The sequence below is a fragment of the Scardinius erythrophthalmus genome (genome assembly GCF_964197995.2).
Source record: "Scardinius erythrophthalmus genome assembly, chromosome: 17".
In the NCBI taxonomy this organism is placed as follows: Eukaryota; Metazoa; Chordata; class Actinopteri; order Cypriniformes; family Leuciscidae; genus Scardinius; species Scardinius erythrophthalmus.
In genome coordinates, this window is record NC_138237.1 from 13,443,005 (window position 1) to 13,690,496 (window position 247,492).

Genomic DNA, 247,492 nt, shown 5'->3' on the forward strand with positions numbered 1-247,492 from the left:
ACACTTTGGTCAATTAAAAAAAAAAAATATTATTCATTTGAAAGAATTAAAAGAGCAGTTTCATGTCTTGTATTGTTCAACTGGTCGAGGTTGATATGGGATTTAGAAAGTAATTAGTAATAAGCAATGTAATACTTTTTAGAGAGAGTAATTAGTACAGTAATCTAATTACACTGTTGAAGATGTAATTAGTAGCTAGTAATTAATGCATTTTTTTTTAGAATACTTAATCCAACGCTGCTACGAGGCTAGACGATCAGTTTTGCTACTATACTTTGGGCCAGTGTAGACTAGTTTAAATAATTTCACATGTAGACAAGTGACAGCTTGTTGCACACTCTTACATATTTGAGGGTTGCAACATTAATCTTAGTTGAAATGTAACCCCATATATAAACTAAATATTAACAGAAGCCTCAGAGTAAAATAGCAGAACGTTTGAATTACAACTAGCTCATGTTTTACATTTACTTTTACTGCACACAAAACTGATCCAAAGTACGGGCATCTCGCTGTTACTTGGATGCAAGTGTTTCAATGCAAAAATAAATAAATAAAAATCACATATTTTCCAGTGTTGTATTAATCTTAGATACAGTTCCGATGTATTATTTACATATTTGAATGTTGTTTTTGTTGTATTTATTGCCATATCAGCTTTAAAGGCTATTAATGTAAACAATGCAAAAAATGCAACACTTAATAAAACTAAACTTACAGAAAAAACAACACTAAACAATTTTGAATATACATAACTCTAAAAAATATATTTCAATATACTTTTAGACAGTTAATTAATTCATATATTAATATAATATATATTTCATGATCACTTACACATACAATTTTCATGGAAATATATATTATTGTTAACAGTTACACAAGTACAAATGACTTTTGCTGTGTTTTTGTCATTTGTATTATTATTTATTTATGTTTTTGTCATTTGTATTATTATTTATTTATTTAATAATTATTTCCGTTTTAGTTTTAGTTATTTTAGTACAAACTAAAACCAATGAAATTTTTAAATGTGGCCTTTGCAACTAGCTGAAGTGAATTTTTATTTTTTTTTTCAGTTAAAATGTATTTTATTTCAAGTGACAAAGGTTTTTTTTATGGTTCTAGTTAACTATAATATCTCGAGTAAAAATAAGTTTGAAACATCATCTGTAACCAGATAAACTGACATACTCTGCTTTTCAATGCTTCTTCTGTTTCCAAATCTGAATGCTGCTTATTAGATCAATGAATAGCAAATTTTTATGCGACTACAAATTACGAAGGCCTTGTGACCTACATTACTATCTACAGTAAGCTTTGCCTTTTGCGCAACTAGATTAAGTATACAGTTAGTAACAAATACTAGTCATTTACATAAGATAAACATTGACCAGTCAACTAGTAAAAAAAATTTGCCTGACGTTGTCATACTCAGATTCTAGTCAGAATATGAGTCTGATACTGCTCCATTGGGCTGTGATTATGGGGCGTGTTTCAATCGAACCAGGAATGAAAATGCCTCTGCACTCAATTGGATAGACCTATAACCAATCAGAGCAACGGAGTAAGTGACGTATGTTTTTCATTCATGTTTCCGATCGACAAATGCCTTGATCGCGGTTCTCTGTTCCTCTTTTAAAATGAATGCGCTGTCGATATCTTCTATAACAGACGCGATGGTGGAATCTACACATCTCAATTCTCCAGCGGCAGTCATCTTTGTTGTAAACGAATTCAACCCAAGCGCTCTTTGGTGACGTGGATGATTACGTTACTGTTGATCATCTGTCCATCATTGTATAAAGCTCGCCCTGACAATTTGATTGGTCCGAACAGCTCTGGTTCGAGCATAGTTGCTCCACAACGGATCAAGTCCAGACCGAACTTCCCGACCTCAAATGTTGTGGGCGGAGCTAAGTTCGGCTGGCATCCAGGCTAAAAAAAATGGGATTCCTTTGAGATCTTTTACAGAACGAGGGTAATGACCTTCTCAAGAATCACTCACCATGTGGGTATTCCCAGGTGCTGTATTCAGGGGGCAGGATGAGAGGACAGGAAGTGGGCACTGGCGTGGAATTACCATCTGTAAAGAAAGGTATGGTGGCCCCTGTGGACAAACAGAACACGGGCGCAGAGCCGTCTGAGGATTGGATGTTCTGCTGGCTCTGTGGCGGGACCGGACCAGACGCGTGACCGGAGAGAGGCATGCCGGACGGGTCCTGCTGAGAATGACTCTTGGTGGGGATCTCCTCGCTGTCTACTCCTCCAGCACCCAGCTCACCCTCCAGGTTGTCCTCTACAGGAGGTGCGCTGGGGACTACGGATGCTTGGCTGAGGCTCGGCATGGCAGGCATCGGGGCGCCGTGAGCAATGGGGTGCGGAATGGAGGGAGTCAAGTTGACGGCAATGTTCCCAATGTATATGGGTAACGTGACCACAGCCTCAGGAGATTTTAAGGAAACCTGCGAGGAGACAATTTCTCAGACGCACTTCATGATATTAAGCTATGATGAATCTAAAATTGAAAGACTACAGCAGTGCAATCTAAAAATATACTAAAGCAATAGTTCACGCAAAAATGAAAATCATACGTTCATGAGATTAAAAAAAAATCAATGTCGGGTTAGTGCACAAATCCTTATTTTGAGTTGTATTTTTTATAATGAATGATCTGTTACAATGACTAAATTGATTTGAATGATTTCTTCATGAATCAGACTGATTTGGTTTTTCGAAAATCATCGAGCCGAATCTTTTCAATGAACTGGTTGATTCAGGCCATAAAACTACTCTGAATAATTGATTCACAAATCAGACTGATTCAGTTCTTGAATTCAACTCACTGAGTAAGAACTTTTTAATTAATCAGTTGATCTGGTTTACAAAACTACTTTAAATGTTTCTCGAAATGAGCTTGCTGAGTCAAAATGTTTTGATCCACTGATAAAATTTATCTGAATGATTAGTTCATGAATCAGACTGATTTGGATAGTCAAAAAATCATCTCAGTGAGTCTTCAAAAATCTTTTCTGTGAAATGGTTGATCCAGGTCACAAAAGTGCTCTGAATGATTCATTCATGAATCAGACTAATTCAGTTTTCGAAATAAACCCACTAAGCCAGAACTTTTCAATGAATCAGTTCATCCGGTTCACAAAACTGCTCTGAATGATTCATTCATGAATCAAACAGTTCCAACAAAAGGAGAAAGTTTGGAGTCACATGAAGGTGAGCAAATGATGAAGATGAAGTTTTTTTCTCCATGTAGAGCTACGTTTAAGATTTCCTGTCTCATACCTGGATAAAATACTCAATGTCAATGAGGCTGCAGCCAGTGAGGCCTGACTGAGGAAGAGGAGGGACTATGATCTGTTCTCTCCACTCTGCATGTTTGCCACCTTTCACCCCGGCACCCTCGACCTCTGCTATGGGCCGCAGATCGAACACTGGCCGCTTTGTCTTATATGACACTCTCTGCACAGACATACACAGTTATAATGAGTGCCATTATCTGACAATTTTACATTATATGTATATTAAATCATCAACCACAATTCTTGGAAAATGTATTATTTTTTTATTATACTTTTTCTTACCTGAATAAGGCTGGCCATCACATAGCCGGTGTCTTTACCAGACTTGTTATGGATTTCAGTAGATAATTTAATAATCTGTCCAGGAGTGTATCCTCTCAGATCACTGCAAGCCTTCAGCATGAGCGTGCCTGTTTTTACCAGGAGGTAGGTAAACTTTTTTGTTGTCACAGCACAGCTGGGTTGCTGGGAAAACAAGGGCAGATAGGAATTGGTAAGCAAGACAAAAAAAATATTTGTGCCAGGATAATGAGATATTATATTGTAAAATATGTGTGTTTATATTATTTTCATAATACCTTATTTTATTGGGGGCATAGCTAATCAATAAATGTTGGTGAAGTCTCACCTCTATGTCTGGCAACTCATTGAGGTTGAGCACATTGAGAAGGTAGAAGGGTCGCTGGGTCTTGTAGTCCTTTGAGAAACGTGGAGTGTCAATAAAAGCCCTAATTTTGTACAAAATCTTCCCAAACGGGCCTTCGAACGAGGTTGGAACGGATGCTACAATGGACATAAAATAAGTTTACTTAATTACACATTGCAACTTTAATGAACAACATGTACTACTATACGGTTAGAGTTAGGATTGGGTTAGCAGCATGTAATTATTTCCTGTTATTTCTTTGCAACGTGTAACGTGCAACAAGGACACTGTAAAATTAAGTGTTACCGAAGTTATTTTGGACTTGTCAAAAGCTTTCCTATTCAAGCCACCTTATAAAATAATCATGTCTTTGACAAAAAGACCAGAATGCTGAATAATGACAGGATGATGTTAGAGCTCACAAATCAATAAAATGAATCAATACAACTCTAAGTGCTGTCATTCTAAAGCTGTTCTAGAAGCAAAACATAAGCAGATGCTCTGACAGATGAATAGATAATAGCAAACCACACAAATTCAACCAAAACAACCCACTGATATTAAATAGAGTTATCTCTATTTCTCAATTTTTGTATTTGCATGTTTTATGCCAAATGGATTCCTGATTAATGGGCTGGAAAGCCCCTGTTTTGATCAGATCCTTGTTCATACAATCTGTCAGCAGAGGGCGCAGCTGCAGACTCATTAAGTAGCCAGGAATGTTGCTGTCCTGCCTCCCCTTAATAGCTCATCATGGGGCATGTGTTTGTGCAGGAAGGGGCAGGCCCATAACAGGAATAATTTTTTACAGCGAAGGTTAAAATTAAACCCTTCTTCCAGCCTCTCATCCTGCCTGAGTGTTCTCCGTATATTGCACACATCATCCTCATTTAATGGCAAACATTACGTTTCTCTGAATGAAAATGCTCTTTAAAATTCAAATGAAAAAATTAAAGAGAGTTACCTGGAATGAGAAACTGAAAAGGAAAGCTGTGCTCACCAGCTGACAGAATACCTGTAATGGCAGAGAAAAGTGTATATGTCAATTATAATATAGTTTTGTGACATTTCTAACTATTAATGTCAAGTATTACTGTTTGATAATGATATCAGTGATAGTGTTACTGAAAGTGTGCATATCTAATTTAGAATAATATCAACTAAAAATCATATAAGCACAGCAGATGTCATTAAGTACTTCACTATCATGAGAAAACAGTGTATTGTGGAGGTGGAGGTCTTGTTAGTCAGAATGACTCAAATAGGATGGCGTATCTGGGTAGATAAGCATACAGACAGTTGTCACAATGCCTTCTTCTGTGCTTTCTACCTGGGGATTTCCACAACCTCAGAGATTATTCACAGAACTGAAAGGATTTGCATTCACATTGTAAATATACTGTAACTTGAATAAAGCACTGCGAATGTACATGTGAATGCGCATGAGCTACAGCGTGCTCTGCCTGTGCTTGTTTATCTAATCGTTCATATTTGGCAGTAAAATCACATTGCAAGGGTGTTGTCTGATTTGAAAAATGTACTTGAGTTAATGTGCGAGGAAAAAACGAGATTAGTTAACACCAGCCATCATTACTGTATAAATCTGTTCTTGTTTATAAGTCGCAGTCCCCGACAGGAAAAGGCCTCTTAGAGAAAATGATGGGAAATTCACTGACACAAGCAGCTCGGAGAGCAGACATGAAGTATCAACTGTCTGTTTGAGCTACACTTGCAGAGTTTGTCAGGAAGTAAGTCCTCAAAAAAGAGGCATTATTTCAGGACCTAGGGTTGACTAAGGCCACACTAGCCTAGCTAACAGCTTATATACATCATTTACTGTACTAAAAAAATGACATTTAGCAGACACTTTAACCAAAGTTGCTTGCAATATATGAATTCATACAAATTAAGAACAAAACAACACACATAGCCATGGCAAACTCCATGTCTATTTATGTTTTGACCTCAATAATTTCAAATCAGTTCATACAACAGTTTTAATGCGTTGTCAGGTTTATGTTTGATAGTTATCAGTTTACTGTTGTGATGTAAAACAGGTACTGCACAAACACAATGCCATCTATTTCTAGAAACGAAACCTGTTCAGGCTACAGAATATCACATGATAAATATCTGACATTCCGCTTAAATTAATTAATGATTATGACACATACATTTTAATTGTCCCAAATAAGCCAAGAATGTTTGTGACAAGTGGAACATGTGTGAAGAGACGTCACCATCACGCGTGCAGCATTTTCCTTCAAATAGTTAATGGAAATACATAGATACAGATCTACGTGTCGTCAGCAGCAAGAGGTCACACGAGGTAATGTGTTACCGCTGGAGCTCTTTCATAAAGTGCTGTCACATTGAAAAGGAGGAAGGGGAGATGATTGCAACCCCTTCAACGGTCAATTTAAAGGGATAGTGCACCCAAAAATGAAAATTCTGAACCACTGACTCACCCTCATGTTGTTCCAAACTTGTATTGGAACAGTAATTTTGAAGAATGTTTGGACTGTTTTTATCCATTCAATGTAAGTCAGTTTGGTTCGAGACAACACCGGACCCCATTGACCATTTTTCTAAATTTGTGTTTCACAGTAAAAGAAAGTCATACAGATTTGGAACGACATGGGTAAATGGTTTGGAATTTTTATTATTGGGTGCACTCTCCCTTTAATTTTGTCAGAACCATACCGTGCCAATTTTCAAATCTCAGACAAGTAAAGGCATATCAATCCACCTCAACCGCCCTGACCATCAGAGTTTCTGTTACTGAGCAATGAAGACAGGAATTCGAACCCTTAATGGGCAGACAGCATTAGTTCCTGGCAGCCAGCATAAGAAACATTCAGCATCTCTTTTATCTCTGTTGGCCTGTGGGGTAAGATGAGCACTGTTACCCAGCACATCTGTCCCCGCTGCTGATTCAGACAGCCGGGCTGCTAAAAGGTCTCATAGAAAGGGGTCGTAGACTCGTAGGACAAGCTTGGGCATGTGAACTAACAAGCACTCAAGACAGGAAAAGGCCTGCCGGGACACATACACCAAGAGCTCACACTTCACCTCATGGCAGAACTTAATGACACTGTGTGACCTGAACACAGGGGTGAGAGACAGAGAGATACTGTAGAAAGAAGTAGAGAGAATAACAGTCGGGTTCAAGAAATAAAAATACTATTCATGTTCTTTTTTTTTCTTTTCAATAATTTATAAACTGTTAAAGACAGACCTACTCTGAGCTATAACACAGTTGTAAATCAATGGTCAATGCTATATATGGTATATTTATAATATAATAATGGTATATATATATATATATTGGGGGGGGGGGGTATTTTATAATTTCACCAATTTCCATTTCACCAATACTATACTTGACCAATTGGTGTATACTATACTTTTATACGTCTATATATGTTTTTTCAGGGTGTGTATTTCAGGTTACCAGCAGAATTCCTAATGAAAAACTACATTACCTAATGAAGTTTTTCCTAATAGTCATTAGTAGTTTCATTAGTAGTTTTCCTAATGAAAAACTACATTACCTATGATTCTGTCATTTGCAATTTGCAGAAATTATTTTATAATTTCACCAATTTCCATTTCACCAATACTATACTTGACCAATTGGTGTATACTATACTTTTATACGTCTATATATGTTTTTTCAGGGTGTGTATTTCAGGTTACCAGCAGAATTCCTAATGAAAAACTACATTACCTATGATTCTGTCATTTGCAATGCTTCATAGGATTGTAGTTTTTACCTTTCTTAAATTCGTAAATTCGTCTTTTTGCCTGATTTTCAAATACTATTTTTCTTCATAAGTATGTAATGTTATGTTATGTTATAAGTTTGTAATGTTATGAAGTTTGAATGTTATGATATAACTGGTTGGTTTGGTTCATTGCTTTCCCCTACGGGAAAAATACTTGCGAAACCAAGTCAGCTGAAAAAGAGGGAAGGCACTGTTGCAATTTTGCGGCGTTCTGCTGGGTAACCCCACCCACTGTGAAATCTTATTGGTCCAAAGCATCGAGCATCTTCTGATTGGCAGTGACTTTGTCATGTTGCACAGCAGTTTCATGCTCAATGCAGTCAGAAAGCTTGGAACTTGTCACATCTTGTAACAAAATAGCTAAAGAGTAGCTAGAGAGTCACATAATTTAAATTTGTGGGGCAAAAGAAAACACCAGCCATTATTTTTTAGCAATAATAAAGTGTTGTTTCCATGCAGTCCCTCCATCACAGATAGTCCCAAACTTAAATCACTAGCAGAGAGCAGTCTTAAAGCTTAATGATTGGCTAACACATAGACATTTTTTTTTTGTTGAGTGTTGACCAAGCCTAAGGCTGTCACAGTCACAGACACAACATATTTTTCTCAAGACATCTATTACACTGATATCTCTCAGGTAGTAGGGACCTACTAAGGCTTTAAACTAGATTGGAGGCTTCATCTGTATCCTCTTAAGTACAGACATTTCCTACAGCCTACAGCTACACATTCACCTGAAAGAATCAGTTTTATCATAAATAACAGAACACACATGCTCTTTAAACATCATCTCTATGCCAACAGATCGGTTATAATTATCATGCGGACTGTTCAAAGAAAACAAATGAAAGGTTTCCTGTTTAAAGGGATAACTCGTATCTAACATACCTACAGGGTTTTGTGATACCTGACACATTCAGACAGACAGGAAGAAAGCAGAAAGACACGTACTCAGAGCAGGAAACCTTTCAGACTCAAGCAGTTGATCAAGCAATATGAATTTAAGAGGTAAACAATGAAGTCCTCCAAAGTGAGGAAGGTTTTTTTTTTGTAGACTGGAGCCACAGAAAGAATATTTTGACTAATACTATTAAGAATGATTGAATTTCTAGAAAAAAAGAAAGCTGAAATTAAATGAGATGATGAATGGAAGTTGGTCTTACCTTTATCGGCCACAGACAGCGTGCTGCTCAAGTACTTCTCCTCAAGCATCCATGATGCATCATTCAGCTTGGACGAGATGCCACACGACCCCACACAGTTGACTTTGATGGCTGCAAGAGGCCAGAGACACAATTAAACTTTTGATAATCTCATTTAAGACAATTAGCTTACTTCAGGGGGGTGCTCAAAGTTCAACTTTGCTATTGTCATGACAGAGAACAGACTGAATTTAGGCTTTTATTTCACTTATAAGCACCGATCAGCGAACATAAACAGAAACTCAACCGAACCTGCCTGACGCACGAGAACAAACCTCATGGTTCTTGCGGAAGCTCAAACGTGCTGCGTAACAGGAGAATGAACCTCATTGGTTCTCGCTCTTTGAGCAAGCATGCTTGAGCTTCCGTTTACCACAACTGATGTGTGCGGTTGGTGAATGTTTATTATATGTGAATAAAAGGCCTAAATTAAATCTGTTCATCATATAAAGTGATCATGTCTCTCCAGAAAATTTTAATTAAACCTCTCAATTCATATGGATTTTTTTTTTACGATCTCTTTATAAACTTGTTGAAGCGTCAAGATGGTTGTTGCGTAGAGTGTCAATGGAGGGACAGAAAGCTCTAAGATTTCATTTAAATATCTTCATTTGAGCTCCAATGATGAACAAAAGTATGGTTTTGGGACAACATAAGAATGAGTAAATGATGACAGAATTTACTTTTATTTTATTTTATATTATGTTTTATATTTATTTAGAAGTACATATGCACAAATTTATTTTAAATGATCTGCATGAGTATTCTATTCATAGTTTTTTTTCTAAAAATATCAAACAATAAATACAAATAATAGTTTCATGTTAAAGAAATATTATTTATGAAAGAAAACCATAAAACCAATTAATATCCGACACACCTTGGTACACCCGTTCAACCTCTGATAAGGTTGTTTGCTGTTGGCAAAACTTCCTCCACACCCTCATAAAAAGACTTCTTTTAAACCATTTAAGACAAAGAAATGACGTAAGGATGTAAATGACGTATATCGCTTTGGATTTTCCCAACAGATCTAGTGTCATGTACTTGATGGCTAGATCAACACAGATGAATGGAATGTTGAAATGTTGAATAGCAATGCCGACTGTTTTCCTTTTTTATTGAACAACCTGTCTAACTTCTACTGATCCACGGAACAGACATTCCGTACGAAGTAAACATTCACTCAGAAGGCCCATTGTCTGTGCCGAGGAGAAACACCCATCCTTATTTGCATTATAATTGCTTGATGCTAAGCTCTCCACACAGGCTTTAACACAGTGTACCCAGAAACATAAACTGAACGTACAAAACCCAGACAGACCAACGTCAGACAATTTAAAGACCAAATTTCAGGTTGAAATAAATCAGCCTGGAGGTCAAGGCCACAATTTACAGACAAAAGCATTTGCATCTGTATGGCTGTAGCGTTGGTGCTTTTGCCTTTGTTGTGTAACACGGTGTAGAGATTAATGTTTATTTTGTGTGACTTTGTGAAGTTTTTAGGTCAAAATGAATGCTCAGACAAACATAAACACCTTACACTACCCTGTCACGCAATTCACAAATACACAGTGCGCTCAATTCTGAATTTGAGTGAAAAGAGAGACAAACTGACTAAGCCATGTGACCACATGCTGATTTGATTATGTAATGGGTAAAGCCCAGGGAATCTCAATTGGATTGAATCAAAACAGCAAACGCCATCATTACAGCTTTATCATCACAACATAAAACTCAGTAAGAAACCATCTCAAAACATGTAAACAACCCTTATGGTTTTCCACAAGCCTGCAGTCTTGGTACATCAAATTTCACATTTGCATAAAAAAAAAAAAAAAAAAAAAAAAAACGATACAGCAACACTGTGGAAAAAGACAAAGCAACACTGATATAAAGAAGAATGCGAGAGATATAAAAAACAGATGTCAGTGGCACTTCTTAGTGGGGTTGACTCAATACCACATTTATGCCTTTGGAACAATTTTTTAAATACATATGCTTAACAGAGATTTGTATATCATTTAACAAGAAAATACTAAACCAACATTTGAAATACACATACAAATCTGTCATACACAGGAAACCTAAAGGAACATGGTGATAATGTTAATGTGATAATAAAAATATGAGATGATAGGAAAAATCATATTTTAATTATTATGTGTGTAAACTTTTCAGGGAAAGCCTTGAAATTTAATTTCTTTCTCCCACCTTGTTATTTCCATGACAAATGGTTTGCAAGCGAATGCAAGTGTCTTGGGGAAACCACCATTTTTTTTTTTTTGCAAACGAACACAAAGTTTCACCACAACCCTTTTCCCCCTTTTTGGTGGAAAAGCAAAATGTTTTGTGAGAGAACCCAAAAGGATTGACATATATAATTTTTCCTTCCATTTGTGGTGTATTTCTTATTGAAACAATAAGTTGGGGCAGAACACATTAAAAGGTTCATCCCTTTTTTTACATCACAACTGTGAACCATTATGCTATTGCTAGCCGACTAGATATTATATAACTAGAGAGACTATTCAACATTCGATTGGAAATATTTTAATACACCCTTGAGTACAAGAGGAGTCATCAGTATTTCTAGTTCAGTCCCCCAGATGACAAATATTATTCATTTTAAATGCATATATCTGCTAAAAGCTAGTTTTGTCATTGTTTATATATACATTAGCATACATTTTACCACAAAGCTAATGGACATGAACTGAAAACCACTCAGGGTAAGAGAGGTCACATTACACTCATCACAAATGAAACCGGGTATCATTTTCTCAGAGAAAAAATGTCAGTTTGCATTTTCAGACAGAAGCAGAAGGGGGTTCAAATCACGGCTGGGGAATGTTAAAGCCTGTTTGTGTGCGGCCGGCACAGGCTAAAGCAGCATCATTTCACCACAGACATAAAACATTGGTGGCAGATGGTAGCATATCACTGGACCGGGCAGGTGCCCTCGCTGGCACACTGGTATGAATGCCCCTTCCATCTCTAGCACAAATAAGACGACAAAATCCAAAGGAAAGAGAGTCCTCTGAGTATCAGACGATTCATGAACGAATAAATAGGCATTAAAGCACTGGTGCCATCTGCTGTGTGCCATCTGGGCACTTTTGCTGGCATGAGGAAACTTTATGCTTGCTGACTATATTTTACCACTATATACTAAAAAATGCAGTAATGAAAATTAAAACACTATATTGTGGTGGTGAAGAATAATAATTTAAATTTAGACTGAATCACTAATGATTCAATCAGACAGATTTGATTCACTTAAAGTACAGATTTGAAAGAATGATTCATTCACAAATCACACATAAATATGGCACATTTTATTTCTAGCAGAATAAATGTTAGAAAATAAAATGTAAAAATTATATTTATTTATTTATTAAATTAATTAATTTTAACATCTTTTTTCCAGACCTAGAAAATATTATTTAATTTTTAATTAATTTCCAGATGTTCCATGACCATGAAAAACCTTTAGCTAACATATTTAAACAAAGAAATAATATATGAAATAATAAAATAAGGAAATATAAAAAAAATATCTAATATGTAAAATAGAATATATGTTTGCATTGCCAGATGTTTTGAACCCCTGTAAAACACAGACTAAGTGATTCACTCCATGACAAGCATTACTGTATCAGACATGACTTAAACACTCAAATATCACAGGAAGTAACAACCAAACACAGGATGCAAGACACTTTAATTCTGTTCGGAAGTGTAAAAAAGGTCAAGCTGACAGTAAACGTGCCCATTAAAATGAAAACAGTTCTTGCGCAACATAGTAAGGCCAGCTGGATTCATTATGGCGTCATACGAACAAAAGAGCAAGATGGAAATGAAGCTTTAATGAAATGGAAATAAGCCTAACAGAGTGAGAGTGAGAATGTAGCATGTGTGTGTGTGTGGTTTATGTTTGCTGTTACTATTACAACATCTCTGTCATGTATTCAGTCTTCCATTAGATTCAACGGTTCAGCAACTGACATTTCACAAGGTTTCACATTGTCTTATTTTATGATCATAGATGACAAATTCTTCCAAACCTCTATATCTTCTGTGAAACACGAAAGGGGAAATTCTGAAGAATTTATAACATGAATTGGCACTGGAGACTTTAAGCTTCAGATAGGATGTAAATGCACAATAAAAGTGTAACAAAAGTAGCTCATATGCTCTATATTGTCATATGACAGCATTGAGTGAGAAACCAACCAAAATTTAAGCCGTTATTCTCTGAAAAAGCATTCCAAACATGAGAGTTTGTGAATTAATCTTTCTTATGAATTGGATCTTTTCAATGAATCAGTTGATCTGATTAGCAAAACCTGTCTGAATGATTCTTCATGAATCAGACAGCGATTCTTTCATTAAATTTCATTCATCTTATAAGTGGATGTCAAGAAGTGAATACTGACTCAAATTTCAAGTCTTCTTCTCAGCTAAATCTATTGTATGACTTAAAAAGGCTTATGAACCACTTTTATGATATTTGTACTTATGATGTTTTTGCATTGTTTTTGTAGCTCAAAAAAGGCATCAATTCCCATTCATTGACACTGCATGGAAAAGAGCTGCCAAAACATTTAAAAAAAATGTTTCACCTCTTTGTCTTTTACAGAGGAAAGAAGGTCATACGAGTTTGGGAAAACATGAGGGTGAGTAAATGATGACAGAAAACGCATTTCTGGATTAAATATTTCTTTTAAGCTGTACACTGTGTGCTGGGATCTGACTCAGAGTCTACAGGGGGACACGCTGGAGTTGGTCCAGGCCTCTTGGCAGCTTACATGGTTCAGCGCATGTGTCAGAGAAGCACCGCAGTGGGCGTTCAGAGCGTCTGCTGTGTTTAACGCAACCCTTCCACATGGGAAGACAGCGTGGGCTGAACCTGCTTCCTAACACATGCAGCGTAAGCAACACTTCCGCCAGTCATCAGACGACTGTGAGAAACTCCTCACCCACCGATTATCAGCGAGTTTATATCTACGAATACTACATACCTATTTGTGAACCTCTTCAAAAACACTCTTTTCTAAACACTAACCTGATTGAAACCAACAAAGAGAATTCTCCTAAAAATATTAGATCTAACACAAAGGTGTATCTCTTTACAATACGATACTGTCCAGTGCCGCCCATGTCCTTTGAGAATGTCCCTTCCCTAGGACAGGAATTTATGAGGTCTTTGTTACATTACACAATTAAGAGTTTTAGATATTGAGTAACAGGCTCTAAATGTTTTAGCAATGTTTTAGACCATAAAACCTCCTTTAAGAAACATCTAAAAGCTTATACTACAAGACAGCTGTTTAATTGTTGCTTCCTTAATTTAAAGTTGGCATGAAAGTCTCGTTAAAGTTGCAAATGTATTTTCTTCCATATTTTGGGAAGAAAATCGATATATATCGATTCATCGATACTTGATTTTGTCCATCGGGTATTAATTCGATTGTTGGATCGTTGTGGTTTGATACTGCTGTGCTGTCATGTGAGTGACAGGTTGTCCCGTCCTTGCGCCATGTCATCAGAGAGGAGAAGAGATGTCACTGCAAAAGTGAGGGGAAGTTATTTTGATGAAAGTTTACGAGGCACATGAATGTTAAAAAATAATGATGTGTACAGATAAATCATTTATAATAAATACTGCAATATTCCATTAAAAAAAATCAAGAGTTATCCATTTTGATTTCATGGTGACTTTAACTTAAAACACTGATTACATTTCAGTATAAAACGAATATTTAACTTTTTTCCAGAAATGTAAAAATGTTGAGTGTTCTGTATAAAATAAAATAAAATAAAATTTTAATAAAATAAAATTTTAATAAAATAAAATTTTAATAAAATACAATTTTAATAAAATAAAATTTTAATAAAATACAATTTTAATAAAAATACAATTTTAATAAAATACAATTTTAATAAAATACAATTTTAATAAAATAAAATAAAATAAAATAAAATAAAATAAAATAAAATAAAATAAAATAAAATAAAATAAAATAAAATAAAATGCTTTAGTAACTGGCAGCTTTGTATCCAATCAGTACGGGGGTAAAATCACTCGTTTTTAAACCGCAATACTAGCCTGGTTAAAACCAGACCATTCTCAGTAGTAACTGAGTTATGGTCTGGCAAAGCTTCATTAATAACTCATTTCCAAAGGGGCGTCACCAACGGACGTCGCTCAAATGCCTCTGGGCGCAATTGGATAGACCTAAAACCAATCAGAGCGATCGTCATCGTATAAAGCCATATGCTGCGTCCCAATTCGCCTAAGTTACACTACGCCAGGGAACGGCAACTGGCGGCCCGCGGGCCAAAACTGGCCCGCCAGCAATATTTTCTGGCCCGCCGGATTATTATGGAAGTCCTAAATGCTGCACAAAACTCTTCCAATACTTGAGAAAAGCCGTAGTCGCGCGGCGATTTCACCGCCGCATACTGTGTGAAACACACATAGGGAATCATGCGGCGCGGGATTACATTTTAAAGTATAACTGTACGTTCAAACTGGACGCGAATAGCGCGTCAAATTCGCGCCTGCCACGTCTAGTTACGCTTGACCACTTTGTGTCCATTCGCGCGTCAAAAGACTGTAGCGGTCAGAACTCTGGTGTACTTTGGACGGAGCGGGCGGTCTGACTGACAATAGCCCATTCCAACACCTTTTGACAGCGTATCCGCACTTAATTCGGACCACCTGTAGGCTACACCTAGCTCTGAGGAGCTGTTTGGTACTGAAACCATTGTCAGCCAACAACATTCTTTTTTTGCAAGGATGTTTGAAATAGTTCGGCAGAAAATAGCCTACTTCATTTGTCAGTAGGGCAATATGATTTTCGTTTAGGTTGCTTAGAAATTTGAGTGATAGGCTGCTTTTGTCCTATTTAATTTATGTTATTTATATTTCATAATTTTTTTCTTTGGCATTTTTTTCTCTGCTGACAGTAGGCCTACAATGTTAAAATAGCGTAATATTTATATTGACAGACCTCCTTAAACCTTAGGTGTGTATGTGTGTGTCCCGAATAAATAATAATAATAAAAAAGGAATAAAGTTCCAAAGTCGGACTGTAAGCGAATGAGGCATGATTCACACCTTTATTAAAATGGCTTCTGTTACCACAATAGTACTTGATCTGTTTTAAATTATTTCCTTGATATATGCTTAAGGTGTTAAATTCAAAATAAAAAATCAAAAATTAAAATTAGTCTAATCCAGTAATACATTTTTTCTATTTTTGATCTGAGTACAATCAGAAAACCCGTCGGTATTTGTTTTTTCATTTTAGTTCAGGAAATAAATAATGGAAAAACAAGTAGTTTTTCATCTTTTTATTTTTGGTTTTAATTTGAAAAAACGATTGAACGAATGATCCACGGACAGTGACGGACCCATCATATTCTGCGATTATAGGCCTATATAAGAGTATTTAATTTGTATCCATAGGCCTACTCTGTGTAGCTGGCCCGCCACCTACTGGCAAAAAAAAATATTGGCCCTCGGCCAAAGTTACTTGCCGACCCCTGCACTACGCCATAAAAGTATGTAACGTTACTCTTTTTGTGAAGAAAAGATATTTACTTTTGAATGTGTAGCAAAAAAGTAGGCAAGCTTTGGGACATACTAGGCTACTTCGTCATCTTTATCGGACGGATCTGTCGCGTGCCCTGGCAATCATCTTGTCACAGTTAAAATCCTCTATTAAATCTAATTTAATTTCCTACCGTTTCGGAGAGAAATGTAGTAGCACGTTCATCTGTCAGTGGGTCTTTCATGGAGACTGTCCTCATGTGTTTGCAATTTGAATATAATAATGCATTTAAAAGTTGAACGGACGTCACTCAAATGCCTCTGGGCGCAATTGGTTAGACCTAAAACCAATCAGAGCGATCGTCATTGTGTAAAGCCCGCCCCAACGTTTCTGATTGGTGCCGTGATTTCGACAGATTAGAAATGGGCTTGAATGAGCTCTTTGCCAGACTACTTGCAGAGCAAATCTAAATTTGCCGGAAGTTGTCTGGGTGTTCCCAGGCTACCGCAATACTTAAAAATGCATGCAAATGATATGTTTTCATGACTGCATAGCACAGCAACGTGACGTTGAGCAATAGTCCAAAATCTCTACCGGTTGAAAAATTTCTACCGATCATGTCTACCAGTATATCACCCACCCCTACCAATCAGTGATGTATTCTGAGACTCGTCAGAGAGAATTTGACCCTTTGACACCACAGAAATGCAACAATGAGTCAGCACGCATGAAGGGCCGCCTTCACTGGCATAGAACATGACAGCTGGGTTTGGGGAGAGACTGATATTTCCTCGTTTACTGTTGATCTGGATACAGTTCAGCTGGAGTGGAGATACACAAAAGAGCTACAGTGTTTTTGACTAAGGTCAGGTTTTTCCTCTTGACAATCCACACAGAAGTCCTTGATCCCTAGGCCAAAACACAAATGAGGACTGCATCACAGCAGACACAACGTCGATTTAAAATGGCCAAGAGCGTCATTAATGAGATTAATAGAACTGATTGAGAGAAGAAAATTCCAACAAAAGGCTTTCATTCAAACAGAAGACAGCATCATGTGACTATGACGGTGTGATGCAGTCAACAGATGATATAATATAACCCTTCAAATGTCTGTTTGAGATCAGACTCCGTAATTGTTTGGTTTCAACCAACAGCTGGAAGCAATGAACTGGTTTATTTCACCAGAGAATGTGTGCCACTGACACACTGACTACATCACCACCGCACAACACAATGAATGACTTTATAGAAAACATTATGCGCCTCACAATGACACAAAGTTTAACCACAGATGGATGAAACTTTCTGCCTTCTTCCCATCTAAATCATGATAGAAGTGCAACACACTAGACATTATAGAAGGAAATGAATGAGAAGAATACTTCAAGAAAATCAGCGGTTTTGAACAACATAAGGATGTATAAATGATTACAGAATATGTTCATTATGTCGGCTTAACTGAATACACGATGTTTACTAACCACATAACTTGTAATATCTTATATATTACAGCCATATGGACATTCATTTCTGACTGATGACAGAATAATTGTGAAAACCACTATACAATTAAACTACTGAATTGAACTAAAAAGTAACATTAAATATTTTGCAGATGCAACAAACTGAATAGTGAGGCTGCAGTCTCACTTTGCATTTCATCATCGACTAAGGAACTCCATTATCCTCGATGCTCGGGGTAACTCAACTCCCATGTCCTCATTAAAACTTCTAAAGCAATTAGACGCTCTTGCTTTCCCTCTTCCCTCTCACCTCGATCATGACCCCATCACGACTCTTTTTATGAGCTTATTACAGCATTTAATCCACTGGCACCACAGATCACACAGCACAAGAGACTATAATACATCTGCTACATCATTGGTCAGACCTTCAGCTGCATAGTAAGGAATGAAAGTGAGAGCACTATGGTTTGCAGACAATATATTTATGAAGAGACTCTCATCCAAAACAAGAATCCCACAGGATTGCTTTATGGACGTGATATGTAAATATTTGCATTATTTAAAATATATTTCTATTTTTAAACATTTATATTTAAACCTACATTATTTAAACTTAAACATCTTTATATATTTCCCGATTTAATGGATACAGAAGTGTTATTTTAGTGTCTTTGATATACTATTCATATTTTGAATAAGATTTTATTTTATATTTTCTGTTCTCAGCTTAATTTTTTAAAATTAAGTTTTAGTTGTTGTTTTTATATTAGCTTTCTTTTGTCTAAATATGTATTACATTTCCGTTTTTAATCTATCTATCGTTCTGTAACACTTTCCCTCTTACATTTATGCTGGGGTGCCAGACAGATATGTATTCTGTCAAAATTCCCTTATTCTTGTTTAGGGTCGTTAGTTATTTAGTCTATCTAAATTCAAATTCAAAATTACTTTATTGGCATGACTGTACATAATACAACATTGCCAAAGCTTGGAATACATAGAATAATAATAAAAACATCAAAATAATAAAATATTATAACATAAATTTAAATGTACACATTAAATGAATTGTACAAATTAACAGTGTAACAAATTAGAATATGTGTGAACATTTGATTCCACAGTGTTTTAACATATACACACACACACACACACACACACACACACACACACACACACACACACACACACACACACACACACACACACACACACACACACACACACACACACACACACACACACACACACACACACACACACACACACACACACACACACACACACACACACACACACACACACACACACACACACACACACACACACACACACATTACTGAGGGTCACTGTGGTGGACAGTTGGGAAACATACTGAGGTCAGACACAATACACACACACTACACACACATTCACCTGCCGTCTCTCAGGCTGTGGCACATCCACATATATCTGTCCCTCTCCTAATATTATCTTTATATGTTCTATTTCAGTCATGGCTGTAAAGTTCTTTATTAAGTTAGTGAATTAACAGTTTTTTTCAATCGCTAACAAGCGCTTACCCATACTTCAGATACTTTTTCTAAACTCTTAACACAGACTCACACCTACAAAACACAATTGGCCAAATGGTTAATTGTCTTCTCAAAAACACATTTTGTTAAATATATACTAACTCTTCATTTCAAAACAGAACACACGTTTCTCTGCGCACACACTAACTTTACCAAAACACTGGAAATCTGACTCAAAATGAAATTATTCTGTCAAAGAATAACACTTGTTTTCACTTCACAAGGTTCATGCACTCAATCAAAGTACACCAGGTTTCAAAATACTGGCTGCTATTGTTGACATTACAAAAACTGCATAGACTTTATGTTTCAGTTTTACAGGTATTTGCATGCAAAACGTGCAATTCACCGTTTTACTCTAAATTTCTTGGTTGGGAACTGTATGTCCACATGTACAGTACTTTCACATTCATAAGCATTCCAGTAAAAAGCAAATCAGTTTTTATTCCTTTACTGTTTACTACAGGAGGTACAGTAGAAACACGGTTTGATAGAACAGAAAAAGTTTTACAGTAACCCAAAAGACAAAGGCAAAAAAAAAACATAAAATTACTGTATCTAATCTCTGCGATCTTCAGGGTTAGGCCTCATGTTTTCATCAAGATCACATCTGATATCATCCAAGGCGATGCACCTGGGATAAAACTGCCTGGTATGTCGGATCCACCCTTGGAGCCAGCATCCATGGCTTCAAGGAGGAACATCTGATCATGTGGCTGATGGTCATAAACCTTCCACCTCCACATTATATTTCGTCCAGGTCGACGCCTTTTAGCCAGATTGAATCCTGCCTCATCTATGTATATGAATTCATGAGGGGCCTGGTTGGCCTCCAATTCCATAATTCTCAAAACAAAGTTTATGTAAATCATGTCATTTACTGTATACCATACTGTACTGTAACCTATTGCTGTGTAGGTTACCTACTTGCAAAGTGCAAAGCTTATAGAACTGGACATTGAATTGAATATACTACACTATACCTGGACATATTGTCGTTGTAGCTCCTTGACTCTCTCACTGACATATTGTTTTTGAACTGATATCATTGCAGAAGCAGAGGTTTTTATAAACTTTCATATTGTAATGTAATTTATTCCTGTGATGAAAAGCTGAATTTTCAGCATCATTACTCCAGGAAGATGCATATGGACTCGAAAAGCTTGTTTCTTCATGACATTGTTCAAAAGCAACACATTTTGCTAGCAATCAAAATCACATTTTGCTAAAATCATGAAATTTACAAAAATGGTAAAAGTTTCATGTAAATGGTAAATACAGTAAATAAATGCAGTCCATACTGTATCTAAGGTTTGGAATATTGTTTTTGCTATTGTGGGATGTTGTGTGTTAACATTTGTAAATACTACAAAAACAATCCATAATTGTGTTGGGAGGTATAGCTTGTCTGTTAAGAAAATGTAAGCATTATGGAAATGTGTTCACTGACTGCATATTGTGTGAAAACGACAAGAAATGTGTGAATGGTATGGCCACAAAAGACCGATGCTGTGCTAATTGTGTTTAGAGTTTTGAAAATGTGACAACTGGCTGGACAAACGCTTGTTAGCGACTGAAAAAAACTGTAAGTAGAGGTCTCTGAACTGTATTTGTGACAGTGAAAGAGGAAGTACTTCTCTGTCTCGATCTCTCCCGTCCTACAGTGAACACACACCCTTTGCTCTCAGAGTAACCAGCTCTTTCTGTGTCTGCCGGTCTCGATGGCTAGACTGTGTTCACTGAGCCTGTACTTGCTCAGGATCCGTCTCTGCTTTGTGTCTCTCACACTCTGGAGATATTCTTCCAATTCATAATTTGATTGCAGAGTTCGATAGAATTGTAATTTACATTGTGTTTTAGTTTCCTGATCCCAATGTTCCAAATATGTATTTTTACACTGTTTGATAATTTGGTTTATTTTGATGTTTGGGTGAGAAGCAGTGCTGGTCTGAGACTGGTTAGTGTTAGTAGAGTTAGTCAGGTTAGCACCAGCTGATTGGGGGGACTTTTTTCGGGGTTCAGCTCTTGGGTTTGTAATGCTTTAAAATGTAGCGATTCTGTGGGACTTGATTTTAGATGCATCCAGAATTTGAGGGATCTTTTTTGCATATTAATAATCAATGGGAACCAGCCTAATTCTGCCCAACATGCATTTTTGGGTGTTTTACTTTGTAGTTTTAGAATAATTTTGCAGAATTCTGTTTGTAGGGCTTCTGTTGGATGTCTGTCCCATCTAGTGTATCTATCTATCTATCTATCTATCTATCTATCTATCTATCTATCTATCTATCTATCTATCTATCTATCTATCTATCTATCTATCTATCTATCTATCTATCTATCTATCTATCTATCTATCTATCTATCTATCTGTCTGTCTGTCTGTCTGTCTGTCTGTCTGTCTGTCTGTCTGTCTGTCTGTCTGTCTATCTATCTATCTATGTATCTATCTATCTATAAGGAGCTTATCCAAGCGTATTACGCAACATGCTGTGACCATTCAGCCCTTATTCTACTCATTCTACTCACACGCTACCTCATCTCACTCTCCTCAAACATTCCCAGCAATTACAGTGCAGGCCCATCCTGTCCCATGATCCTCTGCTCAACCACGTGTCATGCATCTCCCTCAAGCTTTATTTACCCCAACAAAACAAAAGCAGTCTCTCAGTCGGCACAGAAAAAGTCAGTGAATTGGTTTTCAAGATTGTTAACTTACTTTCTTTTCTACAAATTTACTTTCAATGAAGCATCACCACATGTTGAATGAGGCTGTGTAAAGCACAAAGGGGGACAGATAAAGACTAAAGATTTTTTTAGGGAAGTCTGGCACACATGAAACCATGTCAATGTGAAAGAGAAAGGAAGGCTACACTCACCCACGAGCCCTCATGAGTAAATGCTCAGCCGCCGCCAAGCTTAAGAAAATTATTTAACATACCATTTAGCCAGACAACGCAAATGTCAGACCAAAAATACATTGCAGAATGATGCATCAGCAGTGAGTGTCCATGAAATAGCCTTTCCTAACAAGAAAACGAATTTGTTGCATACCACATAGATGAAAATTTGACATTAACATGAGAATTTATGAGCGAGCTCTAAATCACAGAGAGCCAACCGCGCATTCAGAGAGAGATTTACACCAGGAATGGTAACAACACATCTGCTTTGATAGGGAACAGGCAGATTAATGCAAGCAAACTGAGAATTTCAACTGAGACAGGTCACCTTGGTTTTAATGATGTCCATCCTTCTCCCTATATTTATGGATGGTTTTGCTAAGTAAAAAACAGTTTTGCAGAGAACATCCCAAACAGAACTGGAATATGAGCTGTTGGTGGATTAATTTATCGTACAATATTGAGAAAGAAATGATTTATCATGCTTTTGTTTACTTGCTGTGGGATCGCATCATTAGGATTACGGTTAAAGCTTGTGGAGACTATTTTGCATCATAATCACTCAAAACGCTGCATCCAAGGGATAATTCTTGAAACAATATACATGTTTCATTGTTTTATCACAAATAAAACAATTGACTCCAAGCACAACTACATAATATGCTTACAAAAGCTTTAACAAATGTTTTATAATAATTTAATAATGGGTAAAGATGTTTTTTTTAGGCCGGACAACACTTTTGGCCACTATTTTATATATATATATATATATATATATATATATATATATATATATATTTTTTTTTTTATATATATATATATATATATATATATTTATATAAAATATATATATAAATATATGAGCTTTTTGCTTTGTATTTTTGTATGTATGCATTTTTGTATGTATTTTTTTGCTGACAAATACCTTAACCAAGTGTAGTGTTTTGTTCTTCCCTTATATTTAAAATATAAAAAAATGTCCCTAATATTTTGATTAATATCTTATATTGGAAACATGTATTATAGATGTATAAAATATAAAATTTAAATTTAAACAATATTGTCAATAATTATATCAACACATTTAAAAAAATACAAATAAAATAAAAATATTTCAATATACATATGGAACAGTTACAATGCAACAGCTATGATGCAAAGCAGCAGCAAACACTTTCCTTACTGTGGCAGTACCATGGTACAATGATGGCTTCAGATACTATGGTAAACTACCAAACTTTGAAATATATGCCATGGTACAGAATGATTACCATATACAGTTTCATGGTATTTACATAGTTTCTCATTTAAAAAAGCAGAAAGATTTTCAATCGGATAGTAAATGCTGTCTGGAATCTGATCTTACATGATTTACTGAAACATTCATCTAAGTCACGACGGCCTGTTCAAGTAGACATTCAAAGAGAGGAAGTGCACTCCTTCCTTGAGCTTCTAATGAACTACAATGAATACAGAGAAAAACAGGCCTAATGTGTCAAGCAATTTCTGTGATATGCATTTGAAATATCAACCATCAATGTCTGTGATATTTTGCAACATTATACATTCCTGAATGTAATGGAAAACAGATGTTTTAGCAGAAAACAGAATTTCAGATATATTTCTCTTGTATTTGGTCCTGAAGTGCTCTTAAAATCCCGTGAACCGGAAGTTGCAACCGACTTTACTTAAGTGTTGTGACGTATTTCCAAATGAAACGCAAACTGACGGTTGAGGAGAAGTTAAGGATATTTAACCCAAGCCGTCAAACTGATGTCATCAGAGAAGGAACGCCATTCCAGAGCGGAAGCAAATTTTCAGGTTTTAATTTAAAGATTACTATGAAAAAACTGTGTATTCTGTGTATTAACTTGCAAGGATTAATTGTTCACCACAAGACACCTTTACATTTTTTTAATAAGGCCTTTTAATGAAGGCATATTTTAAGTACTCATTATATAATGAAAACCCTGAGTGTTCTCCTGCATTTAGAGGAGGAGAAAAGAGCCTTTCCGGGTGGCGTGATGGAAGATCTGTAATTAAATTCTCAATGACACAGATGAATCGGGCCGTCTCTTTACTTTATAATATCCTCAGGGCTGGGAGGACTGGTGGCATTCCTTAACTACCTGATTTAATCAATGACAAAGTTTTGGAGCACATGGTGAGTTGAGATGGGTGTTTCAGATCTATTTTTCATGTTGTAAGTTATGCTTGTTGTAAGTAAGCATGTTGCCAAAATTCACATGTAGCAACTAAAATGATTGATTTCATTTTTTATTTCTGATTAATTGAAGTAATTGAATTCTGTAAATCTGATTGGTTGATGAACATTCTAAGATGTGCAAATATTTTCAGAGAAACGCACGACTAAAGTAGTTCCAGGCAGGTCTTGACCACATTACAGTTGCATATCACCTCGCCAAATGATTATTAGTTATTTCAAAGGTCCGTACAGACTAATAACAAAATAACCAAAACCCACAACGACAGTGACCAAGCTAATACATATAGTAGACAATAGGATAAAAACAACAAATTATTTCCATGTTTTTTTGCCACAAATTTAAATTTTTTACTATATGGAAAGCACATACTCTCTTTCCCCCGATCACTCTCCCAACTCTCCCAACAAGTACGGAAACACACTCGCACATAAACGTGTTGTCAGCACTGATCTGACAATTTTATCAGTAAAATAGTTTAGCAACTTCAAAGCTACATGATATTTCTCTCTAGCGAGATAATAACGCCGCTGTCCTTGAAGCAGATAAACTTACAGTTTCGCTATTAGTAGAGATGCTGCTGCTGAACACTGTTGAGACACACAGACTCAGGTAATTCATACATGCTTGATCTCTCTTTCTCTCTCTCTAATAACTGCATTATTCTGCCATCAATGGCTCAAGCCTTTGTTACTGCCCTAAATGTTTTGGAATTAGCAACAGAGGTGTGGGATAAAAGGAGTAAGAAATTAGTCCAACACACAAGAGCATTTTAAGGACAAAAACCTGACAAATATCTTGAAATACAACATGGTGACCGTGTACCATAAGGGGAATAATTGACTCGGGTCCGATGAATTATTAGAAAATAATGCCCATCTGCTTTGCCTCGTGGCCGCGTTACTATCTTGGTTGTGCATTATTTTCTAATAATTCAATGGCCCGTCATCAATTATTCCTTACTTTATTTGCACAAAACAGTGTAGCTACAATCTTAATAGCTATCAGCTATTTATTGAAATAGTAATAATCAGTCAGAATTTTAATATTGATGCAATTTAATATTGATTGCTTCCAAAAATGGAAGCCTATACTTACAGCTAGCTACCAGAGTAAAATATTATTATTCCTTTGTGTACAATATTATTTTAAACAATTGAGTTTTATGATATTTACTGTGTTAAAAGAAAGAGATTTACTTGACTTACTATTCAAAATTAACATACAAATAATAGACTTTGAACTCGACTTTTCCACAGGATCTTAAACTAAACTCACTTATCTAATCATTAACTTGAATAATTAAACTGCACAAAAACATGTGCTGTCCTCTCAAGACCATGGGCCTCTCAAGCGCCCATACAATCAATCCAGCTCACTCTGTTAGGAAGGTAAAGGCGTCTTTGTCCTCTGAAAGAGTGTGAATGAGAGAGGGCACCTGATCACAAAGGACATCTGGGCTGGGAAACCCCATACGTCTCATGGGACCAGTAGTTCTGAATGCCGGTGGCCTAGCAACCACATTCCGATAAGATATCCCCGGAAACGGCCATAAACCTGCTGCCAGGTGAAGGCTAACCTCATCTCTGCCTCAATAAAACACTCTCAATCCAATACACACACTTGTAAACAAACAAATCACAGAGGAAATTCCAAAGTCCACCACAAAGGCATTTGATTCCCAAGTAAATGAGGGCTCTGACTGGACTTCTGAGTGCTGTTCAAGAATATTTGAGAAGCTGAAAATTCCTAACGCTGTTTGTGAGGAATGCGTTACATTCTAGCCTCCACGCAAGGTCATTATTCCTCTGTGAATCAGAATGTGTCAAGTGTGGCCACTTTCTACTTAGTTGAGGACTATTCAGACAAACAAAAGAGAACAAAGAAAGGTCATTAGGATTAAGCATGAAATTTCCGAGAGGTTTTACTGTAAGAGGATGTGGAAACCTTTTTTACCTTTGTCCTGGAGCACTACCGAGACATAATATACAATAAAGGGATAGCTATGACTTCCTTTCTTCCATGGAACACAAAAGAAGATATTTTGTGAGCGTTTTTTCCCCCCCCATACAATAAAAATCAATGGGATACAAAGTTGACCCCATTGACTTTCATTATTTAGACAAAAACAATCAAAACATTGTTTTGAGGGTGAGTAAATGATGACAATTTTCATTTCTGGGTGAACTGTCCCTTTAAAAGAATATGTATGCGCAAGACTGAATTCAAATTTTGAAATAAAAATAGAAGGAACTAAGGAATAGAAGGAACTAAGACAGAAAAAGGGACAGTGAGAGATCTGTAGGCTTTTGTTCTCACATGCGATCAATTTCTTGAAATGTTCCCGTTATGAAACAGAAGGCTTTGTTGGTTCCCTTTGAGACTAATAAGACAATGTGAGCGCTCTAAAATGTCACCAGATATATTCAGCGAGGCCAGATGTACCGTGCGTGTGTCCTACATTACTCATTATTGCTTGAGAATGAGCTGAAAGCGTACACTTAAAAACAGTCATTAAAGGAGTTGAGAGCGCCATTAGTCGCAAACATAAAAGTCCTCAGCTTCGTTTCAAACGCAACAGCTGCATCCCTCATTCAGCAAGACAGTGTGGACAAATCTGTCTTATCTAAATCCCAGAAATAGACATCTTCTTCACCCTTCCTTACTCTGACAGCCTGGAGAGAAAGAGAAAGAAACGGGAAGAGAGACATAAAGAGAATGAGAGAACGCATTTCTCCTGGCACGTGATGCTGTGACCAAAAAAAAGAGCCCCATCGAGGGCAGCTGGCATGGTAGAACCGCTGGAAGGCGAAAACAGGAAAAAGCAAGGTAAGAGGTGCCAACATGGCATCAGAGAGACAACTAAAGTGCCAATATAGATATCTCACTATAACAAACACTGAAAGGTCTAACAAACCTTGAGGTTAAACATTCACAAAAAACATCTTTAGTGACAAACAAGCTTTTATTCTTCACACACTTGATGCAAAGGAATATTCCAGGTTCAGTGCAAGTTAAGCTCAATCGTACAGAGCCCTGCACTTGATATGTGGAGGGCAAAATCATATATATATACATCATGGCCACAAATTAAGAATTTGTATTTATTCCCTCGTTTAACTAAATTGTGCACACAAAATATAATATATTTCATTGCCTCAATTTAGTAAATGGTGGCCACATTGTATTAATTCGGTCTCTCGTTTTGAATTAACTAAACAAGGGAACAATTTAGTAAAATGATTTGTTAATTCATGGCCACGATTATATTTTTTCCTGCATGTCATGCACGGGGCACCGTACAATCAACAGCATTTGTTTTTAAAGAACATAATGCCACAATTGCTGTCAATTAAACCCAGAATATTCCATAAAAAAGAGAGAAATTGAATTATTCCCATCCATGACTGCAAAGTGTTAATTAAAAGAAATAGTTCTAATTTGAAAAACATCCCCCAAGTCGAGACACATTAGGGGTTTGATGCCCCCGAGCATATTCTTACTATGACTGTACATTTGCTATTTGCTGCAAGCAGAAGTGGTCATGGAGTTCTTGTGAACTCTGTGTTAGCCTAGAATGAACACAGAAAATGAGTCAACAAGGGCTGGCCTTGTTTTGAATAGAAATGAAGCTGAAATTAACTGGTTATGAGGTCAGGATGAATTTATGTCACATCAAGATGTTTCAGGACAGGTTTGAGCTCAACGATGGTAAAACCGGGCAATTTGTTCTTATATTGGAATATACATAAACATGAATGAGATTTGAGAACTACGGTGAAGGGTACGATTTTTAGCAATTAAAATGGCGTAAATCGTATGGCTTCAGAAGGCTTGGAATATAGCGCAAAAGTCATCGGACTACTTTAATGGTTCTCTTTGGAGATTGACTTCTCCAAAATAGCTTTAAATTTACAAATGAAAATTAGTTTGTCCACTAAACTTCCATTTGAAGCTAAACATTCAGGTTTTGTCCTTAGAAGGACCTCAGATAAATGCTCTGACCTGCTCTAAACTCATCCTGTATACTTAGGGACAGTAAGGAGGTGAATACTCAAACACCTTCCTTCCTCCAAAATAAAAGTGTGCTCCATTAATAAATAATGATGTTTGAGGCCTGCGATTCCCATTATGAAAGGGACAAACAGCTGCGGGCTTAACTTAATATTTGTGTTCAATAGTGGCGAATATTTAAACACAAACAAGGGTGTACTGCCTGTTAATGTGGCGAATGCACTGTTATAATAAGAAATATGGAGTGAATCTATTCACAAACACTCACACAGCATGAGACAGAGTGGCATCATGTTGGTATCAGTGGTGTTGTCTTACAGGCCAGTCAGTACACTGCTAATGAATAGAGGGGCTTGTCTATGTGAGTGTCTTTTGAGACACAAAGAGACAAAAGGCTCTAGAGCATTACAAACAAGCTTATCACAATCAAAAATATGCATTTGATACCAGGCTGAATGTATTAAAGCATACAAAATGAACATACAATGCTTGCATATCTAACATTTGTTGACATATAAGGTCATCACGGTACCAAAATTTCACTAGTCGGTACCATTACCAGTAAAATTTCACGGCTCTCTTTACCAATTTTGGGAGTGTACTTACTTACCAGCATGAAAAACTAAACTTGTATTCAGATTGTGAACGGGTAATGAACAGAAAGCAAGAGAAGTAATCACAAAGGCTGCCAATCTCTAACTCGCGAAAACTCACTACGTTATAATAAAAAAGCTATTTTAATTGTACAATGAATCATTTATTTACACTATGTTGGTTATAATGAAAGGATTGAAGGAAACAAAAGTTCAGAGGTGTTTTCAGATTCTGAACAACTTACTAGCACCTCTGATAGGCTATTGCATCCACATGTGATTGGCTACAAAGCTCAATGCATGTAAAAACATGGTGTAAATAGAAACCTTTGACACTCAGAGAGCGATTAAAACACGAACGAGAGAGTTTGATAAAAGCATCTATCAGCGGGTAATATCGAATATACCCGGAACTCTTTACCGACTGATGCCGGTAGTACCAGCATGTTTGACCATCCTATTTTCGATTTAACAGGAATTTGAAAACTGGACTGCACCATTAATCCAAATAAAACCAAATTCGCAATTTGGATTAGTCTGAATTTAATTTCAGCCGGATATTGTCAACAAAAGACAAACTTTAAAGGCTCCCTACAGTTTTCCACCAACTGAAAATTAAGAAATTCATTCAAAACAACCATAAATATTAGCATTGTAATTTTGCAGTTATAATGTAAAATAAAAATAATAATAATAATCATTTTTTTCCTTAAATACGTAAAAACATTTTTTTACAGTGAAATATTATATTATTATATTATATTTTTTTTTATGGTGTGATATTTGTTTAAGTAATAATTATGTTTTTTATTAGCATTATTTAGTCAATATTGATTTATAATCAACAATTTTTTGCCAAATTGTACAGCACAGCAAACCAGCTATTCAAATGAAAAAATCTGAAAAAGAAAAAAAAAGATCGCAAATTGAATTGCAAACAAAACGAGTCATCAATATTTTCCATCTAATTTCCCATGAAGAAAAATTTATTAAATGCATCTATGTCTAAAATTGGCCAACAGTGCTATTTACATTTTGTTTTCATTGGGCTTTCAGTATCCTGTGCATAAACCAAGTTTCTAGAATGACGGGACAAAAGTCAATGTTTATATTTAAACTAAACACTAAGGATATTTTCTCTCCACAAATCACATCACACACGTCTCAAAGGGTCGAATGAAAAGCTTCACAATGCAAATTGATGTACATTGATGTTCATACAAGGCTGTACAGTTTTACACTACAGTACTAAAACCATTTCTAACTCAAGTTTCTAACCATTTCAGATTCAAGCAATCATGTCTTCTTTGGGGTTTTCTGTAACTTACTGATTAAAAACAGTCTAAAGCCCTTTCATAGTTAAGAAGGATTATACATGTCTTCTGCCAAAGCTGAGACTGTCTTGCCTGTTCAGTTGCTGACCAGTAACCTTATACACTGAATATCGGGTGTGATGTAAATAAGAAACCCTCTTTCAATGGAAGGGTGTATGTGTATGCACTGGAAGAGAATTACGCTTTAATATTCACAGCACACTTTTCATTTTCATTAAATAAGATATGCAGAGCCACGCAGGCGGAAAAAAATGTCACTGTCTCTCACACTCATCAGGTCCATGATAGGACCCTTTATCAAAGCTGCCAGACAAAAAAAAAAAAAAAGACAGATAAGAGAGCCAAAGCATGAGTCAGCTGCTTTTTAATAAAACATAGTGGGCAATGTAAATTGAAAAGCACAGCTGTTCTCGGAGTAACAACATCACGTCTTCCACTTTGCAGCAAGACACTATAAGGAAAGTATTCAGGTCCATGTTGAGCACACTCTTAAAAATAAATGTCTTTATTGGTATTTGTGGTTCCACAAAGAACCTTTAACATCCAGTTCTTTATAGTGGAAAAATGTTCTTTAGATTATTCCAATGCTCTAAAAAGTGGTTATTTTAAGAACTCTTCACTGTTCTTTGAGGAACCCAAAATGGTTATTATATGGCATTGCTGTAAAACCCCCTTTTGGAACCTTTATTTTTAAGAGTGCAGTATAATATGACATTGATGAGTTTTAACGGCTTGTTTGGATTTGGTAGTTTTAACATCTAATTAAAGAACCAGGAAATACATTGCCATTTTTTAAAGTATCCAAAAAATAAATTGTTTCATCATTTACTTAACTTCATGAAGGTTAGAAAACTGTATGAAGTTAGGCACAATGTCTTTACATTTCAGATGAATTATTCCTTTAATACCCATTATTCAAATCATCTAGCAGTTTTGTTATGCTACACTCAATATAACGGTTTTCACAGCTATACCAGTGAAGAACCATAGTGAAAAACTATTTGGGGTTTCCCAAAGAACCTTTCAGTGAACAGTTGAACAACAAAATAACCTTTTTCTTATAGGAACACTCCACCGTTTTTTGAAATAGGGCTTATTCACCTTCTTTCCTACATTTAGATAGGTGGGCAAATGCATTTTTGTCTCAGTGCATGCATTGTTTTAGTTTGACAGGGTTGGCGCTAGCTTAGCTTAGCATAATGAATGGAATCCTTTGTTGCCAGCTAGCATGTCCTGAGTAAAAGGGATAAAACAAAAACAAAAAAAACACCTAATAACTTCTTGTGGCCTGCCTATTCACAACGAGTACAAATAGCGATGCAGATTAACACTAGGCGATTTCCTAGGCAGATATTGGCTTATATATTAAGGACTATATTAGGGGGAAGCACAGGCGAAGCACTGCTACTTGGGCGTGATATCTCTGCACCCAAGTAGCAGTGCTTCGCCTGTGCTTCCCCCTAATATAGTCCCAGGTCAATATCTGCATTGGAAATCGCCTAGTGTTAATCTGCATCGCTATTTGTACTCGTTGTGAATACGCAGGCCACAAGAAGTAATTAGGTTTTTTTTTTTTTTTTTTTATATCTGTCAAACTAAAACAATGCATGCACTGAGACAAAAATGCATTTGCCCACCTATCTAAATGTAGGAAAGAAGGTGAATAAGCCCTATTTCAAAAAACGGTGGAGTGTTCCTTTAATGTGAAGAACATTTTAATAATCTGAAGAACCTTTTTCCACTATAAAGAATCTTACAATGTTTTGTTGCATGGAGGTTCTTCATGGAACCACAGATGCCAATAAAGAAACTTTATTTTTAAATGTGCAATGCAAAAATGTCTGCTGGAGGGAACACCACAAAGCCACATAAGAGGAGTTTTTCCCACATAAAGGGTACATTTACACGACACTGATGTACTAAAAACAGAAAGGTTTTTCCTTTCCATTTTTCGCATATAGACGACAACATTGTCAAAACGATCCCCGTTCACACGGATCTGCGAAAACGACTAAAAAGCTGTATTATGGATGCCAGGCGATGTCACTTTGTAAAGAAACACTACGCGCCTATAGACTGAACACGTAATGCACATGTGCATGACATCACAGTTTTCACAAATTGGCGTTTTTGTAGTTTACACGGAGTGGATAACAGTATCGTTTTCAAAAACTTGCACTTTGAAACCCGTTTTCAAATGTTTGCGCTTTCAGGTGCCAGAAACACAGTTGTCACAAATGAACAAACACAACGGGCAAAACGTATAAAATGTTTTTAGTTGAAACCGGTTTTAGTTGAAAGCGGTGTCGTGTAAACAACCCCTATAAATCAAGGTGAAGGGCGCTCCAAGCCAATTCCCAAAAAAACTAACATAGGACTTGCAGGAAGCCCAAATGAATTAAAGTGCCAGCTGAGAATGACTAATCACACCAGTCACATGACCTCATCCCATAAAACGTTCCTGTAGCTCAAACAGTAGAGCTTGGTGCTTGCAACACCAAGGTCATGGGTTTGATTCCCAGGGAAAGCAAGGACTGATAAGAATTTAAAATGTGTACCTTGAATGCGATTTAAGTTGCTTTGGATAAAAGCGTCTGCCAAATGCATAAATGTAAATGTAAAACAGAGTGGTGTTGTTATCAGTCATGCATTCCACTGATAAACACTACAGCAGGCAAAAACACTGTTCCAATCCACAGTGTGATCAAGCGCAAAAAAACCCCTCTTTCTCACTGTTGACAGGAACAAAAGAGAGGAACAGAAACATGACCACAGAGCGTAGATCATTTTTTTATAAGTGTAACAATAAGGGTGGGGTCCTAGAGTTGAGTTGAAATTCACAACAATTTCATACATCAGCTTAGTCTCAAGTGTGGATGCAAACAATAAATGAATAACACAAATGAAAATAAGCTTACAGGGTTGTTTCATTGGAATCTTTTACTCTTGTGTGTCTGTACTGTAAGCCTCGCCTACACACTACAGCCCAACAGTTCAGTGAAAACACTTACAATGCATTCTTTGTACGCATTCAACCAGTGTGAAAAGTACCTTGTCTAACCTACTTTCTTATCTCTTTCCCCATTGACCAGTATGCAAAAATTTGGTAAGTGGGGAAAAAGAGGGTTGTGAATACTGGGTCTTGACCACCTTGTTAAAGTCACCATTAAATCAAAATGGACAATTCTTGCTTTTTTTAATGGAATATTTACATTTTTATTATAAATGATTTATCCATTCACATCATGTTTTTTTTTTTATTCATGTCCCCTGATCTTCTATCAGAATAACTTCCACTCCCTCTTGCAGCAACATCTCTTCTCTGACGCTCGTTGTGTTTATATTTCCACAGCATGAAGGTAAGATCTTACGGATTTATGAATGACAAGCTTTGGTTACACTTTATTTTAAGGTGTCATTGTTACAGTGTAATTATATATTTAAGTACTGTGTAATATTAATTACCAACATGTAGCCTACTTACTATAGGGTTTGGGTAGGATTAGGATTTGGTTGAGGGTTAGTTGCATGCAATTATGCATAATTAACTGTAATTACTATGTAACATACGTAACGTAACATATGTTACAAGGACACTGTCAAATAAAGTTTTACCAAAGCTTGTTTTAAAATCTTCCCAGTCTACTGACATTTGTTAAGGCATCAGCTTCAAACATTACAGTGCTCAAGATAACTTTCGTTAACTCTACAACAAGTAAATCCACTTCACCAGCTAATTACCCTTCGACAGCAATGCCATAGAAATATACAGAGACACTGCAAAAACGGAAGTTCAAACACAAAATTCTAAAGATGGCGCATGGCAGCATACTTGTTCAGGGTGGCGCCATGACAGGTATGAAAGCTGTAAAAAGCTGTATAAAGCTCCTGGATAACTTATAATTTTTGTCAGGAGTTTGTATACTGAAATTTATTGGAAAGATATTTTTGCAGTGTTTGGTCAGCAGAACAATCTAAAAATATTAAATAGTTGTACAACCCACTAAAGAGATGTTTAACGCTTTCATTCCCGTTAAAAACCAAAGATGGCGCTGCTGTGAATAAGGTCTAAAGCAGACAAACTTCCAACGGTCCAATCAACTCCTGATTGACAAAATCAAGTTAATGCTTTTTTTTTTTTTAGGTTTGTTTATTTAAGAAGCCAGTGATATATGTTACAATAGAAAAAAAAAGACAATTTCAACTTCCGTTTCATGCCGATTTAAGGCTTAAAAGTTGTAAATAAAATCAAATAAAAAAGGTTGGATTTTCTTTCATGGGTGAAGTACAGTAGACCAAACACTGGTATACCACAGTTAACTTTTTGAAGCAATTAATTTTTTGTTGCAAAAATTAGCCGTATTTTACGGGTTCGGCTAACCCTTTTCGTTTCGTGGGGTTTTAAGACGTTTTGAATGCGCTTCCAATCCTGAGTGAAGGCTAGGATATTTTCGTCTGCCACTGAATATGCACGTATTTGTGGACGTTTAAAGATGGAAACCAACTGATGACAATTCAAAACAAACCTGTTGAAACGCACTCGATCCAGAAGCGGTTTGGGTGTGATTGTGCAATCGGACCGAAACCAGCATCACAAAAGAAACAGGATGTCCATTGACGTTCATGAAAACACGAGTCTAGACGTCGATGCCCTATCTGTTCACAAGTCCCCTTTTCCATAAAACCCCACATCTGAACCAGTATTACACTATAGCATATATATGAAACGCATGCTGAATGGCATTATGCAAACATGCAACACGTTTATATTGCGACACGTCCATGTTGACATGCATTATTTTAACACCCTCGTTTTACTTGAACGGGGGAAACCCTGGACCTCACCATCTGTGCTGTTCATGCACATTTTGCATGATTATAATGTTTTCATTTTTCCAATTGTAACCATATGTAGCCTGAGATATACAAGCGTCGCTTACCTTTAAACTGTAAGGAGTGGCTTGTTTTAATTCTCACAGTTCCTGATATTGATTCACCGGGGTTGTAGACCACTTTGCTATTAGTGAAAGAAATCTCGAATTCCTGAAGCTTCCCCATGTCTTTCAGAAGCACCACTCACACACTCACGGAGGACGAGATCGTCGGTAAAACTACGGGTGAAAGCGTCCAGCTTCACGTCCCACCTGCGGCTCTCATTCTCTCCGCCCATCCACGAGCGCTGACGTCATCGGGATTGTCAGTCAGGCTCCCCCTGTTCTTCATGATCCTCAAGGTTGTTTCAAATAATCGTCTAACAGCCTATAATGTGTTCAATATTTTGATGATGATGAACTTTCAAGAAAATTACCACGAAAACCCAAACCCTTATCATACCAAAATATTTTAACAAGTCAAAAACAAATGTCTGTGATGATGACAGTTTTCATAATTGCTTTGGGGGAAAAAAGTTGTATAATTTTCAACAGCAGAAATTTTATTTAATTACTAGTATTGATAAACATGTTCAGTGTTGCAATACACCTTGGATAGGCTGCATACACTGTAAAAATATATATGATCAATAAGTTATGACAACATATGTTTTTACATTGCTTTAACTCATTAAATTAAATGAAGCAATTTTAACTTTATTTATACAAGATTCAACATTTTTTAAGTCATACCTTAATCCTCTTCGTCCTGTGTGAGACATAAACCTGCCTTTTTAAGTCAGTTTAGTGTAATTTAAGTTGAAATGACTTAAACATCTATATTGATTGTACTTAAAAATTTAAGGCAGCAACCTCTTGCATAGGGGTGAGCATTTTCCCCAATAATGCGGATGAAAATTGAGTTAAGTGAAAAACAGTCAATAATAGAGTCTCAATATAAACCCTCCCACAACCCATATTTAATATATTAAATCAAAACTACTTTAAAAAATAAGCAGATTTTATGAGAAATAATATTCAGTAAAATCAATTTTATTCCAAAATCAATTTTAAAAACTTTTAATGAGACTTTCTTGTTTACATTCTCCGTTACACCAAGCTCCACTGACATAAAAATAATAATAATTCAGATATTGACAGCATGTTCATTATAAAATGTGTATCCAGGAAACAATTTGATCTCTGTTGCAATTCTTATGTATTTTTGAGTAACTTAATTGAGTTTGACAAACAAAAAATGAATGTCATGTCATTGACCCCACATACTGCTGTGATGTAAATGTGCAACCTGCACCAGACTGTGCTTTCTCCATAAACCAACAAGTAGCCTATCTGCAGAACACAGCAGAAATCCACAGCGACATGCGTTTATAAAAATGAACAGACATCCCTTCTGCCATTGTTCTGGGAATAATAAATTCACCTCATGATGGGGACTGGACTGAACACACTCCTGCGCTCCACACATCACTCATCTGCTGAAAATAGAAGCCACTTTACATCCATCTCCTGTGCTTGCAGACATCAGCATTTAGTCTTATTCTGAGAGGTCTACTTTGTGCATTCCAGATTCATTTAGGGCTAATGGAGAAAAATAGCAATTTTATTAAAACCATTCGAATGAATGAGTTTTAAAACAATTATTTCAAATTGGCATTTGTTCGCAATATAAGATAAGAGGTAGAAAGTCTAACCCACATCAGCTTCTAATGAGATTTATTGTAGGGCCTATAGCAACATCGGCATCTACATCTACTGTAGCCTATATGTTGCCTAAGTTACATTACAAATATGAAACAGTAATTTTAGTTTTAGAAAGTTAATGCTTTAAACAAACAAAACGTCAAAATTGATTAAGGAAACATTAAATAGACCTATTTTTGAAAAAAAAAAACAAAAAAAAAAAAACAAGTAGCCTGTTAATATAATTTGCCAATTTTATTCTGAGGTAGGGCAACATATTATCTTGTTTAATGCATGTTTAGACATTTTTTATGAAAAAAGAAAAAATTAAATTGATTGATATTGATTAATAGAGCTGCGTTATTAAAATATGTGAATAAAAAGGTTTCTCCTCGGGAATCTTTTCCACAAAACAGATGATTACAAACTCTTGCCTATTACGCCCTCTTATGGACAGCTAAAAGAACAGCAATCACATGCAATGAGCAATATTTTTTTGTGTGTGTGAGTGTATTTATTCATCTTTGTTAACGTTTGTTTATAAAACAGTTCTATTAAAAAATATTAATAAAATGTTGAAAATTAACAAATGCTTTAGAAGTATTTTTCATAGTTAGTTCATGTAATGTACATGTAAATGATGTAAAGTTTTGGTGTATATATTGTTTATTTTATTGATCTTTATTTTTATTGCTTTTTATTTTAATTCTAAAAATGTAAAGAATTAAGATAAATGTATGCAATATTAAATTCATTCTAACATTGTAAACAACCATTATTTATTGTCTCCAAAATTCCATTATTTCAATTCTTCCTCCTCTTCCAGCATGCATGTGCGGGCCATTGCGCAGGTCACGGCATATGGGTCACAGTTGGCGGCAGGACGGCGGTCCTCAAAATAACCACATTTTTTCTGAGCCACACGTAGGGGGATACGAACACTCGCCCCGCGGTTAGCAACACCTGCTGAGAAATCAGTGATGCTAGAGAACACACGAAAACCCGTGAGGCGACGCTTGTTATCTTCTCCACCGTGTGGGTCGTAGACTCGAATATGCTCTGCATGACGCTTACTCAGTTTCTCGATGGCTTTCTCAATGTGCCTGATGAGAGGAGGACGATGGAGGTTAGATGGCATGGCAATAACACTATAACACAACTCACACTCTCTGTTTTTTAGATGTCTTTATATGATTGTGTGTGTGTGTGTTTAACATACTCAATTCCTCCTTCTTCTCTCATTTGCTCTGTGCTCACATTGATGTGGCAACCGGCTCCGTTCCAGTCTCCTGTCATGGGTTTCGGATCCAGGGTGGCCACCACTCCGAAATCTTCACACACCCTGTGTAGCAGGAAACGTGCCATCCACAGATGATCTCCCATCTCAATTCCTTCACATGGACCCACCTGGAACTCCCACTGCAGAGAGAGTAAACTATCCTCACTGCCCATCCAGTGCATACATAATAGAGATCTACAAAAATTGTGTTTTTGTAAATAAATAGTGTCTACTGTATCTCTAATACCTATTAAGTTAATGGTGGTTACCTGAGAGGGCATGACCTCTGCGTTAGTGCCACCGATTTTGATGCCAGCATAAAGACAGGCTTTATAATGACAATCCACAATGTCTCTGCCAAAGGCTCTGTCAGCACCAACACTGTAGTGATACAGACCTGACAAAATTCAAATTTCTGTGGTTAAGAAAAACTGATAGACACAGGTTAAGTTGTAGGCCTTACAGGACATAAGCCATAAAAGACTTTGGTACATACTAAGTAAAACTTAACCAATGTCTGTCCCTCAGCAAGGGATGGTATAATGCCCTTTTCACAAGATGTCAAATAAGTCTGTGTGTATAGGAACTGAAGTTTTAGCTCAAAATACCTCACAGATATTTTTTATATCATGTTAAAATTGTCACTTTTTGAGGGTGAGCAAAAACGTTCAGTTTGTGTGTGTGTCCCTTTAAATGCAGATGAGCTGCTGCTCCCGACACAGAGGGTGGAGCTTCAAGAGCTTGTGTGTTAGCATCTTCGATTACCTCACACAGACACACACTTAAAATTTCAAAAATCATTTAGCCTTTAATACGGAAGAGGATTAGGGCCAGGCAATAATAAAAAAATAAAACCATCTCGAGATTAAAGTCATTATAATGCGAGATTAAACTCGTTAAATTTCGAGAAAAAAAGTCGAAATACAATCTTGAGAATAAACTCATTAAATATCGAGAATAAAGTCGTTGTGTTGCGAGAAAAAACTCGTTAAATTTCGAGAAAAAAAGTCGAAAAACAATCTCGAGAATAAACTCATTAAATATCGAGAATAAAGTCGTTGTGTTGCGAGAAAAAACTCGTTAAATTTCGAGAAAAAAAGTCGAAATACAATCTTGAGAATAAACTCATTAAATTTCGAGAATAAAGTCGTTGTGTTTCGAGAAAAAAAGTCGAAATGAAATGTACAGAATAACGCATTCGATCAGTGTTCATTGCATAGCCTCGATATCAACCTCATCGAGGTTTCGTGGTTTCCCAGGATACCATAAGACACATTATTAATCGTTGTTGGTTGTGTACGCCTCCATCCACAGAATGTAACGACTGTAACCATCTATACAGCCATTAATGGCAATGCCGTACGGTTTTAATTTATCATGGCTGTCCATATGCCAGAATGTATTTGGGCCAGCGAAAGTGGCGTCTTCTCAAGCGTCTCCTTCGTCGAAATTCCACACCTTGAGGATCAACAAGTTTAATAATGCGTCTTATGGTATCCTGGGAAACCATGAAACCTCCATGAATTTCATGTTGGACAAAAGCGAGTACATCGCGCAAATTGGACTGATTTTTTCTTCTAAAAACACCTAGCCGACCTAGACCTAATGTTCTATTCTTTGTTACTGAAAGAAAGTCAAAAATATAGATTGTCTAAGTGATCTAACTCTGCCATGTCCTCTATCAGGTTATGCAATGAACACTGATCAAATGCGTTATTCTCTAACGTTACATTTCATTTCGACTTTTTTTCTCGAAACACAACGACTTTATTCTCGACATTTAACGAGTTTATTCTCACAATTACTTCGACTTTTTTCTCGAAATTTAACGAGTTTTTTCTCGAAACACAACGACTTTATTCTCGAAATTTAATGAGTTTATTCTCAAGATTGTATTTCGACTTTTTTCTCGAAATTTAACGAGTTTTTTCTCGAAACACAACGACTTTATTCTCAATATTTAATGAGTTTATTCTCAAGATTGTATTTCGACTTTTTTTCTCGAAATTTAACGAGTTTAATCTCGCATTATAATGACTTTAATCTCGAGATGGTTTTATTTTTTTTATTATTGCCTGGCCCTAATCCTCTTCCGTACTTTAATGCTCAATATGGAGTTGGACAAAGATAGAGAGACTTAAGAAGATGTCACAACATGTAGAATGCAACAGGACGTTTCTGAATGGTTAGTTTATGAATTTATGTTGCTGATGTGGAATTAAAGGTCCCATTCCATGGATTATTTTATTATGACCGCCGTTAGCGTAGCTAGCGAAAGCGGTCATATAGGGATTGTCAAAGTTTTTTTTTTTTTTTTCGTCACCTACTGAATTTTCCGTCAACGATACCAGGGACACCGAAGCACCGGGGAACATGAAATTTGGTGGGCATGTAGCCCCACTAGACTTTTACGGAAAAATTTAGTTTGGTCCCCGGGGGCCACTCCCCCCCGAGCTGGGGCCCCCCAAACCCCAAAAATGCAGTTTTTCCTACATAACTACCTGAACCGTGGCACCGATGATGAAGAAATTTTTATGGTATGTTGGTCTTAAGGGCCCACATCAACCTAGCCCATAATCACTCATTTGTGATTTACGCCACTCCCATAAAAAATTAAAATGCAATATTATTCTACTTTAATCGCCCCTATCTTCAGTTGAGATGTTCAGAACTGCACCATATTTCATGTGTATGATTAACTTGACATCCTCTGGGGGTATGCTAAGTTTCGTAGAATTTCATCCATGGGGGGGTATAAAATAAATTCATTTATGTGCACATTTAGTGACTGTACACTCATCGGCCTGTAGATGGTGGTGTTGAGCGAAGGGTTGCTGGTTTAGGATGATACTGTCACACACACACATGCAGGAATACAAACAAACGCAAGCATGCACACACACTGACATCCACACGCACAGACACACACCCATACACACACATACAAATCCACATGCACAGACACACACACACACACACACAAACACACACGCGCACACACATGTACGCAGGCACACATACACGCACAGACACACACACACACACACAGACACACACATACACAAACACACACACATACACACAGACATGCACATACTACTTTTTTTAGGTATATACATAAACACGCAATACAGCCAAATTGCTCCACGTCATTTATTTTTGTGGAAAGCCAGTGCAGGCCTGACTACCGCCCTGCGGTACATCTAGTTATTTTATAATGTTTCCTGGGGTGCCCTTATAATGTTATTATGCTTTTTAGATAATTTTTTTTTATAATTTAGAAATAAAAGGCATTTTTCCTAGCCTGATTTCATCACCTGGGCCCGTATCCCTAAAGAATTTTTGTGCAAAAAGTGGCTCCTAGCGGCCAAAAACAAAGAAAATTCTCAGAGTCATGACGTTTTCTTAGAATTTCCCCTAAAAGTGACACGAAAATCCCAGTTAATATAAAAGCTATTCCTCAAGATTCCTAGCGCTTAAAAGGGCTCCTAAGGCGAGATCTGCTAAGAGCAGGGAAGAGGACTTTTAGTGGCTTAGGAGTTCCCCTAAGCAGCTGCACAAAATGGCCAACAGAGGAGGCAACCTTTATGTTCGTTCACCAACTGGGCCAGCAACAAACCTTGCTCCTCAGTCCAGTTCGGCTTGCGATTCCTTTTTTTCTACATTTTCTGTGTTTGTAGGATATTTGTTAACAAGCCTTCATAAATATACCAGCATGCAATCACAGACTTTGATAAACATATTTTAGATTCTAATGTTAGGCTATAACCCCTACAGCTTACTATTCATTTTCCAGATATTTTCTTGAATGTGAAATATTATTTACAATTACAGTCCGTATAAGATTAGAGTGTATAATTATGTTTATTGATTTGAGGGTACATCCTTTGCTCATTATCACCAAAAGTTCATTTTCATCAAACTTGTAGGATCAACCAATCACGGCTTTTGAAATGATGACTCATACCTAGCAACGGGGTCAACCACACCTCCTCACTAAGATAGGATTTTCCATCCATTCCTTGCTCAGAGTTCACTGAAAATGTTCTTGAATCACTTCTAAGCTAAAACTCCTGGCAAGGAATTTTTAGGTTAAGTTAGGAGCTCTCTGAGAGGATTCTCAGAATCTTTAGGGATACGGGCCCTGATTTGAACACCCTGTTTTAAGGGGCGTGTCTGCTGTGAGACTTCAATGTAAACGCCCACTGCTGTAATTGGCTGACATGCTTGCATATGAAATATCTGGCATTACATGTGGAACTATCTGGAAAACTTTTACTATTACAGCTATTATACGTTTTTACTATTACAGCTATCGGGATTAACGAATCGTGAGAAGTTTTTTAAGTATTTAGATATATTTCAATCACATAAAAGGTTGCAGTGATGAGCAGATTACAGTCTGTTGATCGCGTGAAAAAAGATCCTATCATTGATCCTATCAGTTTCTGCACTCACTAATGATTTTTCCAATGCAAACATGAGGTATATAAATACAGTAAGAGCTTCGTTGTGCAGTGTAACAGCGTCATTGATTTCATAACGAGTTTTGGCAAGTGTCCAGAAAAACTCGCGCTGTGTGATTGACAGCTTGGGCGATTGGAAAGGATTGTTCTTTGATCGCTTTCTGTATATTAATCACAGTTGAAGTAAGATTATTTTCATCCGACTAAGAGAAACGATGTGAAGTTGATCGCTACTTCCATAGTAAATCACTACCGCTTGCTGGAATACAGTTGAAATTGTCCTCTTCGTCAGTATGAAACGCTAAGAGAAGCCTGCTTGATATTATCTCAGGTTAGAAAAACAGTCCGTGGTGAAATGGACAGAGCAAACTAACAACTTCGAATTAAACTTTTGCGGTATCCGATTATAGATAAACATCAACCACGTCTGTTGACATTTTGCCATCAATACGCCTGTATTCCTGTGGGCGGAGGTTAGTGAAAAAACGTTTTTAGTGACGTAATAAAAGAAGGAAGTAGAGGGGTGTAGTCCAATCGAGCCGTTTTTTGTAGTCAATTTCTGTTAAATAAAATATCTCGCTTGGCATTGAACTTTGAGCTTTATAATTTTACAGATATTATTTATACTCTAACAACAACATTACACACTAACTAAAGTTGGAAACATGGAATCACGAAGAACGGGACCTTTAACTTCTAGTCATTGATTATCATATTCTAACAAAAATATTGATTTCTCAATATTGATACTAAAATATCTGGAAAAGGGTTTGGGTGAAGTCGTGGAGACGGTGGGAGCATGGTCTTTACATGTAATGTAAATGACTGCGGTTGTGGTTGTTACGCTTTCTTCTTCTGTTTGCTCGCTTTCTGATTGGTTATGGTTTCCTTCCACCCATAATCAACAGGGTAACGTTACGTGCGCGTTGTCCTCGGGGTTCCGTTCCACTTCACCCCACAAATATTACTTATGTTAAATATTTACGATTCGTGATCGGGGCGGCTCCGACGTTCCTCCGAGCAGGTTTGGTCACTCTGAACACATCTCACACCACAGGGAAATCTGATAAATTAATCCGTAGAACCATCAAGATAATTGGGACTTTACTTATTATTGTCGGAAGGGGAGAAATCAGCCCGAATATCTTGTGGTGTGGCCCCAGCATTAGCAGCTGCACATGTAAAATAATGTGATCTTCATCATTAAATCAAAACTGCCTTATGTTACAGAATAAAATGTTGACCAGGGACGTGCACAGGGGGGTTGCTCAGGTTGCCTGGGCAACTGCCCATATGCCCTTCTCGACTCACTTTGCCCTTCCGAGGGGGAAAAAATAAATAAATAAAAAGTGTTGCAGAAAAAAAAATGCAGAGTTTCACGTAGGCCTAGATAAAAAATTAAAAAAAAAAAAAAAAAAAAAAAAAATCGCAAAGCCTCATTCACTTCCATTCGGGCACCAAAAGTGAAAGTCAGTAGGGGAAGGGCAAACTCTGTTTACGTGGCTGCAGCGCTGCACGCGACCGGCACCTGAGCTGAGCCTGCATCAGCGGCCCTAGAAGGAGATTGTCGCGGTTGTCGGGTGAGACGACTCAACGTTGTCGGGAAAGGTGAGTTTGTGATGTATAACAAACGAACGATCATCATCAGGGTTCCAGACTGCGACCATTTTTTGAGAATGTGCGAGTTAAAAATGTATGTGGTCGCATTTGTGCGAGTGCATGGTCCTGTACTATTCAGTTAAATTCGCGCAATTTTCCTGCATTGAACTTGATTTAGCGCCCGCCAAAGTGATTTTTTGTCCCGCCAAAGTCTTATTTGATCGGTGAGTAACGTTAATGTAGAACTGCTGCGCTTGTGACAGCTTGGGCGCATGTTTAAAGTCGGCATGAAATCAAATTTGACAAAACTTCTTCTTATGTAATATTGTAGTGTTTATTATAAATGATTTATCTGTGCACTTCATTATTTTTTTTTAAATTCATGTACCCTTATAATCGTTAATCAAATACATTACCCTTCCCTCCCCCCTCGAAACGACCTCTCTTCTCTTTCGGTCACGTGCCATGGCGAAAGGGTTCGGCCAGAGCCGATTAGGGTGCGGCTATCGAGATGCTCTCGAGGGTGAACTTGACTGATAACAGAGAATGTCTAATAAGGCTGATAACTTGACTTGACTCATCTTGGTTCGCGGGAATAATAAAATAAAATAAAAAATCCTTCATGGGAGGCGGTGGGGAGTCCGGTGGAGAGAAATCCTCCACAACTGAGCGTAAACTGACATTCAAATCTTCCTCGATTTTGTTTGCAACGCCAAACCTCCAACGATCCAGTCAATTCCCGAAGGACGAAATCAAGCCCCGCCCTACATTTTTTTTCTAATTTCAGAAGCCGTTTCACTCGGATATGCGTCACAACAAGGAAAAAATTACAATCTCAACTTCCGTTTCATGCCGACTTTAACTCAGGGGGGCAGCGTTTCATATTATGTTGAAGCTTCCCCGGGCGCCGCCATTGGCTATCAGACCATCACCTGCTGTTAGCATCCCATTGACTCCCATTCATTTTGGCGTCACTTTGACAGCGAATAACTTTACATCTGAGGCGTTTAAAGACTCCATTTGTCCATTATTTATTTCTAAAGAAACACGAAAATGTATAAAAGGCTCCATTACCTTGTATCTTACGTTATGGCCCCGTAGAAGCAGTTTTTGTAAAAATAGGCTAACGATTGCGTCATACCAACGCGACTCTCTGTCGCACAGTAGAGAGATTACCGTATGGACAGGAGGAGAAGCTCGCTCGCAATCGGGGGGACGTGGAGACAAAATGGCAAAGTAATTAATCAGAATACTTAGCAAAAGTTTCTCCTGCTCCAGCTCATGGACACCTCCTACTCACACTCTCCGTCTCTGCAAGTTTCGGAAGGGAATGATTCAGATTTCGCTTGGCACAGCTACTAGAAGACAGACGGGTTGCTCACGTCACATCTACGTCGTCAAGCTCAGTGTGAGTCTGCGCAGTACGCTCGACCATCAGGAAGTTTGTGCTTCTAATTGACTTCACTTGCCTCCGTTGAATCCAATGGGGTCGCTGTGTCCAGTTTATATACTGTCTATGCTTTAACTGAAAGAACGAGCAGAGAGAGAGAGAGAGAGAGAGACTCGGTCGCGCGCGCGCACTCTCTCTCTTCGGAGCCAGGCGAAAGTGTAAACAAGACTTCACCGTCTCCAAACTCAGCGCTGTCTTGCTCTCTCTCCCTCGCACATATTAATCAAAATAAATCGACACGGTCGGAAGTTTCATGTGGAGCATTCTGAGATTTTTTTTTTTTCCTGAATTACCGCTGGGTGTGAATTGTGCTAAATAAAAGTTGCCTTATCTTCTCTGAAAAGCGTTCCGGACATTCAGCTGACATAAAACAAAACTTTAATTAAACGGGGGAAAAAAAAACTATCCAGCAGTGATGAAATGTTTTCTGTGTTGACACAAATCTTGGACGTGTCCATGTCCTAACTGCTGGGATAATCACAACGCGCATGACACGTCCAATTCGCGAACTAATGACTCCTTTGAACCGATTCATTTTAATGAATGGTTAAAATAACTGATCTTTCCAACAGTGAACTCAGTAGATGTATGAATCGGTGTATAACTAATCAGTAACACTTTACAATAAGGTTCTATTTATTACATAAATTACATAAAAAGTACAGTTTGCTTACTCAAGCTTAAGCTTTAAAATAAATAAAACCACTTTTTTTTTTTTTGAAAAGCATATGACTGTCTGCATTTTTCCACACAGTGCTATCGAAGAATCGTTAAAGAATCGGATCGATAATCAGAATCGTCAGTGGCATTTTTATTGATAAAATCTGTGTTATTATTAGTAGTAGTTAAGGTGATTGAGTGCTGTATTTCAGTGTTTTACTTCTTTGTATATATATATTTTAATAAAGACCCTGTTATTCTCAGTCCTTCATAGCCCGTGAGTTTTTTCAGGGGTGCCCTTTTTTCAGGTCAGAGCAACTGCCCCTCAAAATTCCTGTGCACGTCCCTGCAGGATATAGGACTGTGAAGCTTTGGGGGTGTTGATGGACTCAATCTACTCCATTTTGATCATCGTTCTGGATCTGATCTGGATGTAGTCTTTGACAAAAAATTCTCAGCTTTTTGCTCAAAATGTTGTTTTTTATGAAACTTACTCATATTCAAGTGTTGATTGAAAAAAGGAGCGTTTTTTTTTTTTCTTAAAAGCAGAGGGTCTGCTCTTTTATATATAGGCCTATATATATTGCATGTTCAAATATTCATTTAACAAAATATGCTGGGGGCCATGAAATTTGTTTGAAAATTTGCAAAAACGCTGGCGTGGCTGGCAACTTTTTTGAAAAAATGCTGGCAGGGAACGAGCAAGTATACTTTCTGCCAAATTATGAGATGACATTAAAAATATCTATACAGCAGTTTTTCCCCATGGAATCGATGTCAAAGCAGAGAGCAAAAAAGTTAATGTCAAGCCCTGAATACATACATACTCGCAAAGTATTTGCTTCAGTCCATGTATATAATCTTTATATTATTTTTGACTTAATTGTTTGCTGTTTAGATCAAGGTTGGCCAACTCTCAACCACATTTAATGTTAGAGTGGAATTACAGTATAAATGTTTACTGATACTTCATGTTGGACCTTCACCCAAGACTGTGGATGTAACAACAAATAAAAACATTCAGATCACCTTGTGGTTTAGGGTAGCCTAGTCTGGGCCAGCCATAAGGGTGTCCATCCACACCTAGGAGAGTATATTCCTGCTCCATACCAAACCAAGGGTGAAGATGTTTGACCTTCTCCATGACCTTGTTACAGCTGTTACGATGATTCGATTCTAAGAGAGAAAAAAACAAGACACTATAGTATTTTGATCAGTATGTAGTTTTACAACATTTACATAAATGTAAATATAGCCCATGTAGATGGTTGAAAACTTTTCATACTGATCCTCTACCAGCTGAGCAACAGTACCAATGTTGAAGTCGAAGATTTTTAACCCAATGTCTATTCGGACAGGAGTTTAACATGGAGAGATGGGGTAAAGTAATAATTACCAGAGCTTTTCTGTGATTTTAGCCCCTCCCGTCCGAATGTGCCATCTCAGTAATCATTACGGACAATGACAGTAAAGATTACGGCTACTTTTACCTTCAGTAAAAAGGTCCGTAAAAATGACCTCAGGTAATACTAATCCCGTGCGAATGGACCTACTGTAAATATGTACGTAAATATTTAATCATTTCCTGTTTAAAAGTAGTTTTCCACGGTTTTTCAAGTAAGGAGACGCTTGAAAAAGCATTCAGTTGCGTTCTAGACGCTGGGACAAGTCTGTGGCAAAACTCAAGTGTTTTCCACATACCATTTAGATCAGAAAGAAAATCGAAAGCACTTGTTAGAGGCACGAAACATCTTTTAGCGTTAGGTAAGTGCCTTTTACCAACACAATCCAATCTGAAGTTAATTAATACATTGTTCGACTGGACATAACAGTTTTATGTATATAAATATTGGTTATATGTGTTTGCATGTGATATAAGGAAGCAACGTAATACGCACATGACGGCAGGAAGGTGACGGCGATGCGCAAATCGAGTTACCCCTCCCACTTCTGCTAGTTTTACTGAGATAAATTACCCTATCCTGCGAATTGGCCATTAACATTACAGACGTCCTGTGGTAAAATTACATTACTCCATCTACCCTTGTAAAGTTAATCTAGTCCGAATAGGGCTTTAGAAGTATTTTTATACATTTCAGCACATCATTTCAGCCCATTTTACCTGCAGGTTCCCGGGTCTGCTTGAGCACCTCACAAAGAATCAGTTTGTTAGGGTCCAAAAGGAAGGGGTCTCTGAACATGCAGATGGGAGCCAGAAGCATTTCAGCGCTGGATCCTTGCTGACTGAAATCCCATTCTGGTATATCTGCCAAAAAAAAGAAAGAAAAGTAAAACAAAACAAAGCATGAAACATGAAAATCACAAGAAACCCCATTATGGAGATATTTCTGTAGTACCAGTTATGACTTTTGGTTCAGAATCCATGGTTCGAGTCTTGCTACACAGGTCCAAACTACAACCATTGATCCAGACATAAGTAACTTGACAGAAGTCTCCTTGGGGAAGACTGAGGTATCTCTGCCGCAAGAACTTGTTAAGATGTGAGCTTTCAGATACGCAAGACATACTGTATAATGCAACAAATCCAAAAGAAAATATGAATATGCTTCGCCTGTTGATGGCTTTTCGCTCTCTCCTGTTTTTCCAAAGCTGCTCTGAGACTGGTGTGACAACTAAACAGATCCACATCGAATATATCTTCTGTCACTTGTAGGAGGTCCTCAAAATTTACCTGCTGCTATTGTCATTAAAACTGCTGCATTGTTCACACCACACCGGACCCACTGACTTTCATTATATGGACAAAACAACACTGAGGCATTCTTTGAAAATATCTTATAAATACTTTGTGTTTGACAGAAGAAGTCATTGATATCTATTTTTGTGTGAATTATCTTTGTAACTATTCTTAGGACAGTGTTTCTTTTTCACAAATGTGTGGTTGGAGCAAGTTGTTAATGTTTCAAATGTTATTTTATAAAATCATACTTTTTTCTGTTTAATCAATTATTTTGTCATTCGTAATTAGTTAACTGTGTAAATTATTGCTGAAAAGTAATTCGCTTTTCGAGTTTAAATCTCCTTTCTCATATTGCAAAAAAAAAGAGCCTATTATCTATAAATATTCCCAGGAATCCTCTGTTTGAATGGCACGAAATCAGCATATTAGAATGATTTTTGAAGGGTCATGTGACACCAATATATACACACTCACACAATATTACTTTTTTACTGTTTTATCAAATAAACATTTTATTTTCCAAATACCCCAAAACATTTGAACGGTAGTATGCACAAACGTACAGTAGCGGCCAAAAGTGATGTCCGGACTAGAAAAAAAATATTATAATATTCAAATATTATAAAAAATTTGTTAGAGAATTTGTGCGCATTTTGCTTAGTTTTATTTGTGATAACTCAATGAAACATGCAAAAATGTGCAGACATAAGTTTTGGCTTATCAAGTTTTGGTGTCATACAAAAAAAAATTATGAACACGTGACAGAGAACCAACCAAATATGAACAACTGATTATACTGTAGTCAATGTATGCTTTTTCCTGTGAGCTTTTTGTTTTTCTATGCATTTTTTTGCATAGTAAAATAAATCCTGCTGCTGTAGTTTACCTTTTTTTGCCAAATCATTGTCAGATAAATACCTTAACCAAGTTTGGTGTTTTGTTTTTCCACTGAGCAATATTTTTACCTGCTTGATTTTTGCTCTTCTTCAATGTATAAATTTATCTAAAAAACAAGATTTTTGCCAACTCATTTTTTTATTCGATTTTGTACTTGTCCACTACAATGGACACCATGACTGAAACAACATAAATACTTATGAACTAGAGTTTGTGAACTAGTGTTGAAGATTTTGGAAAGAACACGTATTGTAAAAATGAGGTGTAGGTGACAATATGAGATTTCAAGAAACTTGTTTGATTGTCTTTTGTTGGTTGCAGTGGGTGAAGCTGCATGTGTAGGCCTATGTCTTTATGTGTTTGTGGATGTGTTTATGTGTACATGCTGGTTGTTTTGATGAGTATATGATAGTGTGCATTATAGCTTCAAAGCGTGTGTGTTGCTGTGTATTCTTTTCTTCTGTATTCTATATGTTTTTCACTAAAACCAAAGAAACTTTGAAGACACGTATGACTTGTTTTTCCTAAGACAAAAACTGAGATCAAATCCTCTGCAGTAAAAACACACCCCTGGAGAGAAGACACCGACTTGCCCAAACTTATCTCCTCGTTTATCTATGCATTTCCCCTCCTCCTACTCCCTTCCTTTCTCCCAGATTCAAGTCAATGAAAGTATGCTGAGAATGTCTGTATCTCACATATGATGTATCATGTAAATCTATTGTTTTTTTTTTCCTTTTCATGTTTGGTATCATTTTAAATGTCTCAGTGCGATTGGTAAAAAGGTCTCAGTTTCATTGCAGTCATTATTATGAGATAGACTGAAAACTTTTTTTTGGGTGGTGTCTCATCAAGATATCGGATAATTCTCTCCTCTCCCCTGAAACCAGGTGTAACCCCCTGGGGTGCATGAATAGACCCAAAACAACTCTTAAGATATTTGTACAAGCCTTTTGGTCTGATCTGTTAAGGGAAAGTGGCAGAGCAGTCTTGTGGAATCTGTAACCAGAAAAACCCCATGCAGTGCTGTGTCAGAGTCTTATCGAGTCTTGCGCTAGGAACACACTCACACACCACTGTGTGTCTCCGCAGGTGCATTTCTTACTCTTCTGAGTCATCTTCGAGCAGTTGATGTTATGTAGTTATTATTTCTGAATTGGCTTTTAATTGTGTACGTGTGTAATTGGCATGATGCATTTTTACCTGACAAATAAAATATGATAAAATAATATCTTGATTTATTCTGTATGATTCTGAAATCAGTATTTCTAGAATAGATTAGTGTGGAGTCTAGTGTTAAGTTATGAGCCACAACTACCCTAAGTTATGAGGTTCCTGCTGATATCTTTCAAGACCTGATGGACATTAAAATGTAAAGAATTCCTGTGTTCTGCAACTCTGAAAGATCTTCAAAATAACTTTGAATATGATCACGATACTATTACGTTTATAATAGGTGCAAGTTGATGAGGCTATACCATGAGCATAAATCTGCATATAAAGGGTAAAAATGGGACTTCCTCCTCCTCCTGTCTGAAGGGGTTAAAAAATATATAATATTTTGCTCATATTTTAATGGTTTAGAGTTATTAAAAACAAATATCCCCTCCAGACATCACTTGTGGCAATTTACTGGTTTCCGTGTTTTATGGGGACTTTCCATAGACATGATGATTTTTATACTGTACAATCTGTACAGTGTATCCCCTAAACCTCCCTCTAAACACAGGCCTCAAAAATTACTGGTATTACTATCCTTGTGGGGACATCTGGTGCACTTTTTTGGACATTTGGATAATGAATGCGCTTACTGATGAGCTTGTGTTACTGTATCTTTTACATGTGGTTTAGGTGGCTTAATTTTTGTACATTGTGAACTGGTTTTTACACCCTTGGTAATTTGGCTATTGTAAAAACCTGTTCACCTAAAAATTCTGCATTGCTGTGGCAGTTGACTTGGAATGTAGTGATTTGATTTCTCTTTGTGAGACGTCAATGCTTTTAACCCTGGACAGGTTTTAAAGAGATCTATTGTACAGAGAATCAGGCAAACTAAGGTGTATGATCATTTCCTGCAAGTCATGTGTCATAAAACATTCTTCAGATGAAAAATTTAATTAAGTATGATTCACAGACAAATATAACAGGTTAATGTGCCCTCTGTCTAAACATCCACAATAAAAAAAATGTATTTCCAAAGGTGTGTTATTCCAGTTCATGAACATCTTTGCCCTCTTCCAGCATGCATGTGCGGGCCATTGCGCAGGTCACGGCATATGGGTCACAGTTGGCGGCAGGACGGCGGTCCTCAAAGTAACCACATTTATCCTGACCCACCTGACGAGGGATACGGACACTCGCCCCGCGGTTAGCAACACCTGCTGAGAAATCACTGATGCTGGCGGTCTCGTGATGACCCGTGAGGCGACGCTTGTTATCTTCTCCACCGTGTGGGTCGTAGACTCGAATATGCTCTGGATGACGCTTACTCAGTTTCTCGATGGCTTTCTCAATGTGCCTGATGAGAGGATGACGATGGAGGTTAGATGGCATGGCAATAACACTATAACACAACTCACACTCTCTGTTTTATAGATGTCTTTATATGATTGTGTGTGTGTGTTTAACATACTCAATTCCTCCTTCTTCTCTCATTTGCTCTGTGCTCACATTGATGTGGCAACCGGCTCCGTTCCAGTCTCCTGTCATGGGTTTCGGATCCAGGGTGGCCACCACTCCGAAATCTTCACACACCCTGTGTAGCAGGAAACGTGCCATCCACAGATGATCTCCCATCTCAATTCCTTCACATGGACCCACCTGGAACTCCCACTGCAGAGAGAGTAAACTATCCTCACTGCCCATCCAGTGCATACATAATAGAGATCTACAGATGTTGTGTTTTTGTAAATAAATAGTGTCTACTGTATCTCTAATACCTATTAAGTTAATGGTGGTTACCTGAGAGGGCATGACCTCTGCGTTAGTGCCACCGATTTTGATGCCAGCATAAAGACAGGCTTTATAATGACAATCCACAATGTCTCTGCCAAAGGCTCTGTCAGCACCAACACTGCAGTAATACGGACCTGACAGAAGAGAGACACAAAATTGTTCTCTTAAAAATATAGGATTGTCACAGATGCCATTTTATTGCAAAATCAAAACAAAAACTCTCTAAAAAATGTCAGCAAACCTGAACACGTAAAACGAGTCACAGGCAGAGAGTATTTTCTGATTGGCTAAAAGAGTGTGGACCAGAGCCACAAAAACCTGTTTTGTTTTGGGCATCTATCAGGTACTGAAACTTTTAATAAATGTAAGAAAAAAAACTATTTAAACTTGTTTTATTTCAGTTAGTTGCAGCATTTTTCATTTTGACTTGATGTAAAAAAATTAACTGAAATAATAGTGAAATAAAAATGAATAAAAACTATACAAGCATATTTGAACATAACAAAGTGACAAACTATACAATTGAAATATAAAAATGAAATCTATTATTAAAATATTAATATAACATTATCTCAATGACACTAAAATTGCAGTGCTATAGGGACATTGTAAGTGTGTTCTTCAAAATATCCCCCAAAGCACCTTTAAAACCAAAGACCTTTCTAATTGCATTATAAGGTGTTACAAATGATCGTTAAGTTTCATGTTGCGCCCTTAACCTAGACTGTGGATGTAACAGCTCATAAAAACATTCAGATCACCTTGTTTTTTGGGGTAGCCTTGTCTGGGCCAGCCGTAAGGGTGTCCATCCACACCTAGGAGAGTATATTCCTGCTCCATACCAAACCAAGGGTGAAGATCTTTGACCTTCTCCATGACCTTGTTACAGCTGTTACGGAGATTCGATTCTAAGAGAAAAGGTACCAGGGTTCAAATCATCTACGGGTCTACACAACTTTAAACGATAGCATCATCTTTCTCTATTTGGTTTCATGGTGTGACACCTGCATGAAATGCTTCTTCTATATAATGTTATACGTATAGCATTATATAGAAGAAACATTACATATACAGTATATATATATATATATATATATAGCAGTATTAGTAATCAAGACCTGATGTGTGCAACTAACCCATTAACATCTTAAAACATTTTTCAGTGAATTTTAAAATCTGTTTTAAAAAATATGGTGCTTGTAGAACTTAAATTACAAATAAGGCAACAGTTTGCATGACTTCTTTTTGAATTTGTTTCATAAACTTAGTTATTTAAGTAAATGCCTTCAATGAACTTAAAATGTCAAGTTACCATGACTTAAATCTGCCCTAATTTTAACAACTAACAACTTCGATTAACCAAATCTCCTTTTATCAACAAGAAGTAATAAAACTTGAAAAAACTTTGTGGTTTAATAATGTGTCATTTTTTTAATAAGAAATTGGAATAAGCGTTCAACAATACCTTATAATGGTAAACAAACTTAAAAAGTGATCACATGAAGCAGTAACAATCATTTTGCAATCATCAAGTAATCATTTCGAGTTGAGGAACAAACTCATTCTGATATCACAAGAAAATAAGTTTCTAAATGTGTCCGTAACAATGTACATGAACTAGCAAACTGCCAAACAATGTAACCATATTCATTTTTAATGCACCAGGGCATGCTGGGAAGCAGATAAATGAGACTGAATAAAAAAAGAATTTTCAATACAGGCCTACATGAACTAAAAATGCATTAATCCAATTTACCAATAACTTAAAATGAATTAATATATATATTTTTTTTTAAGTTGCACTAAGATGCATTGCCTGTGCTACTTTTGAATGTGGCTCAAAACAGCAAGTAAATCAAAAACTACAATATGTAAATCTTTATCATTATTTTTATCATTATTTACTTCTTTTTTTTTTTTTACAGTTTCTCAATCTTACCTGCAGGTTCCCGGGTATGCTTGAACACTTCACACAGGACCAGTTTGTTTGGGTCCAAAATGAAGGGGTCCCTGAACATGCAGACGGGAATCAGTAGCATGTCGCTGTTGCGTCCTTCAGACTGACCTGTGCTGGAACCATCAAAGTTCCATTCTGGCAGATCTGCCAAAGAACAAGAAAAACCAGCATTAACAAGATGCTGGAGGTAAAACAAAGGAAGTGAAACTGCTCAGGTAAAACGGAAACTTTGCTACCAGCTATGCTCTTTGGCTCCGAATCCATGGTTCGAGTCTTGCTGCGCAGACCCTCCCCAGAGCCGTCAATCCAGACGTAAGTGACCTGACAGAAGCGTCCCTGAGGCAGACTGAGATACTGCTGCCGCAAGGCCTTGTTGAGGCTAGAGCTGTCAGATACGCAAGACATACTGGACCAGATTTACAGTAAATAATGTATCTGGAGAAGCAAAACAAGAAGAACATCGACTATGCTGTCAGTGTAGTTGCTTATTCAAATTTCATAAATATTAATTATAATTATTTCAATATATTAATTATAATTATAAATTCTGACCAATTTTTATCTAAAAACCTTTGTTTGTAATACGTTATCCACAAATTTGTATAGATTTATCAAAATATTATATTTTCTTTGATTACACAGCGAATAATAAAAGCCAAGCGAAATTTTACTGCTCATGAAAGTGCCATACTTACTCAGACAGGTGAATATGATATAATCGTTCCTCTCCACACATGAAGACCTGTGTGCTGAAACAGCTGAGTTTAAGAAGCCCGTCATCAATAAGTTATGACGTGTGACAGATGAAACATAAGATGGGCGTGATTTCCATTCTTAGATTTGATTCTGTGATGACTAAACAAAATGAGTCATTACACCCCAATGCATTTAAACCTGTTCGCCTGTAATTGCTACGATACTGCTGCTGATTTTTTTCTCATTCATGAATTGTTTTTTCTGGGATGCATTACCAGGTATTTTATAAGTATAGTTAAGCTGAATATACAATAGTAGATTTCTCTCGAGGCAATGAAGACTTGTGCATGACCAGTATTTTCAGTGACAAATACAATCTACTCAACCGTTTTCTCACCTCAGCTCTCCTGCGCACACAATTACACACTAGGCTTAATGAGAGGCTTTTTTTTCCACTGCAAGGAGACATCAGCACAATCAAGGCACAGAGGAACCGAGCTTTTTACTTTGATATGAACAGACACTTGCTGTAAAAAACCTGATTACTAAAGCTGAAGTCATGCTTGTTTGCAGAACAGACATAATATCTAAACACACTTATGAACACAACCTCTTCTAATGGCTTTGGCTTTTCATTCACTAAAGGGAATCACAAGTCTTATTCCCACAAGTTACCTATAAACAGGCAAAACCAGTTTAAAAAGCAGAAGCTAAACAAAGATGGTGTTTATGAAGGCCGATTTAATAAAGTTGTGAATAGATTGCACTGCTCTCATATAAGTAACATTCTATATATCACTCTGTATCACCTTTGTGTATTAAATGCAAGTCCAACAAGGATATACATTGACTCATTTCTTGTCTGAGATCTTTTGTTTTTACTCAAAGGCTATATCCTCCTGTTGCGATATTAGGCCGTACCCCTTCTTTGGAGACCTTTAGTCTCAATCAAATCCAGACGGTACAATATGAGATGACAATAGCAAAGAAGGCAGTTTTGTTGACGTGGAACAAAGTGTTTGTACCTAAATTTGAGATGTGGCTTACAGAGTTTAGGAGTGTGTAAAATATGTAACATATGTAAAAGATCAGATGTGAAATCATATTTTTTTGGAATATCTGGATTTATCATTGAATTGAACATTCTGCGCATATTAAGAGGTATGGTAGATTATATGTCTTGCAGGTATTTTTCATAATTGGGTAATCACTGGTATTGTCATTTTAAATATTTTTTTTATGTAGGCTATGTATAAAGCTGTTTGTATGTGTTTCTGCATATATGTATGTATAGATATTGCATGTGTATTTTGTATTTATATATTTACCTCTTTTTTTGTTACTGATTTGCTGGTATACAAGCTCTTGTGTAAGAATGGGCCATGTCCCAGAATCTAGTGAAAAGCTTCTCAGAAGATAATAAAGAGCTCCAGCTTTTTATTAATGTCAGTGTGTTTTTGAAATTAAATGTTTTATATACAAGTACATATGGATTCAATGTTAGGGTGTCTGCTTAGTCTATTTCTGGTAAAATGTTAAAACATTCAAATGTGATGCAACCTGTTCATCCTGTCTCCATTGTGATGTTTTAGACAAGAACAAAATTGTTTATGACAAAACAAATATGACGTGGCGCAAGACAATCTTGATGATGTATCTTTAAAATTAAATGTAACCTGTTTTCTGAAACATCGGTATTCCTGGGTGGTTCATACTGAATTTATTACTAAAATAATATAAGCAAAACTAAAACTATACTTGCTTAACATATTAAAGAGCCAATTCAAACCTTTCTGATGATACATATCTAAAAAAGAACAATGGTCAAAAGTATAAAAGATGCTTGGTGAATGCCTCAAATGTGAAAAAAAAAACAAAAAAAAAATTACTACTAACATGAAGTGCATGTTTAATTAAAGTCCTTCACAAACTGGTTAACATACTTGTTACATCTAAAACAAGAAATAGCTTCTTTTTTTATAAACAATATGCAGGAAAAACATGCAAATTATATTTGCAAACCTGTTTTGACATCATTTACCAAATGGTTTTGATCAAAAGTGATCCGGGATTAAAAATCCATGCTCAAGTCCACAGTGATATCAGATTGTGATTGTTCAGAGCACCCAGATCACCTCAGGTTGGGACTGGACCTTGCTTTCGGCTACCACAACTCAAGGCGATATACTCAGTTTAAAGAAATAAAATAGCAGCTTTCAAATTACGCAAACATTCTTAAAGGAATTGGCCACCCAAAAATGAAAATCCTTAAACATAAGTGCGTTGTAAAGCTCGCACAAGAAGTGGTGATCCTTCTGCGTTACTTCTTGCGCAAACTTCACCACATACTTACGTTGAAGTCGAGCTGAACTTGCAAACAAGTCTAGGGCAGTTCAGCGAAAGCGATGGTTGGTTTATAGATAAAGGAGTTTAAAATATTAGTATTATTTTTTACAAACACCTAATTTCAATTCAAAAGACATTGATTCATCCACTGGGGTCGCATGGATTACCGTCACGATCGCTGTGTGTGGTTTTCGAAGCGTCAACCAAGCAGCTACCATTCACTTGCATTATATGGACTCATAGAGAAGGATTATTTTCCTAAAAATCTTCATTTGTGTTTATCTGAAGAAAGTCATACATGAAGGCCTATATAATATATGATGAGAGAATTTTCATTTTTGAGTGAACTATCCCTTTAAGAAAAGATATTCAGAATTACAGTTAGAAGGAAAACATAATCATGAACGACAGTGAGCGGTCCAGCATAGCTTCAGTGAGTGATCACAGTGCAGGATGGATGATTAAGAATCACATTTATGGATCATATGTCCACAGCAGCTCTCATGTCATGCTTTCCTGACAATACGCCCAGTTTTCTTTGAGTCTCGTCTCCTTGACCGGACCGGCTGGCTACTGACTCGCCACGTTCCGTGACAGACACGGGCACTGTGGGTAAGAATAAGAACAACACAGACAGTTATGAAGGCATACACACATGCACATATTTAATTATTTATTTATTTTTGTAAAAATTGGATAGGGTCGTTAACGACCCTACATAACGGTGCAAGTATGTTTTTTTCTGCACAACAATAATTGGATCTGTGATGACTGAACAAAAGCAATTCACCTTTATTCCACAAGGAGGCAATGTCTGATAGCCTACACAATGATGAAGTGACATTTCACTCATAGTTACCGCAGGCAGAAAACAAAAGAATAGGAAGTATCATCAGCAAAACTTGAAGTGGCTCAGCGATTTACTGCAGAGCAAGTACTGATCGCAATCAAATATTACTGTCACTATCATGTGATGGTGGATCTGTGAAGAAGCTGTCAGCGATCAAAATATAGATTTTGAAGATGTTGAAAATGATAGTTTTAAGAGTATGTTTGAGATCGAATCTGAGCCAGATGCTGAATTTACTGAACCATTCCAAGTGCCAAAAGGTAACAAAATATGCTTTATTTTATTCTTCTGTAATTGTTACTCTAATATCAGGAGAGTTTTATATTATCAGGAGAGTTTTATATTATCGCGAGAGCGTAGAGATCCATCCGTGTGATAATGATTGGCGAAACATTAAGGGTTAGTTAGTAACTGCTTCAGTAGAGGTTACCTAAATGTGCCTGTGGTAACAAAACCAAACATTTTAAGGCATACGGAATAACTCTTAAATTAGGTTCACGTGGGGAACATTTTTAGTAATTGTGCGAGGTAAAAAAGCACTTGTAAACATCTTACCCGGAGGGCCACATGAGGCGTTTATGTGGCTTGGCTGCTTGTCTCCTGTACTGCATCAGTCCACACACCAGCTCGTGAGCTATCATGACGTAAAGTAAGAATATGAGCACACCCGGGTCCATCCTGCCGGTAAGTGCAAGTATTCGCTATTTGACAGGTTTTTGCACAGCAATGCGGGTTGCACGGAATTTAGCTACAGGGTCACTGCATCTCACCCACGCGCTCGTTTGTTATCTCTCCACGAGTCACTTGTCTCGCGCTTCAAAAATAATTCATAAACAGCGGCATTTTACTCCCCATTACTGACTTGATAATCCGACCTTTTCATCTTTTACTGTTGACGTAGTGTGAGGATTTTGTTGCTTGAATTATATCCTATTGAGCTTTTCGTCAGACGGATCATGACTAGGAGGAGATGATGTTGCCGTGGAGACATCGCCGTTGCCAAGAGACCTCGTAATTCATTTTCAGTAGTGCCGAGATTGAAAAAGAAAATATATCATCACTGCCATTATACCATGTATATGAACCCCGCATACAAGTCATTCCTCGATAAAAAAAAAATAAAAAAAATATATATATTTTTTTGTGGCATTCACATAAACGACAGGAAATTTTGCTGACAGCAACGGTTTTCTGAAGGCGTACAAAAATCTAGTAACTTAATTTTGGTTAATCATGTAACATATTTTCATTTCATTTTTGTAGTACTTAAAGACAATCAGACAGACAGCAAAAGACAATCAGTCTAATAATGCCTTATGGATAATGGAACTGTAAACCATTTTAACACACACACACACACACACACACACACACACACACACACACACACACACACACACACACACACACACACACACACACACACACACACACACACACACACACACACACACACACACACACACACACACACACACACACACACACACACACACAGAGAGAGAGAGAGATTAAAATGTCTCAATACTATTAATAAATTAAGATATCCTTTTGTCTGAGATAATCTGTTTAATAATATTTCTGTTAATTGCATATTACACTTTTTAAATAAATACTCAATTTAATTCGACGTACAAATATGCAGAACGGTAATACAATATACGATTTAATATATGAAAAATTATACTTAATTGTCTCTTTATTTTAAAACCCCTCTTATCATTACAAAAGGGACCTCAAATAGTTCATTTAGTTACATTTTTACCATAACAAAAACTGCATTGTACTCCTAAAATTTTAGTGCATTATTTTGGATCCCTGTTATTCTGCAGTAGAGAGAATCCATTAAGTGAAAGACCATCCACAGGCTAGATCTTTCTCATGATGTGATGATAGCCATGATGAACCCAAACCACTTAAACCACAAAAACCTTTAACAATATATGGACATCGAATACCACAACCTCTAAGGCTGTTCTGTTTATTGTATATCATATATTAAATTGGATTGAATTGGATTACATGTTTGGATAATGTCATTTTTATCATGTGATGGAATATAGACTTTATTACCAGTTGAGTAAAATAAGTAATTGTAAGAAGCAGACTTCTGTATTATTTTACCCCTATATTTCACTCATAGTGAAGATAACTCTATATCTTTTGGTTAGCATCAGTGTTATTAGCATGTTGGGTGTGGTTTTGCATGTGTTATGACCGGGCTAGTCCTGCCATGGCGACACAAGCAGTTCTCCTGCTGTGATGTCGACCGTTTTGCTTGAAGGCTGCCAGTTGGTGGCGCAGTCACTACAATAACCTCCTACGGCCCTGTATTCTCACGCACCTCCTCCGGACGTTCCTGTAACCAGCAAACACACAAAAAGAGATTTTAATATTACGCAGGGTTTAGATTATTAGAGATTACAGTAAACCCATATGGCCTTCTTTAATCTGTGGAATACAAAACGTGAAATTTTGAAGAATTTACTGGTCGTTCTTTTCCATGCAATTACAATGAATGGGGGACTGGAGTTTTCAAGCTTAAAAAATTATGCAAAATCACCATAAAAGTATCCATATATGACTTCTTAAGCCTTCAAGTCGTATTATAGCGACTGGGTGTGAAACATAACACACTTAAAATGTATTCCTTTGTGTTCTACAACAGATATGAAGTCATAAAGGTTTGGATTGGGTGAGTGAATTATGGAAGCTTGTTTCCGCCACGGAATAAAAATATAATTGTGACCTTTTTTTTATCTTACAATTCGAGTTTACATCTAAACATCTAAAAAGTCTTTTTTTCTCGCAATTTCAAGTTTATATATCGCGCAATTGTGACTTCTTCTCTCAGAATTGTGAGAACTCGCAATTGTGTGTCATAAAGTCCAAACTTTTTTCTCAGAATTTAACAATTCTGACTTTATAACATACAATTGCTATTTTTTCAGAATTGCGAGATGTAAACTCGCAACTGCAAGAAAAAAAGTCAGAAAGGCTTCGATAGTAAATAATGTCTGAATTTTTTGTTGTGTTTGGTGAACTATCCCTTTAAGGTTAAAGCTTTTACACAAAACAAGAACATGTACAGCCAGGTAACTTACAGTATCTGCAGAATCATACAGTTCATTGCCAAAGCCAGTGCAGCTTATATGAGATTCGTCTGAGGTCTCTATTGAGGCATTGGCATTATGTTTAGTCTTCAGGTAGAACACAAACAAGGCAGTGAGAATCAGTAAGAGCAGAATGACGAATACAACAGAGGCCACAATGGTTCCCGTGTTGTCAGATGATGAGGCTGTAAATACAAAGATTTTCATGTATCACTATATATAAGGTTTTCACACGATCACTTTCCAATTCACACATACTTATAGGTATAATGGTAACAAGAATACATAAAGAATCTGAATGACACTAAGGTAAAAACAAACTTGCTAGATGAAGAACTCTTACTTTGGTCAGTCTTCTGCCCAGCACAGTTCACCCCAACCGTGTACCGTATGTCATCCAGGGCAAGAAAACCCTTCTCTCCTTTAAATCCCTCTAGTACAATCTACCTCCCATTAAATCACACACACAATCATTATAATCAAAGTCAAATTCATGCAGAACCAATAAGAACATTGAATAAAGTAGGGGTTGATCACCTGGTACTCGGTTTCTGAGGTGATATTGACGCTAAAGTAGTTCCAGTTTCCTCCTCCCTCATGCAGCATCAGTAATTCTTGTTTGGATTCTTCAGACAGCCTCCATACTATGAGTTTGCTGTCATCTTCAGAAGAAAACAATATAAATAATCATTATTAAATTATAATTATTATTGTTTTTATCCAATGCAACTTGCAGTGCATTTTACAGGATATGTAATAGCTGGATGCTAGTTTTAAGGAAAAGTTTGGATCAAATAAGCTGTATAATTGCCAGAAAGATTTTTTGATAGATATTTTAGTAGCTATGCTGCCGTTTATGTCTCTTATGCTAACCAAGGCTGCATTATTTGATCCAAAATACAGTAAAAACAGTAATTACAATTTAAAATAACTGTTTATTTTCTATTTAAAATTTCCTCAAGTCTTCAGTGTTACATGATCCTTCAGAAATCATTCTATCCTGATTTTGGTGCTCAAAAAACATTTATTATTTTTATCAATGTTGAAAACAGTTGTGCTGCTTAATATTTTTGTGGAAACTGTGATGCATTTTTTCAGGATTCTTTGATGAATAGAAAGTCAAAGAATAGTATTTATTTGAAATATAAATATTCTGTAACATTAACTATCTTTACTGTCACTTTTGATCAGTTTTATGTGTCCTTGCTAAATAAAAGTATTCATTTTTTTTAGAAAAAAATCATACTGACCCCAAACTTTTGATGTCACTGACACTAATTTACGCTTATCAAAGACTAAATTACTGAGGTAATAAACAACCAAAACTGATCATTTGATGTGGCATACATATGGTTGGCTGATAAACCCATAAGCTCAGGCAGGTTCCTTTGGTTGGTGCCAGGTGAGGGCTCAGCAGCCAGGCATTCCGATTAGCGGTGTCCCGTTGGGAGTTAGGAAGGACCAGGAAGTGTCCTGGAGTTATAAAGGAGACTAAATTACATCCACTTCCTCAAAATAAATGAGGCTGTGACATTGAGTATTCACATTCTCTACTTAGCAACAAACACTTTTTAGTATTAGCGTAAAGCGCATAAATCACCTTCTTCTGTGTACAGTGTGTGGTCATATGCTGGTGTGCTGTAGAACATCTCAGCTTGCGCACTGGTCAGGTCCCAGTCTAACCAGTCTACAGATGCCTTCTGAGTGTTGGACCAACCACAGAAACCTTTCTCGAAATCACAGACGCTATCTGGAATGCACACACAAACACAAATAACCAAACAACAACAACAATTTTTTTTTTATAGATCTTGTAATAATAAACAACAACAAATAAGTTATTAATAAAGTAAAAAAAACATTAATTATAATGAACAATAATATATATTTATTCAATTACATGCATTTATTTATTATTAATAAATAAAAAAATACACCATTGTTAAAATTTTTGGGGCCAGTGAGATATTTTTTAAAGAAATTAACATTTTTATTCAGCAAGAATACATTAAGTTGATCAAAAGTGACCGTAAAGACATTTCTAATGTAACAAAAAAAATAAATAATTCTATTTCAAAGAAATGCTGTTCTTTTAGAACTTTTTTTATTCATCAAATAATCCAACCTTAAATTCTTAAAATCTAATCTTAAATTAGGAAAAAGTTATTTTAAATTGTAATACTATTTCACAACACTACAGTTTCTACTGTATTTTTGACTAAATAAATGCTGCTTTGGTGAGCAAATTAGACTTTACAGCCCTCAAACTTTGAACTGTAGAATATATATTGTCAATATTTTATGCAATATATGACAAGTTATAGATGACAAGAAGGTGCTTGTGAAAGTAAATGGGGTTCATTTTGATTTCATGTTGACTTTGGTTTTAATTCAAACCTGGTGTGGGGCAGCTGTGGGTCGAGTAGGTGATGTCATCAATGGCAATAAAACTCAATAAGCCTCCTTCACCCTTCACCTCAAACTGCAGCTGAATCACAAAGATGCATCAAATCTTTACACACATCCAGACTCACACCCAGACCATTTATTAAGCATAACAAGCTAACGAAATACCTTGGCAGGTCATTTACATTGCTAAACGGGCTAAGGCAGCAGATCACTTACCTGCCAGTCCCCATGCCAGCTGATGTTCCCTTGGCCATGACGCCAGGCATGTCCCTGCCCGACGCTGCTGGAGAATATCTGTATCATGTCTCCATCAGATGGCTTCACATAGACATTCAGCGTGTCTGTGTGTGTATGGTATGGTATTTACTTGAAAATCAATAGGTGTGTACACACAACACAAATATGAGATCATGTTCTCTTACCTGGATTTTCTCCTCCTGTATGGTACCAGAAGTGTACACATTCGGTGTGAGTCAAACCTCTGCGCACAGGTGAGGTCAAGGTGGTCACACTGCCCTGGGGAAGGACATCCACACCGCTGTGGGCCAGCATGTAGAACCCTAGTCACAACATACTATATATCATTAATCCAGCTAAAATAAAATAGAAAACATAGCTAGTAATCTATATCTTAAACAAGGTTAAGCAATATTGTGAGCTGGATCACAAACACTGCTGCTGCAACAGTTTATAGCGAATTAGCTCAGACTTCTCACCAATTTTCTCTCATTTTCAAATTTCCCTTACCCTTTTCTGTTTCCAGGCTGTGGTCGGTCTCAGGTCCAGTTTTGTGTAATGCCCAGCTCTGGTGTATCCACCTGGCTTTTTCAGAACTGGTATAGCCACAAGTCTGACTCTCAAACGAGCACATAGTGGGCAAAGAACATGGTCCCGTCACAAACGCCACATCATCTAACGCCAACTGACCATCAAAACCAGAGCGAGCCGCCTCAAACACCAGCTACATAAGCGAGAAGAATGAATGACAAGAAAATGAAATGAGGATTAAAGGAATTCTTAGAGAAATTTAATACTGAAAATGTTAAACATCCCTTTTCACAGTCATAAAATAGGTAAAAGAACCAGTTTATTCATTAAACATCTTCTAAGCCAATATATGTGGCCATTTACAGAGTCATTATGTGTTTTGCTGGGGCTTTTGCTGACAATTATGCATTAGGCGTGTAAACAACTTTTGTGTGCACCTGGAAAGCAGAGAGCTGAGGAGGCACGGGGCAATGGCCCTCATGCCAGACGTTACCATGGGCACCGCTGCGCATCCACAACAGCTCTTCTGAGCCATCAGCAAATAGCCGCTTTACACTGAGAGTGCCTTGGAAAGAGAGAATGAATGATGAAACAAATTAATTATAATGAAGTTTGAGTCAGTTTCTCAGCACAAGCTGTAGGACCTTCTGGTCACACAATGGCTGAGAAACTCATATTTTATGAAGCTGGGAATAAGGTGTTCAGATCCACCTGTGTTTGGCCCGTAGAGTTTGTAGAAGAAGGACAGACAGTGCTCTGTGTTACTATACTGTCTGATGGAGAGGAGACGTCCAGAAAGACCTTGCAATGAAGTGTCCCACATATTCACCACCAGACTCCTACCTGAGAAAGAGAGAGATAAGTGAAGAAAGATGTTTGTATGATGATGATATAATAACATAATATTCAAATGTAATTTACTCAAAATTAAACAACATTAAAAGTCTCCTGACCAACATGGATAGTGTGGTCCATTCCAGTATGAAGACTCCAGTCATAATTATCCGTTTGGTCCTGGTACCACCCGCACAAATTTACCTCAAAATTACATGATACATCTGTTATAGGGAAAACAATCGATAATGATGCAAAGATGGAACAAAAAAATAACCAAATCATTTAGAGACAATGAAAATGAAGAATGTAAAATAATGTTGATTATTTGTATCCACTCACCACCAGACGGGATATACAGAGGAGAACAGTAAAGAAAGTACACATCCTTCACTGCAATCTGGTTACTTGGGGAGAGCTCCTCAGAACGGGCCATGAACTCGAACTGAGAAAGACAATAGATAGACAGACGGACAAATAGACAAAAACAGAGTGGTAGATGATAAGATATATGACAGAAGAAAGATAGATACAGACAGATACCGGTAGATAGATGATAAATAGATAGATACAGACAGATATACAAATAGATAGATAGATAGATAGATAGATAGATAGATAGATAGATAGATAGATAGATAGATAGATAGATAGATAGATAGATACAGACAGATATATAGATAGATAGATAGATAGATACAGACATATATACAAATAGATAGATAGATAGATAGATAGATAGATAGATAGATAGATAGATAGATAGATAGATAGATACAGACAGACAGATATACAAATAGATAGATAGACAGATAGATAGATAGATAGATAGATAGATAGATAGATAGATAGATAGATAGATAGATACAGACAGATATACAAATAGATAGATAGATAGATAGATATATAGATAGATAGATACAGACACATAGATACAGACAGATATACACATAGATAGATAGATAGATAGATACAGACAGACAGATATATAGATAGATAGATAGATACAGACAGATATATAGATAGATAGATAGATACAGACAGATATATAGATAGATAGATAGATACAGACATATATATAGATAGATGCAGACAGATATATAGATATTCATATATCCAGATATATAGATAGATACAGATAGATAGATAGTCTACCTGAAAGCGATTATCTCTTGCTCCAACGTATACTTCCTCCTTTAGCCAAGTTCCTGCCGTCTCATTGGTCCTTCCAGCAAACTCCCACAGCACAGGATGAGTCCCAAACACACTGTCTACAACATACACTGCCAGATCACCTGCAGAGAGAGGAAGAGAATCGACAGTCTAACATCACGCTAACTAACAGAGGAGAGACAGGTGTATTACAGCTGATGTTGTACCTATGTGTTGGTTACTGCCACTGAGACTGTAGGAGAACTGAAGGGTGCACGCTGGACCTGATGGACCCAGGAGAGGGGTACGAGTTTGAGCTTCACTTAACTGCTGCCCAGGAGCACCAGTCACAAACAGGAACTCTTCTAATGACACATACACAAATTAAATTCAATTATCTAGCATTTTCTTAATTCCATCATGCTAAAAAAAATTGTTTTTACCTTGAATGAAGGTGTCATTATACTCTTCTAGTTCCCAGGCTTGGCTCCCTATACTAGTATCTGTCCAGCCAGAGCTTCCCATCTCATATGAGAAGTCCCCTATGTACAAAACATTAACACAGACCCTCAATGTGTGATTAAGATGTACATGTGTACACTTGTATACACCAAAACTATCAAGCAAATACACTTAACATGCACACATATTTGTATAGGTGGTACTCACCACACTGAGCTTCATCTTCTCCAGCAGGACAGTCCTTGTGAAAGTCACAGATTTTCAGACTGTCCTCTATGCAAGGTTTAGCGGGAGGCTTTGGAAATGCTGGAAAGGGCATTGATTCTGTATAAAAGGCAATGAAACAGAAAGACATTCTGTTGAATTGTTTTATAAATTTACAGACAAATATGTAGGCAAACGCAGAGTTGTGGTGTATAATCGACGTAGACAGGCATAAAATCAGAGAGTACCATTGGATACGATGCACTCAGGGGACAACACAATATCATCAATAGCGATCCCTCCATAAGTATAGTTTCGAATGGCAGCAACAAATAGTATCTGATTGGGAAAAGTTCAATACATTAGACAGCATTTATGACTGCAGTGTGATAAAAAAGCGGAAAACTTCTGAGATTAGAGTGATGATGTCAGAGGAGCAATGAGTTCAAGTACCTGGAACGTGCTATTGACGACAAACTCCACCTCAGCCTTTACCCACAAGTCCCCAAGAGCACCTCCACGTTCCCACACAGGATAAATCTCCGTCCCGGCCACCAACACAGACAGTCCGCCCGACACTCGGCCAAACTGATGTGTGTACATTATCATCTGTAATTATGAACAATGGGTGTAAAGTGTAAGCCCATAGACACCGAGACGTCCCCTAATCCTGCGTATATGGTTACAATCCTGATAGAAACGAGTGCATTAAGTTGAAGTTGTGCCTTTATTGTCATGCTACTGCACCATTTAATAAGCATTTGGGACTATACAAACCCTGCAAGGATGTGTGTCATTGGTTGGTGCCAGGGGAGGGCTTTGAAAAGACGTCCAATCATTCTTCAGGTTTTCCGGCTTGGTTACATATAAGAAATGTCCTGAAGAGTAATTATTTATTGATTATTTTGAGACTTCAATGCACATGTCAGTATTATTTTTAACAAAAAAGAGCAATAAACCCAACTAGGAAAAACTAACTAAAATACATTTTAAAATACATTTTCATAACTCTAAAACTATAGAAAATTAAATAAAAATGGTCACAAATTAAAAGTTCTTGATACACACTACTGTTCAAAAGTTTGGGGTTGGTAAGATTTTTTTATGTTTTTGAAAGAACTCTATTATGCTCTCCAAGGCTGCATTTATTTGATCAAAAATACTGTAAAATATTGTAAAATATATATATATATATATTATTACGATTTAAAATGTATTCCTGTGACGGCAAAACTGAATTTTCAGCATCATTTTGATCCTTCAGAAATCATTCTAATATGCTGATTTGTTGCTCAAGAAACATTTATTATTATCAATTTTGAAACCAGCTGTGCTGCTTAATATTTTGTGTAAACTGATACAGAAATATATTTGACTAGTATAAAGTTCAAAAGAGAAGCATTTATTGGAAACAGAAATATTTTGTAATTGTCTTTACTGTCACATCTGATCAATTTAATTTAACCTTGCAAAATAAAAGTATTAATTTATTTTCGACGGTAGAGTACATGGCATATTATAAAACTTGAAACCATTCCAACCCACCTGCATTAAACATTGAAATGCGACTAGACGATATAGAGAAGAAAATAAATAATAATATATGCACATACCTGTCATCGTATTAGTTGAGTGGTCTCTACCAGGTCCATTTCGAGGCTCAGAAAGTGATATATTCATCTGATTTGTCCTTATCCATTTCAAGGATGATATTGTCCTTATGTCCCATCCACAAAGATCATCCTCAAAGTCACAGCTCATGTTCTGCTCTGTACATAATAAGTACACACCAATATAACAAGCATTATCCGTGATTATGACTCCAGACCAGCAGTGGACGATCTAACACAGGAATCAATGCACTGAAGACTAAATGAATTAACATATCTGAATTTCAATACATTACTGATTTCTCTCACTAGATTCATGGTCTCTCACCACAGTTCTCTTCATCCGTTCCATCACCACAGTCATCCGTGCCGTCACACACTTTAGAGTCCTCCACACATCCCTCCTGCTTACACTTCACAAAACCAGGAATGCATGTTCCACTTTCAGGGGGAACTGAAAGAGAGAGAGAGAATCCAAACATCCTTATCACTGATGGTGTTATCCATCTAAAGCGCGAATGCCCAATTGTAGACTTAAGGCAAGCAGATTTTAAATGCTATTAAAAATAAAATAAAATAAAAAATAAATATCTCTTATGCTCACCCAGGCTGCATTTATTTGATAAAAAATTCAGTGATATAAACAGTAATATGAACAAAAAACAGGTTTGCTGATTAAATTTTTGTGGAATCCGTGATAATCTTTTTTTAGGATTTTCCGATTTATAGACAGTTTTAAGAACGGCATTTATTTGAAATAGAAAACTTTTGTGACATTTTAAATGTCTTTACTGTGGCTTTTGATCAATTTAATGCATCCTTGCAGGATAAAAGTATTAATTCCTTCAAAAATAACTAAACAGCACTGTAGATTTTCCTTTATACATTCTATAAATTTGATAAAATAAATGTATATAATTTGGGGAAAATAAATTGTCACTTTGAAACTGCATTTTATGCATCAGACAAATTTTAAAATGGAAATACTTATTTAGGAATATGGATTTCAACTCTGCGTCATGCCTAAAAATGCCCCTTAGCTGTTCTAAATTCAGTGTAAACTAAGGCTTTGTGGGCCTTATTGCTTTAATAAAATAAAAAATCTGGTTGTTCCAGCTTTTCTTGTGTAAATGTACAAAATAATATGTGAATGACCTTTTTCCATTTGTTCTTACCTGGCAGGGCACAATCTAGAAATTCCATGTGATCGACGGACACATCTCCCTGCTTCCCTTCACTGCGTCTGGAATGAAGCTGGATATGGAAAGGGCCCGGGATACGGCCCAGGTAGATGGTGGCCTCCCTCCAGCCTCGGACGCTGGAGTTCTCTGGCCTCCAAACCACAGCCTCCGTGCCATCAGTTTGCAGCACTGACCCCCACAGAGGGGTGTCACCCAGCCCTGTGTAACCTAAAACACACACACACACACACACACGCACAAACTGAATTCACAAGTGTTGAAGCAACACCTTTAGAGTTAGATGTGTCCCTTTCCTCCAAGTAATCTTCATTTAATACTACTCTACAGGTTAATTAGTCCATATTTAATACTGTTTTGAATATGTGTGTGAACCTGAATCCCAGATGAAGTATCTGAGCCGAAGGCGACAAGTAGGAGACGAATGTTTTATTGTAGGGGACACAAGCACAGCAGTTCTCGGAGCATCTGAAGTCACAGCTGTCACTGCCATGAACCAGCCTGAGAAACACAGAAACATTACATGAAGAGAAACCTCGATAACACTTTACAATAAGATTCAATTTGTTAACATTAGTTAATGTGCAGGTATCATGATGTAACAATGAATACAACTTTTACAGCATTTAATAATCAGACAAGGCCTAGTCATAGACTAAAATGCATGTTTGAACTGTTTTAACTGAAAGCAACTTGCACTGACATATCTTAAAATATGTCAGTGCCATTGTTTTGTCTCAAGATGCACACCAGTAATGTTTTTTTCTAAGGCACGTTTAAAGAAAGCTAAGGCCTAATCCTGGCTTAATCTAAGCCCTGTCTGTGAAACCGGGCCTTTGCTATTTTTTTTTGTCAATTTGTATACATTTATTATATAATTTGTATAAATTAGTATACATTTATTATACAATTTGTAAATGTATTATGAATGAGTATAAATGAATAATGAATAATATTATATTTAGAAATGAACATGCTTTATTAATAAACACTGTAAAAAATGTAAATTAGTTCACAATACCTGATGCTTATACGGTAATTAACTAAAATTGTTACTGCAACATTCTTTTAACAAAACCATTTAAATATCATTTGTAATTCTTGTATAATAATTAAACACAGCAATAGACTAAATTAGATAAATAAAATACTGGTATATGCAAAAAATGAAATATGAAAGTAGTCTCTTATGCTAATGTAAAAATACAATAAAAATCACTTGCATATTTTAATATATTTAAAAATGTAATTTATTCCTGTGATGTTAAAGCTGAATTTTCAGCATCATTACCCCAGTCTTCAGTGTCACATGATCCTTCAGAAATCATTCTAATAAACTAATTTGCTGCTCAAGAAACATTTATTTTTATTATCAATGTTAAAAACATTGTTTTTTTCTTGATTCCTGATTAATAGAAAATCCAAAAGAACAGCATTTAGGATTTGAAACAAATCTTTACATTTTAAAATGTCTTTACTGTCATATTTGATCAATTTAATGCATCTTTGCTGGATAAAATATATAAAAAAATTAATAAAACCTTTCTGATCCCAAACTTTTGAACAGTGGTGTAGATTTTCCTCCTTCTAAATTTTAATCAACAATATTAATTTAGAAAAACAAAATGTAATTTTGAAACTGCATTATATGCATTAGAAAATGAAATCAATCATTCCAAAAAATGCATTTAAATTTTTAAAAACAATGAGCTGAATTGAAATCGCATAGACCTTATTCACAGCAGCGCCATCTTTGATTTTTTAACTGTAATGAAAGCGAGGAGAAATTTCAGTAGACAAAAAAATCCCGACAATATGAGCTGTGTAAAATTATAAGTGATCTAGCTATATACAGCGGATGCCATTAAAAAAAAACAAAAAACAAAAAAAACAGTAGTTCTTTTATCCCCATAGACAGTCTATCCCTCACAGCCTCGTTTTCATAGGGCGCTGCTCTGAATAAGGTCTTCAGTTTGATTTAATTTTTAATGAACACAAGTCAGTTTATCACTGGATTTGGAAAGGCTTTATAAAAATAACGGAAGGGTAACCTGTGGAAGTGCCAGTGGTGTAGTCGGAGGACGGCCCACTGTCAGGGAGAGTGTTTCCTCTCTGCTGTCTCTGCCACATGTACACACCTTCTTCTGACTTTTCAGTCCATCCACACTTCCCCTCGTGCTCAAAATCACACACAAACTCTCGTCCTCGATAACCTGGTATTCAACCAATAAATAAGAACATGAATATCAAGAAACGAATGACATATAAATACATTGACTGGATTCCAGGTCTGAATAAACAGAAGTTCAGTATCTTACCACAGTCTTGCTCATCACTACAGTCTTTACAGTCACAAACAAAATCACATCTGTCTTCTGGGGAGCCGCTGCAGTCTTCTCGATCCAGTGCGACAGCTGCCGAATATGAGTAATCATGGAGACACATAAATGGCCTTTCGCAGTTGTGTTTACAGAATCCAAAACATGGACATCACAGTGCTATTACTGTACACTGTAAACCCTAACGCTCAATTTAATTAATTGGTTTGAGTAGGACAAACTTAAATTAAACAAATTAGTTCAGTCAAATTAACTTTTATGAGTATTTAGCACTTTCTTTTTCTTTCAAGTTCACAGAACTGATATATTTTAAGTAAACTGAACTGTTTCATTGTTTTGAGTTGAAATTATTTATTTTAATTTAGACAAACTTAAGTTTAACTGAAACGGCTTGGATGTCTATTTCCCAGCATGCTTTGCCGATGGCACTCGAAAGGGAGAGTAAATGCTAAAATTAAGTGTAATATAATGTTTTTTTGTAAGATTAATGTTAAGTGTGAGATTTAGTAGTGATTAATGTTTTGTTATGCTAATTTAGAAGAATTTCTGTTAATGTTGGCTTTAGGATAGTTACCATCATGGTGACAAGTGGTGCATGCAGCTTGATTTGAGAGCAAATAATCCCTTATTATTGTTGCGCTCATACAGCAGGTGCTTCTGTGTAACATACTATTGCTAATATGTTAGCAAATCAGTATGTTAGCAGATTAGCTTTTTAAAGCTTTTTAAAGCTAAAGTTTATTCTAATAAAAGTGTTCACATTGAGATTACATGAAAGTTTTAAGTTAATTGTATGAATTACTCATACATTTTAATTGTTCTTAACTTGAAATGTTTAAGTACAAAATAAAAATCTGCTAGTTCTGCTTACTTAAACTTTGAATTTCAGAACTTAAAAAATTTTAGGCAATTGATTGCCTTAAATGTTTTGAGTTCTGCTAACTTATTCGGGTTTACAGTGTACTTCATAGATTTAAGTTATATTAACTGAATGAAATTAATACTATTAACTTTATTTACCCAAGTTATCTTAACAATAAGTTATTGAGTTACTTGGACACAAATCAAATATTTTTTATGCTTAAATTGTTTGAGTTAATAAACTTCAATCGGTTTTCTCAAACGGTTTGAGTTGAACTAACTCATCAGGTTTTACAGTGTACGATTAGAGACATTATGAAAGCTTTTAGCTATTATACATGTAATTCAAATTAAACACTTTATCATATGATTTAGTTTTGCAATTACAAAACGAAACAACTCTACTTCATAGTTTTAAATAAATTAAAAATGAGATTTAAATGATTGAATATAAAGAGGCAAATCTTAGGAAAGAGCTTTTGCTGGAAGTTTATTACTGCAGTGCACTGATAAAGAAAAAGCTATTAAAGTGCAGAAATCATATATTAGCCTAATGTTCAAAAGTTTGAGGCAGGTTTTAGGGTAGCCTGTGATTTTTTAAATGTTTAATTTAATAAAAACAGTAATATTGTGAAATATGATTACAATTTTATATTAGTTTTCTATTTGAAAATGTAATTTATTCCTGTGATGGCACAGCTGAATTTTCAGCATCATCACTCTAGTCTTCAGTGTCACATGATCCTTCAGAAATCATTTTAATATACTGATTTGCTGATTAGTCTGAGTTTTGGCTTCATGTGGGTCAAGAAATAAAAACCACATGAATTTATTAATCTTCAAGTCGTCACAAAGGTCTGTCTATTTAGTAATCACACACAGTACGCAGTCAAAGGTCTCTGATACACAAGTGTCAGATATGAGGCTGCATTCCTGTATACAAGGACAACGTTTCTTATACAATGTAGAAAAGCAGTGTGGTAAGATGCCAGACATTATATTCTGTAAAATTTTAAGTACAATCAACTTGGATGTTAGTTTCAACTTAAATTACATTAACTTAAAACATGAGTTGAATCTTGTACAACTTATTTTGATGAGTTAAAGCAGTGTAAAAACAAGTTGTCATAACTTATTGATCATAATTTTTGACAGCAAGCATAAAGTCATGCTTCTGCAGCTATGACGAGTTTAGAAGAAAACAGACTTAATTACATTTATTTACAGTACTAAAGGTTTTATATTGATTGATTTAACTTAATGGAGCTTATTTATAGAAATATTAATAATACCATTAGAAAATTGGACATCAAAATGTACAATCGAAAGCACTAAAAATATAAATAAATTGAAACAAGAAATAAAAACACACTAACGTTCAGTAGTACACATATGTACCAAAATGGCAATCAATGCTTGAAGCAATCAACCAAAAAAACATTTACAACAATGAAAAGAACAAAAACACCAGATCTCACCCATCTGACAGACTTTCAGCATGAGACACAAAAGGAGAATCCAGTGACATGTAGCCATCTTTGCTTTTGACACCAGAAGTCAGAATAAGAGCTGTTCTTCAGCACACAGTGAACAAAAGCACTGCGCTGCTTCCACATATGAAGTTCTGAACTTCACCTGTGTCCCTCCCTCCTGATTCCACAGAGATAATACCTGGACTTTACTTTTTAACCCTCAGACGAGTGCCAGATCCTTCTTTTAAAGCTGCTCAGCTCTTCTGAAAATATGCAACACACCACAGACAGCTCAGTATATTTTGGCCTCAACACCAGATACTTTACCTAACAATGTTACTATTTAGCCAAAATGCACATTCTGGTCTTACTAACAGTAGCAAATTGTAAACCATTTCTAGGGTCCATCCTGTAAGTAAACCTTGACAGATAAGCAAAGAAACAAGACATAAAATAAATGCAATAAAAGAGGCAGCAGATTCAGAACTAGAGGCAAAAATAAATGAATTTATTCAATGTTGTTGTGCAATCCACTTCTGTTCATTTGCACTAAACAATTAATTTAAATGGAACTGATACAAGAAGATTTTGATTCATAATCATCAGGCCTGAAATTAAATAAAAAAAGAAAGTGCTGACTTGATACTGTTTTTTTTTTTTAATGATGTAAATTCAGAATGTTAAACATTCTCAGGATGTCATTATATCATAATATTCCTAGTCAAGAAAGTCATTGCATATCCTAATGGCATCTTCTAATAAAATTGCTGACAAAACGGATGTGAAGTGGATCATCAAGTTTATCAGGCAAGGTTTACAACCTCTGGATCAGGTTTGAGGGTCCATTTCGCTTTAGAAATCATTAAGATTCATTTAATGTTGTAGTTAAGGACAGTAATTTCCCATACTAATTGGTTGTATCTCAACATTTTTCCAACTTAAATACATGACAAAAAAAGCAGTAGTGGGAATTTCTAAGAGCACTTTATTATCGTTTCAGGATGTCACTACTGGACTATATAACTTTTTATGGTTTGGATGAAGTACTTAACCTTTCCCTCTAACCTGTTCTGGATTTCATCATTTCCTATATTTGCCATTATAAAGACCAATGACCATAAACATAAGTGCATTCTTCTCTCTCTGTTGCCATGTGTTATTCTACACAAGAAGTTAAAAACCAATCAAAAATAATGGAGTAAGCGTTTTATCCACACACCCATCCAATTCAGAAATATTCTAGAGAGTTCTGTTCTTTCTCAGCCTTGGAACATCAGCAGTTCTGGAATATTGAGTCCTCCTACTGAGCTGTCATAGATGCCATGTGACCCACTCAATACCCTTCATCTGCCCAGGTCACCTCATAGTCTGGGTAATGGGTTTTTATCTTCTCTGTGGAAACAGAATGGTTCGCTTTCCCAAATCCCTGGAACAAAAAAAAAAAAAAAAGAGGAAGAACTGATTATTGGATCATTTCCTTTAAGGCGTATAACATTAAACACTGGAATATCATGCATACCATGGAATAACCGTAGACGTGGATCTTCTTCGCGTCTTTGTCGTGTTTGATTCTTCCACCTCCGAGACACTCGCAATCCAATCCTCCACTTTTCTCCAGTTCTCCAGCCACACGGTCATAGATATCAGCTTAAGGAGATACAACCTTATGAAGGTTTTGTAGCAAGACACAAATAAACTTTTGTCCTCCTATCAAATGTGCAGTGAAAGTTCCCAAAAACTGTAACATGTCTAAAATGATACGGTAATGAACTATTTTGTATTTATAGTAACTCAAGTGCTTCATTGTATTAGCTAATATATATATATATATATATATATATATATATATATATATATATATATATATATATATATTTACTTAGAACTTAAGTAAAATGGCAGCCAGAGAAGTTGTAAACCTATATACAGAGGAAAAATAGTTAAATACATGTGAGACAGAAAAGGCCAAATCACAACCTTTGTATGCAAATAAACGTAAAAAGGAGTTAAATTAAATTTTATGCAAAGTTTTTAATCAGTTCACTAAAAATATTCTTTGATTGGACATTTCTGCAAGTGAACTAGAACAATTAGAAAATTCGTTCAAAACACTGATTCGTTTAGTTTAAGAAACATCACTATTCTATTCTAAAACAGCAGCAATGTAAGTCAATAGCACATATTATTTTACTCAAAATTTAATCTTAAATTTCTTTAAAAAAAGAGGCATAAGGCTCACTAAGACTAAGCGATTCGATATTCCCACTAAACTTAAAAAGCCAAAATAATTGTCATTGTCAGCTGTTATTCAGCCTTAATACTATTTTAAAATGTATTTTCTGACATATCCAAAACCTATTGCACGTGTTGTTATTAAATGTGCACACTCTTCCACCTGTCTCTCCTGTCATTCATTCATTCAAACATATGAATGTATCCTTACCATGATACTCGGCCCATGCGTATCCTCTCACAATATCAACATATGAATCATCATCTTTGCTGTGAACCCGTATGAGGACGTATTTGAAGACGCCATTGGGATCTAAATCAGCCTCTGGGATTTTAGCGAGACGTTCGGCGGACATTATTGCAAAAGCGGCACTGAAAAACCCTAACACGACAGTTAATTTTAAAACTACAGCAACAAAAAAGCGTTTCATTTACCACTGTTGTGTTTTTGGTGAACTTGAATGAACGTATTCATATTAGCGACACCTACCGGGTTGGAGAAAAAATACAAAAATGAACACAGAGGCTTCCCTGCCTTTAAAGTTACCTTTGGTGTTTTTAATGCAAAAAACGAAGTAGAATTTCTGTACAATATTTTGATTATAGTTAAGTTTTATTTACACATATGTAGATTTACTCCGACTTTTGCAGCATTTCAAAATTATTTCAATCCTTAAAGGTACAATATGTAATTTTTTTGCTTTAAAGCAACTTAAGAAAAGGAGTGCTTTTAAACTATAAATTACTTGTACTCTACATTGATTAAACCCCTTAAGTTTAATTAAATTTGTTATAATTTGCTTTTATTCATTTTGGTATTCATTATTTGTTGGTATTTTTATATATATATATATATATATATATATATACATGTATTATTTATTGTTGTCTTTCAACGTATACTGTTTGTATTTATTTTGGATGTTCTTAATAACAATGATAATGCCTGCTTTTTATGTAGAGAGAAAGAAAACTATAGTGGTGAACTATAAAAAACTAAAAAATCATAGAAACCATAGAAATTAACATTAGTTACCGTCCCTACATTAAAACTGTGGTAACATAGTATTAGCCACCACTGCGTTAAAAAAACTATATACATGAAATGAAAAACAAGCCCATCAAATAAAATGAAGTTTTCAAATTATTTACAACACGTGCTTATTTGTACAAATGTTTATTTCTTCAGACTGGGGAAAGCACTACCAAAGTTGATGCACAAACATTTTTATACACAGAATAGATTTTGAAAAGCACATAGAAGAACAGAGAATCTGCAAATAAGTGTGTCTACTCTAGACAAAAGTGCACTCCAAGCACCTCTCTGGAGCTCTTCAGGAGCTCTGTGGCTGAGTCAAACTCCAGCGGTATCGTCTTCCTTTCAGCCTTGAGTTCTCGCTCCATTAGCTGCCATACAAAATGTGGAGGGTGTAGTGATTAGTTGAGCAATTATACACTTACAACACAGGGCAAACATCACCATCAATATCCACAAATCATGTTCTAGTAGTTTATGGATAAAATGTTGCCAATTACCTCAAAAGTAGAGAGCTCTAGCAGCACACTGATGTCATCCTCTTGTTCAGAAAGAGGCTCATTGATCATCATGGCGGCCTTGGCCACATCTGGATGGTAATGCTTCTGTAATGTCTAAAAAAAAGATTTACCTTTTTTAACGGATTACTTTTTAGATATTCAAAGGTTAATTGAGTTTGTGGATGGTGAGCCTGTCAATGTCAATAAAAAAGGACAGCTCCAAACAAGTAGCAATATGAAGTCTTGGATGTGGTCTTACCTTGATCTCCCACAGGCTGCTCTCCAGAGCATGACACTGAGTCGGATCTTTCTCTTCCATCACATATGGGTCATCGCAAGGCTCTGATTAAAATCATAGACAAGAACAATTATTTATAATACAGAAAAATGACAATTGTTCCTGTATACCACCTTTTAAATTTTGGTTAAAATGAAGAGGATTGGTTAAATAAACAAATAAAAATAAATAATTAAATGTATAAATATATTTATATAATAAAAAAATAAAAAAAGAACTAATATACTAATATGAATAAATAAATAAAAACTATAAATACAATTCATATTTATTTTTAATAAACTTTTTTAATAAATATTTATATTTATAAAAACAATGTAATAAAACAAAAACAAAATAAATACACAAAATTAACAAAATAATGTACACAAGTATATATATTGTTTATATTGTATATTTTGTATGTTATACTATATATGTATGTATATATTTTATACAAATAAATGTTTATAAAATACTTTTATAATTGAAATAAACAAAAATTCAATTGAATATGTAAACAACAAACAACATACAAATAAAAATCTACATAAATAAAAATAAATATACACAGTATAAAATTAAATAAAGTAAATATACAGTAAATAATACAAAAATCATAAAGAAATTATATATTTTATATATATATGTAAATAAATAAATAAATAAATAAATAAATAAATATATATATATATATATATAAATATATATATTAATTAAATGTTTTGTATTGTTTCATATTTATATATATATATATCTGTACTGTGTTGTCTCTACGGACCTCTGTGTCTTGAATAAAGTTGATATATATATATATATATGAATAAAATAAATATGAAATAAATATGTATGTTTATTTATAGCCAAATAGTAACTAATGTTAAATAAATAAATATTTTGAATAAAAATTCATAATTGGAAGATTCTATCAGTGAGATACCTTCTGCAGCACTGGGTTTGTGGATGAGAACTTTGCATGAGGGGTGCCGGCGAATGAGATTACAGATGAAAGGCAGAAGTATGAGGAGACCTGTAGGTGGCGCTGTGAGAGACAGACGAGCGAGACGCTTCACAAACGCTGCCACCAGGTAGACTGGCAGATGTCTGTCAGAGAGGTCAGAACATACGGGTTACAACTGTATTCAAGATCAAAACATGACACTGATAAACTGCTTATATCGATCACTAATCAAAATAAAAGTATTAGGATTAAACTTACGTTGAAGACAGGAAAATGTTTGCCAGGTGGAAAAAACGTGCTCTGTACTTGACATGAAAGATAGAGGGATCCAGCAGATTGTACAGCTTTTTATAAAAATCTGGGTAATCCCTACACAACAAAAACAGATATGGCTTTTTAAAAAAATATGAAGGTGTGGATATAGATCAGAAAACTGCCTTTTGAAATGGTTTAATACTTACAAATTATGTTCATGGATGAGGACAAACAAGCCATTCAGAGCCAACAAACTGATCGCTCCACCTGAGTCAAACACAGACAGATTAGTTTATTACAAAAACAGATACATGTGATAAAAAGCAATTAATTACAATCAATTAAGAATATGCATATATATTCAAAATAGTCCAATAATTATTCACTTTTCAGCTACGAGTTATTGGGCCTGTTACACTACAACCAATGCGAACAAAAACAAACAAAACAATTAACACTAAAGGAAGGAATAAAAACATACTGACCATCAAGAAGAAATCAAACATGTTTTAATGAATGAAAATGGATGTAAATGCCATCACAGCACAACTAAAGTGAAGTAAAGCATTGATCCCCTGGTGAACCCTGAACTCACCAATCTCATAGGCGGCGCTCAGGAAGTCAATCATCATTGTGGGATCACCCATCTGTGGCAGTATAGATTCATGAAGGATGACCAGGATCTTCTTGTACATGCTGCTAGGTAACTATGGGAACCCACAACACAGTCAAAAAACTCAGGAAAGGTCTTTATACACATGGAGTATGTAATGAGAATCTATAGAAATAGGGTTGTTTTACCTTGTACTTGAGAAACACCAACCACATTTGCTCAAAAGCTCGTTTATGCTCCTGTAGGAAAAATAAAGATATTTATGATGCCAGAAGGAACTTTGGAAAGAATAAATATACATGCAGAAATGTTTAATGACATAATGAGTTTGTTTACCTTTAATCTGGCTGCTTTCCAGTCCTCATGTTTTTCTTATAAAATCATAGAAAATGTTTATTTATAAGGGACACCATTTTTTGTAGGTACAATACAGTGTACATTGGTGGTCAAAAGATTGGAATAATTCATATTTTTAATGTTTTTGAAAGAAGTCTCTTATGCTCACCAAGTCTAAATTTATTTGATTAAAAAATACAGCTCTATTTTAATATATTTTAATGTGTAATTTATTCCTGTGAAGACAAAGCTGAATTTTCAGTATCATTACTCCAGTCTTCAGTGTCACATGATCCTTCAGAAATCATTCTAATATGCTGATTTGCTGCTCATTCATTAACAGTTATTATTGCCAATCAATTATTAATAATGGTTCTTATTATCAATGTTGAAAACAGTTCTCTGCTTAATATTTTTGTGGAAACTGTGATACATTTTTTTCAGGATTCTTTGATGAATAGAAAGTTCAAATAAACAGACTGTCACTTGAATCAATGAATGTGTCCTTGCTGAATAAAAGTATTTATTATTATTATTTAAAAAAAAGATTGTACCCCAAACTTATAAATGGTAGTCTATTCCACAAAAATATGAATCAGTTCAACTGTTTTCACAATTGACAATAAAAGGAAATGTTTCTTGATCAACAAATCAGCATATTAGAATGACATCACAGGAATAAATCTTATTTTAAAATTAAGTTATTTTAAATTGTAATAATATTTCACAATATTCCTATTTTAACTGTAAGAAATTCATCCTCGGTGAGAATGAGACTTCTTACAAAAACGTAAAAAATCTTAATTGTTCCAAACACTTTCACCAGTGTAAACAAAAGCAACTTACTCTCTTGTTTGACAAGGAAATTAGTCATTTCTGATGCTTGGCTGGGTATGTTGATGGTTGAGAGGAGTGTGAACACATTATTCTGATATACAGGAATCACATCCTAAAAAACAGATATAATTATAAAATAAGCCTGTTTAACTGATGAACAAATAAATACACAAACATTATAGAAATAAAAATGTTATCTAAACCACACTCACCCTTTTGTTTCTGCCCATAACTCTGGTTATGTTGTCTCGTACTGAACTCATGACGTAGTAGCGCACGTCATCCTTCTCCATAAACTCTTGAAACCTGGAGATGAGCAGTGACATGTCCTCTTTCTCCGAGAGAAGATGCTTCACCAGGGCCTGTGAACATGAGAGCGAGACACTTTATGCCCATATGGAGTCAGTGAGCAACACACATCAATATCAGTTGTTGTTATAAATTAAACTGACCAGTATGAGCTCCCTGGGAAAGTTGTAGTGTTCACACCAGTCCAAATTCTGGAGAGGGCGTTTGCCTTCCGCTGCAACAAACTTCATCAGGGCACAGAGGGACGTCTCCTGAAAATATGAAAATAATGGAAATCAATATCACACTGTTACAGTGTTGCTATAGTTAACTAAAACCATTAAAAATTGTTTACGGTAAATTCAATTTAGCTTAAATAATATAAAAATGACAAACTTGAACAGAATACAGAAAGTTAAAGTACTAAAATAAAAAAATAAAGCTATATAGAAACAATAATAACAACAACAAAAGAAAATAACACTAAAACAAAATAAACTTAAAGCTAATTTAAAATAATACTAAAATAACACTAGTGTGTTAGTTATTGCATATCTCATAGACATTTGTATTACACATTTGTTTCTAATCCAATTTACTGTATGTGCACATGAAAACTTGATTAAAAGACCAAGTTTATAAAAACTAAATCATCATGCAACTTGAATGAACTCACTCACCTTCACTTGGAAAACTTCATGGCCTATATTTTCCAGAAGAAGTTCCACACAACTGTTGTAACGGTGTCTCATAAATATATGGTACTTCTCTTGAGCACTGAGATCACCTGGAAAGAGACCCAACCAAGTACACACCACACACACAGGATTTCCTCTTGGTAAATTACATAGAAATACACTGGATAGTCAGATGTCCGTTAACTTTGCCCCTGTGAGGTAAATCACGAATACAGTAACGTTAGTTTACCATGCATGAGGTCCTCTTCTTTCGGCAGCTCACCAACATAGAGATCTCCTCTGTCTAACAACTCACAGAAAATCTTACTGCAAGCATTAGTGGCGAAAATGATTTCCTTTTCCTTTTCGGACTGCAAGTAGGAAAAAAATGGGTGTTTATTGATTAACACAATTAATTTATAGAATTGAACATAACGTCGAATTCAAGAGACTCCACTATGAAATAAGAATAACATACCTGTAAATATTCAATGACGTCGAATATGTCGTTAGCATGTTTCCTGTTTTGAATTATACGATCTGTTTTAGTATTTATATCTTTCTTATATGAAACCTGTCTGCTTTCTTCGTTCACGTTGCTGTCCCTGGACGGCGCCATGATTGTTGCTCTAGTAAGTGTTGTCGTGTTCCTGTCAAAGGGTGAGGTCGCCCCTAGTGGTCAGCTGGTGTTACCATGAAAAAGGAATAAACTGGTACAACAGCGATTATTTACGAACGTCCAATTCCAAATAATTATTAATTCATTTTAACTTTTCACTCACTCAGTTTAAACGCCTATTAAGGTGTTGTCGAAAGCAGTATGCAAGTCATATTTGTCACGTGACACCAAGGCCGGACCAATTTATAATGGTTTGTGATGCGTACAGAGCTTTACAGTCTATGGTACAGAGTAAGGAATTTTATTTAATTGTCTGTTATTCAGTAGTCTGTCAAGGGCCAATTCTTGAATGTATTAAATTTAAAAGATAGCACGTTCTAGTTAACAAAATTCTTCAGCAAAGGAAAAAAAGCCTTGATATTTGAATGTGACTCAATGGAGGATTCGGCTGACTCCATTCGCCCCCTAGAGGAAAACATGTGGTCAGGCATCACATGTTTCTCTAATTCACAAACCTTTACAATCTACAAATAATACAGAAGGTCTAATAATAACTGAACTGTAATTTTTTTATTGCAAGTACATATTAAAACTGTTTAACAACGTTCAACAAACGAAAACTTCAAGCCTTAAAAAATGTTTTAATTCAGAATTATCATTAAAGCACAAACTTTGGAACTGACTGTTAGCACACAAGTAAAAACCAAAATAAAATATTTAACAAAAAGAATGTCTTCGTCTCAGTGATTCAGTCAGATGCGTTTCCATCTTCGTCATCATCCTGAAAAACAAAACAAAAACAAAGTGTTTATAATCCATAATAATTTTCAATGATCTCAGAGAGAAAAGTAGAGACAGAGCAACACTTCCTCACCAGCTGCCCCAACTATGAGGAAAATAGAATCAGGTTAAAGTATTTCAAATATTAGATAATTATCCAAAATTGGAAATACTTTACCCTGACTTCAGAAAGTCAAACAATAAAACACAATATGAATATTTATTAGGTGAAAAAAGGAGATTGTGTGTTACTACAAATGTCATGCCAATAAAGCACATTTGAATTGAATGGAGAGTCATATACATTTTATATAAATATGAATATAAAAATATATATTTTTAGGAAGATAGGTTTCTGCCCTAAGTGGGTATTGTTTTGCTGGCTTTCAATTACAAAAAAATGTATATGAATCTATCCATCTAATATTATATATATATATATATATATATATATATATATATATCTACACACACACACTCACCTAAAGGATTATTAGGAACACCATACTAATACTGTGTTTGACCCCCTTTCGCCTTCAGAACTGCCTCAATTCTACGTGGCACTGATTCAACAAGGTGCTGAAAGCATTCTTTAGAAATGTTGGCCCATATTGATAGGATAGCATCTTGCAGTTGATGGAGATTTGTGGGATGCACATCCAGGGCACGAAGCTCCCGTTCCACCACATCCCAAAGATGCTCTATTGGGTTGAGATCTGGTGACTCTGGGGGCCCTTTTAGTACAGTGAACTCATTGTCATGTTCAAGAAACCAATTTGAAATGATTCGAGCTTTGTGACATGGTGCATTATCCTGCTGGAAGTAGCCATCAGAGGATGGGTACATGGTGGTCATAAAGGGATGGACATGGTCAGAAACAATGCTCAGGTAGGCAGTGGCATTTAAACAATGCCCAATTGGCACTAAGGGGCCTAAAGTGTGCCAAGAAAACATTCCCCACACCATTACACCACCACCAGCAGCCTGCACAGTGTTAACAAGGCATGATGGATCCATGTTCTCATTCTGTTTACGCCAAATTCTGACTCTACCATCTGAATGTCTCAACAGAAATCGAGACTCATCATTTTTCCAGTCTTCAACTGTCCAATTTTGGTGAGCTTGTGCAAATTGTAGCCTCTTTTTCCTATTTGTAGTGAAGATGAGTGGTACCCGGTGGGGTCTTCTGCTGTTGTAGCCCATCCGCCTCAAGGTTGTGCGTGTTGTGGCTTCACAAATGCTTTGCTGCATACCTCGGTTGTAACGAGTGGTTATTTCAGTCAAAGTTGCTCTTCTATCAGCTTGAATCAGTCGGCCCATTCTCCTCTGACCTCTAGCATCAACAAGGCATTTTCGCCCACAGTGAAAATCCCAGTAACTGAGCAGATTGTGAAATACTCAGACCGGCCCGTCTGGCACCAACAACCATGCCACGCTCAAAATTGCTTAAATCACCTTTCTTTCCCATTCTGACATTCAGTTTGGAGTTCAAGAGATTGTCTTGACCAGGACCACACCCCTAAATGCATTGAAGCAACTGCCATGTGATTGGTTGATTAGATAATTGCATTAATGAGAAATTGAACAGGTGTTCCTAATAATCCTTTAGGTGACACACACACACACACACACACACACACACAAAAGCTCAACAATACCCACTTTGTTCTCTTGGCTTCCTGTGGCCGTGGCTTCAAAATCGTGGATGTATAGCGTAGCCATCCAGTTCACCATGGACTTCTCCAGGAGCTCAGTCTCCACGATGCTCGGATAAATGTGCTTGTCCTTAAAAGCAGCGACGGCTTCTTCTTCCTCAGTCCACTCCAGTGTCTCATGGATGCCATCTCCTCCAAAGCGTTTGTTGTAGCGGTCAAAGTGCACTCTCTCCAGCACTAACCCCAGCCCAGGAGCCTTGGGAATGTCAACTTTCTCCTCTCCCCAGCTCCTCTCGATCACCCCTTCATCCACGTATCCTTTAACTACAGCGATCACAAGGCCGATCATCTTCCGGATCTGGTGCATCATGAAGCTCTGGCCTCTTACTGTGATGACAGCAAACTCAGCCCCCTGTCTCACAAAGGGCTCTCCGCAGGACATGTGGGTGATGTAGCGCTTGGCGCTGGGGTCCCGAGGACCTTTTTGCGAAGTGAAACTGTGGAAGTTGTGGGTGCCTTTGTACAGGCCACACAAATGGTTGACCTTCTGAAGGGTCTCTGAACTCACACGGAATGACGTGTCCTCCTGGTTATAGTCCTTCGGGGAGAAAGACACAGTAGGGAGCATGTAGGAATACGTTCTGGCATCGCAGTTGTTTTTGGAATTGAAGCCGCCCGTGACTCTCTTGTATCCTGGAAATTTGAGAAGAAGTAAATGTGATGCACATCAGTATTGATGTTGTTAACTAAAACTACAACTATTAAAAATGGTTTTCATTAATTGAAAATAAAGCTCAAATCAAAAATAAATATTAGAATATTATTGAAAATTAGAAATAAAATAAGTACTAAAATGTCTAAAACTAAGATAAAACATATTAAACCTAAATAGAAATATATATAAAGTACTAATAAAATGACTAAAGCAAAACTGAAAATATAAAAATAAAAGATAAAATAAATGCAATAATAGTAGTACATAAATAATACTAAAATAATAGAGATTTCTAGGAAATACTGTATGTAAAGAAACCTTTAGGTTAGACCTAAAATTCTTATGTGAGATGGCAGATGAGCGTTGATTTTATCCAGGATGTTCTCAATCATCCACACCTTCAGAGACACGACCTGACCCGCCGCAGAAACACCCTGTCAATGCAATGAGAAAAAATCAGCAATTATGCTCAAAATAATAATATATATACAGGTTAAAGTGTCCACCTTATCCGTTCGCGCACACCGCTGGAAAGACATCTTCTTCATGTCATCTCCATGGCCCTCTGGAATACATCCTGCTCTGACAAGAGCGGTGACCAGCTCATCCTCGATGGTTCGGAACTGAGAGTTCTTTGCATTTCTCTGGATGAACAGGATAAATATGAATACTCTGGCAACACAGCAATCAGTGTTGGGTGTAACTCACAACTAAGTAATTAATTACATTAGTTACTTGTGATTTAATTGCGTAAAATATTGTATAGCAGTGTTGTGTACTCGAGACTCGGACTCGGTCTCGAGACCATATTTTAATGGTCTCGGTCTTGTCATGGACTCGTGTGCATTTTGACTCGGAATTGACTCGTACTCGAACATATTAGGACTCGGACTTATTCCCGAGTCCCATTCAAAACATTCCATGATTATTTCACTGAACTATGTGGCCTTTTTACCATTACAGTTTACATTATTCCATGGTATATTTGATTTACTGTTTGAGTATGGTGCCAATTTTATTGTGACCACCAAATATTTTACATATTCTTGAAGATATCTTTAGGTCTGTTTTTAGACCCAACTCGACTCGGACTCGACTCTCTCTGGTCTCGGTCTCGACTCGGACTCGAGTGAGCTGGTCTCGACTACAACACTGCTGTATAGACTATTCTAAAACAATGGTGGATTTAACATCAACATTTTACGTCTAACGTATGTAAAAATGTGTGTTTTTAATGTAACTTCTCCATTTAAATACTTGGGTAAGTTCAAGAACAACTATGCGGTTTTATATTATTTATTTGAATGAATTAAAACAGCAGTTTAATCCATCTTTGTATTGTTTAACTAGTCGAGGTTGATATGGGATTTAGAGAGAATAGTACAGTGATTTAATCACTCTGTTGAAGATATAAGTAGCTAGTAATAAATGACTTGTTTCTACACCCCACACTGACAGCGATATATAAATCACTGTGCTGCAATATCATAACTCACCTGCATCCCATAATAGCCTTTGCCTGAATATGCCATCAGCAGGGCCACTTTTTTCTTGGGGTATTTCTTCTCATCTTGGTCTGTTTTAAGCTTCTTGTCCTCATGTTCAGTCTCAACGAGAGTATCATCTGCTGGTCTCTTCAAAGCTTTGACTGAATCCTCAGTCATCTTGCAGGACATGCAAAACACACGGGATTTTAATATTGGACCTGGCCACCCTGAAGATTATTTACGGTGAACACTAAAAGAACATTCATCAATTATTTTACAGCAGAACGCATTAAGAAACGTACCTTTGATTTTGAGAAATGGGATAAATGACGTGATAAAATATGAATGATCCGACAGGACCTCAGCATGTCATTACAAACTCTCCAGTGAGGATCTCGCAGTTATCTTTTGAGCAAAATCGGCATGATTTGCAATAAATGCTATTGATCTAGACAAATGACTTCTGACAGCAGTATCATCTATCTTCACTGCAATAACTTATGTACTTCCCTTGTACCATGATGAATACACCCACGTGGAGTGGCTGAACTTTCACATCTCGCCGAATATCGCGTGAACTAAATTGGGTTGCCATGTTTTCAAAAAAAGTTACAAAGAGGGGAGCCATGTTTTACAATTCCCCTCAAGTGTATTTATAGGTAATCATATATGTATTAATTTCACATATTCAATTACACTGAACACATTTATAGTTAATATTTATAGTTTGATTAAAATGTATGCAATTTAATTAAATAACTAAATTAATCAATACATGTATAATCTTTATAAATAATACATCTTATTTGTATTTAAGTACATCAATGAAAAATAAATATAAAATAAAATGTAAGTGTAAAATTGTTAAATACATAAGCTTTTAAATGTATAAAACTTAATTTAATAAATAATACATTTACAATCTAAATTATATTTAATATTTGGGTAATAGTTTAATTAAAATGTGTAATTTAATACATACATTAAAATACAACTGTAAAATTCTTAAATACATTGTTTTAAATGTATAAAATTACATTTAATAAATAAAATAATCAATTAAAAATCGAATTTATACTTAATATTTATGTAATCGTTTAATCAAAATGTGTGCAATTTAATACATAAATTAAAGATAAATATAAATTAAAATATAACTGAAAATCTTAAATATATAAACTTTTAAATGTATAAAGTTTAATTTAATAAAATCTAATATTAGATTGAATATTTATGTAATAAATTTCTTAAAATACATAAACTTTGAAATAATAACATTTAATTTAATAAATAATACATTTAAATATTTATATTTATGTAATAGTTTAATTACAATGTATGCAACTTAATACATGCTTTAAAAATAAAAAAATATAAATTAATATATAATTGTTTATTATGCAGAATCACAGAAAACATTCAACACTCCCAAAACCCCTCCCAGGGATAAATAGGACCGTTTTGAGTTCAACTTACACCCAAATAAAGCCAATATTTATTTCAGTTTTCCTCTTTTATTGATGCTGTACTGTTTAAAGCAAAGAGTTACATCTTACATTTGACATGAAAGAGTGTGTACAGGTCTTTTTACAGAACGAAAAACTGTAAATGTTTATCAACAGTCACAATTGGGAACGTTCATATCTTTGGTGGGGAGAGGGTGACGGAAAGCAAATCTCCATGCGATCGCTAAATGTACAAGTTTAAAGTGATAATTTACAATCCATATTTACACATGATACCGAGAGACCAAGGTAAAACAGATGTACGTTATTAATTACTGGAGAAGACAACAGTGTAGTGATGCAGAACTGGTGAGCTCACATATTGCAAGATTTAGTGTGTGCAGTTCAATGACAAAGTGACTCTTAAATCAGAGACGACCTCCCCGAAACAAACACTTCATGCTGTACATAGTGATTTAAAAAGTCACGATACATTCAATGTCCATGTAGGCTGCGATTAACATTTGATGGATTAAACGTGTTTATTTATGCGGTTTTAAAAGCACAACACACATACACTGCATGGTGAAAACACCTTAATGCAGCATAATCCTCAAATTGTTAAGACAGAAAAAATAAAAAAAGCTATTTGTCTTTTAACAAAGCTGTAAAAACTGCAATTTAAGTGGTATTTATTTATTTAAAAAAAAAAAAAAAAAAAAAAAAAAAAAAAACCTTACTATGATGGCAACTGGCCTCTGGAACTCGAAACAGAAACAATAGCTTATGTCTCACTATCATGACGACGCACTTCAGTTTTTTTCTAACTAGTATGTACGACATTGTACGACATTCACACACACATAAAAGTGAAGCAAAACTAAATCCTTCCCACAGCATCTTAACCCAGTCCAATTTAACCAATCAAAACACTACACACTCCATACTAACAATGCACAAAATGAAAGAAAAGAAATATAACAGAGCAAAATATTTTTTCAGTGTTTCAGTTTTTGCTTTTTTTTTTTTTAAAGGCACATTTTAAAAATGTTTGAAATATTTTCAACACAAACACACCGTTCATATACAGCACAATTGGAAAAAAGACTAAAAAGCACTGACTATATAACTCTAATGTGAAAAAAGGTGGTGTTCGCACCAAATGGTCCGCTCGTTTTTGAATGTCTTCTGCTTACCTAGCTAAAGAGCCCTCAAACAGTGCAGCAAGCTAGAATAGACTACTATTTTAAGACCTGTCCTTTGTCAGATTATACACAGCTCACATCAACAGCAGGAATATCAATGCATGCACAACCCAAAGGAAGTACATTCTGTCCTCAGAAAAAAACAGTAAAATGGGCATTAAAGGCTGGGACAGGATCACCAGGGCACACATATGATTCCAATAAGAGGTATAATCAAGAGTTCCTTACAAATTCTGATGCCAACCTAATATTGAGCGTGCCAATGTTAAAACCGCCATTATCTAAACTATACAGATTTTTTTTGGCATAATATTTCTGACTAAATAACACTTGGAACTTTGTATCGCTCTCGGTTTAAGCCCTAATGCAACATTAACTTAAAAAGCCGAACTACATTCAGACAAATGATTGCCAAACACAAAATAAAAACACAATATTAGCCATTTAAAAAAAGAAGAAACTGAACAGGTCATGAGAGATGTCCAAACAACGTATACAATATTCATTTCTAAGACATTTAAAGGATGAAAACAGGGTTTGACATGCTCTTACTTGGTAAACATTCACTAAAGTGCTACAAATGATTTTGCTGGCTTTATACAGTTTCCTTCTGTGAAACAATAAAATCAAAATAATTTGTTTTATGCATGGCTTGTAGTTTGGTCATTGAATTTCTGATTAATTTCCTCTGTGAGAGAGAATTTGAGCCTCTTATAACATTCACATTGTGCACAAAAATCACCATTTTGCTGGTCTGCAACATTTATCTAGCGATTAGAACAACTTCTAACTGGACACTTGGATTTCAAGCAACCAACCAACCGAAATTACTTCAACTTCAATCCCACAAATCACTCCTAAATGCAGTAATAAATCGCTAATAATCATCTTAAACGTGTTTTTGATAACGTCTCCGCTAGTTAGCGTGGTGAATGAGCAGAAAACTAAATACAAACTAAGGAAAATGTAAGAAACTGATGCTCTGGGGTGGGTAAACCTTGTCTAAAAAAACTCAGATTGCACAACCCATTGATAACATGGACATTTGAGCCAACAAGTTGCACCAAGAAACATCTTCTTCTTCACTTTAAACTCTGTGAGAGAATCGTTGTGGAAACGAGTTTCATCTTGACTACAGACACAGGTTTTTTTGGTGTCCATCCGTGTCTGTAATGATGTAAAGTAGCAACATTTGTGTATTTTTCCACCATTATGACATCAGCTGTCAATCAGATTAACTTGGTCCAATCAGAGGGCCATTCCCTCCCCCACAGCACTTCGAGAGGTTCTCAGGGAGGCAACGGTAATCTTGATGGTGTAACAGCAGCGTGCTGGAGAGACTTTACACACAGAGACCCGACTGCAAGGCGGTGAGACGGCGTTCAATGCATTGCTTGCCTGTAGGGAAACGTCACACTGGTTACGCAAATTAAAGATCCTGAATGTTAATACACAAGTCTGTCTGTAGATTTACTCACACTTGCTAACGCTGAGGATGTCAGTCTGTTCTGTGAGGAGGAGAGACAGACCCTCCATGAGCAGCAAAGCCTTATAGTAGCGCTGAATTGATGCCTCCCCCTGATGAAACATCTCATCCAGAGCAGCCGCCTGCACCTGTAAGACCAGACAACTTCTTAAATACACTCCACAAACAGTAGCTATATGCTAAAATTCACAAGGCATTAGAAATAGAAAAAGCCTGACAACATAGAACAAACCTAAAAAATAAACAGTGTTATACAAGGCAACAAATATTTTACAGCTCAGCATTAGAGTTGCACGATTCTGGATAAATTGAGAATCATGGTTTTTGTGTTTCAAACAGAGATCACGATTCTCCCATGATTTTGAATAGATAACTAAACAAAATAACGTCATTTACTAGAGGTTCCATTAAAAAAAAATATATATTTTTAAAATCGGTTTGAATGAATGATTCAATAACTTATTCAAAGACTTCTTGTTTTAATTACTGGATAAATCTAGCCTGGCTAACGTCAGACCAAGTCTCATTTGAGACTTGGTCTGGGAACCACGTGTTCATTTTCTCGTATTTGAGGCGTGGTTTACGAATGCCCAGAGCTGTTTATTGGGCGCTATGAATGTCTATCAAATGCGCCTGTATGTAGCTCATAGCCAATCGTTTCAATTATACCAGATGACGTATGTAGAGTCAGAGTGACAGAAATTCGACGAGGAAAAAGACGATGGGTCAAAGATTTATTTGTACACGATGGCGTTTAGCGAATATTACCGTTTGTGCAAGATAAACATGAGGGTAGAAGGTAACGTCGAGTCTGATGCCATGTTGGATCCATAGATATAAACAAACTGCTTCGGTGTCGTCATCGTCTTGCTGCTCCCTCCCCGTTCTGTGATTGGTTCCCTTTTGCAGGGGAAAATTTGGTCCATGGTGTCCAGACTGCCTAGCAGCGTGAATAAAATCGCGCTGCGAGCAAGGCAGTATGGGGAAACCCAGGCTAGGATAAATCAGCCTTTTTCGACAAATCTTTCTCAATGGTCACTTGTCGCCACCTACTGGTGTAACGATGTAATACAATCTTTATTTGAAGTGTCTTGCAAAAACAATTATACTGTGTGGTTGAAGAGCCTGTTTATGCGGCTGTTTCATACCTATACAGGACAGCTGCTCTCTCTGGGTCAGCGAACAGGATTTGATTGTTCTGCTATGATCATTCTAATATGATAATTTTAATAGCCGAATCATTATCATTTAGGAATAAGATTGTGCGGGTGTTTGAATTAAGTTCGCAATCTTTTAACAATTATTATTTTCTAGAACCCTGAAGTCACAATTTCAAAATTCCCAGATTTTTCAAGGCCACGCTCTTAAAGGGATACTCCACTTTTTTTGGAAATAGGCTCATTTTACAACTCCCCCAGAGTTTTCGAATCCATTCAGACGATCTCTGGGTCTGGCGGTACCACTTTTAGCATAGCTTAGCATAGATCATTGAATCGGACAAGACCGTTAGCATCTCTCTCAAAAAAATGACCAAAGAGTTTTGATATTTTTCCTATATTTTTCCTACGTAATGATATGACGCAGCGCCTGAAAATAGTCGACCCTATAGTCTACCGAGCTGGGGGCTATTTTCAGGCGCTGCGTCATATCTTTACGCCTGCTGGACCCATGGTACGGCAGCAAAGTTTCTTGATTATTACGCAGGAATGAGAGTATAGTTCCTAGCCATATCAGCCTAGTGATCAGCCGATTCAATGATCTATGCTAAGCTATGCTAAAAGTGGTACCGCCAGTCCAAAAAAAGTGGAGTACCCCTTTAAAAATAAAGGTTCTTTATTGGTATGGTTCCTTGAAGAACCTTCAACATCCATAGAACCTTTCCATTGCAGAAAAGGGTCTTTATTGAGGAAAAAGGAGCTTTAGATTTAAATGTTCTTCACATTTAGTAAAAATGGTTCTTTTAAGAACTGTCACTACAACATTGTGTGGAGAGCACGTGGTTCTTCTATGGCATGGCTGTGAAAACCACCCTTTGGAACCTATCTTACCATCTGTACGGTGTGGCTGAAGAGGAGCCTCTCTGCAGTGATGCTGTTGATGTGGTCCATGAGTTTGTGTTTGCGGGAGAAGAATCGCTCCAGCTGAGCGCTCAGAGAGCGACAGGACATCACACTGGACTTATACAGGTCATTCAACCTCCTAACCACTGAAAAACATCAATGTGTAAACACCTTCAGTTCCATTGCATGGACAATAATAATAATATTATAATTATTAATAATAATATAATATTAATATCTAGTCTGATATTAGAACTACAGTCTCAAGTATTTGACAATGTATCTTTTTAATGTTCCTTGGTGCGAATGAGTCAGTCTCCCTACACCAGGGTTTTCCAAACTGGAGGTTTGTAATTAAGTAAATCATAATAATGTAAAATTAAATAAATAAATAAGACACCCTCAAATGACTTGTATACATATTTAAATATTTTGCTATAAACAACATCAAATGTATTGTTTTACTTAAATTGCACATTGTAAATATTATATTGTACTTCTATTCATTGACTTTGAATTTTTTTAACAGTTTTTTCATTAATATTGCCTAAATCTCATTAGATTTACATTATGAGGGTGCATGTAAACATAGTCAATGAATTTTTAATGCCTACTGAGAAAATGAATAGGAACTATGCTTAAAAAGTGGATGGTCACTGTTGTGCATACTATGATGGTGGTGAGGAGAAAGTGTGTCTATACTGCTGACCTTGTTTGACGGCGGTAGAGGGGTAGAGTTTTCCCTGCTTGATTCCTTCCATGGCTGTGTTTATTGAAGATGACAGAAGCTCTGCAGTCTTCATGTAAAGCACCAACTGTTCAGCATAACTGACACAACACAAATATACACATTTTTAACACCACTCTACGCAGAACCAGTCTTTTAATTGTTATTTTAGTTGATTTTCACATTAAAGGATTTTATACAACAATACACCACACTGACACACAGTTTGTGAACAGAAGAACTGTCCTTCTGCTCTCAAAATGTATAGAACAAATGCAATTGTGATTCATTACTAGAGAGATTCATAGTTGTGAAAGACTTGCCATGATGTACATCTTCTCACCTCCACTCTCGGCTCAAAGAGCTGATCTGGTCAGCCACCAGGCTTTGTTGCTGGAGCAGGCTGGTGGAAGAGGGGTCGGCCTGGGGAGCCTCATCACCCCGGGCTTCTGCCACATCCACCATACATCGAGCAAAGTCCAGCATGAATCGGAGCCTGTGCAAAGTCTCTGTGTGTTCCTGCTGCAGTGGAGAGAGAAGTGCGGCATTAGACTCAAACTTAAACTAGTTAGCATGACTATCAAAACAAAAAGCAGTCAATTTTGTGCTTACCTCCATTAGGGTCTCCTCTGGTAGTTCAGGGGCTTCAAAAGTCACAGCTCCTTCTAGGTTGGCTGAGATGGGGTCAGAGAAACCGTAGCGGGGACTGGATGGCCCCTCGTAGCCGTCCATGAGAAGGCCTGTTTGCGGGTAGCGACTGGTGAGGGACCCTACCGGACTAATGGAGCTTGAAGAGCCTGCTGTGAGACACTCAGGTCAGTGGTACCCTGAAGGATCCATTTTAAATTTAGACAAATCATTGAAGAAGTCAAACTTGGAGGGAAAAAACAAACTTACCGGAGAACTTCCTTGAGCGAGAACTCTGAGGAGGTGTTCCCCCACTTGGCGGAGAACCCACAGTGAACACTACTCGAGCAGGGCTACCTGAGCCCACTACGATGCCTCCACCACCAGGTGGCGCTGTGAGTAGAAAAACAACAGTGTGTTATATGAAGACTGCATATGACTCAACATTTAAAATAACATTTTATTACAAGATGAAGACCAATTACATACTGATGTTCCCTTTCAATGACAGAAATCATTTTACAGATTAACACTACCATGTTTGGGGTAAAGATTTTTTTTTATTCGATATTATTAATATGATTTCTGAAGGATCATGTGACACTGAAGACTGGAGTAATGATGCTGAAAATGTAGCTTTACCATCACAGGAAAAAATCACATATATATTTTAAAATGTCATTTATCCCATGTAAATATAATGCAAAAAAAAAAAAAAAAAAAATTGAAAGGTAATTTACCAGGATAGTTAAATTGGGCTTACCAGTGTGAATGTTTCAGTGAGCTCACCTGTGATGTCTATGCCTCTGTCAGAATTGAGATTTTCCATGCTGCTTCTTTCTCCTCGCTGACCCCCAAATGCCGCCATAAGCAGCACATCAGATAGGCGACCAGCACTCTGAGACCTGTCCCGAGAAGTAGAGATGATAAAAAAGCAAAATAACAGGAAAAATAAAGCAGTAAGGAATGGTAGAAGGACAGGGGCTTTGTTGGTCAATTACAGCTCGAGTCCAGTTTTCCAACCTAAATAATAGCTCTGTTCCAAACCAAGGAGAGCTGCCTATCCTTTTTAAGAGTGTCTAAGTAACTTAAGAGTTTCTTATTTGTTTACAATGCTGCTTATGTAGACAGCGAGGCCGCTTATTAGGATTTGGAATGGAGCTAAAATCTACCCAACTCTTCTTCTCTTACCTCCCAAAGCCTTTTCTTTCCTCAGGCTGGTAGATAGGTGACAAACTAGCCTCTCCCTGAGCTGGTCTGAGGCCCTGGTGGGTAAGAAATGTGACCATGTTTGGGGAACTCGGGGGCTTCGGAAACTCAAATGGGGGCATGGTCTAGAAAGGAAAACATTTTTTACATTATTTGTTTGCATTTATTACAGAGTACATACATGCACCACAGTTCAAAAGTTTGGGTCAGGAAGATTTTTTTTTTTTTTTTATGAAATAAGTACTTTTATTATTTTTTTAAATCAAAGTTAATAAAAAAAAAATAAAGAGATTTCAATTTGAAATACATGCTGTCCTTTTGAACTTTCTATTTCATCAAAAATTTCTGGGAAATTGTATGTATTATATACATATATTAATGTACTTATGTATACTTAAAAGTATTATAGTTTCCACAAAAATATTAAGCAGCATAACTGTTTTCAACATTGATAATAATAAGAAATATGAGCACCAAATCAGCATATTAGAATGATTTCTGAAGGATCATGTGACACTGAAGACTGGAGTAATGATGCTGAAAATTCAGCTTTGCAATCACAGGAATAAATTACATTTTAAAATATATTTAAACAGAAAACAGTTACTTAAAATGTTAATAATATTTGACAATATTGCTGTTTTTACTGTATTTTGATCAAATACATGCATCCTTGTTAAGCATTAAGTACAGAGCCCCTAAAGGGACATAAAAACGCAAAGTTTCTCGGCGGAACACAAAAGTTTCTCGGGGTAATGAAAACATTTGCAAGAGAACGCAAAAGTATTGACAAATAATTTTTCCTCCATCTCATATTTTTTTCGTTCACCATGTCCTTTTAGGGGCTCTGTACATAAGAGACTTCTTTTGAAACATAAAAAAATAATACAAATAATAATTCGAACCAATCTCACATTTTGGACAGGAGTGTAAAACTGGGAGCTCATGGCCACACAAACAGAAATAAGGATCTTACTCTGGAAGGAGAACCCAGGATGGTTGGTAGGGGGTTGCGTTGCATAAGTTCACTGAGTCTGGGCGAGGAGTGCAGGGTCCTAAAGGGCATCATGTTTCCCTGAGGAGCTCCCACTGGATCTGAATGCTGCTTCCTGATCTTCTGCCTGCACCCACCAGTCGCCTCCAGCAAACAGGGGGCGCTGTTGAGCCGCGTGCCTAGACCCTGCTGTTGTGGCCGAGCCTTGGTTTCTAAACAGCCGGGAAGAGTGAAAGATTCATCATCCAAAAATACAAAAACAGAAAAACTAATGGATAAAGTTTTATATTATGGGAAGAGTTGAAAGCAATCGTGTCCAGAATGGAAAAACAAAATGAAAAATAACTGGGCTATGAAATACTGATGTTCCTTTAAAAAACAACAAAAGAGTGCAAATAGAGGAAAAATGATTTTACCTCCACCCCGAGAGCCCCTGTGAACCATTTCTGTACTCGCTGGGCAAATTTGGCCTGGCAACTCAGGAATGGTGCCCACTTTTGAGAACAAAAGCAGAGCAGAGAGGGAGAGAGAGTGAGCCATAGGGTTTGTTCAGAAACACAGCTAAATCATCTTTAGCTACAGTGCAGGACTAAGGCTTTGGGCCAAAGAAAGTGGCACTCACCCTGTGGAGAGAGCTGGAAGGGTTTCGTGCCTCCTGTGGACAGCCTGCGAGAAGTGAGAGCAGAACCAGGCTGAGGAGGAGAAGGCCCTGTCCTTCCACAGGCCAGAAAGCTCCCGCTACCGCATCGCTGGACCGTGGCAGATCTGTGAAAGAAAGAAAGAAAGAAAGAAAGAAAGAATACATGCCTTTAAATTCCATTTGAACTTAGGCTAATTTAAATTAAAACGTAGGTACAAAATCATTTAAATTTTAGTAAAATTCATGTATAGCTGCATTGGTCATGTATTGGTCATTTTAATGTTTAATTTTCTGTATGAATTACCTCTAAACATGTTATTATACAAAAAAAGTGGAATATTTCCAGGAATATACATTTAAATAATTATATGTAATGAATTAAATTCCATTTTATAGACAAATACTTTTCAAAATATTTACTTAAAATAATCAGAATATTCAAATTTTGATGAGAATGTTAATTTTTATAAAGTGAAAAAATATGACTGTTGCCAGGGCTTGAATTTCGGTGCGGGATTGCGGGTATTGCGCATATTTTTTATCATTCCCGCAGGTCTCCCATTTATAATGCGGGAAATTCCCGCAAACATTGATTCACTTTAGCATGTAGGTTCAGGTTGTATTAGTAAATTAATCCACGCAGATGGAAAATCAAATCAGTCATTTTAAAACTGTCTGCGAGACGCAATTTCACAAACAGCGTGAGTGATTCAGCGGCGCTGCGTCTTCTATCTCGCGTCTCTCAAAATGGGTTGCACAATGCAATCGTTAAGCGCGCAGCAGGCGGCGGAAATACACTCTCGCGTTTCGGGAGTCGATCGGGCCAGCATTGCATCACGAGTAACTAAAGTTTACCATTTGCACGTCTTTTCAAGTCTCACCAGTTTAAACAGTCACGCGATTTTAAACTCTTCGGTACTTGCGCGCTGTCTGAGAGATGCTTTTTTCTCTGCACACATACATAGAGTAAAGCAGCCTCACAAACAGCTCGCGGGTAACAAAAGTTATTTTTCGTGGATTATAAATCGCTTTAACAGTCAAAAACATAAGAAAATGATGTCAATTTCGGTCTTGGAGAGTATCCTCTAATCTAAACACAGTCGGTTATGTCTTAAATAAGCATAAATCGCACGTGACCGTATAATGAAAACAGGATCCGTGCACTAGCTCTTAAAGGGACAGCAGCCATATGTGTCTGTCATTAATTTGTTTGTCAAAACAACAAAACATAGCTTTCATTTTAAGGAATCAGGATTAATAGCCTATGAATTTAATTTAGTCAGGACTAAAATACTACCCAGTGTTATTTTACATTTGATTAGGCTACTTTATTCAGTCTCTGTAGTATTTCTGAATAGCCTACTAGTTTTAGACCTAAGCAAAAACTTTTCTCTTTATTTCTCTTTATTGATATCTTTATTCTATTGTATTTATTTGTGCTACTTTTTTTAATTTAATTCAAAGATTGAAATCAAGCTTCCTTGAGTTGTGTAAATTCTTAAGAACAAAATGACCCCATTGTAAAAATGCAATGAGTAGGCTAAGCATACATTTAGGCGAGATAAATGTAATTAAAAAAAAAGTCTAAACTCCCCCCTCAAATTAAAAATTCCCCCCCATAAGAATCACCTAAGGGGGGATTTCCCCCCCATTTTCCAAAATGAAATTCAGGCCCTGGTTGCACAATATTCAAATTACAATTTCAAGAGGGAATTTTGCCCTTAGTATACACTGATATGATTTCACTCACCGTGGAGAGCCCTCTTGACCTGGGAACTGGAGGTTTTGCTCCATGCGCTGGTAGTTGTGAATCTGTGTGGGGACTGGAATGGGTACAGACTGCCCATAGTTGCCATAGTTACTCCCAGAAAACTCACTCGGCCTGCTGAGAATGAGGCAGAAATAAAACGTTAGAGGGAGAGCCAAAGAAATTGAGTGATTGAATAGAGAGAGAGAGAGAGAAACATGGTCATATCCTCTAGCTCCCATATATAAAATAAAATCATTTCAAATCTCACAGATCATTTCTGTATAGGAACTACAAATTAGTCAGCAGGAGAGGCTGGAAGAGTTCTATGGCCTATATGCCTATTGTGTGTGGCTGTGGGTTTCATGGGCTGCGTTTAATAATGAAGGAGAACAGGACGATCTGTGCCCATCAAAGATGCAATCTTCATGCCAATCTAGGACTCATTACCCTTGTGGCAAAGGACCCAATCTTCAATGACCCAGAAATCAAACAGTGAAAAGATTAGCCTTAGCTAGGCAGGAGGAAATCAGTCTTGGCTGCAACATGGAGAAATGTGCTAACTTGAAAATGCAACTTGCGTGTAGGGATGTGTAAAACTATATATTTTCAAAATGTACAGGTGGGTTGTCTAAATCTTAATACTTTCAACACACTGATTAATATAAAATGTTTTTATATAATTCACCTTTGAACTCATGAACTCACAATCACAATACTTTTTTTGAAGAGTAGCAATATAAATGAATACATTAGCGAATGCATGAATTATTTCTTTGCAATAATTTGTTATAACTTGTGATATGCTTGGTTTTTTAAGCAAAAATATTCAGAGGTCTTACTATACTTAATTTAACAAATTATCACCATTTATTTCCATTTAAAATAGTAAAAAAATCATACAAATTACATTTTTAAACTATTTTTCAATTATGTAAGTATTTAAGCACCGCCACAAAAAATAAATATATGAAAACAAAAATAAATAATTATTGTGACTAGTTACTAGTTACAAAAAACAAATGCAAAATGTCCAGACATGAAATAATCATTGTGTTTTCTTTTCTTTTTTTAAGCTCTATGTGTTCATCCTGCTGTGTTCATACCCGCTGGGTCCTGGAGAGCTGCTGTAGGAGGGAGAGCGTGGAGGGGTCTTAACCTGACTGCACTGACCTCCAGATGCCAGAAGAGAACTCCTAAAGCAGGACAGAGATGGAGAATGTAAGGAGAAGATTCATTCCAGACGATTACTTTAGTTTAGGAGATGTAAGCGTGGTTAATTAACAAAATAATTTAACTCCATTTAAGCGTATCAAACTGAAAATCTTATTATTCTAGCTGTACAACTAAACACTATCATTCAAAAGTTGGGTGTCAGTAAGATTTTAAATTAATTAATTAATAAAACAAGCATTAAAACAATAAGAAGGGCAGTAAAGACATTTAAATGAATTCTATTTTAAATAAATGCTGTTTGAACTTTCTATAAATTAAAGAATCCTGAAAAAAGAATCATAGTGCAGCACAACTATTTTTCAACATTGAAGATAATAATAAAATATGATTCTTGATCAGCATATTAGAATGATTTCTCAAGGATTATGTTACAAGCAGGATTCAAACCTGCATCAGATGCATGAGCATAACAATTGAGCTCTTACCCACTATACATCAGACTGTCCTGGATAACCTTTCCTGTCGGCATGTCACAGGTAAGCTCACCTACAAAGACAGACAGAGGGGGGAAAAAAAGATGATAAATACCCAGCATTCCCACTTAACCAGGACAGACACAATTTTCTTGTGAGTGGGGAGAAAGAAAGGAAATCCAAAATCTTGCAGGAGAAGTTTTTGCAGGCTTACTGGGGAAATGAGCTGGAACCATGACAAAATCATCAGTGTCACAGGACGAGTTCTTGCTACTGCTGCCGCCTCCGCCACCACCCGAGTCCTTCAGCAGGTATCCTGGAGAATCCTGGGTAGGGGAGGCTAACGCCTTTGCACGGACCTGCTGGATCTCTGCAAGGGATTGCTACAAAATATATAAGAGGATGAGAACAAATGTTATACCATAAAGATCATTTGTATCCTGAATTGGTAATAAGCAGCTCTGCTAATACTTTTACATTCTTTTTAAAGTATAAGAGAGATCATAAATGTTACATTCCAGTTTTGGTGTTTCTTTTCGGTCTCTCTCTCTCTCTCTCTCTCTCTCTCTCTCGGTTAGAGGGCTTAGGAATTAGTCTTAAGGGATTTTTTGGAGGGTTTTTGATTTGTTCTTTGATTTGGCACCACTCAGGTTCCTTTTCCCTGTGTTATTTGTTTTTTTCCCATTTCTTTTCTTTATTTGTTTTTTTTTATTAAATATACTGTAAATAGCACAGACTGCATCGTGTTCTAGTGGGTTCGAATTTTCATAAATAAAACCCAACCCAATCTTTTGGCACTTGGCACATGGCAAATCATTTTGGCACAAAGAACATGGTTTTTTCTGTTCACCCACTCACATCCAACAGTAATGTAACATACGAGTGTTGTGCTCTATTCCTCTAGATCTTAAAAGTTCCTAACAATAAAAATAGCATTTTTACTGCCCTGATAAAGCTATTTGACAATTAAAAAAAAAAGATTAATATTACACTAAGTTTGGTGGAATATACTTAAATATCATATAAGATCATATATCATATATATTAGATCAAGATCATATATTTATTTATTTATTTATTTCAAGGATACATACAGTACACTACAGTATAAAATTTGGGGTCAGTAAGATTCGTTTTGAAAAATGTATACTTGCATTGATAAAAAATGACAATAAAGACCTTTACATTGTTACAAAAAAAAAAATGTATATAAAAAAAAAAAAAACACTGTTCTTTTGAGCTTTCTATTCAAAGAATACTGGAAAAAAATTCCACAAAAATATTAAGTAAAAAAGACATTGTAAAATAGAAAACAGTTATTTTAAATTTTAATAATATTTCACACTTACCCACCATAAACTTTTGAACAGTAAAAAAAAAACAGAAAAACATATACATATATATATATATATATATATATATATATATATATATATATATATATATATATATATACATACATACATACACATATATATATATATATATATATATATATATATATACACATATACGATTCCTAACCATTCATAGACGTTAAATAACGGAATGTGACAGTATGATTTCTTTGCTTTTGAAGCACTGACCTCTATACAGCATTCTGACACCATGAGACCCATAAAATGTCACAAAATACAGAGCTGATTAACATGTGGCTCCTATCACGGATTAGTGTTACAAGCCACCATAAAATGTTAAGAAAGTGTGTCTTTGTTCAATGAGGCAGCTGCTTGCTGTGCTTATTTATCTTCACGTCTGTGACAAACTCCTGACACGTCAACACTTATCAGTGCACAGACACGATGACCTGCCATTGATCATTCTAATGAAATACATTTACACACACACTTACAGGAGGAGAGGCCAGGTGTGAAGTAGAAGAACTGCTGCATGAGCTTGCAGAGGCTGAATTGGGAAAGCAAGTCACGGTCACTGGAGTAGCTGTGAAGATACACACAGACACTTAATACCCTGGAAGACAGATGGTACTTTCCATAAGTGCAGCACACTACAGAGTCAGATGACTTTAAGCGGACCACTTCTCAATAGTACCCAACAATTACAATCATATAAATTCGGTTCACATAAGTTCCTATACAATTCATATAAAAAAGAATAAATGCAAATCATTGTAATAAAAAAGTCAATTTGACTTATTTTACTGACCAAAAATAAAACATCTAGTTTTGTCCCATATTTTGCAACCCTGTAACCCAACAAATAAATACATTTGGTATTTGATCATACATAATTTGGACCCTTTCTACAGACAAGTAATGATATTATTGCACTTTCTCAATTTTTACACAAATTGTAATGATGACTGTATTTGTCATTAAACCATGCAAGTAAAAATACTCATGTGAATATCTGATCATATTTATTTAACTTGATATATGTGGTCAATTTAACATTGATGCTTATTTAATATCTATTGAAAAGAATCAGGGGTTAAAAACAAAGTTTAGTACCAATGATGCAAAATAAACCAAAAAATGATATTATAAAATAATCTTTTTTTTTATAAATAATAATATTCAATTTGACACTAAACATGTTGTGAAGGTTAATCATCTCCTTTAACTGACTATTTAAAATAGAGTAAAAACATTGTTTGAAATGGCAGTGTAATAACTCACACTTTTTCATAGAGGAGCTTGCCTCCAAAAAGGGGTGTCTGAAGAATTCATCTATAAAAACAGAAATATTTCACAAACACCTCAAAAAGACTGCATGGTGAATAACAGAACCATGGCCAAAGCAAATCTTATAAATAACAAACATCGCCGCATCAAAACCAGTTGACATAGGCACTCAGGACACTGACCGAAGTCCATACGGTCCTTATGGTTCCTTTGCAGGAGGCCAAGCAGCAGGTGTCTGAGATGGCTGGAAGTTTCTCTGGGAATGCTGTAGAGAAGGACGGAAAGAGATGGACTTTTGCACAAGGTTTGGCAGAATATTTACTCCAAGACTAATCTGAAAAGTGTCGCTGGCAATCAAAGTCAATAAGATATGCACTCACTTTGGGCTAAGACTTTTATTTTTCTCATAAAACAAACGGAGGTCCTGTGGACTGCTGGCCTGATGGACAGACAATCAAAACAAGCTTACTTAAAGTCATTTTCCAAATCATGGCATGGATGCATCATATCTTACACTTGTAAATGACAACTAAACAGTTAACTCAAAGCGCATCTTCTCACAGAATGGTGAGTACCTGAAATGGAGCCTTTCCAGTCAGGCACTGAAACACAATGGTCCCTATACTCCACAGGTCAGCCTTGGCGTCATAGTTCTGTGACATGATAACCTCAGGTGCCTGGTGAACAGCATTTCAGAGTTATAATCTCAGTGATGCTCATATATGTGCAAAGTCTGAAATGAAGAAAATGTACAATTCATACCATGTACATTGGGGACCCACAGAGTGTGGCGGCCATCATGTTGTTCTGGAGGTACCGTGCAAAGCCAAAGTCAGCTGAAGAGACCAAAATAAGATCTTAGAAACTATGCTGGTGAAGCAATACACTCTGGGTAATGGCAAACCCAGGTTAGATAAAAGAACATGCTGTGAAGTGTGGCTTTAGAAATCAGCATATTGTTTTATTTATTTATTTCCATATTACTGAACATAATTCTATCACTGGGCTAAGCAATTCAGTGAAATCCTCAAGAAAAAAACAAACAATCTGTTAAAACAAGGTAAGGCTGAATCTGCAAACATCAGTCCTCCTCAAACATATGGATGTGGTATCTTGAGTTTCTAATGCTGAAAGCTGAGAGTGTATAAATAATAAAAACAGGCGTGCACACACACACACACTCACCTATCTTGATGCAGGTGTTGTTGGAGTGGGACTTTCGACCTGCAGGATGGGACAGCAGGATGTTCTGGGGTTTCAGGTCTCTGTGGATGATCCCTTTGGCCTGAAGGACCCTCATGGCCCCTGCGATCTGCTGCAGGAATACTCGGATGGTGTCTTCACTTAAGGTGCCCTTTGCTGAAAGAGCATCAGAGTAAAGAGGAGTTCATTAGGGCTAGGCGATTCCTATTGACAATACAATACATTTGTCAAGATTTTGCTGGTGCTAGAAGCCTAAATCCGAATTCGTAAAGGCACGGAAAATGAGTAACACATTCTACGGAGCCCCCAAAGGGACATGGTTAGGCTTATATTTATAATTTATACAGGCTTATATTTAAAATAAATAAATGTATATTTTTTTAATCCAGTTTCAAGTCCTTCAGAAATCATTCTAATATGCTGAATTGCTGCTCAAGAAATATTTCTTATTATTATCAATTTTGAAAACAGTTGTGCTGCTTAATATTTTTTTGTGGCCACTGTGAAACCTTTTTCCTGAATTCTTTGATGAATGGAAAGTTCAAAAGAACAGAATTTATTTGAAATACAGAAATCTTTTGTATCATTATAAATTACTTTACTGTCACTTTTGATCAGTTTAATAATTTAATGAATTATTGCTGAATAAAATGATTAAATTCTTAAAAAAAAACATTTACTGAGCCCTAAATGTATTTTTAAATATATTATTAATGAATTTATGCCTTGCATTAAACATTGCAAATCTCATTGACAAAAATACATCACCATTTAAGACATTTCAGAACAAATAGAAAAAAAGCATAGGCCTACCATCAAAAGACGAAAAAAATATTGATTTAATGTTTTCTGTTATATCACCTGGCCCTGACTCCACTGTTTCATACTATACATAGAGTCCATTCAACAACTTCTTTACATGCAAATTGAATGCAAATGGAATATGCAATCCTTCCACAGTGCAAAGCATATCAACTAAGGCAGCACTGGAAAGCTGTTGTCTATAAATTCAAATGAGTTACTACACAGTGCATATATAAGTAGTGATTCACATATTTCTTCTCAACCTCTCCGTCTGATCTGAACTGAAATGTCAGATTCCATAAAGAACAAAAATGGTTTTGTCTGGAATTTTCAGAGCAACTACTTCCTCTGAAAATATACTCACACCCTGCAGTGAACAGTTACAGCTTCCTCAGACCCGCTTTAAACAAAACATGCATACACAAACACACACCCTAAACACTTCTGGCCTAACTTCCTTAGTTCCTCTTTGCATGCTTTTGAAATGAACCGGTATGATTTGTTTCATCACGCAAGCAAATAATTTCAGCATTTAAAGCTAGGACTTGCCTCTCTACTCAAAAAAGCAGATGTTCTTTTGGCAAGTTTGCAATCTTAAAACAAATAATTATGTATTAAAGGGATAGTTCACCTAAAATTGAAAATTCTGTCATTAATTACTCACCCTCATGTCATTCCAAACCCGTCTTTCCTTCTTCTTCGGAACACAAATTATGATCTTTTTGTTGAGATCTGAGAGCTTTCTGTCCCTCTGTTGACAGCTACGCAACTACCACTTTGATGTTTCAAAAAGTTCATAAAGAGATCGTAAAACTAATCCAAATGAATTGAGTGGTTTAGTCCAAATTTCCTGAAGAGACTCGATCGCTTTATATGATTAACAGATTTAATTAAGGCTTTTATTCACATTTAAACATTGATCAACGAACATAAACAGAAGCTCAACCGAACCTGCTTGATGTGCGAGAAGAACAAACCTCATTGGTTCTTGCGGAAGCTCAAACGTGCTGCGTAACATGAGAACATGCTTAAACATGCTTGAGCTTCCGTTTACCACAACTGATGTGTGTTGATGAATGTTAATATGTGAATAAAAGAATAAAAGCTGATTGTGTCTCTTCAGAAAGTTTTGGACTAAATCGCTCAATTCATATAGATTAATTTAACAATGTCTTTATGGAATTTTTGAAGCATCAAAGTGGTAGTTGCATAGCTGTCAACGGAGGGACAGAAAGCTCTCAGATTTCATTTGTGTTCCGAAGATGAACGAAAGTCTTACGGGTTTGCAACGAGCTGAGTAAATGATGACACAAATTTCATTTTTGGGTGAACCATCCCTTTAAGAATGAACACACAATTTCCTAAAGAAGGCTGGTGTGCAGTGAGCAAAAAAAAAAAATCCCAAAATGAGTTCAAAGCATGATAAATGAAATGTCCCACTTACAGTGCAAGTAGTCAGCCAGGTCTCCCCCATTGCAGTACTGCAGTTAAAGAAAGAACATTGATCTTTTTACTTTGAACTACAGCACCACACAACAATGCTGTATAACAAAACCTGCATCTAAATGGGGCTTAGTTCATTGCATGGGGAGAGACGATTCAGATGCATATTAAAACAAGCCACTCAGAAAAGGGCCATTATTTCCCTTTGTCTACTAATGATGGGTATCCCAGTGGCCCCATTGCTTTTCCATGGAGCTTTTCTGAAAGCTGACTCGGTAGCGTGGCCTTTACAGGAAGTTGAATTTCATAGTGATTTTAAAAACTTTACAAATCCTCACTGTGCTCCACAAAACACCATGAATTCAGGTTTATATATCTATGGGTGTTGTGTTATTAACAACTGCAGCTGTCTTCCATTGGCCCCAGGGCACTACAAATTGCAGGCATTACCAAGTACAAGACAAGACAAGATGTACAACAAAAGACACTGGGAAAACAGGCCCACTTACCTCCATCACTAGGTACACAGAGCTTGCCGTTTCCTAGAAAGAGACAGGAGTAATGAGATTCAACACTGGGACAGACAGGTGGCCATCAAAGCAAATGAATGAACTTTAATATATATATATATATATTCAACATTTGTGCATAACATTGTATGTCGACTTTTAGACTTTTAATAGACATGTGAGAACATATTTACAGAGGAACTGGTGTTGTGTGTTTTACAAATGCAGTGGCCTAACACTAATCCACATATGGCGTGAGCGTGTTTTCTCTGCACTGGGTCATGATGGGCTAATACAGGCCATGGGGAGGGCAAAGGTCATGAGCTTTGTTAACACTGTGCATTTTCACTGTGCTAACCGTGTGATGGTGTGACAGATTTCTATTCAATGCAGCCATTGACACACACACACACACACACACACACACCACTGAAGCTCACTCAGACACAAGAAAGTACTGATAGTGCTGATGCTGTGAAATGTGAGTGGTGCTTAGAACGTTGCTAGGGTGTTGTGTGATTACCTAAGTGTTACTACGCAGCTGCTCTGGTTTCTGAGTGGATTTAGCTCATGCTGTGTGGTTGCTAGGGTGTTCCGGGGGGGTTCTTACTGGTTAAAGACAAAAGAGCCCTTCCCCAAGAATATATCATCCATACAACAGCACCAGTTATCTGCAGAAGCTTGATACGGTTGAGTATTGAGTGGAGTAGAGGTTAACTAATATAAAAACTCTGGCTTGATACCAATAAGCTGATAATTCCCCAAAATAATCAGCATTAAAATTTGAGATCGAAAGAAAAAAATGAAAACAAAACAATACAAAACTAAAATGAATAGCTTTAAATGCTGCAAATGAATAAAAATGTATAGTATGAATATTAAATAATCATCTTTCTGAGATTTGCCAAAGATTACATATGTGTTATTAAATTGTTACTGCTTTTAAAGATTAACTAGATTGAGCGTTAGATGACAGCAAATGCAATCTGAATGTAACATTTTAGGTGACAATTGTCTTCCATTGTATGGAAAAACGAACACCAAGACATTAAATCTCTCTTTTATGTTCCACAGAAGAAAGTCAGTCATATAAGTTTTGAAAGAGTAAAGACTAAATGACAGAATTTTTATTTTTGGGTGAACTATCCCTTTAAGTATAAGCCTATTATGCACCGATAAAATGTTTTAGATAATGTTTTTAAACCTGGTAATCCTTATTCAGACAACAACAAGCAGCAATGCCAGTCTATAAGCTTTAGGACACTGATTAACATTTAAACAGCTATTAAAACAGAACTGTCCTCAGTACATATGAACAGACTAAACTAAACAAGTGCATGATATTTTCTTAAAAGCGTGTCAGATAGGCTTCTCCGAAATAGTCAAAGCACTAAATATTAAATTATCCAGACAATTGCCATCAGTCCCACAGGACAGGTTGTTTTTGTTATCAGGTCAGCTTTTACAGCACCATAATCCTGTTATTTCCTGAGCCCATGGCTGAGGCCTCTCGAAAAAATACAGGGTAGCCCACTTAGAATGACCTTATCACTTAGCAACATATGACCTCCCCCATTCTGGTGTCCGCCTGCAACCAATCAGCCAGATCGGCTGATCCGTGACTGGCGTATGCTGCTGACTCAGCGTTCCCCATGTTCTACTTTCTGCCACTGAAGATAGACCTCAGTTGGCTGTGTAGCCAGACTGAAACTAGGCCAAACATCACTGTTTAATGACAACTAGCGCTTGAACGAGCTTGGCGATTCAGCTGGGAAAACCCAACAAGCCCAACATAACTCACAGACTGAAGGGTGCCTAAATGACTGATGTTCATGTGGGTGATAAATTGAGCTTGGCTTATGAACACAGCATGCCCGTGAGATCTGCTAATGTTGAATTTAACCACAGATGCAGTAGGGACCCTAGTCAACTGCTTCTGGAGAGGACATTTGTAATTTAACTAATGTTTGCTTTGTTGCTCATCCCGTTTAAAATAGCAACCATTACATTCTGAACGTTAAAGTTGACCTGAAATGCTACTGAACTTGTTAAGATCCTACATCTCACATTTAACTGTAGGAAGACAATGGTTATATTTCTATTTGATGTTGAAAACCAAATGGCTCTGATGCACTAAAAATAAACTCTGGCTAAAACTTAGCTTATTTCTGTTTGCGAGGGAGAGATGAGCAAATTACCTCTTGCCAGGTTCGTCCAGCACAAACAAGCTGAAGTTTGTTACGTGTGGCAAAGAGTCAAGCAGGTCACAGACTTTTCCCTCCAGGTCGTGCAAGGAGACCAACTCAAACTTTAATGGCATTCACTTCACAGACAGTCAACCCCACAGAAGAAAGTGGTGTGACTTTCCAGGAGATGTGAGAAGAGGTCAGATCAGAGAAGCATGTGGCTGAAATGTGCATGTGTGGCTCTTAAAAGCAACACCAGAGTGTGAGCCTTCGTTAAAAAAACTGACATGAATGGAGACAAAAGCAGCATCAAACCTCAGTGTAAACTGTAAATACTAACCAAAAAAAGTACCACGGTACTACGTAAACCGCATGGATATGGAAAGTCTTCAGTCGCTTAGTGACTATCAAGGTAAAATGGTATTTGACACCTTAATGAGGCAGCATAGCAGCTTTTTTGGTAATTAATTGGCATGAATTTTTAATGTCTGATGCGGATAATAATATATTTAAAAAAAATACACAATTTAATACAAGTTAACAATTAATTGCAAAAACAAAGGGAAAATACTAGATATAGGTACAATTACTTTTTTAAAGCTTATTAAGTATTCTTTTGTATAAATTATAATTTTTATAAATAATATATATATATATCAAAATGTATCAACTAATAAAATTATAAATTATTCTTTATTATCCTATTTTTAAGTCACATGGGGATTATCCAACCAAACACATTACTATGCTTATTAGTTCAAAAGTCATTAACAAAGACTGCATTAAAGGAGACAAATCAAAGCATTTACAACTGAATAGAGGTAGGCTACAATTTGCATGTTTTTTGTCCTAGTGGCTTTAACTTACACACGCCTGCCTGACACATTAACCTCATGATGACCCAAGAGCAGAGCAAATAGCAAGAACCCAGGTGTTTGAACAACGTGTCAAGACTTCAATGAAACCATTTCACCAGTCTGGGTAGACAGGTTTCACTCACACCATTGCAAGAAAAGCATTCACTGAGTGCCAATAAACTCTAAATGCCAAATCGAGTGAGTAACCATAACTTTATTTCTCTTCCTGGTATATACAGTGTGTGTGTGTGTGTGTGTGTGTGTGTGTGTGTGTGTGTGTGTGTGTGTGTGTGTGTGTGTGTGTGTATGTGAGAGACTTCTAAGACTTCAATACCCACAATGCCCTGCAGCAGAGCCATTAAAAACAAGTGCACATGTCATGTCAACAGAAGAACATGTGACTGCTTTTAACCAATCAATGCAAAGGAAGTCATAATACACACTCTGGGGTGGTAAAACATAAATTTGAAACCTTTTTAGTCCATAATAACTATTAAAATATTTGTAACTAATACCATTTGGACTACTAAAGTTAACAAAACTACTTTCTCTAGATACTTAAATCGAAAACTGTTCATCTAAACATCTGCAGTGTAATTCTATGAACAAATCATCCTACCTGGAAGTCGTGCAATGCAACAATGTTCTCATGTTTCAATTCCTAGAGAAAACAAAGAAAAAATAATTTGCACACAAACGCTCGATTTTGTGTTCTGACCAAAACAACCAAAACATACCTTCAATAACCAAAACATACCTTCAATATCTTGATCTCTTTCCCCAGAAGAGTTTGAGATTTGGCCAAATTCTTCTTATTTATGCATTTGACTGCAACTTCCCAATCATGCTTCTGAAAATGTCAATGATATAAGTGGTTAAACAGATTCATCTTGTAGTTTATATTGTGTTAAATATATTGTAACATGTCAGTGCATGTCTACGGTCGGCTTGAGTGCATAGACGCTTTGTTTCAATCTCTCTGAATAATTGTCATTTATAAAACCGGAAATGCCACATTTAAAGCTTGGGTATATACGTAATGGGATATTAAAGCACTACACATCTCTATATTTTATAATACTGGGAATTTAATCTCTTATTCTCTCCTCCATCTGTTGTGCTCGAGGCCTTTAAGGTGGTATGCCAGTTCTGCAACCAGTAGGTAAACAAAAAACTAATTCCTATCAACACACAATGACACCAATGTATGCAAATGGAAAATGATTTGGTAAACATTTTAAAATGATATTTTCTCACCTCTCGATTCCTGCCTTTGAATACCACTGCGAAGGCACCGTGTCCTATAAGGTCCTTCCTGCTGAACTCGAATTTCCCGACAGTCTCCATCTCCCACCTGATCCCAAATTTTGCAGCCTGACTATTTATGTGAAATAAAGCTGGCCCACAAATATCCTCTTTCTGCGTCCCTCTTCTCCTCTGTCTGGACGAGGCAGCTGGAAAGTTGAACCCCACTTCTGCGTGCCATCGGGGGCCTTTCCATACAGATACTCCTCTCTACTTTCATGATATCATGGAGGTGAAGAGGAGATCTACTCCTTAAAAATATGACAGTTCCCCATTTCGGCAAACCGCTTGTCGTAATTGTAAAAATAAATAAAATCAAGCTGCGCTAAAAAAATACCACCTTAAAACGGCAGCGATGTGTTTGTTTATGTACGTTACATCCGACGTTGTCAGCTATGCTAACATCCTTGAGTTCGTGTTCAGGATTACACCAGGCTCGCGATTGTATACAACACGGTTGTCGTTTCACGAAATATCCCTGAGACATCTGAAAAGCTCGAGCAAGATTTGTCTTTTTGATCTCAACAAAGACCTCAATTTAATCGAGGTCTGCAGCGTTGCGCATGCGCACAACCATTTCACACAGGCTCAATGTTGACGTCAGGGAAGCGCTGTCACGGCGGTGTCACAGTGACAAAAATAAACACATCACAAATTGATATCAAGTCACATGAAGTAATGAGTTGAAAAAATGTTGAAATAATGTCGAGTTTTGTAATATTTTAATACAAGTAGACTGCAAGAAAGTAGACAATAGACTATTTATTGCAACATAATTCAGCAATTTTAATCATTTATAGGTAGGCCTATATATATATATATATAACGTTATATATATATATATATATATATATATATATATATATATATATATATATATATATATATATATATATATATATAGGCTATATGTAAGGGATAATGTATAGTGAGCAGGTTGTTATAGTGACTAACAACCCCGACAGGCTGAACGGGATCCCGACGCGAAGCGGAGGGATCTTGAATCAGCCTGAAGGGGTTGTTATTCACTATAACAACCGGCTCACTATACATTATCCCGCTTATTACATGGCTACCTACAAAATAAAGAAATAAATTGACACAAATTATTTATTTAAAAGGAGTTTATTGATTTAAAAACGATTGTATTGCTTCCGCTAAAGAAAATAGTCCGTTCCGCGTCCATAGCAACGCGCTGTTTTGCATGGCAACGGTCTGTTATAGTTCGCAGCGGTCTGTTATCAAGAAATAACAGACCGCATTCTACATTGGAATTCAGCCAAGCCATGTTATAAATATATATATTAACTCAAGGAGATAGTTGCAGCTTGGCACAGGTGATTGAAAGAAAGAAAATCAGCAATTCTCTGCTTCTTCAGACAGACCTTCAGATCAAAATACAAGAAGCAACTCATCAAAGTGTGATAGCATAGGGCAGGCTATAAGTAAATCCAAGGTTGGCTAAACAAATATTTAATTAGAAACACAAAAAATGTTCCTTGCAAACGGGTTCACTGTTGGAATTCAGTGTACATTACTGCATTTACTTTAACAGTAAATTAGTGATTACTAAACTTGACCTGCTTTAATATATTTAATATCTGTGACCAGGGGCGTAGCAACCGGGGGGGACGGGGGGGACACGTCCCCCTCACTTTTAGAAACCGGTGATTCTGTCCCCCGCATTTTTTTTTTTCGGACAAATGCACTGATTAAAACAATTTTTAATATAAAAATAAAAAATAACCAGGCAATCACCGAAAACGTGTGTGGATGGATGGATGGATGGATGCGTGTGGAGGAATGGATGATTCTGTTTTATTTCATTTGATGTAAGTGGCGATTGATAGCCTATAGTTGATAATAATATAGGCCTAATGTGCGCTGTCGAGGCTCGTGAAGTTATAACATTTTAGAAACAATATAGCCTAGTTAAGAAACAATATATAGCTAGGCTACACAGTACACACGACCAGCTGTTTTCCTGAATGCCATCAAGATTGAAACCGTGACTGGTTTCATAACAGTTCAATAAACAAACAGTTAAAATTAACTTACAATAATTTTACTTGATGTACTCAAAAATGTACTCACTTACATTTTAGTCGCAATGACTGTTTTTGCTCTGTTTCATCAGCGAAAATAGTCCCAAACAAAGATCACAGCAGAACGGGCATCTCACAGCAACACTCGTTGCATTACTGAATGATTCAGCGTTTTGAACAAATCGGTTGAGTCAAAGATTCAATTACCCATTCATAAACTGCCTCATTCTGAATAAATCAGCCGTTTGAACGAATCGTTTGAATGAATGACTCAATGACTCGCTCATTAAGACGGTCGCCTGCCGCCTCCTACTGGCGGTTTAGTTTCATAAAGTATCATTCTTTTCAACATTCCTTATTTGTATATTCAAAAATATTTAAAATAATCTAATTTAATACAGTTATATTTTTTCAATGTAAATTATTTAATTTGATTGGTAACAGCCTAGTGTCTTATTATTTTAATTGAATATATTGATCAAATTTAAGAATTTAAAATGAAAGATGGAGCATAAAATTAGGGGGAAAATGCCTTTATAAAAGGTACAAAAAAATTGTGTTTTCAAACAGTGATGTAATGAAACATTGACAATTTAAGTTTGAAGGGAGTAAAGCCTCTGTTTAGGCTATAAGGAAATGTAATTTTGCCAAAAGAAGAACTTTTATTTTAAATAAATGTTCATTTTAAATCAGCCTACTTCAGTGTGATATGTTACCATAATTTGAATAATTTGATACCAGAATTTGAATAATTGTAATGTGATGATCAGATGCAGATATCTAAATCAGAGAATATCCTCGGGCGGTTTGCGGGTGGATTATTTATTTTTAACAGTGGATTCGGGTGACTCAAAGTGCACCAGATTAATGAATTTATCTTTAAAATGTACAAAATTTTCTTCCGGGGGGGCATGCCCCCGGACCCCCCTAGAGGTAACAAGCTCCACCAACAAAAATAATGTGGGAAACACATTAGGGTATATGATGATCTACAAAAAAATACACATTTAATTATCTTATTATTAAACATTATTAGGATTTTACCACCTCCGCCTCGTTTTGAGCCAGGAAAATGAACATCACCTTTGGGTCACGTCCTATGGTCACATACAGCTTTTGTCCCCCCCACTTTTATAATGGCTGCTACGCCCCTGTCTGTGACAGTGCAAATATCATTTACAAGATGTACGAACAAACCAAGCGAATAGCAGTTCAGTTTGTATTTGCGGTTTTTATACTTAATTTAGTACTTGATTCAAAACTTTTAAAAGAAATTAAGTGCAGGAAGGTATTCTGTAGAATAGAGTACTTCAGATGCCATCATGTGGAGCAGTTAGGAATAACAATATTACATGGTCTGAATCCATGATGGCAAAATAACCAACAATTAAAAACCCAAAAGTGCAGACCGGCAGGGTCTTTAAAAAATTGTGAAAAAAAAAAAAAAAAAAACTGTTGCTGCTTTATTTAGGTTTTAGATTTTTTTTTAGTGTAACGTTTTAAAACAAAGTAAACATATTTTAAAAGCTAATCAATTATTTTGTCAAGTTTTCCAGTAAAAGTCTACACATCCATAAAACAAGATAAATAAAACAGGCGGATAAAATATTTTTGACCATGTTGAAATCATATTCTCACTGAGCAATCAACTGAAGTTCAAAAACTTATCCCATATAGAATCATCATCATCATACATATTCCAAACTGAACTTTTAAGGCAACTCATGCATAAGAAGGTCCACTTTGATCTTCACATAAACAAAAAAGTGTTTCTATTTGAATCTGAAATTTGGTCAAACTGCCTGGGTATTTCAGACAGCCTGTTTATTGAATAGCTTTTGAAAATTTCAGAAAGAAGATAGCCTCTGAAATTGAGCAGTTGAAAGAAAATACCTTCTCACCATGATTTGGCTGCATACGAAAGCCATGAGTTCACTGCAAATATAACGCAGAGCACATAGTCAAGGATAAGTTTTTGCTTCATCAAAATTTAAACTTCTCATAGCAGGTATTCAATATGACATGCACTTTAACCCATGTTTTGTTAATGAAAAATGAAAATTATGTACCATTTAATTGGACATGGTTCTATGGTAATACCATGTTTTTAAAAAAAAAAAAAATTTTTGATACATGTAGCATGTATTCTTTGAAGCACCCTGGAGTACCATGGTACTGTATATATGCCAATCATTTAGTACCATACTATACTATTCAAAAGTTTGGGGTCAGTAAGATTTAAATAATAATAATAATAATGCTTTTATTCAGCATGAACACATTCAATTGGTCAAAAGTGACAGTAAAGACTTATACATTGGTACAAAAAAAAAACATTTTCAAATGAATGCTGTTCTTTTGAATTTCCTATTCATCAAAAAATATATATTTTTTAGTTTCCACATAAAGAAATTACTCAGCACAAGTGTGTTCAATACTGATAATAATAAAAAGAAATGTGTCTTGAGCAGCAAATGAAGGCTGGACTAATGGCTGCTGGAAATGCAGCTTTTCCATCACTGGAATAAATAATAAATAGAAAATATATTAAAAATAGAAAAGTTACTTTAAATTGTAATAACATTTCACAACTTGATCCAATAAATGCAGCCTTGAGACTTCAAAAACATTTTTGAGAACTGAAAATAAACTTGATAACACAATCATCCTCCATGAAAAATGTCACATACGTTTGGGTTCTCAGAGACCCAAGATATAAAATATGAATAAATGCAATGAATTTTCACTTGCTAACATGACAAGTTTTGACATGAAAACATGGAGGAAAAGTTACTTTTTTTTCCAAAAGTCCATGTCTACTTTGTGTTAAAAGCTTATAATAGCTGATTTGGAACTAAAAGTATTAGAAATGGAAATTTAACGTTATTATCATTATTATTACACTGTCTCAGTGGGACCCCATTCATAACACTATCAGAACATGGTTCAAATGTTACAAATTCTACCACAAGAGGACGCTGCAGGCTTTCAAAAGTGTCTGAGCCTCGAGGACAACAGCGTTATCGATGCACGAGAGAGCGTAGTTTGGCAGCTGGAATCGGTCTGGGGAAGAGGAGTCATTTGGAAGATCCAGCTGAGCCCGAGAGCACTTAGCGTCCTGCATTGTGACCCATTTTAACAAGCTTACTTCAAATTCTTTCATGTTTTGCATCTGATATGTTTGGCTCTTGCCATCTAGGAGTGGAGAGGCAGGTGCTTGCAGTAGCTACATGATAGTAAATGCCTTCAAATGGCTCTTTTATGCTGGTTCTTTTCACTCATGTTGTTCCTGATTGCAGCCCCGTTTGTTCACATTTATGGATATAGTCTTTCGTGACTTTGCACCAGAGAAAAATGCTTGAACTGAACACGACGTGCCGGTGGAATTTAAGGTTGGAGAGAAATGTGATGCCCCAGACGTCAGATCTCTCCTGTGTCAATTGTGCCCGCAGACAGAGCTGCTGTTCAGATGTGGCAGATGTATGGGGGAGATCAAAGTGAAAGACCCCTGAGCAGTAAACCCATAGTGTTCATGAGTCACCTGTCACCTTATCAAATGTAACTGCAGAGGAGCTTAACTCATGCCAAACAAACCATCACTCACACAACCACTGAGCTGAGCTGCTCCTCATATGAGCCAAAAGGTTATCAGAAACTGTCAGTTAGGTAGAGACAGCCAGGTGGGTGTTCACGACCGCCCCCTAAAACTCTCTATCACCGCTATCAATAGCAGCTCAGACCCCGGCGCTCTGTGTGCACTTGGCTTGGCATACGGAGGCTTTGTGAATTGCAACAGCCTTAGAGGAAATGGATTGGTTCTGCCTGAACCATATGGTGGATTCCCCTGCTGTGGCTCAGTCCAAAGCCCTTCAGCACCAGTGAGGGAAGACTGGTGGTACTCTTACTGCTAGTGTTGTCTTACAATGTGTTCAAAACACCTGGGACCTATGCCTACAACAACTAGAGGAATGAGTAAGAGGGGGCCAGTGCTGCTTTAGCAGAGATATTTATGTTTTACTAGATGGACAGATACCCTATCTGAAAGCGACAGACAGACAGATGGATAGATAGATACCCTAAAAAAGATAGATAGTATAAATACCCTATCTGAAAGTGACAGACAGATGGATAGATACCCTAAAAGAATAGATGATACTGTAGATAGATAGATAGATAGATAGATACACTATCTGAAAGTGATATAGATCTGAAAGCGACAGACAGATGGATAGATAGATTCCCAAAAATGATAGATAGATAGATAGATAGATAGATAGATAGATAGATAGATAGATAGATAGATAGATAGATAGATAGATAGATAGATAAATCATATCTGAAAGTGATAGTAGCCTATCAATCCGTGTATCGTTCGTTTTTTTTATATTGAAAGTAGAAAAATGAGAAAACAGTTCCTTTTTCGTTTTTTCATCATTTCCAAATAATAATAATAATAATAATAAAAATCAGCTTGATTTTTCGTTCTGAGGTAGAAAAATGAATAAATAGCTTGAATATTGAAAAAGTTCTCTCATTTTTCTACTTTCAATGTAAAAAACAACGAATGGTAGCCTACACGGATTCCTATCTGACAGATATTTGTTATTGTCATATTTAAAAGATCAACTTGTGGAAAACACTTTATTTCGCACGACGCATTATGCATTCAGTGTTGAGTAGCCTATGTTTGTACAATTCAGTAAATTCTACTTCCGCTAATTCCAATTCAACTAATCTCTTAAACTCATTGAAGAACAACAAGTTTCTTAAGAACTATGTACGGTTTTTTCTTACTTGTTGAGGAGTCAGTTATTTTATTTTTTTATTAATGTATTCAATGCAGTGCTGTTTCTTCTTTGTAAAAGAATAATAATAATAATAAAAAAATTCAACTTCTTGTGGGCGTGTCCAATTCGATTCAAACTTAACTCACGCTTGCTCCAGTTTATCTCAATTTTGAATTTTGCACTGCACATGATAAACTCGGAAAACCATTTAGATTGGTTCTAACAAGTTATAACCTTCAAAGAAAGAGTTAAAGCCAAACCTATTGAATTTCAGGGTGTACTCCACATGATCCCAGGCAGCACACAGTCCCTGAGCTGGAACATGTCCACTCTGCTTACCTGCGGGCACAGACGGTCTCCAGGCAGCACTGCAATCTTTGATGAAACATTTTACCGCTCAAAATATTTCGGTTATCGCCACCGGAAAATTACCGACACATTTCGTTTAGAGTCATTGGTTTTGCTTTCAGCACTTTTAAAACATCTTTGTTTCGGCACCCACACACATTCAGGCACACGCAAACAAAGTCTAGCTTTTCCCATTAGATGATGCGGAGTGGGCTCGTTACCAAGGCGACGGTTACTTTCCATATCCATTATGAAATATATGCGCGCTGTCCTTGATTTACAGTAAGACAGGCACCGAATATAGCCAAAGCTACAGCAGAATACATGTGCTATGTTTCCACACAAACAAACAGGAATATCACACCAACAGAGTTCTGAGCGCTAAGAAAATTCTGATTGGTGGTTTGATGTTATCTTGGCATGGCGGGGTGAATGTGGTGCGAATGCGGTTCCTGCCGTCGTGTGACAGCAGCTGTCATGTGTGCGGGGAAATAGCCGCGTGGAGCTCGCATTTAGACCCGGTTGTGTCATGAAATTACAGCAGTCATCACGCGGGCTTGCTCATACTTCTTTATTTTTGTACAAAAATATTTCACCTTATAAAAGACAGCTCAGTATGTACATTGTTTTTGCAACTGCCATAGAAGTTTTTACCTTAAATATATATGTATATGTATTTATATATAGTATAAGCATTTCTTTCCATTTATGATCAGAGTGCACTCTCAGCAGCCCAGGATATGAGTCAAACATCTTCCCAGTCTAAGTATGTCTTAATGTCCTCAGCTCTCTCTGACTGGGAAAACTTTTGGAAAGACTGTAAGAAGACAAAAATAATCATATAAACAAAGCTGTGAAATGTTTCTAGCTGTGGTGATCCAGGCATTGTGAATCCAGCATCATGCATGACCTTGAACTAAACATCAGTGGTGTTTATTACAAAAATACAGTTGACTGCAATCAGTAACTGTCATTGCTTTAGAGTGATGTGGTGTATATTACTAAAACAGTCAGTATTGAAGATGAGAGTAAATATAATTGCTTAGAACAAGGCAGAATAATAAGAAAAAGATGCTAAAACACTGGGAATAGGTGGATCAGACGGAAGAGACGGTTACAATTAGAAACCCGTAAAACAATTAAAGGATTACGCTTTTAGAAGACAAAGTGCCAATAAAAACGAGTGAGCGAAGGAAGGTTAAGGTTGTGACTCATGGTATCCCATGATGCTTCTGAACTGCAGCCAGCAGGAAGTCCTATTTGTGAGATTTCCGCCACCTTTCCGATATCAGCAATATTACTACTATTGCTTACATTATTATCATTATCATCATGATCATTATTATTACTGGGTCTGGATATGCCTCAGGAAGCTAGTTACTATATATCTTGATATTCTGAAACAAAAAATGATTACATAAATCTGATAATGATTATTTTCAGGTTTTGAATACTACTACCAATAACATTTTTTAAATGTTAGTGATGCTTGCCTGTGCAAAACACGCTGCCACGATAGGCGTTTAGACTAATTTGTAGTCTCTGATATTTTGGGTCCTAAATATGGCTCGTATCATATTTTTTCGTCTGCCAGGTGAAGTTGTAGGTCTGATAAATTATGTGCTGAAGTCTAATACTTGGGGTTGAGATAGCAGTAGCAAGCATCACTAATAAGAATGATGATGAGAATAATAATAATAGAATTTCCAGTTTCCAGAAAAAGAAGATAACAAAAAGCATCAACCAAAAAAAAAGAAAAAGTGATCCAATCCCTCTCTTGATTGAAGTGCTGAGTCCATTCCATTTGTCCGGTGCTACTTTATTGCTCTCTTCACCCACAGGCTGCTGTATGTTCTGCTCCTTGAGTCTTTTTGAGTACAGGCCTGTGGCTCTGCCCTTATCAGAGAGGAGCAGAGGAGAGAGCGAGAGCAAGCGTCCAGAGTGGCGCTAACACCCAGGCGCGAGAGAGGGTCAGTCGCGTCCCCAGCGGGGAGGCTGAGTCCGAAGTGCAGGAACAAACCTCGTAGCCATTTTCTGCATGGTCTGCGTGGTGCTGCCCGTGAAGCCTCGTGTTAGAGTTGTTCTGCATCTCCGGGGAGTCCGACTGCATTTCCGTGCACACCAGCCAGTCCTTCCCGATGGGACGTGGATAACCCGCTTCAACCTCCATATCGCTGCCCGCCACACGCCAGTACTCCTTTCCCTTGAAGAAATATGATGCACCTGGGTAGAAAGAGCGGAAAATACAAGATAATAAAATACAGGGTGATGCGCAGAATGGATTTTTCCAGACCTGCTTTCATCTAGTATACAGATCATTATGGGTTTACTTTTCCCTCTATGGCTTTTGTCAACTCTATTTCCTGTTTCAGAGCTACTTCTCTCAGTTTATGTCTATGATGAGTCATGCAGGTACTGGGTTACTTTGCAGCAGTACGACCCCAACCAGTCTAAAATAGTCCGAATATAAACACTTATTATAGGTGTACCATAGTGATTCAAGATAAGACAAAAACACGGTTTGGAAAATGGATTCATGATGTGGATTATTATATAAATTTTGTACATTTTAAACAGAAAAAAGTTAAGGACTGCAGCTTTAACTCATAACAATGAAATAACTCAGGGTTAACTGAGGGAACTGCAGGGGGTTTATGAGTTGATAAAAAGCTAGTAATTCAATAAATCATAAAAATGTCAAATTTATTCATTTTAAAATTAAAATAATAAATACAATAAAAAAACAATAACATTTAATATATTGTATGCATTTACCTGCACGTCACCAACATCAGAGAACCATGAATATTCGAATGCATTATTATTTATTGAAATATTAACTTAAAATGATTCAAATGAAATGATCAATGATTGCATAATCTCATATTTTTAAAGAGCTAAAATTTGTTGTTACTCACTCTCATGGATTTCCAAACTTGCATGAATTTCTTTTCATGAAAAACATATCCTAGCCATTTTTCTGTACAATGAAAGTTGCAATGTTATCTTTTTAAAGCGCAGCATTCCAGCTTTGTGAATATTCATAGCAAATTCACGATGGAATCTGGAGTCTGAACCAATGAAATGTGATTTTCTGTGATGTGACTAATGCTGATGCAAACAAAACGTTATTACTCGCCCTGACTGACACGAAGCGTGCGCATAAAGACGCTTCAGACAGCGCGTGATCCCGATATACACATATACACAGAATTACAGTAATTCAAAATATCTCTCTTGGCGAGTATTCACATTATCTGTTATGTATTAAGTGAATTTGGGGAAAAACATCTGGTGGTAACATTATATTAGATCCGTGTGGTACAGTAGGTCTTAAATTATTTTGTTTTGGAAACCTTTTTTTTTTTTTTTTTTGACTTTGCTGACTCTATCGACTTATCGAACTCTATCGAACAGGTATATCTAATTTTTGGTCTGATTCCAAAAAATCATACATCGATTTTTAAAGGTTTCTTAATAGAGAATGTGAAAGTAACAATAACTCATTTTTGAAAATTTGCTCATTGCAACTCATTTTGCAAGCACGGGTCACATTTGGTCTTTTCCTCACCTGAAGCCATCAGATCACAGACTCATACGGATTACTTTTATGGTGCTTTTTTCTTTTTGGGAGCTTGACAGTGCTTGATCCACATCCACTTTCATTAAATGGAAGAGAGCAGCTTAGTTATTCTGCTAAATATCTCCTTTTGTGTTCCAAAGAAGAAAGTCTTATGGTTTGGAATGATATGAAAGTATATGCTGACAGAATGATATATTTTTAAAACCCACTCTACTCATCTGACAGTAAATCATGTTTTTTGGGGGATGAGATGAAACATGAGACAATAACCGAGATAGAGTCTAGAAACACAAATGGAGACAATTTTCCTCTGGTTCAACCTAATGCTTGCATTTGTCCAATCTGAGCATGAGCTTTACTATCTCTCTCTGACGGCGATTTGATTTCGCCCTGCAGCTCAGGCTGGAAACCTGTACATTCTTCTATCCAGCTTCTGTTACAAATTTGCGGGGATCAATCACAAACTGGCTTATCCACCTGGCGCGCTATTGTCGGGTTTAATCCAATCCAATTCCATTTAACCTCTTGAGGATGCTCAATGGCTTCTTTAGTTTAGCAAACAAATCGCTCGAGTGGGTGTAAATACCACTCACTTTTTTTTTTTGCACAACCTGCAAAAATTGCTCGATGCCATTGCTGCTTCTGCAAACCGCTAATCAATGCTCCAAACCAACACGTCTGTTGACACGTTTCCTGCCTGGAGTTTTCGCTGCAAAGTACGTCACCTGGATCACTGGTCTGATTGGTTGAAGGACTATCCAATTGCGTACAGAGTCATTTGAACTATGCCCGTTGATCTGGCCTCTTGTGTAGCAGAAAATACAGAGCAGACTCCCCAGACTAATGTTCAATCTTAAAAGATTGAGCTTGGTCTGGTGATAGCCAGACTATCTCTCTGTCTCACTCTGCAGGTGAAATGGGCCATCAGTGATGTCTATTCGAACAGGATACTTTTGCCAGCACTTCCACAGGCTTAATAGTTCCTCGCTCCCATGGAGGCCGGGGACTGTCAGAGTGGCCTGCCCTCACTCCTCGTTCAAAGCTCTTCCTGTGGGGCTAGCAAAGCCTCAGAGAACAACACCTGATGAGACGACTTCTCTGCCCCTCATTCTGCTTACAGAGTCACCACAGCAGGGAAGAAGATCTGGTGCATCAAGTGGAACCTAAAGGTCCATTCACACCAAGAACAATAACTGTAAAGATAACTATAATGATTACCATCCACACCAGAGTACAATGATATCTTTCTGTTTATTCTAAGAGCGCTGCAGTTTTGTCGTCTGCCTCTTTAAAAGCAGAATGGATTCTGACTGGCTGTCAATGTTTTTATCGATCATCCGCTGGAAAAAATCATTCTGAAAGTGATTCCAACAATAAAGTTTCTCAGTGCAGTTATCATTATGGTCGTGAAATTTTTTTAGAGATATATTTTTATCGTTATAGTTATCCTAAAGACGGTTAAAACTGCTTGTAAAGGAATTAGCAATATGCAAAATGCAAAGATGATTTTTTAGGGGGATAAAACAGCCCAAACTTGCCATTTTATACATTTTGCATGAGACTATAAGGAAAAAAACCACAAGAGATCACACAATGACCTAAAAAACATTCACCTGCATGTCTTTATAGGCTAACATTATGCATAGTATGCAAAATAACTGACCTTCACATTCATACAAATGTTGGTATGTTTCACTCGCGGGTGACATTTGAAAAATGTTTAAAATGCTTCAATGCTAATTACAGGTGCTGGATGTAATTACTTTGTTGGAATACCACACATAAATGTCCTAATATATCACTGAAACATGCATCCTGATAAATCATACTCATCTATGTGACCATCCTCAACTCTGCGAAAAGAAAAAGAAAAGGGGGGAATGGCCTGCACTTCTTTCCTATCAGAAATAGGCTTTCTACGTGTCAAACCTTTAGCATATTTGGATTTGCTGATTGGTATGGTCAATTGAATCTTTGCTTTGAAGCTTTGCTTTTATATAACACAGGCTTCTTGTGATTCACCACAACATTGCAGTTGCCCGGTCTTCATCCTTCAGGTCCATCCATCAGTGAGAGCTCACTGTGCATTAGACACAATGCTGTGCATTAGGCATGACAGGACATTATGCCCCTTTCTCCATTCTGCTCACATAGACCTTAAAACTGCTGCTATGACAACACCACATTCAAACACCTGCATGGCTAACAGCCTCTCCATCCAAATAAAACCATTTCTTCCATGGCGGATTGGGGCTTTAAAGAGTCGTTTTGAGATGCTACTAGATATGTATTGCATATGATGGAAGATAATATTAGCACACATTTGAATTTCAGGAGGGATCATTTTATGATTTAATGTTAATTTCACAATGTCTACACCAAGTTTAAATAGCCTGCCTTGTTGGCAGAGGCTATTTACACAAACTCCACCCACCATTGTATAATTGATGACAAAATCATTGTCTTGATTAGACAAAATGATAAAATAAACACATCTGATAACAGAAGTGGCGTTAGCTTTTGACATGCCTGACCTGAGTTCGAACCCGCCTTTTCCCGAACTCATTCTTCTCCCTTTTCCCATCGCATATCAGCTCAGAGCAGCATTTATTTTAAATAAAAATGAAGAAAATATGATATTTATTAAATATCATATTCAAATAGGTATTTAATAATGGGAATGAAGTGTTTAACGGGTAGGTGTAGGGGTAATGTCAAGTACAAGTAATGTCCCAATAAAGCAGCATCCATTTATAATTTAAATAAATATAACTGAATATGTTATTGCATACTGTTTTATAATATAATACAATACACTGAGGCGCAAATAGTATCAGCCACTATTTGCACAAAACAGCATCTCACTACTATTTACACTTCATGCAAAAGAAAATACTGCTATTTTAGGCCACTGCCTTTTTATTTTCTTGATAAGCTCAGTATTCTTCTCGATTGTTGTTATTGTTAACTAAAACTATTAAAAATAGTTTTTGTTCATTGAAATAAAGCTGAAATAAAAAAATAAATATAAGATGAAAAACAAACATAAAAAAAATGGCTAGAAGTGTTGTCTTGGCGACTAACAGAAATAAAACGAAGTACTAAAATGACTAAAACTGAAACAAAAATAGATTAAATCTAAATGAAAAAAAACAACAACCTTAAACTAAAATTAAAATGAAAGTTGAAAATACTAAAATAACAAAATATTAATAAATACTATAATAGTATAGATAGAAATAATACTAAAATAACACTGATCCGGAAGTTCTCTCTTTTCGTTTTTGGCTTGACACAACCTGAAAAAAACAACAACAACACAATTTGCTACTTTCTATTACTAGTTTGAGGCATTTATAAGCAGTAATTATTATTTATGTGGAGGGGATGTTCTAATTTTATTAGATTTTATCATCATTTTATTGGACATCTGTGTGTAGAGAATGAGACATCAACAATTTCAATCGACTACAATCTGCTAAAAGCTGATTTTGTCAACTTTTTGCATAGCTATGCTCCTCCCTACCTAGTTAAACAGCTAACCGGGATAAACTAGCATGGAAATTTAAGTCTGTTTTTCCACCAGGGAAAGAAAAAGGTTCATTTCTTGTGGCACTAAAAATTAAGATCCAGGAGAGCTGCTTAAAATTCAAGAGACCTAATACGATTCACAATGCTTACTGTCAGACCACCGCATGGCATCATCCAGTTGGGGTGGGATCCCTTTCCACAGCGCCGTGTCTTTTGGGTAGCCGAGGTCCATGCGACGCAGATGGTCATCGTAGCGCCAGTACCGGTTGTCCTTGAAGAAGTACGTCTTCTCGTTGTGCAGCCAAACAAATACTGCATCTACTCCTTCCACGGGCAGCCCAAAGTCACCGACAGACCGTGGGTAGCCCTCTTCGACGTTATTGTCCTTGAACACCCAATATTTCCCTCCTAAAGAAGTGAGAACAACTTCTTGTGAGGTGTGATAATGATAAAGGCTTTCTTTACCAGCAGACCAGATTAGGAAACACAGACCTGCAGTGAAATGCATTTTAGTGCTTTAAATATTTAATATGTTCTTTTTACCTCTGTGCTTTTGAGCTTCAAAACACTCTTGCGTTATATCTTTGAAGGACATTGTTCGCTTTATAGTGAAAACTCTTATTAAAAATGACATTTGCATAACTTGAGAGCTTTAAATTCCAATCATTTAGAGAATTTTTGTAAGAGTTAGTGTTTATACTCTAGGGAGCATTTTGCTTAAAATGTCTGGAATTAACCACACAATCTTTTTGAAATACTGCACGAAAGCAACAAACAGTGTGAAACTAGATTTGGACATTTTCTGAAGGAAATGTGTAGCACAAAACACCACCACAAGGATAAGGTGTTTTGAATGGTTGCTATTTCTTTTCTTTTCTTTTTTTTGTATATTGCTTTTTTGGTGATTTTCCTTTTATTGTGACAGGACATTAGAGAGATGACCGGAAATGAGGTGGAGGATGGGATCGGGAAAGGTCCACGAGCCGGGACTCAAACTTGTTGACATATAAAGCTTTAAATGGTTTGGCACCTATATATTTAGATCCTGAGACCTTATGAATCAGGGAGATGTCTTAGATCTTCTTTTAACAAGCTGCTGGCTGCTCCAAGAACTAGATACAAAACTAAAGGAGATAGAGCGATTGCAGTGAGGGCTTCAAAACTATGGAAGAGCTTGCTAGTTGATATTAGATCATCTGAATGTGTGTTTGTTTTTAAATGTCATCTGAAAACTTAATTGTATAGACGTGCTTTTAATATTATGTGATGTCTTTTGAGTATTTTGGGTTTTGATATTTTATATTATAGTTTGTTTATTCATGTACTGTGTATAGCTCCTCATTAATAATTTTAATGATTGTGTTTTTAAATTATGTAAAGCACTTTGTGCATTGTTGCGTTAAAAGTGCTATATAAATAAAATTGTACTTACTTACCTTAATATAGCCACCTACAACCTAACCACGAACACTAATCTTTAGCACAATGGTAACCACAAAAACTTAACATACATAACAGAAACTTATTTAAAGGTGCAGTATGTAATATTTACAGCTAGGTTGAAATGGGCATTTCAGTCCAAATTCTAAATATTGGAAAGAGTTGTTTTCCATCAACGGGCAACCCGGGTTATAACCCGCAACCCGCAGTGGGCGGAATCACACAGACCAAAACATCATAAACATATTATGGTACTTTTATGCTTTAGGAGAGTAAAAAAAAAATATATAGCACCTTTAAATGTCAAACATAACAACATTAAACACTAAATTTCAATTTAGTAATCAACACTAAATTTTTCAAAGTAATCAAGACAATTTCATTAAGTTGCTACAATTTATTTTCTTATTTATTTTTTAAATCAAGTTTCAGTTAAAATTACTCAACAATATTAAGTGGATCAACATCAGGGACGTGCACAGGGGGGTTGCTCAGGTTGCCTGGGCAACTGCCCATATGCCCTTCTCGACTCACTTTGCCCTTCCGAGGGGGAAAAAATAAATAAATAAAAAGTGTTGCAGAAAAAAAAATGCAGAGTTTCACGTAGGCCTAGATAAAAAATTAAAAAAAAAAAAAAAAAAAAAAAAAATCGCAAAGCCTCATTCACTTCCATTCGGGCACCAAAAGTGAAAGTCAGTAGGGGAAGGGCAAACTCTGTTTACGTGGCTGCAGCGCTGCACGCGACCGGCACCTGAGCTGAGCCTGCATCAGCGGCCCTAGAAGGAGATTGTCGCGGTTGTCGGGTGAGACGACTCAACGTTGTCGGGAAAGGTGAGTTTGTGATGTATAACAAACGAACGATCATCATCAGGGTTCCAGACTGCGACCATTTTTTGAGAATGTGCGAGTTAAAAATGTATGTGGTCGCATTTGTGCGAGTGCATGGTCCTGTACTATTCAGTTAAATTCGCGCAATTTTCCTGCATTGAACTTGATTTAGCGCCCGCCAAAGTGATTTTTTGTCCCGCCAAAGTCTTATTTGATCGGTGAGTAACGTTAATGTAGAACTGCTGCGCTTGTGACAGCTTGGGCGCATGTTTAAAGTCGGCATGAAATCAAATTTGACAAAACTTCTTCTTATGTAATATTGTAGTGTTTATTATAAATGATTTATCTGTGCACTTCATTATTTTTTTTTAAATTCATGTACCCTTATAATCGTTAATCAAATACATTACCCTTCCCTCCCCCCTCGAAACGACCTCTCTTCTCTTTCGGTCACGTGCCATGGCGAAAGGGTTCGGCCAGAGCCGATTAGGGTGCGGCTATCGAGATGCTCTCGAGGGTGAACTTGACTGATAACAGAGAATGTCTAATAAGGCTGATAACTTGACTTGACTCATCTTGGTTCGCGGGAATAATAAAATAAAATAAAAAATCCTTCATGGGAGGCGGTGGGGAGTCCGGTGGAGAGAAATCCTCCACAACTGAGCGTAAACTGACATTCAAATCTTCCTCGATTTTGTTTGCAACGCCAAACCTCCAACGATCCAGTCAATTCCCGAAGGACGAAATCAAGCCCCGCCCTACATTTTTTTTCTAATTTCAGAAGCCGTTTCACTCGGATATGCGTCACAACAAGGAAAAAATTACAATCTCAACTTCCGTTTCATGCCGACTTTAACTCAGGGGGGCAGCGTTTCATATTATGTTGAAGCTTCCCCGGGCGCCGCCATTGGCTATCAGACCATCACCTGCTGTTAGCATCCCATTGACTCCCATTCATTTTGGCGTCACTTTGACAGCGAATAACTTTACATCTGAGGCGTTTAAAGACTCCATTTGTCCATTATTTATTTCTAAAGAAACACGAAAATGTATAAAAGGCTCCATTACCTTGTATCTTACGTTATGGCCCCGTAGAAGCAGTTTTTGTAAAAATAGGCTAACGATTGCGTCATACCAACGCGACTCTCTGTCGCACAGTAGAGAGATTACCGTATGGACAGGAGGAGAAGCTCGCTCGCAATCGGGGGGACGTGGAGACAAAATGGCAAAGTAATTAATCAGAATACTTAGCAAAAGTTTCTCCTGCTCCAGCTCATGGACACCTCCTACTCACACTCTCCGTCTCTGCAAGTTTCGGAAGGGAATGATTCAGATTTCGCTTGGCACAGCTACTAGAAGACAGACGGGTTGCTCACGTCACATCTACGTCGTCAAGCTCAGTGTGAGTCTGCGCAGTACGCTCGACCATCAGGAAGTTTGTGCTTCTAATTGACTTCACTTGCCTCCGTTGAATCCAATGGGGTCGCTGTGTCCAGTTTATATACTGTCTATGCTTTAACTGAAAGAACGAGCAGAGAGAGAGAGAGAGAGAGAGACTCGGTCGCGCGCGCGCACTCTCTCTCTTCGGAGCCAGGCGAAAGTGTAAACAAGACTTCACCGTCTCCAAACTCAGCGCTGTCTTGCTCTCTCTCCCTCGCACATATTAATCAAAATAAATCGACACGGTCGGAAGTTTCATGTGGAGCATTCTGAGATTTTTTTTTTTTCCTGAATTACCGCTGGGTGTGAATTGTGCTAAATAAAAGTTGCCTTATCTTCTCTGAAAAGCGTTCCGGACATTCAGCTGACATAAAACAAAACTTTAATTAAACGGGGGAAAAAAAAACTATCCAGCAGTGATGAAATGTTTTCTGTGTTGACACAAATCTTGGACGTGTCCATGTCCTAACTGCTGGGATAATCACAACGCGCATGACACGTCCAATTCGCGAACTAATGACTCCTTTGAACCGATTCATTTTAATGAATGGTTAAAATAACTGATCTTTCCAACAGTGAACTCAGTAGATGTATGAATCGGTGTATAACTAATCAGTAACACTTTACAATAAGGTTCTATTTATTACATAAATTACATAAAAAGTACAGTTTGCTTACTCAAGCTTAAGCTTTAAAATAAATAAAACCACTTTTTTTTTTTTTGAAAAGCATATGACTGTCTGCATTTTTCCACACAGTGCTATCGAAGAATCGTTAAAGAATCGGATCGATAATCAGAATCGTCAGTGGCATTTTTATTGATAAAATCTGTGTTATTATTAGTAGTAGTTAAGGTGATTGAGTGCTGTATTTCAGTGTTTTACTTCTTTGTATATATATATTTTAATAAAGACCCTGTTATTCTCAGTCCTTCATAGCCCGTGAGTTTTTTCAGGGGTGCCCTTTTTTCAGGTCAGAGCAACTGCCCCTCAAAATTCCTGTGCACGTCCCTGATCAACATACTTGTAGATCCCCTCGGTCTAATAAAAAAATTAAATCAATAATTTTCTTTTTTTCATTTGCAACCATGCATTTGTTTAAGGTATATTCTAGAAATCTTATATTTGTTGGAAAATGATTACAACTGAGATAAGCTGCATGACTTCAGGTACCATTCATGTCTGTACCATGTCTAAAACAGTTCAGAATGAACCAGTCATATAACAGATTTGCAAAAGGTGCATTGAAGGGAGATGTTAAATCATAATTTAATAAAAGGTTGAATTCAGGCATTTACCTTTAAAGAACACTATCTTATGATCTCCAGGTCTCTCATATACAGCATCCACACTGTCCAGGTTGGCAGGAAGACCTCTCCAGAAGCGATGGATCTGAGCTGGCCTTAACGACACCAGGTGCTTTTCACGTGTCAGACGCCAAAAATACTTCCCTGACGAGAAGTTTGACAGTAAGAAGGTGTGATTATTTGTGTGTTTATGTAAGCTTATGGTGTAATTATGTGCTATCACATGATGTATGAGGGACATCGGTTAAATAAAGCGAGGGCTTGCTGCCTGCCCGGGGGCAGTGGGTAGGAGTGTACCCAGCTGGCAGAATCAGCCAAACAAATACAACGCACAAATGATGATGTATCAAAATACAGACAGCACATTAATGGCTAAACAGGAAAACAAAACAATTTTAACAGCAGTTTAAGAAATTCAATAGTGCCCCACATAACCGATTTGAAGTTTGATTATGATAATTACTTTCTTTATCAATATTTCTAGATACATTTACTTAAGAAGCAAATATTTAATTTATATTTTATTTCATTTTAAATAAAATAAAATAAAAAAGTGTGTCTTGATAATATAATATAATATAATATTATCACATAATATATCTTCTTAATTATAAATAAACTTTTTATTCCTTGTTTCAATAACGGGGTAAGAAAATTAAACTTAAAGTTAAAGTAACCTAAAATTCAAGATATGTCTCCTGACAAGAAGTCGGAATATATTAATATAAATTTTAGTCATAATGCAATTATGCATTCACTTAAATACATTTTATTTTAAAAATGTCAAAATATTAGAAAACGACACAAATACAGATTAAGATTTTTTTTTTTTTATACAGATGTTTTGTAATTTATACACACAAAAGGATGTGGAACCTCATACATTATCAATTTCTAGTATCTATTGATTTCACTGGACTTCTGGGTGTTCTTACCTTTGAAAAAGAAGGCCTCCCCTCGAATCTGGGCAACAGCATCAAAGTGGCTAGTGCATCGGTCAGGGGCATCACGGTCAGGTCTATGAGAAAATACGAAGAAAAAAGAGATAGATCAACTTTACCAGGAGTTTGAAGGTAGAGCACAAGACATCCACAAGTAGAAGTATTTGTGTTTCTACCAGGGTCGTGCGGTCCCAAGACAGTTTTGGGTTTCGGGTGAGCGGATCCACAACACCTTTGGCGTCTGCGCTCTGTTGTTATGTGTCGTAGTCATTGTCCCGCGTTCTCATTGGTTGCTGGCATATGAGGGATTTCATGTGCAGGGAAAGCTGTCCGTGAATCCCTCACCCAAGCGGAAAAATGTGCTGTAGCTGCCAGATCTCCATCAACGAAAATCCAGTAGTGTCTGACAACTGATTGTGCAGGAGAGCAGAGGATTTTTTTGAAACCCTCCCAAACAACTGATGTAGATGCCGTTTGATATATAAGGCCAAGACTCAGCTATTTTCTGCAATTCTCCAGCTGTGATTCTTGAACAGTCTTTGGCCACTCAAACTGTTCTCCTTGCTGTGCATTAAGACAATATACACATGCGTCCCCTTCCATGCAGATTTGTAACATTTCCTGTTGATTGCTATAACTATTTTCTTATAGTTACTTTCTATTTTGTGTAGCTCAACAATCTTTTGCTGCACATCAGAACTATATTCTTTGGTCTGACCTATTGTAATAGATGATTAAGGGAATTTGGCTTTTGTGTTTACCTCATATTTATACTCTTGTGAAACAGGAAGTCATGACTGGATAATTTCATGTTCCTAGTCACCCTGGTAAAAAAAAAACTGTAAATATGAAGGGAATATACTTCAGAGATATTTTACTCACAAGAGTTTCTAGGGGTTCCAATAATTGTGGCCAATGTGTATTAGAGAAAAACTTCTAAAACACACTACTTTCTTGCACCACCATTTAAAGGTACTCTATGTAATATTGATAGCTAGCAGTTGAACAGCGTACTTCAGTCCAAATTCAAAATATTGGATAGAGTTTTTCCCCCGCCCCCTCCCCTTCAGACTCAATGCTCACACGGGTTGCCAGATTTCATTACGAGCGTAATTTAAAATAGAAAAGCAACGAGCCTTACCGTATAAGAGTTGATCAGCAAATGTATTTGTTTGCAATGTTTTTATTTCTAAGGCATTTTAGGTCGGATATAATTTGCAATCTCTGTTCCATTTCGTTTGTTGGCTTCTATCGCTGTGTTTTCCGCCAACTGGCAACCCGGAGAGTCCAAATGCTATTTGGTAAACCGGCAGTGGGTGGGATCACACAGACCAAAACAAAACAGATATTCCGACACAGAATGCACATTTTCAGAGAAACAAGTATTACATCTCTGCAAACCAATTATTGTATTTAATGCTTTAGTACAGTAAACATTTTTTTTTAGATAGAGCACCTTTAAATATCCAGTTTAGAATCAGCACAAGCCACTGGTGCTTTTTTAAAGTGCTAGCTCTTACATATTTTATTGCAAGTCTGTATATGAATATTTTTGGCTAGCTATGGCTATGTCCAACCAGTCCCGAATGTCCTTTTTTATGTGTTTGGTTTCAGATTGGGCAAATTAAAGATGTTATAACCTGCTGGCAACAAAATCTCTGAATGCGTTATCCCCTCGGCTAATGACTGACTTAGCACTTTGACGTGGCTGGGATGCTAATGATGGAGCAATTACGGTGACAGAGCTGCTTTTGTGAGCGGGGAACTCGCCTGACACTTTATTAACAAAGATCTTCATTCACAGCTTATTAGCTGAACTCTCCGAGAGGAATACATTACTGACCTTTGTCAAACTAAATCTACCTGCCTCACATGTCGACCGTGAAGATAGAGGGAGAGGAAAATAAAGAGGTGCAGGCTTCTCTCTGAGAAGCTAAATTCTTGCTTACTAGGAGTCAGGAATTGAGTCTATAATTTGTGTCATTCTGGCATTTGCTTCAGGAAGGCTGAGTGCAGTTGTGAGTGCATTATGAAATCTGTACATATTCTCTTCCCAAATGATGGACTACCTCTGCAATTCAAAATACTCAAGACACGCTGAACAGAGGAATGTGGGTTTTGTGGATGTGTGCTTGTTGACTCACGGTATCGTAGATCTGTTTGTGGGGAGGTCAAGCAGGACAGGAGGTTCAGCTGTTTGAGAGGGGTCATCTGTCTGCGGCGTGTGCGATACGGAGTCCCGAACACCTGACAAAACACAAGAAGAGTTAAACTTGTGCACAAGAATAAATATGTCACACATCTGAGAGGAACACACACTAAGTGCATCCTTGACTTTTTGACAAACCTCATTAAGTAATCACTCAAAGATAGAGATAACAACCAGTCTCAGAAAAGGAGTTATGTAAAACTACTGCATACATAGAACATTTATGAGTAATAATGCATAAGTAAAAATGAATCTAATGTAATGAGCAAAATGTTTAATAGTTCAAATATATATAAGCAATATACATACTTTGTCTGGTGGATACTTAAAGGGATTTATAATCATATGAGAATTTATTACAAATGAGATTTTGCCTTAAAAACACACATGCAAATGTCCTCCATCAAAAAATTCAATACAAAAAGTATGACGGGGGCCCATCAAGTGACCTTAGACACAAAACATGATAAAATGCAATTAACTTTAATTCTGAAAACTTTCTGGTTATACAGAGAAAAAATGTGAAATATTTAACATGTTAGTTTCTAGTGTGCACAAAAGTCAACAACTGCCAATTTTCTATTTGGATTTGTTTATATTGTACAATGTTTTTTTGCTGGGGGCAAACTGACCTCACAAACAAGCAATTAACTTAGTTTTACAACAGGGTTAAAGCTTCAATAATTTAGAGTTTTGACTTAATTAGAGGAACATATATTTAAAAAATAGAATAAAAAAATAAAAACACAGTATAAAATATTCATGAAATTAGGACTATTATTTAGTTATCAGATATGTCTCCGTTTTAGATTTTTGTCTTAAAAAGAAGACAGAAATTAGACTTTTTGTAAATCAAATGTTAATAGTATTGAGCTATAAAATCGATGTGGATAGCATAGCTCAGATAATTTGGTCTTTGGAGTATGCTTATTTCACTTCATATCGAAATGTCTGAGCACAGCTCGAGGCATTATTGAAATCTTTTCTGAAACACACAAAAAAGAGACGCTGAGATTACTGGGTTCTTTTTCTCAAGAGAAAAGAATTTGAATGTAAAATAAGAGGTTAATTACAAAATACTATCATTATCATTTTTATGAGTAGCCTACATCACAGTGGTCTCTGGGCCTCAAAAATAAAGACAGTAAATAGTAAATCTCAACAGAACATGAAGGTTAATTCATTGGGGAAAAGGACTGGTTTAAGGACCGATTTAACTCAGGGTATGTACACTCATTATTTTGAAACTACACATGCATTTGTTAAACCCTTGGCCAGTGTTCATCACCTCGAGTTCCAGAGCTCCTGGCACTATTTGCTTGAGCCAATCCTGATCTTTCCATCCCTCTCCTTAAATGTTTCTCTATCTCTTTGCTTTCCATCATGCTTGTTTGCGGCGCCGTGCGGCGTTCTGCATGTTGATTAGCAGGGTCCAAATCATGGTGACGACCAATTAATCCCTGTGCTCCCAAGTCTGACTCAACACAGCCATGTAATTAAATCAATAGTGCCCCTATACAAACCAAATCACTTCTGCTCGCTGCGCCCCTCGTTTAGAGCCTGTTATTTGCCTGGTGGGATCACAGAAAAGGGCAGCCTGCGGAGGGGGCATGCACTGCCAATCACTTTGTTTTTACAATTACGATGGGCACTTTAGCTAAAAAACAAGATAATGTGAGTGGGGAGGGATGAAGGAAAAGCAGAGAACTGTTGAACTTTTCTATGTCCGATTGTGTAAGTCACGTTGCGAATGCACTCCTATAATTACTCAAACAAAACAGACTAACTAAAACGCAGACATTAAATAAGCCAACTAAAGAATTAACATCATGAATAGTACACTACACTCATGTTTTTCTCAGGAACACATCTAATGTTGACATGTATAAATTAATATAATAATAATAATTTGAATAAAATTCAAATGAATATATAATTATATTAATATATAATTTATAAACATATTAATTATATATAAGTACTAGAATAAAATCATTTATTGTAGTCAATTTTATTTTTTATTAAAGTTGACTATAATAATAACATTAATATTTGAATAAAATGAAAATAAATATTGAATATATAAAAATATATTCATATTGTTCTGATATGAATGTATTAGAATTAAATAATAGAATACAAAAATAATAATAATGTTTTATTATAAATACATTTTCATCTAAATAAAATGGACTACAATAAATCGACGAAATAAACTAAATTTATAAATTAGGACTAAAACAGAAAACTGTATAAAAATGAACTGCATCATTTATATCCGAGCACTCGGATGGGCCCACAAGAACAGAAATGACAGTGCAAATTGCATTATGAAGATTTTGCAGGCTTATTTGCAGGGTTACCTGATTCTAGTTCTTTTAGTAAATACTAGGGCGCTAAAGCGATGCAGACAGCGCATGTAACAGCACTATCAGCAGGCACACCTCATTCTTTGTGTCATCCTTGTGTGTTTACTGTTGACAGATTACAGCATCTATCCGTCTGTATGTCTTGCAGAGACACTGCGTCTACAAGTTGTCGCTACTTGTCACTTTTTGCTTCTTCAACAATGCCAAGGCATCTGAGATGATAGCAGGGTGTCCGTGTTTGATTGAGGATCTCAGCTCACACAGCTTGCCACAGTGCCTGTTTTCAGTTAACTGATGGAGAGGGAGGAGGTGAGGGAGGAGGTCCGGGAGGAAAGAAAGAAACCAGACGTGACCAAGGGGTGGACGTTCTTACCGTAAAGCTGCCAGACACGGACCTTGTCTTCGTATGGGAGGTTGTACTTGAGCGGGTCGCCTACTGGCCCCTGGTAGTATGGGCGCATGATGGACTCGATGGCAGAGGTGTGTGCGAGCCCTATGGCATGGCCAAACTCATGCACCGCCACTGCAAAAAGGTCCATGCCGTGGGAATCTAAAGAGAAAAGACACAATAAAAAAGAAATGGTAGAAAGAAAAGTCTTTTCTTCACAATAACAAACCAGTTCAAGACAGTAATGCTTATTCGAAATGGGATAGATAGATAGATAGATAGATAGATAGATAGATAGATAGATAGATAGATAGATAGATAGATAGATAGATAGATAGATAGATAGATAGATAGATAGATAGATAGATAGATAGATAGATAGATAGATAGGTAACCTGTAGATGAAATTCTAACAAATGATATACTGTATATATATGAATAGATAGAATTTCATCCATCTATCGAACAAACTAACGAGCAAACGATAGATAGATGAAACGATAAAAACATTGACAGCCAATCAGAATCCATTCTACTTTAAGAGCTCGAGCATTTAAAGCGGCAGACAATGTGCTTAGAATAAACAGAACAATATTGTGTGTTGATGTGGGAGCCAATATACTCATCATTATAGTTATAATTCTTGATGTGAACGGCCCTTAAGTTCAGAGAAAAACTGTACAAAACATAATAAAATCAAAAAATAATAATACATTAGAATTGACAGAATTTTGACTTTAAAATTCTCCAACTATTTTATTTTATCGATGGACATTGTTTTATATTTCTCTTCAGGTTTATACATTTAACAGAATATGATTTGAAAAAAGATTTATCCATTATAAATATATCTATAAAACTATGTGGTTAGCAGATCTCTGAAGAATTTGATGAGGTTTATCTTGACTCAGCAAATATGAGCACAGTTTGAGGCATTGTTAAGACACAGATGAGGAGAACAATCTGAGAAGCACAAGACCTCAGCAATTTGCTTCCCATGCAATCTAGGAGAAAGAACTGAAACTAGAAACAGATTTCTTTTACGATATTTCTGTCCTATTGAACATCAAATACCTTGTTTCAGAAGGAAGAAGACATCCAGTGCAATTACGTCCTGGAAATCATGGTGATTAAATTGGAAATAGTTCAGGATGTCCACCCACGTTGTCATTTTCAACACAATGAGCTTGTGATTGACAGGGAGGACTGCGCCATTAAACGTTACTCACCTTTTTCATTATCTCGCTTTAGTACACAGACAGATCTGCGCCATGCAGCCAGCCATAAAATAACATTCACACTTTTCTGTTAAATGGGCCCTAGAGATGGCAACAAAAATGCAGACAGGGCCAGGAAAGTGTCATTGGATTCGTTTGAATAGAGAGAGAGAGATAAATAGACAGGAAGAGTTTTATAGATAGACAGACAGAGAGAAAGGTGAGCAGAGCCTTGGGCTCTACAAACTGTGAAAATACCAAAATGTGCGACAGCTGTCTTTTGCTGCAGGTTTGTATAATCAGAACACAGCTAGTCAAGCTTCTCTGAGCAAAACAGAGGATTAAATCAGTGACTTGCTCATTAAGATTACGACTCAAAATGAGCCGTGTATCACTAACGGGGGATCGACACCCTCGTGTGGGTACCTGCTTTTTGCATTAGCATAATGCACTTCAAAGATTACGCAAAACAAAAGAGGCCGGGACCTGACGGATTTCCGCTTGGTGAAGAAAGTCACCCAAGATTCCAGCAGAACAATGCGAGCATAATCTTAAAGTGTGTCTGTCTTAAAATGTGTGCACGTTTTAAAGCAACAGTACACGTGAAAATGACAATTCTGTCATTTGCTACATTTACTTGCACACCTTTTACTCCAATTGGAATGAAATCATTCCGAACATAGTGTTACATGAAGCCTACATAAAGTGATCGGGTTGATGTGCGTGTTTATGTCACAAGCTTCAAATCAGAATTGATCTTTTGACCTGTGCACACTGCATTTGAATATACATAGTTTCCTCGCTGTTGGTGCATACTAACCATCATCCTGCCATTGCTTCTTTTCTTTGTTTTAAAAACAGACTTAATATGGATCTATTTCAGGTCCTGATTAGGAGACAACGAGCACATGAAGCTTTGTGCCGTGCGCCGGCTTATATATTCATCATCAAGCAGTAAAAATGCCCCTTTCCGTGCCAAAAACCAGGCATTGACTATGGATCAGAGCCCAAAGCAAAGGCCTGGTTAGGCGTTGTCCTACACCACTTCACAGACGATGAGTGTAGGTAGAATTTCTATGTCATTGCACATGCACAGAACTTTCCAGTTTCGGGTTTTCAATCTGATCGAGTGTTTACATGTCCTGTCGAACAGATGAGAAAAGTTTAAACCACCCCTTACAATCCGAATAGGCTCTATGCACGATCGCTTCCGCGTTTTGTCTCAGCCCGCCCAGTTACATCCGGTGCTGCGTCAGAAGCCGTTTTTGCATTAGGTGGAGATAATGGCAAATTACACTCTCTGTTTACAAGAACTTCCAGCGGTTAACGTGAATGATGTTAACAATATTGTGAGGCAGTTAACTGTCACACATATGAGTAAGAAAGAGAAGTTCTTTAAATTATAAATTTCGAGCTACATCAACAACTTTGAGGGTGAGTATTCTCTCATATCGCACGAAGTCCGACTAGCGAATCAGTTTCTAAAATCGTTGTCTACGTTTCTGAGAAAATTAATTTTATTAAAGTGAATTGTCCTATAGAACGCACTATGCGGAAGTAAAGACGCCGGCTGAGATCCTACCGGAAATACGTCAGCAGCGTTCGTGCATAGAGCCTATTAAATTTCAATTCCTGACTTTTTTTTTATTCCGACTGTGCTACTAGTAGGACTAATACTAGAAGGCAGAATTTTTTGATTAATTCGAATGTAATGTTTTGCTACAATTTTATTATTTTTAAATCGAGAAATTGCGGGTTTGAATACATTTTAGCAAACGTTACAATTAGACATGTTGACAGTTAAGATAAGAAAATGATCCGACCAAATGATGGCGCAACTGATTAACCGCTCAAGGTGCTGTTATTTTTCTGTTTTTACGAAGCAAAAAACATTTTTCACTTTTTACTAAGATGTTTTTAAAGAATTTTTCAAATTTGAATAGACTTTTTGGTTAAGAAATATTTAGCATTTTTCTTATTTTATATTATTTATGAGTATATAGGATATGTTTGAGGTTTTTACCTTATTTTGTAAGTTTATACAATATTTGCCTTCATATTTTATGCATTTTCTTTTTTTTGCAAAAATATTTAACATAAGTCATTTGTTTTGATCACTTCAGGTGTTGTGTACTTGGAACAGAACTTTTTTTTAACCAGATGGTTAATGAAGAGAATGTTACTTGAATCATATTGTAGTTATGTTTTTAAGTTGACTAGTTAAACATTAAAACATCGAAATTGTAAATAGAGAATTTTTTTTTTTTGCCACATCACCTAGCCCTAGCTACTAGTCTGCTTACAAATGGATCCATGTAAACGGAGCTATTGTTTACTGATCCCTCATGTTGTTTCAAACACATATGACTTTCTTTCTTTTGTGTAACTCAAAAGAAAACCTTTTTACACTGTTATTTTTTATATAACAAATATTCATTGAAGATGCCCCCCCATTTTAATGTTAAATTCATCAATCTGGTGCACTTTGAGAGTTCAAAATTAAAAGCTCCAACACATTTTCAGTGTGCAAATTAAAGTGTTAGTGTTTTGAAGGTAGTTCTTCTTACCACAGGCTCTACACTTTCTCATCTCTCTCCTGATCCTCTTCACTATCATCATCATCATCACTGGAACTGATTAAGTTCCTGCTGCTGCAGAAAACAAAGCTATATTTTGACACATTTTACAGCGTCTGCTTGAAGGGCCTGTATCTTTGTTTCACGCTATTTCTCTGTACATTCCTTGCGTTTCTTTCTTCTCCATCTCTCAGACTATTTTTACAGATACACACTTACACTGCACGCTCGCTCAGAGCCCAGAGGGGGAGGTGTTTAAAGATGTGATTGGCCCAACCCAGTGTCAATCAAGAAAAAAACCAATGGACCGCTGAGCTACGTGTTTCATGGGCCGGTCTGTCAGAAGGAAAAAAAGCTATGTGATATTTTTGACTAAAGTGTTTTGGGCCAGCAATGTCAATTGAAAAAACATTGGGCCGCCGATCTAGGCCTACCACTTTTATGGGCCGAAAAAAATAAAATAATTCGGCGGTCGGCCCAAAAAGCACGTCGGCCCACCGGGAAAGTGCCCGGTATGCCAGATGGCCAGTCCGCCCGTGGCACTGTCCCTTTAAGACAACACACATTCTGAGGAAGAATCATGCCTGATGAGTTTTGCCTTGTGTCTGGTTAGCAACCCTCGTTTCTAATCGCTAGAGGCTGATTTGTTTAGCACAAGCTAGCGATTCATCCAGATGAACTTTTCGCCGATCAGGGTCCAAAGGAGGAGATGCGGCGGATGACAGATGGATCTGAAGGAATCTGATTAAGACCTTACGCACTGGAAACATCTGGTGCATGGCAGCCTAAAGCAGCAAGCTGAAGGTGTCTGTCACAGATGACTGAAATAAATGAGTGTAAACTATTTTAAGACCGAAATGTAGCCTTTGCATGTTAAGAATTTGGCCCTGGATTTCAAAAGCTTGTTTGAGTGAAGGCTAGGGTATTAAAGTACCTTCTGTTCAGTAAACAAATACATGTGTTTAGGATTATCAGATCAGAAAGGCTTTAATGGAATAGATCACTGAACATTTCAAATCTGTCATCAATTACTCACCCTTTCCAAACCTGCACGAGTTTCTTTCTTCTGTGGAAAAACTGTACTGGTCGCTCTTTTTCATGCAATTACTTTATTGCAATGCATTTGGGTGGCTTTCAAGCTTCAAAAAGGTGCAAAAGCACAATAAAAGTATCACAAAGGTAGTCCATATGAATAGGGGTTGAATTCAGGTTGATCGGGACACTTTTTTGCCATTGAGTGGGAAAACTCAATCAACCTGAATTCACCCCTATTTTAAATCTTCTAAAACATTAGAAGACAGCTCAGAAACTGACCAAAATGTGAGTCATTATTCAATGAAATTCTTGACTTTCAATTGTGAAGAAATCAGTAAAATTTAATCATTCTTTTGAGTCAGATCTTTTCAATGAATTAGTTAATCTAACTCACAAAACACGTCTGAAATATTCGTTCATGAATAATGTAGTCATGTGGTTTCAGAAGACTTGAAATATAGCTGAAGAGTAATATAGACTATTTTATAATGCTTTTACTGTACGTCCTGTTTGAAGCTTTAAAGCGTCCCCTTTAATTGCAAGTAAACGTAAAAGAGTAGCATAGCCAGTTGATATAAATTTCTCCTTTTCTGTCATACAGAAAAAGACATTCATACTGGTTTTGAAGGATATGAGGGTGAGTAAATAATGACAGTATTTTCACTTGTGGTTGAACTAATCCTTTACAGTCACTGAAGCATAGGCAGAAAGTTGATGATTTCTTAAAATAACCTTCTTCATGAAGGTAAAAGAGCACTCTCTCTCTCTCTCTCTCTCGTAGTGTGTGCACAGAAAGGAAATCAACGATAGTCACTGCTAATGACTGGCGGCTCGGTAAAATGGACGATAATGGACCAGGGTCTTCTGCCTCATTTTGTCAAACACACAAAAAGATGTGGACACGCACACAGACATTAAATTCAATGGTGATTCACAGGCTTGGGCCAAATTGCGAAAAGTTTATCAAAAAACCACCTGCTTAATGAGCCTTTTGTTTGGGCCACAATAATCAGTCTGCATTAGTGAGCAGCCAATGAAGGCATAATTAATAAAAGCAATCTGCCCGCTGTCATAACAACAGCTAGAGATGCTCCTTTGATTCCACTCTTATTCTGACCCATGGGAACATGGGACGCCTCCACTGCTGTGCAACAAGTACGACGATACCCACAATCTCAAAAGAAGCGTTTTGAATTCTGTTAAGAGTTAATTAATCTGAACACATAGCAGAACTTCCTCTTTCCTGTTTCTTTCCGCTGTTCCCTCAAAGAGAAAGTTCTTGTTATGTCAAAAACAATATGCTTACAGTTCTCCAGACTGAGCTGGAGGGAGAGAGAAACAGGGAAAAGGGAAGTACATTTACTCACCCTCTGTTTGCATGATAAAGCTTGTCTTTTTTTAAGGAGTTCAATCAGCTGAGCCTTGAAGATTTATATTCCTTATAAACGTAAGGATTTTATCTTAGAAATAATTCATTTTAACGTTTCAAAGTGAGAATGTTAATTTTTCTTTCTACTGCGTAATGATTTAAGATGTTATTTGAATTAAATGACATTTATTTCGAATGAAAGTGTCTAATATATACTGTTCTTTAAATTAATAGCACTGAAATTTAACACCAAATTCGAAACAAGAGTGCAAGTTTTTATCTGTGGATGCATTTCTAACACGATCATATTAATTATTTACACCCTTTGGCATCACCCATACTGTAAACTACTAAACTATTTCCCGTTCTGCTTTCTGCTTAATAACAGGTTCATCCTCACCTTCGAAATAAAACATCCAGGTCTTTATTTTAACATTACTCCATGTTTCGTCACTCTTAAAGGTACGGTAGGCAATGTTTTTCATAAACACTTTTAGTTTTTTTGATTGAAACTTTCTTCACATCTTTATAGCAATCAATAATAGAAGTGGTCTAAATAAAAAAATAAAAAACTTTTCTGGTTGGTATATGGAAACAACAAACGCAACTGCAAAAACTGAAAGATTAAAAAGTATGACGCATATTATGCAATTCCTCTATATCTAGCTGAAGATTTAGTCAAGGTATCAGACCCCATAAAATACATACTTGGCACTGAAAAATGGCCTAAACAATGTTTATCTGTGTAACAAATTAGCTCTAAATAAATATTAATAATCAATCATAACTTGTTATATTATGAATATTTGGATCAGTTAATAGAATTAACTTAATGTAGTAAAATTAATATTACAATCAATTAACCTGTTTGTGCCGTGAACACTCAGGGTTAATTGTTTATTAATTCTAAGAAATGTACATTTCCGGGGCATGGGAAATGTCTTTCTTACTGTACAGTACTATTTAGAGCCTGTAGTCAAAATCTATGATTAGGGACTCCAGTATATGAGCTTGAGAGACAGACAACTTTACGTGTGACATGAACAAGACTTTATTAACTAGACTAAACACTTAAACTACTCTAACATACACATACATACATGCATACAGTTTACCAAGGGAAAGAGAGCTGAAGCAGAATCCAGGAAAGCAAGAAGTTATAGCATTGTTTGAAATTCAGCAGATCAACAGCCTTGAGCAAACCATCAGTTTAGTTCTAACACGCACTTCTTAAATAAGGGGTAAGGATACTTAATGTACCAAATAATGAGACTAAGTTTGATACTTGCATGTCTCGCCCATTTTAATTAAACTGTCCTGATGCAATTTGTTGAGGCTCCAGTTGATCTTTGCTGATGTGGTCTTGATGAGAGAGAACCAGTGGGAGTCAGAGTATCTTTGGTGAATAGAAAGACAAGGCCGCAGCCTGGCACGAGCTTGGGGGTCCTTAGAAAACTTCTAGTTCAGCATCATCTTCACATTAGGATTTCAGAAAGGGACTAAGAGACTAAGGGCCCTATTTTAACGATCTAAGCGCATGGTCTAAAGCGCAGGGTGCAAGTTCACTTAGGGCATGTCCGAATCCACTAGTTTAACGATGGGAAAAATGGTTGGCGCGCCACAGGCGCATGGTCTAAAAGGATTGTCCCTATTCTCATAATGAGTAATGAGTATGTTTTGGGATTTACGTGCGTTAAACCAATCAGAGTCTCATCTCCCATTCCCTTTAAATGCCAGTTGCGCTTGTGCCATGGCGGATTCACTATTTACATGACAGAATTTTATAGTGGAAAGACCGAAGCCGTCTCCAGAGTGCAAAAGGAACTGATTGTGCGCAAGGTAAAAGTGCGCAAGCAGACCATTTACGGGACAAGCCGGATTCCAACATATCTTTATGTACACAATAATAATATTTTACATTGTAATCCTTATATTTTTAAATTTGGCATGTTTGTGTGCTGCTGTGCGTCCCTGTGTCTTTAAAAAGCAGAGTGTACGTGCATTGTGGACCCGCCTATAGGCGCACATTACTAACGTGCTCATTAAATAACAAAAAAAATATTGCGCCATTGACTTTAGACCAGGTTTCAGTTGGTCAATGGCACAGTCTGTTGCCTCAAAATAGCAACGAGCCAACAATGCACCAGAACACACCTAATTTTCAGACCAGCACGCCCATGGGCGCACAAATGGGCGCAAATGCATTTGCTATTTAAACAACGTGGGGCAGGATGTGAAAATGATAACTGCGTCAGACTGAAACTAGCAAAAAACATTTGCGTTGCGCTTGCCGCTGCATTGCGCCGGGTGTAAGATAGGGCCCTCAGAGACTAAGGCTAAGAGGCGTGATCTTGCGATAAATTATTTTTAAAGCATGAAGATGTCACACCCTCTGGATGGCTGTGAGCCAATAAGAAGTTGTTCCCTTTGGAGGGAATTTCTTTACCACTCTTTGTTCAAGCAGGCCTATGAACATGTAATTTGATTGTTTAACAAAAGAATCTTCAAGAATCTTATAATACTAATGTGTCACAAAGTTAGCAAAATGTAATGTAAATTAACAAATGGGGGGCGAAGATTGGAGTTTATAGAGACTAAACATGCCACACATATGATTTTGGTTAACCATAGTATGCAAGTCTGAAACATTAACCCAAAAGAGTTAAAAAGAGTACATAGGCCAAACCACATAAAAGGAAAATCATGAGATGGGAAAATTAGATACATGTTTATACATTTCTCAAGTGGTTATATATAGAATATATAGGATTAAAAGGGTTTATTTCTCCTTCTCAGCAAGAATTAAGTGAGTCAGGAACTGCAAATTCCTTTTGGGGTTGTAAAAAGTCTTATCAGTCTTAATGTGTCCTGTAACAGGACAACGGGTTCTGCCAGTGTGTTAGCTTTATTTGTGATGTTAGTTTTACGGGAAGTTTTGACCTTTGCTGGATATAATGAATAATTTGTGTGTATCTGATTGGTCTAGATTCTACATCTGTTATACTGTTCAAAAGTTTGGGGTCAGTAAGATTTTTTTTTTTTATAGAAATCAATACTTCTATTCAGCAAGGATGCAAGGATGAAATATTTAAAAAAAGACATTTATAATTTTACAAAATATTTATATTTAAAATAAATGCTTTTATTTTGAACTTTCTATTCATTAAAAATATTTACAAAAATGGTTTCCACAAAAATATTAAGCATCACAACACAACGACATTGATAATAATAAGAAATGTTTCTTGAGCACCAAATAAGCATATTAGAATGATTTCTGAAGGATCATGTGACACTGACGACTGGAGTAATGATGCTGAAAATCTGTACTGCATTTTTTATTTAAAAAAATGTGAGCATAAGAGACAAAAAAAATCTTACTGACCCCAAGCTTTTAAACAGTGGTGTATTCATATTAAAATTTTTGATTTTTCTCATTAGATAGTTTTAGAGGGCAGATGGAAAGCCAAAAATAACACAGTAAATCAGGACATTTTTGGCTGATGTAGAAATCTTGGGCCTGTTACAACGGCCCATAATGAATAACGACGAATAATTGATGACCATATGGGAGGTCCAGGTGCAGGTGCTCATTAGATGGACAGCTAATGAAGCGAAACATGGAAATGGCCGTGTTATGGTGAAGGGTCAGTTGAACACACACGAAGAGGTGGAGGGCTTGTCTTCAGCAGTACTGAGAGATGAAGGAGGGGTGCATCGCTCAGCTGTGTATGTCGAGACTGTATAAGTGGGTGGTGAAAGGCTTGTGATTTTTAAGTAGGACTTTTCCCTCCCTAATTCTCTCTCTCTCTCTTTCTCTCTCATTCTCTCTCTCATCATTCAGTCCCTCATATTACATCCGCACCTGCCAAAGGCCTAAGCAAACAGCTGCTCGTCTGATGGGGGGGCCTAATTGGGGCAGACTCCACTGCTGTCCAAGAGCATATGGACCATAGCCACAAGAGAGCAGAGTTTGGATGCAAAGGGTCGTTTGAACCAATCCTATCAGAGTTCACTCACTGGGCAGGCTTGTGTAATGGGAACCCCACCTGCCCCCATGCTAATTATCAGCCTTGTGGTTAGCGCAGCCTCTCGGCAAACATGTGCACCTTTGGATTGCGAGGAGATGCATCCTGGAGATGGTTGAGCCAGGTTATGGCTCAAGAGAGAAGACTGAGGAACTGAGATAGACAACAGCATCTGTTGCTTTCAGACAGGCCTTGCCTCCTGGGCTCCGGATCCTGTTTTGGAATACCGCACAAAAAATGTCTCTATTACCTGACAGACATCACTGAAAAAGTTGTCCTGAGAAATTACACCTGCTTCTGGGACAGTCCCAGACAGAAAAAGAGTCAGGGGAGTGGACAGCAGTCTTTTTAGCTTGTCAGATCCAATCAAAAACAATCTCTACCTGTCTACCTGTACATTTCACATCTTTGACATTATATATATAAAAAATAAAATACATGTACACAAAAATACAAAAAATGTATAAAAAGAGACTTCTTACCTGGCGACCTGAAGGTCCAGGCTTCATCATCATCAAAGTGTGTGTCACCAGCTGTGAATCGTTCTCCGGGAAAGAAGGCGTGGGCCACTGTGCCACCGGGTCCATCAAAAGGGTATCCGTCATTATGGTCCGCTTTGGTGAAGTCAATCTGAATGTCTGCCTCATTCCCCGCCACCTCATGGAAGTTGAGTGGCGCGATGTCACTCCACACTTTCAGTGCGTAGTACATGAGCGCCCGCACCGTGTCTCGACCTAGCAAAACTGACTCCTTTGGAAACGTCCTCACCCTGTGAGAGCAGAAACATGAGTATATGTTTGAAACTATGGCTTGAAATAGACAAGAATCCCTTTGTAGGACCACCGACAGTGCAAGAAGATAAATTCCACACCGCTTTTGAATGCAAAGATAGGACAAGGCATGCAGCAGGCTGTCAAAAGCAGCTCTAAAATCCTGTCTCGTGGCTCTTTTTAACTCAGAATTACTTCCACGGTGATACATTTAGGATACACAACAGTTACAACACATTTTCTTCCCATCTTCCTCTTTTCTGTTTCACTCAAGGTAATTTGGAAACAATTAAGTGTGATTTGGAGGTCCACTACACCCCACAATGATGGTAATCACTTCCAAGGACAATTTGAGCCCTCTTTCCAAGTACAGACACAGATCGATGAGAAATTAATTTCAAAGTGCTGGCTCTGTAAGTGCCCACTGAGAAGTGTGGCTTCTGCACAGAATACACTTATCCTTTCTGCACAAGCACCAGGTTCAGGCATTCTATTATATTTGCAGAACATTGACTCTCCCAATAAAGTTATTAGGGCTCTTTGGGTGCTGGTAACGTATTTGCACCAGTTGCTCAGGTTTAGGTGATAACAGCTGGTTCTACAATGAGTTTACAGTCAGGCTGGTTCAAATGGAAAGACAGGAGATGCACAATAGTGCCGTGCCAAGGTCAACGCTGCCCCCAGCTGAATTTACAATGAGCTAAGTGACCTCTTTGTGTGCCAACATTCTCCCTGTGATGTGCTACACTGTGTACATTAATTCATCCTAACCCATTGCTCTTCTGCTTGACTTGTGCCAGATATGCCGTTAACCCCCTACGTATTTCACATGCAAATCTAAAGCTTGAGAGGGAATTTAAGGTGAAGTACTGTACAATTTGTGCTCATGTTTATGGTGTAGCCTATAAAATAGAAAAGACAAAAAGATATAGTATAGAAAACAGCATATAAAGTATATTATATACATATCTGTATATTATGCAGTTGTAATCAAAAAGATTCAACCCCCATTGCAAATACGGTTTATTGGCAAAATGTACAGACTTCCAGCTGTTTGCAATGAACAAATCAAACAATTAATTTAAATAGCTCAACACAACAAATGTTTCAAATGGTTTCCCCAAATTCAACTGAAAATGCACTTTTAACCCTTTCACACACAAGTTTAAATATTCTAACTGAGCCCCCAAAAGTTATTCAGTTATTTTCTCTTTGTCTTTTGTTGTTTGGTTAACATTTATGACATAGACTGCAGCAGGAATATTAGGCTGCTGTCACTTTAAGACTTGACGCGAATCTGTTGAACTTGATGTTCATTTAAGACTTCTCAACTAATTTAAGACTGCTTATGAGGACACTCGCCAAAAACTGGCATTTTGACATAATTTTGTGTCTTTTTGTCTGTTCAGGTTTACATTCAATAAGTTCAGTCTGTCCTGTAAGTATACAATGTCCTAAAATTGTCACATGAAAATTTAGGGAGCTAGGGAAGGGAGTATGAATTTCAAGTTCAATTTTCTATCCATTTTCGCCATAATGTGCCCTTGGCAGGGTTTGATGGCTGGCATAAATTGGAGAATAATCAAGGGAGTTTTTTTTCCCTCTCCATGTCGTCTGGTTATTATACAGGCACTAACAGTGGCAGCTAACCTGAAAGCCAGACAAAGTGCCTCTGGGAAGATTGGTCATCCCAGCAGCATGTAAACGCTCAAATGTTGAAGTTTAATTTTCAGTCACAATCCCCCTTCTTTGTCTCCATGTGATACAAGACTGATTAGACAGACAAGAGGGGAAGTGGATAAAAAGAGAGAAAATGGCAAATAGAAATCAGGAGGAGCAAGTTCAAAAGAACTCATTTCCTCTATTCTGTCGTAATTCTCACAGCGGGTCTTACCCCTGCAGATCAGTGGTCCAGACAGGACATTTACTGTATGGTGATAATCACACATCAAATCAATCCTCCACACTCACAACTAGGCACTGAGAGTGATGCACAGCCAGATGGGTTTTTTAAAGGAATGATTCCTCAAATTCACTCTTAGAAATAAAGGTTAATGGGGTTCTGTATTTGACTCAATTTTAAAGAATCCATAATGGCAAGATTATTCTATATAAGGAGAAATGTCTTAAATGATTGAATAATACATTCATATTTAATGGGATATTTCAATTTATTCTAGTGATAAAGTATATTTACGAGCTGTATAATTCATACAATTTTATTCAAATTTAAAATAAATTAACAAAAATGAATTAATTAATTCAAACTAAATCTGTAAAATGATCCCATGATGAGAACCCTTAAAAGTTTCTATAGAACCTTTTCTAGTGTAGCCTTTGTAAAATTCTGAAACAGAAAAATGTAATTTGTTATTCACTGAAAATCTTTATATGCACCATGGAAATTCATTCGATTTTTTTTTAAAAAGAAGTATCATTATCCGATTTATGAATTAATCATTCCTTTGAGTCAAATATTTTCAATGAATCAAATAAACCATTTTACAAAACTAGTCTGAAATATTTTTTTCGCAAATCAGACTGATTTGGTTCTTGAATTCAACTCACTGACTCGATGATTTGCAGTTGTTGAAAACTCACTTCAGAAGACTTGACATAGTGTATGAATCATATTGGACCACTTTTATGATGCTTTTGCATCCTTTTTGAAGCTTGAAAGTTCTGGGCTCCATTTATTATAACTGAAAAAAGAATTTTGCCTTTTGTTTTTCACAGAAGAAAGAAAGTCATGCAGGTTTTGAACGACATGAGGGTGAATAATTGTTAACATTATCTTGACTTTTGAGTGCACTATCCCTTTAACGATCCCCCCAGCCTATTCAGCGATATGGTTTTTAGTTACTTTCTCCAATCAAACAGGCACGCGCTATAAGGGATGAAAAGAAATCCAACCCTGACGGATTACCGTCATTTGAGTCCTTTGGACATGGGTGGGATTATCTAGCTAAACTACAGCATGATTATTTACAACTTTCGCCCTCATTGTAAGCCGGCATCTGGGCTAGATGCTCAAGCAAACACATAGATGCCTATGACACAGAAATCACACAACAGCTCCTTCACACTCTCATTTGGTATTGCCTGGAGCGTACTGAGCAATTGTGAGAGTTGTTCCCATTTAAATCCGGCACGGAAAGGATTAGGAACGTCAATAGGGTTTGATAGATAGAAATGTGATGGGAGTAATGGAGGGTGGTGAGGAAAGAGATGCTTATCATAAAGCCATTTCACTCTGCTCCCTACTAAACAGCTTGGGAAATCAACCCCAAAGACACACAACGTGAGTCTGGGGGGGGGGAAAAAAACACATTGTCTTCAAAGCAATCACTCCTAATCAATTAAGGTAATTAATGAGAGTGTTAACGAGCAGGCGGGGGCCCTAGAGTATGGTGAGGGTCTAATGATGAGGGGCCATCTCCACTTGACACTGATGGTCCATGTGCTCTGAATACATATGTAGACAGCTGGACCTCTGAACCTTGTTCTTAATGATCAATCATTTATCCAACTGTCTGAACCAGTAAACTGTCTGAAAAATAGAAAAAAAAGATTCATACTTAGTGCAAAGAAACTTGTTGTTTCAAAAATAAAACCCAACAATGCTTTCTTTTGTAGAACAAAAGTGAGATGTTTTAAGGAATCTTAATCTCCATCCAATTTATAGTTATTTAGAAAACATCATAAAATGAGTCCACAGGATTTGTACACAACAGTCCAAGTCAAAAGCATCAGAACAAAATTGAGTCATTATTCACTGACAATCTTTCCTTCCATGGAGCTGTAAACCCCAAAACTCATGAGAACAGATCACTGAGTGAACTCTGTTTCATGAACTGTTAGATTTAGGAATGAATCATTTAGTCTAATTGAGTCAGCTCAAAATAATTATTTATTGATTGATTCGGTTCTGAAGTTCATCCCAATGCTACAGTCATTATGAACTGTCACATGCAAATTAATTTTAAAATCCGTATGTAGCAAAAAAAATAGTTAAAGGGGACCTATTATGCCCCTTTTTACAAAATAAGTCTCAGGTGTCCCCAGAATGTGTCTGTGAAGTTTCAGCTCAAAATACCTCACAGATTATTATTATACCATGCTGTAAATGCATTTTTGAGTGAAAGGAAAAACATGCTGTCTTCGTGCATGTATCTTTAAAGGTGCATTAAGCAACTTTTCATGTTAAAAATACCCGTTTTCTAACCCATACATGCTTAAACAATTGCCTGATGGGCTGAATGAGCCCTTCTCTGATCACTGAGATTCTCTCTATAATCCTGTAAAGTAAAATAAATAAGAGGGATTCGGGCCGGAATTTTAGACTGTGCGTGACGTCACGCTCACATAGCTATGTCTGGCAGGTTTGTGTATTCGCCGGCATTCTCCGTAGAAGATTCATTGTAAGAGACCTGCTTGTAGTTCATTTAAAACACCAACGCAAACTCCACGTAAGATAAAAAAAAGAAAACTTTTGTCTAGTGAGCGTGCACATCTCTGGCTGCAGTTTCGCTTGCCGCCAGAGGTGGCATAGTTCTGCAAAAACTCAGAATCTTCCGCTATGCACCTTTAAATGAGCTGCTGCTCCCAGAAGAGGGCGGAGCCTGTGCAGCTCATGCCTCTGTCCAGATAGTCTGCCTAAAACAAACAAAACATCTTTTTAGTTTTGATTATCATCCCTACCTTTGCAATTTTTCTTGTTTCACATTTAAACTGAACAAAATGTACTCTAATTGAGGTTCATGCTTACAACAAAACAAATTAAATTATTCTTGTAAATTAATAAAGTTAATTAATATTGTTAATATTACTTAGATAATTAATTATCAACAACAATTAATTGATAATTTAAACCAACAATTAATTGGTTGTTTAGGTCATTTTGGTCACAATTGGTCATTTTCTTGCAATATAACTGCAGAAAGAGTTGCATCCCTTGAGAATCTCACTGTAAAAAGTGAATAGTTGGATCAACTTAAAAAAATTACTTCAATTGGTAACACCTAAATAAATTAAGTTTTCTCAACTTAAATTATCGTGAAAAACATGATAATTTAAGTTGAGAAAACTTAATTTATTTAGGTGTTACCAATTGAAGTAATTTTTTTAAGTCGATCCAACTACTCACTTTTTACAGCTTGATGCATATAAAGAGGCCAAAACCCGTCAGCCCGTGCTGATCAAAAGCTCGGAGTTTTATACTGTCTGTACATTTGCTGTGTTATCGATTCTTCCCTTGCTCAAGCCCATTTTAAAAGATCTCTCCTCACACAAAACCTGTATGATAGTGCAGTGCAATAATCACTCAGAATCCGTCATAGTCCCTTCTCCCTTCCTGTCTTTCTGTCTCTTTCTGTACAGCCCTTTTCAATTGGCTTGGAAAGGCTTTTTATCACTGCTCCTAAAACAAGCCATTACAGGCTTTATAATAGTGACTGGCTTCTCGGCTGGTGTACAGGCACGCCTCTGTCGCTACAACTGAACCAGGGGTGCAAAGCTCCTGACATACATTTTACAAGAACTGATAGAGTTCTCCGAGCACAGTTATAGGAGTCACTTCACCCCAACCAGCACTTGGCGGGTCTGAGGAGGTCACTCGACTGAGTCTGCCCAAACGTATTAACACAGAGAAGGAAGGTTCAAGCTAAAATTAAGGTCACACAAAAATAATCCAAATGCTGAGGGAGACAGGATGAGGAAATTGAGAAAGCACAGGTGTCGAACGGCTAAATGTATATTTAATTATTATTAACTCCAAATTTGACCAGAAAAATATATTTGAATAGACACACATTGTTGCTTCCAAAAAGCTCATTCTACTCTACTAAACAGTGAGTGGAATGACGTATAAGTGCTTGGAAGTAATTTCAAATGTCAATAGGTCAAAAATGAGATTATAAATTCTAAGCTAAATGTTACAACAGATTTCTGTCTCCATCTGTATCTCCAAAGTGTATGATGTTTCTAGCACTATGAGTCATATAAATCACATTCAATTATCGCTCAAACGTCCAAAAAATATAAATATAAATAAAATTATGATCATGATGGCTGATTAAATTGAAAACCAGAAGCCAAAATATGTCATAATGGCAAAATTGTGCCCCAAAATATATCTTTCAATGAAAGCAATCGAGGAAAATGAAACTACTCCTTCCCTGTCCTAGAGGTCTGCATTCCCACGGGACCAGATAATAATTCTTGCTGCGCTGGAATAAAAGACAGTCGCGGTCGGTAACTGGTGTACTTTGGACATCCTTTGACAGCATATCCACGCTTTTCTCATTCTAATCGGCCAGCTGAACAGCCTGCTCTGAGGACAGTATTATGCATGTGCTGTGCGCATGGACCAGTGCTTTCTGCGTCATAAGTTTTATTTGCATGCGTCTGTGCGCACAGCACACGCATAATACAGTCCTCAGAGCGGGCAGGTGGTCGATGAGTGACAGATTCAGCCTTCGTGGTCGGGTTTTGGACAAGAGACCCTAAAACTGTCGTCAGGACATTCTTTTCTTGCATGGATGTTAAGTAGCTCTATATTGGCTATTTTTTTGGCCAGCTTTTTTGCCAACTTTGTTTTAATAGGAAAACAGCACTCATCAATCTCTTTTTATGAGGTATTTAAATGTCAGGAAATTACTACCACCCTACAACTGATGAAGCCATTCAGATGAGGATAAATGGGAAAAACACATACTGATGATCCAGTATAAATTCTTCAACGTTCTTATCCGTGTGGATGATGAAGAATATAAATGTTATATTGATCCCAAGGCAATATATTTCCTAGCACAGAGAATGTGCACGCCACGGAGACCTAATTTGCAGGTCATAAAATAACTCTAGATACAACTAACAAACATGCCTAAACATTGATGTTTTACCAAATTAAAAAAATAACAGGTAGTCGCAGAGGTGTATTTCACTGTATAGGTAAGAGTGGATTGAATGTAAGCCTTTGTGATTGACAACACAAAGAATATGAGATCACAGTGGGCTTCAGTAATGAGAAACAGGAAAGAACATGGTATAAAACCCAAGACAAGTGTCTGTAAACAAAAGCCAATATTACACAACAACACGCACACGCACACACACACACACACACACACACACACACACACACACACACACACACACACTTCAAGAACAGACACATTCACATTGTCAATCTGTCTTCAACACAGACAGCCTTGAGGAGAGCTTCTGTGATGGAAATTGGAAAAGCTTGTGTTGAGGGATTTCTGACAGCCAGTATTATCAAGCTATAAAACCAAAATACAACCCAATATTTTTAGTTAGCCAATATGTTCAAGACATATGTTGCCTTTGGCTTGCTCAGTTGGGGATACTTAATTTAATTAATCAATCAATCAACAATACTATTGATGAGCATTACCAAACGTGGACGTTTTACACTAGAAACAAACACTGATGTACTATTTTATTTAATACTGTGAAGCTGCTTTGATACAATCTGTATTGTGAAAAGCGCTATATAAATAAAGTTGACTTGACTTGACATAAAATTAGAATATAACCAAATATTTCCTAGCTATAAAACCAGAAAATAACCCAATATATTTCAAGCAAAGAAATCAAAATAAGCCAATATTTTTTAGCTATAAAATCTGAATATAATCTAATATTTTTAGCAGGAAATCAGAATATTCAGAAAAATCACAATATATGCCAGTATGTTCTAACTATAAAATCAGAATACAACCTGCCTAGTAATAAAATCGCCAATATTTTTTTGTCCAGTGTGTCCAGAATTTTCAGCCTTGGCCAAGAACTCTCATTTAATTGCATCACTAATTCTGACTCTTTCCATCAGCTCTTACTATCAACGAGGCTGCAATTCCTCTATGTTTCGAATTCAAATGTATTGAACGCATCTCTGACATGTACAGCTGTCTGACAGCAATCACTCAGTTTCAGACGCAAATATGGTGAATGTACCTCCAGGAAAGATGCCTCTTGTTCCACTTATTCTGAGGAGCTAGTGCTCGCTTTCTTCTGCCTGCTGACATCTCTGGCTCTGATACATCTGGCAGCGAGCAGCGAGGGGTCTTCATTAAGCCCAAGGTTGCTTGGTCTGCAGGGAAACACATACATGCATAAATACAGACACATGTGCAGCATGCAGATAGATAGGGTGATGCTTTTTTATTTCTGTCTTCTGTCTGACTTCAAAAGAAAATCTGCCAGCTGCAGTAAGCCAGATGGACTTATTTTAGAAATATTCATCTCTTGAAACATCCAAAAATGCAAGGAGAACAACCAAGGATAACATGGACCAGAGTTTTATTATGAAAATCAAAACATGTACTAACCTAGCACTCCAGTTTCCTCCAGCCCTCCAAACCTCTGCATGGCTTTGATGGCTCGTGTCAGAGCTTCCTTGGTCTGTAGCTGTCCATTCACAGGATCAGAGGGTGGGAGATACCCAAACTTGCTCAGCCAATCCTGCAGTAGAAAGCAGGTGCTGTTAAAGAGCACTGTGCCAAAATTAGTAGATGCTTTCGCTAAAATTATACATTTCTGACAAGTTGCAGGTACTTTACAGCAAATGCAGTGTGTTTTCATGCATTCCTCATCAGTTTTGTATAGTATGACGTGATGAGGGCATGAACATGTACAGGGTTTAATTGGCTAAAATATGATTTCTAAAGATGGCAATCTTATCAGTTTGTTTCTTTTATCACAATATCATAATTAAGTTAGCAGACATTTAAGATGACAGATGTTGCACTTTTTGTCATGTCTTCAAGTGCAACTTCTAAAACTGGCAATTTATTAAGAAATATCCCAGGTGCTTTCTCAGGTTTTACTAATTAAAAAGTTTCAGTTTTCATTGGTAACCACGCCATATATTTGTCCTCAATTTCACTTTCCATCCTGTTAGTCGTTTATAAATCTTCAACTTTCCAAAAAAATAAAATAAAATAAATAAATACATTCATTAATGACATCATCCTTCAAGCAGTGACATCATTTTTGTTGAGCTAGAAACAGCACACACATTAGTAAATATTAGCAATGGATTTGACGAATTCTGTGATGGAATGTTTTTTAGTATTTAGTGTTTGTCTCACACTAAAACAGGGGTCTCCAACCTTTTTTCATTTGAGAGCTACTTTTTAAAAATGAAAGTGGCCGAGAGCTACTCATGTAATGCAATACTTAAATCTCTTAAATAATGTCTCATAACTCTAATATTAACAATTATGCAAACTGTTTTTGACCTAAAATAGTTATTGTAGGCCTATATGTGTCACCCTTAATTGTCAGAGATAAAAAAATTATTATTAATTATTGATGATTTTATAGTGCATCATAACTAGAGATGAAATGGTATGAAAATGTAATTTCATGATTATAGTGACCAAAATGTTCACGGTTATCACAGAATCCTGTTCAAAAAGTACTAGTACTACACAATAAAATCAATTCACCTCAATTCACATCAAGTTTTATGTCGAAAACCAGCAAATAACAAATAAACTTAGCATCAATATGCACTTTTTGTTTACATAAACATTAAAATAATAACATTAAAAATGATGGCCAAATTTGAAAGGAGTGTCTTGCAACATGTAGCCTACTAACATGTACAAGTTCAAATAAAGTTTCGACAAAAAAAAAAAAAAAGAATGAGTCAAAAAAGATAAATTACTGACATTTACAATGCACATTAGCTTATCTTTTATTATTAATAGTAAAATTCGGTCCGATTTTCCCGTGGCGTCTGTCGTTGTTATGCAACCAAGCACTGCGCTCTCCACAACGGCAAAGAAGTTTTAATAGCTAATGGATTTCCACCACCAAAAAACGCTTGTTGTAGCTCTGCTACTAGATTTATTTACGGAGAAGAAAAAAACACCCGTAGTGTTTTGGTGCACTCCCATCCTTCATGCTGACTCGCTGCGCCTGGAAAAAATTTGCGCGTCGCTTCAATTATTTGAAATAACGAACTTGAGTTGGAATATGTGAATTGGCGAGCTACCTCCAATCAGGCCACGAGCTACTGGTAGCTCGCGAGCGATGTGTTGGAGACCCCTGCACTAAAACAAATGATAAAACTACAGAATTCGGTTTGATGCGTATCCCCCTCAATGTCAAGAGTGGTTGATCAGACCTCGTGAAATCACTGCCACAGATTCTAAAGAGACAATCACCATCTCTTACAATCACCCACTCACTTTAAGTTGACTCAACTCTGCAGCTCATTTACTTGACATTGATGACTATTGCAATTGTGCTGAATGACTATTAACAAGCATCGATTTAAGTTGAAAATCAGGGTGATATTAAAGATTCTGACACACTCAAGCCTGATTTTTTGTTCTCCATTATTGTGCATTATGCCAGACTATGTTGACTTTTAATGTTGTTTTGCCAGTCAGATCAATATCTGAGACCATCTCCTCACAATTCAAACAATTCCATTAGTAAAGTTGTTTTGTGCCAGTGCAGCAAACTCAGCAGAGCATGGAGGCGTCCCAGCTGCACGCCAGTTCAGGCCTGCAAGCAAACTGTTTGCGTATGGACTTAATTTTATATAGTATTGTGCTAAAACACAACGCCAGTGCAATACGGTTCATTAAAATGTATCATCTCTGAAAGGGTTCTCGCTTGATTAATCATGCCACCTTCATTGTCTAGAAAAACAGCATTATGGCTACATTAATTATACGAGCAAAAGAGAGCGATTTAAAACGTCAAAGCTGGCTGAATTAAGGCATTGATGACGTGGGCTTTTCCTTTAAGTGCCAATAAAAGAAAGAATGAGGATGTGCTGTGTGTGGACAGACCAAGGTCTTTCAGAACAGGAGCACACAAACTAACCAATTCACCTCAGTGTAACAAATGATGACACTGACAAGCAAAAGAACTAGAACATCAGGTACAAGAGCTAAAAACACCATCAATATTGCATTCATGCACTGTCTTTGAATCGGAAAAAGAGTTGAACTTGAAAAGTTCAGTTCTTGAAGCTAACCTTTGTCAAGCTCCACACTCAAGTTGTAGCATGCTTCCTTATAACAAGCTAGAGAGTAAAAATTAGGAATCACTTCAAAGTATGAGTCAGAAGAATAAAATAAGTGTCTAAGGGACATGCGGATGAGTGGGTCGACATGGAGCACTAACCAAAAGATCTGACTTACAGGAATAGCTCACCCAAAAATAAAAAATAAAAAGATTGAAATGATTCAATTGAATTACTTATAATTCGTTCCAAACCATTTGACTTTCTTTTCTGGAACACAAAAGATGTTTTGAAGAAAGTTTGCACTGCGATTTTTCTTTCCTGTGAACAGTATGTTCTTGCTGTCAAAGAAGAATAAGCACCATAAAAACTGGTCCATATGACCATTTTAGACAGTTATAAAATAATTGTTTAATTGCATGTAAAAAAAGACAGTGTGAAGTCTGACAAATATGCTTTTGAGTTCAATAAAAGAAAGAAAATCATATGGGTTTGGAACAGCAAAAGAGAGTAATTATAATTAATAAATAATTAACTACATGTGTAACAAAATAAATTCCAGAAAAAAAAAAATCACATTATAAGAGCAATATTTAAAACAATAAAATAAAACAACAATAGGTACAGTTGTAACGTGTATGTTCTGTGTTTCCCCCTTCATTGTGGTGTTGGTTCAGTCCCTGTGACCTAGTTTTCCCCAGTCAGTGCAATTAGTAATTTCATTCACCTGTGTCCTGTTAATTACCTGATTAAGTTCCTTTGTTTGCCCTTGCATTTATACCCTGTGATCTCCCTCATTCTTTGTCTGTTCTCGTCTATGTTATAGCGTGTTATGTTTCCTGAGTTTTTGTTATTAAAAAAATCCTTTTTCCTGTTCCTCCTCGTATTCGTGTGCTTGCTACCACCACGTTAAGTGACAACAGTCTAGACCCAATAATATTATAATAAAATAAAATCTAAAATGAAAAAGAAAATCCACTGCAGGTTATATTTTAGTAAATTATATTTTAATAAATCAAAATAGGTACACTACATTTTATAAAATAATAACATCAAATAGATACACTATATACTAAATACAAATTTTTTAAATAAAATAAAAGGTCCAATACAAAGTTACCTGAAATTTGAGCAAACAGGGACTTATCTACATCCCCAAACAAATTTTTAGCATTATAAGAAATTTGGACAAGAAACCCCATTTTACAGAATGTGATTTTGTAAATGATTTCTAATAAATCACAAAAGAAAGCAGAAAAAAAAAAACATTACCCACAGCTTAAAAGTGCTGTACAGGACTATATTAACAAGTTGTTATTCATTACGTGGGTTGATAAATCATGGTCCTCTTCAGCTATGCTGCGCTGACTGCTGCCTAGTCTGTTTCCCTCCTCGCTACCAGCTGACACAATTTGTGTGTTGACACACTGTCCAGCTGTGTAAAAGTGTGGAGAAGATGCTAACTCTCTTTGTGTGAGCTCTTTTCCCGCTGGCTGAAATATTGATGCACGACGAGCCACTGTGCGTACTCAATATCTCATATCTCCTACGCATACATACACAGTATCAAGTACCAACACAGATTACTCACACTGACAATCTCACACTGTTATCAGCAGCAAAGATATCTAAAAACTCAAAGTACAAGTGTCCACTGTTCCAGAGAATAGGACAACTTGCTGTGTGATTATTAAGAGGGCATCCTAATACTATCTTGGGTTAGCACACATCAGCATTGTTATTATAATTAATTATCTTCATGCTAAAATCATCAGATAGGCGAGACTGGTGGCAAAGTCTATCTGCCGACATATGTGCCAATACTAATAATAAGGGTTGCATGACAATATTTTTTTTAGTTTATTCAAGCAACATATTTTATATAGAATTTTGTCATCCATGTTCATATTGGTGCAAATAAAATCATTAAAGAATGACTTCAGTCTTCAATAGCTTCAGCTATATACCTTAATTAAATAATGTTCATCACATTTCAACCTTTCAATTCAGTCATACAATTTTTATATCACTCATAAAACAGTGTTACAATTGCCCACAACATTACAGCCAATATAAAATCCATTACAGTAGCAAACAGTATATATGCCATTCATGCTAATCTTCAACCAACAACCAAGAGACAAAATTGATATTAGAAGTTTGCATACTACCACACTTCTTTGTCACTCTCTCTCTCTCTCTCTCTCTCTCTCTCTCTCTCTCTCTCTCTCTCTCTCTCTCTCTCTCTCTCTCTCTCTCTCTCTCTCTCTCTCACTCTCTCTCACACTCTCTCTCTCTCTCTCTCTCTCTCTCTCTCTCTCTCTCTCTCTCTCTCTCTCTCTCTCTCTCTCTCTCTCTCTCTCTCTCTCTCTCTTAAAAATCCTATTTTCTTGCCTTTATTGGATACATAACAGGAGCTTCTAGAGAAAAGGAGGTTGGGGTTTTCAGGACATGACACGGGCCAGATTTGTCCGCACAAGTGCGCTATCAGCCAGGCCACTTAACTGACAGAGCTCTCAAATTTAGAGAGGACTGTCATCTCACAACCTTTAATGGTCAGGGGCGAACTAAATAGAAGTCAGAGACGTTGAATGCTTACTGAGGCACATTTTCCAAAAGACTCAAAAAACTCTTTCCAAAAAAACTCAGCCAGGCTTGCTGGCTTTGATCAAGTGCATTACTGAAAAAGATGGACAAACCCTGGAGGTCCGGAGGTGATGATGAGAAAATGTGTTCAATGGTGAAGGTCAGTGTTGAGCGGTGCTTAGAATCCTCAAGCATGTTATCTGTCTTACTATGAATCAGTGGAAAGCTAGTGGAAAGGTGAGGCTTCTCTTCACATGAAACTCAAAATTCACTATGAATTGTTTAGCATAGGGCGGTAAGAATTGTCAAAGGTATATTAAACCTTCATAGAATATGAGCGGAGAATCGATAAACTTAGACAACGCTGTACAGTATAAACCTGAAAATAAACTACAGCACAGCTTTTTTGGCTTTGAAACAGTCCCAGCTCGGTGTATCAAAGCCAGTTCCAGTCTCTTGGTTGCACAAAAGACTTTTACTGCATAGATTTATAGCCCTAACCTAACTGCGCCGAACTCTGAGAATTCTACAGTCAATTCTCTATGTTCCTCCTCATCCCCTATGAGGTGTCACGGATCGTTATGCCACACCGAGAAAGGTTAACAGACTAATGTGCCGCCGAGAGGCTAATAGTCCGGGACGTCACTCAATGGCAATATGAATGAAAGGTCTTTTCACAAGGAAAGATTTCAATGAGTGGTTAAAGTCTTGGAACAGGAAGAGCAATTTTTTTGCCATTAATTTGTAGCATCTGGACCAATCAGACACACACAAATTATTCATTTATTTAATGAATAATCCAGCAAACTCACTCTCCCAACAAAGGATTATGAAACTTCCCCAAAAACGAACATCCCAAATGAAGCTAACACACTGGCAGAACCCGGTTTCCTGTTACAGGACACATTGAGACTGATAAGAGTTTTACGACCCAAAGGAATTTCCAGAGAGCTGTGACTCACTTAATTCTCACTGAGAAGGAGAAATAAACCCTGTTAATCCTATACATTCTATATATAACCACTTGAGAAATGTGTAAACATGTATCTAATTTTCCCACCTCATGATTTTCCTTTTATGTGGTTTGGCTTTTGTATTCTTGTAAACTCTTTTGGGTTAATGTTTCAGACTTTGCATATTATGATTAACCAAAATCATATGTGTGGCATGTTTAGTCTCTATAAACTCCAATCTTCGTTTCCCATTTGTTAATTTACATTACATTTTGCTAACTTTGTGACGCATTAGTATTATAAGCAGCTTAAAGATTCCTGTGTTAAACATCCAATCAAACTACATGTTCAAAGGCCTGCTTGAACAATAGGTCGTAAAAGAATTTCCCTCCGATGGAAAACACGTCTTATTGGCTCAAACACCTCCAGAAGGTGTGACATCTTCACACTTTAAAACTCACTGATCACAAGATCAGCTCTCTCTCTCTTACTCTTTTCTGGAATCCTAATGATGCTGAACTAGAAGTTTTCTAAGGACCCCCAAGCTCGTGCCAGGCTGCGGCCTTGTCTTTCCATTCACCAAAGATACTCTGACTCCCACTGGTTCTCTCTCATCAAGACCACATCAGCAAAGATCAACTGGAGCCTCAACAAATTGCAACAGGACAGTTTAATTAAAATGGGCGAGACATGCAAGTATCAAACTTAGTCTCATTATTTGGTACATTAAGTATCCTTACCCCTTATTTAAGAAGTGCGTGTTAGAACTAAACTGATGGTTTGCTCAAGGCTGTTGATCTGCTGAATTTCAAACAATGCTATAACTTCTTGCTTTCCTGTATTCTGCTTCAGCTCTCTTTCCCTTGGTAAACTGTATGCATGTATGTATGTATGTATATGTTAGAGTAGTTTAAGTGTTTAGTCTAGTTAATAAAGTCTTGTTCATGTCACACGTTAAGTTGTCCGTGTCTCAAGCTCATATACTGGAGTCCCTAATCATATAGATCTTGACTACTGCTCTTAGTAGTACTGTACAGTAAGGAAGACATTTCCCGTGCCCTGGAAATGTACATTTCTTAGAATTAATAAACAATTAACCCTGAGTGTTCACGGGACAAACAGGTTAATTGATTGTAATATTAATTTACAACATTAAGTTAATTATATTAACTGATCCAAATATTCATAATCAATTATAACAAGTTATTATTGATTATTAACATTTCATCGCGCTAATTTGCTACAATGTTTTGTCTTAAGTTAGCACCTTAATGCATAAGGTAAATTAGATATATTTATGGATATATATATATATATATATATATATATATATATATATATATATATATATATATATATATATATATATATATATATATATATATATATATATATATATATATATATATATATATATATTTATTTATTTATTTATTTACATTTTTTAACAGCATTAACATTTATTCAATGAGCTCATCAGACATAAATACTTCCAGGACCCATCAGAGATGATTGGAACTGATTGGTTCCACATGTACACAAATGGCACAGAGCACCTAATATCATTAAATGATGAAGGAAAATCTACAGGACTGCTACAGTCACACTACAGGACTTTAACAAAAGTGAAGTCAGTTTGTTTTTGAATAATATAAAAAAGTTGCATACATTTATGTTATGAGTGTCACCTACACAAATTGCTGAACCTAATAATTACGCTTTTTTTTTTATAAATGTGCTAAAGCATTAACTACAAACAAATTGTGAGATAATTTACAATTTAATATTTGTAAAATATTCACAGACTTGTGTTTATCAGAAAACCTGACCTTTGAGGCATTTCTGAAAAATATTTTGTTTAATTCCTTTCTTGACATCTTTCAGAAATGCATTAGGATAAGTGACAAAAAAAATTGGCTTCTGGAAGAATAAAAAAACAACTTTATTTTTCATCCATGGTCTTTAAAGCCGACTGCTTCGTTTTCCTCGAAGCCAAGGTTTAGCATTTATCTGTATAGCAGTCAGTCATTGTACGCCATCCGCCAGCCTTTCAAAATCTGTCTGCGTTGCTGGATATTTCTGAAAGATGCAGGAAAGGCGGCAGCATGTCCATTTCTTCAGCTTCTTTTCAGAAAAAAAAAAATAGCCTCAGAGTTTTATTTCTGAAAAGAAGCAGAAGCAACAGACAAGCTGCTGGCTTGATTTGGGCTATATTGTTCAGAGAGTATGCAAACAGCTACATGACGTGTATCCAAGTATGCTGTCCCATATTCGGAATTTGTGCTCTGCGTTTCACCCAATTTAAGAAGTGAGTATTGAACACACACCCTGAGCAGTGGGCAGACATTTTTTGCTGCGGTACTGGGGTGCGATTGGAGGTTAGGTGTATTAGTATATTACATTTTACAATATAGTTATAAATAGTTATTTAAATATTAAATATACACATAACATTCAGTAACACTTTAGTTTAGGGTCCAAGTCTCACAATTGACTAGTAGCTTATTAGCATGCATATTACTATTGGCTGTTTATTAGTACTTATAAAGCATGCCCTATTCTGCATGACCATATTCTACATCCCTTAATCCTACCTAATTAATACCTAAACTTAACAACTATAGCTATTAATAAGCAGTAAGAAAAAATATAGTTGTAGTTATTAGCTAGTTAATAGTGAGAATTGGGCCCTAATCTAAAGTGTGGCCTAACATTCTTCTCTCTCTCAATAACTAAAGTTTATCACAACCAACTCTCTAATGATATATACACTTATTTTGTTTCTAAATTAAATCATTTAAAAACAAAATAAGTGTATATATCATTAGAGAGTCTTTTCATGCAGTGCAAAAATAATATATGCAAATATTATTAATGATAAAAATAATAAATTATGTTGCACATTTTTAATTCATTTAAAATAATTATAAAAAATACTTACAAATATGTGAATTTTTACAATTCATTAACAACCTAATTTAGAAAATGTTTTAATTTAGTTTCTTTTTTTAGTTAGGACCAACTCTTCCTGCACACTGCTCACATCTCACAGCAGAGAACATGAGTTCAAAGGGGGAACAAAAAACAACAACAGTCTCTTACTGGGGGATCTGCAGATCAAACCTCCTAAATGTCACAGGCCAAGGGCTGATCTAGAGCTGGACAGGTGAAACTTCCATGGGACTTAACCTCTAAAGTTACACTGACTTTGTAGCAGAATAGAAGCAGAGGGCAGAGCAAACACAAAGGAGCCATGCTGTAATCCCTATATCTATATGCTGGTGTTCTTCTCAGTATAGTCACAAACTCATGAGCTGCCAAATCTCACCTCTGCAGTGTGTAAGTAACTTCATTTGGATTCTAAAACGGTCTCTAATTCCTTCATAAACCTAATCCCAGCTGCACTAATCCATATTGTCAGACAACATGCAACTGTGCATGATACACTGAAAACAACAATACAGAGAAAAAAGGCTTATTCTCTCCATACCTCTCATTCATATCTGTGCATAAAACATGTACGCACATTTCACACAGAAATAAGTCTAAATATGATGTCCTTTGAACAGCTCACAATTGATTTCAATAGAGTTTAACATTAGCATGTGGCTAAGCTAACCACATGGTATTCTAACAAGCATAAAGTTACCTAGGATAAACAAGAATTTTAAAATATTTTGTTGTTGTCGTTGTTGCTTGTCAGTATTGAATGAAAAAAGGACATTTTTATCCAATCAACATTTCTCTTACCTCGTCTGCAATCTTGAATTTATTTTCTTCACTGAAATAGTCTCTGTGAAGAATCCATGTAACGCTTTCTTAGAATTTGGATTCAAATTAGTATCATTATTAAGACGCCCACATCTGTGGATCAGCTCAGCTCTTTTCTCCACATTCGTACCTGTAGAGGACAGGTTGTGTGGAAACACCTTTATAAAGCAGATAGTTTGGGCTTGTTTTATGCTAATTAGTGCGAGCATGAGCTCCCTCATCTACAATAATCCAGATTCATCAACATTAGAATGAGGCTAAATTTATGCACATATGGACCTGTTTACAGAATTGTACATGATAATTATTTTTCTGCTCACATAAGTTGAGAACACTTGTGCGCGATTATTAGTGAATGAGACCCATTGACTTTTGCTTCTTCACAGCTGTACATTTCATTTAAATCAGCATGCTCTAATAATCAGCAGCATTCATTACGCCTGGACACATAGAACTAAGATGGAGAGAAACGATTGTGGAAGAAAGAGAGAGCTATAAAGTATTGCTGAATAAAGTGGATGCTTATTTTATTAGTGGTGCTGATTATTTTCTGATGTTCAACTATATTGTCTTGTCAAAATGTTGGCTCACAACTCTATCTAATTTAAGATGTTTGCACAGCAGACAAAAATAAGGATTTTTTTTTTTTAATTTTTCTAGGGATCATAATATCAGAGATTTTTGACTTGGGCTAGTAATCAATTTAGTAATGTCCTAGCAACACCTTAGTAACCACCCAGACTGCCTCAGCAACAGGACAATGTTAAAAAAAAAAAACAGGCAAAAAAAAAACACAAACAAAGGACACCATACAGACAAGTAGGAAACAGATTGTATAGGAGACTTGACTAGTAAGCAATATAGTAACACCCTAGCAATGCCCTAGTAACCACCCAGACTGCCCTAACAACAGCATTCAAATGTCCTAGTAACCACCCACAACTGCCAAGCACTGCCCTAACAACCAGCCAGAATACCATAGCAATCGGCATTCCCATTAAAACATTTTTTTCTATTTAAAACGCATGTACAATCAGATTTGATCTTTAAGGAATAGTTCTCCCAAAATTGCACATATGCTTTCGTTATAATTCTGTCACTGAAGTTAATTAATTATATTATGATTTCATGAAAAAAATATACATCTAAGCAAATGGTTAGAACTGCCTTAGCAACCACCCTGAATGTCCTAACTGCCCTTGCAACCACCAACAATCTACCAACTACCTAGCAACGCCCTAGCAACCATACATAACCTAAGAACTATATAGCAAAACTTTTCAGTCATCTTGTATTCAGAAGTTTTCTCATCTTTCTTTCTTTTTTATACCACCATTACTGGTGCCTTTTTTTGTTGTTGTCTCTATTCACATTATTTCAATGCTTTGCCAACTGAGTGATAAAGAGAGAGGGAAACTGAAATAAACTCTGTTTTTGACCACCATTTTGCCCATTCACCCTCTGATTAAAGAGCATCTGATTAAAATACCAACATTACCATGTGATGTCCATAATTAAATTTGGGTTGAGCTGTCATCACAGGGGGCGCTTTCATACGGAGCTTTGAAAGGTCAAGCGGGAGAGTCAAATGGCAGGACATTTCCCTTGTCCTTCGCACGGCTTCCGCGGAGAGAGTCACAGCGGTCAGTCAGCTGCGTCTCTCCGGTGAAGAGTGCCATTGTCTCTGACTGATAGGCAGTATCTAAACACACAGCAGCTCAATCCAGTCTGCTGTGTCCAGTCAACCGGCTCATTTGACAAAGCCCCTTCATCTCTCTTTCTGAGAGGAAGTGAGTCATTAGTCGGGATCTCCCCAGACACTGACATCCCTGTCAGGCTTGTCATCATGTCTGCTCATGGATACAGTGAATAACGCTTGTTTACAGAGCTAAATGTCAGGGAAAGTGGCTGATGAGCGATATTTTCAATCTACAAAATTTCCATCACAGTGACTTCAGCAGACCTGCCAGCACCACATAGACAAAGGTCATGTTTCTTAAAGGGATACTTCAGGATTTAGCATTAAGCTTTGTATTAGTAGAAAACCTGTAGTATTTTCGAATTACCATGCTTTCCACCCTCATATCCCCCTGAGACAAGAGATTTATGTATTTTTTGTCTGGAAAAAATCCTCCGATGACGCAAAAATCGTCATTTTGCGTCATCGGAGGATTTTCTGGCCAGAGGCTAAAGACTACAGCCAGTAGGAGGCGTTGTTCCGCATGTTTTCAGCCCGCCCATAGAGGGTGGGATCTCACTCAGAATGTACACAGTGTCAGCCGTCTTTCTTTGGAAGCTAAGCTAGCAGGCTCTTGTTCTGTGGAGAAAGCTGAATAGTTGGAGAAAGCTGAGTAAGTAGGGGTTACCATCCTCCTTTTCCCGGACTTGTCCGGCCGTCGAGATCGTTCAAAATGTCCGGGATTCAGCTTTTGCGTTCTGCGGTCGCCATTCATTGTTTACATGCACACCTTTTGTTTCAATCTAACTGAATTCATTCCGATTGGTGAATCTGAATGTAGTGTTTACATGAACGCTAAACAAGTGATTGGTTGATGTGCGTTTTACCCTTGCTAAGAAAATTCCCGCACCTACGTGAGAGATGGGAGACCCGGCGCGTCTCAGTAATGACGCCACCGGCCTCGCGCAGTTCTCCCGCGGCCGTCAGCCTCGTCCTGCTCGCCACAGTAAACATGATGAATGAATGGCGACTGTAGAACACAAAAGCCGAATCCCGGACGTTTTGGGCGATCTCTAGACATCCCTGGCAAATCCCTGGCAAACTCATCACGTAGGCTAAGTTAGCCTTGTTGTTTTCAACTGCGCACTCTTACCGGTAGGCGTGGCCTCCTAAGGCAGCGAAGCAAGTGCATTCTGGGAGTTGTTGTCTTTCATCCTCATAAGCCAAAAATACATTTTCTGGCTTTTCTCAGTCTAGAAAGCTCCAAATTAAAAAATTTCTTCACATTTCTTCTACTTAAATGACCTATTTTAAATACACATTCATCTTCCCAGAGGTGAAGTATCCCTTTAACATTGGGGTTGTGACCCCCAAAAATTTTAACTGAATATATTTTAAAATGTAATTTATTTTTGTGATGCAAAGCTGATTTTTCAGCAGCCGTTACTCCAGTCTTCAATGTCACACGATCCTTCAGAAATCATTCTAATGCTGATTTGCTGCTCAAGAAAGATTTCTTAATATTATCATCAATGCTGTAAACAGTTGTGCTGCTTGATATTTTTGTGGAAACCATGATACCTTTTTCAGGATTCTTTGATGAAAATAACAGTATTTCTATTAAAATGTCTTTCCAAAAATCTTACTGACCCCAATCTTTTGTACAGTAGTGTACAAATAAAATATAATAGACAAATATAAAATATGCAGATTCTTTTGTGCTTTAAATATGAACTGAAGTCATGACCCGAACGCACAGCAAACTGTCTATTACAGACAGTTTTATTACGACATTAGTGCACTTAAACAATAATACAGACACAAGCAAATACAGCTAAATAAATAAAGATTCAGTTTCACAGACAATCTTTCCCCAAAAAGTGTCAAAAAATCTTAGAACAAGCAGTTTCATAGAAACCTGGGCTTAAGATTACGTTTCTTATCATGCTTTGAAGTAAAAGTTATCTCTAAAAAGACATTCAACCTGAAAGGTCTCCATCTAATCCTCCAAATAAATAAATAAATAAATACACTCCTGTGGGCCTTTTTGTGATGTGTAAATCCTCTTAAAAAGTGTGTAATTAATAAATAAAAAAATATACAGGCAAATTATGTTTATCTATGAATATTCAGGGATTTTAAGCAGAACCGAATGCTTTTCCTCGATGCAGAGAAGGCAGAGTGCCAAAGCACCATTTTTTTCTTGGCCCACTGTCATCCTGTTCAAGATTTATGTAGGATTTCAAAACAAGAAAGTGAAAATAAATCCTTGGTAAGGCCATCCAAATATCACCTCCTTTCCTCTCCTGAAACTAAGTCATGGCTTTACTGAAAATACAGAGCAGAAATCTAAGGCCCCATACCAATCGAACATTACTCAAGAGATAACTTCATAATGTACCACCATCTGGTTGAGACAAATTATTTCAGCTGCCAACAGGAAAATTGATCAAATAGCATGGTATTTGGGCATGGTACCATAAAAACGTGGACATTTTTGTAAGGGTTTGATGAGGTGATGTCAACCTCGTAGTAAAGGATATGGGTCTGCTAACATAAAGGTTGCAGGTTCAACTCCACACAGGAGTGTTTGAAGAAATGGAGAGTTTCTGATACCACTTTCCTGTTAAATCACAATTGACTCAGGCACTTAACCTCACTCCACTTGAGGAGTCATCGGCTCTGCAATGAGTTTATTCAGTCTCGCTCTGGATTGAAAGTATCTGCTGAAAAGCAAGTAAGAACATCAGTCAAAAGTTTGGACTTAATAGTAAAATCATTTAAATTACGACATCCAAATAGAATTATGGGAATGTTGAGATGACCCATGTTTAATTGATATATTTTAGATTTCTTAAAAGTTCACACGGTTATTCTGCACAATTTGGACATTCTCTTCATGAGATGTATCCTTGGATACTTATTGAAGCACAGTACAGCATTGAGGGAGTTATAATGGACACTTTTTGGCTGCTTTTTCTTCACTATATGTGACCCTGGATCACAAAGCCAGTCACAAGTCGCACGGGTATATTTGTGGCAATAGCCAACAATACATTGTATGGGTCAAAACTATTGATTTTTCTTTTATGCCAAAAATCATTAGGATATTAAGTAAAGATCATGTTCCATGAAGATATTTTGTAAATTTCCTACCATAAATATATAAAAGATTTATTTTTGTGAGTGAATGCAGCAGAATTGCGAACATAAATGGACAACTTTAAAGGCAATTTTTTGCACCCTCAGATTTTCAAATAGTTGTATCTCACCCAAATATTGTCCTATCCTAACAAACCATACATCAACGGAAAGCTTATTTATTCAGCTTTCATGTGATGTATGAATCTCAATTTATAAAAATTGACCCATGTGACTGGTTTTGTGGTCCAGGGTCACATATAGTTTAACTATATATATATATATATATATATATATATATATATATATATATAAATTACCAAAAAATATTAATTTAGTTGCATTTTAAATAATAAAATAAATGCAATACAATAAAAGTTAAAGTAAAGCAACATAAATTAAACACAAGTTTAGTTTAGTTAAATTGCAAAATCACATGATGAAAGATTTGGTGCTGTTCTCCATCCAGATAAACTTGATAATCTATTACCTTGTCCCTGACCTGACGAAAGTTTATAATCGAGAGAGTAAGAGGACAGGAAGGATTTGGGCATCATCGCAGCTGAAGCAGAGAATGGAAACCCAGCCATCCATCAATCACGATGCCCAGCCCAAGCTACCAAGAGAGGATTGGGAGATTGTAAACAAGCCGAAGGGGAAGGGTGAAAGAGAAATAAAGTAATGCATATAAAAAAAAGCAGGATTTATCCACTTGCAGAATTCAAGCGCCAACCGTAAACAAAGAGGATAAAGACTTATGGGTTAAGAAATACACTTTGCTGTAGAAATGTTTGCTGAATTTCATGAGCTGCAATGACAAAGCTGAAAGATTGGGAGAGGGAGATGGAGTGAGTGAAAGATGTGCATGAAAAAAAAGAAGAGCAGGAGATAAAGCTGAGCTGTCTGCCGTTCCCTGACCATCCATATTCAGTGTGGCAGCGCAATGGCAACACAAACAAACAGGCCAGCTAAATCAATACAGTAACAACTTCAAGCATTCAGAACAGAACTGCTTTAATACACAATCAAGAGACCGGTGATCAATCATCTCAGACATAGACCACCAACCAGCACGCAGGTCTTTTGTCTAACAACCTGCCATGTTGCTTATATATTAATCGAGCGAGTCAAGGATGGAATAACGCCGTCCTTTACAAAGTCAAACAATGTTTTTTTGCATCACTGTGTAATCATTTACAGCAATGCATCAATAACATAGAAAAACAAGACATCTGTACTGCATCTAGGGATGGAAGCGGCTGTATACACAAGCTTGACAGTCCCCTCTGGGTTCAGTGACTTTTCTGTAACTCAAACTGAGAGGGAGGCAACATTTTGACACTTTTTCAGCACAGTATAATCAGTGCTCGAAGTGGGCCGGTACGCAGCACTTCTCTATTTGAATCTGTTGCGTACCGGCACTTGCCACTCACATGGTGCCGATGTAATGCTGAATTCTGTGATCCTAGTAGGCGCTGTAGTGACGGTAGGGTTAGGATTATGATTCGGGATTAGGAGTAGGTCAGATTAGCTCAATACATTGCCTGCTAAAGTCATCGAATTGGGTGGGTCACAGAATTTGGCATCACACCTGTACTCTGAGCATCCACACCGAAACATAGAATCAGACTATGAATTAATTGTATACATTGTGCTTTCGGAGCTTCTATAAACTGTATGAATTGAACGGATCAATTATCTGCGCAATATGACTGTGACTGAAGCCCAGTTGTTTAATTTTGCATAAGTGGCGAGCGAATCACCGGAGGCGCGTTCACCAGCACGCTCCAAAGGTGTGATAAGATTTGTGGAAGCTGTACCTATCGCATCACTGATGATAAAATGTGTGTAGCGACTGAGACAAATCAGACACAATTATTTGCCATATGCGCACACCAATCTTTAAAACTTCCATCCGAGAGCAGGGTCCCAACCCCCAGGCGGGGTGAAAGGGGCCTGGCTGACATGGCCGCGATCAGATAGGATGTTTTATGACTCTCAGGAATGCTAACAAGTAACTAACTCTGCCACAGATATCAGAACAAACTCTCCTGCATTCATTTATTGATGAACTGACTGACATGAAATGTACAGGCATTCCAGAACATTTTGAGAATGATTTACTGTTGTGTGTTTTGTCTTTTAATAATTCTGTTGATACTATGATCTCTTTGATACTATGTAGTTATTACAAGACCAACTGTCTATGTAACCATGTTTGGTCTCGATAAATTGGTGCTTTGAAGATCGAAATGATTGTGTACATGATATGCCAATAGCTGTGCAACACATTAGAATTACTAAGAATCTTCCTTAGTAGTGTCATTAAACACCAATCCAGCATGCCAGTCCGAGTGAGCACGCTTAAGACAAAGGCTTGTAAATCCTGGTGACAGAAGAAACTCCCGCCAGACAGTCCACCCTTCTCATTGGTACAGCAAACCCAGAGAGGGGTGGCCATTCTCAGGCTTTATTAGAGACTGACCACAGTGACCGTTCTCTCTTCTCAACGCTTCTCATCCGACAACAAGGCAGCTTCTGCTGTTACTGGGGGATGGGCTGGACCCCTTCCCCCCCACTTGGGCCCAGCTCCCTGGGCCCAAACAGGCCTGAGCAATGCCTGCCATGCTTTCATACTCCAAAAAGGGAGTCAGACTTTTCTTCAATCTAGAAAACAACTGCAACTTTACCATCACTGGCTCAACGATCCACTCCTGGTCTTCAAGCCAGGACAGCAGGCTTCGACTCACAACAGCCATGTGCTCGAAGCCACCATGCTTTTCTTCAAGGCCATAGACCCAATCAACGAATCCAATCCAATCCAAGAATTTTCCACGATTGCAACTGCCATGCAAGTATTCTTTGATGAGATTGCTATGAAATAAGCTGATGGTTCTTCTTCTCATACTGAGATCTTATTCCATAGTTCTATTTCCTGTTCCACACCACTCACCCCTTTACCTATGCATGTATGTATGAATGTATGAATGTATTTATGTTTGTTTAGTGTTAGTTATGTTTGTGATTTAGTTAATAAAATTTGTGCACGATTATGAATTTGGTTTCTGATCCTCTGTTTGCATACAAAGTCCCTTTTACGATTTTGATCTTGCTACATGCTAATTGCTGTACATAAGGAATAATTATCTTTCAGCGACCATGAACAATACATTTTCCTTAGAATAAATGAATAATCAAAGAGTTCTTTGGAACTGATTAATTGATTGTAATATTACTTTGGCTTACCTCAAAGTTAATCTGATTAACTGACCCAAATATTAATAATTAATCATAATTGGTAATTATGGATTATTATTAATATTTCCCCTTAGAGCTAATGTCCTTACATAAGGAATAATTATCTTTCAGCGACCATGAACAATACATTTTCCTTAGAATAAATGAATAATCAAAGAGTTCTTTGGAACTGATTAATTGATTGTAATATTACTTTGGCTTACCTCAAAGTTAATCTGATTAACTGACCCAAATATTAATAATTAATCATAATTGGTAATTATGGATTATTATTAATATTTCCCCTTAGAGCTAATGTCCTTACATGTGCAACCAAGCGGCAACCTCCCCGTCTCTCTCTTGAAACCAACACCGAAGTAAGTCAAACTGCAATTCGTTGACTGGCCGCTTGAGGCTGGTATCAAAAGTGAGTCAAATCTGTATCTCCCCCATGTTAAAATGCCAAATTTTACAGCAGAAAAAAACGTGTTTACAGCCTGGTGTCTGTATGTGGCTTTGGTCTATACAGCTAATTTTGCCCTTCATGACAACTGTGAGGGGGGTGAATTTTTTTATAACTCATCCGTTTAGTTGATTAATCCTTAAAGATCTGCTAATTAAGGGTGTGGCCACTTGAGTGACAGGTGGATTGCCGCTGATGTCAATGCTAGCCGTTTGTCTGCTGTTACATTACTTCGCCCACGGCTTAGGATTCCGTCGTTGTCGTCGAGTATCGTTCGAGAGAACAACCAGCGCTGTGTTTCAGTTGTTTTCCTCTGTGAACATGCACTAATGGATGTCTGACAATTTCGTTGCTTTTTGGAGTTTTCAGATTTAAAAACGTCAATAAAGGCTCGTTCGTTCTGCTCTCACGGAACAGATAGATTATAATATGCTTATGTACCGTCAGGTAAAATCCTGCAGGTGTCGGCGCTTTCTCCGTCATGCAATAAATGCACATCCTTGAATGAGCGCGGATTTTCTAGCGCATTTACTTGAACTTCATAGGCAATATATCTATGGTTTAACCCATTTGAGAGGTGGCCAAAATCGGAATTTAAAATGGACTGAATAAGCTCTCTACGAACTTGATGAACGATGCCGCACTGACGGACCATAGACTATAAAAAAAAGTGACTGACATGTAACGTTATGTACATAATCATGGTCTCACACACACTCTCAGAGTAATATTAAGTTACTGCATAATACATTTTCAACTAGCAGAATAGTACAAAATCACGATACACAGTCTCACTTGTAGCCATGTCTTTTAACTATTATAATATTTCGAAGGGCAAAAATAGGAACTTTTAATTGGCTTTACATCATCAACTGTCACTTTAGCGCGAGGCCCTGCCTGTGCAGTCGCAGGCTTGGTACTGTCAGTAGCATAACGTTATAGCATTACCTCCCTAGCCTGAGCTAATTTGATCACGTCGAGCTAGGTGGGCGTGATTTCAGATAGCCAGGCTCCTCAGCTCCACTCACGCCCCGCCTCTTTGCCCATTTTCTGTTATCCGGGAGTGACGCAAGGCCAAGATGGCGACAGCCGGCTCCGCCCACTTTAGGCTTCAAAATGCTCTTCAGAAACCTACGGATGACGTCACGGACACTACGTCCATATTTTTTTTACAGTCTATGTGTGCAACCCATTTGAATTATATTGAGAATGTAGTAAAACGTTATGGAGACATTCACATAATATAAAACAGCCACTAAAAAAGCCTCATGAACACCTTTACGTTCTATTGTATTTATTGTGGTAAATTTGGACTAACTTGTTGGAGAATTTATAATAGATAATCTGTTAGGGGAAAAGATTATTCACTAAAGATTTACATTACAACTGTGGCATGTTGTAGCTATAGAAATTTGTAGGTTACTATTTTTCATAACAAAAGCTATTGATAAAAAAAGAAAAAAAAAGTTAACATTGGCCTGAGCATGGTAATGAGGAGCCATCAGTCTTATCTGTAATTATATCCTTATAAATGCTATAGTTATACAATTACAATAACTAGGTTCCTTTTTTTTAAGGCCAAATACAAGTTAGAATCAAGAGTTTTAAAATCTGGACCTACTTGAATTATTGACTAAACAACTGGTTTTCCCTATTTGTAAAATGTGTTCCAAATGACAGATATTAGGAAAAACCTGGCTTTCAGATATTCCAAGAAATGACAGGAAATTAAGTGTTCAGAATAATACTTAAATCCTAAGTAAAGACACTTTATTTTTTCCACTTCAAGCACTGAGCATATAATATTGAAAATTGGTTTAACTATGACAAAATCCATTTAACCATGTCAGTCCAATCCATCCACCATGGCTAGGTGGCAGAAATAAGGTAAAGGGACAAAGCTCCTGAACTGTTTACCAAGCTTACGTTTCAGTGACATCTAAACAGCTGAGATTTGAAAATATGGGATTTAAAATCTAATTTAAACCTGGAAATAAATTGAAAAAGTTTAAGGATTTTGAAGAAATGATGGTGCTTTCAGGTTTTACACAAACTTGCGGAGTTCATGCAGCTCAAATGCTTCTTCCATTAAAAGGAAATTGGGACAAACCAAATACTAAGACTTTGGCCCTGTCCCACTGGAACCCTTAGCTCTAGCGATCTTCCTCCGAGTCCACACTTTCGTGACGTAATGCCACTTTGACTGTCGGGTAGAAGTCTGCTGCGGAGCTTGGAGGTTTGTGGGCTCACCAAAAGTGCGCATTGAGGGCGTGAAGGGGGTGCTCGCGAACACCCTTCTGAAACCTGAAATGGGACACCCTGCGGTCTTGTGGACTTAATGTAAGTGTGTCATTTGGAACAGGGCCTTTCTGATATTCATGCAAATCTTTCAATTCAACCTTCCACTCAAATTGTAATGCTGAAAATATAACTGGTAAAAATAAATTAAATTAGAAAAAAAGCTCTCAGACTATTGGACCCCACTGAACTCAAAATGTAACTTCTTTAAAAGACAGTCTTTCTTTTCTACAGCTGCCATGTTGTGCATTGCACTTTGTTCCATTCATTTTTCATTGAGTGGCATGTGTCCTCCTTATTACTGTCTCTGACTATTACCGCATAAAAAGCACAAGCTAATGTGACAGTGACAAGGAGACACTTCCCAAAATGTTAGGAAGAATAGTTCACCCAAAAATAAAAGTTCTGCTATTATTTATTCATCCTCATGTCAAGTCTAAAATGTTAGTGCAGTGTTTCCCAACCACTGTGCCATGGTATATAGTGTGCAGTGACAGGTTGTCAGGTGTGTGGTATAAAATGATCAAATTCCAAAAAATAAGTAAAAAAATCAAATATATCATTGCGCTATCGGGACGAAACCTCGTATCTCTATATTTCGTCATTGTTTTATCAAATTAATGCTATATGTCTGTATGTGTTTTTTTTTATTTACAAATATTTAAATGTGAGCAGGCCTACTACTTTTAATATAATATCTAGTTTGTATATGTCATTTGAAGAAATGCAGGTTTGTACAATTTTGTGCATGTTTGTAATTTTTATATAGTGGTGTGCCGTGGGATTTTTTACTTATCAAAATTGTGCCGTGGCAAAAAAAGGTTGGGAAACACTGTGTTAGTGTATGTGTATATCAGTGATGGGAATAATGGCGTTATAAATAAACAGCGTTACTAACGGCGTTATCTTTTTCAGTAATGAGTAATTAAACTAATTAGCCTACTGTTTCCCCCGTTACAACGGCGTTACCGTTACTGACAATAAAATGTGGAGTTACTATAATTGAGCTATAAATAACCTCTGATGATGATGTTCTCTGTCAGCCTGGATAACGTCCACGTGGAACCACGTTCATTTTCTCGTTTTTTAGGCGTGGTTTACGAATGCCCAGAGCCGTTTATTGGGTGCTACGAATGTCTATCAAATGCGCCTGTACGTAGCTCATAGCAAATCGTTTCAATTATACCAGATGACGTATGTAGAGCGGCAGAAAGTCGACGAGGAAGAAGACGAAATAAACTTGCGTTCTAAACTACTTAGAACACTATCTAAGGCTGCATCGAAAGGTAACTTCGCGTCTGATGCCATGTTGGATCCATAGATATAAACAAACTGCTTCGGTGTGTCGCATAGACGTCGCCATCGCCTTGCTGCTCCCTCCCCGTTCTGTGATTGGTTCCCTTTTTTAGGGGAAAATCTGCAGCGTGAATAAAATCGTACTGTGCTTAAGGCAGCATGGGGAAACCCAGGCTAGTTCTCTGTAGGTTATAAAAATAAAACCCCAAAAAATTATATTGAATTATTATTATTTATTTTTGGTACATTGTTCGGTATTATATTGAGAGCACTTCTTGTTAAATTGTTTACTTTTGTGAGGAATAAAATACTTCAAGTAGGCTACAGTATGTCTACCAGTTGTGAAGTTGTGTGACAGTTTTATAATTTTAATTTGAACTACAAAGAGTATGTATATTTTGTATTATTATTTATTCATTTTTGCTACATTTCTTAAGAAGCATAATTTATTTTTAGACTTATTTGTTGGCCAGCTGTGGTCTGTGCAATAAATATTAAAAGTTCTAACCATCTATTTTGTTTTATTGTTCCACTATAGTAATGATATTTACAATGATATATTGAATTTAATAGGTGTCTCCCACATTTTCCCAAAGCAACATTAAAACAGTGTAGATTAGTGTACAATGTTTTATAATAATAATTTATTGTATTTAGTGTCCATTTCATTAATGTAACATTTAATATTGGGGGCATCCAAGTCATTTGACATTTTTTTACTTTTTTTTTTTTTGATGACGATGTAACTCAGTTACTATTTGTGAGAAGTAACTAGTAATGACTAATTACTTTGTTTAAGCAACATGCCCTACACTGGTGTATACACTTAAATAAACATTTATTTGTATGATCTCATTTCTACATTTTAGCACAATCTGCTTGCACACCACTAAGGGTTAGGGTTAGGTGATATTGGCCAATAAATTACATGATGCTTATTATAAAATGTATAAATTCAATAAATTAAAAAAATATTATAAATTCATATGCAGGTGAAACTTTAAGTTTTGTCTTTAAAACATTAATTTCAAGCAGTCAAGCACTAATTTCAAGCATTTCAGCATAACATTTTTATATCAAAAGGTTTTAACTCTTTCCACACCATTGACGGAATTTTCCGCAATCCATGTTTTCACTGTTATATGGTGGGGGGTGCTATTACACATCTTCTAAAAAAGTACAGAACAAAACAAAGGCGACTTCTTCCAGATGTTTAGAGCAAAATACATCTCTTTTTTAATGATCCTTGCAAATTTGTTTGTCAAATAATTTGGCTAATTAGATTATGTTTTCCATTACCGGTAATAGAGTAGTATTCTCAGCCTCATTTAACACATTCCATTCAGCTGAATTCCACAGATTTCTAACAAAACTACTACATAAAATGTTAAAAAACCTAGCAAATTCCATCTGCTCCCATGAGAGCTTTCTCCATGTGCAGACATTATATCTTATCTCATTATCCGATTTCTAACACATTATTTATCTATTTACATACAGTACATGTCAGACATGCCGTCAGCCAGTTTAGTGCCTTGGTCAGACACACCTAGAGAAAGCGACACACACACACACACACACACACACACACACACACACACACACACACACACACACACACACACACACACACACACACAATTAAATGGGCCATAATCTGACATTAGAAAGCTCAGATGTGCAGGCTTTCTGTGTGGCCTGAGGGCTTTAAGCTGATCAATACTGCACAGGTGTTGGATCAGAGGAGTATATGTGGTAATAATACATATCAAAAACTTCTGCTTTAACCTCCTGCGGTACCCACAGAGAGCAAAGGAGTGTGTGTCTTCACTGGTTTATATCACAGTTTTTGCTCAAAAGGGTGCAACTGTTGTTGATGTCTTTCCATATGAGCACTTTCTTATTTAGCTTCATATATATTTTACATGCAGCACAGAGAGGAGTGAGAGTACGAGAGATATATTTTAGAAAATAAGACAGGAACCTCTCCATCTCTGCCATTCTGACTACGACAATCTCTCCCACAAATACGTGCACAAGATCTGAAGGCACTCTAGTAGCTTCAATATTAAATTCCCTGTGTTTGACAATGCTGAAGATCTAGGGCGTATCTGTCCAGAGCCAAAAACTCACGCTTCACTCGTGGCTGTACTTTGAGAAGACAGAATGCTACTTCTCTATCCTTCCACTTCATTGCTGAAATGAAAAAGCAACTTCCAGAGAAAAAGTATTTCTCAGATGTGACTCTTTCAAAGCTCAGGAGGCTTAAAAGAGAACTCCGGTCAATTTTAACATTGAGCTAATTTTTTTGTACATTTGGAGTGCTGTCAATACAGAGAACAACGACAAAAATCGGTGTTGTCTACACCGAGTTATTCTATTTTTAAAATTTGGGGCAAGTACTAAACCTGCTTTTAGCCTCTTAACATCCTTGATGTGTCATTACAAGTGCACAGAAAATGTGAGTGATTCCTTCAGAGTGAACACGAGTTAATCTGACTGCAGTAGATGTGAAAGATATGTATAAAAATGATGTTATTTAAGCCAGCGCAAATACCTGTGTTTACATCCTGTTTTTCGGTTGAAGTCCAAAGTAGTCGATTGCCGAGTTCACGTGCATAGGTTTAGTTACCTATGATCACGCGCGTGAACTCGGCAATCGATTACTTTGGACTTCAACCGAAAAACAGGATGTAAACACAGGTATTTGCGCTGGCTTAAATAACATCATTTTTATACATATCTTTCACATCTACTGCAGTCAGATTCACCGTGTTCACTCTGAAGGAATCACTCACATTTTCTGTGCACTTGTAATGACACATCAAGGATGTTAAGAGGCTAAAAGCAGGTTTAAAACTTGCCCCATTGAAGTCAACAGGGTGCAAATTTTAAAAATAGAATAACTCGGTGTAGGCAACACCGATTTTTGTCGTTGTTCTCTGTATTGACAGCACTCCAGATGTACAAAAAAATGAGCTCAATGTTAAAATTGACCGGAGTTCTCCTTTAATAGAGATGTCAGTTATGTTTCACTAAATTGTTAACTTTTCCTTGGAAAAAATTTATACAAATGAGACAAATGTTGACACACAGAGCTAACCACAACTGATAGCATTTGTAACAAACAAACACATTTTTTTAAGTATATATTAATAATAAAATGGCTCTTAAAACAAATATAATATTTTATTATTTATGATAATAATAATAACAATAATAATAATAATAATAGACAGACTCATTTAACCCTTAAATGCATGAATGTTTCGCCAGTCATTATTACATATTCGGGTCTTTAGCGACCCGGATCTATAACGCGGATGGGTCTCTACCTGTCACGATAATATAAAACTCTCCTGATATTAGAGTAACGATTATAAAAGAATAAAATAAAGCATATTTTGTTACCTTTTGGAGCTTGGAAGGGTTCAGTTTGAGCAGATGTTTTATACCATAATCACTGTCATCGTCAGAGCTCATTTCCCAGTACATTCAAAATCTGGCTAATATTCACAAACTCTGAAATATTTTCTCAAAACTATCATTTTCAACAACTTGAAAATTTCAGCTTCTTCACCAAATCCTAACATTAGCTAACATATAGTTGAAAGGTTACTTAATAGAATGTCTAAAGTGGACTATTGAAATAAAGTTTAACAAAAATAATAATAATAATAAATAAATAAATAAATACATTACATACATAAATCATGATTACAGTAAATACACTTACAATTTATGTAAACCAGAGCAGCATTCTGGAAGGTTTAAAAGCCCAAATGTGAAGCTTGTATTCTTGTTAAAGCACTTTCATGAATTATTCAGGCAAAGCCCATTATTATTTGAGATGTAAAGTTGTCTAAATCATTAATTTTTATGTGAGACATCTTTTCTGGATAGATGAGCTAACAAGCTACCATTGCAATTCCTGCGGGTGGAGTTTTACTCTTTGTAAACAGTGCTTCTAATATACAGATGCGTCACACCTCTTTCTGGTGTCTTAGCACATATTGTGAGAAAGTTACCGGGTTTACCAAAGCTGCATTGTCATGACAAATTTAAAAGATTGGATATAACTTTAAACAGACTATGGGCCCTATTTTAACGATCTGAAACGCAAGTGTCAAGCGCAAAGCGCAAGTAACTTTGTGGGCGGGTCTTGGGCGCTGTTGCTATTTTCCTGACGGGATAAATGACTCTTGCGCCCGGTGCAAATCTAAAAGGGGTTGGTCTGAAGTAGCTTCATTATTCATATGTGTGGTTTGGGCGTAACGTGAAATCAACCAATCAGAGAGTCATCTCACATTCCCTTTAAGAGCAGACGCGCTTTTTCCATAGCGGACTGCTATTGTAGCGGTTCACAGCCAAGGAGAGCAACGCTCTCGTCACGGCCGTAAAAGAGAGAGAAGTTACATTGAAATGGAGAAACCCACCCAAATTAACTTCGGTTAAACAGGCGTATGATAATTTGGGTAAATGTGTAAGCTAGATGTATGCTTTTATAATAAATTGTCTATCTATCTATCTATCTATCTATCTATCTATCTATCTATCTATCTATCTATCTATCTATCTATCTATCTATCTATCTATCTATCTATCTATCTATCTATCTATCTATCTATCTATCTATCTATCTATCTATCTATCTATCTATCTATCTATCTATCTATCTATCGTAATAATGTATGATTTGCAAAAATGAAAACGGCTGCTTCTGTGTAGATGAGAGAATCAAAGTGCGTGTTGTGCACACGCTACATTGATTATGGCCAAGCCTGCGCTCTTAAAATAGCATATGAATAACATGCGCAACGCACCACTGACTTTAAACTATTTTTTCCTGGTTAGTGGCGCAATTGTTTTCTAAACCTGCAAAATAGCATGAAGGAACGTTTGCGCCGGAACACGCCTCCTCTTTGTGCTGAACCGCCCTGGGGAGCGCAAGTGTATTTCCTAACTTAGCGACGTGCGTCTCTGGAGGGAAAAGTCCGCTTTTTCGTGGGTGCAAAATAGGAATGATACATGCGTCGGTGTACAAAGTCAATTGCGCTGGGTGCAAGATAGGGCCCAAGGTGTCATGCTAACACCTTGAGGATATACTGTATATACATTTGAAAAGTGTCATTTATTTAAAATGTACCACTTGGTCATGTGTACTTCAATTTTAAGTGCCTTAACTGTAACCATGATTTATGCTTGGAAAAAAAGGAGTAGTGAATTCCATAGTCTAGGAGCATTAACACTAAATGACCTTCCACCTACAGTAGACAACTGGAAACGAGGGATGGACAATAAACCAAGTTCAGCTGATCTAAGGGACCGGGCAGGGCGGTAAGAGTAAAGTAGATCAGACAGATGGAGGTGCAAGACCATTTAATGCCTTAAACATTAGAAGTAATACCTTAAAGTGAATACGTGATGCCACGGGTAGCCAGTGAAGGTCATGAAGCAGAGGAGTAATGTGAGCAGAACGCGGATTGGATTGTGGATCCGATACGGTTCTGGCTAAAGTAGTTAAACCGATAAAATGTTGTGTGGGTCACATTGGTCATCACTGGTCATGTCGTTGCGTATCCACTTGCAGGTTTTGTTTTTTAGTCTTTTTGTGCTGTTTTTGGATGATGTTAATCAAATTACTTTTTCCGAGATGGCTTTACAATTTTCTGCTGCTCAACTCGGAACAATAAAAGGATCTTTCTGCTTGGCTCCGGACACTTATAAATGGTGTGAACAACTTGGAGTTTTACGTCGACCTCGCTACATACACCGTTCGCGGAAGAAACTTCGGATTTTTTTCGGATCATTGCTCTTCAGATAATATTCTTGTTGTCTGTACCAACACCCGTGCTTCGGGTAAAACACAGCAGGAAAATCGACTTATCAACTTTGGAAATCTAAGATAATTGCGTTTTGATCCCAACCTGCAGACGGCATCAGTGTTGAATGACATCATCATTGATACAAACCTGGACATGCTACTTTTGATGGAAACCTGGCAGGTGCCTAATGCCCTTTTCAACTTGAATCTTTTAAAACCACCTGGGTACATCTATTTCTCTCAACCTCTTCACTGCAGAGGTGGAGGGCTGGCTGTAGTTTGCCGTGAGACTATTAAAATATCCAAGATCGTGTTTCATGATGTTGCAGCATTTGAATACCTTGCCCTGAAAATGACTGGCCAAACGTCACTGGCTGTAATCTTAATTTACCGACCTCCAGAATCTGTTATCCATTCATCTGTTATTTTGCTTGGTGATTTTAATATACATGAAAACACTGCACAATGCAAAGAATTGATGTCTGTGCTGGACTGTTTCAACTTAACTTTTGCTACTCACTCCAGGGGTCATAGCCTATACTGGATCTCATACGTACATCTGGCTTATATAACATTCTTGTTTGTGGCTCTGACTTTGCTTTCTCAGATCACAAACTTATAAACTTCAATTTTCCAATATCTATATCACCACTGAAGAAAATGCTCTCCTATCGTAAAATCAATTCTGTGAATCCATCTTCTTTCTTTGTTTCAATAAGGGCTTCAACCTTGTCAGAATCTAACTGTCCGTCAGAAATCTGCTGTATTTAAAATAATGCTTTTTCTTAAATACTTGAGAGGCATGCTCCTGTTAAAACTAGACTGGTTCCATCTACTCGTGCCTCACCCTGGTTCACTCCTGAACTTCGAACGATGAAAACCGAGGGTCGCCGCCTAGTAAGACTATACAGGAAAATTGGACTCACTGGCTTTTAAAGAACATTTGCTCAACTACCGTACAGCACTCAACGATGCAAGATCCTCTTATTTCTCCTCTACCATTAGGAATTCCACATGCAGGCCCAAATCACTCTTTGCTATGGTTAACAAACTCACTAATCCACTACAACATGTTAGTTCGGGCTCTGGGGTGCTTGTGAATAGCTTGTCCCAATTCTTTTCAGACAAATTGAAGTCAATCGCTGAATCCATCACCAAGGACACCCCTCGTACAAGTGACTCAAATGTTCATTTGATGTTATCTGATTCAGCTCACTCAACAAACTCTCTTCTCTGCTTTTACTCTTGACTACTCCTGTTGCCATAAGTAATCTAATTGTGAAGTCTAATTCCATATCCTGCCAGCTTGATCCGGTGTGTCCTCGAGGTTGCACCCTTCATAACACATATGATAAACTGTAGTTTGGCTTTCGCCATTGTCCCAGCAGAATTAAAAATGAAATGCTGCGGTGACCCCCATTCTTAAAAAAACAGGCCTTGACCATCTAAACATGGACAATTACAGGCCATTATCTAATTTAACATTCTTAAGCAAAATCCTTGAAATAGTTGTGGCTTCGCAATTGTGATCATATTTAGATGTTAATGGTCTTTTCAGTCAGGATTTCGCCCATCTCATAGCACTGAAACTGCTCTTCTTCGGGTGGTTAACAACTTTCTTTTGACCTTGGATTTAGGGTTAATAAACATCTTGATGTTTCTCAATCTAAGCGCTTTTGACAAAGTTTGCCAAGAAATACTGATCTCTCGGCTTTCTGATATCTCATTTTCTGGAGCGAGATTACCATTATGAGTTGCACAGAGGCAAGAACAAAAAGACAATAAGAGAGAGAAAAAGAGAGAGTGAGAATTTGTCAAATCAGTCTTCATCTGAAACATAACAGACCAGAGGCTAATGGACGTCACACTCCATTAAATTTGAGCTGAAACCACTGGTGAACACATGCAGGCAGATTCGTTAAACCCTTGTAGGGGATCAATATGTCAGATCCTTCAAACAGCCACCGTCTGTGTCAGGCTAACGGTCTAGGTTCATTTCATCTCCTTACAACTAAATGGGGTATAAGAAAAAACATCACAAGCTTTTTACAGGACAGAGGGGCTACAACTGAGGAAGCAGAATCATCCAAAATTAACATTTGCCAATTACCAAATGCAAGTAAAAAAAAGGGTTTTATGTAACTGCAAAGTAATAAATTGTTTGAAACAAATTAAGAGAGTTACATAAAGATATAGAAGAACATCTCAGTAACACTTTATTTTACAGAGTGCTTGTTACATGTACTTACCATTGTAATAACAGTAAATTATGCATGAACATGCAGCTAACCCTCAACCAAATGCTAATCCTAACCCCATAGTAAGTACATGTAATTAATTAATATTACTCAGTACTTAAATATATAATTATACTGTAACAATGACACCTTAAAATAAAGTATAACCCTTTATTTCAAGGTGTTACAGTGTAATTTTGCATTTAAGTACTGAGTATAGAATAATAATTAATGCACAATTTCTAGTAATTACTATAGTACCTACATGTAACTTGTAACAAGGACACTGTAAATTTAAGTGTTATCCAGTGTATTCCTTTGACAAAAAGCTGAATTTTCAGCAGACATTTCTCCAGTCTTCAGTGCCACATAATCCATCAGAAATCCTTGATGTTGCTAAAAAAACATCTCTTATAATCAATGTTCAAAGTTGTGCAGATTCATATTTTTGTGGAAACCATGATTTTTAAAGATGTTTTGATTAATAGAGAAATCAAAAGGATGGCATTTATTTGAAATCTTTTTTGTAACAATATAAAAGTCTTACTGTTACTTTACTGTCAATTTAATGAATCATTACTAAATAAAAGTATCAATTACAGACCCCAAACTAATGTTAGTGTAAGCGATTCAAATCAAGACATGAAAGCTTCAACTAAAGTGCACATTTATCACTTGCACACTGCCAATGGAAAATTTGCAATCAAAAGTATCTAGGATGCATAAAAGTTTTATATATATTTAAAATAAATGAGAAACAAAATCATGATGTCTCTTTTTGTCTATGTTTTTGTGCCAGGTGCAGTTTCACTGTGAGACAGCAAGTGACTCATCTTGCTGTGAGTGACATGAAAAATAAGACAAATATAGATTTTAGAATAATGCAAAGACAGTTTCATGTCCAGAATAAGACTTATATATGGAAGGTATAGTTTCTCAACTCACTCAGGTGTGGCAAAAAGTTAATTTTAGGCTCTAATCTTCTGTCAACAGCTGTGAATGATGGGTCACTGGAGGCAATTGTATTTCGGATGAACGAGTTTCAAAGTCTTAGCCTTAAACTGCAAAAACAATTTTTTACATTTACCCCAAAGAGAACAGCAAGCACTATGGCATTACAAAAACCACGTTTGCCGAAAGACTTGAAAATCAATTCATATTCAATAGTGTGGCGGGTGCCATTCGGAACAAGCTAGGCGCATTTAAATAAGCTAGGCCTATTTTCCTTGGTATTCCTCGCCACGCTTTCCTGCTTCTGTCACTTGACATATTCTCTCTAATTCCTACTCCTCTTTAAAAGTAAGAGAGTGAGTGAGTTGTTCAACAAAGCTTGGGCACCTCACGTATTTCAAGATTTCTGTGTGAAAATCCCTGCTGAAGTTAGCAGCATTTGAGGTATTTCCATCGCTCGCATATAGAGTTTCAAACAACATATTTCCAATCAAATATTTAGTCAGAATGGAATGATGAAATCCCACATCAAAGCAGCTTGTCACTTTTCATGTGTGCTCACGTTCCAGCTTGTTTTCCCAATGGGAAGCGGAGAAAGGTAAACAAGAGCCGGTATTGGTTTTAAAATAAACAAACCCTGACTCCAGGAACAATTTTCGATTACAGTAGTTAAATTTAAGTGCCGTACTGAGCCCTGAAATAAGCGCTTGAAGTTGCATCCCTTTTGGTCACCAGTCAGAAATGGCAGTTAGCCAAAACCTGCAAACGGGGGAATGAATACATCTGAAACAGCACAGACTGCGTTATTTAATACATGTTCCACAGTGGGCATATAGGCCATACAGACACACAATGCCTTCTGACAGACTCTCCAATACACCCTTAATAAAGCTCCAGAGAATTGAAGCAGGAAAAATAGCTCTTCAAACACAAGAACAGAGAGTACTATTATCAGATAAAATTTCAATCAAAAGTTTGGACATAATTTCCTGCATTTTTTTGTGAGCTTGAATCTTTCTCTTTCTCTCTCTATATATACACACACAGGGCTTGACGTTAACTTTTTAGCTCAACAGCCAACTGTGACTAGTCGTTTTCCAAAGTAACTAGCCACTCAGCATCGATAGATACCATGGGGAAGAACTGCCATATATATATTTTTTAATATTATCTCATAATTTGACAGCCGGTATATTAGGCTCACTGTCGGAGAGATGAGAGAGAGAACGTGCAGCTGGTATTGTGTATCCTGCGGAAGAGTTTCAGATAGTTCAGTATCAATATGTATTGAAAAATCTAAATTTTTGACAACACTAGATTGCACTTAGTATATTATTTCAGATGCCTTTTTAAAAGACTACAATTGAAAATGTATATTATATCAAATTCAACCCCCCAAAGTGGCTAGTAAAAGTGACTGCGTCACACGCCACCGTTGAAATCCACCTGCATTTGGCGGTTGTTAATGTCAAATATATATATATGTGACCACTCCACTGTGCTGGATTTTGGACTTCCACTGTGCTGGATATTGGACTTCCTCACTGATAGACCCCATGGTTTCAGAGGTTTTGTTCTCAACTTGTACTTAAGTTGAGAACAAAACCTCTGAAACCATCATCCTGAACACCGGGGTCCCCCAAGGTTGTGTCTTGTGCCCACTGTTGTTCACCCTGATGACACACAACTGTTGCGCCAGATACAATTCGAACCACATTGTTCGCAGACGACAACAGTGGTGGGCCTCATCAGCAATGATGATGAATCGGCCAACAGAGAAGAACTTAACCAGCTCGTCATCTGGTGTGATAAACTACTGTACCATTCATTGAACTTCAACAAGACTAAATAGATCAGGAGGAAGCATACGGTTCATAACCCACTCATAATCAATGGCAGCACTGTGGAGTCAGAGAGAAGTACCAAGTTCTTGGGGGTGCATATAACTGAGGACTTGTCATGGTCATGGACTACTAATACCACATCACTGGTCAAGAGGGCTCAGCTTTTTATAGAGGCACAATAGAGAGCATTTTGACCAGCAACCTCCCAGTCTGGTATAACAGCTGCACGGCCACAGACCAGAAGTCCCTCCAGTGGTGAAAAAATCATCTGCTCGCTGCCTTAACAGAGCCACCAAAATAATCAGAGACTCCACCCACCCAGCCCATGGTCTGTTAACCATTCTGCTTTCTGGCGAAATGCTATCGTAGCATGCGATACAAGACTGCCAGACTTAGTAATAGCTTCTTCCCACAGGCCATTAGAATACTTAACTCACATTAACAATACACAGTATAGATGTGAGCCACTAGGGCCAAACTGTTATGGCAAGGTGACTGCGTCAGAGCATCTCTGAAACGTCAAGGCTTGAGGGTTGCTCCTGGTCAGCAGTGGTTGCTCCCGGTCAGCATATAATGTGAAAAAATATATATATGAAGAGATCATTTGCAAAAGTCACTTTCGAAAAGACGCGCTAGCTGAATATCCTATTCGTTAAAGCTGCCTAAAATCGTTCAAGGATGGATAATTTTGACAAACTTGATGAACCTGTAATATCTTCTTTGGGGCTTCAAAGGAAAACAAAAGCTGAAACTTTTTCATGGAAACTTGCTAAAGCAGCACGTTACAGTGGTGAGAGAAAAGTTCCATGTATTGCATGCATGTAATCATAACAACAAAGTTTGTCAGACATCTATGTCAGCTGAGGAGATTAACATTACAACGATTAACCGAGTGTTTTATTATATATCATAGAAATTACTTGGTTTTGTTTAACTCTGAAACTTGAAATGTGGAGTTATCTGCTTTTGCCAAAAAAATGACTGTTGGAGTTATCTGCTGTTGCTAAAAAATGTACTTTTATTATATATAAACATATTTTCAAAGAACTTTAATTTTGTAAGTTACCTGTATTTTTTTGAGTTATTTTTACTTAATCAAACCAACCCAATTGCATTTTGAGTGATGTTACTTTAAATGCACAATAAAAAAAAAATCTGGATCTCTGGGCTTATTAATATCCCTCCCTCTACTGAATTACTTTTATCCCCGATAGATAGATAGATAGATAGATAGATAGATAGATAGATAGATAGATAGATAGATAGATAGATAGATAGATAGATAGATAGATAGATAGATAGATAGATAGATAGATAGATAGATAGATAGATAGATAGATAGATAGATAGATAGATAGATAGATAGAAGAATGTGTCCAATATTTTGACTTATACTTTAAGAAAAAGCCTTTTGATGGGTTCTATCTAAGGTGGAACACCGATGCACTTCTAGAACAGCTGTCGCGGTCAGACACATCATTGTGATGGAGATTAACTCGCACACACAGAGCCTGGAAGCGTTCTGTCTGAGACAGACCTGAGGAATGGTGGCAACTGGGGCTGAGTGTTGACAGGAGAATATGTGTATTCATAGACATGAACAAATGCCTAGGAAGATATGATAGGTTACAGTCAACTTTAACTTTCTTTGTACACGCTGTCTTCTGCAGTAGACTGACAAATGTCACAGTTTGATGAATACTGAATGCACAATGTAATAAGATACGTTTTGTTACTTGTTTACACTATCAACCAAGGAAGCTTTTACTTTTACTTGAATAACTTGAAATATATTTTGGGAGAATTGTATGAAACATTCGCACTGCTAAATCAGTCTTGGAGAAATTGAGAGACAATCTGAAAGTAGACAATTGACTGCATTTCCGTTCTTGTGATAATATTTCACCCTATCCCAAAACAAACAAACATACACCGTTGAATACAGTGACTTCGTTAGGAAGGTGTAAAAATAGATTTTGTGTCCTTGTCAGAATCGGTGAATCAATTTTTGCAGGACGCTCTGAACCAGATGAAATTAGATGTCTTCTACTTCTGTATATCGTGCAGGAGAAGGGGGTGAGGTTTTTTTTGTGGATGAGCCTGTGCGATCAGGGAAGGTCTGTTCTATCATTAGAGAGGCCACAACAAAAGACAGAATCCTATCCATTCTCATGTTCCAAATCATCCCAGGGCCCTGAGCTACAAACGACTAATTAGCTCATAATTCCTATCTTTTCTGGGGCCAGACTCATGAGTCCTGTGACGTAAGCATTGGGCCTCGCTTCAGGGCACTTCAACAAAGCAGAACCACGGATGCTCACTTTGAAGCAGATAAATGTACAGAACAGAAGCACACAGGTGATTGATGAGAAGGCCACCCTGGAAAATAACATGTTCTCTAATGTCGCTTTTGTCAACCAAATGAGTCCCGACCAGAGAAGGTCAACTCTACAGTAAAATTAGTTTATGAAATTACCCAAAGGTTCTGTGGGGTAATGAAAAATTGAAAACTGAAACTAGAGTCTGTGACTTTACAATTCAAGATGTTACAATGTTTAAATGTCAACAAATACATCAACATCTACAAAACATGAGAAAGGGCTAAATTATATTTGATTGTTTTCAGGGCCTATGGTATCTAGCAGGCTAGCATTTTTGAAAGTCAATTTCTGCACATACCTATGGAAACCTATACCTATATATAAAAAAAGTCTCATTCTATCAAGTTACATATAAGCAATAAAGTTGCAATTTGGGGAAATAAAGTCACAATTGTGAGAGATAGTCACAGTTTAGAGAAATCATGCTACGATTGTGAGAAATAGTAACAAAAGTGAGATCTAAAATCACAATTGTGAGATAATAAAGTGCCATTGTGAGATATAAAGCTACAATTACGAGACAAAAGGTCACAATTATAAGAAATAAAGTCATAATTACCATATTACTGTTTTACAGCAGAAACAGTGTTTCATACATATCATAAGGCTTTAGCTACAAAGGAAAAACTATTGAACATTGCATTATTGGCCAAGAAACCTTTGGGACATGTTGTCATGCTATATGTGGTAAGTTGAACAACCTCTTATTGGCATTTCAACAAAATGTAAACATTTATAACATTTAAAAACATTTGAGCTGACATTTGTGAAAATGATTTAATAACTTCTGTTTGTTGAATGCTCTAAAAATAAACTTCCATTCCAATTTAAGAGGATTTTGAACTTACAAAACCACTTATGGAGAAAAAACACATTTGTCTAATTAAAAACCCTCTGGTTACAGCCCTTGTGACAACTGACCCATGTGTTGCGGTCTTCTCTGTCTTTAGATTCAGTTTATATTTAATGTACTGTAGTGAGAGTTACCTTCCAATATTTAAAAAGATAACTATCAACAAACTTAAGGCTTTGTTTTATACTTATCTGTAAACCGAATGGGCTAAAAGAGCAATGAGCAACTGAGCACTACACACCCATCGCTTGCAGAAGATTTTTGACCCTTCTAAATGAAAAGAGGCGGAGAAAATAGATACTGTTTGCAGAAGCATCGACTATACATACAGCTTCTGCCATGCTTTGATATTGCCTTTGCAAAGCATCAATACAACAGACTCTCTCTTATATCTTACAGTTTACTCAATAGATTTCTGTAACTTGAGTAATACGTTAGCACTAAGTCCTCTAAAGTCTTCAGTTCTTACCAAAGACTTTAGATATACAAAGACAGTGCACTCAAACACTCATACACACTCATACATCTCGTACATTTCATTTGTCTGGCCACTCTCCATTGACAAGCGTTAAGTTCCTTGAAGGCAGATACTCTGTTGAAGTTTAAAACTATTGGATCCATAACCAATCGCTAACGTTTGGTCGTGACGTAACCCTACAACTCGAACTGGCGCACGACCTCAACTTCATCGTTCTCTGCCACTCCCTCTGTTCGCTGATTGGACCGGTAAAAATTTGGCCGGAGAAAACCCACGAATATACCGCAAACCCAGACGGAGTACTGAAGGAAAATGAAAATTGAGCAGAAGTACGTAGGAGGGCGGAGCCAGGCTACACTCATATTACCATGAATGGGAGAAAGTGCAACGCGCAATATGGCGAAATAAGTCCCGTCTTCTAACTTCTAAATAAAAGAGCCAATCGCCAATTGGTAAAGTTATTGTAATAAAAACAGCCAGTACATGCTGGCTGGCCCAGCCTGAAAATTTAAGTTTTGTATCCTTGTTTGAGCATTTAGAAACAAAGTTTATGAGACTGTTGTTGTCAGATTTCATTGAAGATTTCAGATTTCAACCTTGTTTGCAAGGCTCAGACTAGGTGCGTCAATTACAAGATCATTCTCTTCCTAACTACCAACAATACCACAACATCTCACACAAACTGATGCACAAAGCAACAGGAGACTATAGGCTATTCTTGATAATGCCATAAAACAACATTGAGAGAAATGGAGGGAGAACATAAAAAAAAAGTACATCAACCAACACAGAAGTCTTTTAATGTGCTCTGTTGAGAGATAAGATATTCACCTTAATTTTGGCAGCTGTGAACTGTAATTTTTATTTAGTGCTTTATGTGTTCTATATTTCATCTCCCTGAGATGCTAAGAACAGAAATTATCATAAAAGCACACTTAAAACTGCTATTTTTCCCTTGCGACAGACCAATTGACCCAAGTACTCTTTGTAGCAATCCAAGTGAGAAAAGAAATTCTGTAAAAATTGCCCAAAAGCCCTCGTTTAGCGACTGAGAGACATTAACATGACAAACAAGTAGTCCAAAAAGTTCATAACAGCCACAAGAGGCTCCTGATAAACAAACAAATAGAAGAATGTGATAATTTGCTTCCTTGGCTACTAATGGTACTGAATCATATCAAATAATGATTCTACCCCATTGGTGGGCTCTGTAGGGATTACAGAATTCCTTTTGAGACATGCAAATTTCATGACAAATAATACAAGTGACTTAGCTAGTGGGGACAGGCATGGATGTGTGCCTCCTGAATCATTTCTGTTTTGTCCACCATATGTGTGCCATCATAACCAAGCTGTTGCTAGATGATGTGGGCGCCTTCCATTTTTTGAACATATGCTGGATTCATTTTATACATCTTTTCAGCTCATCTTTGTAGTGATCGTTAGCCTGAAAATTGCATGATGGTAAAGATGTTCTCATCCAGTCTAAAGTTCACATCTACACTACTGTCTTCAGGTTCCTTGGGGCAAGTTATGCAATACACATTCTTAATAGCAAAGATGCCAGCATGCAGTCCTGACTCATCTGGAAGTGACTCATAATTGAACTAAGATACAACAGAGTTTCAGCAGAAAACCCTACAGCAGTTCCCTGTTCCCCATGTCAAATGCTGTGGAAAGGTCAGCCAAGGGACAAAAACACTTCTGGAGTTATTGTGCCACGAAAATAACGAATGCACTGTTCAACAAAACTTTCACTTCTGCCATGATACTGCCAATGCCTTTTATTGTACATAAAGCGTTATTTGCATTTTTAAAAAATGTTGTTTTGGCTCCCAATGACTTGTCTGGACAAAAACAGTTGGAACATTCTTCAACAGAATAAAGTGTGTCATGCGGGTTTGGAACACCCGAGGGTGAGTAAATTATGTCAAGTTTATAATTTTTGGGTGACCTAGACGTGCCAGATCGTGCCTCATAATAGCTAGACTTGAGCATTTCAGCAACATTAAGACTAATATCTCACTAGAACACAAATATTAGGCGACTCATTTAATTTTTTATAGAAAATTTCATTTTGAACAATAATATATAAACCTTTCAAGACAAACCTACCATGACCTCTGGGATTAAGCAATGATATATTGTGTGCTGCAGTATGAGGAAATTCATTTTTCATGTCAGTCTACATATACTCTCTAACTACTTGTCTATTGTATATCTAAATGTTTTCCAATACACTTCAAATACTTTTCTGTAAAACAAAATCTGTACTGCTGTGATTCATCTGGGAGTGGGTTTGTTCAGTTCATGGCTTAAAACTCTTTGTTGAAAGTCTCTTTCTTTTTTTTCTTTTTTTCATGGAAATAAATGTGACAAAAACATTCCGGAACCAAGGCCGATTAAAAAGTGGACAGTCACTGTTGTGCTCTATAGCAATTTAATCCTTCACTCTGCACTAAAAAATATTAGATGTTAGATTTACATCAAAATGCCATGTCAAATGGTTCTCCGCAACTATGACGGCCATGCTTTTATTAAATTGTACTCACTTAATCCAAGTAAATTCACCTAAAGGGTTGTAATAAATGACATTTGAAGGTGATCATTTGATCACAACACAGATGCATTCAACTTACGGCTGTGTACAAAATAAAGCTTAAGTAGTAAAGTGGTTACTTAGACTTTGTCCTAAAAAGACAAGTACATTTATTAATTCCTCCTTGAGCCTTGCTCAAAGGCACACGCCACTCCTACACCACTGGCACTGACACAAAAAGGGCAGTACTGATATAAAATAAGTGCTGTGTAATGTAGTTATTTAACCACATCTAGGTAACTAATTAACTAAGCCTAATCTCTCCAATGGAAAGGCCTGCTGAAAAACTAGTTTGAGTACTGACTGTGCTCCTTTCCTGATCCCATCCCCTATCGCTTCCTGTCTCTCCTTCAATTGTCCTGTCAAACAGACTAAAGCCCCAAAAATATAATTGATATACAAAAACCAACTCCACTTAATAAAATACATTACTTTGAGGGATGGCAATAGACTAGATTGTGTTGCAGCAAAACTTCTCAACTTTTGGTTGCATGAGCGAGCGTCACTTTTCACAAACCCTTGTCACACAATCCCCATTGAAATCAATAAATCATGGTGTGCCGGCACCCTAACCCTGTTTCTCCATGAAAACCTTTGTATTAATGAGGTCATTTCAATAAAGCTTAATTTATTAAATCTAACAGTGCTGATATTTCTTTCTTTTTTTTTACTGTGGAAAAATTAAAATGCTGTGGCAAGTCCTCAATTTTTGGTGAAAGAATACCTTATTATACTGCCTCTCTTATCTCATGCATCTTGAATCTCTCTAAAGCTCTCTAAACCTTCAAGTTTTAGGCTAGGTCCTAAACCTATCCAAAAAAAGCCTTGCTACTGGCTCAAACATACATTTCTTTCTCACTGCCATTTTTACAGGCACAAGACAGGGAAGGAGCCGTGTCATTTAAACTTTACAGTGTCTTGAATCTTTTTTTTCCTGCACATCAAAAGCCTTTATTCTCGCAAAATGATTTCTCCTGCACTCCTTGCATCCGAGAAGGCCTTTCTTCCACCCTACTCTAAGCTTGTTCTGTCATCTTGTTAGGAACTGAAAAAATGCAAATGAGAGACAATCCACAGGAGCACCTGCTGCGTGCCTCTGAAGACCTGGAAAATGAACTGACTTAGTAGAGGCTCGGGGTTGTCACCAAAACCTACATAGTGCTTTTTAAAATCATTTGGCCTTTTGCCGACGTCTTTATAGTGGGGATGGCTGTTGAGCTAAATAAAGAAAAAAAAACAACTCTCTTACAAACTTCACAGCAACTGTTTAAACAATTCTACAAGCAATTTAAGACAAGTTTTGTTGTTGCTGTTTTTTTATGGTGCTTTATGGTTGCCTGTTTCTCAATATATCCGTGGGTTACTTTGAGTTGCCAAAAGCACACCAACCCAACACAAAACCATCAAAATTATAAGAGCCAGTTGGTTGTTTATACAACCAGAGCATAGATGCCCTTGATCTCAGCCTGCCTGGGTAGGATAGGGGTACCCCTTGCCTAAAGTAAGACCAAGGGTACACATGGAGATGATTTGGGGTTTTCTTTAGAGAGACTTGGACTGGAGAATTAAACCTGAAGTGCTGCAATCAGTGTGATCCAATGGAAAGCACATAATATTGCGTGCAACTACAGTCTGTCCTTCTCACTTCCTTTACCACACAGTTTGATCTGTTACTACTGAGAGCACGCTGCTGGCGTAAGGTCCCGCTCTTTTCATTCCCTCATGCATTTAACTTATTACAGGGCACTGTTTCCTCCTGAGGTTTATCCATTGAGGCTTTCAGTATAATCACTACCCTGGCCTGTAATGTTCAGAGGGCCCATGCCAAAAATACATCATTACCGTGCATAGAGGACTAGCTATTTTTTGCCAGTGTACATGTTGAACATGTTGAACATGTTGCTTGCTTGCACACTTCAGTATACGTATTTCAATATACATACGTTATATCAGGCAGAAATGCATAAAAGATTCTATTTATCTATTATATATTACATCTACAAGGTTCTCACCTTTTTGTTTCCTTCCCAAAATATGAGTTAATATAAATGGTTGCTATTCCCTAGTTCAGATGCCAGAGTCAGAAAGGACAATGTATACAAGCTTTTACCAAAGCCTTTAGAATTACACATGTTTGCCACCAGTAATGGATCTCATTACAGAGCACTAACCATGTGCCTGACCCTGTATCCAGATTGCTGCTCGTGTCATTTAGATAGGCTACAGGGTCAGGATGAAGCACAAGCCCTGCAAGGTATTTGTCTCAGGGAGATGAGTCGCGCTGGGTGCCAATGAGAAACAGCACCTTAAAGGTCTGCCTATCTGACACTCTATATATCTAGAGACAGCATCCAGGGCTTCTTTCGAATGGGTTACAATATAGGAGTGTAAAGAGAGTGATGAGCCTCCATCGTTTTCTATTCCTCCCTGGTGCTTTTCTCTACTCTGGGCTGGACACAATCAAAAACAGTGTGATAGCTTGGTACAAAGATACATCAGTGTTGTTGTTGTAGGGCAGCTACTCCTGACTCCCAAACTTTTAAGTAGATTTCCTGCTGTATTGTGCACCGTGACTTCCAGGTTGTGAGAAAATCTAATTAGGCAGCCTAATATACGTAAAAAACAAAAAAACAAAAAACAAAAAAACAAAAAACAGTTTTAGCTGGTGCTTAATTCTACACACCTTATTCTCCTGCCTCACTGTGCCAAATCTATTCTCATCAACACCTCTGCCACCTCTCCAAAGACTCGTTCCTGAAATAAACTCCTCGTCCCAAATCCCAAACTCCAGATGCCTGGGAATGGACTTGAGGTCATGAGAATCCAGAACGACAGCTAAAAGTAGGACATGAACCAAACTAAAGGCCCCGAACAGCTTCGTTTTCCTTGTGGAAATGCACAAGGGAGCTGATTCCAACTGACAGGTACAATTATTGGGAGTTTTTATCCAGAAAAATCACCTGATCTACTGAAGCTGCAAATCAATCCACAGTACATTATTCCAGAGAGACATGAGCAAGAGAAATGCTATTGATTAAATGTTTACCAGTTCTCTAAATGCTGTTGCCCTTTTTAGTCTCCAAGGCTGTGCTTTCATACTCATCCCTTTCTCTTGATTACTCTGCAATGGGCCTGTGTTGGCTCTCAGCCACCTTGCATTGGATGTCAATCGCTTGCCCACTCCACTCATTCTTAAGTCTTTCTGGGTAATTAGAAGTGAGAGCCAGTAAGTGAGCACATTGGTCACATTGACACTGTGAATGATGGACAGGCTCATGACAGCAGATGTGGCTGGCTCTCTTTGGCTCAGTTGAGGATGTGCCACTCAGGGTTTGTGAGCAAATATGTGGTGTGTACTATAATGAGTATGGCACGGGTGAGGGTGGAAGGCAGTGGAGCTCATGCGCTGCTACAGTACGTGCATCTGTTAACGAGTCCAGTTGGTGCTCTCGCTAAAGACCAGTGGTTTGACCAGAGTCATTGTTTGACCAGAGATGATATTATTATTGGGAGATTTGAGGGTCCACGGCTCTACCAATGGAAAAAGTGTAACGACTAACTTAAATCACGTTTTCTTAGACAACCAATCACATTACAGCCTTGACGTCATAGAATTTCGTTTAAAGTTGTGCGACAGTCAATCACTGTTGGTGGATACAATAGAAATGACTGAGAAGTGCCGTGAACTGAATCATACCCGTCACACAACCGTGATTTCTCTTATAAAATCTTTTTCTACTTGGAGTAAACTCTAAAAATAGAAAAATCCAAAACTAATGTTTAAGATTAGCCAATGGGCTGTCGATTCATTAAATGAGAATCTGTTTACACTGTCCTCCATTGACATCCATTAAAAAAAGGCCTCTGGTCTCTTTTCCTTGCGTACCACAGTGATACTCGTTTTTAAGCTTGCAGGCTTGCCTTCAAGTGGCTTTGGTTCGACTCAGAGGATTTCAAAACAGAAATGAACCTGTAATGTGGAATAGAAAGGCAAGAAAAACATATTTGCAGCATGTTACACAACTTATAAAAAAGAAGGGACATTTTTCATGCACACCACATATAATCTAACTGATTTGACCTATTTTGGTGATTCTCACAAAGAGGTGAACATTTCATCATTGATTAATCAATCTATTAATCAAAGGGCTTTTTTAATTTTTTTTTTTACAATGTGACACTATTTTAAGCATGCGAGAATTAAACATGTTACACTCCAATTTCCATTGCTGTAAAGAAGAAAAAAAATATAAGATTAATAAGATATGAATGTTGAAGTATTTATGCATGGTATAATTTGTTGTAGTGTCTTTAATTATTAAAAAAAAAAAAACACGATTACTTTTCTGATACTGTTTTAACCTGTATAAGTAAAAAGAAAATGTGTAACCTATAATACAGATAATACCAGACACTAATGAGAACTAACAGATAAAGTGTGATTAAATATAGTGTTACCATGCAAAAATATGCTAAAAGATCCTAGTAGATTACAATTTCTTCATGCAAAATGATGAAATGTGACATGGACATTTACATATACATTATACAGTTTTTTTATAATTATGTTATTGTTCCAAGTACAGTGACTATGTCGTGACCACGTGATGTAAAGTCGTGACCTTATGTTGAGGGAAAGGCATATTTTTCTCAGAGCCACGACTTCATATGTTGAGGGAACGACATCTATTTCTCATGGCCATAGCAACCTGGAATTATCAGAAATGGATAGGCCTATGACCACGAGGTCACGGCATAAAGATATCGTTACCTCGACAAAATGATCTTGTGGCCACGACTTATCACATTCCCAAGTTAATATGATGTTCCCAAGAATTATTATCTTGTGGTCACGACATATCACGTTCCCACGACTCAATATCTTGTGGCTCTGACAAAACTAAGTGAACTGAACATGTCCCCTCCCGGTCACCTTATCCAAGAGATGCATTGTTCACGGGGAGGGATGCTGACAGAGGTCCACTGTGTCACATGGGGTTTGCAGTCACTATTGACCCATTCTGCACAGTCTGAGCAACAGTCTTAAAAACCAATCATCATGCCACACGCCCATCTGCTCCATCACAACGCTCTCCCTTAACACCCGTCCAGCACAACAATACTCCGCCATCTGTGCCATCACCCATGGCTTTTAGATCTCTAAAAGCATTGTCTGCGCCTGTCAGGTGTTGCTGTCCCAATAACACACAGGGCAAAAGCAGCCTCCCTGGAGGTGGACATGACTCCTTAAGTCTTCATTCAAGCATGAATGGTCTGGGGTGCCAAGTTAATAACAACAGTGCTACTGTATGGTTGTGGTTTCGTCATATGGACACTGCAAGAAAGGGCGGGGTGGGAGATGTCATTTGGAAGATGCGTTTCTGTAAGTGTCATGTTATTATCAGCTGCTGTCACAGAGAGCTGTAATTCATCAGAGATCCTTTGCAGAGTGTCTATGCCACATTTAATGATCAGAGGTTTGATGACATGCAGTCTCACACGCTGGCAGACATCAACCGCTTCATTAAATGCACGGACCAACTGCTCAGTAGCGTCACATTAGATATGTGAGGGTCATTTAAAAAGGTGGCTCTTACAGAGCCTTTAAACTCGCTGCCATTCATTTGCAAGTTTAAATGAAAAACTTATTGGACAAGGCTGAAAGTTTCTATTACAATAGGGTATTGATCACTTGTGGTCAAATTTGCCTTATTTAAATAACCTCTTGTAGTAGAAACTTTTAGCAGCATCTTTATGAGCACTATGTTCATGCCAAAATAAAGTTACTGGATATGAAAGATAAAAGGATATTGATTGGTAAAATCAATTACTTTGAAAAGAAAATCAATACAACAGAACAACTTAACAAGCAAGTATTGGAGTACTCTTTGTAAATGAAATTACAAGCATCTGTTGCAACAGTAATGTATATTTAAGCAACTGCGCACACAAATATGATTGTCAGATCACAACCTCATGCAGGGAGGGAAGAGATACAGACCACCTGGGGCTTTTGAGCCAACAGAATTTTAGAAACTTAAAAAAAAAAAAAAAAAATTGTTCATTAAGCATGTCTATTAATGTTCCTGTCTATGCACATGTCTAAATTAGGTCAGTCAATTTGATTTGCACATTCTCCAAACTACTCTTTATCAAATTGATCGAAACTTGCACAAAACTTTTCTCCACAGGAAACCCACAGTTTTGTTTTTCTAGTAGGCTACACAGTGGGTGTTATATATATATGTATGTATGTATATATAGGTGATCACCACTGTTTCATAGATGTATATGTGGATACAAAAGGATAAAAAAAAAAAGTTCTGGGGAAGATTGAATGCTAAACTATTAAACTGAGTGAGCAACATGTTTCTCCCTCTTCTTCCAGTGTCCTTACCACATTGTTGCATTTCTGAAGGAATTGCAGGTTGGAAAAGTACAAATAAATCGTTCAACATATTGAGAAGTGGCCAAATTAGTATCCAATAAGCTAACATTTCTATATTTCTTAGTCAACTTCTCTTTCAAAAGAACAGATGTGCAATGTTCACGCGCTCTCCAAAGCTCAGTGCGCGTGAAAATGGCACATCAACATTATTTCTGAGACCGCCCGCAGCATGAAAGTGTGTTTGAGGGAAAAAAAGTACATAAGAGGTTGATTATGGCTCGGAAGACAAACACAAAAGAAAATTGTCTAACATGAACTACAATACGCATAATTCACATAATAGAGTAACTCATGTAAAAAATTACCCACAAGTGAGCGGCTCGATATTTAAAGAGATAGTTCACCCATTCTGTCATCATTTACTCACCCTCGTATTAGGCTATTCCAAACCAGGGTGACATTTTCTTCAGCGGCACATAAAAGGAAATTACAGTATCATAATCACCATGCAATCTCATTGTGTGAATGAGTGGCGAATGGTGACCGAGGCCGTCATTCTTCTGTGTGTGACAGAAAGTCATACAGGTCTAGAACAAAATTATGGTGAGTAAACGATGACAGGATTTTAATTTGTTCCTGAATATTTCTTTAAGACTCTCGCGCACGATTTGGTTCTGCTGAATGAAACTTGACTTCTGTGAAGACATAATTAAGTAAAATCCTTTATGTGTGTCCATTCAGACGTGTGGGAGTGTAAGTGCGACTATATTTTCGATTTCATAGACGTGTCTAATACGTGTAATTATCAATACCTACAGGTTTTTCTTTCACGCCTTTCCCCTAAACGATAATTATTAGTCGGAAGACGGGCTTGAAAGAGCACCTACCACCCCCATATCCATCTGCTCGGCTGTTATAGACGGGGCCGCCCGAGTTTGAGATGAAAACCAAAGAACTGGAAAAAGAATCATCTCTGGGTAAATAATCCAAATGGTCCGGGCGGAATTCCACTTTCTGAGACACTTCATATTGTCCCCGCTCCCGCTGATCACAGAACGGTCTTTCTTTCCGCCGCATCCACCGTATAGATCTCCCAAATCCGGATCCCGTGCATTTAACGGTCCGTGGGAACGCGTGTCAGTCAAACTACCTCAGTGTGGTGCGCAAACACGTGAAACACATATCACATACAACAACGGAGTAGGCTACAGGACAGTTCATTTCCTCAGGGATCTCTGTCTCCAAGCGAAATGTCATTCACAGTGGTCATCACGATTTACCAAAGCTGCCTGAAAGATAAGCCGTGTAAGCATTCCCTCCCAAAAGACCAGAAGTCAAATGCCTTCGTTCAGTCCTAATCCGAAGCCCTTTGAGATCAGTGCGTGTTCTGTCAGAAAAGAGGTGCCGCGCTCTCGGCGCTGAACGAAACGGACTGATGCGCGTAAGTGCGAGGAGAACTTGTATAGCCTATACCCGGATTGGGGGTGGGGGATGCGGGGGAACCTTTGCGTTTTTATTTTTGTTACTTCACTAGTTTACTGTTAAATAAAATTTAAATTATAATTAAAAAAAAGTAAACGACAAAAACTCACTTTGGTTTAAAAAAAAAAAAGATATAGACAGGTATGGTTCACAGACGTTCTTTGACGTCACCCATGCGAAATCTTACTTCATTAAGTTGAATGCGTGAAAATAGCATGTAATTTTAATGTTTTAGGATGCAATTAACTTGGGATCGATTTAATTTGATAATTTAATTTGTACCCGTGAGTCGTGACCCACAGCAGTTTTAAGAATGTATGTATTGAACATACATTCTACATCTACATTCACTCTACATCTGCAGTCAGTTTGGAAGTCAGATGTCCTACAATAACCATTTATCTTAAGAAACCAAAATTGCACTTGTATCTGGCTAGTGAGTGAACAACAGACTATCCAGATACATTAAGTATTAAACAGGGATATTTCGAGAGATTTTGTGTGAGTGTGCGTGTGAGAGAGTGAGTGAGTGAGAGAGAGAGAGAGAGAGAGAGAGAGAGAGAGAGAGAGAGAGGGAGAGAGAGAGAGTTAAAATTCAACAAGAGCCTTTTAGCCTGCTGTCATGAGAAAAGAAAGTAATCAACTTTCATGATACATGTGAGTTGAGGATAGATACAAGTTGAATCCAAAGATTAGAATTCATACTTTAAAGTATTTAAAATTCTGTCATTAAAGGTATAGCGGAGGATTTTTTTACTTCCGGGTGGATCACCTATACTATTGGTCCTCCTAATTGTCAATCATTCTGGTGAATCAATCAAACTTTTCAAAAAGTGGAGAGGGCCGGTCTTATCTAAAATTCGGAAAGATCCTCCGCTATACCTTTAATTACTCACCCTCATGTCGTTCCAAACCGTTAAGACCTTTGTTCACCTTCAGAACACAAATGAAGATATACTGATGAAATTCGAGAGCTTTCTGACTCTAAGTTCTTGAACTTAGGAGGCATCCCTGCCGCAAGCTTTTTTATAAACAACATTAGTCGCACAGTAGCTATAGCAACCACCTACTGTAGCAATGCCCCATGAAAATGTTAAAAAACCACCGTGGTAACCTTCTACAACACCCTAACATCTGAAACGAAATTACACATAAAATACAAGCAGTACTCAGTCAGCACAGAAGTCAGTAATACTGTAAGTGTGACCTTTAATCCTTTTCAATTCTTAAACCTTTTTGTGCCTTCTCTAAATATCACAATATGCGAGTGTTTAAAGTTCAAAACTTTTTGTAGCGTACAAAGAACAGTGCTGCCCAAAAACCTCTATATGAGTGAATAATCTAAAGGGAGCTGAGGGTAAAACATGCATCATAGGGAATGGCACACCTGACAGACCGTAAGAGCTCTTATCACTTAATCACGAGCCTGCACATTACAGAGTTATGGCTTTAAGCTTAATGCACATTTCAAGGGACACAACCCTGAAATGTAATCCAAAGACATATGAAATATTAGGCACTGGCCTCAGGTAATGAAGGACAGGAGCGGTGGAGCAAATATGTTGACTGAAAAACACCATGTAACAGAGACTGGCACGTGGGGACGTGATGCAAAAAGGGAGACAATGGTTTGAAGGCGGAATAGTATTAATGGAGATCGTGTGGGGAAAGAGGACTTAGAGAGAGAGAGAGAGAGAGAGAGAGAGAGAGAGAGAGAGAGAGGCAGAGGATTGCTGGTGTCAAGTACGTGACAGTTTCTCATTCGCATGTGGATAATCAAATGCGCAGTTGAGCCACAAATGAAACATCTGTCAAGAAAAATCCAGAGGCATCAATGTGAAGATTATCAACGGTTTTAAGTCAGATAAATAACTTCCCTTTATGCAGGTGTCCAATGATTACCGGTTTAGACTTGACGTTTTGAAAAGACTGCTGAGCCAACACTTTAGGGAAAAAGTTAACTTAGCATACTTAATTCTGTTAACATCAGCTTTAATGAAACGTCTTAACAGCACCCTGCATGTATATAGCTTACAAAGAGAGAAACAGCATTGGACGTATCTGATTTTTCACAATTTAAATGTAGAATACATAATTGTCTTTCTGAGGTATGTAATAAATTACATTTTGCTTTCATGATGCCAATGGATGGGTTAGATAAGGTTCTCTTTTCAAAGAGGGGCCACAACTGTCTACACTGCTTAATAGGATCATTACAATTCTACAAGAGTCTTTTAGCCTGCTGTCATGAGAAAAGAAACTAATCAACATTCATGATACAGTACATGTGAGTTGAGGATGGATATAAGTTGAATGCAAAGATAAGAATTTATACTTCAAAGTATTTAATATCAAAGAATGTTGATGCAAAAAAGCTATTGCTACTCTGACTAAACATGCAAATTCAGTCAATCAATATACTATCTATCAATAATTCAATCAGCCAACCAATCAATGTAATCAACCAATAAGTTTGTTGAGAAGCGCGGGAATACATTTGATTGCCCTTGTCTTTAAAGAGCAACAGGATCAGATTGCACTAGTGTTCATTCAGAGGAGCACATTGACAGCTTATTAAACATACATAGACTATAATTTTGCCAGAAGCAAACTCTTTGGACTGCAAAGTCTGTACCTCTAAAATATAAGCTTTTTTTCCACCCAAGCTCATTATAATTAAATTTCAAAAGGCAGCATAACAAGCACATCAGCGTTTCAAAAGCATGATCACCACAACTGTACTAATCTAAAGTACTTACAATTCAACATGTCTATCTCACGCCTTAAATACTGTATAATTGTTGGACACTTTGCACAAAAGGCAAATGAAAAACGACTTTGTTGTAGCATTCAAATCTGCAGAGGAATAAACAAAAGATGTGCCCCATTATAATGAGAACAATGGATCCATGCACGCTTTTTGTGGTGGTTATTTTGATTCATAACAGTGACTTGAACCTTTTAATTCTGTTAACCAAAACAGTTTGTTATTTTCAGTTGTTACACCCAACCAGTGAATGTGTTTCTGCATTACTAGTGAGTCATTGAATCTTCAGATCAACAAGCACTCAACAGAATGCTGAATCGTTAACAATCAAAAGAGCTATTTATTAAAATGGCACGTCAACAGATCTGATATGTGCATGTTCCAGGCAAACTAGTAGTAACTCTTTCCGTAGGTTACATCATTACGCCATTAAGTGTCGACAAATGACTTGGTTTGTGAGTGAGTCACCGAAACAATTAGTCAACCGATTTGTTCAAAAACACTGATTAACTCAAAACAGTGATTCACTGAACAAATCAAATGACTGTCTTTATGAGTGAGTCATTGAATCATTCACTCATACGCAGTGGTGGACAGTAACGAAGTAAATGTAATTCGTTACTGTACTTAAGTAGTTTTTTTGTGTATCTGTACTTTACTTAAGTATTTAAATTTTGGAAGACTTTTACTTTAACCCTCTGGGGTCTGGGCTGTTTTTGGGGCCCTTGAGATGTTCTGACATGCCCTGACATTTGTGCTTTTTTCAGTTGCTTATAAACATATTAATGGCAAAGGTGTAAATTCACTCTATAAAGCACAAACAGGGCTACCATAATATGTGAGCCATGTGTATGTACATGTTTTCATTTTTGAGAGAATAATGTTTATGCGTGGTTATTGAAAAAAATAAAAAATAAAAATTCTGAAATAAGGCCACAAAACACATAGTAAATATGTGTCAATAAGACTTTTGACAAATGGATGTCCTCGCCTAGTGTTTTTTCTTCAAAATTATGTGAAAATAGTCTTGCTTTATCGTTCACATAAAACCATACATTGATTTAAATTGATGTAAAACAGGTTTTGCTTGGAAAGCCAATATGCGAGGGGGAGGAGTAGTTTACACCTTAGATTACAGTGTCCCACCCACTTTGCATAATGATGAGCCATTCACTCAGGTGTGAAACTGACTGAGCCACAATACAAGAACAACAGATATATTTAGAAGACTTATATTGACCATTTAAGATTTTGCTTACATCTATCTTGTAAATATGTTTTGCTATTTTATTAAAAAGGTTACAATTACAACAATAATTACAATTTCAACAATATTTCAAGTGTACTCTTTCTTTGTAAAAAAAAAAAAAAGATTATAGGCCTACATTTTATCTATGTATTCATATTTCAGTCGATTTTTACTCATCTCAGTAGCAATTCAGTTTGCTAAAACATCATCATTCATTCACACACGCGATTTAAATTTAACTTCTGGCAAAGATGAAGTTGACGATAGGCTATTGACTCGCGATCTTCGCAGTAGGCTAGTGTTTTGGATGGTTTGTTTAGAACCAGCTTTCTGTAAATATATTTCACATTTTTTAGACATGTGAGGCGAGAATAGGCTACGGTCTGGTTCATGATGATCTCCAGTTCAAGCACCTTATGTTGTGATTGCTAGCCTATATTTACTTTAAATCCAGGAAATTTGTTAATGAAAAAAGTATTAAAATTAAGATACAATTGATACAAAACGAAATTCGTTTTAAAGAAAGGATTTGTACTTTCTGTTTTGAGGTCTCTGTGAAAGTTTGAAAGTCTTTTAGTGCTTTTTTTAGAGCGCTCGCGTCCATAATGGAGAACTGTCACGTAATATTGTTTTTTCCTCATAAATGCGAACACGAAAAATAAAAGACAAAAGACTTTTAAGTAAAACTTACTCTGAAATTGTGTTCTCGGCGGAATTCGCTCTTCAAAATGCTGCCGTTCGTCCTCTGAGGAAAAGGTGCATTCTTCCTCGCTGTCCAGAATCATCTGAAGGGAGTCTTTATTACCGGAGAAGCGTGTCATACTCAAAACGCGATGAACTATCAGTCTGAAGTCTGATGAACAAACTGTGTTTTTATGGCATTGATCGGGGGGCGTATGCGATGCATACTAGATCAGGTAAACTATTTACATGTGAATCGCGCCGGGGGCGGGGCGGCTGCAGCTCATTTAGAGATAATGAAGGGAGAAGGAAAAACGGTACCTCTCCTTGCTTTCAAAGGGATTACATGAGTTAAAAACATTTGTTTTTTATATAAATTACTTCATTTAAAAGAGGAGATTTCAAGCTTCATAAAGACATATCTCACGTGCCTGTGTGAGAAGTATTCGCTGAGTTATGATTCATTTTCGGACGCGTTTCAGAATGGACTACACGGACAGAGAGAAGGCAGAACTCGCTTCGTGATTATTTTTCTTTATTTGGCAAAAAGCACAACATTTTGTTTTTATTGTGAGTATACACAAAAATAATACACATTTAACAGAATCGATTGATGTATGAAACTTGTTTTATAAAATCAAAGTCAAAAGAGTATTTGGGGTCTCAATTCAACTCATAAGGAAAAAAGCGAGCAGATCACGCCGGCGTGATCTCCGACCTCTGAGGGTTAACTCCACTACATTTCGAAGTCAAATATCTTACTTTTTACTCTACTACATTTTCAAAATCAGTCGTTCCTTTTTATTTATGAGTGGATAAAAACTTAACTGGTCAAAAGAGCCACCAATCACTAGCCTACAACGTGCGTGCTTTGTTTTGAACTTGCCTTGGCGCTTTCTGCGTGAACCAGAGCTGTTAAATATGAGAGTTGCGACCATAGACAGTATAAGGTTGCGACACACTAGGCTTGTTCGACTTGAACCGGAGCTGCACAGACCGATCAGTTTATGACATCGCGAGAGTGATTGAAAAGCATACAGAGCCGTCTACTACACTAGTACACTCTAATCGATCTCGCAGTATTTTAATATCATTCGAATGGTCTGTGCAGTGTGCAGCCGCTGTGATCTCGCCGCCGCGCGGTCACGTGATTCGTGTAGCTCTCAATAGTTCCAAACAAATCGCGTTGCCAATGATTTTAAGCGGGGCAGAGCAATTATTTTAATTATTTTATTATAATTACTATTATTGCAGCAATTATCGGTAAATATTGACGCATAATGAGCATTGCTTATTACGTTGACACTAAAATTACTTGCATATAATAGCATTTTTTTTTCTGGGTAGCAGAAACACTGCATTAATACGTTTTGGTGTTTTGGAAGGAAATAGGCTGCTCCCATAACGTAGAAAAAAAAAAAAAAAAAAAAAATATATATATATATATATATATATATATATATATATATATATATATATATATATATATATATATATATATGTATGTGTATAAATGTGTGTGTGTGTGTGTGTGTGTGTGTGTGTGTGTGTGTGTGTGTGTGTGTATTTAATGGTATTGTGCAGGTTTATGTGAATGTATCATAACATTAGGATGTTTATAATAGGCCTATTATAACCATAGATGCTCGTGAAAATATATATACAGTAATACTGTAAATGTATTATACCTTATGGGAACAGTCCCCTTCCGTCCAAAATTAAACACACAAAAAATGTATTCAATTCAAAAATATATATAATATAAATATATATAGAGACTAATTAATGTCATTTTATTAATAGATTGATGTGCCAAGAGTGACATTGGAGTCTTCACATAGACTGAGTTAAGCAAGAGTCTTGTGACAAAAATTATAATAGGACATTATAGCCATAAAAAAATCATAGTACTTGGATACTTAAGTACATTTGAAGGCAAATACTTTTGTACTTTTACTCAAGTGAATGTTTAAAGGCAGCACTTCTACTTTTACTTGAGTAATATTTTACCTTGAGTATCTTTACTTTTACTCAAGTACATGGTATGTGTACTTCGTCCACCACTGCTCATACGATTCGTTCACGAACTAAACAAATCTCTCTCCTCCATTTTTTCAGTTTCTTGGACTGAGACTTTAAGCTGTAAAAAAATGCTAAATGTAATAGCTTAAATAAATCCATTTTAAACTTTCTCATGAATAAAAACCTAGGATAGTGAATGAGAAGGGTTCATATTTGTTCATGACAAGCTGGGCTAGGCCTTGTGATGGAGAAATGTCACAGCAACAAATTACTAGCAATTGCTCCATCTGCTTGGCGGCTGTCCTTTCATAATTAAACCAAAATACAAATACAAACAATAGCTTGGATAAACAAACACTGTCAAATGAATCACACAGGGAACTACAAAATAGCCATTGCTACATGTGAGTAATATTTCAATCAGATGTAAGTTAAACACAGACTTGTCAATCATCTGACTTCTTCAGTGGAAGATACAGAAGAAAAATAACACTGTTTTCTATTCCAAAGAAAGATTAAGTTCTTGGTGCAAGCAATACTCTGGACTTAAAATGCATAGTCAGAGACCTTTCTGAAAGTTTCTTAATGTTATGCACTGCTGGAGTTTGATTTGGTTGAGGAGAGAAAGGGAAAGAGAGAGACCATGTTCAATCTGTGTTCTTTAGTAAGACAAAAAGGTTGCATAGATAACAGCAAAAGCTTACAGGAAAAGACTCAATAGCAAAAGAGGACATCAAACAGGAGGACACACCGTGTGGATTCTTCAGCTGCAATGTGAAATTCCAGGCAACAAATCAATGACAAAGCAGCCATATTCATTTGAATCTAAATCCCGTTGCTTCTGGGGAAACAGTCTAGAATCCATCTTATATTAGATATACATCTATCCTAAAATAAAATTCTAAATCTGAGATTTGAATGCAGCACATCGCACATATTTTCAGAAACTCATCTTGGTTTGTTTCATATTTTCCATGCACAACATTTTCATCCTGAAGCACAGAGAGCCAAATCTGCAGCTGCAGTAGAGGCCTAATGGGCATTCCCATTGGACAGGTTAAGATTACAGTGTAAAAAACACAAACAAACAGACAGAAATGTCAGCTGGGCATTAATTAATCTCTTCCTGTGGACGAATGGGCGTTGAGATGGAGCGAGCAAAAGAGAATCGAGTGCTAAAGCAAACAGCTTAAGGACAAAGGGATGTTTTGTGGCATAGAAAATAAATCGAAACTGCCCTATGAAAGTAAAAAACAACCACAATAAAAACTTAGAGACAGCTCGTCAACCTCATTGATCAATAATATGGCCACTCTGCCCATGTCAACAAATGAGAAAACTGCATCATTTTAGATAATTCAGAAGATAAGCATCACATATACAAAGAAATTGCTTCTTTTTTATATTACTGGGAGATACTTCATCATGTGCCCCATAAAGTCAAGGGGTTAGAAAAGTGATTTTAAAAGGTTTAAGGTTTTGAAGTATTGCACTAATTCTGTTTTTAACTTCAGCTGACCCTTATCTGGAGACCATCTTGCCAAAACCTATATTAAACACATTTAAATGTATCTAGATAATAGTACAGTCCTATTAATGTAGATATGTATGCTTATCTACATTAATAGGACTGTACTTTTATCTAGATATAACAATTATGTTTGGAAGTCTAAATGAAATAAATAAAAAAAACTGGTTATATAAATAGTGCCCTTTTTTCGACTTTCCTGTTTGGATGACATCACCAATCCCTTTTCCTTTAACTTCTCCCTCCAAACAAGTCACATATCACTTTTAACAATCTAATCGATTGCTGATGGATAAAATATTCATGAAATACACCACATTATAGCAGTGAAACAGGCTGTGAACATTCCTATTGACTTGGAAGAACTGAAATGCCTTTTTTAACAGATGATGTTGTCTCCACCACTTTGTGAACCTACATCTGACTCAAATTAAAAAGTTTGAGACTAAAACCCCCAGGATGCTATGGTTGGATTGGCATTTTTTCAACCGCAAAACATCTCTTCTGCCATTCACATTTTGTCCAGTGATGTTTTTTTTAAACACCTTATCTTAAAACCCCTCGCTCTCGTCCTTTCAATTCGATTTCTTTTGGACACATAGCAGTTTGAAAGAAAGTATTGTTATCAACCTGTCAAGGCCTTTTTCAGTTTAGTGACACTTCTAATGTTACTAAGAGAAAGAACGGTGAGGGAAGACATACTGTCAGCAAAGGAAGAAAATACCTCATGACAATGGACCAGACACAACAAGATTGAGGTTGGAAATGATGTGTAATTTAAGTGGCAGAACAAAACGCCAAAGCCAAAGTTTACCACAGACCTAATTTTATTAATAAAAGTGCAACTAAATGACTTTCTACCCTAGTTTTTATACCTAGTTTTTATACAACATTAACTATAAAACTCATTACAATTCAGAAAGAACAAAACACAGACCACACCTCGAGTCATTTTGGATACAGAGCGTTTTACCTTAATTGCTGTCATTTATGAGCCCTTTTCATGCTGCTCCTATCTTGATGAGATTGTGTATTTCAATCAAAGAAAGGAAATTAAAATGGCTTGAGCATGTCAGCTTGAAGAAGATTCGATCAGACACGTTTGTCTTCGCAACACCGGCTTAGAGATGATGGGGGGAGGGGTGTCAGACAGCCTCCTGATTTATGGTTGCTTGGACCTCTTCCATTTTCCTCTATATGTCAACCTGTAGCTCACCTCTGATAACAGGCCTAGAGGCTAGTACATTACATGTGGAGCAATTGTTCAAAGCGGGAAGGATACCTAGTATGATAGCAGGGAGACTGTGGTTAGTGTATTGTAAGTAGCTTTTTGAATGGCAAACGACATGGAAGTCATAAAATCAATACTGAAATGTTCAGATCTGCGCTAGAGGTCAGGAGAACAGGACACATGGGCTCAAAGATGCATGCCATTATGTTGCTAGCTGGTATTTGACCCCTCTTACTGTGTCACTTTTAAGTCAACATCAAGACTGCTGCTGTCTGATGCCCAGGTCTACCTCTGACATAAGTTATTTTCTCTCAAACAACATGCATAACCAAAAAATAAGCTGCATTTCTATAATAAAAAAATAAAGAATGGAAATAAAAATCACAATGATTGAATTATTGAATTAAAGATCTCTAATAATTATGAAAAAGTTAAATTATGACTCAGACTCAGACAATAACACATCCAATTTATTGCAGACTTTATCTGCTTCAGACCTGATTGAAAAAAACCAGAATGTAAAAAATAAGATATTAAAAATTATATTACCTGCATTAAGCAAGCTTTACTTTGATTGTGTGAAAAGCTAATTGTTTGAAAGATTAATTCAATCCGCTAAATGAAGCTCTCTGATTGCCGTTGATTAATTATCTAATTAATCATATTAAACTGCAGGCATATTTGTTAAATTGTGAACATTAAGAATGATGAATGGAGAGGCAATGTGCTATGACCACAGATTCAACCTGAGGCTCGTATTAATCTATAAAACTGCAAATTATTCTCAGGGTCCGTTCAAGAGAGTTGCTCTTCGATCTGAATGCATTTAATATATATATAATTTTTTTTTTCGACTTGTGGCTCATAAAATGTTGACCTGTACAATCTTGTGGAACAAAACGGCTGGTTATCTGATTAAACTGCAGGACAATTTTGGAGGCAATAATGCATACTGAAATCTGATAAGCCACAGTGATTTGAGATCGCAGACATGCAAATTGTGCGCAGATATGTCCATATTTTGCATATGTGATGCTTTTGAATATTTAAAACAGAGGGACATCAAGAAAAGCAACCAAGAGGCCCTTTTCTCATCTAGTCTAGAGTAATATCTTTAGCTGCCACTTCAGCCAGAGTCATCGAGTGGAGGTGTAATCGCATTCTGGGCGCACGCTACAATTCCTCATAGGATTCTTATGGGATCAGCATTGTTTCCATCTTCAGTATACTGTGAGATTTGTATGCATTTGCATCGAATGTGTGGCGCCTAACTGTGCTCTGGCTCTACAGAAGCAAGAGGTGTTACAAGCATGAGATGTAACAAACAGGCTCGCCACAGGGAATGCGTGAAACTAATGCGTCTTAGGAATTAATGGTAAAGTCCTCGCCATTCACCACCCCACATCCCGAAACACATGCCGCAATTTCAGCCGCTGATGTCGCATCATTACCAGAACTCATCAGCGTGCGATGCCTGTGAGTGAGACATAAATACATGACGAAATAAATTTGCATTCGTTTCGCACACATTCCTTTTCCAGTGAACATAAAGGCCCGGGGGTTAGTATGCGGCCACAAAGCGAACGGCATTAATTAATAATAATTAATAGCACACCAATTAACCTAATCTAATATTAGGCCTAATGCTTTGAGAAAGCTTGTGGGGTTAAAAGCATTTTAGCGGCTCGACTAATTGCTGCTATAAAGCCTCTTTAGTGTGACACTAATCAGAAGAAGGTGCATAAAAATCGAGGAAAAAGCAAGCGGGGAGGTGGGCGCTAGGAGGAGATGGGTGAGGAGGTGGCTAATTATATCAGTTTTGGCAAAGAGTCTGGAAGAAGGAAGGAACATCTACTAATTCAAAATATTATTACACCTTCTTCCTCCTTGCCGTTGCCGTTCACATTTCTTTTATATGCTAGCCATCAACCTGCTTCAGTAAGGTTGCTCTAAGCTCGTTAAAACAGCACTGGCCCTGTCACTTGCTTACGGATTATTTTATTCCCGGTGCTGTGTGAGGGTGACAGGATCATTGGCAGTGTGCCGACCCCCATCTTATACTGTGCTGGTGCGGTGCTCGTCCCACTCTGCAGACAAAGCATCTGGGACCGTTTGTTACCATCCTAACACACCTCTTTTTCTGTCCAGCGAGTTACACATTTAGAAAGGCAGGCTGGCTGGCTCTGGTCACAGTGCTCTTGAAGTGATACAATTATTTTCAATAATGAACCAGTGGCTGGAGCTATTTATTATATCACTGCCACATACTGGCCATCCTAATTAAAACTTCAGTGTACAACGGTTTCAATTAATTAGAAGTTTTCCAGTTAAAGTCATAAGGAACATTGCACAAATGAAGATGTTTGACCAGTGTTGTCTGTCGCTTCGTTTGAAAATAGCGAATATAAAAGAGCAGCGTGTACTTTTTTTCCCGTTGAATAGATACAGTAATTACCGCTAACCCCAGGAGTCTCAATTAAAAAACAGTATCAAACTGTATCAATCTCAGATTGCATCTTATGCAATTCCTGAGATTAGTATGATCCAAATCCAGCTTTCCCAACAAAGTGGTGGTCAAGATAGATAGATGAATAAAATGTTTTATGCAAATGTATAAAAGCACATAAAATATTCAGCTAAATAGTAATAGTGAGCTAACCCTGCATGCCATGACCTAATTGCGTTCACAAAGCAACCAACACAACAAGAGACTTCAACTTAATTCGCCTGTACCATTTGAACTGAATGACTTCATGTACAAACTGTCTGATTTCATTCCCTGAGGGTCTGAACTACAAAACAGACTTTAGCTACAGATGTTTCCTGGGAACCAAAGAGCTTCCTTTCAAAGTCTGGGAACATTAGAAGCAGTGAAGCACCAACACTAACTATGGTGACAGAATCCCAAATAGGCACAAATGAAGATATGTTTCAGTCCAGGCTAAATATGCTGATGAGCTTGTAATAGCAGAAACTCTCCTGCAGAGAGAGGTTTCGCAAAAGTCTGAAGCTTTGAAGACATGGTAGAACGGCCGGCTGATCAAAGCTCCCAGTCGCAGAGACTGAATTTCATGGTTTTCTTCTAGGGAGATTTGCGCCAGTCTCCTGTTGCAGTTTAACAAAACAATTACAGTGTCAGTGAGCGGGAGCTTAGAGATATCAGGCAGCGCAGAAAAACTGAGATATTCTCATTATAAAAACAAAATTCTGGCTCATGTAATAGAGTGAAATTCATTGGCTTGAAATGTGGGTCACTCAGCTGGGTCTGGAATCATCTGTGTTTATCATGATGTCACATTTTTGGCTAACTCTCCATATTGGTGGCAAGTGTGTATAAACAAACAGAGGCCACTAGTGCCTTTTTAGGCTCCACTCAGAGACTCAGTATACAAGTGTGTCCTCATTACGTCCAACAGCACATCTGGAAAATTGCTCCGAAATGAATTACACCAATATAGAAGTGTCAAACAATGTTTTTACAAGTTTAAAATATTGGCACGCAACTCACCCTGCACCGTTTGTACTACAGACATGAATACCTCAAATCGTGTAGCTTATTGAAGAAAGCTGTACTATTACTTTTATAAGTAATTGGATTTAGGGTTTTTAGCATCTGGAGGATGATTAAATAAGCAAAAACCCGTATATTAACAAAGCGAATTGAGGGTTGGCTCTTTTGACTTGTGCTAGTAAGCAACTTACTGCAACCACTCAAAACACCCTACAAAATATACAGCAATGCTCTAACAACCATTTAGAATACATTAGCAACCACATAGCAATGCCCTGGCAACTAAATGGAACAGCCTAGTACCATAAAGACGAGTTTTGCACAGATAAGCTCTAGTTTAAAATGTCCTATTAAAGCTCTCTACCCATAAAAAACATTCCGCTAATTCACAAGACATGGAACATTGTGGTGTCCAACTGTAGGGAATTTGGCTTCTGGACATTTTGACACACAATTTCTTTTAACAAATACAAACCATTGCCCTGTCCCCAAAACCTTTCGCCGAACAAATCAACCTTTAAGAAATAAAAAACCATAAAAGTGTGTTTCAGGGACAGTGACAGTGAGTAAAACCACAATATTTGAAGTTCACAGAAATAAATCTGAGCTTAAATGTCAAAGGCAATGCAACAGATGGCTGAAAGATGCTCTTTCAAGACCTTTTCTCTCCTCAGTGTGACAACCATTTAGAAACTACAAACTACTTTCTTACTCACGCCGCATTACTTCAATAATTTGAAATTCCATAGTTAAGTACTATTAAATGTTAAAGAACAAAACCTGTTTCATTCTTTGTAACACAAATACATAGAACACAGAAGATAGAAAAAAGAAATCTTTTCCAAAAAAAATAAAAAATAAAATGATATGATATATGATAAATTTACAAATCAAAGACTCAAGAAAAAAAAGAAGAAAAAAGAAAAGAAAAAGAGGTCAAGGTTTGGCAGGCAGATGCTGTATCTACACCATAGACCCAAAAAACATGCCCAATTAAAAAGTAGAGGCAAAAAATATATGAATGGCAAATATTTTTTATAGATTTGATAAATGTTTTACCAGAACTTGATTTTTTGGAGGCTGAGCATTGTTGCCAGTGAAGGGATTGGGGATTGTGTGTTCTTGTGGTGCCATTAATCTGCATTTTCATTCCCTACAACTCAAGATTCATTAGTCACATTGCATTTACTGCTCAGGTGATTGGCTTAAAAACAAACCTGGATGTGGAACTGAACGCTTCCAGAAAAAAGGATGGCAGATCTCAAATCGCATGTCCGGAGCTGATCAACCATCATAGATGAATGAGAATGTGAGTGGTCAACTTTCACCAGCTGAAATGAAAGAGAAAAGATTAAGACAACAAAAGCGAGAGAGCCAGAAAGAAATACAGACAAAGATGTTTTAGTAGAACACTTGTAGCGTGGAACAGAGATGATTTCGTTCCAGCAGTGTTCAAATCCATCCCAGGCAACCTTGGAAAGTCATGTGACTACAAGAATATTTTTTTTATGATTTGGTTGTTACAACTGCTGCCCATTTCCTTTTAAGAAGGGTGTTCAGCAGTGCACTTCTCTAAAGAAGATTATGTCCCAGGGAGGGACGTAAGCGAGAGGGGCAGATGTACGGCACGCTCCATCCTGCCCTTTTAGAGCCACAACCTGCAAAAGAGACAGATATTTCTGCAAATCATCTCAGGTTTCTAATCACACACCTTGCCAGAAGTGACCCTCACAATTTAGGGACATCAGCCACACACATCAGGTTTTTTAAGGTTAAAAAGAAAAAGAGTCTATTATGCTCACAAAGACTGCATTTGTTTGATCAAAAATAAAGTAAAATCAGTAATATTGTTAAATTTCAAATAATTCAAAAATACTTTTAATAAATTTATTTTAATATAATTTAAAAGTAATTTATTGCTGTGATGACAAAGCCGAATTTTCAGCCACCATTATTTTCAGCAACACTTTCTTCAGTGTCACATGAACCTGGCTCAAGAACAAAGTTCAAGAAACATTTCTAATTATTATTAGTGTTAAAGCTGCTTAAGTTGTGTTGTTTAATGTTTTTTTTGTGGAAACTGTGATACATTTTTTCAGGTTTTTTTGATGAATAGAAAGAAAAAAAGAACTGCATTTAATAAAAATTTTTTTTAGATATATATATACGCCTCAAACTTTTCAACAGTATTGTAATTCAATGTCTTTATGCTATTACAGGCTGTTTTTAATGCAAGTATTTTGTTATAAAAGCGGACGAGGAAAATAAAGTGGCTGGAGCTGCTGTACTTTGCCAATACTTAGTCAAGTACAAAACAATATTTTGTCAAGGCAAAATTCAGTGTTTGTTTGTGGCTTTTCCAGTTAAAAGTTACGGTTTGATTGATTTCTTTTTTCTTTGAATTTCAATTTACTGTAATTCTACTTCCTTACATTGAAATTTGCAATTCTGCATCCCGTCCCCTTATTTCAAATTAACATGCATTTTCAGTTCAGTTCTGTGCACAACCCTGGGTGGAAGTGCTTGGAATGATCCAGATCTGGTACTCTTGTTGTGGAAAAAGGGCAACAGAGTCTCAGTGTGGGTGGTATATAGAGTTGAAAGGTTGAAACATCCCTCAGTGGGAAGCTCTCAACATGCCATGCCCCGGTTGTGTGAAACTAGAAAAGGCCAGTCACCGTGCCAGATTAGTGAGCTTTCCCATTCAACACCCAGTGGATAACACTCTAGGTATGTAATATGCACCTATACTTAGCCAACGATGAGCACATGGCCCTTCCTATTTTTAAAGGGTTTCAAAAGGGTTACTGGTTTAGGCAAAGAGATAAAACATTCTGTCGATATCGCAAGTGCATCTGGTGGCTTTACTGGAGCTTTAAAAATATCAATCCTAATCACTTTAACCATTAGTGCACATGGATCTACCGATGGATTAATGTAGACAAATGGAGAGACATTGACATTCACATTTCTCATTTTAACTGGATTATCTCTCTTGCTTCAATGACTTGCTGAGGCCACCACTCCAGCGCTGTACAGTACATTGGACTTTTTCAGTTTCTTTTCCCCCCACCTTCAGTGTCAGAAACACTTTGCTGACCTTCCCTGAGTAATAGAGGCCTGAGAGAGCATAACTGTCTTCTCGGGAGTCTTCTCAGCTCCTCTGGGCTTTCTTTTCCTTGTGTCCAGACGTCCTTTGTTTTCTCCCTAAATCCATTTTACTAATGGGTTTGGGCTCAGATGCGTCTCATGCGTAGTTCTATGTGAATGAGTGACAAGTTTAGGGTGTGCCAGCCTCTTTGCATCCATACTGACATTGGATCTATAAGGAAAGCGTGCAGGAGGGAATTCTGATTTATGGATCCCTATGGGCTAACAGCTAACCCTTTCAAAGTACTCCATTAATTAGCCACTGGATCTTTGCAGGAAAGGGGCTTGGTGCTTTTCCCTTGATTACTGAGTCACTGTCTCCTTCGTGATTAAAAAACAGGCGAAGGGAAAAGGGCCTTGAGTCTTTCTCATCTTTAGCAAGCCCCCATGTCCTACAATCCGTTTGGCATGCCCATGTTTGTGCATAAAACCTGTGTGGAAACACAAAAAGCATGATTCAATGACAAGTTTAAATTTAGAGTGTAGAATAAAACCATAAAGCCATTTGTAAGAAAAAAAAACACTACTGCTAGCCTTTGAAGTATAAATGTTGTTGAATAAAACACCAAAAGGACTTTTCTGAGCACATAAGTAACTTGTACATAGTTATATATACACACACAGTCATGTGAAAAAGAAAGGAAACCCTATTGAATTATATGGTTTTATATACATATACACAGCATTCAGGTGTGTTAATGCCAAGGAGGAAAGACATCAGCAATGATCTTAAAGAAGCAACTGTTGCTGCCATCAATCTGAGAAAGGTTATACGCCCATTTCCATTATGTTCATGGAGCTCAACCAGAATTCTACAGGCAGTTCTTTTGACTTCATGGCTTGGTTTTTGCTCTGATATGCAGTTTCAGCTGTTATACCTTTTATTGAGATGTGTGCCTTTCCAAATCATACACAGTCAATTGAATTTGCATCAGGTTAACTTAATTGGAATGCTCCCTAGGCTAAATTTCAAGTGTTCCAGTCAGAAAAGGGTATGATACATATGCAATGTAATTATTTGAGTGTTGTTGTTTTTTTTATGAATTTGCAGCTATCACAAATATTTTTTATGCTTTGTCATTATGGTGTATAGAGTACAGAAAAAAAGTATTGACTTCACTGACTTTACATTCCATCAGTAAGTGCAGAGTGTGAAGGTTGAATTAGCAGAGCAATAGCACAGCTGTACATAAAATATTGCAATCCACACAACTCAATGGGAGACATATCAGAGTTCAAAAGGGGACAAATTGTTGGTGCGTGTCTCACTGGCTCATATGTTACCAAGACAGCAAGTCTCTGTGGTGTATCGAGAGCTATGGTATCCAGGGTAAAGTCAGCATACCAACCATAGACTGTAAAAAAAGATGGACGATTCGCTCTCTTCCATTGGTGAGAACTGAAGCCGCCAGTGTGCCGATATGGCGCTGACATCTTGGAACTTGAGTCTGCGCAGTAGCGATCTCAGGACCAGACCTGCACAGTAGTAAGCAGGAAGTAAAGCCGTGAAATCAACGCTCCGCCCACACTCTCGCAGAATGCACTCTCCCTGAGTGCACTTTTTTAAAAATGTATTGCAGTACGACAAGAGGCTTGTTAAAATAAAGTAAATACAAAAAAAATGTCCGTTAGTGCTTCAGTGACTACTTCGCTCAGAGAACTTGTCAATCACAGCTGTCAATCATGACGTTACACCACCGTTTTTATAGCATCATGTAACTAACTAAAAACCAACTTATTTTTGAAACAGACACTTGAATTTACATCAGCGTGATAAAAATGACAGCAAATGAAAGAAACCACCTTTGGAAAAAAGATATTTGAAGTGTAATTTAATTGTTTAGTTGGTCTCACGTCCCGTTGAATAACACGGGGAGGCGGGGTTTATGACCTATACTAGGACCAGTCACCAGGGGGCGATCGAGACGTTTTGGCTTCACTTTTCAGGGCTTGTGCGGCACGCTTGATACCAACACGTATTGTAGGACAAACCACATCCAACAGGAGTGACTGTCGATGCAAGAGGAAGCTGTCTGAAAGGGATGTCTGGGTACTCACCCGGATTGTATCCAAAAAAAAAACACAGCTGCACTACTCACTGCAGAATTAAATGCGCACCTTCACTCAACTGTTTCCACCAAAACTATTCGACAGAGTTGATATTCATAGTCGGGCTGCTATAGCCAAACCTTTGGTCACTCGTATCAATAACAAATATCGTTTTCAATGGTGCTACCAGCGCAAATCAGCGTGAAACATGTTTTGTTATCTAAAGCCGCGTTTCCACCGCAGGAACCAGGGTCTAAATGAAGTTTCGGGTAAATATTTCCCCCTCTGAAAGTCCCTGCTCGCAAGGTAGTACTTTTTCAAGGTTCAGGAACTTTCAGGGGTGGACTTGGGCGCTGATCATGCTGATTGGTTGAGTTTATGCCGCATTTTGATTGGTTGACACCACGCAGCATTTTATTCAACCACCATCTGTTGCGGTGCGTGCAGTAACAGTCGTCTGCTATTCGAATCAACAATGGAGTTTAAAAAATATGACAGATGGACCGACGACGAGGTTCAGGCTTTATTAAGCTTAAATTCAGAGGATGAAATCCAGCGGGAACTGTAAAATCACGCGCAGTCCTACCTAACCGGACTATTTGCCTAATCTTCACGGTACTTTAGACCGCGGTGGAAATGCGGCTAGCAACAGGTCTGGAGGAAAAAGAGTTCCTGGTAAAAAAGTTCCTGGGACAAATTGTTCCGGGTAATTTCGGAGGAAAAGCGGCTTAAGTCCACCTTCACTATCTTTCAGTTGTGGTGTGGAGGAGCCCCAGAGAGGCTTCACACTCGGACTGTTGCTGCCCAAAGTGAAGAACAAGGGTGGATCAGTGATGGTTTGGGCTGCAATATCATGGCATTCCCTTGATGGTCACCTCACTGCCAAAGACTACCGAATCATTCTGGAGGATCATGTGCACAGAATGGTTCAATCATTGTACCCTGAAGGGGGTGCCCATGTACCAGTATGATAAGTCACCACAGAATAACTTGTGACAGAATGGTTTGAAGAACAATAAAGTGAAGTTGAACTTCTCCCATGGCCTGCACAATCACCAGATTGGGGTATTTAGGAGGAGCAAGTCCGAAACGTTTTCCTCCACCAGCATCACCGTGACCTGGCCACTGTTCTGTAAGATGATTGGCTCAAAATCCCTCTGGCCACTGTGAAGGACTTGTATCTGTCATTCCCAAGACAAATTAATGCTGTATTGGCTGCAAAAGGAGGCCCTACACCATACTAATAAATTACTGTGGTCTAAAACAGTTTTTTTTTTTCAGTTTAATTGTCCAATCAATAAAAAAAAAAAATAAAAATAAAAATAACTAGGCTAAGTGACCCAACAATATGTCTAATTTCAAAGTTACATAAAAGTATGCAACTTGTATGCAATTATTAATAAATGAGAACCAGAGTCACATTTCTTTAACCCACCACACATATACAGGAACATGGTGCCCTGAATTAAACATGCCACATGTGGTGCTCGGTTCCGCCCCAGATTTTGTGTGTAGTGAGATAACACCAATGTGAAATGAAGAGAAGCAGAAGATCTGTCAACGCTTGGCAAGCGCTTTCCTCAGACTCTGTCTGTACCATTTGAGATGCCATGTAATTTTCCACATGAAAAGAGAGAGCAGCTACAGATATTCCCTTGCCAGGCGCCTAGTTTTAGATGAGGCATTCCTTCCCATATGTTATTTTAAGAGTACAAAGATGGGATATTAAGTAATGCCATCCCAAAGAAGGCATCATACAACTTCAGAATGACAAGAAATCTGTCTGACAAAAAACAAAAATGTTTGTGAATCAATCATCCAGATTGGTTATCCAAGCTTCTCATTTGCAGCACTTTCCCGTTCTCATTGTGACATCACATGTTCACACACAGTCCAGCGGGTTTTCTTGTACCAGATGCCTAACAAGACAGCTGCCTTTGACTTATGCCTTTTGCCGGTTTATTTCTGTTATCATTTACTCTGTTTAAACAGGCTTCCATGACACTCAAAAAGAGAAGGTTAGCGTCTGGCACAGCCACTAGAGTCACACATGCCAGTATTGTTACTCGCTGAGCTCTAATTTGATCATTTTCATCAGAGCGCCATGGGATGCAAACAGATGGCTTCAGTGGCATAGTTAATGATGGTTTCATAAACAAGCATTCTTGAGAAGTGGTCCAATTTAAAACATCACTGTGCTGAATATGAGCAATGTTACTCTGCCCGGCCGCACACTTCTGATGTGGCCCCTGCACAGATACGAAAAAAATGTGTAAATTAAAACATGGGGAAATGCTTTTTTGAATCAGAGCTAAAAGAATGGCAGCATTTCAAATTAAGTCCAACCGCATGCGTAATAACTTTTTGAAACTGAAGCTTTAGCAAATCATATTGATAAATGTGAAGCGCTGATTAATTCAGTAGATCAGAACCATATCTTAAAACATATGGAGGCCATTATTATTATTCTTGTGTTCGCAATCTTGACAAAACACTTTCAATAATAGTAATGGAATGTATATGGAATGGAATCTATGTATTCATATAAATTGTATTTGTTTACATAATAAATGTGCGTATTAATATATGATGATACGATGAGCAAATATACAAAATATATTCCACCCAAAAGTATAATAAAGAAAAATAAATAAACAAGAGGAGAACAACAAGAAAAAACAAGCAGAAAATCTGATCCATGAAAAATTTCATATTTCAGTGGTGTAATAAAAACCTAGGGGGCCAAATTGACCCATTAATATCATACACAAAGGACAGGGTGCACTTCTTTTGAAGTGAATGAAAACCACCCACCTTAATCAAAAGGGAATCTACTGACATTTTCTTGGACGGATATCTTTTAATCTGCACCCAAAGGCAAGGGGCCATTGAGCCATATCCAGCAAATTAATGATGAACAATTTGGAGAATGGGCCGTGTGGTCGGTGAATAGGATTATGCTGGCAGCTTTGTCAAGAGCAGCTATACATCAAATTAAGGAACAGTGACGCAGTGGAAAAAGCACAGAAAAATGATGGTGACTTGACCATGCTGAACAAAAACATGATCAAAACTCAGAGAGATAATCTGGGTGGGCCCGAGGAGTTAACATTGCTAGATCATAGATCTGCAAAGCAACCAACATTTTCTCAATTGAAATCATATTTTCTAATTGTGCAGTTTTAATAATGCAGCTCAATGGTCCTCAAAGTGTAGTGCTCTTCATCTGACAGTGAAAAGCCTTGCTGCTCTTCACATTCATCAACTTGAGTGAGGAGCACTTAATCACTAGTGTAGTAAACACCAGGACATATTTAACCAAACTCATTTTACTACATCACATAACTACAATCAAAGTAAACAAAAATCTGATTTACAACAAAAGCGCATATTTCCAATTACTGAATTGACGTTTTAGCTCGTGGAATCTACAATTGCACAGGTGGAAAAAGAACAGAAAGCTTAGCCATCAAATTCAAGAAAGAAAATAAAAGAATAAGATGCAATATAAAATCCATTTGCTCTCTGATTTTAAAACTACCTCCACAATTAAAGCAGTCTGGTAAATCAATAGGATCAGATGAGAGGATCTGGCTTAAATCCAATGCAGCTGAGGACTATCATTACCGAGTGTGAAAGAGAGGACTGATTACTTGTCATTGTCATAATGTCTCCCAAGAATTCAAAGAAGCTGATAACACAGTGCCCTTTTGCTTTATAATGGGATTATTTTTAAAATGCAATGTGTGAATCTCTGCGTAAACATGCTAATATTTGCCTGAGCCTGAAAATAAGTGTATGAAATCCAACCACAGCATGGCTGACAATGGCTAATTGCATTCCTGCAGAACCTCCAATGACAGCCATCTGAATCTTGAGCCATCATTTAAAAACTTAATCAAATGCATGGATGAGGTACATCGAGTGACTTGAGAATTGCCAATAATGCTGCCAGAAATATCACTACAACTCTGTCCCCTTATGGCCAATATCCATCTATCCGTTACCAAAACTGATATACATTACTGGCATATCAGCTCTCTTTCAGAGCCAGTTTAATAGCCTCTGTTCTCTCAGGACTGAAAGAGGCAATAAGCTCATGCCAATACTCACATTCTGCCCATTATGTTTTGATTGTATTAACAATTGAAATAGAAATAAAACAAAAAAGTCCATTGCTTAACACTGGAAAAGGTGATGATGACAGCAAATGCCATATTTCAAGTGCATGTGCATAATGTGCATGTGAGTGTCATGGGAAGTTCTTTATGATATTATCTGAAATGAAATGTCTTTGAGGAAGGGAAGGAGGATAATGCAGTCAGGTCTTTGGAGACGGATACAGGATGTCATTCACAGTTTTACAGCTTTGATACACATGCATGCAGTTCAAGCAGTTTTATGTCAACTCTTTTCACCAGTAATGAAAGCCAGTTGTCTTATGATTGTCAATATTGAAATAGCATCATATTGATGATTAAATGGGATGTAATGTAACAATTGCAACATTTTGCATAGGCATTTGTCTCATTCGGGCCTTGAAGTCTACTCATGCCTTCGGGTACCTGAATCATTGGGGAAGTAGAGCACAAGGCATCAGTCCCATGATAGAGCACTTAAACTAGGCCGTTCTTTGGGCACTGAGGAAGAGTCTTTATGCCCAATCGCTGCATCCTTTACTCTTCCCTCTTAAGGGAGCAAAGATCCAAAATGCGTTCAAGTGTGGCGAGTGAGACAGAAGACAGCGATTCTCTCAAAGGCTGACAGGCCTAAAGAGAGTTCCTAAGTATCTAGGGATGGTAGCCAAAAAAAAACTTCACAAAGAGAGATTGAAACCACCTCAATTTTAATGTGTGGTTCTTCTGCTACATAGATGCTAAACATTCATGTTAAGGCTTGTATTCAGTCTAACAAAAACCTAAGGGTTAGATTTCAAAGCCAAAGATAATCCACAAAACAACAAGCCCTCTTGCGTTAATTAGACCCAGCAAACAAAAACAACATTTTACAGTAGAGAGCTATGAAAAGATGGAGCTTTTGTTGTTTGAGTTGAATGCTGAATGAAACTGGGCTTAATGGAATTATATTTTTCCACTGACAACTCACTTTCTGTAAGATAAAAGTACAACAACAAGTTTGAGAGTTTCAGACTCTTCAGATGAGTCATGTGCATGTGTGTTGGAGAGTAATATGCTGTTAGCTGGTCTTTTTATAGAGAGAGCTGATCCATCTAAGCCTGGTTTAAAAAAGTCACAAGTGGCTTCACATGCTTCATCCACAGAGCAAAAGGCAATTTCCTTTTGGGAGAGGTACAGGTTTAGAATGCAGTGAACAATGGGGCTGGTTTGTGGGACGTCGGCCGCAGAGAGACGGCTGTAGAGTTTATTTTGCTGAATGGCGGGGCAGCAAAGCCGCTCACAAGCTACTCTGTAAAAAGCGTTAAACAATGGTCAGTCCCAGAGTCCCAATGCATCTCAAAGCTACTGTTTTTGTGAGGAAAGAAAATCAGATCAATTTCTCCGCCTACTGGAGTCCATTCCGTCCAGTGTGCCAACCTTTAGAAACGAGAAACGACCAAAAGTGGCAGAGTTGATGCCAAAACACCTTTAGAAAAGTCATCCAGAGCAGGAAGTCAGATACTGAGGTAACTGCAACAATGAAAGACAATTAAAATGGTGCTTAAAATACAGAATGTAGCTACATCATCTTTTTTACATGCTTTATCCACATTGTAGATACATGTTTTTAATTATATAACGTCATACTGTAAATTATTGTTTATAAATGGATAAAATATATAGATTATAATTTTAACATACAATTATACAATTAAAAATATTTAATTATGAATGTATCACTGATAACAGAGACAGACAGACAATACAAGAAAAAATAAAATAGAACAATATACATCTATTAATATTAGTATTAATTATAGTAAAATATAAATATATTAATCAAATAATATTAGTATTAATTATATAAAAAGCTTAATACGCAAATCAGAACATGCATGATGCATATACATGCCACTGCATCACACTTGTATTCAAAGCCTTCGATTGTCCGGAGTGTGAGACAGGTGTTAAGGTTCATTCGTGGCAAATTCTTAGCTGCACTTAATACCCGTTCACACGCGTCTACATGCCTCCAAAAACGTCCACAGCACATGCCAGAGAAACATCTCTCTGAATGCAAACGCACCACAGGAAAGTCTGGGCTGGATCAAAGTTTCATGCATAGATCCGCCGGCAGTATGTTTAGAGCAGATTCTAATTAAAGACACCGAGGCCTGTTAAACGACAGGCCCTTCCTGCGCTGATGTGGCCTTGGCAGCCCGTCTGCAGGGGAACATTCATTTCAGTTTCACTCTGCTTCACTGGTTCCCCTCCTTAACTTATGAACAGCTCCTGTAATGTCTCTCATTGCCCTATCCGTTTTAACTGTCGCTAGGAGGGCACATTTCAAAACTGCCGTCACACAATAAAGCATTATGAATGAAACCTCGACTCGGTGCCAGTAATACTGTGAAAACAAGAGCCTGTCTGGCTTCAATATCACAGCTATTTTCCCCTGTTATCCTTTGCATTAACGTAAAACAGATTATGCTGTTACAAATTCGATACAGGTTTGACTGGCAGAGAGGCAGCGGTGCTGATTAGCCCTGCCAGTCAACACAAAGTCCTGACCCTTAGTATTTATTTATTTATTTAAAGAGGAAATATTAGAACAAAATGAAGGTTAGAGTCAATGTATGCTCAGGGGTTTGTTTGGTATGCTGGAGTAGTCTCCTCACAGGAATGAAATGCTGTTAAAGGATTTGTTCAACCAAAAATGGAAATTCTGTCATCGTTTACTTACCCTCATGTCGTTTCAACCCCATATGGATTCCTTTCTTCTGTGAGAGAGGAGAGTAAAAAACAACTAAAAAGCACTATTTTTTGTTAAAAAATTAATGTGAACTTGAAAATGAACTTTTAATGAAAACTAACAAGTAAAACAAATTGATAACTTTTAGTTTAACTTAAAATAAAAACTAACAAAATTAAATCAAATAAATACATTTCCATGGCATGAAAAATAAAAACAGTAAAAGTTCATTAAAAGAAGTCCCTGTGACATTGTTGGGCAATGAAATTAAAACTGTTTTAGACCATAGTAATTTATTAGTATGGTGTAGGGCCTCCTTTTGCTGCCAATACGGCATTAATTTGTCTTGGGAATGACAGATACAAGTCCTTCACAGTGGCCAGAGGGATTTTGAGCCAATCATCTTCCAGAAGAGTGGCTAAGTCACTGTGATGCTGGTGGAGGAAAAAGTTTTCTGACTTGCTTCTCAAAAATTCCCCAAAGCGGCTAAAAAAAACATTAAAATCTGGTGACTGTGCAGGTCATGGGAGAAGTTCAAATTCACTTTCATGTTCATCAAACCATTCTGTCACAAGTCTGGCTGTGTATTGGTGCATTACCATGCTGATTCATGGCACCCCCTTCAGGGTACAACGTTTGAACCAATAGGTGCACAGAGAGTCCTCCAGACTGATCTGGTAGTCTTTGGCAGTGAGGCGACCATCAAGCACAGTAGGGAATGCCATGATATTGCAGCCCAAACCATCACTGATCCACCACTGTGCTTCACACTGAGCAGCAACAGTCCGAGTGTGAAGCCTCTCTGGGGATCCTCCACACCACAACTCCCACGGATATGGGAAAGACAGTGAAGGTGGACTCAGAGAACAAAACATGTTTTACATTGTCCACAGCCCACGATTTGCACTGTTAGCACCATTGAAAACGACATTTGGCATTGGCACGAGTGACCAAAGGTTTGGCTATAGCAGCCCGACCAGGAACATTGACTTAATGGAGCAACCAACGAACAGTTTTGGAGGAAACAGCTGAGTCGAGGTGCGCATTTAATTCTGCAGTAACTGTAGACATTAGAGGAAGCTGTCTGAAAGGGATGTCTAGGTACTAACCAGGATTGTATCCAAAAAAACATAAAACCACAGCTGCCCAACCAGATTTCCATTAGATTTCCATTAAATAGTTTCAAGACAAAATATGTTATTTTTGTCCTTTCCTTTGCTATATGGTTAGTCAGTCATCGCAATTTCAAGAGTGAATCCCGCATTTATATGTGGATTGGCCTATTGAATGTATTATATTAATTATTATTGCCTAGACAGCACGCAAAGAGCTCTTTTATAATCACTAAAAACTCACTCTTTCATCGCGATCTCAAAGTTATATTAAGGGGGGGGGGGGTGTGAAATGCTCATTTTCACTCAATCTCCTGTTGATCTTGAGTACCTATAGAGTAGTATTGCATCCTTCATATCTCCAAAAAGTCTTTAGTTTTATTATATTTATAAAAGAAAGATTGGCTGTACCGAGTCTTTCCGGAAAAAAACGAGCGGCTGGAGGCGGGCCTTGTGGGTGAACCTAAAGCTGTGCTAACGCGCCGAGCTAACAACACACAGAGACATTTGAAGCAGTTTTACTCACCGCCCGGTTTCAACGCACGGCCGACCGCCAACCTTTATCATTGTGACTGCTCGATCCTTAAGCATTAGACGATCTGCAAATCCGTCGATCTGGGCTTTGTTTATAAAACAATCATCGTCGAAATGCAGGGAACAAACAGTCTTGCACAACTCCGTTGATGAGGCTCTGAAAAAACAAACTCCATCCACTGGTCCCTTAACGCTGGGTTCTTTGGGAATCTGTGCAGGGTTGTCTTGCCCTGGCAACCAAAAACCCACTTCTTTGGTGACATTGACTTCCCTAAAGCCGAGCACAGCGCTTTGATGGGCGTACTGCTTTCGCTCTCCTACGCTCTGGTCTACGAGTGCGCGTGCCCGCGCTCTTCCGGCAGAAGTGCCCTTAAGACCCATATACGGAAATTCCGCCCAAGGTGACGTCACGCAGACCCATACTCGAAAAAAAATTTCCGAAACTTGTGACAAACCGGAAGGACAATTTTTGGCACAGAAATACTCCTTCAAACATACAATTTAATTTTTGAAACTTTGTCCATGTTTAGCATGGGAATCCAACTCTTTAACAGTGTAAAAAACTCAGTATGCATGAAATAGCATTTCACCCCCCTTTAATCAATGAAGCTGACTAGTGACTACACAATGAATCTCTTATTTACATAATGTCTACACTTTGTTAAACTTTAGCATCCAGAACTTGGAGTGGGGGTTACACGGGGATGTCCAGTATGAATGGAAAATACAAGGCAATAAGGACAAAGGATCAATATTACATTGACATCCCAGATTCTCCAGACACCCATAAGGTTCAGCGCTACAACATAATTAGACCAAATTAAACCATACAGCTTCAGACAGAACATTATATGATCAGATAGTGTCCCTTCTTCACTAATGTCACAATTAAATTCAACCGCAGTAATCCACTTATGTGTGGCTGGTTTCTGTTGATGTCTTTGCAGAGCAGATAGCTCTTTTTTTCTTCACAAATCCCTCCATTTCATTTTCACCAATCCACACTGAAATAAGTAAGCGGCATTTATGCATATGAGGCCTAACATATTAACAGTCTTGGTCTCGAGCACAAAAAGTGGGGTATAAAAAATCAAAGCAGTTAGCAGTGTCTGTTTACAGAGCCACAGGAGGCAGAAACCTGCATTATGTTATTCCCCACTGAAAAGTTAGTCTTTTGAAGCCACTTTTCTCTCCACAGCTAGCAAACAGCTGCAAAGGCATGGTCAAATACGGCCCCTAACACGTAACCAGGCTAAGCCCCTACGGTCCTCCTCTTCCGATGCTTTAAAATAAAATAAAATAAATAAGACATTTCAAACAAAAAGCCACGAGTACAACTGAGTCCTAGAGGGAAAATCCACTCGAATAAACACTCAAATACTACGAAACCAAACACAATGAGCAATTAAATGAAGTGGATTCTGACCACTCCAGTTTGCTTTCTCTCAAGCGTCTACGGAGATGATGGATCAGCCATATGGACCCTGATGTCCACGAGGGACGCTGATAACATCTGAAATCCGACCGCGCATTTGTGCTTATTTGTGTATGAGTGAGAAAAAGATACCGAGAGGGAACGGGAGATAAAGCTGACAGGGGTGTAAGAGAAAAAGAAAATGAAAGGGAAAACATAACAGGAAACATTACTCACAAAAATGATTATGTTTCTAAGTGCCCTTCAGCATGTATGCGGAAGCCAATTAGGCTGTTATATTCAGTTTGGAACATGGATACATCAGCTTCCCTATGTTAGGAAGATAAAGGAAAACTATTTCTGATAGTGGCAGCGCCCGAAGGTGAGCTCAATGCAATCTCATGGGGAGATGCATGATTTCGAGACGTCGAACATGCCTCATCACATGCCCTAACAAAACGCCTCTCTCTGAGTGAAATGATACCGCATCTTCCCCAGTTCTCCACCCCATAGAGTAAGGCACATTCACGCTTGTGCAGAGGCAAGAAAGACGAGAACTGATGAGGCCATTATTCTCCCTGATAAAGGGTGGGTGTATGCCACAGGACAAACACAATGGCACACTCCGCAGGTAAATTACGCTCCTCGCCGCATTGTAATCATGTTGCAATCACGTCTCGTCTCAAAAACTACAGTTCGCTTGAGAGATCACTTTGCCCCACTGATCAAATGGTTTACTGTAGTTTTTCTGTTTCATAAGCAGCTTTGGTGTCTTTTAACACCAGAAGATTTGTAAAGAGTGGTCAACGTGAGTGGACTGTTATTCAGGTCTGTGTGAAAACAGAGGACTTCTACTGCAAAATCAGAACCAGACGCTTTGAGGTTAAAATGTCAAGGATTCACCTATGTGACCTCAGCAACGACGTCTCTCTTACTTCATTTTTACTACACGTACAAAACCCAGACCAGCTGAGCTCATATAAAATGCAATAGTCTCATTGTCTTGGGAAATAAAACAAGAGCATTTGTATTTTGTGAAGGTTTTGTGCCTTATGAGCTTGGCATGATTGCCTTTGTCATGAACGACTTGCAATAACGCGCACAAATCACAGTACGGGTAACTGATCATACAAAAATCAATAAATAATATGTTCATCCTGGTCATTTATGCACATTAATATTAATATAAAGACCACACAATGCACTTTTTTCTCCCACCTTGTCTCCTACAAAAAAAAAATATACATTTTTTAAATAAAAAAATGAAAAAACTTAACTGAAAAAAATTCAGCTTTGCGATCACAGAAAAAAAAATACATTTCTTTAAAAATTTGAATATCTCTCAGTATTAATTTTTTTTACTGTATTTTTGATCAAATAAATGTAGCCTTGGTGAGCATGAGACTTCTTACTAACCCCAAACTTTTGAATGGTAGAGTAGCCTACTGTGTATTGAAACCATATTGCTAATCATAGATGATTTCAAGAAGAATTCCATGGTATCGTTCTTTGATGGAGATTTAATTGTAAATGCTCATTTACTCTATTTTTACATCAAAGTTACCTTTGCACTTAAACGCATAATAATGTAAATGCAAAATAATGCCATTCCTAGGTTGTCTATGAAAGCCTGTAGACTGATGAAGGACTCTGGTGGGGTTTTTTTTCTCATGACACATGAAACAAATGCTTATACAACATTCAGGATAATGCTTACTTAACTGCTGCTTTCTCACAGCTGTCATTTTTGTTGTGCGTTTATTTTGTTATTAAGAGGAAAGCACTCAGCACATATTGACATATTCATCTCGCTCTCAGCAGCCTGTAAGGTGTCAGGATGTTCGTTAACAGTATATTGCTGCAAAGACATTTCCAAGCAGATGTTTAACCCCTTAAACCCTGAGCCATTTTTGGAGTTTTTTTGTCTGAGTGACACACAAAAAAGTAAAGACTCATAACTTCAAAACTATAACAAGGAGAGTCAAAAGGTAGGTATCGTTTGATAGAACTCTTTTCAAATTTTTTGAAAATATAAATTACATTACATTTGGATATTCTCCTGCCGAGAAACTGCTGATAAATACAAAAAAAAAACATATTTTTTTTATGATTTTGCATATCTCTCTTGTTTGACATGCAATAACTCGGGGAGGAAATATGGTAGCACAAATTTTCTTTTTTGGGGAAGTACCCCTAAATGTGAGCTGCATCTGAATCAAATTTTGTGGTGATCGCATAAAGTACTCAAAAGTTACAGCATTTGGAACAAAGGTAGCCTTTTTGTTTAGTCCTCACACATTTGGAAAGCAATAAAAAAAAAGAGTTTTCTGAGTGACATACACAAAACTAAAGACTCATAACTTCAAAACTATAGCAAGGAGAGTCAAAAGGTAGGTATCGTTTGAAAGAACACTTTTCACATTTTTTGAAAATATAAATTAAATTACATTTGGACATTCTTCTGCCGAGAAACTGCTGATAAAAGACAAAAAATAAATATAATTTTTATAATGATAATGCATATCTTTCTTATTTGACATGGAATAACTCAGGAAGGAAATAAGGTAGGAGGAAAATTTTTTTTTGGGGAAGTCCCTCTACATATGAGCTGCATCTGGATAAAATTTTGTGGTGATTGGATAAAGTAATCAAACGTTACAGCCTTTGGAACCAAGATAGCATTTTTGTTGAGACCTTGACGCCCCCTTATGGGCATTTTTTATAGTGTTTCACCATGAAGAATATCTTGTCATAAAAGCAATAGATAAAGTTAATTTGGGGCTCATTTTAATTGTATGAATATGCTGTAAAAAATGAAGTGCCATTTTCAACGATTTTTGAATGTTTCGTGAGATGTATGATGTTTTTGACACATTGCAGTACATAGTACAAAAAAGTATTTTATAGATTATGAATTTTTTTTATATCTTTATCAGCAAATAACTCAGCAATACTTTGGAGTTTTTCAAATAGGCTACATTCACTGTAAAGTTCAGACTCTAAGGTTTCAAATGACACCAATTTTGTTTGAATCAAGGCAATATTTTTGAAAAATATGATAATGAATACTAATGAACCGGTACACTCCGGTTTAGAGAGACTAGTCAGCACTCGTTCAAAGTTGATCGAAGTGGTTAGATTCTTTAAAAAGCTGAGATTCTAAGCTTTAAAATGATACATATTTTGTGTTATTCCACGTTTGAAAACGAGCGCAGACGGTTCCGGGAAAATTGGAAAACACTTTGCTCCCCAGAAGGATGAGAGACTTGTTTTTTAGCCAAGTATGCATTACTTCGTGAGGAATATCTCGTGATCAAAGCAATGGATTCTGTTGTGTGTGGGCTCTTTGTAATCGTGAGAATCTGTTGTCAATAAAGATGTTCGATTTTTCACAATCTATGCATGTTTCATTGAATTATGAGTAGAGATGTGACGGTGATAATATTCTCCCACCGGTTAATCGACTTGTGACAACACCGGTATTACCGGTTTCATCGTGGGGGTGGGGGGTGTTAGAGTGATGTCATTTTTTTTTTTACATGGCGTCAATTCATCATTCGTATTGAGTTTGATTGACATGCGATCTAACCAATCAAATTCCACCATTTTTGTGCGATAAAGCAGTCAGAAGAGTTATTGATTAACTTCGGTGGATTTGAACTTGGCTTTAACTGAGGCAATCTGTCACGACACATTAAAGAGCCAAAAAACGGTAGGCATATTTTATATTTGTTTGACTGACCAAATTTGAAAGTTGAGACTTTGTTTCATATTACCTGCTCGGTCCTGTCTTTCAGCGCGTTGTCCGTGTCCTCTATTTTTCACTGCTTGAGATCATGTTGAGAACAATAACGCCCTATTTGAGGGTATAGGGCGTGATTTCGGATTCAACCACAGTGTTTGAATGGTGGGTTCGTTATTATTCTTGAAAAACGCATGTTATTATTTCAGCACTTCGCGAATGGACAGCGACTCTTAAGTATCACGAACGCGTTCTCGCGCATTCATGTTAAGTGTATTTTTGGGAAACGCGCGTGGAATTGCGGCGTGTGATGAGCGTAACCTTGCACATAGAGAACGCTCTTAAGATCAAAGATACATCGTTATCGGGAAACCCGGCCCTGGTCTCCGCACTAGCCTAACTGAAAACTATGAAAGCCGTGTGACTGGCCAACCGGTAAAAATAAAATAAAATAAAAAAATACATTAAAGAAACTATTCCCTCTGATTTTGTTTCATTAATAAAGTTTGACTAATCGTAGCAGTCTCACAGTCTCACATGAATTTCACTGCGCTTTATGAAGAGTTTTTATTTTGCGTGAAGAAGCCGTTCGCCGGAGATGTGTTAAAAGATTAATTCATGCACACAAGAGAGTGTATTCATGATTATTAGGCTACCGGTATACTAATCCTCCTGGCGCGGGGTCTGAATTTACCTTTGTTCTTTGATTAACATTAATGACACTCCATCTGACACCGTCCCATTTTCTCACAAATTTCTACATTCATTTATGATATTATTTAAATCATTTGCTCTTATGAGGACACTCGACAAAACGGACATTTTGGCATAATTTGTGTGTGTTATGTTTTGTTCAAGGCCGAAAAGAGAACTCGATACTAGCTACGTTTACATGGACACAATCGGAATGAAATCAATCCGATTGATGAATCCGAACAAGGTGTTTACATGACTGATAAATAAAGTAATCGGGTTGATGTGCGCGTTTATATGTCACAAGTTTCAAATCGGATCTGATGTTTTGACATGCGCACACTGCACGAATATACAGACTTTCCCGCATAAATATTCTCATCTATTGGTTCTTTATGTGTTTTAAACAGCAGACGTAATATTAATTCGTCTCTGGTCATAATTTAGAGCATATTAACCGTTTTGCCGTGCTGCTTATTGATCACGCAGTAAAAATGCCCCTCCCCGCAGCCAAAACCAGTCGTCTGTGGATGAGAATCCAAAACAAGCACTGGTGGGACGTTGTCCTGCTTCACTTCACAGACGCGCGAGTGAAATTAGGATTTTAGAATGACGGGAAACTTATTAATATGACACTTTATTCAACAGGAAGAACAGCTCGTTCCGCGCGTCATACGTCATTACGCTATTTAACGTCATCGCACATGCGCAGTCCTTTTAGTTTCGGTTTTCAATCCGATCAAGTGTTTACATGTTCTCTCGATCGGATTACAAAAGGGATAAACCACCCCTTTCAATCGGATCGAAATTTCATTCGGATCGAGCTCAATCGGATCGATTAAGGTGTTTACATGAGGGTTTTTTAGTCCGATTGAGCCGTCAGTCCGATTATAAGTGTCCATGTAAACGCAGCTACTGACGCGCGTCTTTGTGTGTGTGTGTGTGTGAATGGTTGAGCGTGATCATACAACGCTAGTCAACTGGTGACAGAAAATACGGATACTGCGTAATTGCTTTAAAAACATTTTTTTTTTGCGGTGCTGCGGTGGGCAAGTGATGAAACCGGTGTTGCGACTGAACACCGTGTAACACCGGTAACACCGACTATCGCGCCAAGCCTAGTTATGAGCTGAAACGTCACATCAAAACAACATAGCATCACTGCTATTGCTACTTCATAGGTGCGCCTCTGGTATTTTTTTGTGTCAGAACGCTATAAGGAATATCTTTAGACCTGAGTGATGGATTATGGTGTGTTTGGGCTCTTTTTAATCGTAACATTCTGCTGTAAATAATGATGTGCCATTTTCCACAATTGATGCATGCTTCATTGAGTTATGAGTTAGAACGCGACATAAGTGCTACATCTATAATAAAGATCTATGTGCGCATTTGTGTTACAACTCCACGAGGCATAACTTTAGATATGAGTGATGGATTATGCTGAGTTTGGGCTCTTTTTAATCGTGAGAGTCTGCTGAAAATAATGATGTGCATATTTCTACGATATGTGCATGCTTCGTGAAGTTATAAGTAAAGACCAAACGCGAGTGCTTCATGAGTATATATTTGGCTAGGTACGTCTTTGGTATTTTCTGTGTTAGAGCGCCATGAAGAATATCTTTAGATCTGACTGATGAGTTTGGGCTCGTCTTAATCATGAGCTCCTGCTGTAAATAACGATGTGTCATTTTTCATGATCGATGTATGTTTCATGAAGATACGAGTAAAAAGGCCAAGTCTAAGCTACCTCGCTTGGCTACGTGCGTTTGTGTATTTTTTGTGAATTAGAACTCCATGAGGAATATCTTTAGTTCTGAGTGATGGATTACGTTGAGTTTGGACTCATTTTAATTGTAAGCATCTGCTGTAAATAATGATGTGTCATTTTCCACAATCGGAGCATGTTTCATGAAGTTACAAGCGGAAATGTGTCTAAAATTCAGCATCCATATATGGTTTACCCATGGGTCTCTTGAGGGGCTTATTTTACAAAAACCTTGCTCAAGTTTAGTAAAAGCCTGAAACAATTATGCTTGTTGTATTCTACTCATTGAGACCTTTCAAATGACATATGACACATGACTATCTGAGCAGTATGATGTTTTTGACACATTGCAGTACATAATAATTTCCTCTTCCTCATAAATTATGTATTAAAAAAAAATCATTTTATCAGCAAATAACTCAGCACTACTTTGGAGATAATCATAATGGCTACATTCATTGTAAAGTTTAGACTCTAAGCTTTCAAATGATGCCTATTTTGTGTTGATCAATGCAGTAGTTTTGAAAAATATGACAATTAATTTTTTCCATAGCTAGGGGGCGCCCTCCGGCGGTATAATCCGTTCTAAAGGAATAACTCAGCACCTTTTAGGAGTTGAATAAAATGTATAGGTGCATTGAAAGATTCTAAGCTTTAAAATGATACCTATTTTGTATCATATCATTCAGTGGTTGCTTAGTAATTTGATTATGAATTTTTTTCATGGGGTGCCGTCCCGCCGGCGGGACGCTTAGGGTTTAAGGGGTTAATACCATCATCACTGTCCTCAGCAGAGCTCAATTCCCATTACATTCAGCATCTGGCTCATTCGAGAGCTCATTCGAGATCTAAAACATATTCTCAAAACAGTCATTTTCAAAATCAATATTTTGATCGCTGACAGCTTCTTCACCATTATTTGATGCTCTGCAGTAAATCACTGGGCCATTCCAAGTTTTGCTGGCGCATGGTCTAAAATAGTTGTCCCTATTCTCTTAATGAGTAATGGGTGTGTTTTAGGTGTGACGTGCAATAAACTAATGAGAGTCTCATCTCCCAATCCCTTTAAAAGCCAGTTGCACTCGCGCCATGGCGGATTCTCTATTTACAATTTACATTGTAATCCTTTAATTTTTCATTTTGTGTGCTGCTGCATGTCCCTGTGTGTGTGTAACAAGAACATTTACTAACACGCTCTTTAAATAATAAACAAAATACTGCGCCATTGACTTTAGACCAGGTTTTTGTTGGTCAATGGCGCAGTCTTTTTCAATTGCTTCAAAATAGCAATGCGCCAACAATGCGCCTGAACACCTCGTTTTCAGACCAGCACGCTGGGTGCAAACGCATTTGTTATTTAAACAACGTGGCGCAGGGCGCAAAGTAGTGGCGCAAACTAGCAAAAAACACCTGTGTCGCGCCGGGTGTAGGCTATGATATGGCCCTATGAGTGAAACGTCACTTCATCATTGTGTATCAGACATTGCCTTTGTGTATTGACATTGATGCTAGGTATGCGTTTAAGGGTTAATAACTGTTTTTCATACTTGTAGAACAATTGATTCTAGTTTTTAGTGTTTTATTTATTCATTGTTTGGACAAAATATATAGAATTGTAATATCAGTCTTGACTTGAACTCACCTCAAAGACTTGACTCTACATCAGTGGTCTCAGTCAGGACCGAATGTTAGCGAAAACCATGAGACAACAAGCCCACATTAAAAATGCCATTTGGAACAGGCTTCCCTTTATCCATGCACTGTACTGTATAGGCCTACTCCAAAGTGGGAGATATGTGAGAAATGGAGAGTGATATTACTTTTAAAAAGTCTCTCATCCAGTCAGTTCTATTAAACGGAGAATGAAAAAAGCCAATGAAATCTCATGGGTCACCTTCTCCAGTGAGTATCTGCCTATAGGGCTTTGAAAGAAGGTGCAACAAAGCTTGAGGAACTCGTTCACTCTCTCCGAGTTCAATCCGTCTGAACATGCAGCGCTGAAGAGGGAGTGAAATCAGAGCTAAGCAGCTCGAGCTCAAGAATGTGATCGAACCCTGTTAAATGCTCTTTTCTCTCATTACACGAGAAACACAAAGAGTACAAGATTGAAAACATCCTCTCAGGACGCTGTGGGAAGTTAATGACAGAAACAACGAAATCAAAAGAAAAGCGAGATATTCCACCTCCCTGTGAATCTGCACACCCTGGAGAGGAAAGCACTTGTTCGTGTTAATAAGAGGATAATTAAGACAGGCGCAAACTGAAAGTGATTTTTCTGTGATTGGGATTATATTTTTTTTGCTGGGTGACCAGACGGCTTGTTTCACAGGTGTCTAGAGCCTCGCATTCTCCCCTCTTACATTACACGGTCCTCTACCGCAAGGTCATAAGTTAAAAGGACATTTAGCAGCATGCTGGGCACACTGGGTAGAAAAAATTTACGAGTATGGAGTTTGGAGGGGGGCATTTGATTGAGTCCTCAATCTAGTGAGGTGGGCAGTGCCAGTAGCCATCATTAACCTTCACTTTTGCAGACACCCATGTTTAAAGGGACCGTTCACCCCCCAAAAATGGAAATTCTGCCATCATTTACTCACTCTCATGTGGTTCCAAAACAAGTTTAATTCAGTACAACACCAGTGCATCATAAATGACTTTAGCACTTAATAAAGTACTCACAAGTATAAGCAAAATGTAATTTTCCAAGTAAATTTTTAGTGAAAAATTTTAGTGAAAACCAACCTAATATTTTAGCCATTTTACAGAAAAATTGTGGCAGCCACCATTGTTTTTCAATATTTTGTGTTTTGCAGGAGAAGAAAAAAGCCTGATTTCCAGGGACATTTATAATGGCCATTTTTCTACTCAACTAAATGTATCTGTGTTGTCTTTTGTCATTTACTTTTAACAAAAATAATAACCAATAAAATTATCAAAAAAAAAAAAAAGCCATCTTTAAACTTCAAAGGGGAAACAGAAGCAGCATCTGGCATGGCAGATATTTTTAATGCAGCTCAAAGGTGGCATACATGTATTTACAGTACAATTGCATAATATAAATAGTCAATATAAAAAATATATATATAGTAATGATTATTTACAGAGCCCCTAAAGGGACATGTTGAAGAAAAAAATATGAGATGGGGGGAAAAATAATTATTTGGCAAAGCTTTTGCATTCTCTCACAAATGTTTTGCATTCCCCTGAGAAACTTTGCGTTCTCTCGCATATGTTTGCGTTCAACTCACAAAGAACATAAATGTTTTGCGAGTGAACAAACGTTTTTGCGACCGCAAAGTTTCTTGGGGAAACGCAAAACATTTGCAAGAGAACGCAAAATCATTGCCGTATCATTTTCCTCCTATCTTATATTATTATGTTTTCTTCTTCTATCTCATCTTATATTTTTTCCACCACCATGCCCCCTTAGGGGGTCCGGAATTATTAATAGAATACATAAAAAATGTTTTTGTGGAGAAACACATGTCATATTTATGCCATTCATTCATTAGCTCAACATAAACGTGTGTGACTGGTTATAATGGTCAATACTGTAAATGTGTAAAACCTTTAATTCATTTGTACATTTGACTTCAAATGCGACAGCCATAATAGATTTAGCTCAATTGTGTAGCTTAGCTTGAATTTGGTGGGCATTTTTGCTCCAAACACCACCTCATTAATTTCTGACCATAGGTTGAGTAAATGACAGAATTTCATTTTTGGGTGTACTGTCTTTTTAATGGATGTGAGGTAGTTCAGCCAACTGGGTAGTGTGTTGACATTTTACAGCCAGAGTCCTTGAGCTGTGTGATAAGACTCATATGCAAGCCTATAATTCTCAACAAAATCTCCCTCTTCAAGATTAGCACTAAACAAATGAGGCTTTCTGGACATGGACTAGCAACAGACGAATAGCACTTCTATAAACAACACCGAGGAGAGAAGAAATGGAGCACTTAGAGGAGAGCTAGGCTACTTAATCCAGCGGCTAAAATAACAATGCTTCAGGTGTTTATAAAAATGAGAGGAAAGTCTCAGTGCCAGGAATGGCTTTGCAAGGATTTATGAAGCCTCCCCACTTCAATCAACCCTTTATGAGTTGAAGGACCTTGGGGACACACTTCCTCAAATACAATGCCATGGATAAGAATCAAGGCTTCATTTGGGCTTTTTATAAATACTCTTTAATTGATGCATCAAACCAAAGTCATTGATATAATGTGAGGTCGAGGTAACTTATAAAGCATCAGAATAAAGCCGTCAAACATTTCCCAAGACGCATGCACTAGTCAAGCCCCTTGATCCCACAGAGTATTTGACTTGCAAATGTCCACTGAAACATTTCAGTCAGAATGGCTTTGATAAAATATTCCATTTGTTCTCCCTCGACCCCACAAACCACTGTCTTAACACCACAAAAGACAAGCCGGCTTGACTTAGCAGGTTACAGGGAGCCTATTTAAATTGGCCTTACAAAAGAAACTGAGATGGTACTAAAGGCAGAGACTCATGTATCAAACCAGTTAACACTCAAGGGACATTATTAACACAGCTGCAATGCATCTCAGGTTTTCAGAAAACCCACCATAATGTAGAAAGATAGGGGTGGGCATATTTATTTTTAATAATTGAACGCTCAATGAACTACATAGCCTATACATTTTAGCCAACAGCTGAATACTAATGAGACACACACATATATATACACATTAGGCCTAAAGCCTAAGTCATTGTGCCTTACTCACTGCATTCTACGTGGTCCAGTCGCTGCGTTCAGCAAACTTGCTCAGGTCACGTGTTCGCCCGCAAAGCTTAATTCATCAACGATTCTAATAATTTGTATTCGTTTTCCCAAGTTTTTTTTTCGAAATCAAAATGCAGACAATGATTATAATGGTTGTTACGCACCTGATTATACTTAAGATACGCTTACTTTGTTTTAGATCACTAAATCTGTATAGCAAAATTAACTAAAATGTCGTCCCCTGTAGGCTAGTCAATAATTGTATCCCTTAAAACGTACCTTTGATCACTAAAATTACACATTTAAACGCTTTTACTGTGATAAAAAAAAATATTTAAGCCACCACAATGTGCAGCATCCACCTGAATGATGCGACGACGGCCATATAGCGCCAGAACGCCCAACACACACCAGCTTATTGGTGGAGAGCGAGGAGATATGAAACCACACAGTATATAGGGATGATTAGGAGGCCATGATGGACAGAGACCAATGGGCAAATTTTGCCAGGATTTCGGGGTTAAACTAATCTTTAGAAGGACATCCTGGGATTTTTAATGACCACAGAGAGTCAGGACCTCGGTTTAACGTCTCATCCGAAGGACGGTGCTCTTTGACAGTATAGTGTCCCCATCATTACACTGGGGTGTTAGGGGCCACATGGTGAGCGCCCTCTGCTGGCCTCACTAACACCTCTTCCAGCAGTAACCTGTTTTTTTCAGGAGGTCTCCCATCCAGGTACTAACCAGGCTCAGCCCAGCTTAGCTTTAGTGGGCAACCAGTCTTGGGCTACAGGGTGATATGGCTGCTGGCATATATTATGAGATTCATTTGTAAATTTTGACATTTGTCATCCATAAACGAACACCTACGTCAGCTTGCACACCCAGATTAAGGTTTTTTACTCCTAATATGGAATATAAACGCACCAATGTAGTAATTAAAACTTAATACACTGATTATGAATTTTAATAATCATAATGACTAATAATAGGCCTACCCAAAGTGACAGAGGTCGTCTCAGACCATCGCTTGAAACTGAGGAAGTGCTCTTTAAATTAATTATAGAGATAGGCTTTCTGCGTGATTTTTAATAATTGAATGCAACTATAACACAAGTTAATTGTTTTTAACAGAAGACAAATAATGCTTATTCACTCACTAAGTAGGCTATACTCTAAAAAATGCTGGGTTGTTTCAACCCATGTTTAGGTCAGATATGGACAAATCAATTCAGTTTAAATCAATGTTTGGGTTTGTCCATATTTGACCCAAACATGGGTTGACACAACTCAGCATTTTTGAGTCTGTGTGTGTGAAAAAAAAAAAAAAGTTAAGTATTAACTTAGAAGTAACAAAACTACATTTAACTGTGACCTTACTGGAAGCTGGTGATATCATCTCACAAATCTCTCACATCTGCAGCTCGAGTGATCACATGGTATCGCCACTGGAGAGATACTGCAACCCATTTCCTGAGGCTGTGTGGGATAGAATTGATACTTGAAGGACTAGAGTGAGACTCAAGACAGTCTGCAGCACTTTAATCAGGACACCTTCAATATGATAACAAACAGAAGACACTGATGAGGACTAACAGTGGCACTGGATTAAAAGAACACTGAATGAATAGGGATTTGGTCAGTCATGCTAATGCGTCCATTCCACTCTTTCTAATGTCATACATCTGTTTTGGGCTATAAAAGAAACTTCCATCTCTGCACATCACAAATTCCTCATCCCACTTTTGTAGGAAGGCATATAGGGAGAGAAAACATCTCTATTATTACCACATTAAAGTTTTTAGTTTAAAATGTAACACAGCACATACATCACATAAAACGATGCCTTTGAGGATTAGGTTTATAATGCGTATTCTTCTTTTCAGCAAAAAAGGCCTTTCTATTTCATAATATTCAGGATATATCACAGCTGGCTGAGATTTTTTTTGTGTGTGGGAAATTCAGCAAAGCTGTTAAAGGAGTTCAAGCCACAACTTTGAAAAGCGCAACAACCCTCTGCTGGATAACCACATCAAGAGAATCAAACACATGCTTCTGGATTTTTAATTTTACATACTCAATTGGGTCCAGCTTGGATTTCCAACGTGTCGCCACACGGCTCCTTTCATTTTAGCGGGGTTTCCACTGCAGTGGGAAGCGAAGGAACATTAAACTTTAAAACAAGCCATGAAACTTCATTCTCAACCCAACCCAACCCAACCCAAGGTCATTTGGATTTTAATGGTAAATTTTGCATGTATTTTCCTTTGAATTGACAAGCCAACAAACTTTCTGCCTATAAGGCTGTTCCTTCTAGATTTCCATTGTCACTGGCTGGACCAGATTGAAGTCGGTAATTCTTAAATCTCAAAGTTAACAAATCACCTTATCGGCCACCTCATTCCACTCTGTGAGTGACTTCTACACACAGCCATTTAATTTGCGATACACAAAAACTCAGACAGCGTGAATGGGCGAAACCTTGAATGCAGCCCTTGGGAATCAAATCAATGATGTCGGGAGGTGCATTTAATTGCATATAAATCCATTATTTAATGTTATACGAGGCAATCCATTTATTGGAGGGAATATTGCGGCCATTATGAGCACGGAATGAGTGAAGCCTTGGCAAAAAATGAGTTGTGTTTACTCGCAGTGACTGAGCAGATTGCTGCTGTCTAATGATGAACAGAGGCTCTCGTGCGAGGAAGAAAAAAGACGCCACAGCCTGCAAGGAGCCTTATACTCGACCCATCTTCTGTCTCCCGGCTCTGACAGCAGGTCAATGTCAACTGCAAAAAACAAGCCTCCAGAGATGGCGTCTTCATTTTCAATCCAGCTAATACGGTTCCATTTTATGATTATAATTAGTTAATTGCCTATAAAGACTTGGCCTGAAAATTGCCCTGAACAACCGTGTCACACTGAAATATTGTACTTCAGCAAACAGCGACAAACGAAATGGGAAGTCGAGCAAAGCCTTTCATTTCCAAGACTTAGTATGTAGTGATAAGAGCAAGTGAATTCGATAAAAGAATAAAAATGGGATAAACTATTTCAAGAATATTGAAAAACTAGAAGGGACAACTGCCATCAGGAATTCATGTCTGTTTTTAAAGTGAACGGATTATAACAGGCTCTGCACAAAACATTTTTTTCCCCATTATTCTTTGAGGAATAGAAAGTACAGCATTTATTTGAAACAAAAAGGTTTCTTGAGCACCAAATCAGGATATTAGCATGATTTCTGA

At 37.1% G+C, this 247,492-nt stretch overlaps 9 protein-coding genes across 13 annotated transcripts in view; all 9 read right to left on the reverse strand.

Annotated features, from left to right (window-relative positions):
* Positions 1-35,801, reverse strand: part of arrdc1b (arrestin domain containing 1b) — a 39,011-nt gene extending 3,210 nt beyond the window's left edge. Inside the window, exons 1-7 of the mRNA XM_081391073.1 lie at positions 35,568-35,801; positions 8,915-9,025; positions 4,928-4,978; positions 3,946-4,100; positions 3,600-3,782; positions 3,301-3,477; positions 2,009-2,465 (exon numbers count right to left, since the gene is read on the reverse strand). Of these exons, the coding sequence (XP_081247199.1) occupies positions 2,009-2,465; positions 3,301-3,477; positions 3,600-3,782; positions 3,946-4,100; positions 4,928-4,978; positions 8,915-9,025; positions 35,568-35,685 (1,252 nt within the window). The 5' untranslated portion in view covers positions 35,686-35,801. The remainder of the gene's footprint in view (positions 1-2,008; positions 2,466-3,300; positions 3,478-3,599; positions 3,783-3,945; positions 4,101-4,927; positions 4,979-8,914; positions 9,026-35,567) is intronic.
* Positions 35,802-38,001: 2,200 nt separating this feature from the next.
* On the reverse strand, positions 38,002-49,182 carry LOC308706049 (glutamine synthetase-like; the record flags this gene model as incomplete). Its single annotated transcript, XM_081391435.1, has 6 exons — positions 38,002-38,305; positions 38,422-38,621; positions 38,751-38,878; positions 47,686-47,832; positions 48,779-48,922; positions 49,014-49,182. The coding sequence occupies 6 exons, from the start codon at positions 49,180-49,182 to the stop codon at positions 38,002-38,004; spliced, it is 1,092 nt and encodes a 363-aa protein (XP_081247561.1).
* A 3,277-nt stretch (positions 49,183-52,459) lies between these two features.
* On the reverse strand, positions 52,460-55,571 carry LOC308705833 (glutamine synthetase-like; the record flags this gene model as incomplete). Its single annotated transcript, XM_081391074.1, has 6 exons — positions 52,460-52,772; positions 52,887-53,086; positions 53,216-53,343; positions 53,971-54,117; positions 55,149-55,310; positions 55,403-55,571. The coding sequence occupies 6 exons, from the start codon at positions 55,569-55,571 to the stop codon at positions 52,460-52,462; spliced, it is 1,119 nt and encodes a 372-aa protein (XP_081247200.1).
* Positions 55,572-61,378: 5,807 nt separating this feature from the next.
* On the reverse strand, positions 61,379-75,545 carry mamdc4 (MAM domain containing 4; the record flags this gene model as incomplete). The annotated part of the gene is made up of 28 exons (XM_081391437.1): positions 61,379-61,417; positions 62,163-62,356; positions 62,515-62,614; positions 62,709-62,833; positions 63,519-63,644; positions 63,772-63,921; positions 64,569-64,659; positions 64,797-64,921; positions 65,003-65,140; positions 65,328-65,541; positions 65,786-65,913; positions 66,060-66,191; positions 66,302-66,406; positions 66,525-66,627; positions 67,338-67,477; positions 67,562-67,699; positions 67,778-67,876; positions 68,004-68,120; positions 68,249-68,339; positions 68,454-68,609; positions 68,778-68,878; positions 69,614-69,769; positions 69,939-70,064; positions 70,786-71,019; positions 71,185-71,310; positions 72,861-73,022; positions 73,128-73,223; positions 75,488-75,545. The coding sequence occupies 28 exons, from the start codon at positions 75,543-75,545 to the stop codon at positions 61,379-61,381; spliced, it is 3,570 nt and encodes a 1,189-aa protein (XP_081247563.1).
* On the reverse strand, positions 74,478-78,176 carry phpt1 (phosphohistidine phosphatase 1). Its single transcript, XM_081391924.1, has 3 exons — positions 77,925-78,176; positions 77,001-77,128; positions 74,478-76,907 (listed from the first exon to the last, which is right to left on the reverse strand). The coding sequence occupies exons 1-3, from the start codon at positions 78,142-78,144 to the stop codon at positions 76,815-76,817; spliced, it is 441 nt and encodes a 146-aa protein (XP_081248050.1). The 5' UTR covers positions 78,145-78,176; the 3' UTR covers positions 74,478-76,814.
* Positions 78,177-78,840: 664 nt separating this feature from the next.
* Positions 78,841-84,203, reverse strand: noc4l (nucleolar complex associated 4 homolog). Its single transcript, XM_081390439.1, has 15 exons — positions 83,972-84,203; positions 83,744-83,864; positions 83,497-83,603; positions 82,981-83,088; positions 82,741-82,890; positions 82,538-82,640; positions 81,692-81,726; positions 81,544-81,594; positions 81,338-81,449; positions 80,949-81,009; positions 80,746-80,856; positions 80,467-80,630; positions 79,509-79,591; positions 79,250-79,363; positions 78,841-79,120 (listed from the first exon to the last, which is right to left on the reverse strand). Exons 1-15 carry the CDS (start codon positions 84,110-84,112, stop codon positions 79,004-79,006), a joined length of 1,578 nt encoding a protein of 525 aa, XP_081246565.1. The 5' UTR covers positions 84,113-84,203; the 3' UTR covers positions 78,841-79,003.
* A 129-nt stretch (positions 84,204-84,332) lies between these two features.
* Positions 84,333-89,377, reverse strand: pus1 (pseudouridine synthase 1). The gene is made up of 6 exons (XM_081390440.1): positions 89,052-89,377; positions 88,759-88,926; positions 87,769-87,906; positions 87,594-87,696; positions 86,555-87,240; positions 84,333-84,893 (listed from the first exon to the last, which is right to left on the reverse strand). The coding sequence occupies exons 1-6, from the start codon at positions 89,115-89,117 to the stop codon at positions 84,861-84,863; spliced, it is 1,194 nt and encodes a 397-aa protein (XP_081246566.1). The 5' UTR covers positions 89,118-89,377; the 3' UTR covers positions 84,333-84,860.
* An 873-nt stretch (positions 89,378-90,250) lies between these two features.
* Positions 90,251-114,070, reverse strand: ulk1b (unc-51 like autophagy activating kinase 1; the record flags this gene model as incomplete). Of its 5 annotated transcripts, none has more annotated exons than XM_081391149.1 (28): positions 113,443-114,046; positions 112,943-113,035; positions 112,805-112,846; positions 109,143-109,175; positions 108,635-108,671; positions 106,369-106,542; positions 105,946-106,019; positions 105,759-105,860; positions 105,564-105,622; positions 105,366-105,448; positions 105,178-105,228; positions 104,391-104,479; positions 102,753-102,921; positions 102,551-102,611; positions 101,996-102,085; positions 100,893-101,027; positions 99,125-99,267; positions 98,919-98,996; positions 98,485-98,714; positions 97,491-97,633; positions 97,089-97,204; positions 96,570-96,692; positions 96,285-96,472; positions 96,016-96,194; positions 95,655-95,773; positions 94,934-95,091; positions 92,878-93,013; positions 90,251-92,797 (listed from the first exon to the last, which is right to left on the reverse strand). In XM_081391149.1, the coding sequence occupies exons 1-28, from the start codon at positions 113,530-113,532 to the stop codon at positions 92,742-92,744; spliced, it is 3,051 nt and encodes a 1,016-aa protein (XP_081247275.1). In that variant the 5' UTR covers positions 113,533-114,046. The 5 variants fall into 5 exon arrangements, with proteins under 5 accessions (XP_081247275.1, XP_081247277.1, XP_081247276.1 ...); XM_081391151.1 differs by having other exon boundaries at positions 100,893-101,024; positions 113,443-114,034; XM_081391150.1 differs by having other exon boundaries at positions 91,225-92,797; positions 96,285-96,469; positions 113,443-114,070.
* A 7,581-nt stretch (positions 114,071-121,651) lies between these two features.
* mmp17a (matrix metallopeptidase 17a) lies at positions 121,652-204,812 on the reverse strand. Its single transcript, XM_081391244.1, has 10 exons — positions 204,577-204,812; positions 158,055-158,187; positions 157,681-157,816; positions 149,413-149,699; positions 138,691-138,867; positions 135,884-135,986; positions 133,734-133,816; positions 132,790-132,942; positions 127,935-128,192; positions 121,652-122,893 (listed from the first exon to the last, which is right to left on the reverse strand). The coding sequence occupies exons 1-10, from the start codon at positions 204,715-204,717 to the stop codon at positions 122,571-122,573; spliced, it is 1,794 nt and encodes a 597-aa protein (XP_081247370.1). The 5' UTR covers positions 204,718-204,812; the 3' UTR covers positions 121,652-122,570.
* Between the last annotated feature and the right edge of the window lie 42,680 nt (positions 204,813-247,492).

What these genes read in the sequence shown, in the direction of transcription:
- phpt1 (XM_081391924.1), bottom strand. Translation starts at nt 78,144, where the DNA reads ATGAAACGCTTTTTTGTTGCTGTAGTTTTAAAATTAACTGTCGTGTTA. An exon ending in CGCATGGGCCGAGTATCATG is followed by an intron (nt 77,129 to 77,924) that starts GTAAGGATACAT and finishes TATCTCCTTAAG; the next exon opens with CTGATATCTATGACCGTGTG. An exon ending in ACGTCTACGGTTATTCCATG is followed by an intron (nt 76,908 to 77,000) that starts GTATGCATGATA and finishes TTTTTGTTCCAG; the next exon opens with GGATTTGGGAAAGCGAACCA.
- noc4l (XM_081390439.1), bottom strand. Translation starts at nt 84,112, where the DNA reads ATGGCGCCGTCCAGGGACAGCAACGTGAACGAAGAAAGCAGACAGGTT. An exon ending in AACATTTTCCTGTCTTCAAC is followed by an intron (nt 80,631 to 80,745) that starts GTAAGTTTAATC and finishes CCTCTCTGACAG; the next exon opens with ACATCTGCCAGTCTACCTGG. An exon ending in TAGAGCTCTCTACTTTTGAG is followed by an intron (nt 79,121 to 79,249) that starts GTAATTGGCAAC and finishes TTTGTATGGCAG; the next exon opens with CTAATGGAGCGAGAACTCAA.
- pus1 (XM_081390440.1), bottom strand. Translation starts at nt 89,117, where the DNA reads ATGCTGAGGTCCTGTCGGATCATTCATATTTTATCACGTCATTTATCC. An exon ending in GGTGTGCGCGAACGGATAAG is followed by an intron (nt 87,697 to 87,768) that starts GTGGACACTTTA and finishes TTGCATTGACAG; the next exon opens with GGTGTTTCTGCGGCGGGTCA. An exon ending in CAGGAAGCCAAGAGAACAAA is followed by an intron (nt 84,894 to 86,554) that starts GTGGGTATTGTT and finishes TTTGTTTTTCAG; the next exon opens with GATGATGACGAAGATGGAAA.
- mmp17a (XM_081391244.1), bottom strand. Translation starts at nt 204,717, where the DNA reads ATGAAGTGTCTCAGAAAGTGGAATTCCGCCCGGACCATTTGGATTATT. An exon ending in CCGTGTCTGGCAGCTTTACG is followed by an intron (nt 135,987 to 138,690) that starts GTAAGAACGTCC and finishes GTGTTTTGTCAG; the next exon opens with GTGTTCGGGACTCCGTATCG. An exon ending in ACAAACAGATCTACGATACC is followed by an intron (nt 133,817 to 135,883) that starts GTGAGTCAACAA and finishes ATTTTCTCATAG; the next exon opens with ACCTGACCGTGATGCCCCTG.